We start from the raw sequence: 288,358 nt of genomic DNA, 5'->3' as shown, positions 1-288,358 counted from the left end.
ATTTTTTCTTTTTGATTCTGACACCTATAGGTTGGTCAAATGATCAAGAATCTGTTCCAAAAGCCTGATGTCCGTTCTGATGAATTCACCAATCAAACCAAATCCAAATCCAGCCAAAATTGACTAGGAGGCTTGCCTAAGGCTAAACAACACCCTGCTATGTCCACGGTTTGAATTTGGCCTCTAAATCATGCCTTAGACATCCTACGCGTAGGATGTCTAACTGCTCAGAATTGCCCTAGATTTGAACCACAAACTCTCCTTAAGGTGCTGATCACTGCAGTATGCTCAGAGGTTGATTTGGAGTGCTAAATCATGGTGAAGACATCCTATGTGTAGGTTGTCTAAGTGCTTAGAATTTCCCCAAACTTGAGCCACAGCTTCCCCTTGATGTCAACAACCCAATGCTATGCTTAGATTTTAATTTGGATGTCAAAAGACCCCAAAACTAGCTGTTCTAGCCTTTTTTTCTAAAAAAAAAAAAGAAAAAAAAACGCTAAAGTCTGCTTAAAACCCAATTTTCTCACCCAAATGAGCTGAAAACTCTCACATGCACTCAAAAAATCATGTATAACATGCACATGAAATCACCCTATGGTTTGGTCTCAAAAATTATGCCTTGGGCACAATTTGGGTAGGATGTCTGGCAATTTTCATCTTTTGGTCTTATCCTGGCAAGATATGGTCAAGTTCCCCTTTCCAGGTGAAAATAGGGTAAAACCTACCTTCTGAACACATTGGTCAACTCAGAATTTCAAAATTCCCACCTGATCACCCTGTAGACATCCTACGTGTAGGATGTCTTTTTTCTCAGAATGGACTTCTGTTTCTACCCAAGGTGCTTCTTGATGCATATAACAAGAATATGTGATCACATCAAATTTTGGATGTCAAAGTTGCTTAGAATCACCACTTTTGGGAAAATATTTCTCTGAAAGAGTAACATCCCCTTAACTCTCAGTCTATATGTCCAAATGACATGAGCTTTGGTGTGTGTGTCCAACACAACATGCAGAATATGGGTATGATGTCAAAACTTGATTTTTGCTTCCAGAATCACTCTCTAGACATCCTACAGGTAGGATGTCTACTGATGAAATTTTTGGCAGAATTCATCCATAGGCATCCCCAAGTCATGAGCACTACTTTTCAAGCATTCCTACAAGTTTTTATGCAAAATTGTGCTCAGAATCTTAAGTTTCTTGTTTTTGCATTTTTGACACTCCTTCTTTGGTCTTTTGGGTGTCAAGAGTTGGTCAAAACTCTAGTTTCAATGTATACTTCGGGTAAACCCCCCCTTTTGAACACATTGGTGCAGTCAAAATTTTCAAATTTGGTCTCCAGAACCCCCTTGAGACATCCTACGTGTAGGATGTCTATGTTTACAGAATTGCAGGTTTTCTTCACAGAACCCTTGCAAATGCTCTTTTATATGCACATCATCAATCACTCATACAAAAATATCCACAAAAGCTTGTTTAATGCATTTTTACCCTCAAAAGTACACTTTTTTGTGATTTCAAATGCAATCAAGCACTTTAGCAAATAATTCAGTGTTGAATAGCTCTAGATTAGAATCGGGTCACTTACCTAAAGCTACTCCTACTAATCATATGGGGTTTAGCATCTATGAGTAGAAAAACGCTTCACTGCCACACACGGACTAGTAAACGCTTTTATCACCTCACAAATCACTCGACCACCAACAACTACTCTAATCCACAGATCCTAACTAAACCTATCTAGTTGCAGACCCTCGGCAAGACACATGCTTCCTGGCTATCCACTTGATCGTGGAATATCCTCTTCCTGATCCACTTAAGAAAAATGCTTTCTTTAGCCGAAATTAAATCAAGAAACCATCACATAAGTGTTAGTAGGAAACCTACTTAGGTCCTTGTGTCCCCGACAACGGCGCCAATGTTGCGGAAGCGACTCACACACCCATGAAGTGCATGCAAACACTATCTAGATCAACATAATGTCAATCGAGGACACAGATGACACGATAGGCACATAGAGGAAATCTCTTTAGCTTGTCAGGCTGAGACCATCCTACACATACAACACTCTGGAAGGCCAACTAAACCACAATCAAGAACCTCACTGCTCTCAACTACACCACCTAGCCACATACACACATACGGAAGGTAACTCCCCTGATCATGCCAGATTCGTATGAAACTTAAGGAACACCATCCCCTCACTAGGATACACCTGTCCCTACGCTTCTACACTCAAAACCCTCACTCTAAACCCGTCTGCGGAAAACGCGTAGGATGATAGAGAAATTTCTTGAAAGTGTCCGAAACTGAAATTCATGAGTACCTATGCGTAGCTTATGTCGCCACGATTTTATAGACTACTAGAACGCAGAAAACAGACATCGTTTGATATACTTACGGCCACAAATAGCTCGTAGATGCGTCGGCGTGTGTGCTTTGTCTCGCGTGGAATGCTTGGCATTTTCACGTAGCTCTCCTCAAGCCTACAACAATGGTGCAGTCGGATCTCCAATGTGTTGAGCGATCCGGGCATAGCGAGAGGATAAAGCTCACGCTCACTCTCTTTCTCTCTCACACACAGTAGACGGCAGCACTCCAGTTTTGATTATGATTAAAGTTCCCCTCTTTACACAATGACCTAGGTACCTTATATACTAAGGCTACCTTAGGTTTAACCAAAAATGGGGTTGAAAGGGTCAAATGGCTTTGTATTTACAATCAGGAAGTGCCATTGCACCCCGGCTTTTGAAACTAGAATAACTACTCATTACAAATGACGTTTATAGCCATAATCCACAGCATTTCATAACTCGCAAAAGATAAGACTTTGGTATAAAACTTGAGTTATGTTGTGTTGTTGACCCATCGGTCAACAACAACAGGCCAAAGACAGAAGCATAGGAGCACCCTTACCCATGAAGTGAAAGACATCGTTTTTTTCTTCTAGACTACTAAAACAAGGGTCTCTCCATGCAAAAAAAATGTTTTCCATAAGCGCGTAGGAAGAAACACTTACGTCAACCATCGTACTCATCTATTGGACATACCACACGTTTAGAAGAGTACCCTCTCTCTTTAATACAATTTACAATATTACTGTTACTGTCTTAGTGATGGCTATCTTGTACACCACTAATCTACTGTTGTGGTGCTTTCATACCCTGCTTAATTGAATTGTCTATAGCATGTCTCAACTTCTTTGTAACATTGTTTGTGAATTTGTATAAGTGCAAGATTAGTTCTTAGTATTATAGTTGTACACCACTTTTCTTCCAATTTGATCGGTTTGTATCCTAGCACTAAATAGGTGTTTCTTAGTAATGTTTTTCAGTGATATTTCTAGTAATGATTCCAATCACCAAAGCTTGGGAGTTTTGTCGATTTTCTTAACAGGTATCTAGAAATTCTCTTGTGCTTTGTAACACTTTTGTGCTTTGGTGATTGGATTATCAGATTTCTAGCACTAAGTAGGCACTTCTTAGTAATCCTTGCTAGGTTTGTACGAGTGTTTTCTGACACTTCTTGACTTGTTTCAGGTTTCTAGAACTAAGTAGGGGCTTTCTAGTAGTTATTGGGAGGTTTGTACTGCTTGTTGATAGGTTTCTAGATGCGGCTATGTGGTTTGCTGCACAGAGTAGATGACTGGTAGTTCGATGACAAGGTGGTTTCTAGCAATGTGACACATGGTTTTTAGCTTAAAGTAGGTGGTTTCAAGTAGCAATTAAATGGTTATCAATAGTTCTTGGGAGGTTTCCAGTCGTAGAACCTTATTTTGCAGCACTCCTTGGATGGTTATTAGCAGTTCTTTGGAGGTTTCTAGCTTTCCTTGTCAGGTTTGTAGCAGTTCTCTAATGCTTTCTAGCACTCTTGTGCTTTGATGATTGAACTATCGCGTTTCTAGTGAGGCGGTCCGGGGCGAGCAACAAGAAGAGCGGCCTCCAAACACCCTTCGAGGCTCCCGTGCTGCTCAACTGGGGTTGGGGAAAGCACAATCAAAGACAACAACAACCCACAGCCAGAAACCAAGCAAGAAAAGGGGCACCACCTAGTTGTAGATGCAAACTAGGACGCACGTGATATCTCCTTGTACTCAAACGCACAAAGAGAGGGGAATGCAAGATAGCCACACACACCAAACACAAACATTCACCACGCCAAAGAGAGGTAAAGCGCACAAATCAACTTGAGCAACTCAGTCTTAGCCTTAAAGACTAGATGCACACAAAGCTTGATGAGAAATAGAGAGACAACACAAAACTTGACCTTGTTTCCAATACACAAATTGTCTTAGGGTCACGGGAGCCCTCTCACCGAGCACCCTCTTACAATTGAAAGTTTTGGAAAACAATTCAACCAGCCCCCAAACCACCAAGCATGAAATGGCACAACAAACTTCAAGGACAATATACCTTCAACCACCTGATGAGCCAACTTATCAAGTCAATTTGGAGAGAAGAGTCGTAGTTGCAGCATACAATTGCACCCAAAACTATGACTCTTATTTATGGACAAGAGTAGGCTACAAGTGTGATTGCAGAGTATAGTATCACTCCACTCCTCTAGATGGCATAACTAACTTCAAGCTTCTCCATGCACCTATGTGTAGTGATGGAATAGAGAACTCACAATGCACACACTCTACACAACTAGGCTTGAAGAGTGGTGTGTTATGTGTTGAGAATGGTGTGGTGTACTGTGATCATGTGATGATTTACAAGGGAGAGAAGGGCTCTATTTATAGGTTTTAGAAGCCCGGATTAGGATGAGGCCTAATCAAGTTTATTTGAAGGAATAGAAGATTATGCATTTTATTTTTTTTAAATGAGGGTGGGTCTCTCTTGTCCTTTGAGTGACATGGATGTGGGCTCAAGGGAAGAGAATTATTGAGGATGAAAGGAGAGATGATTGAGTGAATAATTGGGGGGTGCCTACTATAGTAGAGGGTGCATTTTACAATAAGGTTAGTGGTTAGTAGTTAGTAATTATCACTAAAAAATATTTACAAAATCATTCACCAAATGGTGAGATATATGATGAGAAAAGTTAGAGAAGGGATGAGCTTGTAAAGAGAGGTTGAAGCTTTGGAGAAGTTGACATTCACCTCTTTACATCACCGGAAGAAGAAGCAGTCAGCATGGCAAAGCAACGCTTGTCGATGAAGCTATGTTATTTCAAACCTTGGAAAATTCATGATAAAGCCTTCATTTACAGAGGTTAACCTTGGATTTTTGCTGATTTTTTGAAGTTCTTTACAAAGGTGAAGAGAGTATGGTAATATGGACATATATGTAGAGAGAAAGGGGGACACATAGGGTGTAGAAATGGAGGATGAAGGCTATGGAGGTGTGAGAGATGTGGCAATGGTGAAGAGGGTGAATTAGGACATGGGAGTTGCAGGTTTGGGAGTGGGAAGGAGAAGGAGGAGTGTGTGTGGAAGAGGAAAATGATAAAGTGGAAGAGGAAGTGTGGCTGCATAGCATGGGCAAACTGGGGTCCACCAATAAAATCATAGCTCACAGTTCGTAGCTCAAAAAAATATGAAACAAATTGAGGTGAAATTTCATCTCACGAGCTACAACTTTTGTTTGTATCACCTTTTCAAATTCGGGGAGCATGTGATGTTTAAAAATTCAGCAAAACCGACTGTTTTTTCCACTTCACAAGGTCCTTGTGAGGTCTTTCTTTGGATGATTCTTTTGAATACCTCCAAGAGTGAGCTCCCCATGGTGCATGCATGCATGCCACATACCCTTGCCTTATTTGGTAGGTCTATAATTGAAGATATTGTGGAGATCATGATATAAGTGAATAGTACAACTAAGAAAATCAAATATTGAGGGGTCTAAAAAAATATGTACATGTCAAATATAAATAATATAGGTGGAAAAAATATAAAGGGGTCAAAATAAATCTCTCTCAGTATAAGTCTACCATAAAAAGATGAATATTTTTTGTGTTCTAATTTATGAGAGTAAAAGAGAATAGATGTAGGAAGAAAAAATCACAATAGTGAAAAAATATACACATAAATAAAACTAGTTTTTTTGGATTTTTGTTGGGATGGAGTTACACCAAAAATAAGAGAAGCTTGCATGAAATTATTTTTATATGGAATAAAGAGTATGCAAGATGGTAAGAAAAAATATGGTAATGGTGAGTCAATGTACGTAGCATAAATAACACACCATAGGTAGAAATATTTAAATAAATACCAAAATAATTATGAAAAATCCTTTTATTTAGGTCCTATATACAATGAAATATTTACACACAAATGAGCCATAATATATTTTATTTTTTTGATTTTATTTATTTCTTTGGCTCAACTAGCCCAGTGACTAGCTAGCTGAGGGTTTTTAAGAAAATATGGAGAAATTCCCTAACTCACACACGCCTATGTACAGTGAAATGGTATGGATAACCAAAATGTTTGTGTGATTTAATAGGGTGAAGTAGCTTACTATGGCAATTATGGAAAGCCAAAAAACGGCTATCATTAGCCCCCCCCCCCCCCCCCCCAGGATGATGGTATATTCATGTACCATCATAGAGCATCTTTTCCAAAGAGAGTGCTTCAGAGTCCTTGACGAGATCTTCATTGTTTGGCCCCTCAGAATTTTGGTTTGAGTTACACTCATGCTTCATGTAACAATACTTACATGAGACAACTGCCCTTTGACAGATCTTTGGTAGATCCTTTGGTAGAAGGAGACTCAAATAAGGCTTCAAGCGATACTCGTTTACCTTCCTAGAGTGATCTTTCTCATTCAAGTCCATAAGTTGATAGTAACTTGAATTGAAATCCTTCTTAACACTAGGTTGGTAATGGGACACTTTTATGTCGTGGGACACTTTTATGTCCTGTTAAGTGACCATTTTCCTTAAATTATGTCAGGAGTTTCAAAATGGATTTTGAGGTGTTATCTATCTAGAAAGTTGTCTCATGAGCTGAAAAAAACTCGACATTTTTTTGGAATATCAATTCCATCTTTAACATTGTCCTTGCACAACATTTCACAACCTAAACTGTGTGAAAAAACGGGTCCAGCTTTTGGCTTTTTTAAACTTTTTGCAACTATACCACTCTAGAATTCATGTTTGTGAGATCTATAATGCTAGAGAACTATCTTTAGTAGTCCTAGACATGTCTTGATGCTTCCAGGGAGAAATAAATATTAAAATTGTGAGTTATGACCAAATTACAAAAATTGTCAAATCCTGTTTTTTAGCCAATTTTAGCTCTTCTATGATTTTTTTGGTGGATTTCATGATATCCAAATGCATTTCTAATTTTCTATGTCGCATATTGTAACATAAAGCTAACATTCCTTGAGTTATGGGGCACCTAATACCCTATTTTGCATAGTACACAACGATGGTTGATGTTTTCAATTATAGAAGAAAACGAAACATTCTAGTATATGAAGTATAGCTTTTTCAATATTGTTAGTTTCTTGTGACAACTACATGCATTTTGTAGGTAGTAGCCATATCTAGTCATAAGGATCAAATTTGGCTAGATATTGAATAGTTTCTATGGGATTCTACAACTCATAATGCTGAACCAAGTTTTTTCATGTTTGCTGTATTTAACACTTCATCTTTGTCCCAAAGATTCCCCTTGGTAAGAGATGTATTATTATTTTGACACACTCCATGTCTCCTTATGACCATAAAGGACAATAGGGAACTAATAAAACATGCATATATTATTTGTATTGAGCATGGCTATAGAAACTTTGATGATATGTTTGCAGAATGGTAAAAATTCAACTTTTTTGTACCTATTTATTTTGGCAAAACAAAAAATAGTAGTTAGAAGCAATCATATGTTCTGATCACCAACCCATTGAAGTTAACTAGGGAATTTATCTCAAGTCCTACAAAAATCCCTAATCTTATTTTTATGCAACAAAACGTAAGAAATGACTGTTTTGATGAAAATCCACTGGTTCATCAACTTTGGCGGCTTGGTGTGACCAAAAGATGAGAAATTTTACAAGTTTCTTATTTTTTCCATATGTAGTAGGCCTTGAACTATAACCTCATGAAAGGATTTTACAAAATGAGTGGATCTAATATGGTTTTGGAGGTTTTTTTCAAAACCCTGAAAGGACACTTTTATGTCCTATTAGGTTACCAACCTAGTGTTAACTATGTATGGCCCCTGCCATATAGTTTCAAATTTGGCATCAAAACGATTATCGAGTCGATTGTCATACCTTAGCACCAGATCTCCTTCCTTGATGCCTTTGTCCTTTAGTTTCTTGTCGAGCTTTCCTTTCGCCTACGTAGATTTCCTCTTGTAGCACTCATATGCTGCTTCTCTTTTCCACTCAAGCTCAGCTAAGGTAAGAAGTCGATCCATCCATGCTTCTTGATCATCTTGTGTTTCTTTGCCATGAAGTCGCATTGTTGGAATGTTGAGCTCAATTGGTTGTAAAGCCTCTTGACCATAGACCAAGTGAAATGGTGTGAACTCCGTGGCTTCCCTATATGTGGTTCGATACGCCCCCAAGGCACCATCCAAGAAGTCATCCCACAACTTTGTCTTGTTTTTCGCCATCTTCCTAATGATGCATACAATGACACCATTAGCTTTTTCTACCAAACCATTTGATTGGGGATAGTAGGGTGTACTATGAGGATGTAGAATTTGAAGTTCTTCACAAACTTCTGTGAGCAAGCCCTTTCTAAACCCTGGACCATTATCAAAAACAATCTCCAAAGGTGTGCCAAATCTACAACAAATGTGAGTGTAGACAAATTTGCTCATTGTCCTCTCATTTACCTTTGCCACACTTTGTGCTTCTACCCATCTCGTCATCTACTCTATGACCACCAAGATATACGATTTCCCATTTTTAGTCCTAGGCAATGGACCCATAGCATCAATGCCCCATTTTTCAAATGGACCATTTGCAAGGACTAACTGACGTGGACCATGTAACAGATGCTTGTTTCCATTAATCTGACAGTTGTGATAGCTTTTACACCAATGTTGAACATCAATGTGCAAGCTTGGCCAAACATATCCGGCAAGAAAAATCTTTTTTGCAGTGAGTTCCTGTGCAAAATTACCACCACACGCTTCCTCATGCAAACCTTTTAGAATGGCTGGGATTTCCTCAATAGTTGGTACTCTTCTACACACTTGATCCTTCCCTCTTTGATGAAGGGATCCTTCTAGAAAGAGATATGTGCTTGCCTTTTTCATGAGTCTCCTCTTCTGAGCCTTCGTGAAGTCTTGTGGAAACTCACCCTCCAAAATGTAGCTAATAATGGGAGTCAATGACTCCAATCCCTGGTATCTCGTTTGCTTGACAATTGCTACCACCATGATAACCTGCACTTTTTTCTCAACACATGTAACCGCTTGTTGTGCAAGTAAATCGGCATCTTCATTCTTTTTCCTACGAATATGATATAGTTGCACTTCTTCAAATTGATTAAACAATCTACGAATGGCATGAACTTTTGTCCTTAAGCTTTCATTCTTGCATGCCCAAATGCCTAAAATTTGCTTCACAATGAGAAGTGCATCCTTTTTTACCATGAGACGTTGTATACCTTGGCCAATGCATATCTTTAAACCATGAAGTAGTGTGTCATATTCTGCTTCATTGTTGCTAGTTGAACCTGGTAGATTCACCTTCTCTTTCATGACCACTTCTCCACTTAGGCTGAGCAATACTAGCCCTCCCCCTGCTTTTCCTGTGGCTCGTTGAAAAGCTCCATCAAAGAACAAGGTAAAAGCATTAGGAATACTTTTAGGTGGTGGAAATGGTAGGGTCTTTACTTCAGGCACCTTAATTTCCTTCTCATGTACCTTATAAGTGAGAATCCCTGCCAATTGTGCATGCAAACTATTCTCTACCTTGAAAGAGTATTGAAACTCTTGCAACTCCATAATCCACTTCGAGATCCTAGTGCTAAGATTCATTTGAGATGACACCCAAGGAAACAAATTTTTTGCAGTGAGAATTACAAAAGGTTTTGGTAGCAAGTAGGATCTAAACTTTCTCACCGCAAACATGAGAGATAGCATCATGAGTTCTGCCTCCGTGTAGCCTCTCTCCAAAGCATTCATGACCCTACTAGCAAAGTAGATGGGTCGCATCCTGGTACTGTGGGGATCTTGTTGTAATAAAACTGCACCAATTGTTTCCTTCCCAACACTAGTGCCAACAAAGAATGTGTACTCCCAACAAGGAGTCATGAGTGTTGGTAGCTCTGACAAAATGACTTTAATGTTACAAAAGTACTCTTCAAGATCATCAGACCATGCAAATTCTACTTGTTGTGTCAACTTTTGCAAAGGGTGAAGTAACTCCGAGGCTAAGTGAATGAAGTGTGACATATACTTCACCTTTTGAATGAATGAGATGACCTCTTTGAGATTCTTGGGTGATGGGAGCTCAATAAGAGCCTTTGCCTTTGAAGGATCCACCTCAATGCCTTTATAGGAAACCTTGTGACCAAGAAAGATCACTTCATCCTCACCTATGTGACACTTGTCGGGGTTGAGTTGACCTTCCATGTCGTAGAGCTTCTTTAAACCTTCTTCTACCCTTTGTAGATGCAATGATTTTGAGCTATAAATGCAGAAATCATCAATGAACACCCTGATTGACTTTCCAAAGAATGCTTGAAACACCATGTTCATGAAACATTGGAAAGTTGCAGGAGTATTTGTCAGACTAAATGGCATGACTCTAAAAGCATAACAACCCCAAGGAGTGATGAAGGTTGTTTTTAACTGATCTTCCAATGCGATACCTATTTGAAAGTAACCCAAGTAGCCATCACACACACTGTACTTCTCATGACCAGGTACCTCATTTAGTATCTCATCTTGAAATGGGAGGGGAAAGTGATCTCTTTTTGTTGCCTCATTGAGTGGACGGTAATCCACACACACCCACCACTTGCCATTTTTCTTAGGAGTGACAAAAACGGGAGAGACCTACTCTGAAATCTCCACTGGATAAATGAAACCTACTGCTAGAAGCTTTCTTACCTCCTTGAGTAAATCCGGCTCCTTGATGACTCTTAGCCTTCGTAGCTTTTGAGCCTTAGTTGTGGCCTCTGGCTTTAACTCAATTTTGTGTTGAACAGCATCTACTCCATGCACATCGGTGTAGTCTTTAGCGAAAAGCCTAGGAAATTTCCTTAGCATAGATTTTAACTCCTCTCTTTCGTCCTTTGTAAGTGTTGTAGACAACATACTTTCTAACATTCCTTCATCTTGCACATTTTGGTTCTCTTGGGAACCTACCTCTTCCAAACCTGGGCAAGAGGTCTCTTGGTTGTTTGGATTAAACCTTACCCCCATGACTTCGATGGAAGACTCCTCTTTAGTAATGCTGTCGCTACTTTCTCCTTGTGAAGTGCTATCGGTCCAGGCTTCCTCCGTCTCACTTTGAGATGATTCTTCATGGAGCTCCTCTTGGCGTTGCTCCTTCATGTCAAAGACAACCTTCTTATGATTGTCATTCCTACAAATTAGCTTTCCACTCTCCGAATCCTGCAAAGCCCGCATTTTCATTAGCCATGGTCTCCCTAGGATAAATGGGTAACCATTTCCTTTGGTAGACATGACATAGAAATCCACTGCCTTCTTAATGCCAAAGGCCTCCATAGAGACATTTTTACAAATGCCTACACACCTAGATTTTCTATTGTTTGCCATCTTGATTTTAATTTCAGGTGTCTCATGGATGTGCATGCCTAGTTTTTTCATGAGTCCTTCTGTCATGATGCAAATTTGTGCACCCCCATCCACTAGACCTTCCTAACCAATCTTCCTTTGATGTAACAATCAAGAACAGGTGTAATATCCTTATTCATTTCAGCATGTGCAATTTTTACAACAGGAACACTCTCTTTTACCTTTCTCCTAGTGCTAACTGCCTTTGTTAAATCCCTCCTAACTTGTGGGCATAATGCAAGAAACTGAGGCCATGAGATATCAGGACCCTTACCTCTCATGTCTTCCAATAAGTTGTATGGATCCATACCATGTCCAAGAGGGAAGTTTTGGAGATCGATATGACGTCGAGTCCTCTTAGTTTCCTTGGTCTCCTTTCCCTTCTTTTCTCGTCCATGATCACTTTGTGACGTGACTCCTTCTTTCTCCTTCCCTTTTCCACGGTCACGCTTAATGCCATTTGCTTCCATGTCAACCTCTTTTGAGTTTGTCACCTCTACCACATGCACATTTGGGTCTGGTAAAGGTGGAACTCCTTCCACTCCTTGTGGAGGTGGTCTTGCTCCATTTGGCCTTTGTAGAAGCCGTGGTTGCTGACTAGTTCCTTTACCTGCATTCATCACTGGGTAATTCAAGTTAGGTCTCCCTGGCTCCCCACAGGGCCAAGGACAATTATACATCCCATGTCCAGACTCACCGCAATTCCAACATTGCAAGACTCTCCTAGGTTGTGGATCTCACTCTTCATACTTCCTTGCTTGTCTCTTTGGACCTACAGCTTGTGCAAGGTGAATTGACAAGCTGCTTAAAGATTCATTTAACTTCTCAATCACTTCCGCCGTTACCTCAGGAAGCTCCCTAGATGTTGATGCTTGTGACTTACCTTTGGGTCTAAGACCTTCTATTGGAACCTCCCCCCTTAAGCACTTGAGTTTCCTATATTTTTCAGCAGCCCTAATTTCAGCTGCATCAAAGGTAGCAGGTGCACCGGCCTCAACTTTTACCTTAAGGTCAGGAAAGAGTCCGGATATGAACCTCTCCTTCTTTAGAAACTCTGCACCATCACCAAGGTTAGCAACATTTCTCACCCATACAGCCCAAAGACGTAGAAACTCTTGCTTGTACAAGTAGTAGTCATCTAAGTATTTTTGCTTATGAGAAACAATGTCTTGCCATAGTTTTTGAGTGTTTTGGGGATCAAAGAAGTATTTCTTGAAACAATTCAAAACTTCTGTGTAATTCCCTTTAACTTCCTCAGGCAAAGAGTCAAACCAAGTGGTAGCATCTTTCCTAAGTACCACCTCAAACATTTCTACACGTTCTTGATCAGTTACTATCCTCTTGATACGGCAAGACATCTTGAAATTCGCTAAAAATAATTCTGCATCCTCTCTAGGCTCTCCAAAGAAAAGAGGATATCCGGACATTTGGCGTTGGGCCTCCATTGAATCGGTTTCAAAGTGACAACACGTTTTTGTTTTTCTTTCTTGAAAAATTTACACAATAATGTTTCCTAAATTGCAATCTATTCTACAACAAAATAAAAATATTCACATCAAATGACCTATGATAATCAATAAGAGGCAGGATGACAGGGTTTGGTGATGCGAGAATTTCTCCTACTCTTTGGGCACCAAACATGAACACCATACGTTGTTGAAAATGGATTTTTCTACTAATTACAATGTTTATTCTAATGTGTGGAGTGAAATGAAAGGGGAAAACCTCTATTCTTGGGCCATTATCCATGGTCTATGCATGACCTAATTCTTAAAACAAAACAAAAATATAGACGTCCAAACTAAAGTCATACCTAATGAGAGGCAAAATAAAAGGATTTACTGATGCGTTTATCTCTGCCAAACTAAGAGGACCTAAAATTCTACGAATTACACGTTGAAATTTCAACTTAGTACTAACAATGATGTGTACCTTTTGCCTTGCAATGGGAATGAAGGGATCATACAAATTCTCGTGATTCATGCAAGCTACTTGATTATGCTAAAGGTTGAGCCTTCACAAAAATACACAAGCCATCCTCCGTGGGGGCACCAATTTGAGGCGGTCGGTCCAGGCAACAAGAAGAGCGGCCTCCAAACACCCTTCGAGGCTCCCGTGCTGCTCAATTGGGGTTGGGGCAAGCACAATCAAAGACAACAACAACCCATAGCCAGAAACCAAACAAGAAAAGGGGCACCACCTAGTTGTAAATGCGAACTACGACGCACGTGATATCTCCTTGTACTCAAACGCACAAAGAGAGGGGAATGCAAGATAGCCACACACACCAAACACAAACATTCACCATGCCAGAGAGAGGTAAAGCACACAAATCAACTGGAGCAACTTAGTCTTAGCCTTAAAGACTAGATCCACACAAAGCTTGATGAGAAATGGAGAGACAACACAAAACTTGACCTTGTTGCCAATACACAAATTGTCTTAGGGTCATGGGAGCCCTCTCACCGAGCACCCTCTTACAATTGAAAGTTTTGGCAAACAATTCAACAAGCCCTCAAACCACCAAGCATGAAATGGCACAACAAACTTCAAGGACAATATACCTTCAACCACCTCATGAGCCAACTTATCAAGTCAATTTGGAGAGAAGAGTCGTAGTTGCAGCATACAATTGCACCCAAAACTATGAATATTTTTTATGGACAGCCTACTAGTGTGATTGCAAAGTATAGTATCACTCCAATCCTCTAGATGGCATAACTAACTTCAAGCTTCTCCATGCACCTATGTGTAGTGGTGGAATAGAGCACTCACAATGCACACATTCTACACATCTAGGCTTCAAGAGTGGTGTGTTATGTGTTGAGAATGGTGTGGTGTAGTGTGATCATGTGATGATTTACAAGGGAGAGAAGGGCTCTATTTATAGGTTTTAGAAGCCCCGATTAGGATTAGGCCTAATCAAGTTTATTTGAAGGAATAGAAGATTATGCATTTTTATTTTATTTTAATGAGGGTGGGTCTCTCTTGTCCTTTGAGTGACATGGATGTGGGCTCAAGGGAAGAGAATTATTGAGGATGAAAGGAGAGAGGATTGAGTGAATAATTGGGGAGTGCCTACTCTAGTAGAGGGTGCATTTTACAATAAGGTTAGTGGTTAGTAGTTAGTAATTATCACTAAAAAATATTTACAAAATCATTTACCAAATGGTGAGATATATGATGAGAAAAGTTAGCGAAGGGATGAGCTTGTAAAGAGAGGTTGAAGCTTTGGAGAAGTTGACATTCACCTCTTTACAGCACCAGAAGAAGAAGCAGCCAGCATGGCGAAGCAGAGCATGTCGATGAAGCTATGTTATTTCAAACCTTGGAAAATTACTTATAAAGCCTTCATTTGCAGAGGTTAACCTTGGATTTTTGCTGATTTTTTGAAGTTCTTTACAAAGCTAAAGAGAGTATGGTAATATGGACATATATGTAGAGAGAAAGGGGGACACATAGGGTGTAGAAATGGAGGATGAAGGCTATGGAGGTGTGAGAGATGTGGCAATGGTGAAGAGGGTGATTTAGGACATGAGAGTTTCAGGTTTGGGAGTGGGAAGGAGAAGGAGGAGTGTGTGTGGAAGAGGAAAATGATAAAGTGGAAGAGGGAGTGTGGCTGCATAGCATGGGCAAACTGGGGTCCACTAATAAAATCATAGCTCATAGCTCGTAGCTCAAAAAAATATGAAAAAATTGAGGTGAAAGTTCATCTCACGAGCTACAACTTTTGTTTGTATCACCTTTTCAAATTCGGGGAACGTGTGATCTGTAAAAATTCAGCAAAACCGACTGTTTTTTCCACTGCACAAGGTCCTTGTGAGGTCCTTCTTTGGATGATTCTTTTGAATACCTCCAAGAGTGAGCTCCCCATGGTGCATGCATGCATGCCACATACGCTTGACCTTATTTGGTAGGTCTATAATTGAAGATATTGTTGAGATCATGATATAAGTAAATAGTACAACTAAGAAAATCAAATATTGAGGGGTCTAAAAAAATATGTACATGTCAAATATAAATAATATAGGTCGAAAAAATATAAAGGGGTCAAAATAAATCTCTCTCATTATAAGTCTACCATAAAAAGATGAATATTTTTGGTGTTCTAATTTATGAGAGTAAAAGAGAATAGATGTAGGAAGAAAAAATCACAATAGTGAAAAAATATCCACATAAATAGAACTAGTTTTTTTGGATTTTTGTTGGGATGGAGTTACACCAAAAATAAGAGAAGCTTGCATGAAATTATTTTTATATGGAATAAAGAGTATGCAAGATGGTAAGAAAAAATATGGTAGTGGTAAGTCAATGTACATAGCATAAATAACACACCATAGGTATAAATATTTAAATAAATACCAAAATAATTATGAAAAATCCTTTTATTTAGGCCCTATATACAATGAAATATTTATACACAAATGGGCCATAATATATTTAATTTTTTGGATTTTATTTATTTTTTGGGCTCAACTAGCCCAGTGACTAGCTAGCTGAGGGTTTTTAAGAAAATATGGAGAAAGTCCCTAACTCACACATGCCTATGTACAGTGAAATGGTAGGGATAACCAAAATGTTTGAGTGATTTGATAGGGTGAGGTAGCTTACTATGGCAATTATGGAAAGCCGAAAAACGGCTATCACTAGCACTGAGTAGGTGTTTCTCATTAGTCCTTGACAGGTTTGTAATAGTGTTTTGTTGTAGTGCCTGACTTGTTTCTGATTTCTAGTACTAAGTAGGTGCTTTCTAGTAGCTATTTGAAGGTTTGTACTGCTTGTTGACGCCCTTCTAGCTTCGACTATGTGGTTTGTTGCACTGATTAGATAATTTGTACCTCTATGACAAGGTGGCTTCTAGCAATGTGACATATGACTTCTAGCTTTGACTAAGTGGATTCAAGTAACAATTAAATGGTTATCAATAGTGCTGGGGAGGTTTCTAGTGATAGATTCTTGTTTTCTAGCACTACTTGGAAGGTTATTAGCAGTCCTTGAGAGGTTTTGAGATTTTCTTACTAGGTTTCTAGTAGTTCTCTAGTACTTTGTATCATTGTTGTGCCTTGGTGATTGAACTACCAGGTTTCTAATGAGTAGGTGTTTCTTAGTAATTCTAGACAGGTTTGTACGAGTGTTTTCTGGTAGTGCTTGACTTGTTTCTGGTTTCTAACACTAAGTAGGTATTTTCTAGTAGTTATTGGGAGGTTTGTACTGCTTGTTGATAGGTTTCTAGCTATGACTATGTGGTTTGTTGTACTGAGTAGATGATTGATTGGTAGTTTTATGACAAGGTGGTTTCTAGAAATGTGACATATGGTTTCTAGCTTTGAGTAGGTGGTTTCAAGTAGAAATTAAACGAGTGTCAATAGTGCAAGTGGTTTCAAGTAGAAATTAAATAAGTGTCAATAGTGCAAGTGGGAGGCATTATACGTTATACGAGATACATATAATACGCCATATACAGGCGTATTTTATGATACCCCATATTATACAAACATATTATACGGTGCCACACTAGCAAAAACGGGCAACTGTATTGTTTCCTTGTTTCTTCGATCGAAGATTTTTTTGATTGAAAGATCTTTAGATCGAAAGATCAGAAGATCAGAAGATCTTTAGATATAAAAACTCTCTATATAAGAGCAATGTTGTGTGATCACATAGTATCTCTCAAGTAAACAAGAGACAAGTAAGAAAATGTAAACATTAACAAAAAACTTTACGAATAAAAATTAAAAATTGAAGTTTTAAATAATAGTATATATAGTCAGAAATTAAACATAAAAGTTAAAACTAAAAAATAAAACATTAAAAATTGTTTAGTAATACAACAAAAAGAAGATAAAAATAAAAAAGAGTTAAGTCTAGTTTAGGAATCTACAAAAAATTAAATCTATCTATCAAGCTATTTACATGTCCATGTATCATTTATCTATCTTATTATTATTAAATTTATTTATGTATCTAATACATTATCTTTAATTATCTATCTGTGTGTCTATTTATCTATTATTAATATATTTATTTTTTAATCTATAAATCTATCTTGCTATTTATCTATATATCTATTAAGTAGTCTACCTATCTATATGTCTTTCTAACTATTTATCTACCTTCCTATCTACATATATATCTGTCTATCTATCTATCCATCCCTCTATCCATCTATCTCTATTTTGTTCCATCCATCTACCTGCCTATCCATCTATCTCTCTATCCTTCCATCCATCCATCTACCTACCTACATATCTATCAATCTGTTTGTCCATCCATATGTGTCTATGTCTATCTTGTTTTTAATTGATTATTATTATCATTATTTCTTGATTTTTAAAAAATAGTTCTTATCTTCTTGTTAATATTTATACTTTCAAACTCATTATCTATCTATCTTGATTTCTATTTTTAACTCTTTATAAATATTTATATACTTATACATATTTTTTTAAAAAGCTAAGCTTTGAGTTGCACCTAATATCAGTGGGGATAGTGCAAACAAGTTACAGTGAAAACCACTTTGTGGTCGCACTTACACGTAAAGAAGAGGGAGAGATTTTCTAGGCACAGGCCTGGGAAATAGTGACCAACGGAATTGGTCATTGAAGACTTGGAAATGAGGAGTACTTTGCACCTCTGTGTCTTTCTCTTAACACCTCCAAAAATCCACAGTGTTAAGAGCATTGCAAGAGGACTCGGATTTCTTGCAATACCACATGAACATGCCTAAAATTTGCAAGCAAATTATCTTGGTGGCTCTGCTAACCCCAAATGTGACTTGGCTCTAAATTATTTCTAAAGAAATTGACTAGTTGAAGTAAACATTTTATTTATCTAAGTTATATTTTAGGTTCATCTTTTCTATTTTTCTTTGCAAAATGTATTTATTTTTATTTTTTATTTTTTTGGTCTCCAAATCTATATATGAGAACTAAATCATTATTTATCATTTTTTTTTATATAGCTAACCTTAACATCTCTAATGGAGAAGAAAGTGTATGCTTGAATGGAGCAAAGCATACACGCATACCATTTAAAGTGATTTAGCTTTTTGATCTAAAAATATTTAGATCAAAGATTAAAAAAATAATACGGGCTATTTGCGTATAACACGGGATATTTGTGTACAATATCCTACAGTACATATAAATTTTTTTATACGGGCATATAAATGCAACCCAATCACTTCTTGACTTGTTTTTGGTTTTCATCACTAAGTAGGTCCTTTCTAGTAGTTCTTGGGTAGTTATTAAATGGTTATCAATAGTGCTCCAGAGGTTTGTAGTAGTGGATTCTTTTTTTTCCAACACTCATTGGGAGGTTTTTAGCCGTTCTTGGGAGTTTTTTAGCTCTTCTTGGGAGATTTCTAGCAGTTCTCTGGTGGTTTGTAGCACTATTGTGCTTTGGTGATTGGACTACTTGGTTTCTAGCTTTGATTGTTGTGTTTTCTTTTTTGGTGGAGCTATTTGAAAGTCTCAAGGATGCTTATTCAAATGTTCAAATTCAACAACAATGGTTTGAGAATCTGAATGCAAATTTTGTATGAAAGCTCAAGGAAACATGTAAGGTCCCCAATTTTCAGGTCTCTTTTAAAAATAAGAAAACAAACTTTTAATTAATATTTTACCAAATTTTGACTTAAGATGCTTGATTGACAGTATTGGAAGGTTCAAAAGAAAAAAGCAAGGCCGTTTTCATGTTCCAGTAGGTTAGACCGACGTTTGGTTCAGTTTTGGAAAAATCCGCTATTTTTATCTTTTCATGCTTTTTATGCTTTTAGGTGCTTTGTTTCAAAAAGCAAGGTCGGATCCTTAATCTACGTGTTCCAGGGAAGCTATGGTTCAATTTTGTAAAAATATGTTTCTTGAGTGCTTTTCACGCTATTTTTATCTTTCAATGATTTCTAGTGCTTTTTAGTGAAAAGCGAATCCTCTTTCTTATTCTAGTGGATGAGGGAAACCTGTGGTTCAATTTTAATTTTTTTTTCTTTTTATGCTATTTTTTGCGTTTTGTGATTTTCGGGGATCACCTAGGGGAAAAATGGGACCAAACGATATTTTTACGATAATTATTCTTATAAAAAGTGGTATTGTAAATACGTCGGGGTAGTACGGGAAAGTCATAATTATGCCGGGACATTACGGCACGGCATAGTCTAACTAAGGTCCCATTAGTTGGCCGGATACTGTTCAATTGGCCACCTAAAGCAAATGCATGTTTTTAGCAAAGTTGCCAAAAAGCTGGAGCTATTCCTGGTCAAAAATCTAGCACTAGTTTTTGCCTTGGGACTCACTCCAGCCAGCTGCAGAACCTACAAATTCATTTGCAAGCCTCAGTTTTCAGTGTCGTTTGTTGCATCTACTATGGCAAGGCTATACATACCTATTATACGGAGTGGTGCAAGCTCTTCATCACCATCTCCATAAGCTCTTCTCTCTCGGGAAGAAGAAGAAGAATAAGAAGAAGGATACTCTCTCTCTGCTTGCTTACTATCTCCTCTCTCATTTCACGGTGTACGCACTCTTTGAGAGGTTTCGTGGTGAATACTTCTAAAAATCTCTCATCACCACTCTCTTGTGGAAAAACAAGAAGCCATAGACAACCCCTAATCAATTCTAAAGCACGTTGAGAAGCTCGAAACTCCATAGCTATCATAACCTCTCTCTCTCTATGTCGTTTTTTTGAGTAGTCACCCTCTCGGTGGTTGTTTTTTTTGTATACGAGTGCATGCATGGATTAACTCATGAGTACATATGAGGTTTCCCAATGATCATTTCAATCATGTTTAACACGCTAATTTATTGACATGATGTGTTTATGATCACGTGCGTGCATAAAAAGCGCTTTTTGTTGCACGTCATAAGGGCAATAGAGACACTGTGTTGGTCATTACTCACAAACCGTTATGAATCATCCCAAACCGTTTATACTAGAGATAAAACACATCATTCAAAACGTTTTCTCTCTTAGGTTTCGTGTGAAAATCACGCACGAGCTAACAGATATGGTCAAAAAACATCTTGTTGCCCAATGCAAACCAATTTTTTTTTACTCCAGGCTCTTTTGAGAACCACTATATAGATTCACCGGATGGGTAAACCCACTTAACCTATTGAAAAGATGGATGATAAATGAATTTAGTTCTCCGTTATCACCTGGGAATGCAAGTTATAAATCGTTCTATAACCGGTTTTACCTACACGTGTAGGGGTGCTTACCAAGGGCGGGTATGATATGACATCGTGAGTTAACCAAGTGGTTTATGTATGATTTATGGTTTGTTTTAGTGATTTGATTTCAGCTATTAGATGTCCAAAAACTTATGTGAAGGTATATGGTTAGACATCCCGAACCGTATAGGCAGATATGATTAAAGTGGCTTTCTTTTGGGTTACCGTTTGTTGTGTAAGTGCCATACGGGTAAAGTGATGTGATAGATTGATAGCCTATACGTTATGGATCTGAGCTTGAATACTTTCATTTGCATGTTTTGCATGCTTCCGAAAATGCCTGAAAGTTGTTTTTTGCATATGTGTGAAGTTATGGTTTATGGTTGATCTAAAGGTCAAAGTTGTTCTGCATCATGTTTATAGCAATGTAATGCTATCATATGATGCATGGGAAACTTATGGATTGATGTGGATGCCTGATATGCATGGTTATAATTTCTTTCCACCTTTCTAGGCCAAAACTAGCTCTACGTGCTAGGGAGGTGAAGTGCAAATGTGATGCCTCAACTTGGATGCATGTTTTCAAAATTGGATTTTTATATCATGATTAGTTGCTGGTCAGACTCTTTTTATGCATTAAAGGATCACGTCTTAAGAGTCACATGTGTATGGACTCCCATTGACTACAGGGGATATGTCAAAATCCAAGTGTGGGAGTTGGTTCAGTTTGATTATGGTTTGTGGTCAAGGGCTGAGATTCCCTCATGGATTATTGTTGTGATTTTATGGTGGAAGCCGCTGTGGCTCATGGGTTTTTTTTCTGGATATGGTTATGGTGCCGAAATTTTTGCAGCCATGTTATGTTCTAAAGTGGTTATGCAGGATTGGTCGTGCCTCAACCAAGTTGGATGGAGTGCTCACCGAGTGATGTGATTGGATTATGGTTTATGGTTTGGGATTGGAGCATGAAGTGGTCTAGATGGTTCATGGTAGATGTGTCAGGGTAGAGAGCCTGTATAGTCTAACTGCTTGGAAAAGATTGTCTGTGCATATGGGAAGTGCTATTGTGATTGGACTCATGTGTTATGTTTCTCATGGCAGCGTCTCTATAAGGCTAGGATCACCTACATCACTTAGCTTTAGACTAAAGGGTCATTGACCTGGGGCTTTGCTGGATCGGGGGTGTTGCCTAGGCCTTCTTCTTTTTGTTAAGCTCATCTACACAGTTAGTGCGTCAGAGATTGAATGACCTACACATCTAACACATCAAGGATTTGGCCTTGGATTTTCCTAAACACCCCGTGTTGGGCATCAAAGAGGCATGGCCCCTAAACTGATATGGTTGGTGTTGATACCCTACCACCTACTGGTACTTGGGATCCTTTCAGAGCTCGGGTTCATGGAGGAGGTGAAGCGGCCTTAGCTTATGTCTCACTCAGGTAGATTGCAAGTGTTTTGTCTTGCTCCCGGTGAAGTGAAATTCTCTTTATCCGTAGTAGAGCGGATGTGGATAGGTGGACCGGTCGATCCCTACACAGGGTCCATTCCTTTGCTAGTTAATTTTTCATAAACTTTTTGATGTTTTATTATACCCAGATTTTGTCATTGCATTAATACATGGTTGCCTATTTCATTTAGACGGGGCATTTAAAAATTCTCTGTTGTCATTTTCTCATGTCTCTATGCACTCTATTTCACCCTCCACTATATACTCTCTCTTTCTTCCCGCAACGCAGTGTACACATATATTCACCCTCCACAATGTTATATTTTTCTTGAGTATGCGTTCATTCATAACACCCATTCAGGGGTAGCATTAGTTTCTAGGTACCTCTGGATGTAGTTCGGCTCATGGCCTAAGCTCCATGCTTGGTTAGGCGTTGAGAACTCCTACCTATGCAAATGCTTATGCACCTCTGATGTATATATTGAAAATTGTATAAAAGGTGTAAATTGTATATTTTTTGCATAGACCCCCGGGGAGGGGTATCTCCCATCTTGTATCAGAGCCTATGCTTAAGGTTATGGAGATAGCCTAAAGCCTAATACTTTTTGGGTTAGTTATACATTGTACACGCATTCATGCATGCTGTTTGAGAAAGGATATTGTATTCATGATGCATCTATAAGTGACATTGGTCGGTGGTACTTGTTTGACTTGTCTTCTTGAGTGGAATTGTTTTATTTGAGCTATGGTAAAGTGGTTGAAGTGTTCAAGAACGGCATTGTAATTTCTTTGAATGTTTTTTTTGTAGTAGAAAATGGCTCCGAGAGTGATGTCTGAATGCTTTACCCAAGGGAATGAGGTTTTGACCATAGTGTTCAACAATATGGCACCATGGTTGTCCATGGATGAACGAGAACTCTTTTTACTTAGAAATCGGGACCAAAGTCTTTGGCACAACTTGTTGGAAGAGTGTTGACCATAGTTACCTTACCCATCACCAAGAACCCTTATGTCAATTCTTCATCTATATTGACAACAATCCAAGAGATTGGTTTCCCAACCTCAAGCTACTTCAGTTCAAAATATGGTTAGGCCTAGAAGACATGTTCTACTACTTGGTGATGCACTCCAAAATGTTAAGATTTGACAAAGTTTCTAAGAAGTTTGAAGCGCTTGCAGCTGTCATACGAAAAGAAAAGCTACAAGATAACTACAGACCACGTTGTTGCGTGGAAGGTCTGAGAGAATACCCTATCAAGAGAGTTAAAAGAATATTTAGATAAATAGCTCCAAGACACACATAATATTATAAAGAAGTCATAAAAATCAAATTTTGATGAACAAAAGAAGCGATATAGAATCAATTTTGGTTCACATATGTACTAAGTTTCTCTCTCCTTGTCTTGTTTTTAGATGGGTCTTCTTAATTGTCTGGATGAACTCCTCAGTGATTTTGCACAAAGAGTCTTTTTCAATTATGCGGTTGGATTCAGTCTCCATTGGGGAATTGAAGTGGTTCGAGTTTCAAAGGGAACTAGAGACTACCTTGTACCAGACAGTTACGGAGCATGGGAGTTATATGTTGAAGCTCAGCCAGAACATCAAACACAAGTGCCTGATAGGTCTATGACCAACCCACATCTTTGGGTAAAGGAAAACATCCAAGAAGGTGACGTTAAAAGGAAAGGATATGTTCTTTAACTTAATCTATGTTCTCTTTTGGATATACCGAGTCGAGAACTCATACTTAGTAAGAAGGCCCTTATGATAAACCAAAGATACATCTTTTGTGAGAAGGTTATAATCAGACTATGAAAGAATTCAGGCAGCGGCAACCAATTGTATTATGTACCCCAGGATTGGTTCAATAGAGTCTATGGACCTATTCTCAAATACAACCCTCACAATGTCACCGTTACCTTTGATGACTACAAGAAGCCCAGGTGTATTAGTGACTTTTTCCAAGCACAACCAATGACAGTGAACTCAAGTAGATATTTCTACAGAGGTGATGTAAATGAATGTCATGCTCCTATAAACTGCTTTAATGGATTACCATCCACCACAGATGTATCAAGAGGAGAGGAATGGTATGAAAAGGAAGACGTTGGTACAGCCAAAGAGTGTTGACTCTAGAAGGTGGCATGGACAGATATGTGCAGGCTAGCAGAAGCTTGGCAAAAGGTTGGAGCAGCTAGGAAGATCCTGGGATGACAAGTAGCAACAGGAAAGTATGCCTGATGTGGTCTATAGGCTAAGGAAGGCTCCATGAGGGGCTATTTGGGGAAGCAAATGAAGGAGATTTAAAGTGACTTTTTTTGGTCTAGGAATGAAGAACTTGAAGTGCTGAAGGAGTAGGTCCAAATGGCTCATTAAACCGAGCTACAAAGCCCAAGTTATTGAAGGTTGAAGGTTCAGGGTGTTGTAGCTATGGACACGTGGCCCAGGTAGGTGTCAGAGGATACATGTGTAGTGCTCAAGTTATGGAACATACTTGTCTTCTTGGGTTTCAAATTGGAGCTCAGGTTAGCAAGATATGGTCAGTTGAATTTTCTCCGAGGGTATCTTATGAGCCAACTTTCCCGCATTGGGAAATGCACCATCTGCTGTTTTCATGAGCTCTCCAGGTGTTTGGTGCATAGTATCCAGTGTATGATGCTAGGAGGAAGTGACTGCATATCAAACAGAGTCCAGAGCAGGGAGATACTGAAGTCGGAAGATGAGGTGCACTTATCTGGAGCCGGTTGCAGATGATTTGACCAGTTGTTTGCGTTCTTGATTCAATGGCTTAGAGAACTTAAAAAAAGGAAGAGTTCGGATGGGTTTGAAGACGAAAACATGGAGTTATGCCCGAGCTTTATAGTCTGACAACCCGGAAATAGAGCCGTCAAGGGCCGGCATTGCAAGTTGGAGGAAACAAGGTTTTGGTTAAAAGTGGTTTTTGTTTTATTCAAAAGCCTTAAGAGGCTCAAGCTTCACGGTGCTACCACATGGCACTGCAAATCCCACATGCAGGAGCCGGCTACCTGAGGTAGATGTATATAGCCTAGCCCGTGGCCATTCAAAAGCATCAAGAGAGGGAGAGGAGCTCCCATATCGCGTGAGCTATAGAGTTTGTGCCTGGCAGCACTATTGGCGCCGTGCCTGGCGGCGGGAATAGGAGGCCAGGCGGTTTTGGCCAGTGGTAGTGGCAATGGTGCCTGCCTGTGGTGGTCCAACTCCTTGCGATAGTGATGATGTGGTAGTGCCGCCAGGGGCACGTGCCCACGGCCTTTGAGGCACCAATTGTTGAAGGAGGCCTTCCCCCCCCCCCCCCCAATAGCGACATTGTTATTGCTTGGAAGAGGAGGGTTTTCCCATAGCAGGGGATGTGTCCTGCTAAAGATAGAGAGAGAGAGGCTCGGGACCATGTTAAGAGGGAGTCACACAACCGTTGCACAACCAGTAGGAGAGGATAAATTCGAGAAATTTAAGGGGCTTAGCCTGCCACAATGAGCAGTGAAAAGAAGAAAGAGAGAGCATATCCAAAGGGTATCCACATGCAAGGTTGGCAAATTGAGCGCACAAATAAAAGGTACACCAAGCAGATTCCAAACACCAAGAAAGTGCCAAGTGGTAGCCATGCAATGGAAATTTCTAAAGGAAGGTCCAGTTAGTTGTACGAGCTAGAGGGCTCTTGTTTTCTTTTTACTTTTAGCCTTAGCTGAGGCTTATAAAAGGGCACATGAGTGATTTTTTAAGGGCTTTTTTGCCAGAGGGAGTGATTGAAGGTTTTCAAGCCTGTGTATTGCAAGCTTTCCATCGGAGCTGCATACTTGACTGTACTACCCCCTATGCAACAATACCAAATATTTGCCCCTACTTCTTGTGTTGCTTCTCCCCACCCCCCTCCTTTTCTCTTGCTCTTTGTGTACTTGCCGGTGTTTGTAGAGGGTTTTCCTGCAACTTGAAGGGTGTCACTAAGAGGGTAGAATTGGGGTGTCTTGTGAGCTGGAAAGGGTCAGTTGAGCAGTCTGGGTGTGTTTGTGCTGAAGGGTGTTCCTTGCAAGGTACAAGGCGGTGGTTCAGTATGCTAAAGTGGAATTGTTAGTGCAAATTAGGAAATTTTAAGGTGTTATTAGAGAGGTTAGGGGTGTTGTGGAATCCCTGTGCTATAGAGAGGCAAACATTTTGTGTGATGGGTGTGTTCCCTATTCCCCCTCTCCATCTTCTGGTGCCCCCACGGAGGAGCTATCTGATGCTCCTTGGTAGAAGCTAGAAGCAGAGTTTGAAGTCGCCAAATGAATGGAAAATGGTCAAAGTAAAGAGTGCATTTGTGAATTTGATCGAGATGGCAAAGCCAATAATTGGCCCCACTTTCATAGGTATTGAAGATCCAGAGGATTGGGCAGCCGATTTTGAATTGTGGATGATGTCAATGTGTTGATTGACAGATGCAGAAAAGCTGCAGATGGTACCGTTATTGCTGTGAGGACAAGCAAAGACATGGTTCAATGGTTTTGGTGATGCTGATCGAAGCTCATGGCGAGAGCTACAAATGCATTTTTTGAAGCGATTTTAGCAAACAATCTCTCCTGAAGAAGATGGTGCAAGGCTGAAGGCGGTACGCCAGGATGTAAATAAAGATTTCTCTATTTTTATTGAGCAGTTTGAAGCTTGTTGGAAGCAGCTAGAGGTTGCTACTGGGGTCAAAGGAAACCAATATTTGAGGCTGTCAAAGCTAGTCGATCGCTTGCATCCGAGGATTAGAGAAAAGGTGGAAGACGGTGTAGATACCTATGAAGAGATAGTCTATCTGGCAAAGATAAACCGTAGAAAGATAAAGAGGAAGCTGGAGCTGGGCATGCTAAAGCCATCAGATTATATGCCTATTGCGAAAGTAGCAAAGTGATCTTTGGTCCAACCAAGGGTGGATCCAATTGCTCAGAATGCTAAGCATGTTGAGGTAAGACCTACTGTTGGTTATGTTCCTTGGAAATTTCTAGTATGTGAAGTGCATGTGCCAAGGGTGGATGAGTTTGTCAACGAGGAGAAGCTTCATGTTGAGGTGAACAAGACATGAAAATGGTAGCAGATGTGGAGGTTCTGGTGCGGGTTGAAGAGGTAAAGCCTGTTCTTGTGAAAAGTTTGCATGAAAAGATAGTAGAATACAGTGGGGTTGCAGATATCGGGGGTTCAAAAGCTGATGAAGAAAGTGAGTAAAGTCATGATGATTGTCAAGATTTTGTGGAGCAGTAAGTGGATGCAGATGCTGATACGGAGTCGATATATAATGTCAATGATGATGAAGATACAAGCTTGAGTAGCTGGGAGACATGTGAGGAGAGTAGTGCAGATGAGTCCACATCCTATGATGGGGAGACAGAGTCTGAGGAACCTGAGCTGGTAAAGGTAAAGGTGCCCTCTTATGTGCTTGATGATATGGTAGTAACCCATGTGCAAGAAGAGCAGAGAACAAAGCAGGACGAGATGATTGATGAAGACCAAATGGTGTGGTCTAGGCCTACAAATGATGGAATGTAGGTGAAGGTAGTGTGTGGTGCCATGCTAATGGCTGTGATGATAAAAGTAGCAGTGGAATGTGCCATGGTGGTGCAACAGGTGCAGCATTTTGCCAAGAGAGATAGAGCAATCGTGCCTGTGGAGGAAGACAAAGATGGTGCAATAGAGAACGAGTTTCTCTTTTCCTTGTTGGAGCATGATGCAGCGATAGAAAAGGTGATTGAAGAACAAGAGATTGAAGCTGAAGAGCAAGATGTACTGATTGACCTTGAAGGGCCGGTTGACAAGGAAGGGCTCGATGATGCTGGAATTGAGTGGGTGGCCAAAGAGGACGTTGTGATGCCAAAGACAGAGGAGATTCCGATGCAATAAACTTGTCCAATGGTGGAGAAAGGAGAATCTCAAGCAGTGGCTTTGCTTCCATTAAAGGTATGTAAGTTATGGTTGATGAAAATGGTGGTAGATGCAACTATGTGGTGGTTGGCTCACCAGGTGCAGGGTTCTATAGTGAGATCCTCCACTTTATTTGGTTGGGAGGGAGGGTTAGAAATGTGTTGGAGCTTACTATCAGGTAGGCTGGGGCCAGCCTACACACATGATGGTCTAGGTGCTGCGGTACAACACTATGGTGAGCAGTTACAGACATGGGGAAGCTATCAAAGGAAGGTGTTTGATCCAGGTGGAAGCTATATGATGCAGGGAGTGGGGCAACCCACTTGAAGGTTTGACAGTAGGCAGAATAAAACTATGTACATATGGATTTGGTTTTCTCATAGTGTGTGCCAGGTTTTGCAGTTAATAGGGGAATAAAACTCTTATGTAATTGAGCATAAATGCTCAACTAGGGGGTGGGCAATGATGGTACAGCCAAAGTGTGTTGACTCTAGAAGGTGGCATGGATAGATATGTGTAGGCTAACAGAAGTTTGGCAAAAGGCTAGAGCAGCTAAGAAGATCATGGGCTGACAAGCAGCAATGGGAATGTATGCCTGATGTGGTCTATAGGCCAAGGAAGGCTCCATGAGGGGCTAGTTGGGGAAGAAAATTAAGGAGATGCGAAGTGCAACATTTTGGTCCAGGAATGAAGAGCTTGAAGTGTTGAAGGCGGAGGTACAAACGGCTCATTAAATCAAGCTACGGAGCCCAAGTTATTGAAGGTTGAAGGTTTAGGGTGTTGCAGATTTTTGTCGGACAAGGCAGCTATGGATAGGTGGCCCAGGAAAGTGTTAGATGATACATGTGTAGTACTCAAGTTATGGAGTATACTTGTCTTCTCGGATTGCAAATTGGAGCTCAGGTTAGCATTGAATTTTCTCTGGGGGTTGGTTATGGTTGGTTATGAGCCGGGGGTTGGTTATGAGCCCACTTGCCCGCATTGGGAAATGAACCATCTGGTGTTTTCATAAGCTTGCCAGGTGTTTGGTTCATAGTATGCAGCATATGATGCTAGCGGGAAGTGACTGCATATCAAACAAAGTCCGGAGCAGGGAGATACTGAAGTCGGAAGATGAGGTGCACTTATTCGGAGTTGCCATTGCAGATGATTTGACTAGTTGTTTGCGGCCTCAATTCGAGGGCTTAGAGAACTTAAAAAATAATGAGGCTGGATGGGTTTGAAGAGGAAAACATGGAGTTATGCCCGGGCTTTGCAGTCTGACAACCCGGCACTAGAGCCATCAATGTGGCAGGCATTGCAAGTTGGAGGAAACAAGGTTTTGGTTAAAAGTGGTTTTGGTTTTATTCAAAAGCCTTAAGAGGCTGGAGCTTCATGGTGCTACCATGTGGCACTGCAAATCCCACATGCGGGAGCCAGCTGCTCAAGGTAGGTGTATATAGCCTGGCCCGTGGCCATTCAAAAGAATCAAGAGAGGGAGAGGAGCTCGCACATGGCGTGAGCTATGGAGTTTTTGCCTGCTGGCGTTGTGCCTGGCGGCGTGGGGAGGAGGCCAGGCGGTTTTGGCGAGTGGTGGTGGTGACGGTGCAATGTGTGCTTCCCCTTGTGGTAGTCCGATGCCTTGCGACAGTGATGACGTGGGAGTGCCGCCAGGGGCACGTGCCCATAGCCTTTCAGGCACCAATTTTTGAAGGATGCCTCCCCTCCCAAAAGCGACATCGCTATTGCTTGGAAGGGGATGTGTCCCACCAAAAATAGAGAGAGAGAGGCCCGGGACCCTGTCAAGAGTGGAGTCACACAGACGTTGGGCAACCAGTAGGAGAGGAGAAATTTGAGAAATTTAATGGGCTTAGCCCGCCACAATGAGGAGTGAAAAGAAGAAAGAGAGAGCATATCCAAGGGGTATCCAAGTGCAAGGTTGGAAAATTGACTAGACAAAGCAAAGGTACACCATGCAGATTCCAAACACTAAGAAAGTGCCAAGTGGTAGACATGCAATGGAAATTTCTAAAGGAAGGTCCAGTTAGTTGTACGAGCTAGAGGGCTCTTGTTTTTTTTTCTTTTTTAGCCTTAGTAGAGCCTTATAAAAGGGCACAGGAGTGATTTTTTAAGGGCTTTTTTGCCAGAGGGAGTGATTGAGGATTTTTCAAGGGTGTATTGCAAGCTTACCATGGGAGCTGCATACTTGACTGTACTACCCCCTATGCAATAATACCAAATATTTGCCCCTACTTCTTCTGTTGCTTCTCCCCATCCCCTCCTTTTCTCTTGCTCTTTGTGTACTTCCTGGTGTTTGCAGAGGGTTTGCCTGCAACCTGAAGGGTGTCACTAAGAGGGTAGAATTGGGGTGTCTTATGAGCCGGAAAGGGTGAGTTGAGCAGTGTGGGTGTGTTTGTGCTGAAGGGTGTTACTTGCAAGGTGCGAGGTGGTGGTTCAGTATGCTAAAGTGGAATTGTTAGTGAAAATTAGCCAATTTGAAGGTGTTATTAGAGTGGTTAGGGGTGCTGTGGAATATCTGGGCTATAGAGAGGCAAACATTTTGTGTGTTGGGTGTGTTCCATATTCCCCCTCTCCAACGTAAATTTCCATGCACAAGTTGAAGTCCTAAACTTTAATACTCGAGATGTGAACAAGTATAGGTGTAGAACCTCGATTGTAGGAACCAAGAATTGGTTCATAGGACCCTTTTGCACTTATGTATTTCCCTAGAAACCCTATGTATCTTTTTGGTCTTTTGCGGTTATAAAAATTTTATTTTGATATAACACATAGTGTTTTGAGAATATAAATTTTTGTTTGAATCTTGGTTTATCATTCTAACTAGCATGAGTGATGGGGTGAGTGTGTAGATGATTGACAGCTTACCTCGAGAGATATGGGCAGATTATAATATCTCACTAAGTGTGACCTTGGTTGATATGGTGCAGTAAGTCACCATGCCTCCTAGAGAAAATGCGGTTGCTGCTAACACAAACGCACCTATTGTTCATCAACACATCATTACTGATAGAGACATCGATGCTATGCTTTGCAAGTCTCAACCTGGAAATTTAAGCGGGAAAGACAAAGATGTAGGCAAACTTCTTGAGGATTGGATCGAGCGCATGGATGACTACTTTGATTTGGCTCATTTGTCAGTAGTAAACAAAGCTATCATCGCTACGTTCAAACTAGAGAAAACAGCCAAACGTTGTTGGAGAGACCATTGCACAAAAAAAAATGTTGATCCTAATGCTGCAACTTGGGATTACCTTAAAACCCAGCTCAAGAAGAACTATCAAAATAAAGTCTATCATTCTAACCGTATGAATGAGTTTCTTGACTATACTCAAGGAACCACAGATCTAGAATTATACTATCAACATTTCTTAACCCTTGTCAATTATTCCCTAGCAGGGATGACTCAAGAGGTCAAGGTAGCTCGATTTTTGTCAAGGTTACATAATCCTATGAAGACTACACTCCAGAGTCTTCATCTTACCAATTTTGCAGGCGTCCTCAATGCAAGAAAACCTATCAAAATAGAGCTGTCTACTACTAGGAAGAGGAAACCAGAACCTGTTCTTGTTCATAAAATCAAAAGGCCTCATCTCAAGGAGGATCAAAGGTCTAGAAATTTAGACCAAAGAAGAGAGAACTTATTATGTAGGAAGGCTAGACAGGATCATTTGCACTACACTTATCTTGATCCTGATCATCAATCCAAGGATTGTTCATTTAACAATTCAAGCTTCACAGGATTGGTGGACAATTATAAACATAGAAACTTGATTCCGAATCCGAACTTCAGAATTTTTAGACCTAGACCATCGGCAATTCAGAGGAACTTCAATCAGCAAAACTATAACCAAAACCAGAGCCAACCTCAAAACCAAGGAAATTTTAGACCAGGCAATGCACCTTTTGTTCGGAATGGACCGCATGTCAACAATAACAACAATGGAATGTCAACCGTCAACCTCGTCCAGGAGGAGGAGTAGGGAATCAAAGACCTCAAGGAAGACCTCAAGTTAATAGAGCTCAAGGGGCTGGAGGTGAAGGAAACCAGTCAAATGCATATGTTCATGATGAGATTGAACATTAGGGAGTGAATGAACAATTTTTAGTAATTCATTAAACCCCAGTAGAGTATCAAGGTAGCCATTTTACCTTATTGATCGATTCAGGGAGTACATGTTCTTTCATATCTCCTAAGCGTATCAGGAATCTCATTTTTCTTGAACACCCTGATTCAGACCTCACAATAACATTAGGTGCGGGTAGAAAGGTAAGATCTTCTACTTCAAGGGTAACTTGAATTTTGTTTTGGATGGTCATAATACTTTTTCAAAATTTAGAGTCTTACCCATAGGAATCTAGAATGGAATTCTAGGAATGGATTGGCTTAAAGGCAATGATTCTCACATACATTGTAAAGACGCTTCATTGACTTTTGAAAATGACCAAAACTCTAGGGTTACAGTTATTGGGAAACGGGGAAAGCCTAAGCTCAGACTAGTGAACTTTACCAAACTTATGAAGAGTCATAGGAAGAATGCAGAAAGGATTTACATAGTAAAACTTAACCCTAAGGAGAAGAAAATAGATTCACTTGAAACCGAATGGATAACAGAATTTGATGATGTATTTCTTGAAGAACTTTCACAGTTATCACCCAAACATGATGTTGATCATGCAATAGAGCCTACTCCAGGAGCTCAACCAGTTTCTCATAGACCTTACAAAATGTGAGTACCTCAATCTGCAAAACTCAAGGAGCAATTAGCTCAACTCCTTAAAAAAGACTTCATTCGACCCAACGTTTCTCCATGGAGTACTCTTGTTCTCTTTAATCAAAAGAAGGATGGTACTCTACGTCTTTGTATTGATTATCGTGGATTGAACCAGGTAACAACCAAGAATAAGTATGCATTACCAAGGATTGATGCACTACTTGACCGATTGCATGGAGCTTCTATCTTCACAAAAGATTTATCTTACGTTAGGGTATTATCAAATCCAAATCAAGGAGGAGGACATACCAAAGATAGGATTTAATACTCGTTTTGGACATTATGAATTTACTATTATGCCTTTTGGACTTACCAATGCTCCTACAAATTTTAATCGTCTTATGATTGATGTGTTTCAAGAGCATCTTGATGATTTTGTTATTGTCTTCTTTGATGATATCTTGATTTACTCAAGAAACAAAGAAGAACATGAACAACATGTGCGGCGAGTACTTGAACTTCTCCGTCAAAATCAACTTTATGCCAAATGTAGCAAATGTACCTTCTTCACTCACAAGGTAGAATATTTGGGACTTATGTATCCAAGGATGGTGTTTCTATTGATCCAAGTAAGATCAAAGATGTTATAGCTTGGCCTACACCAAAATCAGTACGAGAAGTACGTGGCTTCCTTAGTTTAACAGGATGATAACATACATTTATTCAAGGTTACGCTAAGATTGCATCTCCATTGATTAATTTGCTTAAGAATGCTAAAGTGTTTACTTGGAATGAACGTGCTCAAGCTAGTTTTGAAAAACTCAAAGAAGCTTTTGTTAATGCTCCAATAATACAGCTTCCAGACTTCTCAAAGACATTCATTGTGCTCACTGATGCAAGTGGACAAGCAATTGGTGTCATTCTGTCTCAAGAAAGAAAACGAGTAGCTTATGAATCTCGTAAGTTACGTATACATGAGTTAAATTATTCTACGCATGACTTGGAATAATCGGCCACTGTGCATGCTCTTAAAGTATGGCGACGTTCTCTTCTTGGAAGGAGATTTGAACTACATACCGACCATAAAAGCCTGAAGTGGATCTACACCCAACCTGACCTTAATATGCGGAAATGAAGATGGATGGCATTGTTATGTGAATATGATTTTGGGATTGAATATAAACCGGGAAAGAAAAATATTGTGGCTAATTCCTTAAGCAGGAAGGGTATTGTAGCGGTTGTCACAACCTCTACTACTTCTCTAATAGACCTTATTCGAGAAGGTATAACTCAGGACCCGTATTACATAAAAATCCAATCTTTGATGAACATAAATAACCTCATAGAGAGGCAAATCAAAGGCTTTCATGTTGAAGGAGACGACCTTTTGCTTCAGTAACCTTCTTTGTATTCCAAATCAAGGTGGAATCAAACTGCAGATATTACAGGAAGCTCATCATATACCTATAGCAAGACATCCAGGATACATTAAGACTTACTCTACTATAAGAAAGAGATTCTTTTGGCTAGGACTAAAGCATGATGTGTTGATCTATGTTACAAGATGCTTAACATGTCAACATATTAAAGCTGAACGAATTTGATACACCGGTAAGCTTCAACCTATTGATGCTCCACAAATGAAATGGGAATGCATATCCATGGATTTAATTATAGGACTTCCTACATCTCTGGCATATGACTCTATTTTTGTGGTTGTTGATATGCTTACAAAAATGACCCATTTATTTCCAGTCAATGGCAACGTTTACGGCTAAGGACGTAGCTCAAGTATTCATGAAAGGTGCTTTCATGTATCACGGTTTACCTCGACAGATCATTTCTAATCGTGATGCCAAGTTCACCTCCAATTTCTGGAAAGCCATATTCTGAGCAACAGGAACCCAATTGGCCTTTAGTACTATTTATCATCCTCAAACTGATGGGCAGAAAAAAATAACAAATCAAATAGTTGAAGACATGTTAAGAGCTTATTATATGCACGAGTAGAGTAAATGGACTTGATATTTGTATTTGGTTGAATTTGCGTATAATTACTCATTCCAACGCTCAATTCGAATCTCTCCTTTTCAAGCATTGTACAGACAAGAGTGTCTTACTCCACTCCAATGGATAGACCCTCTCATACGAGTTCAAGCATCCAAAGAAATGTTGGATGAAATGCAACTACAAACCAATCTTATACGGCAAGATATTAAGATTGTTGAAGATAGATAGAAGATTTATGCTGACCGGAAATGATCTGCTAGACTTTTGAAGAGGGAGATATGGTATTTTTGAGAGTAAAACCTAAATGTATCTCTTTATCAATGGGTAAGTGTAAGAAGCTAAGTGCCAGATATTGTAAACCTTTTGTAATCACAAAGAGGATTAATGATCAAGCTTACAGACTCTTGTTACTACCACACATAAAGGTACATGATGTTTTCATGTCAGCTTACTCAAGAAGTATGTACCTGATCCGCAACATATTCTTGATGGTTCTCTATTATCTACCTCTACTGATGGAACTTTTGAAGTATATCCTGAAGTAATACTTTAGAGTAGAACTAAGCCTCCATGTAAATGGACGATTATTGAACACCTTGTTAAATGGTCAACGTATCCTCAAGAAGATGTCACTTGGGAACGTGATGATGTAATGAGACTAAATTATCCAGATTTCATGTCGAGGTGAGGACACCTCGGATTTTTTAAGTGTGGAAGGATGTAAGATCCCCAATTTTCAAGTCTAAAAATTAAGAAAAATGGGTTTCAACTTATGTATTGCCAAATTTTGACTTAAGATGCTTGATTGACAATATTGGAATCTTCTAAAGTGAAAAGCAAGGTCATTTTATGTTCCAATACATAGACGGATGTTTGGTTCAGATTTAAAAAAATCCACTATTTTTGGCTTTTTCATGCTTTTAGGTGCTTTTTTGCAAAACGCAAGGTCGTACCCTTAATCTACGTGCTCCACGGAAGCTATGGTTCAATTTTGTAAAAATATGCTTTTTGAGTGCTTTTCACGCTATTTTAAGCTTTTCATGATTTTTAGTGCTTTTTAGTGAAAAGCGAGTCCGCTTTCTTCTTCCGGTGAACGAGGGCAACACGTGGTTCAATTTTAGATTTTTTATTTATTTGTTTACTTTTTACGCTATTTTTAGCTTTTCGTGATTTTCGGCATTTTTTAAAAGCAATGTGCTTTTAAGGATGACATAAACATAAAAATGTTAAATTAGTCTTCGTCAGATAAAAAAATTATTAGTTGGAAACGAGATTTTTACAAGAATTATTTGTATAAATAGAGGTACCTAAATACGCCGTCGCAGTATGGGAAATGCATAATTATGTCGGGACATTACGGCACGACATAGTCTAGATAAGGTTCCAGTAGTTGGTCGGATATTGTTCAATTGGCCAATTTTGATGTAAAAATTGAATGGTAAGTGGGAAAGTTGACCGACAAAAGCAAAGGCACGTTTTTAGCAAAGTTGCCAAAAAGCTGAAGCTATCCTTGGTCAAAAATCTAGCGCTAGTTTTTGCCTTGGGACTCACTCCAGCCAGCTACAGAATCTATAAATTCACCTGCAAGCCTCAATTTTGAGTGCCATCTTTTGCGTCTACTACCGCAAGTCTATACGTATCTATTATACGGAGTGGTGCAATCTCTTCATCACCATCTATATAAGCTCTTCTCTCTCTCTCTCTCTCTAGAAGGATACTCTCTCTCTACTTGCTTACTATCTCCTCTCTCGTTTCACGGTGTATGCGCTCTCCGGAATCTTTTGTGGTGTTGACAAGCACACTAGTATGTCAATTTTTTTATTAATCAGATGTAGTCTGATTGTCAGTCGGATATGCTTTGTCAGATTGTAGTAGATCAGATTGTAGTGAATCGAATATTTAACAGATAAGTGGTATTCCAAGATTGAGGTGTTATAACCATATTTAGATGAAGCAAGCATATAAGCTCACTCTACACATGTAATGGATCCAACTGGAAATGGGTTAAGGTTGTAGTTCTTTTCTAATGAATATAGTGGATCCAAATTCTGTTCTGAGTTATATTCTTGCTCTATTATGTTTCTTCAGTGTATCACTTGCTGTGTCTAAATATAATTTGAGTTATGTGAGGTCAAGAGTAGTATTCCAGTTGATTTTTCTCTGTGTTGATGAACCACAACACATTTGGCGATCCTACGGGTTATGTTTTCTTTTTTGAGGTTTTACGCAGCTGTTTGGTATTGCGCTTATGGATGTTTTTGTGGGATGATGCATGTCCGAGAAAGGTAAGAGATTCTCTCACATATATTACACGAGGTCTCAAGCCAGAGCAGGAAACATAGATCCATTTCATTATGATGTTGTTCCTGATGATGATGGAATTGATCCACCACCTGAAGAACCACTGTTAAATTCTGGTGTGGAAAGTTCTGGTGCAGCAGAGAGAAGGGTAGTGAGGCAATTTGTTGGGGCCTTACTCTTGACAAAAGAACCTGCGAGAAGTAGAAGACGACTCCACTTTGACCCATTGAGGGTTTCTAGCAGGCAAAGATCTACAAGAATCCCAAATCCTATCCCCATGGCCCACCAACCACCTCCTAATCCGCAAATTAAAGCAGGTAAGTTCCGCGGAAAGTCTAAGGAAGATGCAGATTGTTATGTTGTGAAATTTGAAACAAGATGGCAAGGAAGTGGATATGACGTGATGTACACGGATCCTATCAAATTATAGAAATTTGCAGCTACATTGGAAGGTAAGGCCATGAGTTGGTTTAGCCAATATGGTATGGCTCACTTTGCTACTTACAATGCACTTAGAGAATACTTTTTACAAAGGTTCAGAAAGGAGAAAACTCCTACATACATTTTGAGTAAACTGCATCGTATCAAACAAGATACCATGCTTATGGAGGATTTTGCTCAGCAATTCAGGATTTTTGTTGAAAGATTACAGGGTAATGAAAGACCCATTGATGAGATGTTAGTTAGCTATTTTCTGAAAGGTTTAAGGAGTGGTCTTAAGAATGTTGTGGCCAATATTGATATTGCAGGTGGTTATAATAACTTGGTACATGCTGCATCCAGAGTTGAGAAAAGACTTGGCATGACTAAGTCTAGCAAAGGAGGAAGCAAGGATTCGGAATCTGGTTTTGGTTCAGGTCCAACTTCTTCTTCCAAATCTGATTCAGAGAATTCATCTTATGAGGAGGATAAGAAGAAGAAGAAAAAGACTCCTTATAAGAAAAAGAAAGATAAGACAGGTGCTGATATTGATTTGATTCAACAGTTTAAGAGTATTGGATATTCGATATTTTCTCCTGAAGAAAAAAAGGTACTGTGAAATTTGTGAGAAGGATCGGCATGCAATTGCTCAGTGCTGGTATAATCCAAAGCAGAGGAATAAACCACCTTCTAATACTAGGAGAGGTACTACTTAAGTTGAGGCTAATCAAGTGGCTCCATTCAGAGGTAGACCACCTAGTCAGGGAAATCAGAGAGCACCTGGGAGAAACCAAGAAAACAATCAAAGAAGACCCCAAGGGGTGATGCCTTGTGTTTATTGTGGTGATCCTAATCATTGGGTTGGACTCCGTTGTGCATTATGGATAAAACATAGAGAAGAAAGATGTATTCGAATTGTTCCTTCAATCAAGAGAACCAGCAAGCAGGTCCTCCAAAACCTCCCCAAAATCAACCTCACGCAGAAGCTAATGTCATTATCATTGATATTTTGATTTATCAGGGACCAAAAATTAAATCCGTTTCAATAATATAGATTGAGGATTATGAAGAGGAGGAAATTAGGTTCAATAATCCAGAACACTTGGAGCAAGAGATTGAGGTATTGGCTGTAACAAGGTCTAACGCCAAGGGTCCTATTGGCTGGGAGCAGCAAAAAGGGGTACGAGATCGAGTGCATAAGCATGTTCAGAAGGAGCAGCAACATCAGATTTTGGACGATAATTCTAATTCTTATGATGAACCACAACAACACCAGCAAAGGGTTGAAGTATATGAACCTGATTGGTTTAAGGTACTCATTAATTCTCCTTTACATTTGTCTTTGGATCCGATGCTTTCTATAGTTCTATCCTTTAAAGAAAGGTTGTTGCATAACTTATTGGATAAGCACTATGAAGTTCCGACTCAGCAAATGGGGGAACCTGCTATGAGTACAATTCATTCTTCTGATGTGGATTTTGTAGTTCATGTTATTAAAGTTATCTTACAAGACAAGGTATTTGATGAGGTACTGCTGGATGGAGGATCTAGAGTCAATATTTTACATGAGTCAGTGTAGCTTACAATGGGCTTGGGGAAGTTGAAACTAGCACCTTTTCAAGTCAAAATGGCAGATCATAGAAGCATCTAGCCTGTGGGTATTTTGAGGAACTCTTTCATTCAGATTGTAGATACGCAGTTTCAAGTTAATTTTGTAGTACTAAGGATGAAGGAAGGAGATTCTTCTTATGAAATTTTGTTAGGAAGGACTTGGTTCAAGGTAGCAAAGGTAAAACAAGATTGGGGTGAGAATCAGGTGGTTCTTATCAAGGGTAAACAGATACTCACTATTCCTATGTTGGGGAAAAAGCTTATTTCTGGCAAAGAAAGGCCATTGTTGGCCAATCTATGAATCTGGCTGCAAAGGTGGAGGATGATGAGGAGGAAGCCTTGGGGAACTGAGGATGATCCGAAAATGATCAAAGTCAGTATCTATGTGGATGGAGAATTTCTACAAGAGTTGTTGCAGTTGTTAATGGAGTATAAGGATGTATTTGCCTGGGATTACTCAGATGTCAAATGGATTGATCCGATGTTGCATCAACATTATATTAATCTGAGAGAAGATGCAATTTTTATTATTGCACAACAAAGATATAGGATGAGTCCTAATTTTTCACAACAGGTCAAGCAAGAGATTGATAAGTTGTTAGCAATTGGGTTTATCATACCAATCCATGAAGTTACATGATTATCACCAATCATTGTGGTACCCAAGAAAATGGAAAAATCAGAGTTTGTGTTGACAACAAAAAATTGAATGCAGCCACTATTACTGATCCATTTCCAATGCCTTTTGTGATGCCATATTGGATGCGGTAGAAGGGAAGGAAATGTATAGTTTTCTAAATGGTTTTTTAGGGTATAATCAAATTACAGTGGCTAAGGATGATCAGCACAAAATAGCCTTCATAACAGACTAGGGAGATTTTGCATCTACAATGATGAATTTTGGTCTCAAGAATGAACCACCATCATTAAATTTTACATTTGAGCTTTATATGCAGGATTTTATGAGAGTTTTTGTGGATTACTTCTCAGTATTTTGGAAAAGGGATTTGCATCTCTATCATCTGAACTTGTGCTTTGAAAGGTGTCAGATGCTCTGATCTCGGGAACCACAGCAAGTTCAAAACTTTGCACCATCTTTGCTTTGGGCACTCAATGAAGCTCCATCTCCTTTACATATCCACAAAGTTACTTTGTTACATATTTACCTTTATATTGGTCCATTTTCTTCACCATAGATTGAAGTGATCTGGTTGAGGAAAGCTCCCTCCTTTCCGCAGCTTGTTGCTGCTGCATAAACACTCAAAAGCTTGAAGCATTTGCATTGTGAATGGATTAAACCGAGCCCCATGTTTCTCTTGTTGCTCCATAGTTATAAATTTTGAGACCTTCAATGAAGCTTTTGAACCCTCACTCTAGCCTATTTCGTGTCAGGTTCACCAAAAATGTGTCTAGAAGTGCGCAGTGCAACTAGGAAAGCGCCAGGCCTCTGACTGCGAGGATTCATAGCAAATTCAAGGAAGGTGTAGATAATTTGAAGCCAAAAACACAATAAAAAAGAACAAAACTTCAACCATGAAATATTCACTTTGAAAATGAACCAAGATCAACTCAAAACTATTGTGTGTGTGAAGATTATGTGTAGCCTCGCTCCCAACTGCACAGATGTAGTGCTCATTCGACCTGTTAAAAACCCTAAATTTACGCTTCGATTGTTCATCATGACCATTTCATGGAATCTTTAGTACTTAATTGCAAAATCCCAAGTAGTTATTTGAGGAGGGGAAACCCTAATTGGAGACCTCACAGCCTCAACCATGTAGTTGAAGCAGTACCAGACTGTACTAGCACCTTGTAAGGGAATGGTTGTATCTCCTTGCTCATGTGTCCAAATGATCTCATTCTTGGATCTAAAATTTTCCACACAGCTTGAGAAAATACATCACCCTCGTTGATGTGGAATTTTGAGCTTTTTTTAGCTATTTTTGACCATTTTCAACCATTTTTAGCCCAAAAATGCCTCTTTTTGTCTGTAAAAATCCCAAACGAGCTAGGAAAAATCCTTACATTTGTGGAAAATTCAATTGGGGTCTAATTTCATGTTGAAAATTTATTTTCCACTTGGTAAGCACTTTGGACATGTCTTTTACACCCGCACACAAAACCTGCTATTTTTTACTAAGATTGCCCGCATTGAGCCTTCTAGGCAAAACAAGCATGCCACGTTGATACACTTGACATTTATACATTTCTAAAGAAAAATAGAAATATATTTATGTGAAAAATAATGCCATAGTGCCATGTCTAGGACCTCGCCCGCTTGGCAAGGACGTATACACACGACTGCAACCGTGGCATCTATTTTTGCATATATCACACTATGTACATTATAGCATTTGGTCCCACACTTCAAAAAAATCAAGAGTGAGGTAGATATTTTTATTTTCACATTATGCACGTGCCATGGTAGGACACCGTCTCCTTTTGGACCCCTATTGAGATGCAACCATTTTTGCTTTTGGTCCCCTATTGAGATAGGGTATAATCAATTATCTATATCCTAACTCTTGTTCCCCTTCTATCTTCCCATATTAAATGATCATTTTAATATGAGGAAATCATTTGTTAAAGTTAGATACTATATTTTATGACATTACCTCTCTCTTGAAATCATAATCATCCTTGACAATGAGGTAGAGAAGATAAAGCCTAGTCATTAGTCTATGTTCATTAGCGGGTATAGGATCCCTATTTAACCTACGATATCATTCTAGAATGGATGACTAATCCATTTGGTGCTCGGGAGACTTAGCTCTTGAAGCATGTCTGCTCTTTAGTCCATATCATACTTCCAAAGTAGAGTGACAAGTTCTACTTGGTGTTTGGGAGACGTTGTCAGCAACAAAGATCTTCCCATATTCTTTAAGTAGTAAGGGACTTTTGGATCTTTCCTCTTTATTCTCAATAGGTACTTTCCCCATAGAAGTATGTACAATGTCATTGTACGTATACTCTATAAGAGGTAGGTACTTCTCTCATTGAGAATGTTGATCTAATTTTATGACATAGGCTTTTAGTAGATCAAGAATCGTTAGATTAGTTATTTCACTTTGGTTATCCATTTGTGGATGATGGATTGAGAAATTTAATCTACTTTCTAGATTCTCAAAGAGACCCTTCTAGAAATTATTGATCATTCTAGGATCTTTGTCCGACAGTATGGATGTTGGCAAGCCATGATACTTGAAAATTTGAGATCTAAAGAGGGTTGCCATTTGATGTGCCTTAATAGTCTTTTTGACAGGCATAGAGTGTGTTTTCTTGCTAAGCCTATAGTCAACTAAAACAATCCAAGTTGCTTCCCTCGATCTAATTTCAATTTTTGGTATACCATGCATTTTGAAACATCCTCTTGTATGTTTACTTTTCATGATAGACCAGCAGAAACACATTTCTAGTCCTTGAAGAGTAGATTATGGAATCCCTATTTGCCCCGCATAAGGAGAAGGATGGGATTCATACATGACTTTCTTATTGTATGGGTGAGTAACACATAGCCTATTGCCATTTGGAAGATAACTATCCTTCAAGGTGAATGGTTCTTTTTTTCTTCCTTGATGCAAAGACTGTAATTAGCTACTTAAAGTCTTGGTCAGTAGCACACTCATCTATCAAAAAAGGTAGATCATTGTGAGTTGCTATAGACACAACATTTACCCCTGCCTGTTGTGAAAGTGCGTTCACCACTTGATTCTGCTTGCTAGCAATGTGAGCAATATGAAATTTAACTTGCGAAAGAAAATTTACCCACCTCATTTGTTTGTCGGAGAGCTTGGTTTGCATCATGAGTTTCTTGAGGCTTTCTGATCCATTCGTAGGATAAATGGATCCCCCAAGAGATAGTGCTTCCATGTGTCTAGGGCATGTAGAACACCTAAAATCTTTTTTCGTATTTGCCCAAGAATCGTTCATCGGCATTGAGTCTTTGGCTATTGTATGCTATGTCATGCCCTTCCTGAAGCAAAACTGCTCCAAGGCAATCACCACAATCATCACATTGGACCTCAAATGGCTTTAAGAGATCTGGAAGCATAAGGATTGGTTGGGAGGTAAGCTTCTCTTTGAGCTTATCAAAAGCATTTTGTTCTTTAGCAGTCCATGAGTACTTAACGTTCTTCCTTGTTAAGTCATTCAATGGTCTTTCTATTTGAGAGAATTTTGCTATGAAGCATCTATAGTATGCACATATACCAATAAAGCTTCTAAGCTGATGTAGATTCCTTTGCTTAGGCCATGCTTTTATTACCTTCAACTTTGATGGATTCATACATATACCATCTTGAGAGATAATGTGACCTAAATATTGAATCTCTTGTACAAAAAATTCACTTCTCTTTTGATTAATGAAAAGCTTACTCTCTCTCACAACTTCAAAGATTACCTGGAGGTGTCACTTGTACTCCTCAAGAGAATTTGACTGACCTAAAGATTTTTGTCCATCATAAGTTTGAATGCAGCTGGAGCATTTGTCAGTCCAAAACTTATAACTTATCAAATAGATTTTTTAGCTGCGACACAGGAAATCTTCTTTTAATAGTGATCCTATTTAGTTCTCTATAGTCAACACACATGTGATATGTGTCATCTTTCTTTTGCACTAAAAATACTGGTGAACAGAATGGAGAGGATCTAGGCCTCACCATCCCTTTTTCCACCAACTCATGCACTTGACTCATGATCTCCTCTCGTTGAGCTTATGAAACTCAATAAGGAGGTTTATTGGTAGGCGGTGAGATTCCTACTAGAAGCTCTATTGCATGGTCATCATCCCCTCGTTTTGGAGGTAGCTCACTAGGGATGTCATCAATGAAAACATCTTGGAATCCATTTAGGAAATTAGACAACTCTAATTCTTCTTGATTGCCTTTATTGTTTCTACTTGTGAAAACATTAGAATCATTTACAGATTCTCTAACAAAAATTATATACTAAAAAATAGAGCTTTTCATTGACTTATCAAAAGCAAGAATATTTACCACGGATATGGTGTTCCCTAGATCATTAGCATCTATGTACATGCTCTTTTCCTTGTAGGTGAAATAGATTCTCCTTTCAGGGAACTTCATGTTGGCAGCCATGTGGTTGAACCATGGTGCCCCTAGGATAGCATCCTCATGTTGGAGAGGAGAGATAAAACAGTCTTCTTTGTCGACATAGCTTTGGACATGAAGCCTTAACTTTCCAATCAAGGGAGTAATAGAGGCCTTTTGTCCCTTGAAAGTTGTGCCAGCAGTTACAGCATCTCCCATCTCAAAAGCTTGAATACCCAACTTGGTGGCCAACTCCGTTGATATAAAGTTGTGAGTAGAGTTAGGGTCAAACATGATGAAGGCATCATGCTCCTTTTCCCCAAATCATAGGAGAGTAATGAGCCTTTGCAATGAGTATCCTCTTTTGGAGCTTCAACCATGGAAGCTCTAGGAATTTCATTGAGTATATTTCTTTTGGGGCAAGTACGATAACCATGTCCTTGCTCCCCACACTTAAAGCATTTATGGTCTTTAGGAAAGGCCTCTAACTCTTTGGGAGAGAGCTTATTTTCACCTTTGTAAGCTCCTTTGTCCTTGGCCTTATTATCAATGGTGTTGGGGTTGCCTTGGGAAGAGTTTTGAACATTTCTCTTCCCTTTAGCTTCATTTCAATCCCTGTTTTTCATGGGCTCAAAATTTCTTCTTGATCCTTGTTGGAAATTGATCCTTGAAGCAACCATAGTGTGATGGATGACTTTGGTTATAGTTCTAGGCCATTGTGAGTTGACATACTTGGCCATTTCTTCACGTAATACCACACAAAATTGTTGCTTTTGTTCCAAAATCTTTTGAAAGACTGTAGCTTTGAGATGTAGATTGCAAAACTTGTCTACATATTTGTGGATAGACTTGTTGAAGAGCAACTTCAAGCTCCTCCATTCACTAAGCACTTTGTCCTTTGCATCACTTGCACGGAACTGCTTCATAATGGAAACTCGTAGAGTTTTCCATGTCTTTGGGGTCTCATTGTTTCCATGAAGGCTAGCACACCATTGACCAACATATTTTTTGAAAGTGCATAGCTACATGGCATAGCTTGGCGGACTCCATGAAGCCCTAGTATCCAAACGCCGCGTCAAATTTTTGGATGAAGGAAAATACTTTGTTGATGGCACCAAAGGTTCCATCATAGGTGAGAAAATAGATACTCTTTCCTTCCTCTTTGAACTTCTTGAGCTTTTGTGATCTTTGCCATGCAAGGTATGATTTGCAATGTCCTCCCCTCTTGTATTCTCTAGGAGAATAGACATAGCTTTCATCAGAAGAGAAGGAAGGTGAAGAAGAAGGAGAAGAGGATGACCTCTTTCTTGTCTTTTTCTTCCTTTGTTTCCTCTCTTCCCTTTCAGAGTGATGAGGAGAAGGACTATGGGTTGACCGTTTCCTCTTCGAAGTAGTTGGAGATAGTCTAAACCGCCGTCTTCATGGAGCCACATCTTTAGAGGAACTTAGGGATTCACTTCTTTCTCGTTATTTGTATTTTTCATCTCTTATGGGAGAGAGTCTTCTTCCGGGAGTCTCGTCAAGAGGCCTCCTAGAGTCTCTCTCCTCTTGGAGAGGAAGGGAAATCCCATAAGCACAAAGTTGCTGAGTAACTTCGGCTTGCAAGTAGGGTTGACAATAGCTTGATGCAACCTAGTAACAAGATAATTGATAAACATCAAGGAATCATCACTAGCACCTTCATGTGAAAAATCAAAGGGATCAATGTTCATTCTAATCTCTTAGTTATTGTCAGCTATGCTAATTATACTTATGTGTTTACTTAGTGTATCCTTTCGCAATTCAAAACCCTAGTTGCTACTCCTCTTAGCCTTTGAAAATAAGCACTTAAGTATCTATACCCACAACTCGAATTGGTTAATTATAGAGAGGAATGGGGTGGGTCTAACATAGCAGCATTGTCAAGGGATAGCTCCTTTTTTACTTCTTATGGTTCAATAATGGTAAAGTCGTAGGCAAGTCAAAAAAGACCCTATTATTAAGATCAAATCTCCTGAGGTAAGCACCATATCCCACATAGTGGGCTCAACAAAACCGATAATGGATCCTAGTCCCACTTACCCTAATATTATTAAAAAAATCAACCATTAAAAGGCTACTTATGGACCTCTCTTCTTAAGTAAGAAAAGAGAAACCAATTGCTCTGATACCAATGTAATGAAAATGGCCTATGAGCTTTGAGAATAGCGGAATTAAGAGAATTAGAGTGAGCATTTTTGTGAGATTATTTTGAGAACATAGAGGGTGAACTTAATTGATGGTAGCAGCATGAACATAGTACTTAATTAACTTTGTATGAACAATAATTTTGAAAGAGAGAGAGTATTAGAGAACATGACAATAGTTGAGGACCGGATTTACTTGGAGCCAGTCCCCCCAAAAGGCATTTGTATTATAGATTCTCCCATCAAGAGAGACTTGGTACAATACAGTCTTTGTGTTCCTTGTGACCTTGGTGATTTCATGAAGATAGAAGGCTTCATGCATCACGAGCATAACATAAACTTTGCCAAAATCATCAACTATCACAAGCCTCAGTCACAAGGCCTCAAACACCTTCGAAGGTGGAGAGAGCTAACGGGGAATGAGAGTAGGAAATATGAATAAGAATCATTCATATGAGAAAGAAATAACTCCTCACTTATCATCACTTTTCTTGCTTAGCATAGCATAATAGCATAGTAATGAAGATGAGTAAGATGGCAAGCTTAAGCATTGAAGCATGGCTCTTGGTTGGATTTGCATTCCATAGCCAAGCGTGTGGTGTAGGCTCTACACTTCTTAACAAGCTTGGAGAAGGATATGGAGCTCTTGAACTTTGCATTTCACATAATGAGAGAGAGAGAGAGAGAGGGAGAGAGAGAGAGAGTGGGGGGGGGGGGGCAGAGTATACCCCCCTCCTCTCAAGCTTGGTCCACTCCTCTCTCTCTCTCTCATATTATTTAATTATATAATTTGGACATGTGTCCTCATTTTCCTCTTTGATAGAAAGAAATTAATTATTTATTTTTATGCATTTAAATTCTCATTGGACCCCTTTAAAGCCTATCCAATAGGATTTAAGCACATCCTGAGGGCCACCTATGGAGGATTTTGACTTGTGTCTGTTGTGCTTCTTAAATCATTTGGTTTGAATTGAACACTTCAAGAACTTGGTCAATTAAGCATGGAAACCGTCTATGCCTCTTTAGAGTTTATCTTTGAATTGAACACTTCAAGAAACTTAGTCATTTAAGCATGAGAACCACCTCAAGCTTGGGCAAGGTTCCCACAAACACTTTAAGCACTTTAGTTAGCAAGCACGACAAGCACCTCATGTTTGGGTAGGATTTCCACCTCAAGGTCACAGTCCTAGCTTTCCTAATGTCAAAGGACTTTTTAACACTTAATTTTTGAAGGTCTTTAATGAAGCTAACCCTAAGATATTTTAAGATCCATTAGATACACGTTGATTTTTGATAGACTACCTCCTTTTGGACCCCTATTGAGATGTAACTATCTCTCCTCTTGGTCCCTTGCTGAGGTAAATCTAGAAGCACTTATTGCACATTGCTCTTTGGTAGTCCATCTTCTTTTGGACCCTTATTGAGATGCAACTATTTCTCCTTTTGGTCCACAGCTAAGATAGGTCTATAAGCACATACCTATATCCTAACTCTTGTTTCGTTTTTATCTTCCCATATTAAATGATCAGTTTAATATGAGAAAATCATTTGGTAAAGTTAGATATTATATTTTATGACAACCACTTAACCAGCTGAAAAATTTGATGAAACTTGTTGGTAAATGAATTTATGTCTCCATTATCACCTCGGGAATGCGAGCTATAAATTGTTCTATAACCGGTTTTACCTACACGTGTAGGGGTGCTACCAAGGGGGGGTACCATATGACATCGTGAGTTAATCGAAATGTTTATGTATGATTTATGTCATGTTTTGATGAGTTGATTTCAGCTATTAGATGGACAAAAACTTATGTGAAGATATATGGTTAGACATCCTGAACCGTATAGGCAGATATGATTAAAGTGGCTTTCTTTTTAGGTTACCGTTTGTTGTGTAAGTACCATATGGGTAAAGTGATGTGATAGAGTTCTAGACTATATTATGGAGCTGAGCTTGATGCATTGTTTTGAGGTCAAATTGTTTCATTTACATGCTTTGCATGCTTTCAAAAATGCCCAAAAGTTGTTTTTTTGCATATGTGTGAAGTTATGGTTTATGGTTGATCTAAAGGTCGGAGCTGTTTTGCATCATGTTTATGGTGATGGAATGATATCATATGATATATGGGAAAATTATGGATTGATGTGGATTCTAGATATGCACGGTTATGATTGCTTTCCACCTTTCTAGGTCAAAACTAGCTCTACGCGGTGCTACGGACGTGGTTTAGATTTGATGCATCAACTTGGTTGGATGTTTTCAAAATTGGGTTTTTATAGCATGATTAGTTGCTGGTCGAACTCCTTTTATGCATGAAAGAATCATGTCTTAAGAGTCACATGTGTATGGACTCCGATTGGCTGCAGGAGATATGTCAATCTCCAAGTGTGGGAGTTGGTTCAATGTGATTATGGTTTGTGGTCAAGGGCTGAGATTCCCTCATGGATTATGGGTGTGATTTTATGGTGAAAGCCATTTTGTCTCATGGTTTTTTTTGGGATATGGTTATGGTGCCAAAAATTTTGCAGTCATGTTACGTTCTAAAGTGGTTATGCAGGATTGGTCATGCCTCACCCAAGTTGAGTGGAGTGCTCACCGTGTGATGTAATTGGATTATGGTTTATGATTTTGGGATTGGATCATGAAGTGTTCTAGATGGTTCATGGTAGACATGTAAGGGTATAGGCCCTGTATAGTCTAACTTCTTGGAAAAGATTTTTTGTGCATATGGGAAGTGCTATTGTGATTGGACTCATGTGTTATGTTTCTCATGCAGCGTCGCTACAAGAATAGGATCACCTATATCGCTTATTCTTAGACTAAAGGATCGTTGACTTGGGGATTGGCTGGATTAGGGGTGTTTCCTAGGTCTTCTTCTTTTTGTTAGGCTCATCTACACGGTTAGTGCGCCGGGGTTTGAATGACCTACACGGATAACATGTCGGGGATTTTGTGTTGGGGGTCCCATCGTTGCAATAGCTTAAATGACAAAACAAAATTCAATACGGAGGGATGAGCTATTGGGCTAGGGCATGGAAACACTCACATGGTTAGTGAGCTAATCGTGGCAACACAAATGGTTAACTCTATGAGGTGAGATTCTCGGCCTATGGAGGAGCTAAGTTGCAATGAAGGGAAATATCCATATCCACTTCTCTTCAGCTCCAATCAACCCAATCACACACACTAAGATTGCAAGACACACACAACACTAATCCTATCATGCAACACGCTAATTGCAAGCACACACACAGATTTATCGAGCACCACACTCCAATCAAGCCTACATGCACACACAAGCAAAAGAGGGCACTCACACAAGATTAGAGAGGGATTAACCACTAATTAGTTGAGATCTAGTTAATCTAAGCATGATAGGAAATCATAAGAAGCATGAGAGAGGCATAGTGAAAGATAATGAATCATTGATTAGTGTTAATCAAATGTCATGAGCAAGGAGAAGCTTAAGGACTCCATAGCCGCACACCTCAAGAGCTCTCACCAAAGAGTGCTCTCACCAAATGAGCTTGAGAACCCTAATTTCATTTACACACTACCTTATGTACCTAGGGTAAAAATGTGCAATGTTCGGGTGCCCAAATCCTTTAGGCTCCACCACTTTACTGAATCTGCAACGTAGGCACACTAACTGACCTATTCTTTACATCTTGGAACTCCCATTGAGCCGTAACACATTAGAAATATTACAATGGCTTGAAATAAATTGTGAATTTACAATACGTGACCATTTTGGGAAAACGTGAAAAATGTGTAACTCCAATCTTTACTGCTTCTTCTTGTTGATCTTTGATGTGCATTCGTACATCTTCGGTCTTTAGCAGCTTCTGTTAACTGACGTTGACTCAGTTAACATTTCCCCCTTACGATTTTAGCGCCCGTCGTCGGGCATTGTTGAAAAGTGTCTATGGAGGCTGTGGAAGGTTTTGATTGGTTGTTGATGAACTTATCGTTTTCATTTGTCGTTGAATTTATTGATGAGGTTCAATTTGTTGCAGCATCTTCATTGGTCCAAATATGTCTAATTTGAGAGATGATGTTGCATTTGTCCATTGTAATAGCATAATGATGAGGCTACTAGTTATTTATGAATAGTATGTACAAGGGAAGTAGAATGATGAGGTTCTAAATTAGGGTCTAATACCTAGATGACCAAAGGGAAAAAACACAGTGGCATAACAGTGCCTTTGGGATATGTGCATTATTGGAGTACTTGTGAGCATGGAAAATATTAATAAAATACTCAAGGAATTATTTGTTGATAGACATGGAACTAAAAAAGGTAGCAAATATGAGAGGGTAGCATGATGGAACATTGGTTTGCCTATGTGGTCCACTCAAGGTGCATAAGTGGAAGCAGAAAAAGAGTGTCTAATGCATATGTCCAATGATGGGACATCCTATTGATGCATACACAAAAATGCATGGGAAACAATACGCTGTGCAAGAAAGATTTTGAGAGGCTCTTCAAAAAGATGGTGTATTTATAAAAGCATATGACATGGATTTTCAAGCTGGCACCACTTTAAGAATGGTTTTTGTTGACGAGGATATGTGCTCTCATTTTACTGTGCACTGTGCGTGAATGTTGGACCCTACGACACTCCACCAATGTAAGTTAATCGACTTCGAGTTTTATGCTCATATCATCCAGCATGAGCAATACGACATAGATATGCTCAACTCTTCCAATTTGAGGGTAATCCTAATAACTTTCTCTCTTAGCACATAGTTAAATTTGACTTGAAGCTTTGGGACTAATGCTTTGCTCATTTTATGGCCCAACAGCCCACAACTCTGACTATGCCAAAGAGTGTTTTTTGCACCGTGGAGACTTGACTTTTTACATTCTTGTGCTTACTACAAACATTTCTTCAGGTAAAAGTAAGCTTGAATCCTCAAAAAGAGGATTACTGAAGGAGGGTATGGAGGGTTTCTTTTGCCGTACCTATTTTATCATCTTCAAATCTACATTCCTGTTGGTTGGGTTGTACTTCTTTGACTGAGAAGACTCCATTATCCATTTGATTCTCCAAGTAGGCCTGTTGTTAGGAAACTTTGATGTTTTTGTAGACCTTTGTTCACTGTTGGAATCTAGCTTTTGACTAGGAGCATTGAAAGACTTAGGAATCCAAATATTTTGAGCACCTTTGTTTCTCCATTGTTGACTTTGCTTAGCTGTAGGTCTTGTTGAGTTCTTGAGATCTTCATGATTTTCGATGGAAAGGGTAACAACCATTTCTTTTTTACTTGTATGCAAACCTTGCATTGTTTTGCTATCATGTTTGCATAGAGTGACCTGGAGGATCCTTTGGATGTTCTCTGCAACCATATTTTATTTTTCTTCTTTATCCAATAGAGCATTGCATCTGACACTTGCTCCTTTTGTACTACTGAGAACTATAGCTATTCTCATTGTTGGTTCTACTGAGGATCTTTGTATTTGTTTTGCTTTTTCCATAATCTCATCTTGATCTGATTGTGTCTCTTTGGAAAGTAGCTTGAAGCTTTGTGTTCCAATTTGACTTACATCGGTCGACACAGCTGGCAATGTCTGTATCTTTGGACTTCCTATTGTTTCTTCTTGGTTGTCTGTAACTTTTTTCTTAATTTCTAGCTTTGGTAGCATTCTCCGCTCAATAGCTATCGTGGTTGTTCTTTGCTTTGTTTGATCTGCACTTGATATTGCCTGATTTGCTTTAAGCTCTTTTGAAGTTATGTTTGATGGAGATGAATCATCTTCAATAAGATCTTCTTTGATATAAGTCTCCATTTTAACTGTGCTTGAGGACTTTGTGCTGTCGTCCATGGGTGACCAATCTTGGTCTTCATTCTTGATTGTCTTTGAAGACTCCGCTTGTTTTGAATTCTGTATCTCTGACATCTCTTGGGCCATTGGAATTCCCATTATGATGTCGTATGGCATATCTTTTGTTGTGATCACATGGAATTGAGCTATGATGATCTGTGAAATTACTTCAATGGTGGTGGAGATGATTCCCTAGCATTCTGCTTGTTTGTTTCCTGATATGCTCACAAGTTCTAGACCATCTTCCATCTGTGGTTGGCCACATATTTTTCAAGTGCGAAAAGACATGAGGTTCTTCTTGTCTAACTACAAATCTAGCTTTACTTCACTTGAAAGCTTTTTTTTGTTGTCACCAACAATGTTGCACTTAACCTTCTCAGGATTCATGTCTGAATTGACTAATTCTGTTATGGTAGTGTCCTTTGGTTTATCTGCATTTTCTTTGCTTTGATCACCTGCTTCAATTGGTGTTGACTCCATTGGCTATAATTTTGCACCTTTTTACAAATGTTGAGCATTGTCCACCTGCATTTGAGTAACCTTTGACCTTAATAGATCCATTGTACTTTGTGGCAGAATTTGTATCTTTGGAGGAGATTTTGGTGGTGACCTTTGTGTAGCTTTCTGGACTTTAGCTCCCATTGACTTTGACTTTTTTGTCACTTGTTCTGGCAGCTTGAGGCTTTGCACCATATTCATATAGTCTTTGACTTCAATCGGGCCATCCGTAGGGGTTTGTACAAGGTCATGATCTTGCTGATAATCGTTACCATGTGCATCTTGATATGCATATGTGAGATTGGTCACATGTAACTGTTTGAACACGATTGGATTTGTCGGCTTTGGACTTTGATTTGTGGAGATCAGCTGGAACTTCTGTCCTTGATGATCTTCATAGAAGCATTTGTCTGCACATTTTGATGGAATCTGGATCAATTGGAAACTTCCAGCAACCATATGATCTTTCAATGGTTTTTGCTTTGAAGAGGCTTGTTGGCTAGAGGCTTTAGGGCTTCTAACTGGTGTAGCATTTCCTGGTACTGATAGTCATTTTTCGGCTCTCCGTAATTGCCATAGTGAGTTAACCCACTCTACCAAAATCATCCAAACACAGTGGCTATCCCTACCATTTCACTGTATATAGGTGTGTGTGAGTTAGGGGACTTTTCCCATATCTTCTTAAAAACCCTCAGCTAGCTAGTCACTGGGCTAGTTGAGCCAAAAAAATAAAAAAAATAAAAATTCTAAGTATATTATGGCCCATTTCTATGTCAATATTTCATTGTTTATAGGGCTTAAATAAAAGTATTTTTCATAATTATTTTGGTATTTATTTAAATATTTCTACCTATGGTGTGTTATTTATGCTATGTACATTGACTCACCATTACCATATTTTTTCTTACCATCTTGCATACTCTTTATTCCATATAAAAATAATTTCATGCAAGCTTCTCTTATTTTTGGTGTAACTCCATCCCAACAAAAATCCAAAAAAACTAGTTTTATTTATGTGTATATCTTTTCACTATTGCGATTTTTCCTTCCTACATCTATTCTCTTTTACTCTCATAAATAGAACACCAAAAATATTCATCTTTTTATGGTAGACTTATAATGAGAGAGATTTATTTTGACCCCTTTATATTTTTTCCACCTATATTATTTATATTTCACATGTACATATTTTTTTAGACCCCTCAATATTTGATTTTCTTAGTTGTACTATTCACTTATATCATGATCTCAACAATATCTTCAATTATAGACCTACCAAATAAGGTCAAGGGTATGTGGAATGCATGCATGCACCATGGAGAGCTCACTCTTGGAGGTATTCAAAAGAATCATCCAAAGAAGGACCTCAGAAGGACCTTGTGCATTGGAAAAAACAGTCGGTTTTGCTGAACTTTTAAAGATCACATGCTCCCAGAATTTGGAAAGGTGATACAAATAAAATTCTTAGCTCGTGGATTGAACTTTAACCTCAAATTTTTTCATATTTTTTTGAGCTACGAGGTGTGAGCTATGATTTTATTGGTGGACCCCAGTTTGCCCATGCTATGCAACCACACTCCCTCTTCCACTTTACCATTTTCCTCTTTCACACACACCTCTCCACTCATCATCCCCACCTCTCTCACCACTCCTCTCTGCTCCCTACTCACCTTCTTCTCAACCTTGAAGAATAAGAGAAACCATGGTGAACTCATGTCTCCTACACACACTTCCATTCCAAAATTGACCACCTAGTCTCATTTTTTCTCTTCCATATTACCCATATTTGTAAAAAAACCACAAAATTCAGCCTCTTCTCTTGAAAGACAGCATCATGGTAATTGATTACTCATGTTCACTTACCTTGGCTCCCAAGGAAGGTCAAAAGTGGAGAAAAAACGTACCGTCAAAGCTAGTGGACCGTCAACAAGCGTCAAAATTGACCCTACTCAAGACACTTGGAGCATCGACATTTGTAAGAAATCCATGTTTCTTACCTATTAAGAGTTTTTTCTTCCTTATTTGTATCCTACATGGATACTCCCATTGTAAATATCCAATTCCATTTGTAAATCAATAGAAATACTAACTCTACTAATTTACTAACACTAACTTAGTATGAAAAGTCCTATCACCTCCACTTCTCTCTTCTTCATCTATTCCCACCAACTTCTTGATAATTCCAAGCAAAAGAAATTAGAAAAGTGCTAAAAATATAACCCAACCATGGTTAGAAGAGTAACCTTAGCCCTCAAAATTTCTATAAAAGGAAGGTGTAGCTAGCACAAAAAGGGGGAGCCATAAGCAAGAGCACTATGCTATAGCTTGAGAAGCCAATCTCAACCTCTCTAGAAGGAGATCTTGAGTGGAAGATCATTGTCTTATGCATATGCATGTGTTGTATTAGGGGTGATTAGCAAGGAAACTCTATGCCATTGTATGAGAGAGTGATCATTCAATTGAGAGTAGGAAATCTATCATTTCTCCTACTAGTGTAAGCCCAACATTTGCTGAATCAAAGAGGGTGGATTTGGACTAAGCTTGATACTTTGTCTCTCTTCCAACATGAAGTAATGGACAACAATGATGTGTAAGTGTCTTGGTGTTTTCTTAAGTTCTCCATAGCTTGTCTCTGGGTGTTGTCATCAATTGAACCATAAATCCCACATACTGTAAGAGGGCGACAGGGTGGAGAGGACTCTCCTAGCCTTAAGACAGTGATTGGGGTGGCTTTTCTTGTGATGTGTTGTGGTGTAATTTACTCAAGCTATGTTGAACAAATACTAATCTCACTTTGATTGGTCGGCAAGGCTATGGGCTATTGTGTATGGGTATTGTGGAGAGAGAATGAGAAGATGAGGAGAGGGTGAGGTTAGCTGTCTATAATGGCTATGGTGGCTTTGACAGTAGAGATAGAGAAAGAGGGGAGGAGTGAGAGGTAGAGAGGCTAGTGGTGAGCTGTCGGCTATGGGGTGTGGGGCTGTAGAGGGTTGATGGAGGTGTGAGAGAAGGGGGAGCTATGGAGAGAGGAAGAGAGTGGTGGAAAGCTTTTGGATATGGCTGCCTTGACTATAGAGAGAGGATGGGAGGAGGCAAAGGAGGAGAGTGTGGGAGAGAAAAGTAGTGATAGAGGGAGAGAAAAGTAGATTTTGGGGGGGGAATTTGACTTTTTGAAGTTAGTATATGTTATGGGATAGTTTTGGGGACAAATGAGTCAATTTTGACACTTTTAAGCCTACGTATTTTTTCTTTTGGGGGGGTCCCTCCCTCTTTTATGACACCTCTTTCCCCCTTTTAACCCCCCCCCCCCCCCCCCCCCCCCCCCTCTCTAAGAACCAAGCATTGAAGAGGGAGACAATTAGGTTGCACCCCTACCATTCCTCCCCCTCTAGGTGATATCCCAAGATCCCTCTCATTGGTTCTCCCTTAAGCCTTCACTAATCAAAAAGGTCCAAGGAGAGTCCATATTTTTCCTAATGATAAAGCAATGAAGGCAAGGGTGAAAAATAGTGACCTAGTAGAAACTAGTCTAAGAACCATACCAGAACATTGTTTCTAATAGTGCAATGGTAGGCATCAATAGAAACCATTTTGGAAATGGTAGAAACCAATTGATGAAAGAAATCATTATGAATTGCTTAAAAGCAAATGGAAAGTGGTAGAAACCATACACCTAGGTTGAGTAGAAAGCACAAGTAGACCTGCTAGAAACCAAAATTGGTTGCACTTTAAACCAGTAAGGGAATGGTGAAAACCATTGACTTGGTAAAAACCTATTGAAAGTGGTAAAAAGTTCCTGGGTTCTAAGATTTATTATTAGGTACCTCGATCATGGGTGGTTGAAGCCACCAATACAGTGTTTGAAACCATGAATAAAATAGTGGAAATTGCAAAAACATAGGTGAAAATCTATTGAAACTGGTCAATAGGTTGCTACTAGTAATATTGTTAACATTCACTACTACTTTCACATCCTCAAAAACTTTGACAGAAACCTGCAAATCGTTATCAGCAAGCTCTGTTCGACAAAAGGTCATTTTTTTGGTGTTGCAATCAGCACAGTTGCCCATTAAAAAATTGTACTTGTGAAAAGCTGAATCTGTGGGCTTGGGGCACAAAACAGACTCACATAAAGTTGTAGTACTCATGTATGCATGGTTAGAAGCATTGCAAGAAGTAGTCTATAAGTCATGGACACACATTGAGCAATTGCAATCACATGCAGCTCCATGTAGGCCAAAACACTTCTGTCGCATGTGATTTATTGCTTCCCTTAAATAGGCCATTTGCACGTACACAATGCAGCAACATGTAATTCTTTTGAGAGATACCCCTCCCAGGGGGTCTATGGACAAAATATACAATTTACAGCTTTTATACAAATTTTAATATATACATCAGAGTTGCGGAAGCATTTGCATAGGGGAGGAGTTCTCAGCGCGCGAACAAGCATGGAGTTTAGCTTGAGCCGAACTGCATCTAGAGGTACCTAGCAACTAGTGCTACCCTTCAATGGGTTTGATGAATGAAAGCGTACTAAAAAAAAACATAACATTGTGGAGGGTGAATATATGTGTACATCGTGTTGCCGGAAGAGAGAGAGAGAGAGAGAGAGAGAGAGAGAGAGAGAGAGAGAGAGAGAGAGAGAGAGAGAGAGAGAGAGAGAGAGAGAGAGAGAGTATAGTGGAGGGTGAAATAGAGTTCTTAGAGACATGAGAAAATGACAACAAAGAAATTTTAAATGCCCTGTCTAAATGAAACAGGAAACCATGTATTAGCGCAATGACAAAATCTGGGTATACCATAACATCAAAAAGTTTATGACAAAATAACTAGCAGAGCACCGGACCTTGTGTAGGGATCAACCGGTCCACCCATCCACATCCGCTCTACTACGGACAGAGAGAATTTCACTTCGCCCGAAGCGAGCCAGAACACCTCCAGCCTACCTGAGCCAGACATAAGCTAATACCACTTTGCCTCCCTCCATGAACTACAGCTCTGAAAGGATCCCAGGTACCAGTAGGTGGTAGGGTATCAACACCAACCATACGAGTTTAGGCACCATGCCTCTTCGATGCCCAACACTGGGTGTTTAGGAAAATCGAAGGCAAAATGTTAACTGAGTCAATGTTAGTTAAAAGAAGCTTCTTAAGACCAAAGACGTGCGAATGCACATTGAAGATCAACAGGAAGAAGCAGTAAAGATTAGAGTTGCACATTTTTCACGTTTTTCCAAAATGGTCACGTATTGTAAATTCTCGATTTATTTCAAAACATTGTAATATTTTTAATGTGTTACGGGCTCAATGGGAATTCCAAGATGTAAAGAATAGGCTAGTTAGTGTGCCTAGGTTGCAGATTCACTAAGTGGTGGAGCCCTAAACGCCTTGGGCGCCCGGACATTGCACATTTTTACCATAGGTACATAAGGTAGTGTGTAAATGAAATTAGGGTTCTCAAGCTCATTTGTTGAGATCACTCTTTGGTGAGAGCTCTTGAGTGTGTGGCTATGGAGTCCTTGAGCTTCTGCTTGCTCATGAGACTTGATTAACACTTATCAATGATTAACTCTCTTTCACTATGCCTATCTCATGCTTCTTATGATTTCCTATGATGCTTAGATTAACTAGATCTTAACTAATTAGTGATTAATCCCTCTCTAATCTCGTGTGAGTGCCCTCTTTTGCTTATGTGTGCATGTAGGTTTGATTGGAATGTGTTGCTCGATAGATCTATGTGTGTGCTTGTGATTAGTGTGTTGCATGATAGGAAATTAGTGCTGTGTGCGTCTTGCAATATGTGTGATTGGGTTGATTGGAGGTGAAGAGAAGTAGATATGGAGATTTCCCTTCATTGCGGCTTAACTCCTCCATAGGTTGAGAAGCTCACCAAGTAGAGTAAACCATTTGTGTTGCCATGATTAGATCACTAACTGTGTGAGTGTTTCCATGCCCTTGCGAGATAGCTCATCCCTTCATATTGACAATTTTGTTGGTCATTGGACCTATTGCAACGATGGGCCCCCAACATTTGGCACCGTTGCCGGGGACGATGGCCTACGCTAGTGTAATTTTGGCATAATCAAATGCATTCCTCACTAATTTCACTTGTGTGTTTATGTTTTTGTGTATTTTGGATGTGTGTGCATGAAGCAATGTGTTCTTAATCCCCTAATGTGTCACCGTATCTTACCAATTGTGTGTTTAGACACTCTAATTTCACACTAACCCCTTGCTAATTTGACTAATTTTTGCTAACTTACTAATTTGCTATGAAGGATTGCAGCATTCGACCATTCAATTGATCTTCAATGAAAAGGTAATGAAGGTGGTATTCTCGAGTGTTACCGTTCTCCGAGCGATGTTTTTCGAGCGATCCTAGTTTCCGAGCAAGTCTTGGCGGAAGGGTACTCCGTAGAAGGGTACTCCTATTAGACAAGGTGGTCTTGTATGCAATTATCCATGAAAACTACAAAGCTATAAATTAGATCACGTTCTTGAATACATATTGACAACAATGAATTTTGGTGCTTGAAAAGGACATAGAGAACTTTACCTACAAGAGGATACATGCTGCATTGATCAATACAAATGGAATGCCTAAATCAATTGTTTATTTATATACACCCTAATCTCATGGAGAGAGAGAGAGAGAGAGAGAGAGAGAGAGAGAGAGAGAGAGAGAGAGAGAGAGAATGCAAGATTTCAACAATAACAATACACATTTAAATGGAAGACTCTTGGATACTAAATTTTTGTTATCAAAAAGACATCACAGATTATAGCTGAAAATAAGGATTTTATGTATGATCAATGAAACAAAATGTAACAATAATTTACAATGATTCACATTCATCATCAATGTAAAGGTTTTGAATGTAGTGATGCTCTTCCCGTTCCATGTCGAATCGTTTGTCTCTAGACATGCTCTTTGCCATTGCTTCGGCATACACTGGAAATTGACTTTGCATGGAAGGAATAAACAAAATCTTAATACATATAAAGAAATCCATACAAAGGAAAAAGATTAACATATTCAAATATAACATCTAATACATAACATTTCCAATGTAAAATGTGTTTCCTAAATCGTGAGTAATCCATATATTGTCACCAACCATGATAGAACAAAAGAATATCCAAATATGGCAATACAAGCGAAACAACACATAAGCATATATTGGAATACTACTATTTACCTAGAGCTAGCAATAATTTCTATACCAAAAAATTCATACAAAGGGATAAGATTAACATATGAACAACATAACATCCAAGAACATAACATTTTCGAAGTAAACTATGTTCCAAAACCCATGAGTTTTACATAAATGTCAATCTGCGACAAAACAAGGGCATAATTAAACATGGCAATATAAACCAAACATCACATAAAAACAAACCACACTTGAAAGAAGTCCATAATAGTATTAGCCTCAAGGGACAAGGGCCTCACTAGTCATACGGATTGAAACCTGCAAGTGGATCCACCTCATCATCTGCCTGTGGCCTACTAACATCATCATGGCTGCCCTGCTGCATGTAAGCCAAAAGGAGAGGCTCTACATACGTGGTCATCAAAAATGTATCCACATCGATAGATGCACATACTCTACCAGTGTGCATGCATGTCTTAAGAATAGGCGCAGTACCACATCCCATCTCAATGCACACACCACCTCGACGACAGTACATGTGTACAAAGCATGCTAAAAATGTATGACTCCTCTCTAGTCCCCCACGCCATTGCTACCCGACAGGGTCTAAAGCACACAAATCATCCGGAAGATAATGGTAGGCAAGGGTATCTAAAGGATGCATGCCGAAGGACTCAAAGAGAGGTATACTCTCTGCAATAAAAATAGGAGGATCTATAGCTCGACGTCAAACCATAAAAAGCATTGACGTAGAACACTAGCAACAAAAGATAATAATATCCAATTAAACCTTAATTCAAGAAACACATATAGTTTTGAGCATTTGAATAGAATATAATCATCACTATACTCACATCTGTGCAAATACCACCAATCTCTTTAAATCCATATGTAGAATGGTGAATGACAACCACTCGTCTCACTATCTCCAAATCGTAAACGCGAACATAGCGCTCAATCCACCCAATTGTGAAATCACCTATAATATAGTTGCATCATCTTAGAAAAGTTTCAATAAGTAGAAACATACAAAATAAACATAAATATTAACAACTATTAACTTTAACAAATACCTGCCATAGAGGCCATCACCAATAACCATCCCAAATCTGCCAAAGTAGATGCTGCCAAAGCAATCCCATAGCGCACATGGTCCTCAGAAACAAAATCCCAGGTGGGACAAGGATCGTCACCACCTTGAGTGCCTCCAAATGGCAAGTCAAGAAAAATGAAGTCAGTTGCCCAATCCACAGTCTTTTCCCTCTTTGTGTAATTAACCCCTGAAGGCTTATTTTGCTTGATGAACTCGTGCACACTATAGAAGGTATCATTTTTTCTTCCTCCCGTAAAATCCTTCCCAATGGTGATGTAATCACCAACCACTACAATGCTTTTTGGATTATCAACATGAGGCATGTATCCCAAATAATGCATTGCAAGATAAATAAATTGTGTAGTCCTTTTGGAAAGTCTCTTTTGACCTTTTAGAGTATTCCCTTCAGGATCACAAGAGAATGATATTAATATGTTTTCTTCTCAAAACACATACAAATAAGAGAAGAGAGAGAGAGAGAGAGAGAGACTCTGTGTATGTGTGCAAAGACATAACTTGGATACTTGAGAGACATACACAACAGAGTAATGTATGCAGAAACATGATATATATATATATATATGTATATATATATATATATGTATATATATATATATATATATATATATATATATATATATATATATATGTACTTACATGCATAAACAGACATTTATATATCTATGTATACGTATACAAGTAAGTAGGTATATATATGTGTGTGCGTATATATAAACACTATTTAAAAATTCACTAAAGAATCAAAATAGATTTGGATCTTGAAATTCAAACCTTGAATGCAATCCTCTATTTCGAGGTCCTCCATATGATGAGAAATATCAAAGGACTTTTGGCTTTCAACATCAATCCTTTGTTTCTCAACATGCTTCTCTTTTTGTTTATCTAACAACAATAGAATAAAGAACAAAACATTATTGAAAACCAACAAAGACATGATACATGATTCAAAATTTTACTTATACAAAATTTAAAATTATCATACTCTTTCTTTGGTCCACTTCTTTTGGAACCATGGTTGATATTTGTGAATAGAGCTCCTTCTCTCTATTCAAAACATGACCTCCTTCAAGATCTATCCACCATGGAAAATTGTCAAGCTCCCATCGTGTACATTGATGCATAGCACGTGGGTACATACAAGTCTCTTCATTCAGGGTCAATAGCCATTGCTTTGCCCTAACTGGAATACTTGGCACATGACCTTTTCCTTGCAAGAAAACAAAGTACCTACCATGAACAATGAAACAATTATCAAAGACATGATTTTATCTTTTTTATGAAATTAAAGTAACTATCAAGTAAATTGATTCACACATCTTCACCTAAAAAGTAGACTCATAGAAGCTTTCAATATCATATCCTCTTTCTTGAGAGGTTTATCATTGCTCTTCTTCTCCTTTGGCTCTCCTCGAACCTCAAGAGGAAACAGACATGTCCTCATCTCTATCGTCACCTCTTCATAGAAGTCAAACAGGGAGAGATCAAGAGGAACAATTACCCCTCCCGGCACATCCATAAAATCGACCAACACCTCCGTAGCTTTATGGTATATCTTTTCAAGCACAGCTTCTCTTCTAAGCCAACTTTAAGAAGAAAACATAAATTCATGTATTATTTTTGTTAGCCTATAAACCATGCAATCTATACAATCATCAAAAATATTAGGAACTCACTGTCTATAAAGGTGATCCCCTCGTGCAAGGCCATACATAGATTTTGTTGCTTTGTTTGCCTCCAACAAAGTCAACCAAAAGATTTTTGACTCCATTTGAACATCACATAAAGCCAATAAATTCAATTTCTCAAGCGTTGCAAAACTTTCGGGCCCCCACTTGAGAGACCATACTTTTGACCTCCAAGTATCTCCATGCTTGGGATCTAAAATTAACTTAGTGAAGTCAATAATTTATATAAGAAAAGTAAATACAAACACATAGTTGTTCATTGAGAAAGACCCACCTTTCCAATCCTATCACCATATCTTGAAGCCAACTCTTCATTCTCCTTCTCTTCAAACAATCAAAGCTCTTCATTTGACATTTTTAGTCTTGCCCCTTCAACCTTCTTGTTTAGTGATTTACTTATTTGCACCTAGAAAAACAAGGGAAGGAGTCAAATCCATTGTGACAAGCATAGCAATACTAAATTCATGTTAGAAATATATGCTACTTAAAACTTACATTAAAAACTAGCTTTCCGAGATATCTACGTGTAAGAGGATACCAAGGCTCAACACCCTTGGTACTCTTCTTTCTGATACGTGCAATCAACATTCTATCTCTCTCAGGTAGGTCTTTTAGGTACTCCCCATGATCAGTAGAACAAATATTTGCACAATTTACTAGTTCATCCCTCAATGTTGTGGTCACCAAGGCATGTGTATTCAAACTACATGTTCAAAAGCAAGAAAAATTCACATAAACATAAATAAACTTGAGAACTATCATAACCAAAAAGATAAGGAAGGAGACTCACTAGTTCATCCTCTGTAAACTTGTAAGAAGGGCAATCTCACTAACCCTGGTAGGATCAATAATAGTACAAAGCACACGAGAATGCTTCACTTTTGTTTCTTTGAAGCATTCTTTAATAGCAGATGTCCATGCCACGGTACGATGGTTGCCTTCCCAAACATAGAACATGTGACCCATTAGTTCCTGAAGTTCAGGTTTCAGAATGAGGTCAGCTTCAAACTCTTTGTTAACCTCATGCCAAATAGGATCCCAATCCCTCTGTATTGCTTCATCCACAATTGAAACTTCTTTGTCCCTCGTCCAAATGGAAACAATAAATGCTCCTTTCTCTGCCACATAACCCTCTCTAGAAAATGCTATTTTCAAGCCCGAAAGATCATCACGAAGACCCCTAACTCTTGCATAAGGAATTACTCTACAAAGAGGAATGGGTGGACAATGGTGACAGCTGAACATCCTTGTTTTCTGAAGAATGTCCTCTCCCATATCCATGTAAATCTTGTTCTCTTCATTGGATGGCTCTACAGATGGTACCTCTAGCCTAACAACATAAGGGACAATCATCATACTTGCCTCTTGTTGAGCAACCCCTGAAGCATCCAAAGTTTGTCTCTCAGCCTCTTCCTCAACATCATTTTGCTCCAGCACTCTGCTTATGTCATCTTGACTCTCCTCTTGCATTGAGTCTACATTAAGTTGAGATGAACCTCTGGTTTTCCTCAATCCCTTACGACCCCCTGCAATAGCCGGAGGACTGCAAAGAGAAACAAATAAAAAAGTGTTTGTTAGAAAAGCATCCCAAATTTAAAAAAACACCCCAAAAGCAGGCCGTGCCGACACGGCCTGCTTTTGAGGTGTTTTTTTGCAATTTGCGTGCCATTTATACTCGCAACTTAAATTGGCCAAATGCAATCCTTTTCTAATTTTCATGACTAATTCGTTGTAGCTATAAGACTGCAAAGAGAAACAAATAAAAAAGCCTTTGTTAGAAAAGCATCCCAAATTTTAAAAAAAAAATTGAAAAAAACACCCCAAAAGCAAGCCGTGCCGACGCGGCCTACTTTTGAGGTGTTTTTTGGCAATTTGCATGCCATTTATACTCGCAACTTAAGCATTCTACTGCTTACATCTAATGGTAGGGCGTTTTTTGGTTCACTTTAGTTGGCCGTTTTTTACTTTAGATCTGGAACATGATAGCTGAAGTCAATCCAGATGGGGAATTTTGTGGGTTTATCAGCCCTTGAATTAAATCCTATATACCATTTGAATACTAACAAAGGAGTATTCTTGATTAGCCATTGTCCTTGGATGATTACCTAAAAGGCCTCAATACTAGAATCAAAGAAAAATAGGTATTAGTTATTAGGCAAGTACTGTACATAGCTGGGCTTAATGTTTCTTCTCCCCCAGTGGTGGGCGATCCAGAGCTTCAGTGACTCGGCTGATGGCCCGATGCCATGACATAAGCATATAACTATACAATCCTGAAGTTGAGAGTACCAAGCTTCAAGTTCATAGGCTTCAATGACTAGAGTACCCTCAAGGTTAGCCTTATGGTTTACCATAAGAGTCAGCTTGACTGGGTGATTTTTGGGGAAGGGGAGACATTAGGGGTATGATCAGTGTCCCTTGATCCTTGCTGAGGAGCTTGAGCCTGTGTAGGGGTGGATGCATTAAGTCCGCTATACGAGGGTTCAAGACCCCGCAGAAACAAGACCATCAAAGTCCTCATGCATGTGATTTAGTTGGACAGGATTGACAAAATTGTCAGCATTCCAAATAAGTTCTGTTGCTACCCAGGAGTTATGAAAAGCCCTTCTCTGAGGGGATGCACACTTGAGGAGGGAGTCCACTCTGTGACAAAAGTCTTGATGGTGAGGTCTGAGTCCTCAAAGCCGGAGATGGTGACAACTTTTTTTCGCAATGGGACTCAATTAGGAGTGAGCCCATTTCTCAAGGCCAGTCCGGCACTTGCCAATGATTCAGGAGGCTAAAGCAAAATACGTCTATTTTTGGTGCCTTAATACCAGAACTGCACCTAAAGACATGAGTGAGTCGTATTTCAACATGATGCGGCTACAAACCTGTCTGGATGCCTTAAACCAACTCATCCTTGAACTACATTTTCAAACGTATAATACAAACATGGACACATACTGAATTTTGAAAGCAAATCAATGCGTTGCACCATTTTGCCACTGCTGATAACCACAAAACAGGAAGATTAGCCTCTTCCTTGAAGAAACACTCGTTCTCAACTTACAAGGCCACAACTCTGGAGGAAGGCACCATGACTGATTGCACATACTTGCATTCCAGTATTGAGGGTGTAACCTCACACCTGTCTGAGATAGCATCACATTGCTCTCAACACCTGAGAACGATGGTGGCCTGTCTTCAGATGCCCTTCTGGAAACCCTGCTGTTGTCATCATCAATTTGATGGAAGTGTGCAAGCCAAAAACTGTCATTAGGACTAAATTATTAACGAAAAGACCTTGTTCAATTGGTTGCACTACAAAGTGGCCCGATCATAAGCTGCCCCTGACTCTGGGATGCAAATGCATACATAGCCTCCTTAGACATAGAGAATGAAGACAAAATGCAAAAAAACACCCCAAAAGTAGGCCGCGCCGGCGCGCTCTACTTTTGGGGTGTTTTTTTGCATTTTGCTTGTAAAAACACACACACAAATGGTGTGCACTGCAAGGTGATTCCGCACATAACCAGAAAAATCTGAGGGATTTTGTAGAGAAATTGCCACATTTAATCATTGAAGCAAATTCATTCAGTTCAAGGGGAGGCTTTGAGATTTGCAAGTGAATTCCTGCGCAATCTGACCACCATGGGATCTCTGAAGCTCAAGTATGAGTTCAATCCAAGAGTTGACATAGATGAGGGTTAACAAATGGGGGGGTTTTCGAAGGGTTGATTTTGCCTGCTGAAGCGCACAAGCTGAAATCGCATATACTAGAAACTAAAAACTGAAATCAACTGAAAGATTTCAGTTTTGATTCCAAGCGTGGAAGAAAGCAAAAACTGAAATCGCAGATGATTCCAAAAAACACCACAAAAGGAGGGTGCGCCAGCACAGCCTCCTTTTGATGAGTTTTTTTAGCATCGAGCAGCTATGGGAAATAGAGCAGAAATGTACCTCTGAGGAGTATTTTTCGATTTCTTCATCTTCGCTCTGTTCTTCCCTTTCGACTCAAAAAAGCCCCAACTTTAGAGAACTTTTGAGATATATATATATATATATATATATATATATAGAGAGAGAGAGAGAGAGAGAGAGAGAGAGAGAGAGAGAGAGAGAGAGAGAGAGAGAGAGAGAGAGAGAGAGAGAGAGAGAAGAGGAAGAATAAGAGAAATTTAACTTCGTAGGAAACTATCCCAAGAGACCTCGTAGGAAATTTAACTTTGTAGGAAACTATCAATACATGTTATTCAATCTACCACACTCAGGTGATAGAGAGAAAGAGAGAGAGATAGAGAGAGAGGCACACAATATATATATATAGAGAGAGAGAGAGATAGAGAGAGAGAGGCACACAAGATAGAGAAAGATATTGAGAGGCACACTTCGGAAATGGCATAACCAATCTACCACACTCGGGTGATAGAGAGAAAGAGAAAGAGAGATATAGAGAGAGAGGCACACAAGATATATATATAGAGAGAGAGAACTAGAGAGAGAGAGATCTAGTTATTTTTATGATGGAAAAAATTTAACGCATTGAAATTTTAAAATTATGTGATCATGAGATAGAGGTGCATTTATGACGGTTTCATTAGATTTTTGTGCCGAAATTTTTTGCAGAAAAAAGGATTTGTCAATTAATAGAAATTCCCTTCAGTTGGTTCAACTCAGAGCTTTAACGCCCAGTTTTTACAATCGTCCCCTTTCTTCAATCATCCATGAGTAGATTCATCACCATATATGGTCCTTTTCCACGACAAAAATTAAGTGTTAATTTTCAGAGCAGGTTTGTGGAAATCAAGCTAAATCTTCTTGAGGAGCATTTTGACTTAGAAGGGGTGCCTTTGTCACTTAAGCCTTTGTCACTCAGCCATGAACAGTTAAAGTTTGGGCATGTTCTGCTCTCCACTGGTGAAGAAGGATTTCTTCTTGATGCAGAAATACATCAATTCTATAAGATTTTTATTGATATTGCTGTACATGAGACTCCAACTTCTGTTGAGTTCATTCCTAATGAAACACCAAAAACTCACAGTGTCATTGATATGATTAAACAACTGCCCTTAAATAGTAGCTTGCATGTCGCTATGCAAAGTGCGACAGAGATTGTTAAAGCTGAAGAACTGCCCAAAGTTTACGATGGGTACATTTCATTTGAGCTCCCTCCTTGTGAAGAGAGTCAACAATGCATGGCATGGAGCAGAAGTATGATGGTCACTCTTGGATGGAGTACGTCACATGCAGCTCAGATTGTTTTGATGGTGTTGTGCGCTTGAGTCGTTGTCCTGGACATCTTCGGTGTGTCAATATTGATTGTCCTCACTACTCGAGACTACATTACCAAAATGAAACACACTGGAAAGGAAGAATGAAAAAAAGTTGTCCTGTTGGTCTTGTAGGGCTTCAACATGGTAATACTTTTTGCAAACACTGCTCACAAATGCCCGAGTGTGTTGATTTGTGTCATGCAATAATTTACTACTATGTGCCTAGAGATCATTTCAACACTACAAGATGTGCAATTCATCTGGGTAATCATAAGCACCCTTATGAAGAGGGTGTCAGTAGAGCCATCGAAAAACAAATAGAGGAGAAGGTTGCAGCACGTGCAAAGCTAAATCCTTTCACAACTCCAAAACAACTTGAGGGTGCCGTTACTCAAGATCTTCTTATGGACATGCTAATGAAAGACAATCAAGAGGGGAACTCAGAGATTGGTGAGGATGAACTTGCAGACATTCTTGAGTATGCCACTCCTCTCTCAAATAAAAGGAGGATAGGAAGATGTTTAGCGTATGCCAAAAGAGAGAAGAATATCACTGCAATGGGCCTTGAAGTTGTGTTGGACTTGAAGAATCGTTGTCGCTACCCTTTCATACATAGTGTGCCGTTCCCAGGGCAGTTGAGTGATAGACATCAACCACATGTTTTTAAAATGTCAATTAGGGGACCTGGTAGTGGACTTGATTTGATTAATAGAATGAGACCTGGTGGAAACTTGCAAGAAATGTGGGTTCATTTTGATCACATACATAGAGTTTCTGGTTGGCCCACAATGTCTGCACACATATATGACCCTTATGTGCGTTCTCTTTTGACTATTGCCACATGTGGGTTCAAGGTCGAGGATCGCTTTGCTCAGACTAAGTTTTGGAAAAAGTTAAATTCTGTGGTTCATGAAAATGGCTTTGAAAAACCAGAGTTTCGTGGATTCATGGCAGATGAGGCAAATGCAAATTTGCTTGCAGTGCGTGCAGTTTACTTTGGTGGGGCAAAAAAAAAGGTACCTGAAAAAGAGAGGAGTTGTACTTTCCATTGGGAGCAAAGCATGGTTCACCACACACGTAAGTGTATCCGTCCTTCATTTCAAGAGGAGCATAAATCCTTGTGTCGAAAGTGGCAAAATGCACCATCCGACGTGGCTGCAGACAGTTGCAAGAATGAAATCAAAACTTTTTGGCATGCAGGTCATTCAATCAAGGGCGAGATACCATCATTGGAAACTTGGCTTGCTTGGTGGGATGTGAGAGCATTCCATTGGGGATCTTGGTTTGTGAGTCAAGATGAGTCAGGTATTTTTGTGCCCACCACTAATCTAGAAGAGGCTAAACATGCAAATATGCGTGCTGGAGTTGGTTTTAAAAGCCAGATATCCCTTTATGAGGCCACAGGATTTGACATGTCAATGGCTATTTTGCAAAGTGTGAAGTGTAATGCATACTTGAAAGGTATTCATGCAGGAACAGGCCTTGGAATACAAGATATGGCAGAGAGATTCAGTAGTCAAAATACAAGCCGGACATTGAATAGAAAACTAGCAGATCATGCTCATTCATCTATTGTTGAAATGGGGATTCAGTCTCCGGAGATGCAACATTCTGCAATGTGTAAACCGAGTGTGCGTGCAAAGCGACCGTTGTAGGTTAATCCAAGAGAGATCCTAGAAGAGGATAGTCATAGGCCAGAATTTGTAACTGTTACTGAGGGTCATAGTTACAAAAATAAACCAGAAAGTGAGAGAAAAGGAGAATTTGTGGAGAGGAGGATTACAAAGACTGTGTGGGCTATCAGAAGAACCGAAATAGGAAAGAAAATTACTTGTTTTGGACGATTACCAGGGCAAAGTGGAAGATGTGGAGCATACATTAATGCAGGGATTGATAATAGCAAAGATGGAGTACCTGCACCTTGCTTTTGGGGTCGAAGGAAGTATCCTGGAGGTCTTGTGGGGGGGTTTATTTGGTTTTGTAAGTCATCCCCAACAAACTCTTGGGAGGTTGATGAGGACCATGTTGTTGGCTTGATTGGCCAGTGGATGAGGGAACTTTGTTGCAACCACAAGAGATACAAATCCTTGAGGAAAATGGATTTTCACTTGAATCAGGTAAAAGCTCAATCAAATCAACTACAACAAATGCAACATCAAGCTCTTTGCAAGTGCTTAGTTCTTTTTGGCCAAAATTTAGAGATGGTAAGCTTGTTAAGTGGAGAGCAAATTTGACAAAAGAGTTCCAGGTTAGCATTTAGAAAGGAAGAACCTTGTCTGCGCAACTGGTTCGTGAGGCCATTGTTTTATGCAATGAGTCTCATATTTTCTACGTAAGTACTGAAGGCTCGCGAGCATTAGGTGTCAACTACTCAGTGACTCTGGCCGAGTTTCCTCGTTGCACATGTGAGGGATTTCTGAAAAGAGAAAGCAAGCGCTTGACATACATGCCATGTAAGCACTTGTACTATGTGTATTTTCAAATATTGGGATTGGATTCATCATCTCACGAGTTCATTCACCAGGCAACTCTCACAAAAGTCGAATTATTTCAGGCTCTTAGTGGCAGATGCTACAATGTCACAATTTGACAATCATGTGTGTGAGCATTAAAGCCAGCTGAGTCTTTTTGTCTTTTTGAGATGCAAATCGCGACCAAGCAACAACTAGAAACTTTTTGGTGTATATTTTACATCGATACGGAGATGCCTCTTTCGCTACTATGTAATGGATCGAAAACTATAGCAATATAAAATCAAAGATCATACATTTTGCTATGAAGCTTGGAGTATATTGCCATCATTGTTTTTACTTTTTTTTTTGACAAAGTGAATCATTGTAAATTATTGTTACATTTTGTTTCATTGATCGTACATGAAATCCTTATTTTCAGCTATAGTCTGTCATGTCTTTTTTATAACAAAATTTAGTATCCAAGAGTCTTCCATTTAAATGTGTATTGTTATTGTTGCAATCTTGCATTCTCTCTCTCTCTCTCTCTCTAGACATGAGATTAGGGTGTATATAAATAAACAATTGATTTAGGCATTCCATTTGTATTGATCAATGCAGCATGTATCCTCTTGTAGGTAAATTTCTCTATGTCCTTTTCAAGCACCAAAATTCATTCTTGTCAATATGTATTCAAGAACGTGACCTAATTTATAGCTTTGTAGTTTTCATGGATAGCTGCATACAAGACCACCTTGTCTAATAGGAGTAACCTTCTACGGAGTACCCTTCCGCCAAGACTTGCTCGGAAACTAGGATCGCTCAAAGAACGGTAGCACTCGGTATTCTCAACCTCCCTAGAATCTACATATGTGTAGAACTGTGTAGAGATCCCACCATGATGCAATGTAATGTTGATGCAATGTAATGCTATGCTATGTTGATGCAATGCAATGTTAATGTTATGGATTGAAAATTTTGCGGTTATTCATTTTCATGCCGTCGTAATGCCAAAATTTTTAAGATTTGGTGGCATATGAATTTAACAAGTTTCAATTGGTAATTGCGGATTGCTAATTGGGTGCTTAATTGAGTTAATTGAATGCTTGGATAGTGAATTTCAAGTGTGTGTGCATTTTAATTGAGTGTGTGTATGTTATTTTAGGTGTGTGTGCACTATTTTGCCCATGTTTGTGCACCTAAAAATCAATGTGCACGTTATGATTTTTCAATTGTGATGATTGATTTGTGTTGTGCTCATGCCCAAGTAATGATTTGTGAAGTCATATTGCAAATCCGACAAGTTTAACCCTTTTGTGTGCGCATGTAAAGATTGGTAAAAACTGTCAATTTTTTAGTGTGTGTGTGTGTGTCTAAAAAGTGTTTATTTTGCATGATTAATTCAATATTTTAATTGCATAATTGATGCGTGTAATGGTTAAATGCTACGTTTTTGTGCTCTAAAATAGTGATTTACACACTCTACTTGCGTCAATTTTTGACCTATTTTGTCGGTTTGATTGCATAGTCTTGATTTTATTGATGGAATTGTTTGGAAATTGAATTGATGTGATTTTATTTGGATGCACTATTTCCCTATGTGTGGAGAATTTTTAGAAATGTTTAGGGTATTTTAAAGATAATTTTTATAATTTTTAATTAATTCCACAAATATTTTTGATATTTTACTATTTTCACGAGCTATTTTGTGTGTTTTCATTTTACGGTTCCATTTTGTTCGCATTTGTGCTCTCCGTGGTCAAGTTTTGAGCATTTTTCTATTTCCGGGGGCGAGGTGGATAAATTTGTCAAAATTGCTATTTTTGGTAAAATTTTCTATTTTTGGTGTGCTTTTGCGTGTCGAAAATGCTTGGTTGTGAATGATGATAATTTTCTAAGGTTTTTAGAATTTTTTAAAGTTTTCTGGAAATTTTTGGAAATTTCTGGCGAAGTTTAGCGTTCTTGGCTAATTTTCGTCCTATTTTTGGCATTTTTGCACATTTGGGAATTGAAAAAAATCAATAATAAAAAAAGGGCCGTTCCGAGCTTGACGCCATGCCTTTCGGCACTTAAAAATTAGTCATGAACTAAATCTTTACGGTCTGTTGCGATAGTTTTTGCCGACAATAAGATTCTCTTTCTTCTTCTTTTGCCCTATCCGTGTGAACCCACCCTCCCCCTACTCTCTCTCTTTTCTCTCCCTTTTGTTCCTTTAACACACCCACTCTCCCACCCTCTCTCTCTTCTCTAACTTCCCCTCTCTCCAGTGTCAGAAAAAGAACCCGGGCTACAATGTATTTTAACCGCCTAAAATCCTAAAATCCCGATTAGATTTTGAGCATGCCTTGAAGAAAACCGGGCAATTTTCACAAGTATTAGTGTAATTACCGGCAAAAGCTTCAAATTTTGACCTAAAAACCGGGAGAATTTCAAGTTTGCCCTTATTTTCTTTGGTAAGGAAAAATGTATTCTTCTAACCCTGCCAACTTGTGCTTCCTCTCTCTTGTCTTGCTGTGAGTCAACACACATACTCCTGGGACAACCCCTTTTTCCCCTCTTTGTCTCACTCTCTCTACTCTCTCTCTCCCCTGCGTGAACGCCTCTCTACACACCACACACACACACACAACCCTTGTCGTGTATCGCCCGGCTACACGTTGGCGCCGGCTGTCACCATCCATCACCCATGCGCGCTCTGTCCTCTCTCTCTCTTTGCTGCCGCACTCATCGCCTTCAATCGCGCACGGCGTGCTCCGCTGCCTAACCACTCCAGACTCTCCAGAATCCACGCGCCGTCAAAGTCAACCCCACACGCGCTAGCCCAGGTAAAAGCAGGTAACTAAGGTACGTATATTTTTGTTTTTTTTGTTTTTGTTAATTTCAATTTCAAAAACTCATAAAAAATAAAAAAATAAAAAAGAATAAAAACTCATTTAAAAAAAATAAAAATAAAAAAACACAAAAATATAGAAAACTCACAAAAAATCGATAAAAGGGATTAAAAAATTTAAAAGAAAAAGACAAACAAAAAAAAAAAAAAAAAAAGTTCAATTTTTTTTAGAAAAGTAGAAAAAAACCTAGAAAATTCACAAATAAATCAAAATTGATCAAAAATAAATCACAAAAAAAAAACCAAAAAAATCACAAATACACAAAAATTCTTTAAAAAATCAAAATTTTTAAAAAAATCATAAAAAGACCAAAAAAATTAGAAAATTTAGAATTTCACAAAAAATAAAAAGAAACTCGTAGGAAGTATCAAAAAGAGCGAGAAAAGGCTAGGAAAACCCAGAAAAGGCCGAAAAAACCACACGCAGAGGAAACAACACCAAAACGAGCAAATGAAAAGCCAAAAAGAAAATCCAAAGAAGTGCATTGCAAAGCAAGCACAAAGCAACAATAGTAGCCAGGAAAAATCGAGCAAACAGCCAAAAAAAAGCGAGAAATCGACCAACTTACAGCCGATTGAGCGATAATCAAATTTTAAAATTTTGCATGCTAGAAATTGGCTAGTGCGAGTAATTGCGCTGTAAATTAGCTTTCAACTGGACGAACATGCACAAATCACGCTGGATTGCAAATTAATCTGTTAAATGCCCAATTTTTCATCGTTTCAAAAGGTTGCAATTAATTTTAACACACTCGAGCTAGAGTTAATCAACTCGTGTGAGTCTAAAGAGCAGCGAACTGCAAAAGTGCTTTGCCACAAGCAGTTTTATCAAAACTGAGCAGGAGAAATTTAGCTAATCAACACCAAAATCTGCTAAAAACAGTTTTTACAAAACCAGTCGACATGGACTTAAATCGAGCCAAGAGTTCAAGTACACCACAGCAAGCCAGTAGAAGTGGTAACACATGCACATCTGCAATAGAGAAAATTTTGGAGCTGTATGGCTACAATAGAGATAAAGTTTTATACACAAATTCAAAAGGTCATAGATACTTGATGAGCAACAAAAGTAGCACAGGAGCTAAGATTCTATTGATCACAGTAAATCCAGATTCAGAGAACTTCTTGATTCACAGATTTCATTGGAGCCAGGTATTGCAAGCTCAAAGATGAAGTGCAGATAGAGGTGCAAAAAATCAACCCAAGTGTTTATCCAAAAATTTGCATAAGCCAACAAAACATACATGGATTACATGGATTACATCCTGGACCTAAAATCAGGATCATTGTACATGGATTACAGTGGTTAGATCTATAATCGAGAGCTAGTAATGAAAGATCCAACAGATCAACCAATAGAAGAAAATCTAATTGGAGAACCAATCCAAAGACGGTAGAAAGGTCAAGATGGAGCATTCTACAGCTTGATGCTCAGTGTTTTGAAAGAAGATGCCGATAACTTGGCAAGCACAAAAAAAGAAACTTCTCTATAAGAGCTTGACATGACAGAACCAAATGAAATACCACCAGTCATGGTGTATTGCTCAGATTGTGGATGAAAAGGTGTACATTTTTTTGAAGATTGTCCAAGAAATCCTGACAACAGGGAAACATCAACTACCAATCAAGGTACAGAGAAAATTGGAAATGCAAATCTCGATGTAAGTGCATTTAACTCGTCACTTTTGATGCAATTAGATGATTCTGCATTACCATTAGAAGCACTAGTAAAAGCACTGCAAGTTCAAAATGAGCATAAAGATGCATAGGCACTTGAAAAGCTTAATATTGATTCTTTGAACAAAAAGTTCCTGTATGAATTTGGTCAAGATGTCCAGTTATCACCAATGAACACATATTTAGGAAAATAGGAAAAAACACAAAATTGGGACGATTATTTGGGTCTCATGGACTTGAGTTAAGGTTGCATTGTACTAGGTTGTTGCACATATGCAAATTGAGATACAATGTTTAGTGGATGCTTATGAGTCTGCAAAATCCAATATGGTCCGTTTTCAACAATCATACTATACACTAGAGTGTTTTTGCACATGATAGTTTACAAATACACACACACACACACACACACATGCTCATGCATCCAAAACAAAATTTTATTTCCACGCATGCTTCATTTGATAGAACAATTAAAATGTAAGTTGCAAGAAAAACTTGAGTGACTAAAGTGAAAAAAAACACCATTTATATCGAATAATATTTCTTGAAGATTACAAAGGTGGGATGCCATTATCAATGTTGATAATGACCCTAGCTATGGGTGGACTAATCTGAACCATTGCTAGAGGTTACAAAGGGTGAAGGCCAATTCTAAGCAATAATTCCTCCTCATTTGCATTGACATTTGATGGTGCCTCATGTTCATCAAGTTTTAACTGACTCTCTTTGGACTTGAGGATTATTGCCTTTGGAGTCTTGATTTTTTCAGGAATTCATCCACCCTTGGGCTTCCATGCCCAAATGATGCAGCTAGTGTCTTCCCAACATTGAGGATCATTGATGTTCTCTCTCCAATACTTGTTCCAAAAATCCTTGTAAACCTCTACATCACTTGCATTCTTTTTCTTTGAAATTGGTCCCACTATTGTATCTTCACTTGAAGATAGGTTGCCAAGTCATTGTTCTGATCAATATCTATTGCTGCCACTCCTAACCAAATTGGGTAAATTTCATCACAAGGTTGCACAAGTACAAAGTCTCCCTTTGCCACATCAAGAGTTGGGTTGATTTCCTCAGCAGGTTTGCTGCACATTGGATCACAATAGTGGCCCTCGATTATGTCAAGTCCTTCATCTAGAACATCTTGTAATGGAACTTCAAGAGGATAATCTTGTTCACGTATACTCCTTGGCCATAAGTCATCAAATAAAGTGTTTTCAATTTGTCCAGGGTTTTGCATAGCTTGCATGATATTCTCCCAGTACATAAGAACTGGGTTGATCCACCTAGCATACTCACTTTCATCTCCTTTCTCTTGCAAGTGATCTTTCCACCAACTAACATACTTCTTAAATCCTTCCATAACTTTCTCACTATTTTTAACATACTCAAAGGGTGGTAATACTTTTGGAACACCTTCAGGAAGCTTGGCTCCTCCTTGGTCATTTCTCTTCCATAACTCTATTCCATTTTTGGGTAACCAATACAGATTTTTAGGGTGTACTTTGTACTGCACCAAAGGTATTCCATCACTCATATAGAACCTAAATTGCAATGGCTTTGAATGACCCACTAAGATATCTGATCCATCATGTAAGAACCCCTTTACAAATCCTTTAAAGTCCACCACCTTTTGTAGGACAAAAGGTGCTAGATGCATGCTAACACACTCATTGAAGATCTTCATCAAATATGGAAATGAAAAAATGGCTTGTTTTCTAAGCGTCTCATAAAAGCAACTGAACAATGCATCAATTTCTTCATGAGTGTGACCAACCATAAGAAATCCAAACTACACAGTTCCAAATACTCCTCGTGCAACCAACAATGAGAGGTATGCAAACACATATGGATTCTTATTTTCTGAACCACAATTGTCAAGTTGCAACAACAATGTTCTTGGCAACCTCTTGAACCCAAATACATTGGCATCCTCTTGTTAGTAGCAAAGATTGATTGGATCCTGGACAATCATTTACCGATCTAGAAGAAAAAGTCTCGGTGTCCACATTCACATTTGTGATTAGATCAGTCTCTGCCTCTTCATTCTCAGCACTCTGTTCCTTGCAGTACTGGTTTTTCTCCTTAAGCACTTTCATATGGTGATAGAGAGAAGTGGTAGACAAAACACAATCAAAAAGGTTTGTTCGTGGTTCTACACTTGAGTTTTCTAAGCTCAAGTCACCAAACATATGTTTATCTCTTCTTTCTAAGTTTCTTAGACATTTTGAGAGAGATGAAATTGTGAAGTTGGGATCACTCAGCCATAATCCCAATGCAAAGTGACCATAAGTTGTTTGTCCATGTCCACGAGTGAGCATTCCTATCAAGGATACTGGAAGCCTCTCAACTCCATTGAGAGATTTTGGAACTGGTTTAATTTGTCATGTATAATGCACAAGAAATTGGTTGGATTCATTTCTAAAGAGCTCCTCCAAGCATAGTACATATTTCTACATCTCATTTGTTGCAACATGTGTGCTCTCCTTTGTGCCATGTATCTAGCACGCTCCACCTGATTTTTGGTAGACTCCAGCTTGACCTTTATTGATGTGCAAATGTCACATTTAGAGAATGTGCTTGATTTTGATAAAGTGACTATCTTGAAGACTGTGTTCCACAACCTTGAGAATGTTGGCTGTGACAACGTTTTATATTCCATTGTGACAAGTGTGTCGTTTACTTCCCACAAAATGTCCACTTGTTTGTACATCGTTGATAGAACACATTGAGTTTCCCAGTGACATGCATGGTTGTCCTTGACTTATGTGGCATTTGATCTGCATTATTATCTATGAAGCCCTGTATGAGTGCTTTTGCCATCTCAACATGTGTCAAGATCTTCCTTATTATTCCAATGTTTCCATGATTTCCATTGCATGCTCCATCCAAGAATTTTTTATGCAGCCTGTAAAATGTTGACTTTCCTATTCCATGCATTACATACCATGCTTTACTACATACCTTCTTTCCATCAAAAGTGAACTCAAAGCATTCCTCTTATTGATATTTTCTATGAGCCATGCTCATACAATCCGATACAAATGTGCATCGGCTAGTGTAGCTTTGTCCCCAAAAGTGTGCCCTCGCTTACATGATTTTGGATCTGTTTCCAACTGGCAGCATCGCATCTCACAACAATCAATTGTTGCATCTTTGTGAATGTTTTCAGCATCACGTTCTTTGTTGAAAGCATGAGCATTACCTCCTTTTTTTAAGGCCTAACTCTATGTACATAACTCCTTTTCTTACCTGTCTCATCTCTTATATCATAGTCACCGGCAATGGCATCCTAATCTCTATCATTTTGAGTATGAAGAAGAAGACCTAGTTTTGTACTAGTGATACCTTTTTCAAAACTAGTTTCAGTGTTGTTATCTATGCCATCATCCTCATACTCATCAATAGAAGCATATAAGCTGTCAAGGGAATCTCCCGTTTCTTCCATGAGGGGATCTTGAATACCCTCAATGGCAGAAGAAGATCTAGTGTCTTTGATCAAGGGCTCACCATTCTCAAATGTGAGATGCCTAATAGGCCAGCTTACCAAATTCAAACTTGAAATATCACTTTGATGAGGATGCATCGACCCTTCCACAATGACACCCAAGCTACTCTCACCTAGTTCAGTACAGTGTATAGCCTCATATGGGTGGACCAACAATACCACTCCATTACCAAGTTTTGTAGATCTATTGTCATCCCAAAGGATGAATCTTTTCTCTTTCCAACTCACTCTATCTATCAAGCCATCTTCTTGAACAACAAGAAAATCCTCATCTATTGTGTGAGATTTTCCTTTTTCCATAACAATATTATGCAATGGCCATTTGATGATGCTTCCAATTGCTTGAGACATGGTTCTTGTATCCACTGTGACGAATGGAATCAAGAAGGTGTCATCAAAACTTTCTAGTACATGTATGGACACACATGTTGTGCGAATCAATTCAAAACCACAACGTTGAGATGCATGAGTGGAATGAAAAACCCCATGAGATTTCCTTGTTGAACCATCAACAAGAAACACTAAATCACCTTGTTTTGGACCCTGCAATTTTTTAGAAAATCAAGAGATATCTGTAAAATTGTATGTTTGAACATAGAACTCAAAATTTAATGCATTCCCAAGATAAACTCACAATTTTGGCAAAAGCTTGCATCCCATTCAATTAAGAAAATCTACACTGAGTCAATCCATGGAGGATGGTAGGAGGCTCGAGCTCACGTTTGAGCCTGTATGTATATCCAAGTGCTAGAAATCTAAAGCTGACAAGAGTTGCAAGATACGGACTATGTTACATTGTAGAGACACCCATGGAATTTGATAGGAGGAGGGAGCCTTTATGCACATCCAAGTGCTAGAAATATATAGCTCACAAGAGTTACAAGATGGATCTTTGAGTTATATTGAATCAACCCATTGGGGATGGTAGGAGGCTCGAGCTTAAGTTTGAGCCTAAATTTACATCTAAGTGCTAGAAATCTATAGCTTAAAATAGTTGCAAGATAGATCTCAAGCTATATTGAGTCAACCCACGAAGGACCGTAGGAGGCTCAAGCTCAAGTTTGATCCTAGATGTACATCTAAGTGCTAGAAATATAAAGTTGACAAGAGTTGCAAGATGGAGCCTAAGTTACAATGAGGCACCCATGGAGTTTGCTAGGAGAGGCTTAGCTGATGTTGGAATCTAGATGTACATATGTGCTAGAAATCTAAAGATGACAAGAGATGCAAGATGTATTCCAAGTTACATTGAATCAACCCATGGAGGATGGTAGGAGTCTCAAGCTCAAGTTTGAGCCTAGATGTAGACATAAGTGCCAGAAATCTGAAGATGACAAGAGTTTCAAGATGGATCCCAAGCTACATCGAGTCACCCATGGATGTTTAAATTGATGTTGGAGCCTAGATGTACATCTATGTGCTAGAAATATATAGCTAGCAAGAGTTTCAAGATGGAGCCCAAGTTACACTGAATCAACTCGTGGAGAATGGTAGGAAGCTCAAACTCAAATTTGATCTTAGAGTATTTCTAGCACTGATATGTACATCTAAGTGCTATAAATACCTAGCTAAAAAGAGTTTCACAAAGCCAAATTTTCATAGAGGCAAGCATGGAATTTTGTAGGTGGCTCGATCTCAAGTTTGAGCCTAAATGTACATCCAAGTGTTAGAAATCTATACTTGTCACACGGGTTGCAAGATGGATCCTAAGTTACATGGAGGCACCCATGGAATTTGGTAGAAGGCTCAAGCTCAAGTTTGAGCATAGATGCACATTCAAGTGTTAGAAATCTACGAGCAACAAGAGGTGTGAGAAAAAAATTCAAGCTATGTTGAAGTAGCCTTGAATTTGGAAGGAGACTCAAATTGAATTTTGAGCTACATTATACATTTAAAGAGTTGTAAGGTGGAGCCAAGGTAATGATGAGCTTTACATCAAGCCTAAGTTTCCTTGAATGACCTATCAAAAGAGTCAGAGCTTACAAGAAGGTGAGGCTTCAAAGTAGTTGCATGAGTGGCTCAAACTTCAGTTCGGAGCCTAGTTAGTCATATAGTTTTCTTTTAGGATAGGCCATTAGTTTGAGTATAGGTGGCCTTGGAGATTATGCTATGACAATTGAGCCTTGATGGACATTCAAAATACAACGAGGTTTTTTCTCAGTTGTTTATGTGTAAATTGAGTCTTGGTGATTATAGTCCTGGTGTTTTACGTGTTATAGCAGGACAATTTTACATGAAAACAGGTGCCATGAAATCAGTTAAGCAAGAGGGTTGGTGGAGGCGGGTCCCTCACTCATTGATCCTAAGAGGTTTTAGCCAAGGAAAGTCAAAACTATGTCCAACTTGTGAGTATTATTTTCCCAAAACTCTAAAAAAACTAGTTCTAGACACCCCTAACTTCGTCGAATTTTTTGACCCCTTAAAACGACATTTTTGTGAAAATTGTTCATAAAACCTGCTGTGTAACAACAGGCTATTTAAATAGGGTTTGTTCACAAAAGCATAGATCCGGTCTCAAGCTACAGGCTCATCAAAAAAGTTTTGCAATCGGACTTCGTATGTGAAAGTTATGCTGATTTTCGTGAAAAGTTTTTTTTACCACTTCTTTTAACCATTATGAAAACCATTAGTTTTGGTCCACACATGTGAGTTTGCTAATCTAACCTTAGAAGGGTTGGTGGGAAAATCTATTAAAGACTTTTTAATGCTTTTGAAACCTTCTATATTATAATAGGTTTGGATTTTTCTATAGACGGTGACGAATTCGACGACGGCGCGACAGTTGAGATTCTTTACTCCTGCGTCTTCTTGCCCTCTGCGCATCTGCTTGTGGCCCCACAAGGCTCTTTTTCACACCTCTACATTAATTATCTCTCTCTCTCTCTCTCTCTCTCTTCTACATTAAAATAGGGTTTGGATTTTTTTGCAGACTATGAAAAAATCAACGACGATGTGACAGTTATGGTTCTTTACTTTTTCATCTCCCTCTCCTTTATGTATCTATTGGCAGTCCCAAAATGCTCTACATTAACTCTCTCTCTCTCTCTCTCTCTCTCTCTCTCTCTCTCTCTCTCTCTCTCTATGTGTGTGTGTGTATGTCTTTCTCTTTTTGACTGCAGGTGGAGACCTAATATAGAAGTGGAGTCCAGATTTGAAATTTGAATTTCAAATTTGAAAGGCTTATTTAGGTGCACCTCTTTGTCTCTTGCTCGACTGTGTGTGTGTGTGTGTGATATCTTCTTCTAATCTTTCTATGTAATTAACCTCAGCCTCTTAATCACTCCCTAATCTCTTCTAATCTCTCTGTGTAATCTCTCTTGCCCCTATTAATCACTCCCTTCCTTCCTCTTAATCTCTCCTAAACCTGCATCAATCAAAATTTCATTCACTAACCATTGTAACTTATCTTCTGAGATTACATTCATAGGTCCTAAACTTCTACTCTCCTCTTAGATATTAATCTTTTTCTCTCCTCTAATCTATTGTCCTTTTTCAATTCTGAATGCATTTTAAAAATCAGTCTTCAATCTCATTCTAATAGTTTTTAATCTCTATTTAATCTACTTCATTAATGACTACATATATACTCATTATTGTTTGTTACCGCCTCCTTGATACACCTTTTAAAATCTATCATTAAGTTAATCAAACTAAAACTACGTATAAAATCATGCTCTATAAACTAAAAGTAGGTGGCTATTCTCTAATTAGAGTACTTAATCGATAAGTACTCTAATTAATTTTTTTAAATCTATAATTAATTAATTAATCTACTTAAAGAAAAAGATAGATAACAACACTTACTTGGTTGGATACTGAGTGTGACATTTCCACTTGACGTAGATTCTTTGCTGTTGATATTTAACTCATTTTTGGTACCTCGTTATGTTGTTGAGAAACTAGAACAATGAACTGATGTAGCTCAAGCCTCACCTTCTAATGCTATCAAAGCACTAGAATATTCCACTCTAGTGTGGCCTCATGAGCTTATTGTGGATATTTTTGCATGATAGCGTTGCCTCATGCAAGTTCTTGAGACTTAAATAGGGCTAGAGCATAATAGCTCTAGGGAAAGCGGCTCAAATCTAAGTTCGAATCTCGCCTACATATGCTATTGTATCAAGTTTGGCTTAATGACATCCTTGTGGCTACTTAGGGAAAGAGGATCGAGCTTGAGTTCAAACCTTGCCTACATATGCTAATATAGCAAGTCTGCCTTGAGCTTAAGTTTGAGCCTCAACTGTATATGCTACTTTAGCACTAGGGTGTAAGGTTAGCCTCATTACATCTGTGTGGCTACCAATGCTAGTAGGCTCAAACCTAAGTTCGATCCTCACTTGCATAAACTAGAGTAGCACCAGCATGTAGGGATTGATGCTACCAAGGGCATAGAAGAACACCTTTAGGATCGATCTTAAGTTTGAGACTCAAGTGCATATTCTTTAGAACTAGGATGCAAGGCTTGCCTCCTAACATCCTTGTAGCTACCAATGGAAAGAGCCTTGCTTGCAGTGTAGCCCTATTATGCAAGGTGTCCTCGTGACATCCTTGTGGCTATCAAGGACATGGAAAAATATCTTTAGGCTGAAGCTAAAGTTTGAGTATTCATACTGTAGCACTAGGGTGAGAGGTTAGCCTCGTGAAATCCTTATAGCTACCAAGGTCATAGAATAGCATCCTTGTGGAAAACAATGGTAAAAGGCTTGCACTTAAGTATGGACCTTGCCTACAAATTTCAATATAGCACTACGATGCATGCATAGCTTCATGACATCCATGTGGATACCAAAGGAAAAGAAAAACACTTTGAGGCTCGAGCTTAAGTTTGAGCCTCAACTATATAAGCTATTTTAGCACTAGGGAGTAAGTCTAGCCTCATCCTTTAGAGATACTAATTCCAAGAGGCTCGAACTTAAGTTTGATCCTCACTTGCATAGGCTAGTGTAGCACTAGAATGCAAGGCTAGCCTGATGCCATCCTTGTGGCTACCATGGGTATAGAATAACACCTTAAGTTCAAGCCTCATTTTCATATGCTAGTGTAGCACTAGGATGCAAGGCTTTCCTCATGACATCCTTGAGTCTACTAAGGGCAAGAGACTCGAACTTAAGTTTGAGCCTTGCCTGCATATGCTAGTATAGCACTAGCATGAAAGACTAGCTTCATGACATCCTTGTGGATACCAAGGGAACAGAACAACACCTTTAGGTTCAAACTTAAGTTTGAGCCTCAATTGCATATGATATTGTAGCACCAGTGTGTAAGGCTAGCCGAGGGATATCCTTGTGGCTACTTAGGGAAAGAGGCTCGAACTTAAGTGTGAACCTCGCCTACATATGCTAGTATAGAAAGTCTAACTTAATGACATCCTTGTGGATACTTAGGGAAAGAGGCTCAAATTTAAGTTCTAACCTTGCCTACATATGCTATTGTAGCAAGTCCATCTTAATGACATCCTTGTGGCTAGTTAAGAAAAGAGGCTCAAACTTCTGTTTGAACCTTGCCTACTTATGCTAGTATAGCAAGTCTAGCTTAATGACATCCTTGTGTCTACTTAGGGAAAGCGCCTCAAATTTAAGTTCGAACCTTGCCTACATATGCTATTGTAGAAAGTTTGGCTTAATGAGATCCTTGTGGCTACTTAGGGAAAGAGGCTCGAGCTTAAGTTCGAACCTTGCCTACATATGCCAATATATCAAGTCTTCCTTGAACTTAAGTTTGAGCCTCAACTGTATATGTTACTTTAGCACTAGGGTGTAATATTAGTCTCATGACATCTGTGTGCCTACCAATGCAAGTAGGCTCAAACTTAAGTTCGATCCTCACTTGCATATACTAGCGTAGCACCAGCATGTAGGCCTTGTTGCTACCAAGGGCATAGAAGAAAACCTTTAGGCTCGATCTTAAGTTCGAGCCTCAAGTGCATATTCTTTAGCACTAGGATGCAAGGCTTCACTCATGACATCCTTGTGGCTAGCCTTATTTGCATATGCTATTGTAGCACTAGGGTGTAAGGCTAGCAGAGGGACATCCTTGTGGCTACCAAAGGCAAGAGACTCGAGCTTAAGTTCGAGCCTCACCTAGATATGTTAGTATAGAACTATCATGAAAATCTAGATTCACTAAGTCCTTTTAAGATTCATGCAAGAATAGAAAAACACTTAGGATTGAACTTAAGTCTAGCCTCATGGCATCCTTTGTTACCAATGACAAGAGGCTCAAACTTAAGTTTGATCCCCACTTGCATATTTTAGTGTAGCACTAGCATGGAAGGCTAGATTGATGACATATTTGTGGATATCAAGGGCATAGAATAGCACCTTTAGACTCGGCCTTAAGCCCGAGCCTCAAGTGCATCAGGGAATAAAAATTCACTTTTAGGCTCAAACTTAAGTTTGAGCTTCCGCTAATGTAGCACTAGGGTGCATGCCTAGCCTCATGACATCATTCTGGCTAGAAAAATCATAGAGCTTCACTTTTAGGCTCAAATTTAATGTATCAATAACTTGCAAGACTATCGTCGTGGCATCCTTGTGGCTAGCAAGGGTACAAAACAACATCTTTTGGCTCAAACTTAAGTTCGAGCCTCGCCTACACATGCTAGTTTTTTTTTCAAAAATTACTATTTAACTTAATCATATGCTCCTTGTTTAGGTTCTAATATTTTTGGTTGTTCTAGGAATGGAGGCTTCCAATGTACCAAGTATACCAGAGCAGGGTGCACAAGTATTCACACTCTATGTTCTTGGAATGTCCTTTCACGCCAAAACTACTGCTCCAAGAATAAAGGTTGACAAGACCTTTGAATTAACAAAAGAAGGAGTGAAGTGGTTTGTGGATATCTATGATACAATGCAAACTACAAAGGTGACATCCATCTATATTTGTCACAAGGTGAAATGAAATATGGAGACATGGGGATTGTTGTGGGTGTCAAAGATGATCTGGGTGCAACAACAGTGCCATGCTTTTCATGTAATGTGCTACCTATTGGAGAGACCACAAAGGCAAACAAGTTTTGCTTATCATTGGGCACTTTTCATGTAGCAGACAAGAATGGTAGCAAACTAGGAAAAGAAAATTCTATTGTAAAATTAGGACTGAAGATCTCCAGCTTCACTAATCAAGAAGACTAAGGTGTGGACTCTGTGGAAGACCTAGTGAAGGTAGTGAAACATGCAAAGTGAGTCTTGAGCTTACCAAAGAAGATTGTAGTGGCAAAGAAACCAATAGGGGCACTTTCTAAGAAATTTGTGGAGAAGACAGGGAAAGCCATAGTTCGGAGTGCACTTGTAGCATCAAGAGGTGCCCGTGCAAGCGCTTCAACACATGCAGAGAAGACCACTGCCACCATTAATTTAGAGGAGCAATAAGGTTCACAAGAGCAAGATACACAAGGACTCAAAAGAAAAAGAAAGGAAAAGGATGATTCTACTCTTGAGGAAGATCGACAAAAACTAGCAAAGTGGAAGATGAAAAAGTGGAGAAGAAAAAGAGGTTTTTGAAGAGGAGTTGATGGACATGAAAACTCCATCCAAAGATAACAAGGCCCTGACCTCCTTAGAAATCACGAAGGAATTCTATCCTTTTGGGATTAATGAAGTCTTTAGCATTGACGTGACAAGGTGTTTTCCTGCTCCATCAAACTATGTACAGAAGATTAAATGTAGATTGGGTCAGGATTTTGACTTTAGACTTCATTCAAGAACCAAAGCAAGAGGAGATACTAGCAATTTTGATGCCTTGTGATCCTTCCAAAAAAAATCCTCTTGACAAACTTGCCAAAGAGGATGTTCGCAATGTTGATTACTGGATCATTTCTGGACAACACTCCATTAGTGTTGCAAAACATTTGCAAGGTGCAAAAGTTGCAAAGGTTACCCCTCAATTGTGTCAACAATTCAAATATAGACGATCAAAGATTATTCTCAATTGCCCACCAAAGATCTCAATTGAAAAAGTTGCAAAGGTTACCCCTCAATTGCGTCAACAATTCAAATATAGACGATCAAAGATTATTCTCAATTGCCCACCAAAGATCTCTCGTGAAAGCTCCAAAGATGCAAATCTATCTATTGCAATGTCAATGCAAAAGGAGCCATTTCTTGACCAACTTATGCAAGCACCAGCACAATGGCATGCAAATGGTTGTCCTTCTAAGACACCACCTGGTGTCAACCAAACCAAGAAGGACTTTGAGGCTTGGAAGGTACTTGCTTGATTCTTTGAAAACATGGATGTGAGTCTTTTTAATCAATATCTATTTGTAAACTAGATTCTATCATAGGCTCAAGCAAGACCTCCATGTGCTCATTTAGAACTTAAAGTGAGGTTTTAACTTAAGATTCAGTGTCACTTGCATATGAGTCTATAGCACAAACAAGCGAGGCTCGAACTTAAGTTTGAGCCCCACTTATATATACCCGTGTATTTTGGACTTTGCATAGATGTATGTGAGCATATAAAGAAACAATTCAATCTAGATAGGCTTGAACTTATTAAGTATGCATCTCAATCCCACAAGCTAGAGCCTTGTCAATATTGATGTTGGAATTTTCAATTTTGCAGACCTTTGTTGAGACAATAGAGCACACACTTCAAAAGGGATTTGTCAAGACCAACTTGAATTTGCTTCTATGTGATGAGAAGATATGGAAGAATTGTTGTCAAGATCATGAGACAATATGCTTGAGGTTTGCTACCAAATACAAAGGGAGAAACAATTGACGAAGGTTCCAACAAAAATCCTAAATTTCTAACTATGAAGGTCGTCAGATTCGACAAGCACCTAGCACAACAACATTGGCACCTACATTGTTCGGGTGCATTTTAGGCCTCAAGAGTAGAGAAGTTCTTGAACTACAAAATGCAAATCCTGGACAAAACCATTTTGCTAAAGAAGTTCAAGCAAACCCCTCATAGAATGGACATGGATGAGATGGCTTGGAAGCTAAAAACAGATCGAGTGTTAAAACAAGCAATAATATCATTCTTCTTTGATTTGACAAGGGAAAATTTATCTTGGGAGCAAGTTTGTGAGAAGTACAAGCTAGGAGAGCACGAGTACAATCAAATGACGAGTTATAGGCAGTACTATGTCAAGGACTCCCTCAACAGAGCAAAGAAGACTCCACCCTCACTTCCAAAAAGTGTAGTAACTCGCCTCAATCATCTTTATAGAGCTAATATGGGCATAATATCTCAAGATGAATCTATTCCATGGAGAATCAAGGGGGTGGGCTTTGATATGGGGAAGATCAAAGACTTTTTCAATACAATTAAGCACATACCATTTCAATTGGTCGTCTTGGATCTTCATGGTACTAAAGGAAAGCTCTCTATAGTTTTTTTTTGCGAATTTTTCACTCAATCTAAACACATTGAATGCACAACACGAATATGTGCTAGTGTGTTTCATTGATTTCATCAATATCGGAATGCTTGTCGAAGGGGTTTCTAGCCAGTCAACTAAGGTCCATATTGAATATGGAAATATCCAAGCAACAAGAGATGACTCATGGATAGATGGAATTGTGGACTCTGCAATGGTTGCTCTTTTTGTTAGCAAGGTTGACAACTTTGAGGCTATTGGCAAGGCTCACACAAAAAGAGTCTTTTTCTCAGGCTCTTGTGGCAAGGATCATGAATTTATTGATAGAAACTTCATTGATGGCCTTATCACAGGGTTTTTTCCTGAGCAAAGCTATGTTTTGGAAATTTTTGGCGGTGGAGTTGTGCTGGAGCAAAGCTTGTCGAAGAAGAGAAGGGAGATTGATCTATGTAAAGATGATTTTGAAGCAATGGAGTAATAATTTCAATGCTCTAGTCTTTTGGAGAGCGATCCGTCCTTGCAGGAGTGGTGTGGTGCAAGTCAAGCATCACTTGCGAGACAAACAGTGGAGTTGGATGATACAGAAAAAGAAGACCTTAACAATCTCGACATCGATGAGCAACAAAGCAGTGGAGAGGATGTTGATGGAAATGAAGACAATGATAACGTAGACAACATGCATGATAGTGAAGTTCAAGAAGCTACAAATTTTGATCATCAAGGGGAGGGAGACAATGATGGAGAAATGAGTCCAATTGTGGATGTTGAGTGTGAAAAAGAGAATGTTGAAGGTAATGAGGATGATGATGCAGGCAATGAGGATGCACAAGAGGATAATAGAGCCCCTCAAGACATTGTAGTAGCTGATGAAAAAGGTGCGAATGCTTCTTAGAGTATTTTTGATACTAGGTTTAATGATGCATGCCAGTATCATGTACCAAGAGACTCCTAAAGTGTAAAAAGGCAGGATAGTGTATTGAATTGATCAATTGTGGTACTTTGGGTCTTTTAAACACTATTTTCTTAATACTATCTCGTGTCTTTATCTAAAATTATGTCATTTTAATTAAATTTAATTGTTGTTGATTTAAAAAATGATGGGGGGGATCAAACTTGAGTTTGAACCATCACAAAGCACAAGTTTTTTATTTAAAGTTCCATTCACAAATCATAGCTAACATACAGATGTGTATTAAGAGTAAGAAACTTTGGTTTTGGTGAGACAATAATGAAGCATTACCAAACACTAATGAGGCTCAAGCTTAGCCTAACAAGGAGAGCTAGTGAAGCACTTGTGTATGAACTTCAATCACAAAAGTCCTGGCTGAGTTTTTCTAAGTGAGACTTGAAATTCCATATCCTAGTGTAGCACTTGCATATGTTACGTGAAACTCATAAGTTCTTTGTACCTAACAAGGCATTGAAATTTAGTTTGTAGGCTTGAACGTAAGTTTGAACCTTGCCTCCACATGTTAGTGTAGCACTACCACGTTAGGCAATCTCAAGAGCATTGTAGTAATAGAATCTTCCAAATAGAAATACTTACGGATCATGAAGTAAAAAGGATCATACCTTGAAAAATTCATAGTTAAGAGGTTTTTTGAATAGGCCCTAGATGTGCACAATTTAATAATTTTATACATAGTGAATGCGTTGAGACTAGACATGGCTTGAGACTTAAGCCTTACACTTGAAACATAAGCTTAAGGTTAAGACTTAAGCCTTAGGCATGAACTTAAGTTTGAGTCTCAACTCTAAATGTGAAATAGGTAGCATGTTAGGTGAGCATCACGTGATCGTGTGTATGCATTTTAACGACAAAAGTCCTTGTCATAGAATCCCACCTCAACTGAAGCTCACAATTTCATATCCTATTGTAGCAATTACATATGTTAAGAAAGAGTCCTATAACAAGAAACTGAAATTTATTTTGTAGGATCGAACTTAAGTTCGAGCCTTGCCTTTGTACGTTAGTGTAGCACTACCATATGAGTCCAGTCTCATGAGAATTGTAGCAAAATAATGTTACAAATAACAAAAGACTTATAGATTATGAAGAAAATTGGATGATACCTTGATAAATTCATAGATAAAGGGTTTTATAAATAGGCCTTGAGTGCACATAATATAAAAGGTTTTCACATAGTGAATGATAAAGACTAAAAGGGGCTTAGGGATTACATTTTAAACTTCAAACATAAGCATAAACTTTGAGACTTAAGTTTTAGGCTTGAAAGAAAAGCCTAAACTTTGAGACTTAAGCCTTAGGATGGAGCTTAAGATTAAGCCTCACTTTCAAATGTGCTTTAGGTATCATTCTAGGTAGCATTTTTGGGTTAATGTGCTAAATGGAGCCTTTCTAGCATAAAACGTTTGGGTTAGATGATGGAAATGAAATGGATTCTATGGTTATTGAAAAATACAGTAGAGAATTTTTTAAATAGGTAGAAATTTGGCTTTTTTTATCTTTCAGATGAAGACAACAAAATAGAAGACAAAGATAACATACCTCAAGCAGCACAAGTGCTACCCACCATGGTTGGAGAGACCCATTTTCATAAAGGTGATCTTGTAGAGCACAAAAGTGATCTTGTAGAACAAACCTCTCAAAAAACTTCAAATGACATGACTAAAGAGAGTGAGAACATGTTACATACAATTGGAGAGACCCAAATTCATGAAAGAGACATCAGGGATAGTGAAGAGGAGATGGTGGTGGTAGAGCATCAAAGTGATTTTGTTGTGCAAAATTCTCCAAAACCTTCACACGACACTAACAACATGCCTCAAAGAGATGAGGATGCAGAGGGTAGTGAGAAGAAGGGTGAAGCCAATGAAGAGCTCCAAGCGACTCTTGCAACCAAGGACATACAAGAAAAATTTGACAAAGGGATAGGAAAAGCGACACCAAATAAAAACAAAGTCCAAAGCATTCAAGAAAGGGAGCAAGGGATTGAAGTTGGTGAGAAAAACAAAGGTACTTATTTTTCCAATGTGATTAGTATAGATATGGCCCTTTTTGGAAGATAATACAAAATTCTATTATTTTGTCTTTGTAGGTTAAATTGACATTCAAAATCAAGGATCAAGTGTGCCACAAGTAGACATCAACATTGAGGAGCTACGTCCTGATGCCCGAAAACATAGGCCACTTGGAAGCTTATATTCTTTTGAGAGAGATGGAGATAAATTAGTCTTTCAATCTTCTCACATCAATAGAGAAATGCAATCACTTTTAGGAGACATCAGTATAGATGAGTATGGGCGTATAAGACATAAATAAACGTGTGCAATTTACAATTGTGTGCTACAAATATATGGTCCCTTGTTCTGAGAGTTATAAGTGCAAAACCTTAAATTGTTATCATTCTTTTGTATCGTATTCAGAAATATTGCTCATGCAATCAGCATGAAGAAACATGCAATCATTCTTGATCTTAATGGAGTTTTACTTAGCAAAGAAGACAAGAGGCATCCATGTACAGATTGTGTCAAAATTGACCTTGGTCACACCACAATTGTTGTTCGCCCGGGTTGTTTTGAATTTTTGGATGAGATATGTCAGTACTTTCATGTTGGTATTTGGTCCACCATGCTATAGAAGAATATTTGCACTTATGTGAACACTCTTGAAAAGCATGCACATAAAAAATATCATTTCTTTATGGTATGGGGACAAGAAGATTGCTACATCCATAATCTTCAAAAAGTGTATAGACCGGATAAGCCTAATGTTGAAGCTATGTTTAAGCCTTTGTTGAGGGTTTGGTATCGGTGGAGGAATTTATGCAGTACAAAGAATACATTGCTCATTGATGATAGCCCTTTCAAGGGATGTATTAACCCAAAAGATAATTGCTTATATCGTGAAAGTTTTCAAGGGAGGCCTGACTATCTTCTTTGCAATGAGCTTCTACCATAACTTTTTAAAACTAAATAATACAGATGACATTCGATCTGTCATTTCACTCAATTGGCTATGACAATCTCCAATCACACAGGTTCATGACCTATTTACAAAGTTTCAAAACAGTATGGAAGAATGGGGCATGTTCAATGTCCAAGTTCTAAGGGAAGAACTTGACAACACTTCAGTCGAAGTGGAAATCTCATCTTGTGCATCTTCACAACTACCATTGTGCAATAGCAAGCTAAGTTATGCTCAAGAAAGTAGGGGCCAGAAAGTAGTAAAATCCTTAAGCAAGGATCCAACTATGTTGGCATCCATGTTTGGTGTGCCACTATTATCTTCAAACCAGCTGAGCTTGTTAAAATTGTCTCACAAAACCAAAAATTTGAGTGATCAACATGCTATTGCTTATGCTACTATCTTGGGGTATGGTCGTGGTCACTTTATTAGCGGAGTTGTAGCAAAAGCATACATATCAAAGCTACAAAAGGCCTACTTAAGCTTATGGGTAGGACTCACTTTAGATTTATAAAAAAATAACATCAAATTGTTATCTAATCTAGCATATTTTTTATTGCAAGTGGAAGAAAACAACCAGTAAGGGCTTGGCGTGCGCATTGACTCAATCGCCTGAAATGTTCACATACATCTAGAGTGGTGGAAATGTGTTAAGAAGATTTTTACCAAAACAATGTGTTGGGCTCTAGTATTCCGTCGAAAACAATGTGTTCGGTCCATTTATTTGAACATGAACCAAATATGTACACTTTTATATTTCATCAACTAGATGTTATTCAACCTTGGAAAAGAAGTCTCTCTTTTATCTATATCGTTGGAGATCTTTTTACAAGATTTCTTCTGTGTATTGAAGAAAAATATTTTCTTTTGTTGTCTTCTCAGGGTTCAAGTCTATCATGGATAAAATAAATAATTTTGGTGCACAGTGTGTTAATTGAAAATAATATCTCTTCCATTAACCATCATGCCTTTTTTTTGGAACAGGAGATTCTGAAGCATATAAATTTTATTTCAAATGTACAAAGCATTTAGTATTGAGGTGGCACATGTCATTGAGGACTCATAGGCCCAGAAGAAAACTGATTCCACCACCCTCAGATACTATACGGAAACAAATAAGAGTATTGATCCTCGAACTCAATGGTGTTTTACTTAAGACCATTGCAATGCAACATGGTATTGTATGTCCAAATTGGGGAAAACATATGCATCTCCTTGAAGAGAGTACAAATGTGTGGCATTTTATTCGCAAAGATGCATTCACTTTCCTTGATTTTTGCATGCAATGGTTTGAGGTGTGGATTTGGAGCACTAATATATTACAAAGGACTCATCATATTCTTGAGTTATGCTTTCCACAACACCATCAAAAATTTAATGTCATAGCAAGACAGCAAGCATGCCAAAAGACATATCTTTTAATTGGATATCGATTTGTATCAAGAATTTGGATAAAGCATGGAGAATTTTTCATGATTTGGATGGAAATAATACCTTAATTTTTGACGAGGAATTTTACAATGTAATGTGGCATATACCCGAAACCTACTTGATTTTTTCAAAAATGTCGAATCAATCAATAGAAGAGCTTGAAAGTTTTTTGGAGAGAACGGTCACTGCATGGTTACTTGGTTGGATCTATGCAAGGGACAAACGAGAGTATACTTGCAATATGTTGGTAAATGAAGCAGCTTGTGATAGAGAAACCTTGTACGTATTCGAGAAATACATGAGAAAACACAAAGTTTAATGATGTATTTATAGTCATTGAGCCTCTTGACATAGTACCATTTCCTTGGATGAGTTGTAAAATACTTGGATCCATGTAAATATGTGAATTGGATTTTATTTTTTATCTTGGTGCTTCTAAATACCACACTATTTTGTGGTCCCTTCAATTCTAAAATTTGTTTTTTATTATTGTAAATTCTTTTCGTGAGTGTTGATATAGCCAATTCTTTAACATTAATGTCTCAAATTTGAGCTATTGATTCAAATAACTTTTTCTACATGAATAATGTTGTATAATGCAAATTGAGTTTAGTGCCATGCTTCCCTCATGCTTTCGATGTCATTGTAGTTGATGCATATAAGTATGTATTTAAATACACATATCCCTATAGATATGTGTTAAGGGGTATATGAAACATAGAGTGTAACCGTCAATATATGATAGCTCAAACTACACAAAAATACTAAGTTTTTTAATAGCATGATAAGAAATGGGACTTGAATAATTTCCAAAATTCCTAAATAGGTCTTAACTGTTGAAAAGACTCTTAAATTTTCAAATGGTTTTACATCCACTTCCGCAAGTGTGCAATAATTCACGAGTCTAAGGGACACATCAAACAGAATGATGTTAGCTTTGTATGGTACACATAATTCATATGCACACTATGTAGACCTAAAAGGGAAACTGTACAAAAGGGATCAACTAGTGTTTGAACTGCCCACATACTAGCTCATAGAAGTACGTCCAGTGATAGATAAAAAAGTATGGTTCATGTCAGAGGAAAGAATATATTATAGCCCATCCTCTCTAGAGATGAAGGATACTACCTGAGTGAACCCAGAAATCTGTTTAGAGACAAACTCTCCTCCATCAAAAATCAAACTTTGATGGTGTGACCAAACGAGCATATACTTTGACCAAAACAATTGTAGATATAGACGATAGTCTAGCATCTATGATGCCTTAAGATAGACAATATCAGGGCAAAGATAATGCTATCTACAGCTTGACTTGGGGAATAGTTTTTCATGTCTCACGAAGATACATAGGAGTGACCAATCGCTACAAGTAATCAACCTGGGTCAGACCCCCCCCCCCCAATTAATATGATACCCCCTCCCTTATTTTTAAGTTGGGGAGATAAATTATTGGGGCCTGCCCCTAACTTATACGCTTAGGTAACTTGTAGAAAAAAACCCCTCCCCTGCACTTACGTGGTGCGGTAAGTTTTCCATGGTGAATCCCCCGGGGTGATTTTAATGGAAAAAGAGCATACAAAAATTGATGCTCTCTAATAAATTTCACTACATGATTAGCATCTAGCAGTGTTTGCTTATGAGATGACCATTTTGCCAATATCTTTTAATAGAAAATTAAGAATATGCGTGGCACATGGCACCCATGTAATTTTTGGGTATTTAACTTGGATAGCCTTTCCTGCAGCCTTGTAATTGGATGCATTATTTGTGACAATTCTAGTCACATTCTTTGGTCCACCTGTCTTTTCTATAGCGCGCTCATATATCCTTACTAGATAATGATTGGTATTCTGGTTGAAAGTGGTGTCAATGGCTTCCACAAACATAGACCCTCTAGGTTTGATAATCATCACATTGATGAGTGGCTTCTTCTAACAATTGATCCATCCATCCAACGTTATAGTGCAGCCATATGCAGGAACAAAGTCCACCACTGTGCTCTTGAGGATGCCTTCAATACTATCTATCACTTTCTCTAGATACTATGTGTGCATCTTACTATAATCAAGAAGCACAAACCCCTTTTTGGTCGTGCTCATTAAAGCATCTTGAAATATGGAGTTGGGCATAGCATTGAATTGTATACCACACGCCACAAACGCTTTTGTCCATTTCAAGTGCAACTCAAGAAACCATTGCTTATCTATCGCTTCATACAGTGTTTGGCCATTGGATGATGATTTAATAGCTTTAGTTGAGCTAGGGTTTGTTGCTGCTGACATCGAAGCACGTTTGTGAAAAGGAGTTGACTGGGGAGCCTAAAAATTTTCTTCCATAGACACATGCTCTCTCCTCTCATTAACAAATGACATTTCAACATCCATTCCAGCTTGTTTGGCATTCATGGTTTTCTTTTTAGCTGCCAGAATTTGCTCTGCAATGCGAGAGCACTTTAGCAATCTAGCATGAATATCTATTGGCGGCACCGTACACTCAGACACATTACTAGTGACTTTAAAGAAATGCTCTTTGATTCTGGTTGCAACAAATTGCACAAGCAATGCTCTATCGATCAATATAGTGATCAAAATTTGTCCACATTATCAATTAGTATCATGTTGAATTATCAATTAACAATAGACAATAGACAATAATAGTCTTTGCATTCTTCAATAAACTCATGTCACTCAAATTATATTTTGACACACTAAATAACTTCATCACTTCAAACAAAACATTTCAATTACATTGCACTATATCGATTCATCTAAAGTACAAGCTTTTGGCTTTCACACATTACAATAATAGATTTTATAATCCATTGCACTATATCGATTTATCTAAAGTGCAAGCTTAAAGATTTCACATATTATGATAATCAGTAATATTGATCAAATCTTGCCATTGATTCTCATTGGAAATGGAATTAATTGCAATCTTTGACAATTGTCATATCTATCTAAAGTGCGAACATGAATTTCTCACACTCCACGGTAGATCTTTGAAAGCTTATCTACCTGCATTTGATACACGTTTACAATCACACAATATGATAGACGTAGCAATCCAAATAAAGATAATGTAATATCAATGTATTTGGACATGACTTTTGTAAATTTGTATTCTAGTGAGAGCATAGTGTGATGGCTCTACATAGGACAACAAAATTTCTATCTATGTTCACTTTGAGGTGAGAAAGTATCTGCACATCAAAATCGAACTTACCTAAATAAAACTAACCTCTATTCTATTATATTTTGCTAATATATAACCTCATATGAGATTACACTCTACACACAATGGTAATCTCTAAACTGTATCCTAATTCACTTACACATGTCAATAAACTGAGCACGTAGCAAGTGATTCTTAAAAAACAAAAACCTTGTATGAGTGAGAGTTTGAGCTCTACACAACATACAAAGCTTAGATAATTTGATTTAAAAATAAATAATTAAAAAATTATCTAAGAAAAACATAAAATTTGATTTTTTTTTAATTTAAAAAACTTTTCATTTTCATTTTTAAGATTATCACAAAATTCATTTTTTTGTCTTCTATTGACAAGGAATACCTTTCAGAGGAACATTAGTTTCAATAGACGCGTTGCCGGTATATATAGTCCCTCTATTTATATGAGAGATCCTATGGAACTACGGCCATAGGGTGCCAATGTGTAGGCTCAAGGTTCACACAGGTTGCTCTCTATTCTAATGAGATCCATTGGCACTAGGGCCATAGGGTGCAAATGTACAAGATCAAGGGCCATAGATTTCCCTCTATTGTAACTAGATCCTATGGCGCAAGGGCCATAGGATTTTAATAGTGCCCATGTGGGTGACCTTGAATGGCATAAATGCTCTGCAAGCTTATACATTGATACCATAAGTCCACCCTTTGGCGGTGGGTCATATGGTGGCCTTTTTTCTAGGGACATAGGGTACCAATTTAAAAGCTCAAGGGCCATAGGTTGCCCTTTATTTTAATGAAAGATCATACGGCCCACCATGGTTCCTATTTGGGTATCCTCAAATGATATAAATTCTCTTGGTGAGCTTACATATTGTCCAAAAAAGGCCTCCATTTGAGCCTAGGGCCATATACTGCCCTCTATATTAATGAGATATTATATGGCCCTAAGGACATAGGATTACACTTTATAGGCTCAAGGGCCATAAGTTTCCCTCTATTCTAATGAGATCCTATGGCCCTTGGTCCATAGGGCTACCATGGTTTCCATTTGGGTGCCCTTGAATGAGATAGATGCTCCCATGTGGGTGCCCTTGATTGATATAAATGCTCTTAGAGAGCTTATACATTAACACCCTAAGGCCACCGTTTGACCCTAGGGACATGTATTTCCCTTTATACTAATGAGAGATCATTTTTTCCTAAGGCCATAAGGTGCCAATGTATAGGCTCAAGGACCACATGTTTCCCTCTATTGTAATGAGATCCAATGGCCCTAGCACCATAGGGTCCTAATGTACAAGGTCAAGGGCCATAGATTTCCCTCTATTGTAACTAGATCATATGGCCCAAGGGACATAGGACTGCCACGATGCCCATGTGGGTGACCCTAAATGGTATAAATGCCTTGCAAGCTTATACATTGATACCCTAGGGCCATATATTTCCCTCTTTTATAATGAGAGATCGCATGGATGTAGGGCCATACGAGACCAATTTAAAGGTCAAGGGCAACATGTTTCCCTCTATTGTAATGAAAGAGCCTGTGGACTTTGGGCCATAGGGATACCATGGTGCCCATTTGGGTGCCCTTGAAGGATATAAATTCTCTTGAAGAGATTATATATTGACACCCAAGGAATATCATTTGACCCTAGGGACATATGTTTCACTCTATTCTAATGAGAGATCATATGGACCTAAGGCCGTAGGGTGCCAATGTCCTATGGCCTTAGGGCCATAGGGTCTCAATGTCCTATGAGCCTAGGGTCATTGGAAATATTTGGTGCCCAATTGGGTGTCCTTGATTATTTTAAATTCTCCTTGGAAACTTATATATTAACATCCTAAGGTCACCCTTTGACCCTAAGGGAATATGTTGCCCTCTATTGTAATGAGAGATCATCTGGCCCTAAGGCTATAGGGTGACAATGTATAGGCTCAAGAGCCATAGGTTTCCGTCTATTGTAATGAGATCTTATGGCCTTTTGGCCATAGGGTGCCAATATACAAGTTCAAGGGCCATGTATTTCCCTCTATATATTTCCATGGTGCCCATGTAGGTGACCTTAAATGGTATAAATTCTCTTGCAAAGTTTATACATTGACACCCTAAGGACACCATTGACCCTAGGTCCATATGTTGCCTTCTATTCCAATGAGATATCACATGGTTCTAGGGCCATAGGTTACCAATTTATAGGGTCAAGGTCCATAGGTTGCCCTCTATTGTAATCAAAGATCCTATGGCCTTTGGGCAATAGGGCTTCCATGGTGCCCATTTGGGCAACCTTGAATGGTATAAATTCTATTGGAGGGCTTATATATTGACATCAAAAGGCTACCATTTGACCCTAGGTCCATATGTTGCCCTCTAATATATTTAGAAATCTAATGGACCTAGGGTCCATAGGGTTCTAATGTATAATTGAAAGGGCCACATGTTTCCCTCTATTCCAATTAGAGATAATATGTCCCTAGGGCCATAGGCTCGGGGGGTTCACTTTGTGTAAAACTACCATATCACGTGCGTTCAAGACATGTTTGTAAAACCCTTTATATGTGAATTTTGTTAAGAATATAATGTACCCTTTTCTTTTAAAATCTGTAAGTTTTTTTAAATTTTGAAAAAATAATGCCCTTGTGTATATAGTTTTCTGTAAGTTTCAAGAACTTTAAATACCCTTCTATTGAACTCACGTGATAGGTTACATTTTTATTAGGTGACCTCTCCTGGGCCATAGGGATGCCATTACGTATATGTAGGTGCCCTTGAATAGACTACATGGTGTTTGGTAGCGTTTACATTGACACCTAGGTCACCCTATGGTCCTAGGGCCATAGGTTACCCTCTACTCTAATGAGAGATCCTATGGCCTTAGGGCCATAGGGTGCCAATATAGAATCTCAAGGGCCATAGGTTGTCCTCTATTCCAAATAGAGATCCTATGGCCCTAGGGCCATAAGGTGCCAATTTACAAGTTCAAGGTGCATAGATTTCCCTCTATTGTAATGAGATTCTATGTCCCTAGGTTTCCGATGTACAAGCTCAAGGTCCATAGAATCATCTCTATTGTAATGAGATACTATGGCCCTAGGGCTATATTAAGGTGCCCTCAAGTGTAATGAAATATCCTTTGGCCCTTGGGCCATAGGGTGCCAATGTACAAGCTCAAGGGCCATAGGTTCCCTTCTATTGTAACGAGATTCTATGTCCCCAAGGCAATACGGTACCAATGTACAATTTCAAGTGCCATAGATTCCCTCTATTGTAATGAAAGCTTCGTTCGCCCTCGGGCCATAGGGTTACAATGTACAAGCGCAAGGGCCATAGATTGTCCTCTATTGTGATGAGATCCTTGGCTCAAGAGCCACAAGACTACCATGGTGTCTTTTTCGTTGGTGCTCTATGGCCATGCTACCTATACATGATCTTTTTAGTGGCCTCGTGGACCTTTTCTTAAGGTGCCTTGCTAGAGTCTCTTACTTGATACCCTATGGCTTAAGGGCCATATGGTGTGTTCATGATAGCTATGAAATTTCAATAAATTTTTATCTTATATATACTAAGGTATTACTTCTTCCCCTTTTCCACTCTTTTATTCTCCTTTCGACACTCTATCATCTCATCAGGTACTTGTCCTCCCTTTCCCACACTATTATCTCACCCCATACTCATCCTCTTACAACATCATCCTCTAGTCGTACTCCTATGTCGTCGCCCTCTTCCCATTATAGGTATTCCATAAACACAAAACTTTTTTTTCTCTTTTTTTGTTTTGGAGGTTTAGAGAGAAGTGGAATTGATTAGAAAAATTTGACCCCGCTAGCAAAATTTGGGAGAAAACGCGGGTCAAAAAATGCTATTTTTTTGTGCCCCATTGTGTTTAGAGGGTTCTAGAATGCATCTAACAAATGTTTCAAAGGTATTTATTTTTTAATGCTATGAATTAAATGATACCCACGGTTTATTTTTGTATCTTGGGACCATATCATAATAGCTAGTATCTAATTATCCTTTATTTTCTCATGTTAAACTGATCATTTAATATGGGGAAGTACCAGGGGAGAAAAAGGCAGATTATTGGTAAGGCTAGCAGACTGGTCATCACAGTAGGGATCCAAAGGAGGGAAAATAGGGACCCCAAAGGGGAACCATTTGCAAAAGAGCAATGGGCTTCAAAGGCCTAAGGTTCAGTTCATTAAGATTTCCAAAATGCTCTAAGGTTCCAAAATTCAAAGAATAAGTCCAATGGTCATTGCTTAGGAAAATTGGATGCTTGGTAGTGTACTCAAAAGTCTTCAAAGACTCCTAAAGAGGAGGGGGAGAGGCTTTTTAGTAGGGGATAAGAGACAAACACACACACACACTCGCTCCCTTTACACAAAGGGAATAGGGGACACATGTCAGCTCCCTAGCCCAATTGCCCCAAAGGTGCATTCAAGTCTTATTGGATGGTCATAGAGGTGGACCAATGAGAATTAGGCTAGAGTACGTTTAGTTTAATTCATTTTAAAACACTTGATAAAAGAAACAATAGAAATGAATCTCTCTAGAAGACTATTGGACAGTCTCCAAAGGGGTCCAATGAGCATTCATGAGCCCAATGGCTTGCCTGATTCCTATTGCCTAGAAGACAAAGAGTTCCAATGAGAGTTTATTTTCATTAGTTAAACACCTATCTCATGTGTGAGGCAAAGAAGACTCTCTCTCCTTCTCAAGCTTTAATGGAAAGATCATCATCTACTCCAAGGTTGGAGATGGGAGGCCTACACCAACAAGTCTTGGTTTTGTGATGCATATCCAACCAAGATCCAAGCTCCAATGCATGTTCATCCCCTCTATCATGCCAATTATTAAGGTATGATAAGCTATTATGAGTGATTAAGTAAGGAGATATAGTCCTTTCTTGTAAGACTACTCCTTCTTCCTCTCAATCTACTCTACCATATTTGAAGGTGTGTGAGGTGTTGGATCTCTGACCGTGACGGAATTGATGTTGTGTTTCCTAAGTGTGTGCATGGTGCTTGAAGCTTCCATCTTCATTGCACCAGCAAGTTATTGCAGGAACACAAAGTATTATATTGTAAAATGTCCCCCTTGATGGGGGAAACCAATAATACAAAGCCTTTCGGAGGGGGGACCGGTTCCATGTAAATCCAGTCCTCAAATGTTGTCAATAGCTTAATTTCTCTCTCTTTTGAAGTATTTTTTATGCCTATCTAACTAGGTGTTATGCTTATTGTTGCTCTCTCCATCCATGCACTCTTGCTATGCTCATTAGGAATCGCTTCTAATGAAATGCTCATTATGTTTATGCTATTTTCCACTACACACAAGTTACTAGGCCATTAAATGTTTCATTGGTCTTAGAGACCAGGTTTATCTTTTCTTGCTCAAGAAGGGAGGTCCTCAAGCTAAGTATAAATGGTTGGTATTATTAATTGCAATTGAGTAAGTAGAATAGGGATTTTTCAGCCTTGTGGTGCGTGTGCTTCGTGCAGATAATGGGGCCTCACCGTCGAGAGCTATGGTCTTAATAGTGGAGTCCTACGGGGCTTGCTTACGGCTTAACCACTATTGAGCTATTAGAAGCTTGACAGGAGCCGGTACTATTTTGGTGTTGAAAGACCCTCTCTTCTATTCCTTGCAATTAATGATATTCAAGCCACAGGTATAAGAGCTTGAGTGATTTTCAAACTGGTAAAGAGGAGTAGCAAATAGGGCTTGAAGTGCCAAAGTATGCCTAGAAAGTTTACACCTAAAAATTGTTAGAATGGCTGACAATAGTAAAGAGAGTGAAAGTAATGTTGATAGCTTTGATTTTGCTGATGAGCAGGCTACTAATGATGCCCCTATGCTTGTTAACTACCTTGGTTTTAGGATTCAACAAGATATGGGAAATCCATCCCTCCAAAGTGAAGCTCAATGGTAGCTTCGGGCTCATGGGATTCTCCAAACTCCCCACCAAGAAGAGAGAGTACCTCGGAAGTGTCCTTGTGAGACTTCCAAAAGAGGACTCTCTCCGATTCTGGAAGAAGAAGAGGATCCATATGAAGGGCTCAAAAATCTTTTACTTAATGACGCATCTCCTTCCCACAGGAGAACTCAAGAGCCCCCACCAAAAGAACGAGAAATAAGTGATCCTCGTGCCACCTCAGTGGAGATGGCTACGTGAAGATGGAGGGCAAAACGATCTCCATCACCTCCTAAATAGAGAAGACCATCACACACCTGTCCACACCATAATTCAAAGAGGAATGACAGAAAACAAGAGAATAAAAAGGCAAGAAAGAGATCACCCTCTTCTCCATCTTCTTCATCCTTTTCTTCTTATGAAGAATGTGATGGTGTAGAAAAGGAGGAATAGGGCAAGAAAAATGCGAGAAAGAGGTCACCTTCTTCCTCAAATTATTCATCTTCTGAAGAAAGATATGGTGCAACTTTTGAACCACCAAAAAGAAGAGGCCATAGTAAATCCTATGCCGCCTGGAAGAGGTCTTCCAAGCTCAAGAAGTTCAAAGAGGGAGGAAAGAACATCTCTTTCCTTACATACGATGGCACCTTTGGTGCTACGGAAAAAGTCTTGAATTTCATCCAACGATTCAATGCGGCGTTTGGAGATGAGCGCTTCACAGAGTCCTCCAAGCTACGCCATGGAGCTATGCATTTTCAAAAGTCTTCCAGGCAATGGTGGTCTAGCCTATGGGCAAACGGTGAAGCTCCACAAACATGGAAAGCTTTAAGAGCTTCCATCATGAAGCAATTTTTGGCCACCGATGCCAAAGACAAAGTACTTAGCTTGAATCTCTTTCCCTACAAATCCATTCATAAATATGTAGACAAGTTTTGGGACTTATATCTCAAAGCCACTGTCTTCGAAAAGATGGATTTTGGAGAGAAAAAACAACAATTTTGTCCGGGCTTAACTGAAGATATGGTGGAGTATGTCAACTTCCAAAGGCCACGAACCATATCTATGGTCATACATCATACCATGGTGGCTTCACAAATCAATTTCCAAACAGGGGCTAAGAGAAATCTTAAGCCCACAGAGAACAAGGACCGTAACAATGAGCCTAAGGGGAAGGACAATGTCCAAAAGTCTCCTAAAGGCAACGCCAACAAAAACAAAGCTAAGGAGATGGGATTTTATAAAGGCAAAAATAAACTCTCTCTTGAAGAGCTTGAGTGTTATCGCAAGGATAACCGTTGTTTCAAATGCGGTGAGCAAGGACATGCGTATCGTGCTTTCCCTTAAAAGAACACCCGCCATGAGCCTCCTTGAGCTACCTTGGTCGAAATCCAAGAGGAGGAAGCTCACCACAAAGGATCTCCTCTATGCCATGGTTGGGGAAAGTCAAGATAACATGATGCTTTTATTCTCTTTGACCTTAGTTCTACTCACAATTTCATATCCAAAGAGTTGGCCACCAAGCTGGGCATCCAAGCCTATGAGATGGGAGATGTCCTACCCGCCAATGGTGCTTTCAAGGGGCAAGAAGCTTCAGTCACTCCCTTAATCAAAAAATTGAGGCTCCATTTCCAAATCTATGTGGACAAAGAGGACTTCCTTATCTCTCCTCTCAAGCACGAGGATGTAATCCTAGGGGCACGATGGTTTGATTGCATGGCTGTCAATGTTAGATTCCCTAAAAAGAAAATCTACTTTAGGTTCAAGGAAAAAGATATGTGCATAGATGCTAAGGAGTTGGGTAACACCTTACCCATTGTACATATGCAAGCTTTCAATAAGTCAATAAAAACCTCTATTTCCATGTACAAGATTTTGGTTAAAGATTATCAAAATGAACCTAATGCTTTAGCAAAAGAACATATAAATAATCACAAGGAATTAGAGTTATTCAATTTTCTCAAGGGATTTCAAGGTGTATTATATTGATGACATCCCTTGTGAACTACCTCCTAAACGAGGCAATGATGACCATGCAATTGAACTTCTTCCAGGAAGTTCACCGCCTAATAAACCTCCTTATAGGTTTTCTCAAGCTCAACAAGAGGAGATTATGCGGCAAGTGCATGAGTTAGTTGAGAAGGGCATTCTTAGGCCTAGTTCATCTCCATTTTGTTCACCCGTGTTATTAGTGCAAAAGTAAGACGACACATATCCTATGTGTGTCAACTATAGAGCACTAAATAGGATCACTATCAAAAATAGGTTTCCCGTTCCTCGGATAGAAGACCTATTTGATAAGATTCAAGGGTCGACCTACTTTAGTAGGAATGACCTGAAAAGTGGCTACCATCAAATAAGGATAGTTGATCAAGACATTGTAAAGACTGCATTTTGCACTATGCTTGGTATTTACAAATACATTGTCATGCCTTTTGGCTTGACCAATGCACCAGTCACATTTAACCGCTTGATGAAGAAGCTATTTAGGACTCACTGAACCTTTACTAGAGTGTTCTTTGATGATATTATCATCTACTCTAATTCATTAGACGAACACAAGCAACACATCCATGTAATTTTTCAAGTCTTACGAGAGAATAAACTTTATATTAATAGAAAGAAAAGTGAGTTTTTCTTACAAGAGATTCAGTATTTAGGTCACATTATCTCTCAAGATGGCATCCACATGGAACCATCAAAGTTAGAGGTAATAAAAAGATGGCCTAATCCAAGGAATCTTCATGAACTAAGAAGTTTTATAGGTATGTGTGCATACTATAGATGCTTCATACAAAAGTTCTCACAAATTGCGGGAGCATAACATGACCTAAAAAAGAATTTTTTTTGGTATACATGGTCTACCAAGGAGAATAATGCTTTCAAAAAGCTTAAAGAAAAGCTCATCTCTCAATCTGTGCTTATACTCACGGATCTCTCAAAGCCATCGGAGGTCCAATGTGATGCTTGTGGGGTTTGCCTTGGAGCAGTCCTGCTCCAAGAAGGGCATGCCATAGCCTATGAAAGTCGAAGGCTCGACCCTGTTGAGAAAGCTCTAGGAATATATGAATAGGAACTCCTCGCAATTCTTCATGCCTTAGACTCATGGAAGCACTATTTATTGGGGACTCCTTTCATTCTATGAACGGATCACCAAAAAGCCTTAAGTACTTCATGACGCAGACCAAGCTCTCCGACAAACAAATGAGGTGGACAAATTTTCTTTCACAATTTCATTTTCATATTGCTCACATTGCTAGCAAGAATAATCAAGTAGCCGATGCACTCTCAAGACAGCCAAGAGTGAATGCGATTTCCATAGCAGCTCACAATGCTCTCTCTTCTATGATAGATGAGTATGCTATTGATCCCAATTTTAGAGATGTGATTTTAGCCCTTGCCCTAGGGAATAAAGAAGAACCATTTACCCTACAAGATGGTTATATTCTCTATGGTAATAGACTATGCGTTACTTGCTCACTTCGTAAGAAAGTAATGTATGAATCTCATGCTCCTCCTTATGCGGAGCATAGAGGGATTCAATCTACCCTACAACGGATTGAAGCATATTTCTATTGGCTTGGTATGAAAGCAAACATACAAGAGTATGTTTCAAAATGTGTGGTATGCCAAAAGATGAAGTTTGATAGAGGGAAGCAACATGTGCCAATCCCTAATTCACCGTAGGAGAGAATATCCATGGATTATATCTTTGGATTGCCTAAGTCTATCCATGGGAATATGGGAATATGGACGATAGTAGATAGGTTCAGTAAACAAGCTCATTTTATACGTGTCAAAAAGACTATCAAATCCCATCAAATGGAAACCCTCTTCATATCACAAATCTTCAAGTACCATGGCTTACCAATGTCCATGGAATTGGATAGAGATCCTAGAATGACCAATAATTTTTGGAAGGGTCTCTTTGAGAATTTAGGGACAAGGCTAAATTTATCCTCGGCCTATCACCTGCAAACGGATGGCCAAAGTGAAATAGCTAACCTAACAATTCTTGATCTTCTAAAAGCCTATGTAATGGAAGTAGATCAAAGGTCCCTGTGGGAGAAGTACTTACCCTTAGTGGAGTATTCCTACAATAACACTGTACATACCTCCACGGGAAAAGCACCTTGCGAGGTAATTGAGGGAAGATCCAAAAGTCCCCTACTACTTAAGGTACACGAGAAGGTCTTCGCTGCTACAGATGAGTATAGTTGAGACTTACAAGAATCTTCCCAAAAGATTAAGGATGCTATCTATGTCTCATAGCAAAGGAAAAAGGCTGATGCTAAGAAGCACAAAAGAGCCCAAGCCTTTAAAGAAAATGATTGGGTCTTGCTTAGATTTCCCAAGGCTCTATTAAGGCACACAATGGGCAAGAATCCTACAAAACACCAAAAGTACTATGCTAAGTTAGCAAAAAGGTCCTATGGTCCCTTCTAGATTCTTAGACCGATCAATGAGATGGCCTATGAGCTCAAGTTTCCCAGTCATTGGCTCATACACAATGCTTTTTATGTGATCCTACTAAAGCCTTACAAAGTAGAGCCACCTCAAGAACCAATTATTAAAGACCCAACGAAGATTGAGGACTAGAAGAGGTACTGCAGCCTCAGTCCATCCTCCGACATGAAGAGAAGGTATTGAGAGGCGTTAAGATTATTCGACAGTATCTTATTAATAAGTTTAAGAACTATCCTTTTAAAGATGCTAGATGGATGCAAGGCATAAAATTAAAGGATAACCTAAACCTTGTTAATGCTTACAATGCTTCCCTAGAGTAAGCAAATGTATAAATGTTTAAAATGAACAAAGTTTTTGTCCTATAAGACTCTCTTTTTCTTTATTGTGCACAAATGTTAAGTAGTACGCATGCTTAGGATCAAGTTTGCGAAGACACTGGTGCAACCAAAGTTGGTTTGAGCTAGGAGATGGTCTATGCAAGGCAGAAGCAGCATGTGAGTGCAGTGCGGACAACTAGGGAAGGTGCAAAGGCCCTAGGTAGCCCAAGGATAGCGGAGGTATATGCTCAAAGTGCTTTTTAGACCAAAGGTGTGCTACAAAGAGCCAAGCAGGTTGGTGGCCTTCTGTGCCCGAGGTGTGGGTTTTATGTGCTAGAATGTGGTCTTCAGTGTGATTTCCAAGCCAATCCAGACGGCTCGCCAAATGGAGCCCCGGTGCTCAAGATATTGCGGTTTAAAGTTGAAGTGTGTAGCACATCCCCGACAGATAGGGCAGATGGGGACAGGTGACGCAGGCAAGTGTCAATATATATATATGTGTAGTGCTGGAGTTGTGGAGCATACCTCTCTTCTCGAATTGGGAATCGGAGCTATGGATAGCAAGATATGGTCAGTTGAATTTTTTTCGGGGACAAGGTCTGAGACCACTTGGCCGCGCTAGAAAATGTGCCACCTGGCATTGTTTCGGCCTTGTCAAGGTTCTTGGTGGAAATGTGCATCATATGGAGCTAGCACAAATCGACTGCAAGTCAATCGGATACTTGGTTGGCCAGTTACAGGGAGAAGGAGTTGGAAGCAGTGGGCAGTGAACAGTTCCATATGATTTTTTTTCGTTTTGGAGGCATTGGCTCGAGGGTGCCGAGGGATCGAAATGCAGAGACGACAAGTGTAGTTTGGGCCGGGAATATGAAGTTTCAGTGAGTTTTTTCTGCTAGGTAATCGGGTCCGGAAGCGATGAATGGGAGCCTGCAGAAGAGGGCCAAAGGGGGAAAAAAAAGGTTTTAAATACTTATGTTTGAAAGTTTTTGGTGGGCTTAAGGGGCCATGAGGCCCATGTCTGCCACGTGGTGTGGGGCGGTAATCCCACATGTGGTGCCCACGTGCAATTCCATGGAGTAGAAGGCTGCGAAGGGGCGGCAGTTAGTGGTATTGAAGGGAGTAGGAGCTCCGTGGCTATGGCGTGCAGTTGGCACCACTGTGTCGCCACCGTGGGCACTGCGCTGGGCGGAAAGGGCCGGTTTTGGCGAGCGATGCGGCGGCGCGGTGGCGCGCCCACAGGTGAGACTGTAGAGAGCTGTTAGTGATGATGTGTTGCACCCGACACCAGGTAGTTCCCACGGGCCAAGGGCCCAACTTTTTGATGTGAAAAAGAGGGAGGAGGCATTAGCGACATCTCTAATACCCCCCCTCCCGGACACATGTTAAGTGGAGGTTCGTGCAGCGGGGAAGCGAATCCGAGAGGGAGAATTGTCGAGCGGCCAAGTGGACCAAGTGGGGTGTCCCGCGGACAATAAGTGTGAGAGAAGGAGATAGATCCCAAGGGCGGGCAAATGAGACCACTCCAAAGAGTGTTCGGGCAAAGTGGACCAAAGAGTAAAAGGACCAGCTAGGGCAGGACAAACCATGGCAAGGGAAAAATGGAGGTCAAGGCCAAAAAGGAGGGTAAAAGAAGAGTCGGATAGAGAGGGGAAAAAAGTCAAAATCAAGCAGTGCAAGGTTGAGGCCCCAAAGGGGTAAAATTGATGGTGGAGAAAATTTAAAAAAATGAAAAATGAAAAGGCTAGGGGGCAATAGCAACATTGTTAATGCCCCCCCCCCCCCCCCCAAGTGCAAAAAATGAGAAAGAGAGCAGATGGAGCAAGGCTCTGCCCCCCCCTCCCCAAAAGATACCAAAAATGGGTGCATATGGACCAATTAAAGTGCAATTTCCCAAATTGAACCCCCCACCCTATAAAAGTAAAAAATTAATCAAATTAGGGGGGGCTTCTTAGTTTTTTTCCTTACTGTTGGTGGCTGTTTTGAAGCCTGCAAAGTGGAGCTTTTGGACAGAGGAGTGTGCCTGTCAAAGCCCTTTGTATCTCTCTTGTGTAAATGGCCATGGGGATGGCAGTGTGAGTCTGTAAAAGTGTTTTCTGAAGTGCTATCAAGCCACAGATTCCTCCCGTGCTTTTGTTTCCCTTTCCCCCTTTCTCTTTCTCCTGCTTTCATGGTTATCCTTGGTGCCGGCTATGTGGATGTGTGTGCCCCCCCGGACCGACGGTGTGTTGTGTGAGATAGTGAGATTGAGTTGTTGTGAGTGTGTGTAAGGGTGGAGATAGGAAGTGGTAGTAGGTGTACCTTGTGTGGTGGATTTGTGGAGTGTGTGAGTAGTGGAAATTGAGCAGGCGGTGTTCTGGCAGTGTGAGTTGTGTATTTGAAGGTGTTTTCCGAGAGGATAGGGGTACTGTGAATACCTTGAGCTATAGAGAGGCCCTTGTGTTTGTGCTGGGCCTGTTCCCCCATTCCCCCTCTCCATCTTTTGGTGCCCCCACTGAGGAGTATGCTGATGATCCTAGTTAAAGTCAAAGCGGTTATTTTTGTGATGCCAAAGGTGCGGCCTTTGAAGAGCAGGTGCTGCTAGTGATGGCTTGGACGGGATTTCCCATTTTCACTCGGGTTGAAGATGCGAAAAGTTTGCTTCAAGACTACGGATTGTTCGTGTTGGAAAGAGGTTTATCGAGAGAAGATGGTGCGGTATATGTTTTCCCGCTCCTGGTTTGTGGAAAAGCTAGGCTATGGTTCGATGGCCTGGGTGAACAAGAAAAAGTAGATTGCGAAGCCCTGGAGGCGGCTTTTTGAAGTAGATTCATAGTGGATGAGCAGCTAGATGAGGTAAAGTGGAAGATGGACAGTTTGAAGCAAAGCTTGGAAGGTGATTTTCAAGCATTCGAGTCGGAGTTCGAAGCCCTTTGGGGGAAGTTAATCAAGGTAACTGCTGCAGAAAATGCCAGTTTTTTGAAATTGTGTAAATTCATGGATTGCCTGCATGAGGAGGTGCGAGATAAGGTAGAAGGAGATGGTCCAATGTCATATGAAGAGTCGGTAGCTCTAGCGAGAGGGAGAACCAAGAAGATTTTGAAGAAGCGCGAGGCTAAGCAGGGTTTTCCAAGTGCGATGATGCTAAGGCAGTGTGATGCGGTGGTAGCCAAGCCACAGGTGGTGCAAAGAGAAGTGCACGTGCAAGAAGAACCAGGGGTTCTTTGGATGCAAAGAGATAGAATGGTTCCTATGCCAAAGATGAAGGCTAGAGCAACTCCAATGCTGGAGGATGTGCAGGTGATTCCAGAGGGGACAAAGAATGTGCTGTCAAGTTCGAGTGAAGCTGTTGAAGCTCCATTCAAGTGCGGTAAAGAGCAAGGAGTGCGGTTTGCAGACGAGGTTGAAGCGATGAAGCTAGAGGAGATTCCTGAGCTTGAAAACGAAGAGGATACTAGGTCGAGTGACAGTAGCTCTATGGACGTAGATACGAGTTGGGAAACCGAGTCATCCCAGTCCAGGTATGATGAGTTTGACCTCTTACATGTGAGTGAAGAGGCAGTGAATGTGTGCAAGGAGCAGCATGAAGTGCAAGCCGAGGTGCTTAGTGAAGACCAAATGGAGCAGTCTAGACCTACAAGTAGTCAAGAGTAGGTAAAGCTGGTGTGCAGTGCCATGCTAATGGCCATGTTGATGAAGCCAGCAGTAGAATATGCCATAGTGGTGCAGCAGGTGCAAAATTTTGCCAAGAGGGATACAGCCGTTGTACCTATGGAAGAGGACGAGGAGGATGCAGTAGAGAATGTATGTGTTGATGGGGGCTTTTCACAAGCCAAGCTCCCATACCCCTCTTCTCTCGTCCCCACCCTATGAAAACCCCCTCTTAGGGAGGGAGTGATAAAAGACATTGGAAAACGTAAGAAAAAAATAAAGTATGATTATGTAAATATATGAGAAAGGTAAAATAGGCCACCTCATGCCTGCGGGGCAGCCCATCCCCACCTTGCCTCCTTTTTCTTCACTGTTGCCCCGCCGTGTGTCCCTTTTCCTCTCCTCCACTCAAAAGGTCAACCCCCTCTCTCTTCCCCTTGTCCTTTCTCCTTTCTCTCTCCCCTCAAGCTACCCCACCTCTCACCAATAATGCATTCTAACTCACCAATAATGCGCCCTAACTCACATGCAACTTACCCTATCTTCCAAAATAGTATACCCCACCCCCCCTTTCTCTCTCCTATCATATCCCATGACCCAAATACCCCCCCCTCTCTCTAAAGGGCTCCATGTCTCTTGTCTTGTAGCTAAATAACCTCCCTCACACTCACACACACTCAGTTTCACTAAAAAAGGTGCCCACAGACCCATCCCCACCCGGTGGTTACCTGATTTTTCTTGTGTTCACACACATGTGCACACAGATTCACCTCTGAACACACTCCTCTCTCTCTCCTCTTGTAATTACTTTATTCTCCATGTCACCTCTCACTTTTTTTCATCAACCCATCTCTCTCTCTTAGTCTCTCTCTCATGAGACTGCTGTTCTGGCACATATACACACAGCCAGACAAGTGGGGCCCATAGTCACATGGCCTATGTAGATAATGATTTCTTCATTTCTAAATTCTAGAATTTGTCCCCCCCCTCCTCCCCTATATAAAGAGGGGTCACCATCACAAAAAAACACACAACATCACCAAAGAACACACTATGCACTGTGTCTGCCTAGTGCACACACACACACACCCACACCATCACCATCACCGCAATCACCATGCTTGTCATGAGCATGACCTCTACACCCTTGGCTATGGAAGATGAAGGGCAACTAAATGAAGGATGATGGCCATAATCCTCGTGCGAGTCTTCGCCATCATTTCCCACCTATCCGCCATGTGCTCTACCACTCTCTCCCTTCTCATTACCCTACCCTATGCTCCCCATTTTATTGCCTAATTCTCTAAATAAAGCTTGAGGTTTTGTGAGTATGTTTTCTTGCAATGTTTTGCCCATGTGAGGTGTGCGGAATCGCCACCTTGTCTTGTGTATGTGTGAAGGGTGTGCGGATTCGCCATCCTTTTGTGATGCCTAAGTACTAAGCCGCTATACCCCCTCCCTCTCTCTCTCTCTCTCTCTCTCTCTCTCTCTCTCTCTCTCTCTCTCTCTCACACACACACACACACACACACACTTGATCTCATTCCCTTTCCTTTTCATCATTACTCCCAAGCATCCATCTCTCTTGGATGAAAACTTTGTTATCGTGGTGTGTTGTTTGCGTCCTAGCCGTTGAAGCTAGGTGGTGCCCTCTGTTTGCTTTACCATGACAGGCTTGAGGCGCGCCATTCGGTCCCCGGTGTTTTAGAGGCCGTCGGGGCTCGGGGTTCGCTTTGCTCCCGTCATTTGGTGCCCCCACTGAGGATCTTTTCATGAAACCCTACAGTTTACAAGACTGAAACCCTTTAACTATTGTGAATGGATGAATGGCTAGCAGGATTTGCTAATTGGACGACAGAAGAAGAAGAGCTCCAAGCACAACTAGACAAACTCCGCATCTCCATCGAAGCTCGAGTGCGAGGCGTAACGGTAATCGATTTGCAGTGGGAGAGTTAACCAACACGCCAAACCCAGTGGATATACATAGGCCAAGTGCCAAGAAGAAGAAGGAGAAGGTCGAAACCATGTCCGCAACCTACAACCAACCCACAACAACAAAATGGAAGGAGCTCTACACAATAGAGAATCAACACTATTCTACTTTGAGAATCGGGTAACTCAAGTCACCGAGGTAATTATCACAGTCAGTTTTCAAGTCGCACCTGATGCTGCAGCACAGATAATGGAAGCATTGTCTCACACTCTCACTAGAGAAACTAGGGATCTACTGAGTTTTTTTCAAGAAAGAACACCACCCTCTCCCACAAGCTTGGACAGTGACTAAGCACCTCTAAGCTTCACATGAATCAGTACAACCTACCTCAAGACAGATCACACATACCAACACGTGCACGCTCAATCAAGGTAATATTGGATTTGAAGGCTCACTACCAGCACGTCATTGACACCATGCCGGGTGGGGAGCGGTTTTTGGAGGTTCTGGCATCAGATCAACCATTTGTCTTACCTTTGGTACAAGGCAATGTACCGTTTGAAGTTTTAATCTATGTCCTAGTATAAGATGGTATACACGCCTCCTAGTAAAGAAGAAAAAAAACTTTTGCAAGTTAAGCAGTGTGTCTTTCTAGCTCTCTCTCAGTAATCATGGCAAGTGTAGCATTTCCAACATTTAAAGGAAAGAAGGGGGAGGATTTGGTAACAGACTTCCTAGATGACTTTGAAGTAGCATGTGTAGTGAGCAACAAAGATACGGATGAATCCCGTGTTAGAATCTTTAAGCATCTCATGAAGCTAGAAGCTAGATCATGGTACAATGCACTTCCACAAGCAACCAAGGATGACTGGGAACCCTTAAAAACCGCTTTTAAGAGGCGCTTTGGGGGAGGTACCAATTCAGAAAAGTTGTGGGACAAGTTGAGAGACTTGAAGCAGGAGGGTCTTTTAGAATATGCCACCTATGAGTCCAAATTTGTGGATTTGTGGGAATGGTGGGTTGAGTCACTGGCTAGGGGGGAAGCTGCACCCGATTTCCTAAAAAAAGATCGGTTCACGCATGGCTTATGGCCGCGTCTCAAGGAGAAGGTGAAAGGTAGATTCCCGGCTACGTACGAGTTAGCCGTTGAGATTGCTCGCCTTAAAGACAAGAAGCTGCGAATGAAAGCCAAAGAAACCGAGTCAACAGAATCAGGAACATCGCGTCGACTAGCAACTATGACAACCACCATTCCACCACCACCACCGGCTCTTGGGGTAAGAGATGACCAGCAAGATATGTTGGCCCATATTACTGACCAACTGCAGAATTTGTCTGTCCACTTAATACAACAACGGAGGAGTCAAGAAAGAGATCAAGACCCTGGAAGAGCACGACGACAAAACAGGGAGTATCATTGCTACAACTGCGGAGAAGACGGTCACGGTATGTACTACTGTCCCAAACCACGACAAAACTATAATAGAGGAGGTAGGAGGAACCAATTGTCAACCCCTAGAGAAAGAACACCCCCACCCCGAGCACCACCCCCACCAACACAAATTCTACGTCCACCCCTGACACCACTACAAGCATCCAACCCACCTCTTCCACCATCCCCACCACCTGATCGCCCTGTAAACATCATAAGGCTAGAAGAGAAAGGAAAAGCCATAGTAGTGGATCCACCCAGAGGAAAGGAGAGGGACAAGGTTAAGGAGAAGGTAACCTTTTTAGAACCACTTGAAGCCATGACTGTGAAAAGAGCTAGGAGGGAGAAACCTACACAGTCAGATGATGAGAGAAGCATGAGAGGAGAAACTAGCAAGAGGCCATCCAGGCCACGACAGAAATTGGGCATCACCGACTTCCAGCTAGGGGAAAGTTCTAAGCCCTATGATCTAACATTGGATGTGGCAGAGCAAGGACCAAAGATTACATGGCCACAGCTGCTACATCTTGCACCAAAAGTAAAGCGACAATGGTCTAAAATGGTAAGTACAAGACGCTCCAAAACAAAGGTAGCCGGAGCAATTTCGGGATGCAACATGGATGACATCCTTCCAATTGTCGACGTAAACATAAAAGGAAAGAGGGTTGGAAACACCTACATTGATGGAGGTGCACAAATCTGTGTAATGAGCGAAGCTATGATGCTTCGATTAGGGCTCGAGGTTGACAGGCCTTCTCCATGCAAGGCAAAGATGGCAAACAACGCAAAAGTAAAGTGTGTGGGTGTGGTAAGTGCCATGAAAATCAAAGCTTTCAACACTGAGGTAGAGGTAGATGTTTTTGTAATGCCTACTAAGGGGGAGGGCTATCCACTAATTTTGGGAAGGCCATGGTTGATGGCCATGAAGGCAAAACAAGACTGGGGTACTGGCCTTCTACGCATGACCGGTAAGAAAGGGGAGACAATCTACTACGACATGAGGATTGGCAAGCAGAAGCAAATGAATCTGGAAACATCGGCAGATGAAACCACTAGCGAATCTTCTAGTTCTGAGGAGGAGACCACATCCACCGACGAAAGTGACAGTTCCATTGATGTGATGGGTATCATTATGAAGGATCCACAAAGGATAAGCACAACTAGTGATCCATCACCAAAAGGGAAACCCAATGAAGAGGAGAGAAAATCATCTGGCCTAGGAGGAAGTAGGTGGAAGGGTATGTTGTCTACGGAATTAACACTTGAGGAGAAAGATAGTTTTTTGCAAATGTTGATGGGATTTCCTAACCTATTCATTGACAACTATGAAAGAATCACAGGAATTACAGTGGTGGAACATCATATTAAGCTGAAGGAAGGGGTAAAACCAGTTGTGCAAAAGATACGACGATTGGGGGTCATACAAGAAAAGGCACTCTTGGCCGAGGTAAGAAAACTTCTGGAGGCGGGATTCATCTATCCTCTAGAAAACTCAGAATGGGTGTCACCCGTAGTGGTGACGCCTAAAAAGAATGGTAAGTGGAGGATCTGTGTTGACTACAAACCACTAAATGCAGCTACAAAGAGAGACCGCTTTCCTCTCCCTTTCTTGGATGAAATTCTGAATGAAGTAGCGGGTTTTGAATGCTATACCGTCTGTGATGGTTATTTTGGATACTTTCAAATACGCATAGCCTTGGAAGATCAGCTAAAAACCACTTTTATCATGCCATGGGGTTGTTTTGCATACAAGGATATGCCATTTGGTCTCACAAATGCACCTGCCACATTCCAAAGATATGTCGCATATGTTTTTCAACCGTTCTTTGGAACATCCATAAGAGTGTTCATTGATGATTTTTGTATATATAGCTCCCGTATTTCACATTTAGAAAAGGTAATTGAAGGTTTGGCCAGGTTGCAGAGCCTAGGTGGGCAATTAAATGTGGATAAATGCCACATTGGGGAGAGTAAAGTCATTCTACTAGGCCATGAAATTTCAGCAAAAGGTATCAACGCCGACCCAAGTAAGGTGTCCGCACTCACAGCCCTACCTTCACCAACGACCGCACTTCAACTGGTCTCTTTTCTACAGAAGGTGAGGTACTTAAGTAGATTCATACATCTACTATCACAACTTGTTCTACCACTGCAACAACTCACTCAAAGATCAACTTTCACTTGGGACGAGGAAAGCGAACATCACTACAACAAGGAAAAGGAGGTCTTAGCCACTCTACCAACTATCTCACCACCTAAGTGGGATGAAAAATTCTATGTCACCTCAAGTGTTGGTGATGACTCATTGGGGGCTGTGCTACTCCAAAAGGATACGACGAAATCTTTCATGAGGCCAATCTACTTCTCTAGTCGAATGATGACAGCAGGAGAGAAAGGTTTCACCCATGTGGAACACTTAGTCCTAGCTCTTAGATTTGCAACTACAAAGTTTAGGTCATATTTGCTGCCTAAGCAATTTGTGATTCTAACCACGGATGAAATATTTCCCTATGTTGTACAACACATGGATGTTTCTGCTAGAATTACTAAATGGCTAGTTCGTCTGCAAGAGTTTGACTACACGGTACAGGTAGAAAGCACGACAAGGGCAAGTTTGGGGGGACTCATGACCTACCAAGTCTTTGAAAGGAAGGAGAAGCAATCTAAGGAAGGAGAAGTCCGATTACCTCCAGTACCACTGATGGTAGAAGGAGCATACTCTCTCTACTTTGATGGAGCCTACAAGCGAGCGTCCGACAAAGCAGCTGCAGGCATAGTGGTCTTTGATGACAAAGGGACAAAGGTATTTTCGTTGGGCCAATTGTTAGATTCACATTCTAATTGTTGAAGCTGAGTATGCAGCACTAACCAAGGGTATACAATGGTGCGTTTCGCAAGGTGTACAACGCCTTAATGTATTTGGGGATGCTCTACTTCTGGTAAGGCAAGTAAATGGAGCATGGACATGCAAGAATCCTAGTTTAAGGACTCACTTAAGTGGTGTAAAAACCTTGTTGGGTAAGTTTGAAGAAGTTCAAATACACCATATCCCAAGGGCTCAAAACCAAGAAGCAGATGCCCTAGCAAGTGAAAGACTACAGGAAGTGGTGGTTGGAGCAATAAAACTAAAGCTCCCTCTATTTCAAGGAAGTGATGCCTTGCCTGACATCATGCATTTTTTGGAAACAGGGGAATGCCCATCAGATTTAACAAAGGGACAGAAGCAATGGCTGACGCGGAAGGCCACAAGGTATCGACTCATCAATGACGGTTTGTACTGTAAGGGTAAGGACCAAATACTCAGGAAGGTCCCTCTCTCTCAGGAAATCACGGGAGTAATTGCTAGCTATCACGACAGGGTTTGTGGTGGTCACTTTGCCCTAGACATAACAAGTAGGAAAATCTTGCAGGCAGGCTTCATATGGCCTAGCCTCAACCGTGATGTACACCACTGGTGCAAAACATGTAAGTTGTGTCAAAAGGCTGGCACTAGGTCACTTATGCCTGAACCACAGACACCTATTCTCTCATATGGCCCATTTGAAAAATGGGGTATCGATGCCATTGGGCCATTACCTAGGGCCAACTCAGGAAAATTCTACATTATCATGGGGGTCGACTACATGACTAGATGGGCAAAGGCTACAGCCACCACTAGAATCACAGCGGTAGAGGTAGCTAAATTTATCTATGAGCACATATGCTGTAGGTTTGGCACACCTTTAGAGATCATCTCTGATAGAGGGCCAGATTTCAAAGCAGACTTGGTAGGAGAATTAATGCAGAGACTGGGCATTACAAGGATGCACTCTTCACCATATTATCCTCAATGTAATGGACTAATTGAAAAGGTAAATGGAATGGTTTCTAAAATTATTACCAAGCAGGTAAACAATCATCCTGGAGACTGGGATAAGTATCTACTACCAGCTTTATGGGCCTACAGAACTTCATTTCGTACATCCTTGGGATTCACACCGTATCATCTAGTATTTGGTAAGGAAGCAATCTTGCCCATTGAAGTGCAACTACAAAGTCTAAGAGTAATGGCAAGCCAGCTTCAACAGCCCAACATGCATTTGAGAGATCACATCATCAACTTGGAAAGACTGCAGCTGGACAGAGAAGAAGCAATAAATTATTATGCAGCACAAGCAGAGCATAGACGGCTTAGCTTTAACGAGCATCTCCGGAAAAAAGAATTGAAGAAAGGAATGTTGGTGCTCCGCTACGACAATCGCTTCGACACGTGCAAGGATAAGAAACTCCTACTCCGATGGGAAGGTCCTTTCATCGTCAGGAAAAAGTATGCCAATGGAAGCTACCAGCTTATGGAGGCTGATGGAAAACTTCATAAAACCAGGGTAAATGGTTGGCGACTTAAACCTTATTTTCTTCGATTTGACCAGGCTCCACCTATTGACATTCCAGATGAGGACACACCATCAACCGCCACCTCCGACGATAATGATCAAATAGATGAGCTAGAGACATGAATGCCTCTAGCCAAAAGGGGAGGGCTAATGATGGGGGCTTTTCACAAGCCAAGCTCCCATACCCCTCTTCTCTCGTCCCCACCCCATGAAAACCCCCTCTTAGGGAGGGAGTGATAAAAGACATTGGAAAACGTAAGAAAAAAATAAAGTATGATTATGTAAATATATGAGAAAGGTAAAATAGGCCACCTCATGCCTACGGGGCAGCCCATCCCCACCTTGCCTCCCTTTTCTTCACTGTTGCCCCGCCATGTGTCCCTTTTCCTCTCCTCCACTCAAAAGGTCAACCCCCTCTCTCTTCCCCTTGTCCTTTCTCCTTTCTCTCTCCCCTCAAGCTACCCCACCTCTCACCAATAATGCATTCTAACTCACCAATAATGCACCCTAACTCACATGCAACTTACCCTATCTTCCAAAATAGTATACCCCACCCCCCCTTTCTCTCTCCTATCATATCCCATGACCCAAATACCCCCCCCTCTCTCTAAAGGGTGCCATGTCTCTTGTCTTGTAGCTAAATAACCTCCCCCACACTCATACACACTCAGTTTCACTGAAAAAGGTGCCCACAGACCCATCCCCACCCGGTGGTTACCTGATTCACACACATGTGCACACAGATTCACCTCTGAACACACTCCCCTCTCTCCCCTCTTGTAATTACTTTATTCTCCATGTCACCTCTCACTTTTTTTCATCAAACCATCTCTCTCTCTTAGTCTCTCTCTCATGAGACTGCTGTTCTGGCACATATACACACAGCCAGACAAGTGGGGCCCATAGTCACATGGCATATGTAGATAATGATTTCTTCATTTCTAAATTCTAGAATTTCTCCCCCCCCCCTCCTCCTCTATATAAAGAGGGGTCACCATCACACAAAAACACACAACATCACCAAAGAACACACTATGCACTGTGTGTGCCTAGTGCACACACACACACACCCACACCATCACCATCACCGCAATCACCATGCTTGTCTTGAGCATGACCTCTACACCCTTGGCTATGGAAGATGAAGGGCAACTAAATGAAGGATGATGGCCATAATACTCGTGCGAGTCTTCGCCATCAACTCCGACCTATCCGCCATGTGCGCTACCACTCTCTCCCTTCTCATTCCCCTACCCTATGCTTCCCATTTCATTGCCTAATTCTCTAAATAAAGCTTGAGGTTTTGTGAGTATGTTTTCTTGCAATGTTTTGCCCATGTGAGGTGTGCGGAATCGCCACCTAGTCTTGTGTTTTGGAGTGAGCTTGTGTATGTGTGAAGGGTGTGCGGATTCACCATCCTTTTGTGATGCCTAAGTACTAAGCCGCTATACCCCCTCCCTCACTCTCTCTCTCTCTCTCTCTCTCTCACTTGATCTCATTCCCTTTCCTTTTCATCATTACTCCCAAGTATCCATCTCTCTTGGATGAAAACTTTGTTATGGTGGTGTGTTGTTTGCATCCTAGACGCTGAAGCTAGGTGGTGCCCCCTGTTTGCTTTACCATGACAGGCTCGAGGCGCGCCATTCAGTCCCCGGTGTTTTAAAGGCCATCGGGGTTCGGGGTTCTCTTTGCTCCCGTCAGTGTTTCTCTCTTCCTTGGCAGAGATTGATGAAGCAGCGATAGAAGAGAAAGTGATTGCAGCCGACAAGCAGGCGGTGCTAATTGACCTTGAAGGGCCACTTGACGAGGACGAGCTCGACGATGCTGGAATTGAGTTCACGGCAAGTGAGAAGGACAGTCGCAGTCAAAGTTAGAGGTGATTCCTATGCAGTTGGTGCCCTCTATGACAGGTGATGCGGACTCCAAGGTGGTGTCCAAGCTTTGTAAGAAGTTCTGTGAGTGGTGGTTAAAGGGGATGCTAGTAAAGATAGTTGTGCAGTGTGCTATCGAGCGGGTGCAAGATCTGCTAGATGAGGATCTAACCTTACATGGATGGGAGGGCGGGCCAGGTAGGTTGCGAGTGTTGATTAAGCAGGATGGTGAGCATGAAGGTGCTCTATTTGGTGTTCTTGAAGGTGCTTTGTTGCGAGTAGGCAGTTTGCCAAGGAGTATTTGGAGTGATAGAAGTATGTGGATGCAAGTTTGGTTATGCAGTTGGATATGTGCCTTGGTGTGGCACTATGCAAAGCTGTTGTAGGTGGATGGAGAAGACCAATGAAAAGTGTTCGACCCAGGTGTTTGATGATAGGTAAAGCAAGGGTTTGGGCAACCCGCATGAGCAAAAACAGCGGGTAGCAGGTGCCAGTTATGTATATATGCTATGGGGTTTTGCAATGTACAGAGAGTCTGTTTTTGGTGTGCAGCTTTTCAGTGCAATAAGGCCATGTGTGGTTGAACATAAATGTTCGACGAGGGGGTGGGTAATGATGGTGCAACCCAAGTTGGTCCGAGCTAGGAGATGGTCTATGCCAGGCACATGTAGCATGTCAGTGCAATGTGGAAGACTAAGGAAGGTGCCAAGGCCCTAGGCAGCCCAAGGATAGCAGAGGTGTATGCTCGAAGTGGTTTTTTAGGCCAAAGGTGTGCTGCAAAGAGCCAAGCCGGTTGGTGGCCTTCTATGCCCGAGGTGTGGTTTCTATGTGCTAGAATGTGGTCTTCATTGTGCTTTCCAAGCCAGTCTAGACGGCTCGTCAAACGGAGCCCCAATGCTCAAGATATTCCGGTTTAAAGTTGAAGTGTGTAGCACATCCCCGATGGACAGGGCAGTTGGGGACAAGTGACTCAGGCCGGTTTCAATATATATATGCGTAGTGTTCAAGTTGTGGAGCATGCATGTCTTCTCGGGTTGCGAATCGGAGCTATGGATAGCAAGATATGGTCAGTTGAATTTTTTTCGGGGGCCGGGTCTGAGCCCACTTGGCCGCACTAGAAAATGCACCATCTGGCATTGTTACGTCCTTGCCAAGGTTCTTGGTGGAAATGTGCATCATATGGAGCTAGCACAATTCGACTGCACGTCAATCGGATGCTTGGTTGGCCAGTTACAGGGAGAAGGAGTTGGGAGCAGTGGGAAGTGAACAATTGTAGATGATTTTTTTTGTCTTCGAGGCCTTGGTTCGAGGGTGCCGAGGGATCGAAATGCAGAGACGGAAAGTGTAGTCAGGGCCGGAAATATGAAGTTTCAGTGATTTTTTTCTGTTGGGTAATCGGGTCTGGAAGCGATGAATGGGATCCTACAGAAGAGGGCCAAAGGGGGAAAAAAAAGGTTTTAAATACTTATGTTTGAAAATTTTTGGTAGGGTGAAGGGGCCATGAGGCCCATGGCTGCCACGTTGCGTGGGTGGGTAATCCCACATGTGGTGCCCACGTGCAATTCCATAGAGTATAAGTCTGCAAAGGGGCACCAGTTAGTGGTATCGAAGGGAGTAGAAGCTCCGTGGCTATGGTGTGTAGTTGGCAGCGCTGTGTCAGCGCCGTGGGCGCTGCGCTGGGCGGAAAAGGGCCGGTTTTGGCGAGCGAGGCGAAGGCGTGGTGGCACGCCCCTAGGTGAGACTGTAGAGAGCCGACAGTGATGACGTGTCGCACCCAACACGAGGCAGTTCCCACGGGCCAAGGGCCCAACTTTTTGATGTGAAAAAGAGGGAGGAGGCAATAGCGACATTGCTATTGCCCCCCCTCCCCGACGCTTGTTAAGTGGAGGTTCCTACAACAGGGAAGCGAGCCCGAGAGGGAGAATATTCGAGCGGCCAAGTGGACCACGTGGGGTGTCCCGCGGACAATAAGTGTGAGAGAAGGAGATAGAGCCCAAGGGCGGGCAAATGAGACCACTCCAAAGAGTGTCCGGGCAAAGGGGACCAAAGAGTAAAAGGACCAGTTAGGGCAGGACAAACCAAGGCAAGGGCAAAAAATGGAGGTCAAGACCAAAAAGGAGGGTAAAGGAAGAGTCGGATAGAGAGGGAAAAATAGTCAAAATCAAGCAATGCAAGGTTGAGGCCCCAAAGGGGTAAAAATGAAGGTAGAGAAAATAAAATAAAAATAAAAATAAAAAGGCTAGGGGGCAATAGCGATATCGCTAATGCCCCCCCCCCCCCCCCTCCCCAAAAGGTACCAAAAATGGGTGCCATATGGACCAATTAAAGTCCAATTTCCCAAATTGAACCCCCCACCCTATAAAAGTAAAAAATTAATCAAATTAGGGGGGGGATTCTTAGTTTTTTTCCTGGCTTTTGGTGGCCGTTTTGAAGCCTGCAAAGTGGAGCTTTTGGACAGAGGAGAGTGCATGTCAAAGCCCTTTGTAACTCTCTTGTGTAAATGGCCATGGAAATGGGACTATGAGTCTGTAAAAGTGGTTTTTGAAGTGCAACCAAGCCACAGTTGCCTCTCGTGCTGTTGTTTCCCCTTCCCCCCTTCTCTTTCTCCTGCTTTCATGGTTCTCCTCAGTGCCGATTGTGTGGATGTGTGTGCCCCCCTGGACTGACGGTGTGCTGTGAGAGAGTGAGATTGAGTTGTTGTGAGTGTGTGTAAGGGTGGAGACAGGCAGTGGTAGTAGGTGTACCTTGTGTGGTGGATTTGTGGAGTGTGTGAGTAGTGGAAATTGAGCAGGTGGTGGTTTGCCAGTGTGAGTTGTGTATTTGAAGGTGTTTTCTGAGAGGATAGGTGTGTTGTGAATACGGTTAGCTATAGAGAGGCCCTTGTGTTTGTGCCGGGCGTGTTCCCCCATTCCCCCTCTCCAACACTGTCTCCCAATCACCAAGTAGAGATTCTCACTCTACTATGGAAGATTGATAGGAATAATGTGCAGACATGCTTGCGGTAGCTTAGGCAGGCTCAAGCGCCAAATGGATTTGTCATCCATTCTAGAATGCTGTCACTCATAGGGTAAGATAGGGATCCTCTACCTACTAGAAAAAGGACTAATCAAATAGGATTTATTTTCTCTAACCCATAGTTGAGGAAGACTATGATTTCAAGAGAGAGGTAATTTCATAATAACTAATATTTAGTTATCCTAAATGATTTTCTCATGTTAAACAGATCATTTAATATGGGGAAGTACTAGGGGAGAAAAGGCTAGATTATTGGTAAGGCTAGTAGACTGGTCATCACAGTAGGGATTCAAAGGAGGGAAATTGGGGATCCCAAAGGGGAACCATCTGCAAAAGAGCAATGTGCAAGCAATGGACTTCAAAGACTTAAGGTTCAGCCCATTAAGACTTCCAAAATGCTAAGGTTCCAAAATTCAAAGGTTAAGTTTAATGTTCATTGCTTAGGAAAATTGGATGCTTGGTAGTGTACTCAAAAGTCTTCAAAGACTTCTAAAGAGGAGGGGGCAAGTCCTTTTAGTAGGGGATGAGAGAGAAACACACACTCACACACACACACATACTCACAAGCTCCCTTTACACAAAGGGGACACATGTCAACTCCCTAGCCCAGTTTTCCCCGAGGTGCATTCAAATCCTATTGGATGGCCATAGAGGTGGACCAATGAGATTTATGCTAGAGTATATTTAGTTCAATTCATTTTAAAAGACTTGATAAAAGAACCAATAGAAATTAACCTCTGTAAAAGACTATTAGATAGTCTCCCAAGGGATCCAATGAGCATTCAGCAGCCCAATGGCTTGCCTGATTCCTATTGGCCAAAAGACAAAGAGGTCCAATGAGAGTTTATTTGCATTAATTAATTACTTAAATATCTCACAAAATGGGAAAGGGGGACACATGTCAAAAGGCTATCACTTATGCTTCTCAATTATCATTGGCTAAGCTTTGCAGGGTCCAATGGGGTGCGAGCAAGAGGGGTAGACCAAGAGGGAGAGGGGACTGATTTTGGCAAGGTATTATCACATTCACACTCACACAATCTCCTGTGTGAAGGAAAAATACTCTCTCTCCTTCTCAAGCTTTAATGTAAAGCTAATCATCTACTCCAAGCTTGGAGAATGGAGGCCTACACCAACAACTCTTGGCTTTGTGATGCAAATCCAACCAAGAGCCAAGCTCCAATGCATGCTCATCTCCTCTACCATGGTAATTACTAAGGTATGCTAAGCTATTATGAGTGATTAAGTGAGGAGATATCCTTATTTCTCGTAAGACTACTCCTTCTTTCTCTCAATCCACTCGTATACCTTGCTAGCTCTCACCATCTTCGGAGGTGTGTGAGGTGTTGGGTTTGAGACCATGAGGGATTTGATGTTGTGTTTTATAAGTGTGTGCATGGTGCTTGAAGCTTCCATCTTCACTGCACCAACAAGTTATTGAAGGAACACAAAGTATTGTATTGTAGAATGTCTCCCTTGATGGGGAAAACCTATAATATAAAGCCTTTTGGAGGGGGCTCCATGTAAATCCGGTCCTCAACTGTTGTCAATAGCTTAATTTCTCTCTCTTTTGAAGTATCGTTCATGCCTATCTAACTAGGTGTTATGCTTTTTGTTGCTCTCTCCATCCAAGCACTCTTGCTATGCTCATTAGGAATCTATTCTAATAAAATACTCACTATGTTTATGCTATTTTCCGCTACACACAAGTTACTAGGCCATTAAATGTTTCAGATTAAAACCCACGACCCAAAATTTGAATAATGAAAAAATCACTAAAAATAGCCAAAATTAATAATTTTTACCTCAAAAAACGTGCACCACTTTTTTGTATGATGCTAATCATGGGACTTGAAAATCCATTATAGCAAAGTTTTGGGGAGCCGTGCATTTTATTAAAAAAATAATCTTTTAGGTTTTCCTTTAGATTTGAATGTGTAGAGTGAGGATGATATAAATCTAATTAGAGCTTAACTAAAAGTGAATTAAGATGCGATCAAAATGTAATTAGAGTGAGGATGACCTAAATCTAATTAGAGATTAATTAGAAGTGAATTAAGATGCGATTAGAAAGTAATTGAACAATAAAAACACCTATTGCTAGCACCCTATGGTCCCAAGGCCATAGGATGTGCATATACCACGCCACAAAACACCTATCACTATATCCCTATGGTCCCATGTACATGCAGCCACCAAAAAACAACTATTGCTAGCACCCTATGGTCCCAAGGCCATAGGATATGCATATACCTGCCACAAAACACCTGTCGTTGTCACCCTATGGTCCCATGTACATGCAACCTCCACACATCACCTTTTGCTAGCACCCTATGGTCCCAAGGCCATGGGATGTGCATATATCCGCCACAAAACACCTGTAGCTAGCACCCTATGGTAGGATGTACACATACCCACCACACGACACCTATTTCTAGCACCCTCTGGTCCCAAGGCCATAGGATGTGCATATACCCATCACAAAACACATGTAGCTAGCACCCTATGGCCCCATGCACATGTACCCTCCACACAACACGTATTGCTAGAACCCTATGGTCCCAAGGCCATAGGATGTACATATATCCTCCACAAAACACCTAGAGCTAGCACCATATGGCCCCATGCAATTGGCCCGCCACACAACACCTATTGCTAGGACCCTATGTTCCCAAGGCCATAGGATGTACATATACCTATAAAAAAAAACCTATAGCTACCACCATATGGCCCCATGTACATATACCCGCCACGCAACACCTATTTCTATCACCCTATGGTCCCAAGGCCATAGGATGTATATATACCCACCACAAAACACTTGTAGCTAGCACCCTATGGACCCATGTACATATACCCACTACAAAACACCTATTTCTAGAAACCTATGGTCCCAAGGCCATATGATGTACATATACCCGCCACAACACACCTATAGGTAGCACCCTATGGAGCCATGTACATATACCTACCACACAACACCTATTGCTAGCACCTTATGATCCCAAGTCCATAGGATGTACACATACCCGCCACAAAACACTTGTAGCTAGCACCCTGTGGCCCCTTGTACATATACCCTCCACACAATACCTATTGCTAGCACCCTATGGTCCCAAGGCCATAGGATGTATACATACTTACTACAAAACACCTGTAGCTAGCACCATATGGCACCAAGACCATAAGATGTACACATACCCACTACAAAACACCTGTAGCGATCACCCTATGGCTCCAAGTCCATGGGATGTACACATACCCTCCACAAAACACCTATAGCGAGAATATTATGGCCCCAAGACCATAGGATGTACACATACCACCACAACACATATGTGGCTAGCACCCTATAGCCCCAAGGCCACATGATGTACATATATCCTCCACAAAACACCTGTAGGAAGCACTAGGATGTAGGTATACCCACCACAAACCACATGTGGCAAGAACCCTATGGCCCCAAGTCCATAGGATGTACACATACTGATTACAAATATCTACACATGGCATCCTTTGGCCAAAGCTTGTATGCATGCTCATCACAAAACATCCACATCTAGTACCCTAAGGCCATAAGTCCATAGGATATATACATGCTCAACAATATGAAACCCCAACATATAGCATCCTACGGTCTTGGTCCATAAGATGTATACAAATTCATCACAAGATACCTACATAGCATCTTGTGGCTCTAAGGCCATAGGATGTATCATGCAACACCTACATATAGTACCCTACGGACCCAAGGCCATAGGATGTATATATGCACACGAGTTTCTTTGAGTTTCTTCTTCAACAGTGACATAAACAACTTTAAATTTCATGTAAATTTCTACATGCTTGTGCTTGTTTGTTTAACAAATATTTGTGTGAACCTTCTTGCAGGTATGGTTTTTAAACATGGTGATAGAATATGCACGTTTGTAGCCATGAAAAAGGTTGCCATTGGGAGTGTATGTGAAGTACCCGCAAATGCATATTGTTCTGGCATGCTTATTGGGGAAGGCAATGTATCAGTGTCATTTGATTTGTGTTTTGAAAAAAAATCACTTATTCCATTTCCAAAAATGGATGCGTTAATAGTGGGATATGCTTTTCACAGTATTGTGAAATAGAGTATAGGGTTGTTGCAGAATATGAATGAGATGCAGTACCAAGGGGTTCCTATGCATGATGCTGACAAATCAATGGGAGCCTTGGAGGCACAATATGATGGTATGAGCTATAGGGAGGTTTGGAATGATGAGAGGGTTCAACTATGGGATGAAAGCAGCGCAAATGTAGTAGCCGAAGGGATTGTCATGTATGTCTGTTCATTTGATTCTATAGACTTTGGTGAGATAGGTGAAGATAACATCAGTATTGGTATTGAAACATCATATGCTAGTGAGGCTACTATTTTTTTTGAATCTAAACATCAATCTGGTATGTTGGCCTATCAACAGAGTGCCAACTATGGATAGAAAGGAATTGTTGTGGTATCAGGATTTACATGCTATGGATGAGTTGCAAGATACATGCATTGAATCAACTTGTTTAGTAGAGCTTATTTCAAAAAAGAAAAAGTATTGCTTTATAAACAGGAAGCCAAAAACAAATCCAATTGAGCATCCTTACCATCTGGCCAACTTATTTCAACCATAGATTGTTGCTCTAGACGGTGCTGTCAATATGACAATCGAGATAAGGTCACATCTATGCAAAATAAATTTTGGGGACAGTTTGCAAAATAGAACCACCTATGTGTATGATACAATGTTGACTACTTGGTGTGAGAATAAAACAACTACAAAGAGCTGCTATGTATTTTCTTTTAATGGAAATGAGGTTTGCAGTAGAGCTTGGTACGAAATTCATGGCATTCCAAAAACTTCTTTTTATTGTTATCGTGATAATGATGGTGTCATAAGAAAAGGAAGGGACCACAGAGAAATGGGAAGGGCATTGATCCGCTCTTTTGTTGAGGAAAAATAAAAAAGAATGCCACATAAGAGTAGAACTATGGAGGATGGTACTACAAAAACCTTGCTTGCAATATCGAACATGTACAAGCAAATAGACATTTTACATGATGTCAATAAAACGCTCGAGGGTATGAGTCTCAAGACAATGTCTAGCACTACATTCAATAGGGTTTGGAATACAGAGTTTGCTAATGTGACCTTGTTAATAACAAGTGAGTTCTCCAAATGTGTTGTATGTAGCCGGATAAAGTCTCAACTAGAGTCAACAAAGGATGATGAGATGATTGCACATTTGAAGGATGAACGTAGAATGCACATCATGCAACAACAAAGTTGTAGGAATGTGTACTACACATTCGTTAGTTCTCACAATTGCAAAAGGATAAGTACTTATGCATTTGTTAGCAGCAAGCTAACACGGATACCATTTTTTGGAGTTCTCTTTGTAAAACACTTATTATTTTGATAAATTGGGAATATTTTAACTCCTATTTTCTTGGATAAACTCTGTAATTAATGAGCCGGGGTTACCAGCTTCCAGATTGTATCAACCTGTCATTACCCAGCTTTGGTAGAACTCTAGGTTATTAGTTTTGACAACCCAAAAACCTTGGCTAAGGTATAAAAGCCAATTTTTGTAAGTTTTGGATAATGAAATACACAGCGTGAGCTAATGGCGGTCACTCCTCTCCTTCTCGCGCTTCCTAGTTCCTCCCCGGTTGTCACATTGCAGTTGCATTTCTTGCATTGCAATCGTAGGTAAGAGCTCTACGCATTGATGTAAGCAGTTCCCAATATTTCGTAGCTTTTGGCGTCGCCGACCCGCGGCCTAATTTCATCATAACTAGGAATTTACACTTTCAAATAAAAAACTAAGCATAGGCGGGATATTGGGGCATCATTGCTAAGCATTTAGATGCATTCTGGGTAAAAAACGACTAGGTCAAAAATCCACTGCTATTAATAATTGCGATTTTGGAACTTGACCTAAAGTGGGGTTTGAGACCATAAGCATGTGTGCTTAGGTCCTATAAACATGTCCTAGAAGTTCCGTTACGTTTGGATGTCATCTAATGCGTAATGGATGTGATTTGTTTACCGATGAGCGATTGGCTTTTGGTGATTTCAGTCACTTGAGTGTAGCTTGAATTAGATGCGAGTTGTTAGTTGTTTTCCATGAGATTGACACCCTCTTGTAGCCTCTATGCACTAGTCGAGTCAGCTTTGTCCCATGGATTGACAATTTAATCGTGATTCTTACTAATACTGCAATAAGATAGGATGGTGAGGTTAAACATGCATCCCACATTTGGCGCCGCTGTCGGGGATTGAAGAGACCTAAACTAGGAAAAAACACGCGTGTCTTGTGAAGTTATCCTTTAAAGTCCTCTAGATTTGCCTAGAGTTCAAAATTTCCTTTTGGAAATCGCATAGCTTAAGATTGTCGTCTTTTGCTGTGTAGAGGTAGCTTGAAAGTAATCAAACTTGTTGAGTGCCTTTACGATTGTAGGATTGTAGAAATAGATTAGGATTTTGAGAATGATTGGTAGACGAGACCAGTCTTAAGATCAGTGCTCAGAAAAGCAAAAGACAAGAAAACGAGTGTTCCTCGACACTTTCCACAACCCCATTGCATGAGAATCTAGGAGTAGCGTAAGTAGGATCCGAGGTGGATTTCAAAACATTGCTCTCTCTGAAAGAATCAAGTGTGAGTTGTTATTGAAAGTTACAGAATTTCAGGTCTACGGCTAGAAATAGCTCGAAAAGACTTGAAACCAATCAATTCGACTAGAGAGTAAGCTAAAAAGTTGTCTGAACCAATTGGTAAGCTCAAAGACACTTCGAGGTAAAAATTTCAAGAGATGGTCAAAACTCAGATTATTTACTTTTTCTTGATATTTTAGGTCAACTTAAGTTTTGACTTGATTTATAGGCTTAAAATAGCTCATGTAAAGATTGTCTTTGAAAAAATTGCAAAAAAGTGTTCATTTCAAGCATGAAGTTAATAATTACGATTATTAGCTTTCTGCTCCAAATTGACCAAGGTTCATACCATTGAGTCATTGTATGTGTACAAACAACTTTTGTAAAGGCCGAAGAGATTTGGATCACCAAACTGGCAAAAAACTGAGTAAAAACTAAAGTTTGTATTGACTTTTTGAATATTGAGTGTAAATTGGGGAAAAATTTGTCCAAACTTGTTGAAATTTGATTCATATGCTTCTATTGATGTGATAAACATATGTACATGCTCAATTAAGATGCAAAACTTGTTAGTTGTAAATAATTGCGATTATTTACATCTGTCCCATTTTTTAAAATTTTTGACCAAGTCAGCATACCACTAGTTTTAACATGTTGTCATAAGCTCACAAACCAATTTGGTAAGATTTGGATCACTGGATTGAAAATTGTGACCAAATTTGCAAAGTTAGTCTGCGAACAAATAATTGATGACCATTTGACCAAAAATTGCCCAAACTTGATGAAACTTGGCTAGTGACCTTAACTTGAGATGCGTAACAGATCTGTGTCAAAGTTGGAGCAAAAAGTTACAAAAATATAGCTGGAGTAAATAATCAGGATTATTTACATATGCTTCAAAAAATGAGAATTTTGCAAATGTGAGTATACCACAAGGTCAAGCATATCAAGTAAACCTCACAAATCAATTTTGGTGAAATTTGGATAAAAAAAGTGAGACCTAAGCCAGATTCTCGAAATCAGAGTCTGCGGACACAAAACAAGTGATAAACTTTCTCAGATTTTGTTCAAACTTGTTGAAACTTGTCTAGGGACTTTAACAAGTTGTACACTTGCCAACCCAATCCAAAAAGTGCAAAAAACTAACAAAAGAAAATAATTGTGATTATTTACTATTGCTATCCAAAGACATCAATTTTGACTTTTTGAACTTATACAGGGTAGACCAACATAAAACACAGCCACTGGGAAATTTTGGGTTCAATCATATCAAAATTGGTGCATGTTCACTCAGTTTATAGGTTGTAGATTAAACCTTTGATTTTTTGCTAAAGCCGAATCTGAAAGTCAAATTTTGACTCCCATAGCTCGATTTGAAGTGATACACATAAACCAATCACGAGAGTTGGTAAAAACTCTACTGTCTTTATAGAAGAATAGCTAACTGGATTAGATTTGTACGAGAATCAGGTTGCAGACAAGGAATCAGTGGTTTGACAAAAAGTTGCAATCAAATCAAGTGGAAACTGACGACAAGTCAATCCAAAGGTGAGTAGTCTATCTAGAGCTTCATAAGTCTATATGAACCTTAGATCTCGTCATGTACTAGGAAATTAGGGCATACTTGGAAAACCTCCAGTAGAGTATCCACCAAAGAAAGCCTGAATCAAGGCAATTCCTTGCTAAGAAGTCTCAGACACTTTTTCAAACTCAACATCCGAAATGTCTTCTTACTTGACTCACTCGAAAATCGGAACGACCGTACGCTATAAGCATATACTCTCTTTTTACAAGACTAATCGACATGAAGCCCAGCTTTACTTGGACCCTAGCGAGGAGTATGCTATTCGCATTGATGACCATGGTATTGGATTCAAAGAAGATATTAGGGCAAATAAACAAGAAAAAATGTACATGGATAGAAACAAAACTCAGTTTGTACAAGTTGAAAACCCTGACGTGGTAGACAAATGGGGGTTAGAAGTAAACACTATAATCCCAGATATGTCAGCAAAAGAAGGACCACCAACTTTAGAATTCGAGGGATACGATCAAGTAGATTTGAAGCCTTTGAAATGGCTTAGTACATACAATCCTAGGATCAAAGTCTGTTGTTGGGAAGATAGAGACACAAAAGATCTTTTGTGGACCGCGCATGCCAAACCAAGACAACTAACGGCCATGAAGATCATTTATATCTTCAAGATCAAAGATATGGGATCAGCCGGCCTACCGAGCTACCTATTTAGGGATTGTTATAACAAAAACTTTGTTATGATGACTCCTGAGAAGGTAGAACAAACCAAATATCAAGGGTATTCCATAAGGGATTGGATATTGGGACAAGGACCATAAACAATTCCAAGAGATGGACACTGTGAGACATCATCCGAGAGTAATGTGAAGAAACCAAAAACCACCTCATCACGTAGAAAACCGGGATACACTAAGGCCAGCCTAGGGCTACATGAGTCACTATTTCCAATAGACAGGTTTGAAGGACTCGGAACATGACCAACTGCCAGGAGACCGAGAGTTGAACCAAACAGACGTGTCAGACCAGCTGATTTTCAGAAATGGGTCAGAAAAAAAGGTGGATCAAGGGATCCATACGACCACTTAGCAAGCTTTAAGTAAGTGCTGAGAGCAGAATGTATACTCGATTTCCATACTCAATTCGAGGGGTTTGGAATGACATTAGAAGGAAAAGCATTGACATGGTTCCAAAACATTCCACCAAGGTCAATCATGGACTTGAACACATTAGCTCAAGGATTTATAGTTGCTTGTTCCAAAAAGAGGATCAAACATAATACGGTAGCTCAAATCTACAGCTTTAAACAAAAACTGCTACAAAAGGGATGCGTGGCTGCCCTGCAAAATACCGAAAAACAATATACTACAAGCCGTAAAACGAACAAATCTCCATACCTGGCGAATCCACGAGCACATAATTGACGATATACGTGAACAAAGGGAGATAGAGGGCGAGAGAGAGAGAAAGGAAGCCTGCAGGCGCACCTCCTAGAGCGGAGTGCTACGCCAGCACAACGAGAGAGAAGAGGGAAGAGGAGAGAAAAACAGCGCAAGCACTGGGTGCAATCTCCCCTAGTGCAAGAGTGACCATTTCCCTCTTGCACGTATTTGTTATATAGATTTCTTGGATGGTCAAATTGGTTACAAACTGGCCGGCCGGTCATAAATGGCCAAAGCTCATAAAAGAGCACTTGAATAATAAAATGTACATGATATACATATCCATTCGCATAGGCCAAGCTGGGTCTAGTCTTTTCCATCTGTCAGCTGCAATAAATAATAAAATATCAATTCTGTAACATACCTCTCCGTTGGAAAGCAAATGTCCTCACTTGCGAAGATAAAAATCAGCAAACAATACTTGTCAAAACCAGTGATTAGTATGTTGTGTCACAAACATCATTAGCTTATGCTTGCCATCATCCACATACTACCTATTCTAGTGTCCCATACCACTAGAATAAGCAGTATATGTCATACCCTAATGAATCAGGATATCATTGGTCACACTCATCATTAATCTCATAATGTCAAGTCCCATCACTTAAATACTGTTGTAATAATCATCAGATATCAAGTCCCAATCCAATTCCAATTCCACAGCATAAGTCCAAATCCAAATTACTTTCATTATGTACCCGGGTAACAAAATCATACCAGTTACAGTGGTGGCCAGCCACTGTAGCATGATTTTGTGATTGGTGTTGCCTAAATCGGCGAATCTACACCAATAAGATGTGCTGCCTAAATCGGCGAATCTGCACTAATGTTGCCTTAATCGGCGAATCTGCATTGGATTTTTTTAAAAAAGCATGAATCTGTAGTTTAGTATTGTGCTGCCTAAATCGACGAATCTGCAGTAGATGAGCATTGACACACTGCCTAAATCGGCGAATCTGTGTGTATGTGACCAATGGACCAAGCAAGACATTAAAAAAAAAAACAAACATTTGCCACCTATTTGACACCAAATTAGAGTATGTTCCACTAGCAAGGTACTTACGAAGTGTGGCTTGATATCTGAGAGCACCCTACCTCAATTGAAGAACTGCGTAGCTAATCGACAAGGCATATCAAAAATTACTGGTAGTACAAGTAGAAGCCGTTATCTTAACATTTGATGGAGTATTCAGTTGAGCACATAATGTAGAGAAATGAAATTTAAAAATAGGAGTGATGTATGTGAGATACCTATCGACAGGATGTAGGAAGTGGTTCCATTTTATAAGTACTAGTGATGATATGAGAAATTTTGGGTTGCCAAATTTATAAAAGATTGTCGGTAACGGAATTATGAAAAAGGGAGTGAGTAAATGTACATACCTTGAGCAAAAATATTTGAGCCAGTGTGTTCGTGGAGAGAGATATGATCGTAACTTGCATCTGAGGCGTGTCAAACAGATTGTACAAGCTAGGTAGAACTGCGACTATCAAACTTGCACCATAGTGTAATTAACAATTCCAAAATATGTTAGTTGTGTGTTAGTAATTTGAAATGAAATAAAAGAATAGGTTGCTTATGTAGAATTTAATTCAAGATTAGTATGCGATCACATATTTAGAACGGACAGTGTTAGCACTTTGATTCGCAAAATAAAGTAAATGAGGTTGGAACACAAATAAAAAGTTAGCCAGAGCCCTGCAAAAATGGAAATGTGAGAAAATGTTGAAGTCCTAATGTAGATAAGGAGATCTGATTGGAGTGTATAATGCAATTGTGGGAGGAAAAATTACACTGAGGATTTACAGATGTCTACAATGATTAGTCGTCGAACGAATAGAAAGATAGATGGGATTGATTGGTCAAACAACCCAAAAGTAATTTGATCTTAAACGGCCCTTGCCTAGAAGCCTTTAGTTACGATAGGTGTTTGCTAGTTAGAACTAGAATTTTGTATGAGAATGTAGATTTGCGGTGCAGCAAGAAAATCCCTTGCAAAATCTCTCGTGTTTTAGTGTGTGAGAGTGTTCCATTGGTGTTAGGGTTAGTGTAAATTCCTTGCTTGTTTGTGGGTTGCTCTAACGATTCTCCTCTTTTGCGTCCTAGTTCGCTCTTAAACTAGGTGGTGCCCCTTGTGTAGTTGGGATTCGGCTGTGGGTTTGTTGTTTTGGTTTGTGTTGTGTTGTGCCCTAGCCCCATTGAGCAGCACGGGAGCCTTGAAGGGTGTCTAGAGGTTGCTCTTCTTGTTGCCCGCCCCGGACCGCCTCAAATTGGTGCCCCCACTGAGGACAGGCTTGTGTATGTTCTGTGAAGTCTCAACCTTTAGCATAATCAAGTAGCTTGCATGAATCATGAGAATTTGTATGATCCCTTCATTCCCATTGCAAGGCAAAAGGTACACATAATTGTTAGTACTAAGTTGCAATTTCAGCGAGTAATTCGTAGAATTTTAGGTCCTCTTAGGTTGGTAGAGATAAACGCATCAGTAAATCCTTTTATTTTGCCTCTCATTAGGTACGACCTTAGTTTGGACGTCTATATTTTTGTTTTGTTTTAAGAATTAGGTCATGCATAGACCATGGATAATGGCCCAGGAATACAGGTTTTTCCCTTTCATTTCACTCCACACATTAGAGTAAACATTGCAATTAGTAGAAAAATCCATTTTCAACAACGTATGGTATTCATGTTTGGTGCCCAAAGAGCAGGAGAAATTCTCGCGTCACCAAACCGTGTCATTCTACCTCTTATTGATTATCATAGGTCATTTGATGTGAATATTTTTATTTTGTTGTAGAATAGATTGCAATTTAGAAAATATTATTGTGTAAATCTTTTAAAGAAAGAAAAAACAAAAATGCGTCACTTTGAAATCAATTCAATGGAGAGCCAACGCCAAATGTCTGGATATCCTCTTTTCTTTGGAGAGCCTGGAGAGGATGCAGAATTATTTCTAGCAAATTTCAAGATGTCTTGCCGTATCAAGAGGATAGAAACTAATCAAGAACGTGTAGAAATGTTTGAGGTGGTCCTTAGGAAAGATGCTAGCACTTGGTTTGACTCTTTGCCTGAGGAAGTTAAAGGGAATTACACGGAAGTTTTGAATCGTTTCAAGAAATACTTCTTTGATCCCCAAAACACTCAGAAATTATGGCAAGACATTGTTTCTCATAAGCAAAAAGACTTAGATGACTACTACTTGTACAAGCAAGAGTTCCTACGTCTTTGGGCTCTATGGATATGAAATGTTGCTAACCCTGGTGATGGTGCAGAATTTCTAAAGAAGGAGAGGTTCATAGCCGGACTCTTTCCTGACCTTAAGGTAAAAGTTGAGGTGGGTGCACCTGCTACTTTTGATGCAACGGAAACTAGGGCTGCTGAGAAGTATAGGAAACTCAAGTGCTTAAGGGGAGAGGTTCCAATAGAAGGTCTTAGACCCAAAGGTAAGTCACAAGCATCAACATCTAGGGAGCTTCTTGAGGTGACGGCTGAAGTGATTGAGAAGTTAAATGAATCTTTAAGCAGCCTATCAATTCACCTTGCACAAGCTGTAGGTCCAAAGGGACAAGCAAAGAAGTCAAAAGAGAGAGAGCCACGAACTAGGAGAGTCTTGCAATGTCGGAATTGCGGAGAGTCTCGACATGGGATGTATAATTGTCCTTGGCCCCGTGGAGAGCCAGGGAGACCTAACTTGAATTACCCAGTGATGAATGCAGGAGAAGGAGCCGGTCAACAACCAAGGCTTCTACAAAGGCCAAATGGACCAAGACCACCTCCACAAGGGGTAGAAGGAGTTCCACCTTTGCCAGATCCAAATGTGCATGTGGTAGAGGTGACAAATTCAAATGAGGTTGACATGGAAGCCAATGGCATTAAGCGTGGCCGAGGGAAAGGTAAAGAGAAAGAAGGAGTCACATCACAGAGTGACCATGGACAAGGCAAAAAGGCAAAGGAGACCAAGGAAACCAAGAGGACTCGACGTCGTATCAACCTCCAAGACTTCCCTCTTGGACATGGCATGGCTCCATACAACCTGTTGGAAGACATGCGAGGTAAGGGTCCTGATATCTCATGGCCTCAGTTTCTTGCATTATGCCCACAAGTTAGGAGGGATTTAACAAAGGCAGTTAGCACTAGGAGAAAGGTAAAAGAGAGTGTGCCTGTTGTAAAAATTGCACAAGCTGAAATGAATGAGAACATTACACCAGTGCTAGACTGTTACATCAAAGGAAGATTGGTTAGGAAAGGTCTAGTGGATGGGGGTGCACAAACTTGCATCATGACAGAGGGACTCATGCCATTAGGAGATTTCGGAGGTCTTTTGGAGGGCCTTTTGGTAGAGAGAGGAGAATAAGCTCCTCCAATGAGAGAAGAGCCTACGTTACGTAGAAAAATAGATTGATATTAACAAAAATATAAAAGGTGTCCCTCTCCTCATTTAATAATCTAGTGGTCCTTGAAGACGAGCACTCTCTTTTATTTAATGCGAGCACCTTTTTCAGAAGGTAGATGCGGTGCATTTGATACGGGATACGTCATCACTAGAACTCAAAAAGTCACAAAACTATCAAGTGGTGGAAGATTTTGAAACTTTTGATACTGCCAATGCGTCCGGAACACACATATCTCTTAGAAATGAATGTCCAATTGCCTCACTTAGATATCCAAAGAGGCCAAAAATGTCAAACACCCCTAAAAGAACATTTTACTAACGGCGCGCGAGGGGGCATTTCAAAATTTTGGAATGCCTCCTCGCGCGCCGTTAGTAAAAAGGCCCTTTCTCCCTCTTTTTAGGGAGCTTTTTGAGAGGAAAATGTCCAAAAACCTCTAAAAATGGGCTTTTTGGAAAGATAAGTGTCCAAAAATCACTAAAAAGAGCTTTGTACTAATGGCGCGCGAGGGGGCATTCCAAAATTTTGGAATGCCTCCTCGCGCGCCGTTAGTAAAAAGGCCCTTTTTTCCTCTTTTTAGGGAGCTTTTTGATAGGAAAATGTCCAAAAACCTCTAAAAAGGGGCTTTTTGGAAAGATAAGTGTCCAAAAATTACTAAAAAAAGATTTGTACTAACGACGCGCGAGGGGGCATTCCAAAATTTTGGAATGCCTCCTCGCGCGCTGTTAGTAAAAAGGCCCTTTTTTCTTTTTTTTAGGGAGCTTTTTGAGAGGAAAATATCCAAAAACCTCTAAAAAGGGGCTTTTGGAAAGATAAGTATCCAAAAACCCCCAAAAATGGGCTTTGTACTAACGGCGCGCAGAGGGGCATTCTAAAATTTTAGAATGCCTCCTTGCGCGCCTTTAGTAAAAAGCCCATTTTTGGGGGTTTTTTGACATTTTTTGCCTCTCCGGATGTCGGAATGAGACAAGTAGACATTAGTTTTTAAGGTATTTTGGCGTTCCGGATGCATTGGTGGTGTCAAAATCCTCAAAATCTATCACTATTTTACAGTTTGTGACTTTTCAACTTTCAGTGATGACGTAAGCTGCATTGAATGCGCCGCACCTGCCTCCTGAAAAAGACGCTCGCATTAAATAAAAAAGTGACCGTTTTCAAGGACAATTGGGAATATAAATCTACTTTTCAGAGTGTCTGGTTGTCCTTTTGAACGTACTCACAAAGTGCAAGTGCATTTTAAAAAAAGTTTCTAGAGAGAGAAATACAATTTCTTACAAGGCCCTCCAAATGACCTCCGAAATTTTCTAATGAAAGACTAGGCATGCACATCCATGAGACACCTGAAATCAAAGTGAAGATGGCAAACAATAGCAAGGCTAGGTGTTTAGTCATTTGTAAAAATGTCTTTGTAGAGGCCTTTGGCATTAAGAAAGCGGTGGATTTTTATGTTATGTCGACCAAGGGAAGTGGTTATCCATTTATCCTAGGAAGACCATGGCTAATGAAAATGCGAGCTTTGCAGGATTGGGAGAGTGGAAAGCTAATTTGCAGGAATGACTATCACAAGAAGGTTTTCTTTGACATGAAGGAGCAACGCCAAGAGGAGCTCCATGAAGAATCATCTCGAAGTGAGACGGAAGAAGATTGGACTGAAAACACTTCAGAAGAAGAAAGTAGCGGCAGCATTACTGAAGAGGAGTCCTCCATTGAAGTCATGGGGGTAAGGTTTAAGCCAAACAACGAGGAGACATCTTCTCGAGGTTTGGAAGAGGTAGGTTCCCAAGAGAACCAAAAGGTGGAAGATGAAGGAATGTTAGAAGGTATGTTGTCTACAACACTTACAAAGGATGAAAGAGAGGAGTTCAAATGTGTGCTAAGGAAATTTCCGAGGCTTTTTGCTAAAGACTACACCGATGTGCGTGGAGTAGATGTTGTTCAACACAAGATTGAGTTGAAGCCAGAGGCCACACCTAAGGCTCAAAAGCTACGAAGGCTAGGAGTCATTAAGGAGCAGGCTCTACTCAAGCAGGTAAGAAAGCTTCTAGCAGTAGGTTTCATTTATCCAGTGGAGAATTCAGAGTGGGTCTCTCCCGTTGTTGTCACTCCTAAGAAAAACGGCAAGTGGAGGGTGTGTGTGGATTATCGTCCACTTAATGAGGCAACAAAAAAAGATCACTTTCCCCTCCCATTTCAGGATGAGATACTAAATGAAGTAGCTGGTCATGAGAAGTACACTGTGTGTGATGGCTACTCGGGTTACTTTCAAATAGGTATCGCATTGGAGGATCAATTGAAAAAAACCTTTATCACTCCTTGGGGTTGTTATGCTTTTAGAGTCATGCCATTTGGCCTGACAAATGCTCCTGCAACTTTCCAACGCTTCATGAACATGGTGTTTCAAGCATTCTTTGGAAAGTCCATTAGGGTTTTTATTGATGATTTTTGCATTTATAGCTCAAAATCATTGCATCTACAAAGGGTAGAAGAAGGTTTAAAGAATCTCTATGACATGGGAGGTCAACTCAACCCCGACAAGTGTCACATAGCTGAGGATGAAGTGATCTTGCTTGGTCACAAGGTTTCCTATAAAGGCATTGAGGTGGATCCTTCAAAGGCAAAGGCTCTTATTGAGCTCCCCTCACCCAAGAATCTCAAAGAGGTCATATCATTCATTCAAAAAGTGAAGTATATGTCACGCTTTATTCACTTAGCTTCGGAGTTGCTTCATCCTTTGCAAAAGTTGACACAACAAGTAGAATTTGCATGGTCTGATGAGCTTGAAGAGTATTTTTGTAACATTAAAGTCATTTTGTCAGAGCTACCATCACTCATGCCTCCTTGTTGGGAGTACACATTCTTTGTTAGCTCTAGTGTTGGAAGGGAAACAATTGGTGCTGTGTTGCTACAACAAGATCCCCACAGTACAAGGATGCGACCCATCTACTTTGCTAGTAGGGTCATGAATGCTTTGGAGAGAGACTACACAGAAGCAGAACTCATGATGCTTTCTCTCATGTTTGCAGTGAGAAAGTTTAGATCCTACCTGCTACCAAAACCTTTTGTAATTTTCACTGCAGAGAATTTGTTCCCTTGGGTGTCATCTCAAATGAATCTTAGTACTAGGATCTCAAAGTGGATTATGGAGTTGCAAGAGTTTCAATACTCTTTCAAGGTAAAAGATAGTGTGCGTGCACAATTGGCAGGGATTCTCACTTATAGGGTGCATGAAAAGGAGATTAAGGTGCCTGAGTAAAGACCCTACCATTACCACCACCAAAAAGTATTCCTAATGCTTTTACCTTGTTCTTTGATGGAGCTTTTCGTCGAGCCATAGGAAAAGCAGGGGGAGGGCTAGTGTTGCTCAACCCAAGTGGAGAGGTGGTCATGAAAGAGAAGTTCAATCTACCAAGTTCAGCTAGCAATAATGAAGCAGAATACGACACACTAATTCATGGTTTGAAGATGTGCATTGGCCAAGGGATACAATGCCTCATGGTAAAGGGAGATGCACTTCTCATTGTTAAACAGATTTTAGGTATTTGGGCATGCAAGAATGAAAGCTTACGGACAAAAGTTCATGCCATTTGTAGATTGTTTAATCAATTTGAAGAAGTGCAACTATATCATATTCCGAGGAAACAAAATGAAGATGCCGATTTACTTGCACAACAAGTAGTTACATGTGTTGAGAGAGAAGTGTAGGTCATCATGGTGGCAGCAGCTGTCAAGCAACCGAGATACCAGGGATTGGAGTCATTGGATACCATTATCGGCTACATTTTGGAGGGTGAGTTTCCACAAGACTTCACGAAGGCTCAGAAGAGGAGACTCATGAAGAATGCAAGTTTCTATTTCTTCCTAGAAGGCTCCCTCTATCAAAGAGGGAAGGATCAAGTTTGCAGAAGAGTACCAACTATCGAGGAAATTCCAACCATTCTAAAAGGTTTGCATGAAGAGGCATGTGGTGGTCATTTTGCCCAAGAATCAACTGTGAAGAAGATTTTGCTTGCGGGGTATGTTTGGCCAAGCTTGCATGTGGATGTTCAACATTGGTGTAAAAGCTGTCACAATTGTCAGATAAATGGAAATAGAAGATTGGTGCATGGCCCGAGGCAAATAGTGCTTGCAAATGGACCCTTTGAAAAGTGGGGCATTGATGCTATGGGTCCTCTGCCTAGGACAAAAAATGGTAAACTCTACATTCTAGTGGTTGTAGACTATATGACTAGGTGGGTGGAAGCTCAAAGTGTGGCAAGAGTGAATGAGAGGACAGTTAGCAAGTTTGTGTACAATCACATTTGTTGCAGATTTGGCACACCTTTGGAGATTGTTTCTGATAATGGTCCAGGGTTTAGGAAGGGCTTGCTCACAGAAGTTTGTGAAGAACTTCACATTCTACATCGTCATAGCATACCATACTACCCACAGTCAAATGGATTGGTGGAGAAGGCTAATGGTGTCGTTGCAGGAATCATTAGAAAGATGGTGCAAAACAAGACAAAATTATGGGATGACTTCTTGGATGGTGCCTTGTGGGCATATCGAACCACATATAGGGAAGCCACGGAGTTCACACCATTTCACTTGGTCTATGGTCAAGAGGCTTTGCAGCCTATCGAACTAAACATTCCAACAATGCGACTTCATGGCAAAGGAGCACAAGATGATCAAGAGGTATGGATGGATCGACTTCTTACGTTAGTGGAGCTTGAGTGGAAAAGAGAAGCAGCATATGAGTGCTACAAGAGGAAAGCCACACAAGCAAAAGAAATGCACGACAAGAAACTGAAGGACAAAGGCATCAAGGAAGGAGAGCTTGTGCTAAGGTATGACAATCGACTTGACAATCGTTTTGATGCCAAGTTTGAAACAAGATGGCAGGGGCCATACATAGTCAAGAAGGCTTTCAATTCAAGTTACTATCGGCTTATGGACTTGAATGGTAAAGAGCACTCCAGGAAAGTAAACGAGTATCGCTTGAAGCCCTATTTGAGTCGCCTTCTACCAAAGGATCTACCAAAGATCTGTCAAAAGGCCACTGTCTCATGTAAGTATTCTTACATGAAGCATGAGTGTAACTCTAGCCAAAATTCTGAGGGGCCAAACAATAAAGATCTCGTCAAGGACTCTGAAGCACTCTCTTTGGAAAAGATGCTCTATGATGGTACATGAATATACCATCATCCAGGGGGAGGGCTAATGATAGCTGTTTTTCGGCTCTTTGTAATTGCCACAGTGAGTTACCTCACCCTACCAAAATCACCCAAACACTGTGGCTATCCCTACCATTTCACTGTACATAGGCGTGCGTGAGTCACGGGACTTTTCCCATATCTTCTTAAAAAACCCTCAATTAGCTAGTCATTGGGCTAGTTGAGCCAAAAAAATAAAATAAAAATAAAAAATATAAGTATATTATGGCCCATGCGTATGTAAATATTTCTTTGTATATAGGGCCTAAATAAAATATTTTTTCATAATTATTTTGGTATTTATTTAAATATTTCTATCTAGATGTGTGCTATTTATGCTCTGTACATTGCGTCACCATTACCACAATTTCTTCTTACCATTTTTCATACTCTTTATTCCATATAGAAATATTTTCATGTAAGCTTCTCTTATATTTGGTGTAACTCCACCCCAACAAAAATCCAAAAAAACTAGTTTTATTTATGTGTATATTTTTTCACTATGGTGATTTTTCCCTTCCTACATATATTTTGTTTTTTTCTAAAAAATTAGAACACCAAAAATATTTATCTTTTTATGGTAGTCTCATAATGAGAGAGATTTCTTTTGACCCCTTTATATTTTTTCCACTTATAGTATTTATATTTGACATGTACATATTTTTTAGACCCCTCAATATTTGATTTTCTTAGTTGTACTATTCACTTATATCATAATCTCAACAATATCTTCAATTATAGACCTACCAAATAAGGTCAAGGGTAGGTGGCATGCATACATGCACTATGGAGGGCTCACTCTTGGAGGTATTCAAAAGAATCATCCAAAGAAGGACCCCACAAGGACCTTGTGCAGTGGAAAAAAACGGTCGGTTTTGCTGAATTTTTAAAGTTCACTTGCTCTCCGAATTTGAAAAGGTGATACAAACAAAAGTTGTAGCTCGTGGGCTGAAATTTTGCCTCAAAGTTTTTCATATTTTTTTGAGCTACGAGATGTGAGCTATGCTTTTATTAGTGGACCCCAGTTTTCCCATGCTATGCAGCCACACTCTCTCTTCCACTTTATCATTTTCCTCTTTCACACACACTTCTCCACTCATCATCCCCACCTCTCTCACCACTCCTCTCTGCACCCTACTCACCTTCTCCTCAACCTTGAAGAATAAGAGAAACCATGGTGAACTCATACCTCCCACACACAATTCCATTCCAAAATTGACCACCTAGTCTCATTTTTCCTCCTCCAATTTACCCATATCTATCAAAAAAACCACAAAATTCAGCCTCTTCTCTTAAAAGACAGCATCATGGTGGTTGATTACTCAGCTTCAATTACCTTGTCTCTCAAGGAAGGTCAAGAGTGGAGAAAAAATGTACCGTCAAAGCTAGTGGACCGTCAACAAGCGTCAAAATTGGCTCTACTCAAGACACTTGGAGCATCAACCTTGTAAGAAATCCACCTTTTCTTACTTCGTAAGAGTTTTTCTTCCTTATTTGTATCCTACATGGATACTCCCATTGTAAATATCCAATTCCATTTGTAAATTAATACTAACTCTACTAACACTAACCCACTATGAAAAGTCCTATCACCTCCATTTCTCTCCTCTCTCTTTCCCCACCAACTTCGTGATAATTCCAAGCAAAAGAAATTAGATAAATTGTTGAAAATCTAACCCAACCATGGTTAGAGGAGTAACCCTATCCTTCAAAATTGCTATAAAAGGAGGGTGTAGCTAGCACAAAAGGGGGAGCCATAAGCAAGAGCACTATGCTATAGCTTGAGAAGCCAAGCTCAACCTCTCTAGAAGGAGCTCTTGAGTGGAAGCTCATTGTCTTATGCATGTGCATGTGTTGTAATAGGGGATTAGCAAGGGAACTCTATGCCATTGTAAGAGAGAGAGTGATCATTCAATTGAGAGTAGGAAATCTATCATTTCTCCTACTAGTGTAAGCCCAACATTTGCTGAATCAAGGAGGGTGGATTTGGACTAAGCTTGGATACTTTGTCTCCCTTCCAACGTGAAGTAATGGTCAACAATGATGCGTAAGTATCTTGGTGTTTTTTTTGTTAAGTTCTTGATAGCTTGTCTCTGGTGTTGTCATCAATCTAGCCATAAATCCCACATACTGTAAGAGGGCGACAGGGTGGAGAGGACTCCCATGGCCTTAAGACAGTGATTGGGGTGGCTTTTCTTATGATGTGCTGTGGTGAAATTTACGCAAGCTATGTTGAACAAATACTAATCTCACTTTGATTTGTCATGACAGATTTGTAAGAAGGTATTAATGCAACAAGCACCCCCTCCCCCTTTCTCTCTCTTTCTTAAATATATAGTTGTGTTTGCTTGATCATTGCCGATACGTTTCAAAGCAGCCCGAGCACTATCTCTCTCCCTCTCTCTCTCTCTCTCTCTCTCTCTCTCTCTCTCTCTCTCTCTCTCTCTCTCTCTCTCTCTCTCTCTCTCTCTCTCTCTCTCTCTCGTGTTTTAGTGTGTGAGAGTGTTCCATTGGTGTTAGGGTTAGTGTAAATTCCTTGCTTGTTTGTGGGTTGCTCTAACATTTCTCCTCTTTTGCGTCCTAGTTCGCTCTTAAACTAAGTGGTGCCCCTTGTGTAGTTGGGATTCGGCTGTGGGTTTGTTGTTTTGGTTTGTGTTGTGTTGTGCCCCAGCCCCATTGAGCAGCACGGGAGCCTTGAAGGGTGTCTAGAGGTTGCTCTTCTTGTTGCCCGCCCCGGACCGCCTCAATATCCACTAGCCATGCACTATAAATGGGTTGTGGATCTAGTCACAATGCCTTTAGGACTCTGGCAGATGAGATACTTGGTTCTTGCACGAGAAGACCTAACTAGTCAGGTTGAAGGAAGAGCATTAAGAGAAAAAACCACAGAAGCTGTGTGCAAATTCCTTCTTGATGAGATGATTTGGCGTTATGGTTGTGTGGGAAAAATCACTGTAGATAGAGGTGAACTGGATGCCGAAGAAGCAAGGGAGTTCTTTTCTAGATTAGGAATCAAGCTTTCTCTTACTACAGCTTACAACCCTGAAGGAAATGGAAAGAGTGAAAGAGGGCATCCTCCTATTATCAAAGCTTTAGCCAAGGCTTGTGAAGGAAGAGTTGGTGAGTGGACAAAATTGTTACCATATGCTTTATGGGCTGATCGTACAACACATAGCTCAATAACTGGCTACATGCCTGCGGAGCTAATGTATGGTCAAAAGCCAGTGATGCCGATTGAAGATACAATTCCCACATGGAATGTACTACCTTGGCAAGAGAGGCTTAGTAGGGAAGATCTCCTTGCACTGCGTATAAGGAAACTAGAGAGAAGACCTGGAGACATTGAAGCTACAAAAGAATGACTCAAAAATGCAAGGTTGAAAAACATGGACTACTTTGATAAGCGACATTGACTCAGGAGCAAAGCAATTGACAAAGGTGACTGGGTTTTTAGTGTATGATAGTAGCCTTGATAACTAGCACACAGTCATGCGTAAGTTGTCAAAAAGATGGTTTGGACCGTATGTTGTAAAGCATGTGCGTGAAAATGCTACTTACAGCTTGTCTGCACTAGATGGTACAGAAGTAAAGATTCCCATTGCAGGAAAAAGGATTAAAATGTTTAAGAGAAGAGGAGACAATGATCTAGAAGATGTTGATGAGGAGGAAGAGCAAAACACAGGTGAAGATCAAAGTGAACATGAAGCTCTGGAATCGTCCAGTGAAGAAGAAAGCAAGGAAGATTTACAAGAGGTCTGATCTTACAAAGAGACAATGTGGCACATACCGGAGGATTTGTAGGTTTAGAGGGGGTGGATGTCGTGCTATGGAACGTATATAGTGGGAACGGGCATTAAACGATTTATCTTGTGACTTTTTGACGCATAAGTATACTTCATATAATACTCATATGCATAAATAGAATCTTTCTATCATACCTTAGTATTACCTTTGAAGTAATATAAATGTACATTACTATTAGAAAGTACTGCAAGAGAAGTATCAATGATTGTGCCTCTTTTTGTCTGGGGAAAAAGCATTTGTATATTTCTTCTAATATCTCAAATATACCCTACCATATATAAATTATTTTCTCCTTTTCACATTTATTTAATAATATAAACCTTCAATAATGCATACCTTCTTGGATACATACAAGAGGGCCTTAAGGGCCTACTAGAAGACTTTATGAAAAGGAAGATCCAAAGCTTCTTGGACCATCCCAATTTGATAATCCCGACCTAAGGGCGTGGAGAAAAGGCAAAAACCAAGTCAAGCTCTTTTAATAGGCCAATTTTTCTTTTTGAAGCATGTCAATCTGAGTTACAGGTCAAAAGTTACGGGGAAACTAGTGAAAAACCCTCTCACAACTACACTGCAAGAAGAGATGGTAAATAGGTGAATCAAGTGAAAAGAGGTAATCTTGGTCTTTTTCCATAAAATAAGATATTTGGAGGATAAAATACACAAGCATGTGAATGTGACACCTCAAAGATGCCTTGAAGGACAACATGCACAAGTTGGGACCCTCTGCTGGAGCCACACAGAAGATGCCTAGGTGGGGCCCACATACATCATGCACCCACATGGAGCCTCAACGACCAAAAGTGCTCAATTTCATGATATTTTGAGTCCTAATACTGCCCATTTTAAGAAATATCCAAAGAACATTTGATTTGGGCTAACTCTTTAGCCTAATCAAGTGATTATGTAAAACATGGCTCCCTCACCTATAAAAAGGGAAACCTTCTCTTCATTGAGGCAAGTTATGAGTGAGTGAGAATAGCTCAATTCCATTGTGACACACTCCTCTTAGTGCCACACTTTCTCTTGAAGAAAGGATGAAGTCTTGCCTCATCTTCTCTCTCCATTAAGGTGGTGGCGATTGCTCTCATGTAAGATATATGTTGCTAGTTTTACTTTCATTTTCATATCTAGTCCAATACTTGTCTCTAAATCTATCTCTATCTCTCATACCACCACCACACTTAGATCTATCTCTAATTCTATCTTTACTCCTCCTTTGATCTCTCTTGTTGTGTCCTAATTGTTTCATTGGAAGGTATTCAAGCAGCAACCTTGTCAATGTAATGGGTACAACCTTCTTGCGGGAAACAATTATGTGCACAAGGTTAGTAACCATATATTCATCTTACACAAGTATCTCTCTCTCTTAAGGTTCTCATTCTCTTCCACAAACTCTAGAATCTCCTTGCTACAGGTACTTCTCTCCCCACAGTATCCTTATTGCCTAAGGGCAACAATAGGGCTTGGGAGAGAAACTCTCTTCTTCTTCTCCTTTCACTTATTTCACACCTTTATCTTTGAACATAATAAGTATATCATTGATGAATAAACATAATCCACATAGAGGTAATTTCTTTCAAGTCCATTCAGTGCAATCTATTAGGGTAAACATTTGGATTAGTCAAAAGATTCACTTTCAGCAAGGCATAGTGTTTCTATTTGTTCCTGAAAGGCTCAACGAAATACTTCTCTCACCAGATCCCATCGTACTACCTATTATTGACTATGACTTCTCTTTTGATGTGAATGTGGTCATTTTATTATGAATCAAGAGGATTTGTACTCACAACTAATCCTAATCGCTAGACAAAACATATACATTATGGTAAGCACAAAGCTACAGTTCCAAAGAGCAATCCGTAGCTTATTTGGACAACAAAGATTAAATATCATTAACTCATCCATTAACCCTTTTATCCTACCCATGATACGATATGATCGTAATCTCGATGTTTTCATTTTTGTTTTGTTCTGACTATCTTTCAAGAGTTCTCTCCATCACGTGTGTGTTTGTAAGCAAAAGTGAGCGGCTTCTTTGGCTACATTTCTTCTTTAGATTTAGAAGCTATGTTATCTACATCTTAGCTCCTTCTCATAACCCTTGAGCTTCCTCACAAACTCTCACAGTAAGAGGACCGGTGCCTTCCTGGCAAGACCGCCAACTTCTTGACAACGGCAAGTCGAGTCGCATAATTAACAAGATTCAAAGACAAGGTAGTAATATTTGTTGCACTTTTCTTGTTTAAATAGTTCTTAGTATGAAGTGGTCAATTGTTATACTGGAGCACGGCTCACTTGGTCTCCAAGCTGTTGTTCTAATCATTGAGCAAGGCTCATTAAGTGCATACAAAACTGTTGTGTTAAATACATCACTCCAGAGTTAACCCTTGCAACTTCTTATCATGCATGGAATGTACATATCTACAAGGGAAATGTCCCAAGCAAGGCTTTCATTTTTGTACTGCTTGAATCTCGAATAGGCTAGGAAACTATCCATTGGAGACATTTCTATAACTATATGGTATGACCATTTCTGTGAGGTCCCCACCCCGTTGTATCAAACAACGGATCTGATGGTAAACCTGGTGGCCACTAGATCTATAGCGGAAGCAAACAAAATGGTTCAGGGTTCAACTAGCGGACGATCTCTCATCACAAAGTGAGTCGAGTTCGAGCCTACTAGCAACGAGATCTAGCTCCACCTCGCAGGGGAAGCGTACTTAACTATCTAGCGATCCTAAGACCCACCTTCCAAGAGGAGAGAAACCCCGAGTGCCTTTTTCTCCATGTTTCAGAGGCACGTACTCTCGAGAATTCCCCGCTCTAGGGGCAATGAGCATTACTAATATCGAGTAAGCACTATGGGGACAGAGAGTTCCCGACCAATCGGGACCACCCATCTCGTAGGCATTGGCAACCCGAGCCAAGCCCCCACTTTCCACCCCCACACTCACACTTCATCATGTGACCTAATTACTACCACAAAGGTTGTTCAACATAAATATTCCTTGTTTAATTCCGAATCGCATGGTTCGTTAAAACAGCCCTTCAACCAGTATTGCAAACAACACCAAGACAGAATTCTAGTAAAAATTATACTCAAACTTATTCATAAAAATTCCAATGTTCTAGAGGTACAACATCCCCCCTCCAGCGAGAGTTCACTCCTCCCATTTTCGCCTAGCTGCCCATACAACTAGGTATGTCCACCGCATAGAAAGCACGTCATGGACACTCCCACCGCATAGAAAGCAAGTCGTGGGTTCCCACCGCTTAACCAGCAGTCGTGGATTCAAGAGCCCTTAACCAGGAACTCTACCCCCTGTGATCAGGAGGGGGTTCATGACTAATTCAACATTGGAAATAGAATGAACACGTCGAGCTAAATTTTCCCTAGCAGACATTCTTTCCTATTGCAAACAGTATATCCATCAACATTATCTTCCTACTTTAGAACTTAACGTACAATGATTTCAATGCCGAGGTTTCCGTCGGATTTCTCCAACATGTTCGGGGATATGAACATTCCTGACTAGCGTATGCAATGTTAATTTAAACAACTTGAAATAAAAATATGATCTACCTCTTCCATTTCTTCATCGAAGGCTCGTGAGATGGCCGGTATTTGTTCCTCCATGGGAGCCTTTCCTTTTCCGTTGACATTGCTTGTTCCCGCTTCGCGGTCGTGGGCTCCACCGAAGCGAGTTCTCTTAACCGGGGCCATTTTTCTCACTACTTAAATGATAGAATTAAAAAAAAAAAAGAGCTAAGGTCCGAGAGTAACATGACAAACCAATCGGCAGATTAGATTTATTAAAGACTCCTTATGCACGGGTTATATTTTTCTCTTTATGCCCTAGCAATTTTTAAGGGTAATTCTGTATCCACCCTATGGGAAACGACTCTAAGGTTAATTACTTGGCTTAGATGATTAAGAAATTCAGAGTTTTTCTAATTGATTCACGAAAGATAGGAAGTAAGCAAGCTCATTCATTTTCCTAGAGCAATATGAAGGTGCAAAGTGACCGCAGCATGTGTGATGGAAAAACCTTCTTCTTATTGGACTAATGACGGATTAATTTTCAGCCTTAATCACATCTAAATGTGAGAGAAGATTAAGTATAATTTAATTACAACTCTATTGAGTAGTGAAAGATTGAATTCTGACAAATCTACACTATTACTAGCTGACAATTTATTGACTATACCGCCTAGAGAGAGAATCTTTCCTAATCATGCATCAATCCTTGGTTAAGGATGATGAATGGCTAAATAAACTAACTAAATGAATGATAATTATGTAATGAAGTGTAGCTATGAAAACTTAGAGAGCAGCTATAGAGAATTATAGCCAGAAGTAGGTATAGTAGACAAGAATTATGAGTGGGTAATGATGAGATTAAGAAGAGCAGTAATTAAACCATAATTACCGTGATTAGGGGCTGAGAATCCTCTTAAATTTCTGATGCAATGAATCCTCGAGATGGGAATTTCGGCAGCACCTCCCTCTTTGCTTCTCCTTCAAAAGCTGTGTGTGTGTCGGTAGCACCTTCCCAGAGTGTAGGTGTGTGAGTATGCAATGTGTGTGTGTGAGCATATATGTCTGTGTGTGTGTGTGTGTGTGCAGGTCTTTAAATAGGCTCCTATAGGATGAAAATCGACCAGCCCTGCTATTAGCATCTGGAGGAGCACTCAGTTCACTGCATTGGCAAGTCTAGTTGCCTACTCACCAAGTGTCAGGTTGGCTAGTTTAACTGACTCTAAGACTTAGTTACTGGCTTGGAAACTCTCCCAGGACTCCCACAAAGCAAGAGGGTGCCCCCTAGCTGCTAAAGATGATCTGGAGTGGCCTGGGACCTGTTCCCACACAGTCCCGGGCCCCCGGTACCTCCCCGGACAATTTTTAGGAAATTTGGTTCTAGGCTAAAACGGGTCATACGAATCAGATTTTGATGCCGTAAATTGCCATACGAAGCTCTAACTAAGACGTACTGGCCCGAGTACCTGCCATATTTAGCAGCCCCCCCGGGGTCCGAAAATGCATTTTTTTCAAATTCGGGATACTGGTGCAGATTTTTGAGACGGTCGAGACTGGACGGGTCGGGTGACCAAAAACTTACTATATTTGGAAAACTTTCACAAAAATTATTTTAATTCACATTTTGAAGCTTTATAACATTTTAAACATCATGGCACTGACAGAATTCGGAAAACTGCTAAAAATAGTAACTTTTTTTTCCATTATGATCATTTCATGGTACAAGGGTGCTCTTTTTGGTTGGGGTCAGAGACCTTACAATTTCTTGGCTATGCCTAGGACAAGTTCTAGCTACAGTAAGGCAAGTGTAGGCAAGGCATGTAGTTTGTCATGCAAATTTCTTTCTCGCTTATTTTCCATTGGCAAAGTAGGCAAAGTGCTCGGCATGGCCGACCATTTGTCACATACTGCAAAACTACAAAACAGTCAGGAGTATCTTCGCGTGAGTTTTTAAGACATGATATCGTTTCACAACAAGGATTTGGTCCATGCCAGCCAAAGTTTAGGGCATGGTAGTGTTGGAGAGTCTCATGGAGATCGGCATAGCCTGTTGCTAATCTTGATGAAGGAGGTAGCGAGTGCTCAACAGAACCAACCATTAACGACCATTTCAAGAACCTATCAAGCAAATTGTTAGGGCTTGTTTTCACTGGAGCAAGCATTCGTCTCCGTCATCAGGCCAAGCAGGTACGAGGTACATATTTTTCAAGAATTTTTTTATGTTTTGTTTTGTCAATACATTGTACAATTCAACAAGGTCGATTATTTGTAACTGCTCGACAAAGTCAACTTTCTTTTACTATGACATTTGTCTATGAGCAAGAGGATCTGTAGATCTGAGGCATGGTAGCATCCAAAGTGGGTCTACTGAAAAGCATCATGCAAAGACAAGACTTCCATGTTTGGCATATGCTATGAGCATACAAACTTGGCACGGACTTGACAATATGCCAACAGGTTATTTTATGAGAAATAGACAGGTGTATATGATACAAGGGACGTATCTGTACATACGATATACCCCACTCATGTAACATATATGTCTACGCATCATTTTTAAGCGAGTTTTCTTCCACGGAATATCAGGCCAACTGGTTACAACAACGACCAGGTTAGCCAAGTTTAAGTTTTTCTTGTTTTTGCCTATTTGTACTTTACTTGGCAATTACTGTCATTGGGCAAAGCAAAGTTCTTTGGCAATTTTCAAGGGAGCAAGGCTTCGGGGAACTGGCAAAATAGGGAAAATCACTTCACAAAATCCCTCCCAGTCTAAACTGTGCAAGGCACTTATGGTTTTGGTTCTCACAGGTGACGCCATCACTCTCAGCAAGGCCTTACAATTCTGCATGCAAGGCATGCTAGTGAGGTGAATTCAATTCTACCGCTTCATGCATTACCCTTTCGCTATCACACTCGCAACTCTATCAAGGATAGACTAAGCATGAATTTTTTAATATGATTTCTGGTTGCTATCAACACACAACAACACTATCAAGAACCTAAATCTAGGACTTATTTTACGGCCAAAGTGCCAATACTCAGTCGTCCTCATAGAATCACGACCCCTTCATGGTAGGTGGGTCACAGTGAGTTTTCTATTCTTCAGTTACCTCTCTTGATGAGAGAAGTTATCCCGGAAAACTGTGGAATGCTTAGACGATAAGGTGCAATTTAGGCATAAGATGCATAAGAGCACACAGCTTGGGTACACACTCTAACAACTTAAGGAAAGTTCCTCAGCCCAACATGCTCTTATTCTCTCTCTCTCTCTCTCTCTTTAAGGGAATAATGAAAATCTTCTAAGAAGCTTTTGATACATGTTTTTCTCGTGAGTTAGCATGAGCCAAGGTGCTATACCTCTCAACTACCCCGTGGTAAGCTGCTACTTAACTACTATCGGTTCGTCCATTGAACACTAATTTGCATAATGGCTATGAGCCACACTGGCTAAGAGCCATTGTCAGATTTTGGGTAAGACCCAATTGTTGACATTCCTTGGGGGCTTGTGCTTAAGATCGAACAGCTATCTGCCTAGTAGAGTGCACGTCGAACACATCGACGTTAATGGACATGCAAGAGTCTTGTCATTACGGATGTCTAGGGTGTCATTTTTTCACTACATGCTTTAGTGCGACACTCAAGTTGAGTTTTAATCTTCGACTCACATCAGTTGATCTATACCACGGCATCTAGAGGCAACAAGCAGTGGAGACAGCATGGCTGTTGATACGAACTAGGCATCTCACTTGTGTGGATTTCTGCTCTCTCTATAGCACTACGAGTGTCTATGGACGCATTGTTTTGAGGTAAGATCCCGCGGGTCGGTCTTACTAAATCACCCATATACTTTCAAGGAAATAATTCCACAATCTATCACGTGGTAGCGGAAAAATTCAAATTTTCAAGTTGATTTTCATCATTTTGTACACGGTTAACTATGTTGGTTATCGTTACCTGTTGGTTGAGGAGTTCCTACAAAGGGTCTGGCGAAGAGGTTTGACTATGTCGAGTCTACCCAACAGGTTTTGATTGCCAAGACAACACCCACGCTTTCCAGTGTAAGGTTGCCTGGTTTTTCCACCGGTGTGAGACGTGCTCCTATGCATTTGACCACGGGTAACTGAACTTTTAGTTCAATCCCCAGGGTCATGCCAAAGGCATGTCGGAACAAGTATTTTGGGCCGTACTATCCAATGTACATTATGCTATTATGAATCCACTTGTCAGATTTGATTTGGCACATGTTGTCACATGGGATACAACATGGTCTAGGGAATGAAGGAGTTCTGTTTAGCCAATGTGGAGCAAGACTAATGAGGGTCCCTCTCACTCCCGTCATAGAGTGTTTGCATTTACCTCCACACACAAGTACATATTGTACTTGTCAGACGTTCTTTTTTCAGACATCCTTAGTTGATACATATTCCACATGTGGAGAATATGAGTCTCTGGGACTAACACTGGCGCCACTAATTCAAGTATGTGTCACGACAAGGTTCCTAGGTGCTGATCAAATCTATTTTCTAGACCATTTTCAGCACGACGTATCAGGAGCAATTTCATGGCCAAGAAAATTTCGGATACTTAGAATGACTTTTTCAGGTACAAGTACTGCTAAACAACATATAGCAAGTCATCGCTCGGTTGGGTCGTTGTAAATCTTTCAAGTTAACCACGATGGTTATTCATCCAACTGTTGATTCCTCAGCACTGTGGTACGATATTGTGATCCCCGTTTACCAGCCATATAGAAAGACTGGTTGTAAACTGTGGGAGAAACACACCTCAGTACTGTCACTTATCCAAGGAGATATGCATATTAGAAAGTGTAATCTTGTGCTAAAGGATATGCAAGTGCGTACATTAGCACCATGCTGTCGAGAAATTTGCGGTCTTGTCAGGAAAGCACCGGGCTTATGGCTGTGAGAGTTTGTGAGAGAACTCAAAAAAAAACTATATGAAGGAGTTAAACCATAGATTCCATGAAGACTAGGGTTTGGAAATAAGTGCAATCAAAGAAGACCCACTCTTTCTCTCTTGCAGTCACACACACAAAGAAAGAACACAAAAGATAATATCAAAACAACACAAAGATGAAAACATCAAGGCTATGGTCATATCGTATCATGGGTAATATGAAAGGGTTAATAGATGAGGTAATGGCATTCAATCTTGGCTGACCAAATAGGCTACGAATTGTTCTTTGAAATTGTAGTTTTGTGCTTACCATAATATATATATTTTGTCTAGTGATTGGGATTAATTGTGTGTACAAATCCTCTTAGTTCATAGCAAGATAACTACACTTACATCAAAAGAAAAGTTATAGTTTATAAGAGGTAGTATGATGGGATCCGGTGAAAGAAGTATTTCATTGAGCCTTTCTGGGCCAAAGAGAAACACTATACGTTGTTGAAAGTGTATTTACGGCTAATCCATACGTTAATTCTAATAGACCGCACAAAGTGGAAGCGATAGAAATTCTATCATGTGGATTATTCATCTATGATAGTATGTGAGAAATGTAGATATGAGAGAAGTGAAGATCGAGATGAGAAGTTTCCCTCCCAAGCCCTATTCTTGCCCGTAGGCAATAAGGATATTGCGGGGAGAGATGTACCTGTAGCAAGGAGAACCTAGAATTTGTAGAGAGAATGAATTTCTAAGAGTGAGAGAGATACCTTTGGTTAAGGCAATGAGATTAGGTATGTATATATGTTGGATTAGAGTTGAAAAAGAAAACATCAAGAAATCAAGAAAGCATCGATGTAGAACACATCTTACTTGACAAACCCTTCGGCACCATTATGATGGAGAGAGAAGAAGAGGGGAGAATTCAAATTTGATTGATACGCCAAGTCCAAGACCTTCTTTGATTAGAGTTGATCTTTCAAGGATTGTGTGCAAGAATGGCTAGTCTTTCTCTAGGAGAAAGTGTAGGCTTAGGCTTATGTTAATGGCTAAGTACAATTTGGCATTACTACTCACTCCCTCATGAATTCCTCTCATCAATGGCTTGAATTCTTACGTCCATTTTCAAGGAATAAGAGGTCCCCTTTTATAGGTTAAGGGAACCCCCAAGGATTTACACAAGAAGAGAGGAGCTAGTGTGAACAGAACATGGAAAAGTTGGAAATGAGTTGTCTCTGCATGATGTGGGGAGACTGGGGTCCAGTATTTTCATCATATCTCCTCAACCGTGGCTCCAAATAAAAAAGTAAAAATATGGGTAGCAAAATTCTGCTCATTAGCTACGACTTTCATTTTAAATTTATTTTCCAATTCGAATTGGAACCTTGTGTAAAAAAATCATCAAAATAGGGTCCATTTCTGGCAGTAAAAGTCTTCCTGTGGTCCCCTTAGCCTAGACTTTCATTTGATTCCAAAGGACACCTCATGCCATATGAAAGCATGACATTGCTCCTTGACAAAGTTTTGTAATCATGCTTGCAATAATGCATTAAAAATAAGTGTATCTTTGAAATCATGCCACCTAGATTTGATTCCCTCCTAGTAGCTATTTAAAAAGAAATATAAGAAAAATATGAAAAATACATAGAATATACATATATTGGAAGCTACCCTAGATACAGAATTTAGCTAGGGTGTGAGATAATAATGAGATAGTAGAAAGAAAAATCCAATGTTTTTTGCCCCAAGTTAAAGAGGCGGAGCTATTGACACTTTTCCCATAGTACTTTTTGAAGGTAAAGTAAGAATACGTTACCCTTGAGAAAGATAATAGGATGAGATAGAAAGCATCTTATTATAATTAAATATGCATATGTACATTATAGGAAATCTAATTATGTATCTAAAAAGTTACAAGATAACTATTGTACCATGCGTTCCCACTATGTACGTGTCACAACACGACAATGAGATCCAATTAGTAAGCATTTGTTGCTCTACTTGGAGTTTTCTTATAGAGTTAAAGCATGTTCGTGACTACGTGTAGTCTCTTCATGTATAAATCAAGTTTTCTACCTTAAACACTAGTGATGGTGGGGTTGTTTACTGTTGAAATTGAACAAGTCAAGGACTTAAACCTGGCTAATGAGTATGTTAGCAAGTTACTTTCATGGAAAGTGAAAAGAGGTACTCTTTAGTGTACATCTTTGTGTGATAACTCATTTTGAATACTCATGTGTATTCTAAATGGAGTCTACACACAATGATAGGATAGGAATCGGTAACACAAGCTGGTTGCAAATGGACAACAATGTGGAAAATCAAGATGTTACTCTTGGTTTCATTGAACCTCCTGTGGAACCGTATTCCGGTCAACCAAACAACTGGATCCATGAAGGATGCCACTTGGGAAAACATTAGTGTTCTTAAGAAGAATTTTCCCACTTTTGTTTTCATGGACGAAAACTCTTTTTTAAGGGGGGAGTAATGTCAGGACAATGGCAAGGCCAGACTAGACAAGGGCAAGGCCGAGCTAGGCAGTGTGGAAAGGGAGTCCAATTAGGGCGAAGGGATAGGAGACATGCTATATAGTGGATGCTTGGGAAGTGGACTCCTAGGTTCTAGTTCCCCTTGTCTTACACTTTTCCTTTGAATAAATATAAAAATAAAATTTTTGAAAACATCAACAACTGAGTCGTCCTTGACAAAGAAGCTAGTGATATAGAGGAAATGTATGCAATGGTGGGTGTCATACGTCCATCGTACTAGTATGCCATGCATTCATAGTAAAAAATAGAATAATAAGCCCTTGGTGTCAATGAAAGTTGCAACATGTGAGCTTCTAGTATATGTTCCTTGCACGATTACCCTGGCATGGATACATCACAGTGCAGTGCTGCATAAACTGTGAGCTTATATCCATGGAGTGCTAAAGATGTGTGCCATTATTGTTGATTCAAAGTTAATCAATAATACCTATGCACATAGGAGAAGCCTTGCTTCACATGAAATTTGGCAAAGCACTTTGCTTTGTACAGCAACTTTGTATGGAGTCTGCCCAAGCACTTTGCTTTGTAGAGCAGAGAGATCTTTTGCAAAGTGAAAAGTAAAACATAGGAAAGACAAACACAACTTGACATTTACTAACCTTTTTGCCAACTTGTGGCCAGTTTTTTTTTAATTCGCTCCAATCTGGCTCATAGCCATATGTACTGCTCGAGTGAGTTAGCGTATGTATCATATACACCCTCGTGGGATGTAAAAACCTACATATATCTTGGCAAGTGTGCCCAAGTTTGTATGCTAAAAGCATATTCCAAACATTGAAAGTAATTTTGTAATATGTACTGAAGTGAAGCCTTGATTCACATTCTCATTGAAAGGTGAGATATAACACAACCTTAGTGCTCATAGGTAGAAAGTGCTTTGGTTGACACAAAAATGTTTTAAAAAAAGAGAATCGACCCTGTCGAGCTGTCAAAGAGAAGAATCGGCCTCTCCAAACCATGTTACTTATTTTATCTCAAGGGTCAAACTCTACCTAACCAAAGAAACATTTTCTTGAAAAGCTAGGACTATAGAGAATCCTATTTGGCATGCACATTGGCAAGCTACAATAGCTTTGAAGTGTATATTCATCCAATGCATACACCAAGATGGAGCCTTGCTCTTGAAAGCCTTGCTTTTTCCCTTCAAAGAGATATTGTTCAACAAAGCCATTTGTGGTGACTGAAAATGCGAGCCTTGCTCCTTAATTGGGACATAATGACATGTCTAGCATGTATCAGACCCTAAATCACATGGTGTGTCTTTGGTCATATGGAGTGGAACTTCCAAGTGATGATCCATGCACTGGTGAGACACCCATAGATTACCTTGTGTCCAGACTCAAAGTCAAGACAGAGTTACCCCATCTATGTTTGACCTTGTCGAGTAGGGTATCATATTCAAAGAATAAAAAGATTGGTAATGATTACACAGACAAGCCATACCTATGTTGTCCAGTATCCATTGCCAATTATCCTTGAATCATGTTTAATCTTGCTTGCCATCTTTGCCTCGCTTACCGATAGATTTACAAATTCCCTTAGCATGGTTGGGTTCCTTTTTAGCAATGATATCTTAAGTGTGTTTGCCAATTACTTTGATCATCGATAATTTTCCAAGCCTTGCCTTACACCCATGATTCTTTGCCTCCAACATACCTTGCATGACTTTGACATGTGGTTTATGGTTATGCGATAGTTGTTCGTCTCCTTGAGAAGCGACTGTTTGGGTTTTATTCCCCTTTGCATGCATAATTTTCTAAGCCTTGCCGACCAATTTTGTTGTTGATTGAATCATACACCGTTGCATGCACATTGTCCTGCTCCACCTTACCCTTGTGGATGTGTCACAGGAACAGAATATTGATGAATTTTTTTGTAGATTTTTGATACAACAAAGGAGCAATTGAATATGGGTGCACTCCATTGTACGGAGCTCGAAATTTCCGACCAACCCTGCCGCTTGCATGTAGCGTCTCACTCGCACTCGCACTCGCACTCGCACTCACACTCGCACTCGCAATCACACTCACACTCGCACTCGCAGAAGAGGAGATCTGTGAATGATCCCCAAGCGCACCATCCATCGTGCTTTTATCCTTCTTTTCCTCGAAAAGCCTGCGACTTCTCAAAAAAGTCGCTTTTTAAGCGTTCAGTCAACTCGATTTTCGCACCAAGTATACCTGCGAGAATAAGATAAGAATGTGATCGCTAAGCGATCCGTGAGGGTTAGATTTTTATCATGACACTTTGCACAGATCCTGTTTCACACATTGATTTTTACATAGCCTACAAAATAGCCAAAAGAACATACTCGTGCAACCAATTCAACATGATAATCAAAGTAAAAAAACATAATTATGTACCTTCATAATCTCAATTGCAATAGTCTACCATGAAAAAGAAAATCCACTTCTTGGTTGATAGCAAGGAGAAGTGTATGATGTTGTATGTCTGTTTGTCCCTGTGTATACTACACTGCTACTGCCTTCTGTTTGTTTTCATCATAACTTTTACAAACAAACTCAGAACAGAGCAATCCAGGTACTCAAAATGAGGGGAATAGACCTGGTCTACAAGGCAACGCGGACAGAATTGTGAAAAACGTCTTTCTTTGGCTGAAAATGCAACTTTTAGGTCGAAACTCATAAAACCTCTATTTTTGGGTCTCCACTACTTTTTCAACTTATTTTAAGCCTACCCATGCATTTTAAGCTAAAACACATAAATATAAAACAATGATATTAATAAAAATCTCAATTTTATTCTTCATACATAGACTATCTATTATTCATTAATCTTTATCAAATATGTCTTTAGTGTATTATTTAGAAAAAGAATATATGTTCTCTCTTGATATCTCAAACTCATTCATATAAGCTCTATTTAATACACTATTCAACAATCTTTTGAATCGTGCTAAACGTAAGATATGCCCTACTACATTCTTTTCGACTTTAAGAACTTCAAACATTAGTCCTATTACAGGATGTCCTACTGCAAATATTTGTTGCTATGGCCATGCGGCTTTCCATGATGGTTCATGGCCACATGGTAATATGAAGGGACCCTTGGGTGACCCATGGGCACCCTAGGGTGCCCAATAGTGTGAAAACATTTCTCAAATCTATCTATGGCAGCACGCTGCCATCTGTGCAAGGAGAGAACATGACAGGACATGTGTTGCTGTGATTTTTGGGCCATGCTCCTGTGATGAGTTTCCCTCCTTGGCCTAAGGAGAATCTGGCATGCTCGACATAGCTCAGTTTCATGTAGGTTAAAGTTGCCTGCCTCCCTCATGCAAGCAGCCACTCCCATGTCTTTTGGGTCACGATAAGCCCCACCATGCATGAATTGTTTCTTACGGACTATTGCTCTTCCATGCTTCATGAGAGAGAGATATCCATGTCATGGCCATTAGACGAGAGAGAGAGAGAGAGAGAGAGAGAGAGAGAGAGAGAGAGAGAGAGAGAGAGAGAGAGAGAGAGAGAGAGAGACACACATAGAGAGAGAGAGAGAGAACATGCATGAGAAGCCATGCAAGACAACAGATTTTACATCATATATAACTTCCCCTCCCTTGAGCTCTGATACCAGTGTGAGACCTAGGAGACTTAGATGTCGGATCCACCACCCTACAACCATATATATAGGCCGGTTCCTAGCCCTAGCCATAATACGGATCCCTAGTCAAAACTTGTTCAGTCTGAGCCCCTGGCTCAGGTCCTTGATCCCCTAGGTCAATCCTTTATCCTTAGGGTCCTTGTCCTGACATGGAGGAAAAGTCTGAAACTCCCGGTATCAAAAGCATTGGTAGATATCAACTCTTTCTATTCAACTACAGGTAGAATATGCATTCCAATGACTATTTACGATGTCAAATTTTGTTTGTAGCATTGAGTTCACGAAAGGTTCAATACCCCAAGAAAAAATGATTCTGTTATACACAAGAGGAGTTGGATGCGGATCATGGATTAATCTTGGAAGGCAAGCTCTACCAGCACCTAAGTGAGGCCAATGTCAAATATGAGGATTGGTTGTCAATATTCAAGAAGAAATGGGAGAAGGGACAATTCTAAACTCTTTTTTTCATATGATGTGACTTGAGTGTGTAGAAGAGTGTAGGTTACTATTTCACAAAGTCTACCAAGCTGTGGCAGCCAATAAAGAGATCACACACAAGTTTGCAACTTTGTTTGTGTATGAGCAATCTCTAACTGCTCGACAAGATATTGCAGGTTGAAAGGTTGTATGGGTTTACTTTGGTGAGCAAGTATTGGAGCACTTCAAGAAGTTTCCAAGTGGAATTGACAAGAAAGTAAATAATTGGCTGGAGAGAAACAAGGAGCCATCACTTCAGCCCCGTCATGTTGATAGTGTTGGGGCAAGAGGCATAGATGGGCAAAATGTTCTCTTTTCTGGTAGCACTTCTCTAATTAGTGCCTCCTCAAAACGCCAGCAAGTAAAGGCACATGTGGAGAAGGTGCTGGATGCAAAAAGGGATGCATAGAAGGTTGTGAACACGACATTGAATATAGTGAGAGTAGAGCTACAAGACAGGAACCAAGATATGTGGAAGATATAGGGGACATCTTCAACAGTGGCAATGCTTCAGGAGGAATTGTAGGAGCTCCAAATATTGCAAGCCAACATGGAGGGAGCCTTTGATGCTACTCACAATGATTGAAGGCAAGGTAGTTGCTCTCAATAGTGCACTCACATCTCTTGGGATTGATGCAAGTAGCTTCAACATAAGAGATCAGGTGGATCATCTCAAGGTATCCGTAAACCCATTCTTAGGTACATTAATCTGCAAACGTGAGAATAACCGTGCATTAGGGAGATAGGTATATGCATTTCATTGGTACATTCATAAGTGGATAAATTTACAGCAAATGAAAAAGGTGAAGAGATGCATGTGGTTGGACATGTCAGCTCTCTTCATGTTACTTTATTCTGTTATGGTTTTTCCTTTGTCATGGCAGTTTTTTTCCTATATGGTAGTGCCCAAAGTACTTGACAAATGAGGACATGGAAATTTTTGCTTGGCATGGGAATTATTTCTATTATGGTGTTCGTGCCCTAGGTATTTGACATGGTAGTTTGTTTTTTGCTTTGGGATACTTTTGTGACATGGCTATTTTTTTTGTTATGGTGATTTTTCCCAAGGCACTTAACATGGTTGTTTCTTATGTTATGGTGATTTATCTCTTTGTTATGGAGCTAGTTATGTTATGGTGGTAGTGCCCAAGGTACTTGGCATGGTATTTTCATTTGCCATGGTAGTCTTTTTTTACATAATCGTTGTTTATGATATTGTGGTAATTTCCAAGGTTTTTTTTTGTTTTTAATTTTATGGAGGTTTCCTTTTTATATTCAAGTTTGTATGTTATAGTAATTGTGCACAAGGTACTTGTCATGGTAGTTTGTTCCACCATATAAGTTACTTTTCTTTTTTTTTTCCTCTATGGTGGTTTCTTTTTTTATCGAAGTTTGTATATTATGGTAATTGTGCACAAGTTATAATTTGTCATGGTAGTTTGTTCCACCATAGAAGATACCTTTTATTTTCTTTCCTTCTATGGTGGTTTCTTTTCTTTTATTGAAGTTTGTATATTATGGTAATTGTGCACAAGGTACTTATCATGGTAGTTTGTTTCACCATAGAAGGTACTTTTCATTTTGTTTTTTCGTCTATGGTGGTTTCTTTTTTATTGAAGTTTGTATATTATGGTAATTGTGCACAAGATACTTGTCATGGTAGTTTTTTATCCTATGGTGGTTGGTTGTTTTAATGAATTTGTATGTAATGGTGGTTGTGCCCAAAGGACATATATGGTAGTTTGTTGTCTTGTGGTGTTCTTTTTTGTTTTGGAGTTTGTATGTTATGGTGGTTGTGCCCAAGGCACTTTATATGGTATATTGTTCTCTAATGGTGTGTTCTTTTTTGGAGTTTATGTGTTATGGTGGTTTTGCCCAAGGTTCTTGTCATGGTAGTGTTTTCTACCATAGTGGTTGTTTTTCCAAGTTATTGTGTAGTGCCTAAGGTACCTATTATGGTACTTCTCTTCATCATGGTGGTTTTTTTTGTCATGGTAGCCTTTCTTTTCATGGTGGTAGTGGTTTGTTTACATGCCATGGTACTTTTATTTGCCTTGGTGGTTTTTTTGGAAAGATAGTTTTGTGTTATGGTGGTAGTACCCAAGGTACTTGTCATGGTACATTTTTTGTCATGGTGCTTCTAAGATCTATATCCTGTGGGCTAGTCTTTGTTTTTCATTTGTCATGCAAAAAGAAGTGACTGACTTGGAAGCATCAGCAAGTACGTCTTTGCAACAAATCAACTTTCTTGAGAGCTTGCTCGAGCAGGTGAAGCAAGGTGACACAATGTTAGTGCTTCCGACAGCTGGCCAACATGTGAGCCACTTGCAGGCTGTAATTTCTACTCTAGGAATATGTACCACATGTGGGATTGCATTTATGGCTTTCGATGTGGTTTGCGTGTATACTCTATCATGCGGTCATGCATACCATGCTCTATGTTTTACTGGTTGGGTTAGATTGGAGATGGTATGTGCTGACACCTCCTGCAAGAGGATTATTTCGGACTCATTTAAGTCAATGATTTCACATATTGTTTGGTTGTTGGTTTCTTCAGATCTCATTTAAAAATAAAAACTATTCAAGTTTCCTGCAACTATCTGTTGATTGTGCAAGCTACAACTTTACTAATCTGCTTGCAGGTTCTGCTCATATTCCTTGTGTGGTGCGTGTACAAGATGGCATACCAAAGGAGGATAGTTGTATGCATTGCATTGACCAAAAAACTCCAGATGGCAAGGAAGAGTCGCATATGGCTAGTGAGGAAAATCAAGCTGTGGAGGTGGAGCCCTCTGTAAAGACATAAGTTGAGTCACAACCAGGTGCAAAGGAACATGCAAACATTGACCTTCTAGAGGCTGAAGTGCAAGAGAGAGTGGATACGGTGCAAAGTATGGTAGCCAACAGCGATGAGAATCCATATTCTTTCATCTTTCTGAGTGACATGATGAAGGCATCAAAGAAGTGCAAGAATGATGACAACGGTAAGTGGTTATGGTATGGGACCAGTCAACTTATAGGCAATGACTACTTCTTATTGATGTGTCGGTTAATGACATAGTTGGACCTTCTAGCTACACGCTCAAAGAATCATACCCAACAAGCCCCCACTAAGAGTGATGGTGAGTCTTGCTTTAGCAAATTTCTTGTTCATATTGTGACCTTTATGATCTAGGAGTCTAAGGAAGTCCGCATGAGTTTGTTTAGTATCCATGTCTCTACTCCAATGCGTACTCGTATCGGTTTTGGTTTCAGGTGAAAATGCTAATATGAAAGAAAATGAAGTGCCTTGATTTCCTCTTTCCGTGAAGAAGACCCCCAATAAGAGTACTCCCCTCTACAACCCTTCTACTTTATCCCATTCCTCAAATCCGTCTACTATTTCCAACCCCCAAAGCCTCGAGTTTGAAAGAGATTGTGACATTGAAGGCACACTAGTCTTGTCCAAATGTAATGACAAGAATTCGTGATTCTTGATTTTTGAATGCAAAAGCAAAAATTTTGTCGCCCTCTATTTTTTTGTCTCTAATATGTTTCATATGCACGGTGTGTTTTGGTCAAATAGTGCCTCGTCCTTATTTTTCAATGTTGAATGCTATCCTATAGAGAAACTTATAATCATTAGTGACCCTCTAATGTATATTCCCCCAGATATCTCATCCTTTCTATTTAATGATTCGACTCGACCAGCCCTTATACTAGATTTGAACGGTGTACTCTGTCTTTTGTGTACACCTAATAAAGATGAATCTAAATCTGTCCCGGATAATGATTCTTGCTCATTTAACAAACACGAGGAGGAATTGAGAAGCTTAATTGAACTGTTTTTTTTTAGTCCAAAAAAGTATGTATTGTGCATTCCACTTGAGTGTAAAGTAATGCATTTTGCAGGTACTTATTTACTCCAAAAGATGCACAAGAGTTTATTGCATGGGCTGTGACGTGCGAGAATGTATACATTTGGACCATTGCAATGCTTGGATAAGTTAAATCAAGGATTCAAAGAGGTTTTCCAAAAGCTCACAAGTGTATTAATGGCTAGTCCTGACAACAATTATGCGATGTGGGAAATTATTGTTTTGGTGATGGAAGACCATTTTTTTTCAAAGTCTTGCAAAAATATTTGAAAAAGGTATAGCGGTATAATGAGTGAATCATTCTTTTGATTAAAAACACGTTTTATAAATTCCATTATAATTTTATTGGTACATACATGGGTGAAAGCATGTATTGGTGATACCACTATTTCATTTTTTGGTGGTTGTCTTAGCAAAAAGTAGGACACGGTAAATTTTTGCAAATCTTATCAAAATTTTGTGAACATTGCAATTTTGGATTCTCCTTGTCAAAAGATTTCCAGTGATATGAAACATGGTTGATATATTCATAGGGGACACATGGAATTGGGATCCTTAAGTTGCTATCAAAGTAGTGTCCATGGCACCACTTTTTGGACCACCAATACATGCTTTGGCCCACATTGTCGTACCTGATATTGAGCACCACCGTGCTCAATACTTGTCAAGGGATTTAAAGGATTGGCTGGTAAAGTGGCATCATGCTACGGATCGGTAGTGCTTGAATGAGTCTTTCAACACCCTAAAGCCTATAAAGGATGACACATATTTCCATGAGGCGATCGACCAAGGTTTCAAGAATACCTCATACAAGGAACTTAGACATGGGGCGTAGCTTAGCCCACTCTCTGCCAATAGGTTTAGGGTGAAACCACCTCTTGACTACCTATATAGGCAATTTCAAGCTTCATACTATTACTTTCGAAGGATTGAGTCAAAAAATATTTAGATTGGGCTATAAAAGTACTTTGACTACAAGAACATGCTAGACTAAACTGCACATAATGTGTTGTAAAATTGTACAGATTCCTACAAAAACCATATGTGAACTATCTTTGTATGTATTTTAAAGGATGTGAATGGTACTTTTATAAGTGACACTATGCAGCTTACATTGCTATCGGCATGCTATTGTACACATTTTGGTATACCTATGCACCTAGTTTGAACTTATGTGTCTCTCCTTCTAAGGGTTCTGAGGGTATCTTAATTGATCTAACCATGTGTGATGCCATAAGAAATTTTGGTTAGCTAAGAGGTATGTAATAAACATCCTCAGCACCCTCAACCAAATCATAGAAGAACCCTGCAACCAAATAAGAATTTTTTGAAATTATGTTTTCCTAGGAATCCCTCAAGGCTCTTGTTTTTTTGTATTTTCTCCTCTGAGTACCTCAAAAGTTAGAAGTCATCTCCATCTGCATTGGCATTAGTGGAAAAGTTATCACCAATGCATAGTGTGTCATGGTGCCCACCATACATGGGAAAATGTGATCCTTCGTCATTGTTAAAATGTTCACTTTCTGCATCGTCATTGTCCAGGGCCTCAAGGGTGAGATACTCCCATTTGTCAACATGTGTGATGTTCAAGCATCGTCTCCAACACTGGGACATACAAAATTAACAAAAACAAGAGAGAAGTCTGCAATGGAGTGCACATTTGTTATTCCTTGAGTATCAATCAACACAATGTAGTGATCGTAAGCCTACAACTTGCTTGTAGTTCCACTTCTTCTCCATAGGCACCTTAGCTGCTTGGATATCCCAAAAAATCCAATCCACCCCCCTATGTCCACTTTCATCGTGAATTTTATGCTTCAAAAAGCCAACAACATCCATGGCACACTTCATGTTCCATGCATCAAGCTTAAACTATTCATGTGTTAAAGGCCTCTTAAAAACTACCCCTGCCCCATCATGCTCCCCTTTGCCATGGCTCGAGTCAAAGAAACTTCACAACATTCAATGCCAGTCAAAGTGATATACCTAAAACAATGACACACCTTCAATGGTGAGCAAAAAACATTATCTAGAAACCATTCATCAAAGGTGGAAGAAAACTTAGCATACCTTGACACAAAGAATAACCATCTAGATGACTTGAATTGAGAATCACATCCATCCAACCACACCCAATTCCGCTTCACAAAGCTAAAAACTTCCTCTTGCATCCAAGCATTGTGCAGCAGCAAGCAACGCTGCACACAAAGCGTGTCATGATCTTTTTCATCTGAAATGTAGAAATGTGTGTATTTTAACACCTTCTCTTCCTTGCCTCAAATATATGTGATGTGCACCAAGGTAGTGACTTGTGAAGAGTACCAATGCATTGACTATATTTCATTTTGCTCCTTAAAAGAGTAATTTTTTGCAAAGTCCATAACAGAGACTACTGCATCTGTAGGAAACCTTTGAATGCAATCTTTCAACTGCTGAGATTTCCAACAAGCAATACAATTGTGCCGGATGTAAGTGGTCAGACTTTTTTGAAAGAAGGATGTGAAATCCCTGCATCCCATTTGCTTCACTAGAAGATCTTTGCACTTCTTGACTCGAGAATGGGTTGAGGCAACATCTTCAAATAGCTTAACTAAAATTTGGACTGCATTTACAAATTTTTCTTTTGGACAGGGAATTAACCTCTCTAACCCACATTTAAGACATTCTCCCTTCAAGCAAGGTGGCTTATGAAATGCAGACTCACTTGGTTTTGTACATAACACCATCTCAATTAGTGTGTTTACGCTAGTGTATGTGTACACTGCATCTTGGCACTTACTTGGAGCCTCTTCTAGCAAGCATATACCAAACGTTGTTAGGAATTTTTTGGATGAGCATAAAGTCATTAAATCATGCTAAAATGCTTGCTAACTAGCCTCATGTACATATATGTAAATAGTGCTTCGAGTCTCGGAAGTGACCATGTAAAATTTCATGTACAGAGGTTTGATTTTTCCAGGCTTGTGTTCTGAGGTTTTGGGTTGTTTAAGTCCCCAAGACATAGTTTTCAGTAAGTATTTTCAGTCGTGCTTTACAACTCGTGAATTGGACTTGTGCATCATGGGTTATGTGCATCCAAGGTGGGCGGTCTCAACTTAGAAAATGATTGTAGCTACATGCGACAAGGGCAGCTAGGCCTCGGGGTGTGCACTATGTAATCATGTTAATGTATAACGTGAGTTCAAAAAGAGGGGTTTTAAAATGCAAAAATTTTAGGCAATTTAACATAGATACATTAAAATAAGGGGTTTTTATATTCAATTTCAGGAAAAATCCCTAAAATAAGGGGTTATTTTATTCATTCATACATGTTAAAAGAGGGGTTTTTTTAATACCCCACGAATGCACATGGTAATCATTACTGCAAAAGACTTTTTATCATAAAATTCTTAGATAATTGTAGATATTTTCAAAATGAATCATGAAAAGGCAGATGACCATGATTTATGAATTGTGGCTCACTGTTATTGGAGGTGGTCATGGTCGTGGTAGAGGAGTGGCCCAGACGTGTGAAGGTCAGCCCAATGCTAATGCGGGTCGTGGACGAGGTGTCTTTGAGCCGCAAATGAGGTTCATCCCTACATTTTATAATTGTGGTGAACTTGGTCATATCATCACTTATTGTTCAAAGCCAACAAGGATGGGAGGTGATATGTTTCCACTTCCCCATTAGATTCCTAATAGGGCTAATGATTATGCATTGAATAAAACAAGGAGATCAAGGTGTTGAATAGTAAAATCAAGCCTCAACCTCTCGTGTTCCTTTGGGTATTGTACGGGTAGAAAATAAAGAAGCAGATATGATGCCCATAGGCAAAAGAGAGAGGGAAGTCTATGCCGATCTAGGTCCCAACAACAAGAAAGGGAAAGAGAAAGAGGGTGAAGATGCGAAATCCAAGAGGAAGAGAAGACCTTGTAGATGGTTTGAAGTAGCAGCTTTACCTTTGGGAGAAGCCCAAACAACTTATAGTTTAAAGGAAGACCTGATTGGGAGGAAAGTAGATTGTACTTTTGGACAGTTGATGAATATGGTGCCCAAAATTAAGAGGCAGTGGAAGTCATTAGTGAATCCAGAGAAAAAGCCAAAGCATGGACAAGTCATAGTGTTGGCTATGGGAGAGTTACACAAAATTTGTCTTGTGGTGAACGCTTGGCACAAAGGTGTGGCATGGGGGAGGCCTACATTGATGAAAGTGCTCAAGTTTTTTTGATCACACACGCATGTGTCGAAAGACTGGGTCTCATTACATGCGAGAGCTCTAGGTTTAGGATTCGACTAACAAACCATGCTAAAGTAAAGTGTTTGGGGATGATTAAGAATCTGGAAGCTGAAGTATTTAATGTGAAGATTATAATAAGCTTTCATGTTATGCCAGCTGGCCTAGGAGCTTCTCCTATCATTTTGGGACAATCTTGGTTGAGAGTTTTTGGTGATGTGCAAGATTGGGGCAAGGGTACAATCTATGTATGGTAGGACAGGTGAAAAGAGGGTATTTGATATGACTACCAAGCCACCTTTGGCACTAGAAGATATGAGTGAAAATGATGAATCAGAGGTTACCAGTGAAGACAGTTCTGAAGATTCAGAAAGTAGCACTGCTTCCAGTTCTAGTGATGAGAGTCAAGTGTCATTCTTGTTGTTGGACGAAGAGAAGAGGGAAGTGGGTGAAATTTTGCAAGTGTCATGGAATATAAATGCTTCAAGCCGTTTAGAGAAACTTGAGGAGTCGATGCAGCCTAAACATGAATTTCCAGTAAAGAAAGAGTTAATTCAAAATATGCCGAGTGCTATTTTGACACAAGGAGAAAGAAGGGAGTACTTAACAATGTTGGACATGTTTCCAAATCTATTTATCACTTCATATCAATAAATAAGGGGTTTTGTTGGAGATCTTGTGAGATTGAACTAGTTGAAGGGGCAAAGCCAATACAATAGAAATTAAGAAGGGTGCGTAAAGAAAAATGAATGCTTTAAAGGAAGGAGTGGATAATCTTTTGGATGGAGGGTTCATTGTGCTAGTCGATCATGTTGAATGGGTGAGCCCTGTAGTGGTCACTCCAAATAAAGATGGGTGTTGGAGAGTTTGCGTTGATTACAAGCCATTAAATGCAATGACAAAGAAAGATCCTTCCACTTTACCTTTGATTGATCAAATTTTAGATGTAGTGGTTGGATTTTAAAGATATAGTGGTCTGTGATGGTTATTTATGATATTTTCAGCTTATTTTTGCTTTTGAAGGTCGGAAAAATACTACTTTTATCACGCAATGGGGTTGTATCTGCTTTCGTTGCCTTCCTTTTGGGTTAACAAATGGCCCTTGAGATTTTGAAAGAAAAGTAGATTGGATCCTTACCTCGTTCCTTGGGAAGTTTGACAAAGGATTCATATATGATTTTCGAGTATACAGTTCAAGGAAAGAGCATGTTCAAAATCTTGAAATGACTTTGTAAGGTATGATGAATGGGAGGGTCAATTGAACCCTAAGAAGTGTCACTTGCTGCAACCAAGGGTGAAGCTTCTTGGACATGTGATTTTAGAAAATGGGATAGAAGATGATCCAGAGAAAGTGGAAGCTTTATTATTGTTGTCATCTCCAAAGGATACCAGACAGTTGGACACTTCCATACAGAAGGTTAAATATATGTCTCATTTCATACCTTGGCATCATAGTTATTGTATCCATTGCAGCAAGCAGTTAAGAATGATCCCTTGGAGTGGACACATGACTGTGAAGATGTTTTTGATAGAGTCAAAGAAGTTTTGAGTACACTACCCATTATGCAATCTCCTGACTGGGAAAAGGAGTTATATGTTAACCCATCAATGGGAGACAATGCCATTGGGGCCATGCTGATGCAAACGGGAGAAGGAATCTCAATATACAAAGCCTGTTCATTATGATAACAGAGTGAAGACTCTTGATGAAAGAAATTACTTTGAAATTGAATTGGTGATGACCAGTATGGTTTACTCCTTGTAGACGCTTCAGCCACTACTTGTTGCAAAAGTCATTAAATTTTCTCACTAGTTATTCATTGCTTTCTCAATTGTTCAATAATTTGAATATATCAAAAATAGTGATGAAATGGGTTAGCACTCTTTTAGATGAAATGGGAAAATCCTACAACTTTGGGACTGATTTCAATGCCTATGATTCCTATTTCCCATTTGATCTGGGAAAATTTCAATTATTTTGGGAATGTTGTAGATAAGTTTTTTGTTGAGGACGTGTGTTACATTGGACAAAGAGATAGATTCTCACAAAAATGGTGGTGTTGAGAAACACCTTTTTTTTGTCCCATCCAAAATAATTATTTTCATGTTGTTGTGAATTAATACTTTATAAAATCATACATAGACACGGATAACAAGAAAAACAATATATGAATTAGGAAGAGAATGGAGTATAGGAGGGCCTCTTTATTTGGCAGTTTAAGGGAGTCAAACCTTTAGTATTAAGAAAGCAAAGAAAGGACAACTTTTGAATTCAAACTAGTAATACGACTAGTTTATTTAAATTCAAATTTTCCCCCAAAATAAAATTTAAAATCGAGCGGGCAAAAGTATATCATGTAACATATCTATGGAAAGAGCTCGGCGTGTAGATTTTGGATCTGTAGTCTCCGCTCAAATAGTAGATCATATGTACGAGTTATGGAAGGCTAAAAATCATAAATTTGTCCTCCCCCTTTTTGGGGGGAAAGTTCATCCTTTGACCACTCTTACACCTCTCTTACACACCCACCATTCTTGCACACATGGCATGTATCTATTTGTCCAAATGTTAATCACCTCCATAATCTCATGGCATATAAAGAGGCCTTCCTAGACCCCAACCTCTTCCTAAGGAAAAATGAAATGCTATTTAGTTTCTCCTATTAAGCTAGCTTGTGCTTTCTCCACAACTTTGGATGGGATTTTAATTGCTTTTTCAAGTCTTCCACCCCTTGGAGTCCATGACCACACAACAACATCAACACACTTCCAACACATTGGGTAATCAAGATTGCAACACCAATTCTATTTTCAACAATCCTCATATTGTTCTTAGATTGTGGGATTGTTTTTCATTGGAACTAGGGTTGCAAAAAAATACACACAGCTTGGAGAAGATGAAAGAAGCTCAAGGCACACAACTGAGAGTATGTTACTTAATGTTCAACGGAAAGATAGATAGCCCTAGATTGATGGTCGTCTATACAATGCACGGAGGAGAAAACTCCTAAAGAGGGAAAAAATGTCCCGACATTCCTAGTGTGTCACACACATCACTACCACATGTATATGGTAATAAATCCCCCCTGGAGTGATGTGGTGAATGAGAGCTGGCACATGAGTAAAGCGAAGTGCCATGACCTAAGGACATGATCAATCCACAAAGGGGAGTAATCCCAAAGCTTTGCGGAAATCTTTGAGCTTCTCACGAGACAATGCCTTTGTTAAAAGGTTTGCAAGGTTGTCCTGTGTTGATCCATAAGCCAAGATGATCTCTCTTGTTGAGAGCCTCTCCCTGACATAGTGGTAATGCACCTCAATGTGCTTTGTGAGAGTATGAAAAACTGGGTTCCTAGCAACTGCCAATGCGCTTTAACTATCAGTGTAGATAGTTTTGGAAGTGTCCTGTCCAACACCCAAATCAACCATAAGGTGTCTGAGCCATACACACTCAACCATAGCTGTGAAGACTGCCTTGTACTCAGCCTCACAACTAGAAGTGGCCATAGATGTTGCTTCTTGCTCAACCATGATATACATGAACTTCCAAGCATGAAAAAAAAACCACTTGTGGACACTCATGTGTCAAAACAACCAACCCAAAAAAAGCATGTAAGTCTAGCGGAAAGGATCCCCCCTTGGGATAAAACAAGCCAAGATGTAATGTGCCACTAAGGTAGTGAAAATTTCTCTTGACAGGCTACCAATGCTTAGACCCTGAGATATGCATAAATGTGCTGACATGTGACACTAAAAACTGAATATCTAGCCTCGTGATGCATACATAAATGAGACATCCAACAACAGTTTGGTAAAGAGTGACACTTGCAGCATCACCTGCATCATGAAGAATCAATTTCAAACATGTTTCCATGGTAGTGGCAATAGGTTTGCAATCCTCAAGTCCAAACTTACATACAAATGTAAGTTTGAAATGAGACATCCAACATCAATTTGGTAAAGAGTGACACTTGCAGGATCACCAACATCATGAAGACTCAATTTCAAACATGTTTCCATGGGAGTAGCAATAGGTTTGCAATCCTCAAGTCCAAACTTACATAGCATCATGAAGACTCAATTTTAAACATGTTTCCATGGGAGTGGCAATAGGTTTGCAATCCTCAAGTCCAAACTTACATAGCAATGTCTCTATGTAACTTTTCTGACACAAGGAAATACCACCATCACACTGCTTAAACTGTATACACAAGTAATGATGCAACCGTCCCAAATCTTTCATCTTGAAAGCAGCATTCAAATCATCCTTAAATTCAGTAATATGTCTCTCGTTTGGTCTAGTGAACTTCAAATCATCTACATAAAGAACCACAATGAGAATTACATCACCCTCACGCTTTACATACAATGTGCTTTCTATTGGACTATTACGAAAGCCTCCTTTGACCAAATGAGTGTTAGCTTTCTCATACCAAGCACGAGGAGATTGCTTCAACCCATACAAAGCCTTCTTACATATGCACACTTTGTCCTCTTGTCCTTTCTTGACAAAACTATGAGGCTACGTTACAAAAACATCACTATGCACAAGCAGCAACCTGCATGTGGCCCTAACTAAACCATCCTTTGGAAACTTCAAATGCTACATCTTACCCAAAATATAGCCTTCACTAACATGTTTGACAGGTGCTTCAAGAGGCGGCAAAGAAGCAACCATATCATATGCTTGCAAACACAACAAGCTGGTAAAATTCAGATGTCCAAAACGAGCATGCCACAATTTTACATCTAAAATAGCCCTTGAATCTGCAACTGCATTTGCAAAATTTTATCCACACTTGCCATACAAAGTGAGCTTATACAACCCACGGCACAAAAGGCTAGATGCCATAATTTCATCACCAAAACTGAGATCATGAATTGTACATCTGTCATCCACAAATTTGACTACAAGTCCAAGTATAGCAAGTGCGAATACAGACAAAAGATCCTTCTTGGTCCTAGGTACATAAAGGGCATCAACAAGTGTGAAGGAACTGCCATTTGCAGCACTAAGCACAATCTTTTGAACCCCTTGAACCGGATAAGAGGCATTGTTGGCACAAGTGACTAAATTTCCAAGAGGGGCAGACTCGAGAGAGGTGAACAATTCACGATGTGAGGTAATATGCTTTGTATCACCACTGTCAAAATACCTTACATGTGCATCTGGAGCAACTGACATGCATGCATCATGGACAACAGGATTGTAAGTGCACTCTGCACTAAAATCCCATTCTGCATCAAAATCGACATCATAGTCTCCCTTTACAGAAGACTCAACAATGGCTGCATTTGTAGTGGAACTAGCATTTGTAGTGGAACCACCCTTTTTCTTCTTAGCCTCTATGGCCTTCAACTTAGTACACTGCTTGATCAAGTGATAATTAGATTTACAATAATGGAGATGCATCTTCTTTTTGCCCTTATCACTAGAATTTCTATACGAATTGCATCCAGCAAAAGCATTAGGAACATAAGTTTTGCCACTCGCAACAGAACCATAATAAGTGGTTGCATTGCTATTGTCACCCTTTCTTTGAGAAGCAATAAAAGATTGTTCAAGTGCACGCTTCCTAGTCCTGTTTTTTTTGGAAAGTGACTCTTGCAACAACAATGTGCATAATGCATCAAGCTTGACATCTTTCAGGATTTCCTTGGGTCATAAGTCTCCAAGTACTAGCAAAAGTCTGTAAGAATCTGGTAAGGCATCAAGAACAGTCTGCACAAGGAAACAGTCTGAAATGACTTCATCTGCAAAAATAAGTTGCTCATTGATATCCTTGACACCAGCAAGGAAAGTGTCCGTATCATCTTCCTCATGCATAATCTTTGATTTGAGCTCTTTACACAGCAGCAAAGCTATTTTAGCCTCGTTGCGGCTTGCATAAAGACTTGCTAGAATATCCCAAGGTTGTTTTGCAGATTTTGCTAAATGAATGTGAGGAGTAATGGTACACTTCACAGACAGCGCAATCAACGCATGAGCCTGTGCATCCTTTACATACCAATGAGCATGTTTTGTTGTAGGAAAAACAACTCTAATAGCAACAATCCTTGCAGCAGACCTGCACCATCCTCAACATTGCCTACATCCTTAGAACTAGGATGTACATCAATGCCCTGCACAATATTCCAAATGCCTTTAGACACAAGAACATGTTTCATCATGTAAGCCCAAATAGGGTAATTCTCCCCATCCAATCTGTCCTCAATACTAGGACGTACATCAATGTCTTGCACAATATTCCAAATGCCCTTTAACACAAGAACATGTTGCATCATGTAAGCCCACATAGGGTAATTGTCCCCATCCAGTCTATCCTCAGGAGCAAACATCTTGAACACATCTCTGTTGTTGTCTGCCATGGAAAATATTGCACTTGATGTGAAAACTGTCCAAAATTAGAATACACTGAGTGAGACCAGCACTTGCTATATAGCACAACCTGCATCAGACTGTATGGGACCTGTTATGTAGTAATTGGCACTGACAAAAATTGTGCACAAAATGACAAAATTGCATGTGCAGACCTGGCTATAGTCAACGAAACGGAGGTCAAAATGAGCCCAAATTTTTTGTCGACCTGCGAATGCTCGCCAAAGCTCCTATAAATTGTAGAAAGTGACTAGGAGTGTGCTGGAGCTGCTGGCGACTAAGCCCGTGAGGATGCAACCTGCTATGATACCAATTGTTGGAATTAGGGTTGCAAAGAAACACACACAGCTTGGAGAAAACAAAGGAAGCTCAAGGCACACAACTGAGAGTATGTTACTTAGTGTGCAATTGAAAGATAGATAGCCCTAGGGTGATGGACGTATATACAATGCACGGGGGAAAACACCTCCTAAAGAGGGAAGAAATGCCCCGGCGTTCCTAGTGTGTTCACACACATCACTACCACATGTATATGGTAACATTTTTATGATGTTTTGGTGCTCAATATTGAATAAAATCTTTCTTGTAGCTAACAAGGAATAAAATCCCATTTCCTTACATCAATTTGAGGCCGAAAAGATTTATGTGGCCTTGTACTTTGAGGACCAACATAGCGATCATTCAATTCTTCATATCCTTGAAACTCATCTATGTCTTCCTCTATCTATTGCATTCGATGACTCCCTGTAGTCTTTGGCCAAAATGATATATATTCACCAACTTGTTTATTAGTTGGTTGTTCATGCTCGCTAATTATGTTTTGCCAATAAATAATAATTGGCTCCACATATTTTGTAGAATATTGGTCCTTTCCCTCTAGTAGAGTCTATCTTTTCCAAAATTCAAAATATGTCTTAATTCGTTGAATAACAAGCTGACTATCCCGCACATAGTCTGCTATATGAACCACATCTAGACAGCCTACTGGAAATTTTGGTTTCCCTTTATCATCTTTTGTCCACAACTCAATTCCTGAATCCCTTGGCATCCAATCAGGTGATTTGGGATGAATTTTGTATTGCATTAGTGGGATTTCACCTTGCATAAAGAAACTAAATTGAAGTGGATTAGAGTGTCCAACAAGAGCATCCTGTCCATCACACATGTACCCTATAACAAAGGATTTGAAGTGAGGAACTTGCGTCATCAAAAATGGTGTTGTAGCTGAGCTTTCAGTTTTTTAAAAATGTTCCACCAAATGTGGAAAAGTGAATGTCATTCTTCTTCGCAATCACTAAGAACCTACTAAACATTGCATCTCTGTCCTCATGTGTATGATCCACCATCAATAATCTCAAATGCACAGTTTTGGAAACACCTTTTGCTAATAGGAAGGATAAGTATGCAAATATATATCGATTCTTGTTCTTTCCTGCACAATTATCTAGTTGTTGCAAAAGATTATCATGCAATTTTTAAAACATGGGAGTGGACATGGTATCCACAACACATTGAGAGGAGGATGATTGCAAGTTATCAATCTCTTCATTACATCCTTCAATGGCCAACGATGGTGTTATTGTTGATGCACCCCTCTCACGCTCTTGCCTCATTTTGTTTTGGTGGTCTAGATTCGTCGTTGAGTTCAATGCATTGAATAATGCTACATTGTTGTGTGGCATACCTTCATGGTATAAATCTCCTAGTCCATGGTTATCTGTTCTTTCCAAATTCTGTAAGCATAATGTGAGGGAACCAATTCTAGCATTGGGATATGAAGGTCATAGACCATTAAGCGAGAAATGACCATACATCCCATGACCATGTCCATGTGTTATCATACCTGTTAAGGATACATGTAGTTGATATGAATTCGCATAGTCTTTTGAGTTCACTTGCAATCTAGGTATTGCTGTTTTTTTTTTGTCCATTTTATAATGTATAATGTTGTGGGACGCATTTCTAACCTCACCATCCTATCTTATTGCAGTAGTAGTGAGAACCACGATTAAATTGTCAATCCATGGGACAAAGCTGACTCGACTAGTGCATAGAAGCTACAAGATGGTGTCAATCTCTCGGAAAACAACTAACAACTTGCATCTAACTCATGCTACACTCAAGGGACTGAAATCACCAAAAGCCAAACGCTCATGGGCAAGCAAATCACATCCGTTACAGCATCAGATGACATCCAAACGTAATGAAACTTCTACGACATGTTTTTAAGACCTAAGCACACATGCTTATGGTCTCAAATCCCACCTTAGGTCAATTTTCCCAATCGCGATTATTAACAGCAATGGATTTTTGACCTAGTCGTTTTTTACCAAGAATGCATCTAAATGCATTCTTGGCAATGATGCCCCAATACCACGCCTTTGCTTAGTTTTTTATTTGAGAGTGTAAATTCCTAGTTATGATGAAATTAGGCCGCGGGTCGACGACGCCGAAATCTACAAAATACTGTGAACTGCTTACGTCAATGCGTAGAGCTCTTACCTACAGTTGCAATGCAACAAATGCGACTGCAATGTGACAACCTGAGAAGGAGTAGGAAGCGCGAGAAGGAGAGCAATGAGCGTCGTTAGCTCACGTTGTGTATTTCATTATCCAAAACTTCTAAAAAACTTACAAAAATTGGCTTTTATACCTTAACCAAGGTTTTTGGGTGGTCAAAACTAATAATTTGGAGTTCTACCAAAGCTGGGTAATGAAACGTTGATACAATTTGGAAGCTTGTAGCCCCGGCTCATTAATTACAGAGTTTATCCGAGAAAGTAGGAGTTAAAATATGTTGAGCTATATATAGTGTCTCTATACATAGCACCCTGGTCCCCTCTATATAAACTCATCTCGTGTAGTCATTGGTCACACTTTGGGGATTGCATATGATGGTGTCACCTCTTTCTCTTCTCGTCTACCTGCGCTCTTTCCCTTGAGTTCAACATGGTATCAAAGCTATGGAGAGCATAGACATGAAAGCTATGGAGAGCATATACATGAAAGATAAGTTTGCTCATGATTTTATTTTCTTAAGATGATCAAAGAATCTTTGTTTTTGTGTTTCTTTCTTTTTGTGTTTCTTTCTTTTTGTGTTAATGTCAACATGAAACATAATCGGCGTTTTGGGAACCGCAAGACTCACATGAAACACAATCCATGATGGAATCTTGTTTATGGCTAATCAAAGAGTCTAGTAGCTTTCGGTTTTGGATAGCGCAGCCATATCACAGCTATTTTTGGGTTCTATAGAGCACAACAATATTGTAGGAATTGTGCGGGTTGATGAGTTAACATCAACCTGTGTACTAGATTGGGCTTGACCGCATGTGGGTGGAGGAAGTTACACCTAAGTCGGCCGCTAATTTTGAGCACTAAATACTGATTTTCGTGCACGCGTGCTACTGACATCAAATTTCCATGGCTTCGTGAGCAAGCTCGGAGACCTAAAGCAGGATTCGTGTGTGTGGCTATGCGTTGTATGCACACAAAAGATTCTCACATTGATATTATTAGCACCTCGTGTGTGTGGCTACGTGTTGTATGCACACAAAAGCTTCTCTTAGTGATATAATTAGCACCCCACGCCATGCTTCTTTTACTGATATAATTAGCAACACTGAACACTATAAGTCATACAGAGGTGATGGTGTAACTCTAGGGATTTATTGTGAGCAGGATTTTAGAGTGGCAAGCATCCGTTTTATTCTTAGAACGGTAGGTATTATTACCACCCTACTGCTACTTCGGGCTCACCTACACAAAACTTCACAGCACCAATGCTTAGTGACGGCAGCAACTACAGTGATATCTTGCACAGGCCACCCAACACTAGGTAGCAAAAAGCAGCATTGACTGCTTGTAATTACCTCTTTGGGCTTTCTTCTATTGCGGGTTCCTTTGACTTGGGAGATGATAGCTCCCTTCCTGTCTCTCATGGCCTTTGTAAAACACTACAGCCGCCATGGCCCTCAATCACGTCAGGTGCGCTCTTTCCTATAAGGTTGTAGAATCTGCGTGTTCTCAACCAATGCGCACACACATGAATTTTCAACGTGATGGCACAGAGAGAGGAAATTAGTTGCCCTTGCGACTTTGACGCCACTCAGTGGGGTGCCTCACATTGCGGCTGGCGGCAACACGTCAGGGAACATGCTATTTTTACCTTGTCTAAATTAATGATCATGCTATTAATTTAAGAAGAAATCACATATTTTAAGAGTAAAGAGCATGATGACCAATTTTATTACATTTCTCCCATAAGTGGTCCGTTACATTTTCCATCATAGCACAGACCTCTGCTAAGGCTTCTCCTTTGGGCTTCTAGGTATATCTTGATAGTGATCATCTCACTATTTTCTCCTATGGGCATAGCGGTTGCCGCATCTTTCCTATCTGGCTTCAGGGTTGTGAGACGCTCAATGTTCATTACTTCCGTGTATCGATAGGACTCGATCTCGATTACTTTTTGTCAGTTCTATGTAAAATTTAAAGAGTCATGCTTATGTTATAAATTTGCTTCCATCACTTCTATGTCAAAATTTTAAAAGTGATGTTTATGTTATTTTATCGTTGATTTCTTATGGATTGTTATCAGTGATTACAGGTCTCTATTTTTTATCATCCATTGCCATGATTCTTGATGATGCAAGGTCATATTACGTGATGCGTCTTTATTTTCTTCATCCATGGCTATGGTTTCTGATAATGCAAGGTGATGTTACAATTATGCATTTGCATCCTCTCTATTCATGGCTATGGTTCGTGAAGCCATGATTTTTATTTCGTCCACCTTGATACTTATCACAGATTTTGTCGTCTATATTAGCATCTCATTTTGTAATTGACTTTTGATGATCAAATAAGAAATTTAAAAGAGCGTCTTTGATGCCATGGTACGTGACACCATGATGATTATATAAAAAGGGTGTCTTTGATTCCATAGAGAGTTCCATGATGCCATGGTACGTGACAACATGATGATTACATAAAAAGAGCGTCTATGATGCCATGGTATGTGATACCATGATGATTACATAATTTGAACTCGTTTGGGCCCCATCACATTTATTTTATGTCAACATTGTATATGTGTGTGTACATGTGATTTGCATCGACATTACATTTGTTTCTATGTCGTCTCCAGAGCAGCGTCGTGAACCGTCTCCAAGGACAATGTGATGTGCTTATTTCTAACCTTCATGTTGTGATATGTTTCTTGAGTTGATGTTGTTTACAAAATTTAAATCACATCAAGCAGTATGTATGGGGGCTCAAGGATATTGAAGTTGCTCTATCAAAGAATTTGCAGTAGCTCAATCCTCTATATCTTGGATTATAAGAAGACCCTTGAAAGGGCACATTGTAAAACAGGAGTGATGTAGCTCCTTTGAACATTGTAAATGTACATTTGAAATATTTTAATATAACGGTGGGTATATATAGAGCTGTGGGTTTTTCCCTTGAGCCCCCAAGGGTTTTTTCATCCACAGCTAGGGACCTTCATTTGAGCGGGGGTGTTGAGCTATATATAGTGTCTCTATACATAGCACCCTGGTCCCCTCTATATAAAATCATCTCGTGTAGTCATTGGGCACACTTTGGGGATTGCATATGATGGTGTCACCTCTCTCTCTTCTCGTCTACCTGCGCTCTTTCCCTTGAGTTCAAAAAAATATTCCCGATTTATCAAAGTAATAAGTGTTTTACAAAGAGAACTCCAAAAATTGGTATTTTTGTTAGCTTGCTGCTAACATTCCCCCCCTCCTCACATGTGTCGTCCCTTGACAAAGCTTTATGGGTTGAAATAGTCTTAGGACTAGCAGCTAGGGAGGTGGTATTTAAGCGCATTGAGTGCCTTTTGGTATCTGATTTTTCTTTCTTTATCTGGCACTTGCAGAAACTTCATGGTCACTCTGTTCTTCAACTCCACCGCTGCGTAGTCTACAAATCTTGAGGTGAGGTTGTTGATCATTGATGCAAATATCTTCGTTCGCCAAGTGAAGGATCCTTTGTAGAAAGCTTCCTCAAACGCCAACATATTACGTGATGGAAAGAACATACACCGAGTGTAGAAGCCATAGAGGACCTCTTTGGAAGGTTGACCACTAAGATCATAGTATAGCCCTTTATTTCCCCTAAGGAATGAAGTCCACGGGGTGCCTGCTTGCTCTGGCTCATGAAAAGATTCAATACAAGTGAGCAACATTCAGCATATCTTATATAAAATTGCGCAGGAGAGATCCGGTAGAATCTTAAAGAAAGACATGGCACCCATTAGGGTTTTTACCATGTATTCCTATGTGGCTTGTCCTTTCTCTGGAACTGGTAGTCTTGGGTAGTTGAGCCACGTTGGCCTCTTCTTCGTTAGTTCCTCATGCTCGTGCCAAGTCCTTACTCTGGGTACAAGACAAAAAGTGGGATCTCTTTGCAGGGCTACAGGTGCTCTTGTGAACAGAATCAAATACCTCAGATTCTTGTTCAACCAGCTCAACCTCCACTTTGGGTGGTCTTTATCTGCGCCATCTTCTTGCATGTCTTTGTAGAGCCTCTCTTTTACCTGTAGTAATTCCACTTTTATGAGAGGGTATGACAGGGATTGTTGATGTCATTGCACATTGATCTGATTGGGAGTGAGTTGAGTGACATTGACAGAGTGAAGAACTCTCAACTCCAATCCATGGCGGCCTTCCATTGCTCATCCACCTCTTGTGTGATCTTTTCTTTCAGTGCGTCCTCTTCAGCTTTTGATAGCTGGACCGCTGTGTTTGCATCTGTAATGTTTATCTAAAATTCATCTTCACCACTCATCTCTGCTGTGGAATGTATCTCCAATTCAAAAAATGAGACCGAGGGTATATCTATTTGTGGCTGCTCTGAAGGGCTTGCCTCTTCCTGCGTTTCCGGCTTTCCATCTCTCAGGAGCTGGTTAAATCTTTTGAGCTTATCTATTTTTTTAAGGATCTCTTCTTCTCTTTGGACCCCCATCAAAGCCAGGTCCATGCGCTGAGATTGCTCCATCTTTAATTCCATCTCGAAGTCTTTGTTCTTTTTTTATAGTTCCTTGTATACTTCATTTGTCCCTTTGATCAAGGCCATGGTTGGATTCTCTCTTATTTTCCGTAAGAAGATTGCCTGATCATTTATTCTTTGTTCAAGTATTGCAAAGAAGTGTTGGCAACATTCAATTGCACTTGAATTTTTTGAGCTGATAGGGTTGTCGTCAAAAGTTTGTTTGTAATGTCTATCAACTGTTTGTCTTTCGCTTTGCAAGCATCTGAAAATTTTGTGAGCAGATCACCTAGCTCTTCCATCCCTTTCTGCTATTGATCTCTTGCTAGCTGATGCTATTCAGCTTTGACGTTCATCTCCTACACTTGCCTCTGAAGATTGTTGGTGACATTCATTCTGACTTCTAACTCTCCTTGGAGAGTTTAAATCACCATCTCGAGTTCTTTAGCCTTTGTGTTGCGGCTAAGTTCTGTTGATCGGAGTCTCTCCATCATATCTTGCATTTGCCTTGCATATTTGTTTACTTGCAATATTACTTCGTCATTAAACTGTCAATCCTCCTATCTTGCTAGCTGATGTTTTGTACCTGCAGCCTCTTGTGTGTCTTTCTATTCTGTCGTGGCTGCTGGTTCTTCTTGCGTGGAGGTAGAGGGTTGGTCTTCTTCTTCTTTGTGATCCTGAGGCTTGTGGATGCCTTGGCTGTTTCTTGTTGTGTAGAAATAGAGGGTGTTTGCTCAAGCTTTCTGGTCTCTTTTGGTGTAGGACTCACTTTCTTTTCTTGCTCAGGTTCTTTATCTTGTTCCTGTGCAGTGGTAGCCTCTTGTGCAAATTCACCTGTCTTTTTCTGTTCGGCCTCCTGCGTGGCTTCGGTGGCTTTCTCTTGTTCCGACTCTTCTTCTTTTGATTCATATTCTATCTCCTTGGTGGGCTCAGCTTCTTTTGTGGTGTTTGTACCTATAGGTGATGGGGGTGGGCTTGGCATAGGGTTTTCTTGCTATTCAGTAGGACGGTGAAGTGGGTCGGGGAGACTCATAGCCTTGTTCTTGTGCTTCTTCTCTAACCGTTTCCTTGGCTTGTCTCTGTTAGTCTTCCTCTTTGGCTTCCCTCTCCTCTTCTTGGGCTTGTTTCAGTTTTAGGGCTTCTGCTTCCTAGTACATTTTTTCCAGAGACTATGTTGGATCTTCAGTCTCTTTCCTCGTGTGATGCTTTGTGCTTGGGCCTTTCAGTCCACTAGGCACCCATTTCTCTGGGTCCTTTCCTTGTGCTTGTTGGCTATGATGGTAGGCGTGTTTTTCTCTTTCAAAGCGAGCTTTCTTTTGCACCCGCTCTTCTTGGTGGGCGCCCACAGCTTTTCTCTTCATCTCCTCTCTACGAGCTCTCTTTTCCTCATTATCAGAGCTCTCGCTGCTGTGCCTTTTTGGCGAGCTTTCAGCCGACTCGTCATCTAATTTATAAGATCTCTTTGTTGATCTTGTAGCTCTCGAAGATGGTTGTGCTACCAATATCCATGTGTTTTGGTCAGGGCTAGGTGGTAGATTGTCAGCCATGGCGATGGCATGGTACGCTATCCTTGTCAAGACTTATGGTGCACCCAAGTAAGTGATTTTTCCTTCTTTCTTTGTGTCCTTAAAGGTGTTCAAGACATACTAAGAGAGGTCCACTGATTTCCTGGTTGTTGACTTGAGAACTTGTGTGAAAGTGGTGGCAACCACATGATTTGGCGTAGTGTACCTTGGTGGATTTTTTGCCAAGAAGTGGAAGTGCTGGTGGTATAACTGGGCTGACTCTTCCACTTGCTTGCGAATTAAATCTACAAAGGTAGTTGCGGCTGTCTCTTTGGTAAAAGTTCTTGTTGTTTTCTTGTCCCTTGCTCTCATGGTCATTCCTTCTGTGGGCACCCTGAGTGCTTCTGCCAATATATCTTTAGTTATGACCACTTCGACCTTATTTCTCTGAGTGTCAGATATTTGGGTAGTTCCATATTCTTTAATAGTGGACAAAAGCTCTTAAGCTTTCTGGAAATCCACTCTGCAAGGCTCCTGTTCATAAAAGTCTCTGAGTCCCAGCCTACGGTTGGCTTCTTTGGTCTCAGGCTTCGCGACAACATCATATACTTTGTTAGGTAGGAGTTGCAACTCCACCTGATGTCCCTCTTCACTCTTGAGTCTGTCAGTGAAGACTATGGTATGATTCTCTTCTAGCTGTTCTTTGGAGAGATAAGCTGCCTTGGCGGCTTTGACTGAATCGGGGTCTAGTTGATATGCAGGCAACTCCTACAACTTTTTCTTTTGTTTGAGATTCTTCTTGGCTCTCCCTGTTGCTTGCATGGCTCCTGTACAATGAATAAATTATCAACGTTAGCAGATTTGTCAGAATTTCCTCTAAAATGTCTTTTAGTCTGATATGCTGACAATTTTGGTCCAATTTGCTTCAAATCAATTTCTGAACAAGCATAGATGCATAAAAACATGCAAGGAATAAAACGGTAAAGTCAAAACAAATTTTTACAACCAAAGTAAATAATTGTGATTATTTACAGCTGAACATTTTTTTCAACTTTTTGCAACTTTGGCTTTATAGGCTTGAAGTATATACCAAATACATACTGTGAGTGAAATATGGGCTCATTTGGATGCATAGGGTGAAAATGGTACCAGATTTTGGCTTTAAGTCTCTGAAGTTGGTTCAAATTTGGCTATTGTGAGTGCGCGGATGCCGTGCATGTGGACAGAGAGTGCAAAGGGGAAAGAGGGAGAGAGAGAGCACGACACAGGATATGGGTGGAGCTCCCAAATCTCACTGTATGAGCACCATGTGAGAATGTGAATGAGGTCTCCTTATTCTTTGTATGCATAAAGAATGAGGAGATAAATGTGGGCGGTCGGACACTGGCCATGGACACTGGCCGACAAGCACGGCAAAGCACGGTGAGGTACACCTCCTTTACCTAACATTCTCACACTAAAGGCTGTGTTCCAATAAGTGGCGAGAAGACTAGCCTACAACTAGTATATACAAGAGGTGAGAGAAGACGACTCTCAACTTATGCCCACTGGCTCACTCTGTAACCGCTCTAGTGTAGATGCAACATGCATACCACTAGGGCTAAAGCTACGATGACACTCCTGATGCAGGTATCGAGTGACGACCTGCATGGTTCCACAATGCACAATGCGAGTGTCAGTCATCGCACGATTGAGAACTCCCACTGCAAATGCACCAACCGCATAAGCAAGATCAAGTCTCAAGACCAAAAGGTCAGACATGAGAGACCCAAAAGCCAACGAAACATGCACTATGTGTACAAACCTATCTCTGTCAGCAACCTTAGTGTCATACGCATCCTCATTAGGAACCACCTGACCATGCATCACTATGTCAGCATCATCTGGCAAAGGCATATTTGCTGAGAATGACTGCAAAACCAAAAAATCAGCACCACTGTAGTCACACACAGTTGTGTGAAGGATATTGTTGCCCTCAAACATATTAGATGCATCATAAAACAATGCATCGGTCTCTGGCTCAACTGATGTCACCTCAACTGATGACTGACAAAGCTGTGCATCCCCATAGATACCACTGTCTATGTGAACGTCACCACGAGACAAATGCACAACCTGCTCTCCATGCAGCACATCCGCAAAAGAGACATGCCTCGTCTCTTGCTCCAAACATGGCTACAAATACACAGAGACTACACCGTCTCGTGTGTTTGAAATATGCAAAGGATATACCAGATCACTCCTAGCACCTCTGGCTATCACCACTGATCCCCTATGCATCTGAAATGACCGCTCTCTAAGCAGTACACAATGTCCACTAATCTGCAACTGACGCATTGAAATGAGACTCTGACTAAGTCTAGGTACATAACATACATCTTGTAGCATAAGCAATGCACTACAATGCAAGGACATGCATACATCTCCAGCACCCTCTATGTCGTATGCTGAATCATCATCAAACTGCACACAACCAAGTCTCCCACTAGAAAAAGAGCAAAATAGATCACGACGGGCGTCACGTGAAAAACGCATGCTCGTCTAGTAGAAAACGCGTAGACAATGTGCTATCCCAAGACACAAAGTAGTCTCAAGGCAAGCTAGACTCAAAAATGACATGCTTGTATACACTCTAGCATGTGTCCTCATAGTAGCACCATGCATCTACCTCTTTCGTTGCATCATACGCCTGAAGCAATGACGCCTAATATGCCCATCGTGATCGCAGTTCCAACGTGTCATTCTCGCGATCAAAACCAGAACCACCTCTAACCTGAAGTGTCTCCATGCCAAAACTATGGCAAACAATGCTCGAGATCACAAAACTCTCCCACCCGAGAGCAAACCACTGTCTCAAGCAAAGAAGGATACACAACTCCTCACTCTTGTGAGAGTGGATACAAGAACACCAAACTGTGTTCAAACTCACAAAACCTGTCAAAGTGAGAGTAAACACTCCATCATTGTCAAAGTGGGAATGTATCGACCACTATACCATCAAAGACAAAAACTCCGAATACACATAAACCATGGCGAGAATCTGGAAAAAATCCGGTAGAGTTTCCCGTGAAATTTGAGCAAAAACTCAACTACAATCTCTACCATAAACCATAACACTATTCAATGCCAATGAGTATAAATGACAAAATGGCTCCATATTTTCACACAATGGCAATCCGCACTCAACGTACATCAATGGAGTGACAATGCATAAGAAAGCGCCAAAAGAGTTGCAATCTGGAAACTTGATCAATGCAAAAATAATGCTTACAAGAGAGCTCACCGGCACTTGAAAGTGCTCACCAAAATGCATATATAATGGGCATCAACTATGCACCATAACCATATGCAAACCCATTCACAAAGACCATGAATCTAAGCACAAAATCACTACCAAAGTATCCTGTGAAACCTGTGAAAGAATCTCCACCTGTGTACTCCAAGATATGGGTGGAGCTCCCAAATCTCACTGTATGAGCACCATGTGAGAATGTGAGTGAGAGCTCCTTATTCTTTGTATGTATATAGAATAAGGAGATAAATGTGGGCCGCCGGACACTGGCCGACGAACACGGCAAAGCACGGTGAGGTACACCGCCTTTACCTAACAGCTAGTGTGCTTAACACATCATGTACTTTGGATGTATGATGGCAAAATATAAAAACTCCCCCAATTTGGCTAGAAAGTAAATAATCCTAATTATTAACTTTTCTACCCAAAAAAACATTTTTTGGTACAATTTGGTTCTAGGCATTGTATAGACCCTGTGTATGAGATATGAGGTGATTTGGATCAAGAAATGTTGTCCATAACCCAAAAATTGTCTTGCAAATTCTTCTTTGCGTTTTCTGGCAATTTTCCAAGTTATAGGTGCTCATTTTGGCTCATAGTTGATTTTTGGCATGTAATCGGTGTGTACACATGATAGGTGAGGTGATGGTACAATTTCCAAGCAAAAAGAGTGCAAAAGTAAATAATCGTGATTATTTACAACAGTAACAAAAATTTTGTAAAGCTTACAAATTTTGATCTAGACACATTCTATACACCTAAAATAAGTCCTAAATTGAATTTGGTAAAGTTTGGTCATGACGGCATCACTTTGTGCTTTGTCGACTTTGAAATCACCGTTTTCTGTGAGTACACACTGCCTGTTGGGTTGGTCAGTCAACTCTGAGGCTTTGGACTTGGTGTCCGCAACATAGTCGTGAAGCAACTCGTTGAATTCTGGCTCATTTGGAGTCAGTTTGGCACCTACGTTGAATTTGATGCTTTGTAGCCTTCAAGCCGTTTTTTGCTTTTCGAGGGCTTTGCTTGATTGATTTCACTAAACCAATCATATACAGTATACGAACCTCGTAGGCAAGCTATCTGTGGAGTCAGATCGAAATGCTAACATTTGCCAAAAACCTAGCTTTTCTATTGGGGCCTCCTCGACCCCTGCCAAATGGTGAACTACTGATATAGAAAGGTTCTATTATGTTAGGGCATGCTGCAGTTCAAATCCCATCTGATTTGGTCGAGTTGACATGCCGCTATGGTCAGTTTTCGGATGTAGGTCTTCGTGCACTACTCGGTTTCGAGGGTTTTTTCTAGGGGTTTAGACTAGCTACTAGCCGTACAAAATGGATCATTGACGAGTAAATAACTTACCCCTCATGTCACGTGTGAGACACGCTGAAAACAGGCAGCTGTGAAAAGATCGACGAGCAAAAGAGGTCGAAAGCTCTCTCTGCAAAGGCTGCAAGTGGAAATGAGGTGGTTTTAGCCTACCTTGGATATCTATACCCAGACTTCCCGAACCAATTTTCCCAGATTCCCCCATTAGTCCTACTAGGTCATGAAATCTATGTTAGACTCAAAAATTTCTCTGATCGGATTCCTGTAGCTCATTCTGCAAGAATTTTGCAAAAGTAGGCCTTGCCGCCTAATTTAGGCTTCCCGCTTCTATCTTCTGATTTCATTGAAAATTTTTGTGCTTGTCTGCCTTGTCTTTCTGATCACCATTGTGTCTTCCTTGTTTCCATCTGAGCTTCCTTGCTATTTATTATTAATTTTTGACCTTTTTATTTGAAAAATCAAAGAAAATAGCAAAATGCTCTAAAAAAGTAAAGTGAAAATCCAATTAAAAAACATAGCTTTTTTGCTTTTTGTTGTTTTTTTCTATTTTTAAGTCTCATTATCAATAAAAATGATGAAAACTACGCAAAAATGACTATTTTTTGATAGTATATACACTATTTACACTCGTCGAGAAGATATTATCAATGAATTTTCCCTTGATAATGAATTATAAGGGCATTATTAGGTAATTTTCTAAAAAATTACACGTTAACATTGAACTTTCTTAATTACTTAGTACTTAGTGCCCTTCCACCCCTCCTAGATGGCGTACTTCGGGACGACTATGTCCATGGGTTGAACAATCGTGTCTATGCATAGCCGTGGTTGGCTCTACCATGCTTTGTAGATCAATAAAATTCAAAACACTATGCTATGCAAGAGCTGGGTCTTGAGTAATTAACTCAAGGGTTTCTGGTGTCGAGGTTTGTTGCCGATGTCTTCCAAAGAGCAAATCTTGTAGCTTGTGTGCTCTCTATTTGATTGTACCATTCGGATGCTTCAGCACACTGATTGCTTGGGCTGTTGGTAGCACTTTTGACTGTTGTCGAGCTTTTTCTCGCCATTGGTAGCTTGGTCTGCTTTGTGTTGTATGGTGTGGTGAAGTCTTTTGAGACTTAACTCGCCATTGCTTGATTGGTGTTACGGTTTGTGGAGAAGACAAGTGTTTCTTTTTCTTCCAAACCAATTTCATGCTAGATTCCTTGTTTGGAGATGCTCGTCTCTATTTCTTAACCCTTGGAGCCTTCTTTTCTTTTGTCCCGGTGAAGTCTTAGGCAACCAAATTTGAATTGGCTTATCCTTAAGCTATACTTTTGGTACCCAAATTTGCCTGACTCCTTGCATGCTACTTATAGTATTTGCTTGTCGAGGGGATGGAGAAGATTGATTAGTTCGTAGTTTGGTCTGCTGATTGTTTCCTTTCCATTCCTCCTTTCTTGGTGCAATTGGAACAATGAGTTGCCCGTCTTTAGGTGATAGCTTTAGTTGATTTGTATCCCAATCTGGTACTGCTTTGTATGTTCGCATCCAGGGAATTCCAAGAATCATTATCTCATTCACGTGTTCATCTGGTAAGCATACAAATTGATAAGGACATGAACGTCCATGTACTAATACGTTCATGTTGACTACTCCCAATGTTGAGGTTGGGTTCTTGTTGCATCCTTTGATTGTCGCTATTCTTGTTGTCAATGCTTGACTTGTTGCCTTTTTGTACATGGAATAACTTACTGCATTTACTCTAGCTCTTGTGTCGACCAAAGCATTGGTGCTATGATTGTTGAGTTGTACTTTGATGCGTAGGTCCATTCCGTCTAACCAGTCATCATCTGTTGAAACTGCGTCTTTAAGTAATTCTTGTTATTGGTCATCTATTCCAGATTGTTGATGGGAATCGGTATCTATTGATTCTTAAGAGCAGCTTTCCTTTTGAATATCCAAAGCCGAGATTTCTCTTGGGCTTCATCAATAACCTACTGTCGTTTAATCTTCCTTTGCTTGGCTGCATGCATTCTTTCTAGCAATTCATTGGTTAGCGGCAAATTATATTTCTTTAAACGACATCCACTAATCCAATTAGCCATTGATTCACCATCTAGGGTGGACAATTTTACGGCTCCACTTGGAGATACATCTTCAATGATAAATGGTCTGTTTCCATTTTTCTTAAACTTGGGAATGTGTTGCTTAAGGGAATAGACTAAAACTAAGTCCCCTTTCTTGGAGATTTTGGTGATTAAGTGGGAATCAAAAAACTGTTTTTGTTTCCACTTTTGTGCATAGATGTGAGCTACAGCAGTTAGCCTTTAGTCGTCTAGCTTTTCCAAATCATCAAGTCTTTCTGACAATTCATGTCCAATCCACTTAAGATTCTGTGCTACCCTTAATGTCGGCAATAGAAATTCTTTTGAAAGTATGGCATCAAGACCATAAACAAGGTTAAAGGGTGTAGCATTTAAAGCTGTTTTGAATGAAACTTGATAATCCCATAAAGCCGCATGGAGATTCATTTCCCAGTCCGTCCTTCATGAACTAACCACTTTAGTCAGCATCTAGCTAAGAATTTTATTCGTATGCTCAGCTTGCTCGTTTGCTTGTGGGTGATAGGGAGCTGACTTGTTATGGATGACCATAAACTCATTAAGCAAATAATCGATTACCTCATTGAGTAAATGAGTTCCCCGATCACTGACAATTTCTATTGGCAATCCATATCTTGTGAATACATACTCATATAAGAATACAAGAGTGGTTCTGACATCATTCTTTTGAGTTGCTTTAGCCTTGGCCCACTTGGTCAAATAGTCCGTAGCTACAATGATATATTGAGCTTGGGTCCTATAAGCAAGTGGTCGTATTGGCCCAGAAAAATCTATACCCCATTTTGTGAAATCTCTAGCTCCCATCATTGGTTTTAAGGGCATGCTATCTATACGTGTTGACATTTTTTCTCGTTGACAAGCATCACACCTTCAAACATATTCTTTGGCATCTGCAAAAAGTGTTGGCCACCATATGCCTGCCATTAAGATTGCTCTTGCGGTGGTCTCATTAGAAAAGTGACCTCTAGCTAATCCAACATGTGCTTGTTCTATAATCGGAATATACTCATCTTCATTTGCACAAAGATGCAAATTTTGATCCTTACCTCTCCGATACAATGCGTTCCCAATAAGAGCATAGTATCTTGCTTTAGTTTCAATTTCTCTTTGATGGAGTTAACTCATATCCTCAGGAAATGTTCGGCTTGATAAGTAAGTAATTAGATAGTTACTCCACTTAGGAACAGGTGCCATTTGAAACAATGTTACATGAGGTATGGGTGTTTGTTTTTTACATTAAGGACAATCATTTACAAAAGATCGAACATCACTCCTCATAGTCGGCCAAAATACTCCAAGTCTCAAGATTCATTGCATAGTCTGGTCTTCTGCAAAGTGAAGTCCTACTATGGTAAATGTGCTTGACTTAGGTACTGTTCTTTTTCTTCAAGATTAATGCATAAGAGCAATATCCCGTCTCGATTTCCTTTGTATAGCCTACCAGCTAGTAATTGATACATAGCCGATTGCTCGATTAATGTGATCGTAATAGGAAGTGGTATTTGTGAATCCACTTGAGCTATTGTCATCAATGACACAATGTAGGTATCATTTCCACGGAGAACAAATAGGCATCTGGTAGATCCTCGTCTACCCCTTTAGGTGATTCTCCTGAAACAATCCTTGACAAATGATCTGCTCGTGGATGTGTAGTTCCCTTTTTTACAACCATAGTGAAATCATATTCTAGAAGAATGATGAACCATCTCACTATTCTTCCTCTGTTGCATGGCTTGTTGACCAAATACAACAAAGCTTGGTGGTCTACAAAGAACACAAACTCGCTGGCTAATCGGTAATGTCTATAATTTTTAACAGCATAGATCATTCATAATCGTTCCCTTTCGGTGGTGGTGTAATTCTTTTCTGCCATGTTCAATTGTAGGATAGGAAATTCAATTTTCCCATCTCCAGCTTGAACTAGTATACAACCAATACCAAAATTGGAAGCATCTACATGTACGTGGAATACCTTATTCCAATCTGGCGCTTTCAATATTGGAGTTGAGGTTTTGCAATAATAGTGTACATGTAGATGAACCATCGGTAATATCCACAATCACTACAAGAGGTACTTCACATTAGCGACGCTCGCAGTGCAATGCTCAAAAGTGAAAACCCACTGCGTCGCTATGGTCGTCACTATGGGCAACGCTATGAGTGTCGCTAGTTTACTTGTAACTTAGCGACACTCATAGCAACGCCTATAGCGATGCCGACAGGGGTAAAAAAATAACCGAGAGTGTCTGAAAACTCAGATCTCATATCTGAGTTTTTGGTGCTCAAGCAAGCAAAGGTAACCCGTGCTCTCCCTCTCTCTCTCATTCTTCTCCACACACACACACACACACACACACACACACACACATGAGGAGAGGAAGGAGAGCCAGGTATGCTCCTTCCCTCTCCTGTGTCTCATGTTCCCTTCCCCTCTTTCTCTCTCTCTCTCACACACACACACATTGTGTTTTTGAGAGAGAGAGAGAGAGAGAGAGAGAGAGAGAGAGAGAGAGAGCACATGCATAAACAAAACACACACACACACATGCATAAACAAAGAATGCATACACACACACATTGAGAGAGGAAGAGAGAGAGAGAGAGAGAAAGAAAAGAAAGAAGAAGAAGAGAGTTTTAACATCGTAGGAAACTATCCCAAGAGACCTTAAAGATCTAGCCGACAAGGAGTTGAGACTTAAGACCTGTTATACCACACTTGGGTGATAGAAAGGTTATACCATTTTCCTCTTTTTATTGGCACACACACACACATACACACGAGAAGAAGAGATTTTTAACGTCATAGGAAACTATCCCAAGAGACCTTAAAGATCTAACCGATGAGGAGTTGAACTCAAGACCTATTATTCAAGAGGGAAATGGAATAACCAATGTACCACACTTGGATGATAGAAAGGTTATACCATTTTCCTCTTTTTATTGGCACACACACACACACACGAGAAGAAGAGAGTTTTAACATCGTAGGAAACTATCCCAAGAGACCTTAAAGATCTAGCCGACGAGGAGTTGAACTCAAGACCTGTTATTCAAGAGGGAAATGGCATAACCAATCGACCACACTTGGGTGATAGAAAGGTTATACCATTTTCCTCTTTTTATTGGTACCCACACACACATACACACACACCCCAGAAGAAGGGAGTTTTAACGTCATAGGAAACTATCCCAAGAGACCTTAAATATCTAGCTGATGAGGAGTTAAACTCAAGACCTGTTGAGCAAAGAGAAAGTGAGAGAGAATAAAAAACCAAAGAGAGAGAGAGAGGGGGAGAAGACGAAAGAGAGAGGTACGGGAAGAAAACAAAGAGAGAAAGAGATTATGTTAAAATTTAAATTAGATTAGGTTAGATTACATTTAGATTTATGTTTATGTTGAGTTGAAGATTAGGTTAGATTTAGATTTACGTTAGATTAGATTTAGGTTTATTTAGGCTAGATTAGATTAGATTTATGTTTATTTTGAGTTAGAATTATGTTAGATTGGATTTAGGTTTATGTACGTTAGATTTAGATTTAGGTTTATTTTGAGTTTAAGATTAAATTAGATCTACATTTATGTTTGATGGACTAGCTTTTTTTAGATTTAGGTTAGATTTTAGTGCATGTCAATGAAGGTGCGCTCATGATATTAAGCATTGTATGAAAAACACTTCCTCATATGAAAAACACTGAAAAAGACTCCATTTTTTCTATATGAGAAAATTTCCTGCGCTCACAGCCTTGACAGTCCATGTGGACCAGCAATTCCACCTACATGTTTGAGTGCTGCTACCATACAATAAGCCATCATGATCATCCAATGGAAGAGCAAATTGAGCCTACACAGAAATTAGTGATGTAAGATGATGATTGTAAGGGTCACACACACACACACAAACACTACACAACCCGTCAAAACTAGAGTAAGAATTAAGTGCTTTGAGCATGCATCAGCTACATTGCAAGAATGGCGTACTAGCACATTGCTACAAACAAATATCTAATGTGAAAAGATGTTAAGATGCTGTGAAATGCTACAGCGACAGAAGAGGCAAAGACCACATTCCCAACGAGGCAATGTTTGAGCCCGCCATCGATGAAATGATCGAGACAATCATGGATTCAGAAAGGCTAATCTATGATGATATGAAAAGTGAAGCCGATACGCCATTGTATGATGGAGCACGTGTGTCTAGATTGAAGGCGCTCCTGGTTCTTCTCAACATGCAAATTTTTTTTGGATGGAGTGACACTAGCATCACAGTGTTTTTCACGTGATCTATTACAATGTGTTTACTTTAATAAAAAACTCTAGATGTATAATGATCTGATAGATTTTTACACAATTGTACCATATTTTTTTCATTGTGTAGATTGCTCAAAGAGCACATACTGCCAGCTGATAATGTGATGCCAGATTCCAGAGAGGAAGCAAGAAAGATTTTGCAAAACTTGGGGATGGATTACAATTCGATCCATGCTTGTCCTAACGACTGCATTCTTTTCAAAGGGGAATACATAGACATGGAGAAGTATCCGAAATGTGATTCCGACAGCTATCAAGTAGATCTCCACGGAACAAAAATTCTAAAAAAGATTTTGCAACAATTTCCTTTGCTTCCTCGCATCAAGCATTTCTTCAAATGTAAGTCCATGGCCACCCTAGCATCATGGCATGAGGAGAATGAATCTTCGAATGGTGTGCTATGGATTCCTGTATATTGTGCAGCCTGGAAACATATAGATGAAACATGGTCGGATTCTGCCACGGAAGCTCAATATTTGCACCTAGGCCTGGCTATGGATGGCGTAAATCCATTTGGTCAAAGATCAACATCTTACAATGTATGGCTTTTTGTCCATTTCTGTCTATATGCATCATTGCATCATTGTATTTAACGGTATTTGCGTCCACTCCAGGTATGTATGCTCTAGGTATGTTCTCACAAGCAGGGACGACGAGCACTGCGCTCCGAGTGGGATGGAGTCTCAAGCTGCAATCGCAAATCTGGTTTGCTCAATATAGATGCTACTCGTCCCACCACTAGATCTAGCTGATCGGGTGAAAGAGACACTAAGAAGCACTACTATTTCTTCTCAGCGTCTCTTTCACCCGATCAATTAGATTTAGAGGTGGAATGAGCAGCATCTATGATCAGACCTTCGCGATGCAGCTTCAGTCTCCGTCGCACCCGGAGTGCAGTGCTTTTACAAATTCACAGAAATTCAACAAAATCTCTCTACACAGCAATCCCTCCCCCTTTATGAGTCACCTCTCTCTCTCTCTCTCTCTCTCTCTCTCTCTCTCTCTCTCTACTTGTCCATGTTTTCTTCTACATTCATTCAATATTAAGTTTAAATGTTCGTGTGTTTAATGTAGGTATGGATGATGAGCAGTTTCTTTCTTCTTTGTCACCCGAGTAGAGACAGTGGTACGTGGAGCGTCATCGCTCTAGAGCACCATCACGCGTTCCTACTCCTTTAGCATCTCCCTCTGTTTTGGAGCATTCAGCATGCTCCGAAGCTTCGGTGTCGATAAGACGATCTTCACACTCGTCTAGGCATTGGCGCTCTAGTGGTGGCGGCGGCGGTTGTTGTTTGACGAGGCTCTTTACCCTCCCCTTATTTTCCTGTCCCCACACCAGCCACGGTATCGCCATCTACACCAGGTTTTGCGCGGTTGACGGCCGTTCAAGCGGCTACACACCACTAGCTACTCCCTCCAGTCAACAGTCCTTGCTTCGGGGCCCAGACTCCAGTGGAGACACCTAACGTCCGTACCCTCGTTGACACGCTGTTACAGACCCCTGCCGGGACACCCAGGTTCACGTGTCACTGGCGAGAGGGCTTGCCTTACTCCGTCAACTTCCGCAGCGGCATCATCTTGGATGATGAAGGCAAGAAGGTGATCTTTCGCATGCCTGGTCTTTGCGCTCAGGTGTTTAGACACTACATACTAAACACCTGGAGTGAAGTACCAAGTGATTTAAAAGACAAAGTCATCAGCATGCTTCATGACGAGTTTCCCGTTCCAACACGGGATGAATGTAAGGTTTCCAGGTTCTGAAACCTTAAAGATTGAATAAAGCTTAATCAAAGTGATATGATTATTGAAAAAGAAATGTAGAATTGTCTGACCATGGCAAATATTGGTATTTTTGGAATCTTAAGCACAGCAAACCCTGGGGTAGAAATTTTCAGATTTAAATTCGGACAAAAACTAACCCCGCTAGTCCTTCCGGAAGATTCAATGTAAATTAAATTATTAAGAAAAATTGAAGGGTTGCAATAATCATTTAAGCATAGACTTTAAGAAAGGCTTCCTAGATATTTACAAGATATTTACCAATTAAGTAAAAATAGATCAAATTATAGCAGAATTGACATTTTAAAAGCTGGCAGGTAATGGGAGGGTCATCACTGACCTGCCAGGGACTCATTTAGCAGCAAGGGGCATTTTTTGACTTGCTGGGGACTGCTTGAACTGCAAGCAACTGCCTTTTACAGCCTGTGAGAGCTTGTGAGTGCGAGAAACCTATAAATAGGACCCCTTGCTTCATAAATTGGACAGACTCGGAGCCTTGATACTCTCTCTCTCATCTAGAGAGAACACTACGTAGAAATAATTAGAGATTAATCTCTAGTTGATTGACCTAAACGGTAATTAGTCTAATCCTTCTTAATTAGCAAGGCTATATTAATTTATTTTGTTAATAAATCAAAGATTAGGCCTATGTATACTCATAAACCCTCTCTTAATTAATTATTCTCTGCTAATTTTTGTAAATAATCTTGGTAATGTTAAACTAATTAATTATCCTATCATATTAGAGCTGAGATTAGCCAAATTAGCCATGAATTAATGGGAAATATATTAATTAAGCTTAGATTAAGTTGAGGTAATTATGAGAGGTTCATTAGACACTCATTAATTTAGGAAAATTATCCTATAATTTTATGAGTAATTTTCCTAACTAATTAGGAAGAATTACATTGTTTTTTAGAGAAAATTAAAGGGGAAAATAATCAAATTGATCCCAAATGTTTTGAAATATTTATCAATGGTTAATTAGGTGTTAAGAAACCCGTGATAATTAGGAGAATCTTAAATGATTAATTTAGCTTATTACTTTAGTAGAAATACTCTATTTTTAGAGCAAATTAAATAGGGAAAATTAGTAAATTGATCTCAAATGCTATGAGCTATTTATCAGTGGTTAATTAGGTGTTAAGAAACCCATGATAATTATGATAAACTTAGATAATTAATTTAGCTAATTACTTTAGCAAAAATAATCTGATTTTTTAGAACATTAAACAAGGGAAATTAGTAAATTGATTTCAAATTCTGTGAATTATTTATCAATGGTTAAATAGGTGTTAAAAATCCCATGATAATTAGGATAATCTCAGATAATTAATTTAGCTAATTACTTTAGAAGAAATACTCTGTTTTTAGAGAAAATTAAATAGGGGAAATTAGTAAATTAATTTTAAATGCTATGAGTTATTTATTAGTGGTTAATTAGGTCTTAAGGAACCCATGATAATTAGGCAAAGCTCAGATGATTAATTAAGCTAATTAATTTAGAAAAATTACTCTATTTTTAGAGAAAGTGAAATAGGGGAAATTAGTAAATTCATTGCAAATGTTGTGATTTATTTATCAGTGGTTAATTAGATGTTTAAAAACTCGTGATAATTAGGAGAGACTCAGATAAATAATTTAGCTAATTACTTTAGCATAAATACTCTATTTCTAGGACTAATTAAATAAGGGAAATTAGTAAAATGATTTTAAATGATTTGAGTTATTTATTAGGGGTTGATTATGTGGTAAAAAACCCATGATAATTAGGAGAATCTGAGATAGTTAATCTAGATAATTACTTTATCAGAAATACTTTGTTTTCAGGACTTATTAAATAGGGGAAATTAGTAAAATGATCTCAAATGATTTGAGTTATTTATAAGTGGTTAATTAGGTGTTACAAAACCCGTAATAATTAGGGGAATCTCAGATAGTTAATCTAGCTAATTACTTTAGCAGAAATACTCTATTTTCTTGACAATTTAAATAGGGGAAATTAGCAAATAGATTTAAATTGAATTGAGTTATTTATCAAAGGTTAAGTAGATGTTAGGAAACCTGTGATAATTGGAAAAAGCTCAAATGAGTAATCTAGCTAGTTATTTTAGTAGAAATACTATGTTTTTTAGACAATTTAAATAGGGGAAACTAGCAAATAGATTCAAATTAAATTGAGTTATTTATTTGAGCTTTATTAGATGGTAGGGAATCCTTGATAATTAGGACAAGCTGAAAGGAGTAATTTAGCTAATTACTTTAGCTGAATTACCTTGTATTTAAGACAAATTAAATAGGGGAAATTACCAAATAGATTCAAATTAAATTGAACTATTTATCAGAGGTTAATTAGACTTTGGGGAATCCGTGATACTTATGTTACCATCAGAAAATTAGTTTAACTAAATATCCCAGTAAAATTATATTATTTTTAGGGAAAAATAAAACGGGAGATATAGTAAATTAATCCAAAAACCTTTGATATCAATATCAAAGGAAGAACACACCTTTAGGAATACATGATAAATATCCCAACCTTAGATAAATAGTTGAGGTATGTGTCTTCAATAAAAATAACCAATTCTTGTATAAAATGGACAAGGGAAATTAGGAAATGAATTTATCTAATTTCCAAATAAATACCCGAGGTCGAAAAAAATTATTGAAGAGTGGAAAAAATTACTTATAGCATAAATAAGTTATAGAAGGAATATCTCATCAAATCGACTATTAAAGATACCTATTTATTTCAAAAATCCTTTTTTTTGGGTAAACGAGAAAAAAAAGACTATTCAATTAAGCTTCTAATGGATTAAGTATTTTTAAATGGCTGTCGACATGGCTCCAAAGAGAACCAGGGGAAATCCTCTTACTGAGGAAAAGGATGTTAGCAACAAGCGAAACAAAGCCACAAATGACCATGAGGCTGGGCCTAGCCATAGGCCGACAAAGGAATGTCTACGGGCTTCTGCCCAACAGCACATGGACGAGCAGTCCCAGGTGGATTTCTATTTTGCTCACTTAGAATCTTTTAAAGTTCATTTTTAAGTTAGCATTTCATATGTAAAGTTAGGAAGGATAAATTGGCTGAAACGGAAGGTAACTTCCAACGTGCATTTGTTTATAAACTGGTCGAAATAGGAAAGATATGATTGATCATCCTTAAGACAGCTTGTCTCAAGACACCTCCGACTCCTTAGTATAAATTGATGATAATGATTGGCTTTCTAGCCACGGTTAAGTCGGTTACCCCCATGAACGATGAGTTTCTACTCTGTGTCATGTCTTAATGTTTCTACATAAGTTAGGATACCATTTTTATCCTAGGGGAGCCGCCCAGTTGTATGGGCAACTGGTTTGGTGTATGGGCACCCGGAACCTTGGGTGGGGGTTTATCCACTCCAGATTTGAATAAGGAATGGGTGTTGTTTTTCACCCTTAGGGGGTCTTGAGACAAGAAGAGTACTGATCATGGTTATTATGGACAATGTTTTGATTGATAGCACCCTGTCTTAAGTTTAAAGATGTCTGTTTTCTAAAAAGAATGCTTTCAATGATGTCTTTAATAATTGATTAAAGGAACTGTGACGAAAGTTAAAAGAAATCATTATTTTAAGTGTTAAAACAATGTGATAGTAACTACAACTTAATTGAATCATGTGTGAGTGCGGGGTGGTAAGTGGGGATTGACTAAGGTTGTTAATCAAGGATGGGTAGACGTGATTAGCCAGGTAATGATCCATCCCTATGCACTAAAACGTTTAGAAAACTTCTTCACTTGGAAGAGGAGTCCACCAGCAGTTGTGCCCTCACATCTGTTGATAGCCGTTTTTTGGCTTTCCATAATTGCCATAGTAAGCTACCTCACCCTATCACATCACTCAAACACTATGGCTATCCCTACCATTTCACTATATATAGGCGTGTGTGAGTTAGGGAACTTTTTTCATATTTTCTTAAAAAACCCTCAGCTAGCTAGTCACTCGGCTAGTTGAGTCAAAAAAATAAATAAAATCAAAAAAATAAAATATATTATGGCCCATTTGTGTGTAAATATTGCATTATATATATGGTCTAAATATAGGGATTTTTATAATTATTCTCGTATTTTATTTAAATATTTATACTTAGGTGTGTGTTTTATTAAACCTATGTACACCTCCTTTCATCCTCTTACACCATAAGTATTTTGCCAATGTGTACATACTCTAACCTTATATTTTTTCTTTTATACAAATCACCCCCACATTTTCACCCTCACCCTCATGAAAACAAAAATTGATTTCTACTCTCTTAGTTACGTTTATTATATTATTTACTTGCATACCTTTTCCTCTTTCACCAAAATAATACAAGGAGGGACCATATTATATGATTCCAATATCTTTCCATATCCATAATTCCTCCATATTTTTACTCATTATTTTAACACCATGTGCTCATTGAGCTAAAGTCCATGAATAGTCCATACACTAGTCCCACCATGTTTATATTTCTTTATTCATCAATAATACTCCTCCATGCATGGGTCAAGGGCAACTTGGATGCTTTGTATTATGATATGACAAAGGAGGGGCTCACTCTTGGATGCATTGTACAAATTCAACAAAGGAGGGGGCCATTGAAGACTTTTTGTGAAGAAAACACAGGTCTTTTGGTGGGATTTTTAATATCCATCTCCACTCTGAATTTGGAGCGATGGTCAAGAGAGAAAATGTAGCCCACGCTCTGAATCATCACCTCAAATTTTCTCATGATGTTTGGAGCTACCAGTCGTGAGCTATGATTTTTTGAGTGGACCCCAGTCCACCTACTTTTCTCACAAGTAGCCCATAGTCTTCTGTCACCTCTATCCACACTTCTACACACACACACACATCCCTCTCAATCCCTCACTCAAAACTGCACCTTCAATGGTTTCTCTCACCTTCTTCACCATTAACCTCCCCACTTACTTCCATAGCTCTCATATGAGCTCTCCATGTACATACACCATCTCTATGCCTCTCTCTATTATCTCCAAAGTACAATTCCATCTTACTCCTTATATATATACATAAATTCAGCATGTGTACCATGCTTAACCTCTGCAAATCAAGAGATCTCATCAAGGGAATTACCATTTTCATCACGATAATCAACCTTGGCGACGGTGGCGTAAAGAAGGGAAGACGAAGAAGAAGATCGATAGTCATTTTGAGAACCTACACAAGTAAGTCCAAAACTTCTTCAAGCTTCACCATCACAAGGATTTTCTCCCTTCATTCAACCATCCACCTCATTCTACCCATTGTAAATGTAACATTAACTTTCTAGTGATTACTAACACTAACCACTAACATATTAACACAAAGTAGCATTGACCGAACCATAAAAGACACCTCACCTCAAGACATGTACAAAGTAACTCTCTCTCTCTCTCTCTCTCCTTACTTAAAACTTTACTTTCACCTTATCTACCATCAATAATGCTCTTTTTTGAGCCCACAACCATGACTCAAGCAGACAAATAAGGCCCGCAATGTTTTGATATTCAAAAAAATCATAATCCTGATTTATTAGCTTATAAATTAGGATTTTCAATAATCTTAATGAGGGGTCTCCAACCTATAAATAGGCCCCTCTCCTTCTTGTAAAACAACCTCGAACATCTCACATAGCACCCCAACACTCTATGTGTGAGGAGAGACTTAGGTGTAGCAACCACTTGTGAGCTTCACTCTTGGTGTGAGAGAAGCCTTCAAGCTACACATTGCAAGTGAGAGAGCGTGAGTTCCACAAATCTCAAAACCACTATTGTATATGCTCCTTCATCATCAATAAATTGAGGTTTGGTGCATCAAAGGCGTGATTCGACGTTCAAATCTTCGTCCTTCCATTCGTGCAATATGGTTTGGTGAATTCAAGGTGACTTGTGTATTTTGAGTTTTTATCGGTTGATCTTGATTTTAGAAAGTGTTTTAGTGTGTTTTTCATTGTCAGTTTTTTGTCCATTGTAAGAGGGTATTGTGGTGAGAGGTCTCCCACACCCTAAGACAGTGTATGTGTGTTTTGCCAATGTTTAGCAATCACTAAGCATTGAGTGAGTTTTGTACAAGTTCTACGATAGCATCATAACGAACCATCTCCATTTGCAAGTCACAAATAAGGTATTACGCAAGATCCATTCCTCTCTCTCTTCCCTTTGCTCTAGCTCTCTCTGGTCCATTTTGTGTGTGTCTTGGTGTGAGGTTGCTTGTGTGTGTTGTGTGGTGCATCTTCTTGGTTGTACCAAAATCTCTCATTGCGTCCTAGTTCGCATACCATAACTAGGTGGTGCCCCTATCTTGTTTGGGTTTGGTTGTGGGTTTGTTGTTTTGTTGTGCTTGTGGTTTCCACAGCCCCAATTGAGCAGCACGGGAGCCTTGAGGGGTGTTTAGAGGTCGCCTTTCTTGTTGCCCACCCCGGACTGCCTCACTGTTAGAGGGAAAAAAGCGTTGGTTGAGGATACCTTAGCCCAATTGTGGCAGTTATATGGCCGAAATAGTTTTTTGGACTTTTAATACGTTGTCCTGTTTGCGTTGCGAGACAAGACTAGGTCTTCTTCTAAGGCTATAGATCCAAGCCATTGTCAATGGTAAAGGTCTATTCCTTGGATTTTTCTTGTTTAGAGAGTCTTATTTTTATCAGACCTAGAGATCTGTCAAGGATCCCATCCAAATCTTGGTATTGGCAGGTTGGGGACCGCTTCAATGAAGACCTGATGAAGGTTCAAATACGTGAATATTGCAAGCACAAGCATTCCAAAGTGCAAAAAAGCAATTAAGCATGAGTGGAATAGACCAGATTAGCTGGCCAAAGAATATTGGAAGAATGCGAAGAAAGTAGTGTGCGAGAATCCCGACAAGTGGAAGCAACAAAAGGAGACAGCTAGAGCGCGAGTAGAGGTAGGGAGCTCGCACCACTTGGGGAGCGGTGGGTGGGCATCATTTGAGGCCAATTTTGTAAGTGTTTTTGCATTGCTCTTTAGGTTTGATAGTTTAGGGGTTTTTAAATTCGAACATAATGGATTCTTTGTATGTTTTGACAGTGGTCGATGACAGGACGTGACCCCACACCGTACGAGTGCGAGTACGCAGGAAAAAAGGGCTTAAACGCCCTGATGGACATTCTGAGTTATCGTGGCGGCATGGTTAGTATTAGGGTTTACTCTTTTCTATTTGTTGTATTGTTTTATAAACGTCACTATATGTTTATACTTATAGAAAGTTCTCTTATTGTTTTTTTTGTAGATTTCGATAGATATGCTGCTTGGACACGATGAGACGTCTAATTAGACGATGTTAGTCTAGCGGTAGCTAGATAGCATTAGTTTTCTTTTGTCATAGCATATGTATCATGCGATGACATTTATACATCTTTTTGAAAACCATGCATATTTTTTCAATAATGACAATGGTGTTGTAACCATTACATTTGCAAAGTTTAACAATCAAGTGATTTTGCCTATGATGTGTACAATTGTAATTGATTTACTTTCATCAATTTACTTTTTTCAGTTTTGTATCTTTATTCTGCAAACAATACTATGGGTTCATGGAGTTAATGGTTCTATTGTCTTGTGGGTGACTACTTTTGGTCTATATCTAAGCTTGTACTTTCTTTCAAAGGTGAATCAATTAATGAAACATTCAATATGGTTGATGGTTTGAATGCCCTGCCACCAAAACAAATTTCTCTCGGGCGCCACTATGACCGTCGCTATATAAGGCTTTGCAGCGTTGCTATAAATGTCGCTTTAATCATCGCTATAGGAATTGCTATATAGCGACTCCTACAGCGATGCATATAGCGACGATTATAGCGACGCTCATAGCAAAGTTCCCGTATCGACGCTCTTAGTGACGTTGGGGAGTATAAAAACCCAATGTATTTCCGTCGCTAATAGCGTCACAAGTGCACACAACCTCTTGTAGTGAATGCCCCATGAAGGCTTGTACCCCCTTGACTGTTGTTAGACATTTTTAGACACTATATGTCCAAGAATTTTTCATTGTCTACCCATAAATGTGCACTTTTTAGGATTTAAGCAAATCCTATAAAGTCTACATATTTCGAATACCTTTTTGAGGTGTTCAAAATGATCAGCCCGGATTGATGCATGTACGCATAGATTATTCATATATACTTCTAAGAATTTCCTAAGATATTCTTTAAAAGCATGGCTCATCAACCTTTGAAATGTGGCTGGAGCATTAGTTAACCCAAACAGCATAACCCGATAGGCAAATATACCCCATTCTATTGCAAAAGCAGTTTTATGCTGATCTTTTGGGTCAACCAAAAGTTGGTTGTATTCCAAAAAGCCATCTAAGAAGCTGTAAGCTTCTTTTCTTGCAACTCGTTCCTAACATGCTCAATTATCGAAAGAGGAAAGTTGTCCCTAATGGTAGCTGCATTCACCTTTTTGAGATTAACACACACTTGTAATTTTCCATTTTTCTTGGGTACTATCACAATTGGAGACACCCAATCTGTGTGTTCGATTTGTAAATGAATTAGTCTTCCTTTAGTTTTTCAATCTCTTCTTTTATCTTCTTGACAAATGTTTCATTATACATGTATGGCCTTTGTCTACTTAGTTTCGCAACATCTCTCATGGGTATGATATGTCGACAGATTTCTGGATCAACACCCTTGAGATCCTTGTAAGACCAAGCCAAGATATCTTGTTATTCCTTTAACAAGCTCAGCAAGAGCTCTTTTTCTTCTTCTGTTAGGTCATTCACAATGTAAGCAGGTCTAGTTTCTTCTCCTGGTTCAGCCAAGTCTATCTTTTTAGCGTTTTCATGCGCTTCGTAAGACTCGCCCTATTTCTGTAGTTCCCTAAGAGGTTGTTTGACTATGATTTTTCGATCTTGGAGAGTATACTTTTTGTAATGGGATGGAATGCTCATTACATCCTTACCATCCTATTCCGTGGTTTCCATTTTGATCGTATATATCTCCTGTACAGCTTTTTTCAACTCATGATATTTCTTTTTTCGCTCGACTTGGGCCATGAGTGGTTTCTTATCCTGTGGGTTTGCTTGAGTATCCTTCCTTGTTTTTCTTAATGTTTAAGACATTTTTGAATTTTTGTTTGAAGGATATCTGCCAGTGATTTTGTCCTTGACACAATCATTTGCATCTATCTCCATCAAGAATTGTATTCTACTGGAGACTGATGGCATAGGATGTGTTTTCACAATTCGGGTGTCTCTTTTTCGTCTATACCATTTTTGTCTTTTTGATTTCTTGTTTGGAAAGTCAAAAAACTTTTCCTCCCCTCCTTTTAACAGTAGCTTAGCTCTCATGTGTTCTTTTTCTGACCCTAAATCTTCTGAGGTAGCTGAATGTTCATCTAACTCATCCGTTGCATCGTAGTAGAGGTTTGAAAAGACTTGTTGAGATTTCATAAAGTCCTTGGGTTCCTCATCTTTGTCCTCAATGTTGAGGATTGAAATCATTTGGATGGGAATTATGTCATAGCCATCCTCATTGCAAAATTGAGTAGGCATAGACGTATTCACACATACATCCTGATAGCCGTTTTTTGGCTCTTTGTAATTGCCACAGTGACTTACCTCACCCTACCAAAATCACCCAAACACTGTGGCTATCCCTACCATTTCACTGTACATAGGCATGCGTGAGTCACGGGACTTTTCCCATATCTTCTTAAAAAACCCTCAATTAGCTAGTCATTGGGCTAGTTGAGCCAAAAAAATAAAAAAATAAAAAATAAAAAATAAAAGTATATTATGGCCCATGCGTATGTAAATATTTCTTTGTATATAGGGCCTAAATAAAAGATTTTTTCATAATTATTTTGGTATTTATTTAAATATTTCTACGTAGGTGTGTGTTATTTATGCTCTGTACATTGCCTCACCATTACCACAATTTTTTCTTACCATTTTTCATACTCTTTATTCCATATAGAAATATTTTCATGTAAGCTTCTCTTATAATTGGTGTAACTCCACCCGAACAAAAATCCAAAAAAACTAGTTTTATTTATGTGTATATTTTTTCACTATTGTGATTTTTCCCTTCCTACATCTATTTTGTTTTTTTTTCTAAAAAATTAGAGCACCAAAAATATTTATCTTTTTATGGTAGCCTCATAATGAGAGAGATTTCTTTTGACCCCTTGATATTTTTTCCACTTATATTATTTATATTTGACATGTACATATTTTTTAGACTCCTCAATATTTGATTTTCGTAGTTGTACTATTCACTTATATCATAATCTCAACAATATCTTCAATTATAGACCTACCAAATAAGGTCAAGGGTAGGTGGCATGCATACATGCACTATGGAGGGCTCACTCTTGGAGGTATTCAAAAGAATCATCCAAAGAAGGACCCCACAAGGACCTTGTGCAGTGGAAAAAAACGGTCGGTTTTGCTGAATTTTTAAAGTTCACTTGCTCTCCGAATTTGAAAAGGTGATACAAACAAAAGTTGTAGCTCGTGGGCTGAACTATTGCCTCAAATTGCTTCATATTTTTTTGAGCTACGAGCTGTGAGCTATGATTTTATTAGTGGACCCCAGTTTTCCCATGCTATGCAGCCACACTCTCTCTTCCACTTTATCATTTTCCTCTTTCACACACACTTCTCCACTCATCATCCCCACCTCTCTCACCACTCCTCTCTGCACCCTACTCACCTTCTCCTCAACCTTGAAGAATAAGAGAAACCATGGTGAACTCATACCTCCCACACACAATTCCATTCCAAAATTGACCACCTAGTCTCATTTTTCCTCCTCCAATTTACCCATATCTATCAAAAAAACCACAAAATTCAGCCTCTTCTCTTAAAAGACAGCATCATGGTGGTTGATTACTCAGCTTCAATTACCTTATCTCTCAAGGAAGGTCAAGAGTGGAGAAAAAATGTACTGTCAAAGCTAGTGGACCGTCAACAAGCGTCAAAATTGGCCCTACTCAAGACACTTGGAGCATCAACCTTGTAAGAAATCCACCTTTTCTTACCTCTTAAGAGTTTTTCTTCCTTATTTGTATCCTACATGGATACTCCCATTGTAAATATCCAATTCCATTTGTAAATTAATACTAACTCTACTAACACTAACCCACTATGAAAAGTCCTACCACCTCCATTTCTCTCCTCTCTCTTTCCCCACCAACTTCTTGATAATTCCAAGCAAAAGAAATTAGATAAATTGCTGAAAATCTAACCCAACCATGGTTAGAGGAGTAACCCTAGCCTTCAAAATTGCTATAAAAGGAGGGTGTAGCTAGCACAAAAGGGGGAGCCATAAGCAAGAGCACTATGCTATAGCTTGAGAAGCCAAGCTCAACCTCTCTAGAAGGAGCTCTTGAGTGGAAGCTCATTGTCTTATGCATGTGCATGTGTTGTAATAGGGGATTAGCCAGGGAACTCTATGCCGTTGTAAGAGAGAGAGTGATCATTCAATTGAGAGTAGGAAATCTATCATTTCTCCTACTAGTGTAAGCCCAACATTTGCTGAATCAAGGAGGGTGGATTTGGACTAAGCTTGGATACTTTGTCTCCCTTCCAACGTGAAGTAATGGACAACAATGATGCGTAAGTGTCTTGGTGTTTTTTGTTAAGTTCTTGATAGCTTGTCTCTGGTGTTGTCATCAATCTAGCCATAAATCCCACATATTGTAAGAGGGCGACAGGGTGGAGAGGACTCCCCTAGCCTTAAGACAGTGATTGGGGTGGCTTTTCTTATGATGTGTTGTGGTGAAATTTACGCAAGCTATGTTGAACAAATACTAATCTCACTTTGATTTGTCATGACAGATTTGTAAGAAGATATTAATGCAACAAGCACCCCCTCCCCCTTTCTCTCTCTTTCTTAAATATATAGTTGTGTTTGCTTGATCATTGCCGATACGTTTCAAAGCAGCCCGAGCACTATCTCTCTCTCTCTCTCTCTCTCTCTCTCTCTCTCTCTCTCTCTCTCTCTCTCTCTCTCTCTCTCTCTCTCTCTCTCGTGTTTTAGTGTGTAAGAGTGTTCCATTGGTGTTAGGGTTAGTGTAAATTCCTTGCTTGTTTGTGGGTTGCTCTAACGATTCTCCTCTTTTGCGTCCTAGTTCGCTCTTAAACTAGGTGGTGCCCCTTGTGTAGTTGGGATTTGGCTGTGGGTTTGTTGTTTTGGTTTGTGTTGTGTTGTGCCCCAGCCCCATTGAGCAGCACGGGAGCCTTGAAGGGTGTCTAGAGGTTTCTCTTCTTGTTGCCCGCCCCGGACCGCCTCAAATTGGTGCCCCCACTGAGGACGGCTTGTGTATTTTTGTGTAGAATCAACTTTTAGCATAGTCAAGTAGTTTGCATGAATCACGAAAATTTGTATGATCCCTTCATTCCCATTGCAAGGCAAAAGGTACACATAATTGTTAGTACTAAGTTGCAATTTCAACGTGTCATTCGTAGAATTTTAGGTCCTCTTAGGTTGGCCGAGATAAACGCTTCAGTAAATCCTTTTATTTTGCCTCTCATTAGGTACGACCTTAGTTTGGACGTCTATATTTTTGTTTTGTTTTAAGCATTAGGTCATGCATAGACCATGGATAATGGCCCAGGAATAGAGGTTTTCCCCTTCCATTTCACTCCACACATTAGAATAAACATTGCAATTAGTAGGAAAATCCATTTTCAACAACGTATGGTGTTCATGTTTGGTGCCCAAAGAGTAGGAGAAATTCTCGCATCACCAAACCCTGTCATCCTACCTCTTATTGATTATCATAGGTCGTTTGATGTGAATATCTTTATTTTGTTGTAGAATAGATTGCAAGCTAGATACATTATTGTGTAAATCTTTTTAAGAAAGAAAAAACAAAAACGGGTGTCACTTTGAAATCAATTCAATGGAAAGCCAACGCCAAATGTCTGGGTATCCTCTTTTCTTTGGAGAGCCTGGAGAGGATGCTGAATTATTTTTAGCGAATTTCAAGATGTCTTGCCGTATCAAGAGGATAATAACTGATCAAGAACGTGTAGAAATGTTTGAGGTGGTCCTTAGGAAAGATGCTAGCACTTGGTTTGACTCTTTGCCTGAGGAAGTTAAGGGGAATTACACAGAAGTTTTGAATCGTTTCAAGAAATACTTCTTTGATCCCCAAAACACTCAAAAATTATGGCAAGACATTGTTTCTCATAAGAAAAAAGACTTAGATGACTACTACTTGTACAAGCAAGAGTTTCTACGTCTTTGGGCTCTATGGATACAAAATGTTGCTAACCCTGGTGATGGTGCAGAATTTCTAAAGAAGGAGAGGTTCATAGCCGGACTCTTTCCTGACCTTAAGGTAAAAGTTGAGGCGGGTGCACCTGCTACCTTTGATGCAGCTGAAACTAGGGCTGCTGAGAAATATAGGAAACTCAAGTGCTTAAGGGGAGAGGTTCCAATAGAAGGTCTTAGACCCAAAGGTAAGTCACAAGCATCAACATCGAGGGAGCTTCCTGAGGTAACGGCGGAAGTAATTGAGAAGTTAAAAGAATCTTTAAGCAGTCTGTCAATTCACCTTGCACAAGCTGTAGGTCCAAAGGGACAAGCAAAGAATTCTGAAGAGCGAGATCCACGACCTAGGAGAGTCTTGCAATGTTGGAATTGCGGAGAGTCTGGACATGGGATGTATAATTGTCCTTGGCCCCGTGGGGAGCCAGGGAGACCTAACTTGAATTACCCAGTGATGAATGCAGGTGAAGGAACTGGTCAACAACCAAGGCTTCTACAAAGACCAAATGGACCAAGACCACCTCCACAAGGGGTAGAAGGAGTTCCACCTTTGCCAGATCCAAATGTGCATGTGGTAGAGGTGACAAACTCAAATGAGGTTGACATGGAAGCAAATGGCATTAAGCGTGGCCGAGGAAAAGGTAAAGAGAAAGAGGGTGTCCCATCACAGAGTGACCATGGACAAGGCAAGAAGGCAAAGGAGACCAAGGAAGCTAAGAGGACTCGACGTCGTATCAATCTCCAAGACTTCCCTCTTGGACATGGTATGGCTCCATACAACCTGTTGGAAGACATGCGAGGTAAGGGTCCTGATATCTCATGGCCTCAGTTTCTTGCATTATCCCCACAAGTTAGGAGGGATTTAACAAAGGCAGTTAGCACTAGGAGAAAGGTAAAAGAGAGTGTGCCTGTTGTAAAAATTGCACAAGCTGAAATGAATGAGGACATTACACCGGTGCTAGACTGTTACATCAAAGGAAGATTGGTTAGGAAAGGTCTAGTGGATGGGGGTGCACAAATTTGCATCATGACAGAGGGACTCATGCAAAGACTAGGCATGCACATCCATGAGACACCTGAAATCAAAGTCAAGATGGCAAACAATAGCAAGGCTAGGTGTGTAGGCATTTGTAAAAATGTCTTTGTAGAGGCCTTTGGCATTAAGAAAGCGGTGGATTTTTATGTTATGTCGACCAAGGGAAGTGGTTATCCATTTATCCTAGGAAGACCATGGCTAATGAAAATGCGAGCTTTGTAGGATTGGGAGAGTGGGAAATTAATTTGCAGGAATGACAATCATAAGAAGGTTGTCTTTGACATGAAGGGGCAACGCCAAGAGGAGCTCCATGAAGAATCATCTCAAAGTGAGATGGAAGAAGGTTGGACCGATAGCACTTCAGAAGAAGAAAGTAGCGGCAGCATTACTGAAGAGGAGTCTTCCATCGAAGTCATGGGGGTAAGGTTTAATCCAAACAACCAGGAGACCTCTTCTCGAGGTTTGGAAGAGGTAGGTTCCCAAGAAAACCAAAAGGTGGAAGATGAAGGGATGCTGGAAGGTATGCTATCAACAACACTTACAAAGGATGAAAGTGAGGAGTTCAAATGTGTGCTAAGGAAGTTTCCTAGGCTTTTTGCTAAAGACTACACCGACGTGCGTGGGGTAGATGTTGTTCAACACAAGATTGAGTTAAAGCCTGAGGCCACACCTAAAGCTCAAAAGCTACGAAGGCTAGGAGTTATAAAGGAACAGGCTCTACTCAAGGAGGTAAGAAAGCTTCTAGCAGCAGGTTTCATTTATCCAGTGGAGAATTCAGAGTGGGTCTCTCCTGTTGTTGTCACTCCTAAGAAAAATGGCAAGTGGAGGGTGTGTGTGGATTACCGTCCCCTCAATGAGGCAACAAAAAGAGATCACTTTCCCCTCCCATTCCAGGATGAGATACTAAATGAGGTAGCTGGTCATGAGAAGTACCCCGTGTGCGATGGCTACTCGGGTTACTTTCAAATAGGTATCGCATTGGAGGATCAATTGAAAACAACCTTTATCACTCCTTGGGGTTGTTATGCTTTTAGAGTCATGCCATTTGGCCTGACAAATGCTCCTGCAACTTTCCAACGCTTCATGAACATGGTGTTTCAAGCATTCTTTGGAAAGTCCATTAGGGTTTTTATTGATGATTTTTGCATTTATAGCTCAAAATCATTGCATTTACAAAGGGTAGAAGAAGGTTTAAAGAAGCTCTATGACATGGGAGGTCAACTCAACCCCGACAAGTGTCACATAGCTGAGGATGAAGTGATCTTGCTTGGTCACAAGGTTTCCTATAAAGGCATTGAGGTGGATCCTTCAAAGGCAAAGGCTCTTATTGAGCTCCCCTCACCCAAGAATCTCAAAGAGGTCATATCATTCATTCAAAAAGTGAAGTATATGTCACGCTTTATTCACTTAGCTTCGGAGTTGCTTCATCCTTTGCAAAAGTTGACACAACAAGTAGAATTTGCATGGTCTGATGAGCTTGAAGAGTATTTTTGTAACATTAAAGTCATTTTGTCAGAGCTACCAACACTCATGCCTCCTTGTTGGGAGTACACATTCTTTGTTAGCTCTAGTGTTGGAAGGGAAACAATTGGTGCTGTGTTGCTACAACAAGATCCCCACAGTACAAGGATGCGACCCATCTACTTTGCTAGTAGGGTCATGAATGCTTTGGAGAGAGACTACACAGAAGCAGAACTCATGATGCTTTCTCTCATGTTTGTGATAAGGAAGTTTAGATCCTACTTGCTCCCAAAACCTTTTGTAATTCTCACCGCAGAGAATTTGTTCCCTTGGGTGTCATCTCAAATGAATCTTAGTACTAGGATCTCAAAGTGGATTATGGAGTTGCAAGAGTTTCAATACTCTTTCAAGGTAGAAGATAGTGTGCGTGCACAATGGGCAGGGATTCTCACTTATAGGGTGCATGAAAAGGAGATTAAGGTGCCTGAAGTAAAGACCCTACCATTACCACCACCAAAAAGTATTCCTAATGCTTTTACCTTGTTCTTTGATGGAGCTTTTCGTCGAGCCACAGGAAAAGCAGGGGGAGGGCTAGTGTTGCTCAACCCAAGTGGAGAGGTGGTCATGAAAGAGAAGTTCAATCTACCAAGTTCAGCTAGCAACAATGAAGCAGAATACGACACACTAATTCATGGTTTGAAGATGTGCATTGGCCAAGGGATACAACGCCTCATGGTAAAGGGAGATGCACTTCTCATTGTTAAGCAGATTTTAGGCATTTGGGCATGCAAAAATGAAAGACTAAGGGCCAAAGTTCATACCATCCGTAGGCTATTTAATCAATTTGAGGAGGTGCAACTATATCATATTCCGAGGAAACAAAATGAAGATGCCGATTTACTTGCACAACAAGCAGTTACATGTGTTGAGAGAGAAGTGCAGGTCATCATGGTGGCAGCAGCTGTCAAGCAACCGAGATACCAGGGATTGGAGTCATTGGCTCCCATTATCGGCTACATTTTGGGGGTTGAGTTTCCACAAGACTTCACGAAGGCTCAGAAGAGGAGACTCATGAAGAAGGCAAGTTTCTATCTCTTCCTAGAAGGCTCCCTCTATCAAAGAGGGAGGGATCAAGTTATGCAGAAGAGTACCAACTATTGAGGAAATTCCAGCCATTCTAAAAGGTTTGCATGAAGAAGCATGTGGTGGTCATTTTGCCCAAGAATTAACTATGAAGAAGATTTTTCTTGCGGGGTATGTTTGGCCAAGTCTGCATGTGGATGTCCAACATTGGTGTAAAAGTTGTCACAATTGTCAGGTAAATGGGAATAGAAGATTGGTTTATGGTCCAAGGCAAATCGTGCTTGCAAATGGACCGTTTGAAAAGTGGGGCATTGATGCTATGGGTCCTCTGCCTAGGACAAAAAATGGTAAACTCTACATTCTAGTGGCTGTAGACTATATGACTAGGTGGGTGGAAGCACAGAGTGTGGCAAAGGTAAATGAGAAAACAGTGAGCAAATTCGTCTACACTCACATTTGTTGTAGATTTGGCACACCTTTGGAGATTGTTTCTGATAATGGTCCAGGGTTTAGAAAGGGATTGCTCACAGAAGTTTGTGAAGAACTTCACATTCTACATCGTCACAGTACACCCTACTATCCCCAATCAAATGGTTTGGTAGAAAAAGCTAATGGTGTCATTGCAGGCATCATTAGAAAGATGGTGAAAAACAAGACAAAGTTGTGGGATGACTTCTTGGATGGTGCCTTGTGGGCGTATCGAACCACATATAGGGAAGCCACAGAGTTCACACCATTTCACTTGCTTTATGGTCAAGAGGCTTTACAGCCAATTGAGCTAAACATTCCAACAATTCGACTTCATGGCAAATCAGCACAAGATGATCAAGAAGCATGGATGGATCGACTTCTTACCTTAGCTGAGCTTGAGTGGAAAAGAGAAGCAGCATACGAGTGCTATAAGAGGAAAGCCACACACACAAAGGAGAAGCTTGACAAGAAACTGAAGGACAAAGGCATCAATGAAGGAGATCTTGTGCTAAGGTATGACAATCGACTTGATAATCATTTTGATGCAAAATTTGAAACAAGATGGCAAGGGCCATACATAGTCAAGAAGGCTTTCAATTCAAGTTACTATCAGCTTATGGACTTGAATGGTAAAGAGCACTCCAGGAAAGTAAACGGGTATCGCTTGAAGCCCTATTTGAGTCGCCTTCTACCAAAGGATCTACCAAAGATCTGTCAAAAGGCCACCGTCTCATGTAAGTATTATAACATGAAGCATGAGTGTAACTCTAGCCAAAATTCTGAGGGGCCAAACAATAAAAATCTCGTCAAGGACTCTGAAGCACTCTCTTTGGAAAAGATGCTCTATGATGGTAAATGAATATACCATCATCCAGGGGGAGGGCTAATGATAGCCGTTTTTCGGCTCTTTGTAATTGCCACAGTGACTTAGCTCACCCTACCAAAATCACCCAAACACTGTGGCTATCCCTACCATTTCACTGTACATAGGCGTGCGTGAGTCACGGGACTTTTCCCATATCTTCTTAAAAAACCTTCAATTAGCTAGTCATTGGGCTAGTTGAGCCAAAATAATTAAAAAAATAAAAAATAAAAAATAAAAGTATATTATGGCCCATGCGTATGTAAATATTTCTTTGTATATAGGGCCTAAATAAAAGATTTTTTCATAATTATTTTGGTATTTATTTAAATATTTCTTCCTAGGTGTGTGTTATTTATGCTCTGTACATTGCCTCACCATTACCACAATTTTTTCTTACCATTTTTCATACTCTTTATTCCATATAGAAATATTTTCATGTAAGCTTCTCTTATATTTGGTGTAACTCCACCCCAACAAAAATCCAAAAAAACTAGTTTTATTTATGTGTATATTTTTTCACTATTGTGATTTTTCCCTTCCTACATCTATTTTGTTTTTTTTTCTAAAAAATTAGAGCACCAAAAATATTTATCTTTTTATGGTAGCCTCATAATGAGAGAGATTTCTTTTGACCCCTTGATATTTTTTCCACTCATATTATTTATATTTGACATGTACATATTTTTTAGACCCCTCAATATTTGATTTTCTTAGTTGTACTATTCACTTATATCATAATCTCAACAATATCTTCAATTATAGACCTACCAAATAAGGTCAAGGGTAGGTGGCATGCATACATGCACTATGGAGGGCTCACTCTTGGAGGTATTCAAAAGAATCATCCAAAGAAGGACCCCACAAGGACCTTGGAGCATCAACCTTGTAAGAAATCCACCTTTTCTTACTTCTTAAGAGTTTTTCTTCCTTATTTGTATCCTACATGGATACTCCCATTGTAAATATCCAATTCCATTTGTAAATTAATACTAACTCTACTAACACTAACCCACTATGAAAAGTCCTACCACCTCCATTTCTCTCCTCTCTCTTTCCCCACCAACTTCTTGATAATTCCAAGCAAAAGAAATTAGATAAATTGCTGAAAATCTAACCCAACCATGGTTAAAGGAGTAACCCTAGCCTTCAAAATTGCTATAAAAGGAGGGTGTAGCTAGCACAAAAGGGGGAGCCATAAGCAAGAGCACTATGCTATAGCTTGAGAAGCCAAGCTCAACCTCTCTAGAAGGAGCTCTTGAGTGGAAGCTCATTGTCTTATGCATGTGCATGTGTTGTAATAGGGGATTAGCAAGGGAACTCTATGCCATTGTAAGAGAGAGAGTGATCATTCAATTGAGAGTAGGAAATCTATCATTTCTCCTACTAGTGTAAGCCCAACATTTGTTGAATCAAGGAGGGTGGATTTGGACTAAGCTTGGATACTTTGTCTCCCTTCCAACGTGAAGTAATGGACAACAATGATGCGTAAGTGTCTTGGTGTTTTTTGTTAAGTTCTTGATAGTTTGTCTCTGGTGTTGTCATCAATCTAGCCATAAATCCCACATACTGTAAGAGGGCGACAGGATGGAGAGGACTCCCTTGGCCTTAAGACAGTGATTGGGGTGGCTTTTCTTGTGATGTGTTGTGGTGAAATTTACGCAAGCTATGTTGAACAAATACTAATCTCACTTTGATTTGTAAGAAGGTATTAATGCAACAAGCACCCCCTCCCCCTTTCTCTCTCTTTCTTTAAATATAGTTTTGTTTGCTTGATCATTGCCGATACGTTTCAAAGCAGTCCGAGCACTATCTCACTCTCTCTCTCTCTCTCTCTCTCTCTCTCTCTCTCTCTCTCTCTCTCTCTCTCTCTCTCTCTCTCTCTCTCTCTCTCATGTTTTAGTGTGTGAGAGTGTTCCATTGGTGTTAGGGTTAGTGTAAATTCCTTGCTTGTTTGTGGGTTTCTCTAACGATTCTCCTCTTTTGCGTCCTAGTTCGCTCTTAAACTAGGTGGTGCCCCTTGTGTAGTTGGGATTTGGATGTGGGTTTGTTGTTTTGGTTTCTTTTGTGTTGTGCCCCAGCCCCATTGAGCAGCACGGGAGCCTTGAAGGGTGTCTAGAGGTTGCTCTTCTTGTTGCCTTCCCCGGACCGCCTCAATCCATGATCGCTAAAATTTGAGTCCACTCGAATGGCTCAAACAAATGCTCTGGAAAGGGTTCAGGTACATAGGCTTCGTCTGTGTAGTCTCTTTCGAGGATACATTTTTCTCGTCTTAAGCTTCCATTTTCTAAAGCTCCAGACATCCAAATAGGAGTATCTTTGTTTAACCATGATGGAAGCTTAGTTTTAGTCGAAGAGACTGAATCAAACTCTTGTGTGGTTGTTTTCAAGACATCTCTATAAGTGTGATCTTTTAGATTTACTCTTGTTATAGATCCCACTTGCTTCAGGTACAGATAATTGTTTCCCCAATCTTAGATAAGCTGTATCTATCGCATGAAAGGTCTTCCCAATATGATTTCATAGTTGAGTGTTTTTCCAAAGTCTACTATGGCAAAAGTGTGTTGATATTCTATTCCATAGGAATTGGCTATCACCTTCACAAGCAGCCCTAATGTTCTCTCAATGTGTCCATCAACCAATTGCAATTTCATTCGAGTTTATCTAATGGATGGCTGTCCCCAGGATTTCCATACTGCTTTCGTGGCTATGGATATGCCTGCTCCACTATCCAGTATTGCCATGGTTTCAATGTCATTATATTTCACTGGGAGGGTGGTGTTTCCTTCTTCCCCTTCATAATATTCTCCAACTTTGTTCATGGGAACATATCAAATCTCTTTGTTGTCCATTTCATTTTTCAATTTTCTCAATTTTTTTGAGTTTAGCCCGTTATCCCCACTTTCTCTAGGGTTTTCTGTAGTTCATTCTAGAAGTATGGTCTGAGTTTTAATAGTTCTCCCAAGGTAAGAGTGATTGGATGGGTGTAGACATGATTGAATGAATGTTGTCTACTTCTAGGGTCTGTTCAGCTCATTTTACTTGAGTGGTCTTACACACTATGGATTCATCTTCATTATCTCCCAAGTAAGAGGATAATGTTTTCAAGGTCAATGGTTTCGACATTCCTGAAGCTTCAAATGATCTCTCTAACCTTTTCCCATAAGTGTCCTGGACAGTCTTCCTCTACGAATGGAATTCCATCTAAGGCATCTTTGCTATCTTGCATTATAAGTTCTGGGTTTTTTGTTGAGGTTTTGCCACCACATAGGATTTTTATTTAGTGTCTCTTACCACAAGCTCCTCAGGTTTTGAAATACTTTCAAGCTTGGGCTTTTGTTTTTTGAGCATTTCTTGCGTGATTCTTACCAAATTTTGATAAGCTTCCAGTTTAGCTGCTTCCATGTCTGGAGAAGGATAGTTTTTCCATTTGTTTTCCATGTTTTGGCCTGCTTTAAGTCCTGCTTGGTAGGCTTCCAATGCAGCAATAATAGGCTCAAAAAAATTATCAACCAAAATGGATCCTCCAGATTTCACGGTTGTTTCCTTGATTTCACTTCCAGTTTCTTTCAACTTTTCCTGGAATAGCTTTTTTGCTTTCTCCTCAATTTCAACCCGTTGTTTTTGTTTCCTCATCTCATATCTTTTGCTTCTACTCCTTTTGATTCTTTGAGAGAAAACTTTTGTATTTTCCGAATCATCAAAGGATTTGTGTTTCTTTTTCTTGGCCTGGGCTCTAGTGATTACCTTGATTGTAACAATCGGTTCACTCTCTGATGAGCTACTAGGCCCACTTGGACTACGCTTATTATTTTTTTACCCTTGTTTAAAGGATTTTTAGGACAATCTTCGGAAAAGTGTCCCCCCTTTTTGCAACATTGTATGCAGTAGGCTTCAACTGGTTTGAGGTTTTTGTCGGGCTCTGGACATTCATTTTTCTAGTGATCATCAGCACCACACTTATGAGCGTTTCCTGTTCTTGGCTTAATAATGGGTCTTACCATGGGAGGTCTGAAACCTTGATCAGGTACATAATACATTGGTGCACGCTCTGGTGGAGCATAAGTCACGGTTTCTTCCATTGGTGGTGGATGTGAATTATACTAGTCTCCTTCTACCGTTATGGTAGATGGGCTAGGCTCCGCAAAGAGTGTAACATGCACTAATAATTGTTCATCTATGACTCCTTCAGAGTGTATGTACTTTATAGGAACTAGATTATGTCCTGGATATGCAGGTTGTTTTCCCAACACAGGTTGAGGTCTTTCCATACCCATTAGTGGTCTTTAAGCTTGGGCCATCTTAGGCTAGTATCTGTACATGGGTTGTTGTTGTGGCCTCATGGGCACGTACAGAACATTCCCATCATACTTTGGTCTGAAGTAGCACTCGTGGGTCTCATGGTTGGTACATTTACCCTCAATTACACACCATTGTTGTGGACTAATTGGTTGTCCCTGTTGAGGTATCCCTTGTTGTGGTCCCCTCATAGGTGCTTTTTGTATGTTGTTCATCATGTCGTTCATCCTTTTGAGCATGTCTTCTATGGCAGAAAATGGTGCTACAACAACCGTTTCCACTTGTGCTGGTTTAGTAGATGTTGTTTTCTCGCTTTGTTTATCCTTAGGGACATCTTCTTCGTTGAAAATATCACAATTGTCTCCTAAGTCAATAGCATCTGACACACACTCTTCTAGGGTTGTATGCTTTTTACTATAGAGTATAGCATGAAGTTCTTTGTTTAGTAGTCCCTCTAGAAACAAGGATACAAGTCGTTCTTTTGCAGGTATCCCTAGCCTTGAGCATCTGGCAATGTATTGTTTCATTCGAGTTACACAATCCCTCACAAACTCACCATGTTTTTGTAATAGAATTGATATTTTATTATTTATTGCAGCTGACAGATGGAAAAGACTAGACCCAGCTTGGCCTATGCGAATGGATATGTATATCATGTACATTTTATTATTCAAGTGCTCTTTTATGAGCTTTGGCCATTTATGACCGGCCGGCCAGTTTGTAACCAATTTGACCATTCAAGAAATCTATATAACAAATACGTGCAAGAGGGAAATGGTCACTCTTGCACGGGGGGAGATTGCACCCAGTGCTTGCGTTGTTTTTCTCTCCTCTTCCCTCTTCTCTCTCCTCGTGCCGGCGTAGCACTCCACTCTAGGAGGTGCGCCTGCAGGCTTCCTTTCTCTCTCTCCCGCCCTCTATCTCCTTTTGTTCACGTATATCGTCGATTATGTGCTCGTGGATTCGCTAGGTATGGAGATTTGTTCGTTTTACGGCTTGTAGTATATTGTTTTTCGATATTTTGCAGGGCAGCCACGCATCCCGTCTGTAGCAGTGGTATCAGAGCTTGGGCTATGTTCTCCAATTTTATTTTATTTTTCAATAATCATGATTACGGACATCAATACGAACAAAGATAAGCAATTCTTACCTGTACTTCATTGCTATTTAATTTTTTAATAATATTGGTGAATATTATTATACGACACCTGTCAGCTGCATGTGTATACTTTGTTTTTAAAAAAATATTTATTCATCATGAGAGTTTAATCTCCTTCCAGAAATCATTAAGACACATATCATTGCACTTTTTGCTAATGCATAACACTTTGCTAGTTGTTGACCTTGATAGCCTTATCAAAACCCTCTCATGTTCTTATTGTGTATCGACTAACTGAATATACCATGAAGGATAGGAAATGTGCCTTACATATTGAACTCGTAGAACGGGATATTGGGCGAGATAGACGAAATAGAAGCAGAAGCGGCTGAAAAATTTTGATGTCATAGAAGTGATCAGAAGCCACCATTCATAGAGACCATCTTCCCTCTCTTTCTCCTCGTTCACTTCTGACATTCACATCCCACCCAATCACTCTCTATTTCTCAAATCACGGCCACTGAGTACAGTCAGACTTTTTTTTTCTTTTTTCTCTCTCTCTATAAATCTCTCACACCCACCCACACACACAACCATCGTACTCTACAGTTTTGCTTGTCTTTCAATTAGTTGCATGACGGTCGGGCTGCGTGTCGTCGTCAACACCGCAGTGGTAATTCCTCCTGGCAACACAATAGCAGCATGATCATCCACTAGTTTAGCATGCAGAGGTGCCACCAACCTATCCCAGCCACCCGTTTTAGCGGCCCGCATCAAAAAGACTCAGTCTCGCTCTCGTCTCTATCTCTCTCTCTCTCTCTCTCTCTCTCTCTCTCTCTCTCTCTCTCTCTCTCTCTCTCTCTCTCTCTCTCTCTCTCTCTCTCTCTCTCTCTCTCTCTCTCTCTCTCTCTCTCTCTCTCTCTCTCTCTCAGTTGTGGGTGCCTACCACACAAGAGGCGTTGAGTGCATCCCATATGCAGCCCACTGTGATGTAGTCGCCCCACGTTGGCATGCTCCTACTCCCAGTTCTCTCTCTCTCCCACCTTTTCTCAGCACCCCTCGCCGCCATGCAGATGATTACCTGCAACCGCTTAGTGCCTCTCTCTCTCGTCGATTGACGGTGCCCAGACACCCACCCCGCTCCGCCATGCAGATGATTACCTGCAACCGCCTAGTGCCTCTCTCTCTCGTCGATTGACGGTGCCCAGACACCCACCCCGCTGTCTGTTTTTTGTTTTTTTTTGGACGCCATGCAGCACCTACAACCCCCTCAGCCCACCTCAACTATGCAATTTGACGACCAACTCTCGGCCTCACATCAGCGACCTCAGAATGGTGGCTCCGTGCAACAAGGTGGCCAACAACCTCTCTCTTTTACGGCGGTCTCCAACCAACTCTCTCTCTCCCTGGATCTTTACAGCCGCCACCCCTCTCCCTTGTGAGGTGACCAACTCTCTCTTTCTCCTTCTCTCTCGTTGTTGCATGCCCACACCATGCAGAGGGTGGCTGCCTACTCTCCCTCTCTCTCCTCCTCCTTTCCCAGTCCAGCTACCTGCGCCAGAGTCGGCCACTAGCTGCCTATTGCAGACCGCTTAGCCTCAACTTCAAGAGGAGTTGATGACACATACGATCAACTAGATAACTGAATCAGCCATCGAGATGGCATGACGACATTTCCAAATCAGTGTATGGCTGGGAATGCTTGTCGAAGGGGAGTCAGAAGCATGGCCGCTCGATAGGAGGGAGCACAAACGGAGAAGGCGACCAAGAAGGACTTGGCATGGGGAGCACTCTCTCTCTCTCTCTCTCTCTCTCTCTCTCTCTCTCTCTCTCTCTCTCTCTCTCTCTCTCTCTCTCTCTCTCTCTCTCTCTCTCTCTCTCTCTCTCTCTCATTTGTCTACATGACGTCAACCACCCAACAACCAGTCGCGCATACACACTCAACATGCAGCTCAGATTGCAACCGGTTGCTCTCAGAGTCTCAACTACCTGCCTCGCCAGTATCCTACTTCGCGCTGCTCGTGCTCATATTGGTTGCATGTCACCGAGTTGTCCTCTCACTGCTGTTGCTACCGGACATGCAAGGGCATCCGCACGTCGGGCCACCTAGATGCTATCCTAGCCAAGTACGACTACTTCCACAGGCGGACATTCACGAAATTCTGTTGCAAGACGGCTGCAATACTTTCTTAGAATCCATCCAATGCAGGGCATTGTCGATGAAATGCTGATGAAGATTTGCTTATTTATTTTCAACTTTACTCCCTTTTAATTTATACCCTCGCATTAGATTAGATTCACACGGAGTTTGGCCTCATATTTAATTTGGTCTTTTGAGGATGTTTAATTTCATCTCATTCCTCTCTTTATCCCCCCCTTCCACTAACGGCTCCCGACAAAGAGGCGGACAGTCACAAAGATTTTCAATAATCAGTGCAATACTCTCTCGAACATCGTTTTCGTCTTCATAATCTTTCATTTCACTACATTTTATTTTTATTTTTGTCCCCCGACATTAGCTTAGATCCATAAGACTTATATCTTTTGGTCCCATTTGGCAAACGAGTAATTTAACCTTCACAACGTAATTTGAGTCAGTGGACGAGAGATTCACTTTCACAATAAAAATTCAAGCAAACGGTGCTGATAATTGCGATATGGAACCGATACAGCTCTTAATAACGAGGAAGAAAAACCATGGCTGCTCAGCTAACTCCCTGCTCTATTTGACACACTATCCCTAGCCATTGCTTGTATACCCACACATATACACACAAAGTTAGTTCTCAAGGGTAGACCTGTCTCTCTTAAGTGGATTTTACCATCCCTAAAAAAGACAACATCTTTTGACAAAGCATCACTAAAATCATCACAATTCCTTCTTACATGGTCTGTACTATCACACCAAATACATCTATTAACAAACCCTTTTTTGGGCTGTTGTCTTTGCCTAGGAAGTGGCCCTGATGGTTGGCCTTTTTCTTCAAGCTTTGCAAGCTTCACCTTCAAGTCACGCATTCCCTTCACAAGCTCATCTAGCATGGACTCATCAAACTTAGGAGCGATAAAAGTAGGATTTACCATTTTGTCAGAAGTTGAGGTTGAAGGACTTGTAGTGTTTACTACCATCTTGTCCCTTCTTCTTTGTCGTTTGGCAAGCAACGAGACATCACCTTCAAGTTCATTCCAGTCGATCTTTAGTCCTTGCTCCGCATCTTTATCTTCAAGCAAAACCTCCAAATTTTCTTGAATCTCTTTACCTGCAGCTTGTAAGAAAAGATATGTCTTCTCTGCATCTAGTGTGGCCCTTTCTGTCCTTGTGAGTTGTGCATAGCGTCGCTCAAATTCCCTAAGTAGCTCTGTTATTGATAGTCCTTTCTTTGGCTTGACTACCCATTCTAAGAATTTCCATTTGGTTACTCTCTCAGAGTCCTCCATGAAATATTCCTCCTTTAAAGCCACTTTGAGTTCTTCCCAATTTCTCCCATGCCCATCTTTAATTGCCCTAACATGCTCCTTAATTTCTGGAGCAACAACTAGCTCAAATCTTTGAATCATCTCACCTTCTGACACACGATGCAACTCCATCTCCTTCACATACTCGCGTAAGTACTTGGTTACATCTTTTCCATTGAATCGATCCATTCTGTTGACGACCGCTTGTATGGCCTTCGTTGCTGAAATCTCCCTTCTTTCAGTGGCATGTTGTTGTTGCATGAACATTGCAAATGCTTGAAACATTTGCATTGTTGCTGGGTCAAAATTCATACCCTGTTGCTCAACATGATCACCCATGGTTACGCACAAACTCTCACCCTGGCAGTTTTGCGTCGGGTTCATCAAAAATATGTCAAGAAGTTGGCGGTCTTGCCAGGAAGGCATCGGGCCTCTTGCTGTGAGAGTTTGTGAGGAAGCTCAAGGGTTATGAGAAGGAGCTAAGATGTAGATAACATATCTTCTAAATCTAAAGAAGAAATGTAGCCAAAGAAGCCGCTCACTTTTGCTTACAAACACACACGTGATGGAGAGAACTCATGAAAGATAGTCAGAACAAAACAAAAATGAAAACATCGAGATTACGATCATATCGTATCATGGATAGGATAAAAGGGTTAATGGATGAGTTAATGATATTTAATCTTTGTTGCAAATAAGCTACTGGAACTGTACCTTTGTGCTTACTATAATGTATAGGTTTTGTCTAGCGATTGGGATTAGTTGTGACTACAAATCCTCTTGATTCATAATAAAATAACCACATTCACATCAAAAGAGAAGTCATAGTCAATAATAGGTAGTATGATGGGATCTGGTGAGAGAAGTATTTCGTTGAGCCTTTCAGGACCAAATAGAAACACTATGCGTTGCTGAAAGTGAATCTTTTGACTAATCCAAATGTTGACCCTAATAGATTGCACTGAATGGAATTGAAAGAAATTACCTCTATGTGGATTATGGTTATTCATCAAAGATATACTTAGTATGTTCAAAGATAAATGTGTGAAAGAAGTGAAAGGATAAGAAGAAGAGCGTTTCTCTCCCAAGCCCTATTGTTGCCCTTAGGCAATAAGGATACTGCGGGGAGAGAAGTACCTGTAGCAAGGAGATTCTAGAGTTTCTAGAAGAGAATGAGAACCTTAAGAGAGAGAGATACTTGTGTAAGATGAAGATATGGTTACTAACCTTGTGCACATAATTGTTTCCCACAAAAAGGTTGTACCCATTACATTGAGAAGGTTGCTGCTTGAATACCTTTCAATGAAACAATTAGGACACAACAAGAGAGATCAAAGGAGGATTAAAGATAGAATTAGAGATAGATCTAAGTGTGGTGGTGGTATGAGAGATAGAGATAGAGTTAGAGACAAGTATTGGACTAGATATGAAAATGAAAGTAAAACTAGCAACATATATCTTACATGAGAGCAATCGTCAACACCTTAATGGAGAGAGAAGATGAGACAAGACTTCATCCTTTCTTCAAGAGAAAGTGTGGCACTAAGATGAGTGTGTCACAATGGAATTGAGCTATTCTAACTCACTCATAACTTGCCTCAATGAAGAGAAGGTTGCCCTTTTTATAGGTGAGGGAGCTATGTTTTACATAATCACTTGATTAGGCTAAAGAGTTAGTCCAAATCGAATGTTCTTTGGATATTTCTTAAAATGGGAAATATTAGGACTCAAAATAACATGAAATTAGCACTTTTGGTCGTTGAGTCTCCATGTGGGTGCATTATATATGTGGGCCCCCCCTAGGCATCTTCTGTGTGGCTCCGGCAGGGGGTCCCAACTTGTGTGTCTTGTCCTTCAAGGCATCTTTGAGGTGTCACATTCACATTCTTGTGTCTTTTATCCTCCAAATATATTATTTTATGGAAAAATACCAAGATTACCTCTTTTCACTTGATTCACCTGTTTACCATCTCTTCTTGCAGTGTAGTTGTGAGAGGGTTTTTCACTGGTTTCCCTGTAACTTTTGACCTGTAACTCGGATTGACATGCTTCAAAAGGCAAAATTCGCCTACTAAAAGAGCTTTACTTGGTTTTTTCCTTTTCTCGATGCCCTAAGGTCAGGATTTTCAAATTGGGATGGTCCAAGAAGCTTTGGATCTTCCTTTTCATAAAGTCTTCTAGTAGGCCCTTCCCTCTTGTATGTATCCAAGAAGGTATGCATTATTGAATTAAATAAATGTGAAAAGAAGAAAATAATTTATATATGGTAGGGTATAGCTAAGATATTAGAAGAAATATACAAATGCTTTTTCCCCAGACAAAAAGTGGCACAATCATTGATACCTCTCTTGAAGTACTTTCTAATAGTAATGTACATTTATATTACTTCAAAGGTAATACTAAGGTATGGTAGAAAGATATTATTTATGCATATGAGTATTATATGAAGTATACTTATGCGTCAAAAAGTGACAAGATAAATCGTTTAATGCCCGTTCCCACTATATACGTGCCACAACACGACACCGTGCCGTCGATCTATTGCATGATGCATGAGCATGCATGCTAAGTTTTTTTGTCTCCGTGCAGATGTTCCCTGCCGCCGAGTCTCAAGCGGTGCTCAAGGATATACCATGTTCCCTACCATGGTAGGTTGTAGCCTTTCCAATCAATGCTTAGATGATCCAATAATCAATAGCAATATCTTCTTTGTGTTGTCTCTATGTCGGGGTTGTGAAAGTGGAGGGATGTGATAAAATCACCGCAAAAACACCAGAAACTAGGTCGAACCTGAATGTCGACTGGCTGTGTATAGCCTTGCCGACTCGAGTCATGGGCTTCGACCCTTAATTGGGTGGGGTACCCCAAAATTAGGGTGCCCAATTAAAAAAAAATTGCGAAATTCCTCCTACAGCCATGGCGGGCCGACTGTGCAGAGCACTGCAAGGCTTTTCACACCGTGGCCATGTGATAAATTTTCATGCTTAGCATAGAGTGAACCTAGCAAGACCAACGCTGCCTAGTTTCATGCAAGTCAAATTTGGACCTCCCCTGTGTGCTAGGGTCATTTCTTGCGCTCGTCTTGACACCCAACAGTCCGCCATTGCTGTAGCTTGAGAGACGAAGAGAGAGAGAGAGAGATCGACATGAACCTGTCTCTTCTTTCCAGGGATGCAACAACCCCACAACCTCCTCCTTCCCTCTGCCATAGCTGCATCTTCCCTAAGCTCCAATACCATTGTAAGACAAGGGTAACTAGAACCTAGAAGTCCACCTCCCAACCACCCACTATATAGCATGGCTCCTAGCCCTTCGCCCTAGTTGGACTCCCTTTCCACACTACCTAGCCCGGCATTGCCCTTGTCTAGTCCGGCCCTGACGTTCTCCTGACACAAAGTGCCATAGAAATTCACCCTAATATAGTCAAAAGAGTACAATCACACAACCATACATCTTTGAAACCTCAAAAATTATCTATTGCAAACAATTTGGTAAGTACAATGTATCATATCAACAAAGCAATCAGCGTTAAGGGCAACGCACCAGGCTCATACTCAGCCTTAATAAGGGATCTCTTAGAGAACTGATTCTTTCCAATTAAACTCACCCCATCTGATGCATAGTTTATTACCACACTTACTTAAAAAACATAATATTTTATTGTGATAACAAATGTTTTGGAAAATTAGTGCTATATAAGGTAAGTGGGTCAAGATGTGACTTATGGTACCTCTTTCTATGAGAGCGTGGTATAAGTATCTTGTTGTACGTTTATAAGATAAGGTACCACACAACCATTGTTTTCATAGACACAAACACAAGGGGAATTCAACACAATAGAATAAGGGATTCTCCTTAGCCCAACATTCTCTCTCTTTCCAACTTCTCTATGAGAAAGGTGAAATTAGGCATGATTTTATTGAAATATTTCCATGTCAATACGGTAACAGGAAGGACTGAGATCCATCTATTGCAACCTATTTTGGAATGGGTCAGAGCCATATGTCTGTTATCCATCAATGATTGCTTTCAAGATCAAACAATTCTATTCAGTTGAGTACAAGTACATTGTTGTACGCTTATATGATAAGGTACCACACAACCCTTGTTTGCATAGAGGCATACACAAGGGGAATTCAATACAATAGAATAAGGGATTTTCCTCAGCCCAAAATTATCTCTCTCTTTCCAGCTTCTCTGCGAGAAAGGTGAAACTAGGCATGATTTTATTGAAATCTTTCTATGTCAATATGGTCACAGTTTGGGTTAAGAGCCAATAGGAAGGGCTAAGAGAAATGTATTTCCACCTATTTTGGAATGGCTCAGAGCCATCTGTTTGTAATCCATCATTGAGTTCTTTCAAGATCAAGAAACTCTATTCAGTTGAGTACCCATTGATTCTTATGGACAAGCAAGAGTATTTCCATTAGTGATTTTTTGGTCATTATTAAAAACTCACACTTTAAATGTGAAGATCTAGTTGAGTTTTTGAACGTCTTAAACTCAGGATTATCTCTACCAAGGTGTAAAGATGAAGCCAGCATTTTAGATAGCACGATTGTTCACAAAAACCCAAGATTAAGGATTTTTGGGTCTTGAAAAGGTCCAATTGAGAATACGATTCCAACTTCGGTGGACATAATCAAATCAAAGTTTATGGTTCAAATGTTTCATCAAGGCTTGCAAATGATTGCAGTAGAAAGTATTTTAATTCTTTTCATAAGTATTTACACTCCTTTTTCATGTGTGCTATGAGCATCACATTTGCCATAAGTATTGGCAAGTATGATCATGGATATGCAAGTTCGGATCCGTTTTTTTCTAAATGCATGCACACTAGGTGTTATGGGCCCTAGTGTTTAGCAAAGGCTGATTTGGAACAGCATGCATATTCATCAGAGTAGTTGCTTATAAAGCATTTTTCACTCTATGTGCAGTATCTGTATGAGATTACTTTTGGATCTACCAATCACCAATAGAGGTCATGACGCGGTTTGGGTGCTTGTAAATCTTTGAAGTTTACAAAGATGGTTATTCATTATATTTTTGATTCCTCATATTTTAGAAGATTCCTTTTTTGATTCACTTAGATTCCGACAAAGTTGTCACATCATAGGTGAATCAAAAAAGGAATCTTCTAAAATATGAGGAATCTCATGGCGTGCTATATATCAGTAGATAGAGCTTGAAGAGGACATTCTAACTGTCAAACCTCTGCCAACTTTGGATTTTTTTTGTAAAAATTTATCCATGCGTCCGTTTTGGAAGAGAGAGGTAAAGTCAAACTCCTTAAAGGGCCCCTTTGTGAGTTCAAATTTTGCCTAATGGTAGCATCACCAGGAAATCCCAATGCAGTTTTATTATCCTTACCAATTTAGAAAACTTTAAGATTACTGAAATTGGCATTGTCAGGCTTTTTTTGGATTAGCATAAAGTCACTAGATCATGCCAAAAAGCTTGCTAACTAGCCTCATGTATATATGTGTACATAGTGCTTCGAATCTTGAAAGTAGCCGTGCAAAAATTCATATACAAAGTTTTGGTTTTGCTGGGATTGGGTGTTGATGTTTTGGGTTGTTCAAGTCCCCAAAACACAGTCTTCAATAAATATTTTCAGCCGTGATTTATAGCTTGTGAATCGAAATAGTACATCATGAGTTATGTGCGTCCGAAGTGGGTGGTTTCGACTTAGAAAGTGGTTGCAAATACATGCGACAAAGGCAACTCGTCCAACTTGATGATCCAAAATTACAGATGCTAAGAATTTAGATTTTCTGAGATAGCTGAAGTAATGGGCTCCGAGCCGTGCTTTACGGCGTCGCATTTGATGCTCAGACCGGTGGTGCACTATGCTCCAGAGAAGTTGGTCCTAAGAAGGGATCAAAGCTGGAAATTTTATGTGTAGAGAGAAGGGACTTGGGGAAGAGTGGGAGGATTTCCCATGTGGCAATGGTTTTATCCCACATGAGAAGAGGAAAGGGGAAAGTGGGGGGTATAAGGGGTGAACGGGGTGCCCATTTAGGGTGTATCAAAGGTGAGAGAAGCTCTCTCAAAGCTTGGCTACGGGGGCTCATGGACATTTGGGAGAGAAGGGTAGCCATTTTTTATTCCCACGCAGCTGCCTAGGATTCTATCCCTCATTTTGGTCCTCTCATCACTTTCCCCCACCCCTTCCCTTGGTCAAAAAGTCGTTGGCTGCCCATTTTATACCCAAATTGAGCCCAATAAAGGACCAATACAATGAATTATTGCAAGGAAGCCTTGTTGGCTAAGGAGAGAGAAGAAACATTTGGGGATGAAAGATAAGAAAACCCCTGACTATTATAGTTTCCTGCAAAGTATTCAGAGAGCTCTTTTTTGAGCAGCAAGAGAGAGTACACCCCCACCTTTGGATGGCCATATCTTTTTCATTTTTCCCTGTTTTTAGTCTATGGATATTTTACAGACATCTAATTGAGACAAGATACATCTTGATGTCCTTGGTTTCTCCTAATTCCAAGTGTGTTTCATGTTATAAGGGTTCTTCATAAATCTTTACAGGTGCTTATCATAGATGGTTTCAGTGGTGCAATAGTTCTTCCTTCCGACAATGTGTCTCGTGCAAGGCTATAGAGGCACTCATTTTTGTTGCCATTTCCACGCTAACATTTTTTTGGTGCTCCCACAGAGGAGCAAGTTTTCCTTTGCTCCAATTCTTGTGAAATATGTCTATTCTACATGTAGAGAATGTAGAGGGGATGTGGGTCCGTATGAACAACCTCGTATGTATGTGAAAATTGTGGTCATCACTTGAGGTAGTCATGTAATTGGATTGCATCCTTTGGAGGGTCATGAGGTTTTATGAAGCCAATCCCTAGCGGCAAGGTTACCGCGTGTGAGATGGATTAGTTACTGGAGCGATCCCTTGACATCCCTTAAAGTTGCAACCTCACATAATGTGATTTATGTGGAAATCGAACATGGTGGATAAGTTTCCACAGTTTCATGGATTGCCTAATGATAATGCATGGACTTTTAGTGAGAAATTGGAAGTCAATTTATTACTACAAAATATACTCGATCAAGATATTTTGTTGCAGTTGCTACAATACAATTTACATGATGAGGCAAAAGTTTGGTTACAAATTTATCAAGAGCTAGTGCAGGCACAAACTCCAGGGTGGTTGTGGACTACAATCATGTGAAGCAGGCTTTTTTGGCACAATACAGGAGCATCGAAGTACTTGATGAAGTTTGGCATGAAATTTTAGAGTACACTCAGAAGGTTAATCAACGTGTTAATGATTTTTTCATGTTGTTCACCCATTTATGGGATAAATGGGCCCAAGCTTTGGGAAATAAAATACGTCCAATCATTATAAAGAAGGACCATTTTGTGGAAAACTTAAAGGAAAGTTTGAAGTTCAAAGTTGAGCTGAAAAGGCCTGCTACCTTCGAGGAAGCAGTCACTATCGCCATGGAGAAATAATTGAAAGCTCAAAGACTCAATGAGTATGGGAAAGAAATCCATGTACAAGGTAATGGTTGACAAAATGAGGGAAATCCGGTTGAGGTTGGAGCCCTACCTGCTCAAAGGGTTGTGAACGCTGAATAGTTACAACAAAATATGCAACACATGATGACCATTATGCAAGAATTGCGGCTTAGTGTTCTTGGAGGTAGCATGGTCATGGTCATGGTCATGGTCATGGTCATGGTCATGGTAGAGAAATGGATGCCATGCGAATCTCATTCGTATATAATGCAAGGCGTGGACAAGGTGTCTTTGAGCCACACACGGGGATCATCCCTACGTGTTATAATTGTAATGAACTTGGTCATATCAGCACTTAGTGTCCAAATCCATCAAGGATGGGAGTTGATATGTTTCCACTTCCTCAGCAGATTCCTAACAGGGCTAATGATTATGCATTGGATATATGAGGAAAAGAGGTACTAAACAGGAAAATTAGGCCTCAACCTTTGGTGGTCATGAGGGTATTTTGCGGGTTGAAAAGAAAGAAGCAGATATGATACCCCTAGACAAAAGAGAAAGGGAAGGCTATGTTGCTTCGGGTCCTCTAAGAAGAAAGGGAAAGAGAAAGAGGGTGAAGATGCAAAATCTAAGAGGAAGAGAAGACCTTGTAGGTTGTTTGAAGTAGAAAATCTACCTTTGGGAGAAGGCAAAACAGCTTACTGTTTGTGAGGAAAGTAGATTGTGCTTTTGGACAATTGATGAATATGCTACCCAAACTTAAGAGACAGTGGAAGTCATTAGTGAATCCAAAAAAAGAGTCGAAGCATGGACAACTGAGAGTGTTGGGTGGGAGAGTTACCCGACATTTGTCCTATGGTGAATGCTTGGCACAAAGGTGTGGGCATGGGAGAGGCCTATATTGATGGAGGTGCTCAAGTTTGTGTGATCACATAGTCATGTGTCGAGAGATTGGGTCTCATTACATGGGAAATCTACTCTTGGTTTAGTATTCGACTAGCAAACCATGCCAAAGTGAAGTGTTGGGTTGATTAAGAATTTGTAAGTTCAAGCCTTTAATGTGAAGGTTATACTGAACTTTCATGCTATGCCAGTTGTCTTGGGAGCTTTTCCTCTCATTTTGGAACGACCTTGGTTTGAGAGTTGCTGGTGCTATGCAAGATTGGGAAAAGAGCACAATCTGTGTGTATGGCAAGAAGGGTGAAAAGAGGATGTTTGATATGACTACCAAGAAGCCTCTGGCACTAGAAGATGTGAGTGAAAATGATGAATCTGAAGTTACCAGTGAAGACAATTCTGAAGATTCAAAAAGTGGCAATGCTTATAGTTCTAGTGATGAGGGTGAAGTGTCATTCTTACTATTAGATGAGGAGAAGAAGTGACGAGCGCAAAGCCCGACACGCAAATGCACGCCGAGCCGGCCATGATGAAGAAAACAGGGGGGGCACCACCTAGCTTTGAGAGGCTAGGACGCAGACAATGATGATTGGAAATAACACAAACTCCACACACACACACACACACACACAGAATGACACAGGTGATGAAAACCCTCGGGGGTGTGAGGGAAAACTATTTTCATGTAATATTTACAATAACCTTATTTCTGATGAGGTGGCAACCATGGTGATAGAGAGATAGAGGGAGACATAGTGAGCCCAATAGTGCGTTCTCTAGAGGTGACTCATAGACACAGAGATTTCTGCTCGTGTGAGTGTGTATGTGGCGACCATTGGAGTCAAGATGTAGACATGGCTTCCTCACATACTGCTCATTCCCAAAATGCTACACTAAATCCCCTCTCTCGTGATGCGAGTGTTGCCAATCCCTCCCACCAAAATGATACCAAGCACTGACCCCCCGATGAATTTCCACTCCACCAATCTCTCGTGAAATGCCGGCCCCCCAATCTCTCCTTCATAGTGACCACTCAGTGCCTTTTTATAGGTGCTGGCTGCTTTAGGTTAGGGTAATCTGATTAGGTTTAGGGCCCTAATCACGGGAGACAAAGCAAGGTGGTGGGTCCTAGATGGTTGAACCTTGCTTTGTCTTTGGGATTTTAAAAATGAAAACTCCTAGGTGGGCCTTTGTGGCCATTACCTAGAGAGAGGCGATAACTTCCAAATTGGGATTTTTTACAAGATTTGGTTTAAAACTGGGAAAAATTATGGTAACCTACGGATTTCACTAAAGAGGTCATCGTGGATGAGATGTCGATGAACAGCGGGCTTAGCTGGTGCGTTGATGTAGCACCTTCGTCATTTTCGGGATCGATTGGGGCATGCCTTCGGTGCCTTTTCTTGTTTCAATGTCGGCCGCGCGCGACTTGGTCTTCTTTTTGTTGATGGCGTCGATTCCTTTGGTTTTATTCTTTTTCAACGTGTGCATATATGAGTTTGTGTTCGGTGTGTTTATGTTCGTGTGTGTAAACGTGTGTGCTATATGTGTGAGTGCGTGAGTAATGTGTGACACTTGTTTTTTATAAGAAACAAGTGTTGTGAGTGTGTGTGCGTATGGCTCGAGGTTGTGTGTGGGTGTGTATCGAGAGTGTGTGTGGGTGGGAACGAGGGAGAGGGTGTAATTTTATTACATATATAATATATATGTGTTTCTTTTATTTCCGTCTCGGGGGGTTCACTATGTGTAAAACTACCGTATCACGTGCGTTCAAGACATGTTTGTAAAACCCCTTATCTATGAATTGTGTTAGGAATATAATGTACCATTTTCTTTTAAAATGTGTAAGTTTTTTTAAAATTTGAAAAAATAATACCCTTCTGTATATATATTTCTATAAGTTTCAAGAACTTTAAATCCCCTTCTGTTGAACTCACGTGATAGGTTACATTTTTATTAGGTGACCTCCACGGGATTTCCGTCCTGGTGATGGCGACACAGACGCGGGGGGGCGGGGGGGGGGGAGGCAGAGTGTGTGCGTGAGGGTGTGGAGGGGCATGGGGTATGTGATTGTGTGTGTGTGTGTTTTACGAGAGAGAGAGAGAGAGAGAGAGAGAGATTCTATGATGGCGGTGCCTGCACAGGCCGAGAGCGTGTGAGAGAGAGAGAGAGAGCAAGATGGTGAGCAAGGCAGAGGAGGGGAGTGTGTGAGGGTGTGTGTGTGTGTGTGTGGTGAGTAAGAGGGAGAGAGAGAATGACCTTCAGATGTTGCACCCTGCACCCGCATGGGCAGAGAGCACGTGAGAGAGAGAGAGAGGGATGGTGTGCTCACGGGCTCGCGTGGCCAAGGCATAAGTGGGCGAGAGAGGGGGGGCAAGGTCAATGGTGGGGTTAGGGTGGCGGCCCGCGAGAGGAGGGGATGACTAGTGTGTGGGTGTGTGTGCATATAGAGAGTGAGAGAGAGAGGCTTCGTGCATGGTGGGTTCCAACACCGAGGGGAAGAGAGAGAGCCCGGGGTCTTCACTAAGTATTACCGTATGGTGTCACGTGCATGTACAATAGGGGGGCTTTATGAGGCCAAAAAGGTAGATTTCACAAAGGAGGGTACCGTATATAGGGGGTAAAATGGCAGTTTTGGTGCACGCAGCTGACGTCTTCCTAGTACTACTAGTGAATCCCCCGGGAGGGGGAGAGAGAGAGAGAGAGAGAGAGAGAGAGAGAGAGAGAGAGAGGGGGGGGGGGGGGGGGGAAGAGAGAGAGGGTGTTTGTGGGTGAATTAAGAGAGAGAGAAAGAGATATTCTACTCCATGCGCCCACGGGGCCGCTTATATATATATATATATATATATATATATATATATATATATATATATATATATATATATATATATATATATATAGAGAGAGAGAGAGAGAGAGAGAGAGAGAGAGAGAGAGAGAGAGCTATATATATATATATATATATATATATATATATATATATATATAGAGAGAGAGAGAGAGAGAGAGAGAGAGAGAGAGAGAGAGAGAGAGTGCACGGTGGCCCGCCGGTGGGAGAAAAACAAGAGGGGAGAGAGGGAGGGGAGAGTGAGGTCGAGGGAGTGTGGACAAGAGGGAAGAGGGAAGAGAGAGAGGATTAAAAAAATATGAAAGTATGTGTGTATAAATAATGCAAGAGAGAGAGAGAGAGAGAACTCTTGTCCATGCATGGCGGCCCGCCAGTGGAATATGAGAGTGGCAACTTGGTTTATGTGCCCGCGGGGCTAGGTGACACAAGAGCAGGGATAAGAGAGATGGTGGTGGATTGGCGGAGCCGAGCAAGAGAGAGAGAGAGAGAGAGAGAGAAACCCCTATCTTCTGGTGAGAATGGAGAGAGGTGTGGCCAAATTGGTGGCGGCCCGCCGGTGGTTAAGCATAGAGGGGGTGGTGAATGTTAAACAAACAACTTTTTTTCTTTTTTTCTTGGTAATGTGCCCTCCCCTACTTGGGGTTGGTTCTTGTGGCCGCGTAGTCGAAAATCGAGGCTAATGATGGATAGTGACGGGCCATGGCCAGGGGTGCCGCTAGAGCTGGGCCGCATGGGCCGTGGCGGGGGTAGGGAAAAGAGAGAGAGAATTTGTGGCTCACCGATTCACCGGGGAATTGTTGAGCCCTCCGGTGGTATTGGCGACGCTTCGGAAAGAGGAAAGATATTTCTTTTTTTCTTTTTTTCTTGATTTCTGAAAATAGGCTATCAGTAGCCCTCCCCTTTTGTCTAGAGGCATTCATGTCTCGAGCCCTGACTTTGATTCTTCTTCAGCTAATCTGTAGGGGTCGATATCGAGTTGCCTTCTAAACCGGGTTCTGAACTAGCCATTCCATTTGGCCATTGGTGATATTTTTGGGATATTCATGAATCTGCAACAGATCCGTGTGATAGCATGTTCCTTGGAATAGTGTAGGTCGATTAAATGGGAAGCCCATGGCTTCCAGAACTTTCTACCAATGTCCTCTTGGATCCCAAGTGAAGAATAGGATCATTATCTGCAGTGTCCGAAAAATAAAATTTGCATGCCAAATGGGACCAAATTTGTAACCACTAGTAGCGAGAGGAGAAATGAGCACCTTGGCTCCTGCAAAGACAAAACTGAAAATTACGATTCCCAAGAGTGTGCCAAGAATCCACCATCTATGGCCGCCTTGTTGGTGTGATGAGCTCCAGTTGTCTTCAAAATCTTTCTTACTGCCGCAACTTGAAAAACAAGAAAGCATATCATGCTCCTCTTGGGTGTGCTCAAACATGTCAGCTGTTTTTTTTTTTGTTGATAGTAAGCCACCTACCTTGCGGCTAAAATACAAGCATAATCCACATACCTCTCTCCAAAGAGAGGATGCACTATTTGAAAAAAATCGCGCCCCAAATTGGGAATGAGGCCTTCATTCTTGCATTCTATCAGCCTTTTGTCTATCCATGGCTCCTTAACTTTAATCTCCATGTTGATCTTACCTCTATATATTCTAGCGGTTAACCATAACCATAGGTTTGATGCATCCCATGCAAACACAATGTTGCGTTATGGACGATTCTCGAACATCCTTAAAAGGTTTGCAACATGTTGATCATCAAAATTACTCTGAACATCCTTACATAAATTGGAGGCATTACCCATCTCCAAGTCTATAACACCTTTCAGTAGACTAGAGGCATTACCCATCTCTAAGTCTATGACACTACACAATAAAGTCTTGCTCGGTTGCCAAGCCTCTGGAACAATATCCAGCTCCAAACCTTCATTCATACTTACCTCTCCGTTATGGTCCTCTAGTGAAGCTTCCTTGATGCAAGATTCCTTCAGCTCGCTACACTGTTCTTGGTCCATGCTGGTGTAGAGGCTTCTGTTTTCAAAGCCCTTCCCTTTGCTTGATATGTTGTCCATCTTCTGCAAAGCCTTTCTAGAAGGCTGGCCTTCCTCATCTCGTGTATCTTCCATGCTCTTTACATTCCTCTTACTCTGATGAGGCTTGATCACACTTTACACTTCTTACCCTTACTGCCCAATGCTGGTGATTGATCGCTTTGGTGTCCATTTCATCCAAGATTAGAGATGTACTAACATTTGCAGCATGATTTTCTTGACTTACCTCCCTCACTAGGATAGCAACTTTTGATTGTTTAACCACTTGTTCCCTCGCTTCAGTCCTTTGAACAGACTTCTCGCTTGATCCTTCTTCTGTTATCTTCATCTTGACCTCTTTTGCAAGACCAATGACACTTGGTGTGCGGGTACCAATTGGTGGTGGGTGTAGGATGAGAGTAAGTGGTGATTGTGACGGTGGTTGCATCGGCGGCTGTAGGACTTGAAGTGGTGGGACTAACTGTGGTTGCACTACTGGTGGTGGGATTTGAAAAAGTGGGATTGGTTGCCTCGATGGTGGTGGTCTCGCCCTGGGTGGAGAAATCTGATTCTACCTTCCTCCTGTATTGAAGTTCTGCCTTTTTTGGATGTGGGCAGTAATACATGCCATGACCATCCTCCCCGCAATTGTAGCAGTGGTACTCTTGTTTTTTCCTTCGTTGTGCTCTCCCTTGCTCTGGATTTCTGACAGGTGCATGTCCTTGCTGCACCAGATGCACGGATAAACTTTCAACCTGCGTAGTGATGCGACTCAATAGGTCTTGCTGCTCTTCTGATGCCTCATGTGGTTGGGCTCTATGAACGGCTGTTGCAGTCATTGGGGTTAGTCAGACTGAGCTTGATTCCTCTGACTCACTGACTCTTGCTTGCATGTGCATCTTCTTATCTTTTAGGTGGGCTACTTCCACTACCAACTCATATGTTGCAGGGAACCTCCCCTTCACCTTCTCTTTAAGTGGCCACCACAAGCCACCAATGAAATGATCCTTCTTCAGGAAATTAGGCACTCCTTCACCTTCCTTTCGTAAGTGGCATACTCTAGCAGACCTCCCTGCTTTAATTCCATCAGCAGCCATAACTTTTCTGAGGTTGTGCCTCCCCAAACCTCTTCACAAAGGCAGCACATAGTACATCCCATGCATTCTTGGTAGCTTAAGGCAAAGCATTGTACCAATACTTGGCCTCTACTTTCATCAGTGGAGGAAAAATTCGTACCGTGAGGCATCATCATCCTTGTTGGAAACCACACAAGTGATGGCAAAGTCATCCAGAAAATCAATGGTGATGTCTTCTCCCTTCTTTCCACTGAATGTGGAGAAAGAAACACTTTCCATGGTAGTAACTCATGAAATTACAATTGTTTTTTTTTAAATAACATTAATGACATTAGCGGATCATAGCGGCTTTTACTGGGTTGGGTGGATAGATTTAAAACAGGAGTGAAAATGGAAACATTGAAGGAGTGGCGGTAATCCAATATGGGGAGAATGATAGGGTTTGGGGAGCTAAGGATTTCTCCTAGCACCGCAGCACCAACTAGATACACAATCTTCCGTTGGTAGAAGATTTCCTATCTACATAAATATTCACATGCATGTGTTGTAGAAACTTAAACGGGAACGTTGTTGCTCCGTTTTCCATGATGCACAGAGGGTGGAGCACTTACTTATATTCTTACCGTTGTTGGGGGATATGTGTTTGAAACATGAGGCGGCCTCTGGCTGTGGGAGGTGTCAAGAGAACAAGAACAACATATGAAAAAGGCTTTGTCAATCACCATAACCTTCAATTAATCAATTTCAAACTCTGAGTACATTCTGCTGGCAATAGCCAAGTCGGGATGTTAACAACAACAACACTTACGTTCACTGAAATCAAGGAGTTCAGGCTCCCGTTACAATTACCCGGGCCGTTAATGGCTCCGTGATTCATCAAAAAGAAATAACTAATTTAAGATGCCGATGACAAACAAAATCCTAATGTGCCGGTTTTCTTAGATCGGTTGTTCTACTGCTTGATATGTCTTCAAATCCCTTCTGGCCCCTTCTTTAGCTCAAGAATGAGAGATTCTCTTGTCCAAGCTCGGAAGAGAGAGAGAGAGAGAGAGAGAGAGAGAGAGAGAGAGAGAGAGAGAGAGAGAGAGAGAGAGAGAGAGAGAGAGAGAGAGATATTTTCCCTCCATGAACTTGACTTGAGCTTCTCACCTTACTTGCTTGCTTTAACCTCGACAAGCTTCTCTGTGCTTGCTTCAACCTTGGTTGCTTGTTTAATCTCGACTTACTCCTTTGCTTGCTTCGACCAAGCTTCAAGATCCTTCTTCTTTACTTTGCTTGCTTGCCTTGAAAAGCCTCAACAAGCTTCTCTTCAAGCTTCCTCGTCCAAGCTCCTTCGGGCCTCTTCTTTAGCTCGAGAACGAGAGAGAGTGGGAGAGAGTCCTTCCTCCTTGGTTCTTTCCGAGCTCCCCTTCTCCTTGGCTTTTCTCCACCTCGCCTTGCCCTCACCTCACGGTTACCCTTGGTATGCACTTCACACCTACTTAACTCCCTTTTCAAAATTTTTCGTTTCTAGTGATCCCCTTCATGCAAAGAAATCCTATTTATAAATCCCTCCCTCCCTTAGCAATGACGGCGCCGTCGTTGCAAGGGAGGCGTAAAAACCCCTCCTCTTGACGTTGTGGGTAGGATGGAAACACACAGAATGCCTCTATAACGACCCGACACACACTCTTGGGAAGATACACACACACACACACACACACTATGGGGCACCACTCAGCTTACACAACCCTCCTGGCCGAGACAAGAAACACACCCATGGATTGAGAGGAGAGAGACTATCCACTTGCCCACTCCACACAGAGACACACACACACACACACACACACACACACCCAAAAATCTCAGCTCAAAAGAGGAGAAATTCTGATGTTTAGATACAAATGAGCTTGGGCCAACACCAATGGGGCAAACAGCTCACACAATATGGGTAAAAGATACCAGATACAATCAAAAAATGGAGCAGAAGCTTCGCTCATAGGAGAAACTTACACAGCAAAAACAACAGAAAAAGAGTGAGAAATTTGGAAAAATGGAAAGTTCCATTGCGTCTGGAACGACCCAAAACCTCAGTCTACAATGTCAAAGTGCTCAAATCCGACCTCGGATGAGCAGTTTACGGCCAAAACAGGCTCCAAAATCCCCAAAAACACACTTGCGGCTGTTCCTCCTCTCTTCTCCACGTTTTTTCTGGTTTTCTCTCTCTTTTTTCAGTTCCCACACTTAGCTTTATCACTTGGGCACCCTTGGCCTTTTAGATGACCTCAAACGGACCCCGAACAGGCCAAAAACTGACCCCGCAATGCATAGTTGTCACCCTACTGCATCCATGCGCACACCTGGCACTCATTTCTTTTAAATAATGCGTCCCGCCACCACGTGAAGTGGCCCAAAAAATTGGTCCTCATGATGACCTTTCTGCATAAGTATCACAAGAAAACACCCACGTCGTGTTCGTACTCCTCCGCGTGCAAGTATTGACCCCATTCGACGTCCTAACGCCACTAGATGCCATATGACGCACCTGCTTACCTCATGTCGTCCGCCGGCGGATAGCTTCCTTGAGAAGTTTTACGCGCTACCAACTCCTCATTATTGTAGAAAAAACACACTGGTAGTGGTAATAGTGAAAATCGATGCATTATGTATACCCTGTCCTACCTGTACACATGTGGGCCCCACGTAACCACCTGGCTCTGGAAAATGGGCAATCCTTTATTTGATGCACCATGCTTGTGTATGTACATATGCGCAATCCCTTGCTCCAAAAAACTCCTGACATAATTTGCCCATCACATAGCCTGCTAGATCATTCATGATCAGCAGCAGCAAAAAGAGATATGAGACTCGCCGCATCACAGGTCTCCTCATCCCTCACAGACATCACTTGCTCCCCAGACAGCTCATCTTGCTTCACCATCATTAACCTGGCATGATATAAGTTAAGACGCAATCCATTTACCCTTGACTTATGTAGAACTCCATCCAGGTTAGCCAACTGATATGTACCATTCGGAAAACACTCCACTACCTTGAAAGGGCCTTCCCACTTAATTTGAAACTTCTTTTGGAAGGTGTTGTCCTGCTTACTATTGTAGCGCAAAACCAAGTCATGCTTCTTGATACCCTTACTGTTAACCTTTTCATTTATCTTTGCCAAAGCCCTATCCTGCATCTGCCCATAATATTCCAATGCGCTTATCCTATCCAGTTGAACCTTTTGCAACTGTAAGAGCCTGTCTTTGAATGCATCACTAGGCGGCCCAAGCAACTTCTCTAGCATCTTGACTGCAGGCAACTCTACCTCTACAGGCAATAGTGCTTCCTTTCCATACACCAAATGAAATGGAGTAAACCCTGTACCTGTCTTCACTTAAGTACGGTAAGCCCATAAAGCACTAGGCAATTCCAAATCCCAATTCTTTCCTTGGTGCTCTGTCACTTTTGAAAGGATTTGTATCAACTCACCATTGAATCTTTCATTCAATCCATTACACTGTGGGTAATAGAGAGTGGTATGTTGATGCCTAGTCTTCATCTTCGCGCATAAAAAGTCTAGCAGTTTAGCTCTAAATCCTGGCCCCTTATCTGAAAGTAGCTCCAATGGCACCCCAAACTTGCAACATATTTCATCATACACAAATTTTGCCACATCCTTTGCAGTGATCTGTTTTACTGCTATAGCCTCTGCCCATCTAGAGAGATAGTCCACTGCAGTCAAAATATAGCTTTTGCCCCTGCTTGTGATAGGTAAGGGGCCTATGGCATCAATCCCCCACTTTTCAAACACATCAAACGCCATAATGGTTTTTCGTAGCTCTGGCTTCAACACTCTCTTCCCAAATGCTTGACACCTATTGCAAGACCTACACCAATGGTAAACATCCTTGTGCAAACTAGGCCATACATATCCCTCTAGCAAAATCTTATGCAAGGTGATCTTTAGAGCAAAATGTCCACCACATGCGCCTTCATGATTCTCTTCCAACACTCTGTAAAGCTCCTCCCTCCAAGGTACACGTCTCATCACAAGATCAGCCCCTTTCATGTATAAGACATCACCAATCAGTTTGTACCTATATGCTCTACGCACAAAACCATACTTCTTAGACTTCTGAATCTCCTTTGGAATGATTCCTGTTAGCAAAAACTCCTCTTCTTGAGCCAAACTTTCCCAGCCATGGTAAAGAGGTAAAGTGTTCCTCAACACAAATAGCTCCCCAATCATGCCTTGAGCCACTTCATGTGCCTCTCCATTTAGAGCACGTTCAATGTGTATGATGCTCCATGCTTCGAACTTTTTTAACATGCCTTTAATTCTGAAACACATTTCCTTCAATGAGCTGTTCTTGCTCTTCCACACACCCAGCACTTGCTTCACAACTAACAAGGCATCACCTTTTATGCTCAGCCTTCTAACCCCATGCTTCAAACAAATGTGTAATCCATCTTCCAACGTAGCATATTCAGCCTCATTATTACTATGCACATCCAACTTGAACCCTCTCTTGCATACTAGCTTCCCCTCTGGATCATAGAGTGATATACCCCCTGAAGCTGCATCATGGCTCTTTCTGTATGAGCCATCAAAGAACAACACATGTGCATTGTTGATCTGTGGCACTTCTTCAACTAATTTTCTCACCACCTCTTCCTTAAGAAGAAGGGGATTCTCCTTGTAAGTCAACAAATCCGCTAGGGTAGCCCTTGTACTGTCTTCCACTAGGAAAGAGAACTCAAACTCTTGCAGTTCAATTACCCATTTCTTGACCACATTTGACATGTTAGTACCATTAATTAACTGTGGCAAAAAGGCATAACTCGTCAAGAAAACAAAAGGTCGTGGTAGCAAGTAATGACGAAATCGTCGACAAGCAAATATTACACTGGCCATCACTAGCTCTACTTCCGAGAACTTTATCTCCGCTACCAACTTCACTCGACTTGCACAATACACTGGCCTCATATAATGGCTGCCCTTACCCTTTTGCAATAGCATGGCTCTAATGGCATCATCCCCTACTAGTGGATTTACATAATATACCTTCTCCCAATCAGGAGCCTGCATGGCTGACAAACCCCCTAACACCTCTTTCACCTCTTGAAACACTTCTTCACACTTGTCATCCCATTGCAATGGATCATACTTTGCCACTTGCTGTAATGGATAAAGGAGCTGCGAAGACAATGGAATAAACCGTGCCATGTACTTCACTTTGTGTATAAAGGTTGCCAATTGCTTCATACTCGTAGGTGATGGAAGAAGAATAATAGACTTCACCTTATCTGGATCAGCCTCAATGCCATTTTCTGACACCATATGGCCCAATAACTTCACCCTTGGCTGTGCTAGATGACATTTCTTGGGATTTAGTTGTCCTCCACATTCATCATAACGAGCCAATACCATCTGCAACTTCTCATGATGCTCAACCCTACTGCTATAGACACAGAAGTCGTCCATAAAGGCCTTAACACAACTACCAATGAATGGTTCTAGCACCCAATTTGCTCTCTCTTGATAGAAAGATGGTCCATTTGACAACCCAAACGGAAATACTGTGTAGCAATAATAGCCCCATGGCGTAATAAAAGTTGTCTTTGTGCGGTCTTTAAGAGCAATCTTCAATTGAAAATAGCCTGAAAAACCATCGCACACACTATACCTCTCATAACCTTCCACTGAATCCAAGATCTGATCAATGAATGGAAGAGGATATGGGTTCTTCTTAGTGGCTGCATTTAAGTGCTTAAAATCTACACAAATCCTCCACTTCCCATCCTTCTTTGGACTGACTACTACTGGACTCACCCATTCTGTGGTCTCCATAGGGACTATGAACCCTGCCTTCAATAACTTGTCCACCTCTTCCCGCAAGGCTGCCATCTGCTCTTGACCCATCCTTCTTAGCCTTTGCCCCACTGGCTTAACACCTTCTTTCAGCTCTATATGCATCTCTTTGCCCTTGAATCCTCTGATCTCTTCATATGAAGTAATGAACAAATCAGGAAAACTAGCGAGCATGTGCAAATATATCTCCTTCTCCATAGTTGAGAGGTCTCCACTAATCATTTGTGTCATCAATTCCTGCTTCTTTGACAACTCAACCTTGGTTTGCATCAGCCCTTCAATCACTTCATAAGGCCCTTCACTTTCATCTTCAACTTCATTCGCAAATGCAACTAAACCAAACTCCTGGATTTCTTTATCCATCAAAATAAATGCAACATCAACATCCTCATCACTGCTAGTAGTACTATCACTGTCCTCGTCTGTCACCGTGGAAGAGTCTTCATCACTAGACCTATCCTCATCTTCATAAAGCTCTTCCAATCGTTTCCTTGTGTCCATATTGTATAGCTTCTTGGCACCTGTCTTTCCATAGAGGCTAATCGTACCATGTCGCCAATCCTGAACAGCTCCTACTGCACGTAACCATGGTCTACCCAGTATAATAGGATATGCTCCAAACCCTGCTGGCATCACATGAAAATCAACCACTCCCTTTGCATCATATGGACAAACACATGCACATCAAATGAGTTTTCATAGTTAATCATTGGAATTACAACAGGAAAAGGACATTCCAGGATCTCTTGTAATCTTCTTGGCCCGAACATAAAGACTATGCGCTGTTGGAAAAAAATCTTCCTGGACACGTGAACATTTATCTGGATTCTCTGAGTTAAATGAAATGGAGTGAATTGAGGTCCATTTTGATCATCCATTAAAGTCAACCATGAAGCTCCCAAGAAGGAACACCTGTCTTATCCTCTGATTTTGCCAAAATTTCAGCAGCATAACAGCATAAATGGCTCAAAGACCAAAAAACCAGCCATCATAACTAGGAAAATTTTTGACAGAGTTTCCCCAGAAATAGAGCAGTATGAACCCAAAATATAGACTGTATATGTATGCATAAACTGTCAACAATAGAACCCAAGCATCAAATAGGACTCACTAGTACATAGTGTTAAGTATGGAGCCTGATTTACCCTTGTAATTTTCTGTGATAAAAGCGCACATTTGTAAGGCCCCCATTATGAGGAGAAGCCATCGTGCGTGAAGGAAAATCACTCACCGGAAACCAAAAATTTTCATGGACAAGAATCAGGGGCAACTTTAGAGGCCTCGGGGGCGGAGGCCCCCGAGACTTTTTTTCGCCGAAATATTATGGCTGGCCGGCGGCCGGAAAGTGGTCGAAAAACAACCAGTCAGTTGGTCGGTGTCCGGTAGTCAATGGCCGATGGTCGGTGGTCGAAAGTCAATGGCAGGTGGCCGGTGGTCGGAAGTCAATGGTCGGTGGCCGGTGGCCGAATTCAAAAGCGAACTTGTCTTCTCAAGGGCGTCCACACATGGGCGGATTGGAGGGTCCGATTTGGACTTATTCGCACAAGGGCGGCTACACATGGCTATCTCTCATAAGACAGGGCAGCCCTTTTGGCCCATAAAAGGAGGCCATTTCTACACACATTTCAGAGTGTGAAGTTGATGCAACAAGGTGAGTGTGAGGTGGTGAGAGTGAAGCAAGGCGGGAGCTCCATTAAGGGTATAATCCCTTTGTAAACTACTTCTTGTTTTGAAGTACTAAAGCCATTGAGTGGCTGCTTTCCCGTGGACGTAGCCCACATTGGGTGAACCACGTATATCGTGTGTACTCTCTCTCTCTCTCTCTCTCTACTCTATAATCTCTTGTGTGTGAAATCTATCTCTCTCCATTAAGTAATCTACTCAAAAATCTATTTAGCTACGTCTTATTTCCTAACAACTGGTATGAGAGCAAGGTTTGCTCGTAGCTAAATTATCTCAAGGAAAGGAATCCTTGAATTGAGTGGGAGTTATGGCGGAGGAAGGGAAGCTCAAGATTGAGAAGTTCAACGGCAAAAACTACCAACATTGGAAGATGCAGATTGAAGACTATCTCTACCAGAAGGACCTCTATTTGCCACTAGGCGGTCTTGCGAAGAAGCCCGCAACAATGGCAGATGAAGCATGGATTGTCCTTGATCGAAAGGCATTGGGAACAATCCGGTTAAGCTTGGCGTCAACAGTGGCCTTCAATGTTTCGGAGATGAAGACCACGGAGGACTTGATGAAGTCACTTGACGACTTCTACGAGAAACCATCGGCATCCAATAAGGTATTTCTTATGAAGCGCTTGTTCAATCTAAAGATGGCAGAGAATGGTTCAGTTGCAGAACACCTAAATGACTTTAACACAAACATAAGTCAACTTTGATTAGTGAAAATCAATTTTGATGACGAAGTGCGAGCTCTCCTTATACTATCATCTCTACCGGATAGTTGGGACAGTCTTGTGATGGCTGTAAAAAATTCTATCTCTGGCACAAATACTCTTAAGTTTGATGATGTTGTGGGTGTTCTCCTAAGCGAGGAAATGCGAAGGAGAAGCACAAGAGAATCATCAAGTGTTGCACTATCAGTGAAAACAAGAGGAAGGCCTAAGGAGAGGTTCAAAAAACAAAAGGGTCGTGATCGCTCAAGGCAGAGCAAGTCACGCACAAAGTCAGTTCTTGAATGTTGGAACTGCGGCAAGAAGGGCCACGTCAAGAAGGATTGCTGGTCCAAGAAGAAGAAGGAGATAGAGTCTCAAGACAACAAGCCAACATCGGAGGCCAATGTGGCAGGTAAAGTAGAGCAAGATGCTCTAATTCTCTCATTAGACAATGTGTCTAATTCCTGGATAGTAGATTCCGGGGCTTCATTCCATGCGACACCACACAAGCAACATTTCCAAGACTACACCAAAGGTAATTTTGGGTATGTATACTTGGGAGATGATGAAGCTTGTGCGATTGTCGGCAAAGGTACAGTTTCTGTCAAAACTGCTAACGAAAATGAATGGAAGCTTAAAGATGTTAGGCATGTTCCTTCTCTTCGCAAAAATTTGATCTCTACAGGACAATTGGACGATGAAGGTCACAACATTGCATTCGGAAACAAACGGTGGAAGATCTCAAAGGGATCTTTGGTGGTTTCCAAGGGAGAAAAAGTCGGTACACTTTACTTGTGTAATGTTAGCACGCAACCTTCAGCTTATGAAGCAACTACAGAAGTTGGCAGTGCAGTGTGGCACTACCGACTTGGGCATATGAGTGCCAAAGGAATGCAAATCCTTCAAACAAAGAAGCTTCTACCAGGTTTGAAAGAAGTGGACTTAGAGTTCTGTGAAGATTGTGTTTATGGTAAACCAAAGAGGGTAAAATTTCAAAAATCAGGAAATGAAAGAAAAAATAAAAAACTTGAGTTGGTTCATTCTGATGTTTGGGGTCCTGCAAGTACACCATCACTTGGTGGCTCATTGTACTATGTAACATTCATAGACGATGCGAGTAGAAAAACATAGATTTATGTCATGAAGAATAAATCCGATGTATTTTCCATATTTCAAAGGTGGAAAGCCTTTGTGGAAAATGAAACAGGTACCAAGGTTAAATGCCTCAGATCCGACAATGGAGGCGAATATTGCAGCCAAGCTTTTGAAAGCTTTTGTGCTAGCAATGGCATTCGAAGGCAAAGGACAACCCCAAGGACACCTCAACAAAATGGGATTTTGGAAAGGATGAACAGGACAATCATGGAACGAGCACGAAGCATGCGGCTACATGCAGGCCTACTGCTTGAGCTTTGGGCGGAAGCTGTAAGTACGTATGTGTACTTAATCAATCGGTCACCCTCAACGGCATTGGATGGGGGAGTTCCAGAAGAGGCATGGACAGGTAAACCGGTGAATTATGCATTTCTCAAAGTGTTTGGGTGTGAGGCTTTCATGCACATAGATAGAAGCCTAAGATCAAATCTAGATGCAAAGTCCAAAAAGTGTTTATTCATTGGCTATGGAGAAGGAGACTTTGGGTATCGCCTATGGAATCCTGAAGATGGTAAAATCTTAAGGAGTAGGGATGTAATTTTTAGCGAACAAAATATGTAAAAAGATTCCTTGGAAAGAAAACAAACAAAAGAAACAGGTGATGAGTACATGGAGCTTGAGGACGGTGAAGACTCAAGGACTGCAAACGGTGACAATGTGCAACAACGTCAACCAAATGAGGAGCCTCAACCTTTTCCCCGAAGATCTACAAGAGCAAGTAGACCTCCAGAAAGGTTTGTTCCTTCCTTCAACCATCTCTTGATCTCAGATTATGGAGAGCCGGAATCATACGAAGAAGCTATGCAACATGAATCCAAAGAACAATGGACAAAGAGCATGCAAGTGGAGATGGACTCACTACATCGCAACCAAACATGGGAGTTGGTTGAGTTGCCTAAAGGTAAGTGGGCACTTCAAAACAAATGGGTGTACAAGCTGAAGGAAGAAGAAGGTGGGAAGAAAAGGTACAAGTCTAGGCTTGTGGTAAAAGGGTTTTCTCAAAAGAAAGGTATTGACTTCAATGAAATATTTTCTCCTGTTGTAAGAATGAACTCAATTAGGCTTGTCCTAAGCCTTGTGGCTGCTCATGATTTAAATCTCGAGCAAATGGATGTAAATACGGCATTCCCTCACGGTGACTTAGAGGAGGAAATCTACATGCTTCAACCAAAGGGGTATGAAGTAAAAGGTAAGGAGAAAATGGTTTGCAGATTAAAGAAGAGCTTGTATGGTTTAAAGCAAGCATCAAGACAATGGTACTTGAAGTTTGATCGATGGATGTTGGATCATGGATTCACAAGATGCAACTCGGATCACTGCGTCTACACGAAGAATTTGGGAGATGGGAAATTCATCATCCTAATGTTGTATGTTGATGGCATGTTGATTGCAAGTGCTAACATGCAGGACATCAAAGACCTAAAAGAGGAGCTGTCCAAATCTTTTTCAATGAAAGATCTAGGTGCTGCAAAGAGGATACCTTGTATGAAAATATCAAGGGACAGGACGAAGAAGACAATAAAGCTATCTCAAGAAGATTACATCAAGAAGGTACTAGAAAGGTTTGCAATGCAAAATGCAAAACCAGTTTCTACACCTTTGGCTGTATTTTAAACTAACGAAGGATACGTGTCCAAAGACACAAGAGGAGATAGCCTATATGTCTAAAGTTCCATATGCTGCAGCGGTAGGTTCTAATGTATGCTATGGTCTGGACAAGGCCAGACATTGCACATGCAGTGGGAGTTGTGAGTAGGTTCATGGACAACCCAGGTAAAGAGCATTGGCAAGCTGTGAAGTGGATACTTAGGTATCTAAAAGGGACAACAACAAATGCTTTGTATTTTGGAGGAACTGATATTTTTCTAGAAGGGTATACTGATGCAGATATGGCAGGTGACAAAGATACTCGAAGGAGTACTACTGGCTATGTGTTCACGGTTGGAGGCACAGCAGTAAGCTAGGCTTCAAAGCTGCAGATAGTGGTTTCATTTTCTACCACAGAAGCAGAGTATGTAGCAATGACGGAGGCAAGCAAAGAAATTCTGTGGCTTCACAGATTCTTAGAGGAGCTTGGATTCAAACAAGACAATTGTGTCTTGTATAGTGATAGCCAAAGTGCTATCCATCTTGCGAAGAACTCAGCCTTTCATTCAAGGACAAAGCACATTGAGGTGAGATATCACTTCATACGCACTCTTTTGGAAGAGGGACAGCTAAAGCTAGGAAAGGTGCATACAAGTGAAAATCCTGCAGACATGTTTACAAAGGTGGTCAACAAGGAGAAGTAGAGCTTTTGCTCATCTTCAATCGGCATTCAAGGATAAGAAGCCAGAATGGAAAGCAGTCATAGGTTTGGTTTGGAGATCAGTCTCCAAGTGGGAGATTGTTAAGTATGGAGCCTGATTTACCCTTGTAATTTTTTGTGATAAAAGCGCACATTTGTAAGGTCCCCATTATGAGGAGAAGCCATCCGGCATGAAGGAAAATCACTCACCGAAAACCAAAATTTTTCATTGACAAGAATCAGGGGCAACTTTAGAGGCCTCCGGGGCGGAGGCCCCCGAGACTTTTTTTCGCCGAATTCCTTTTCGCTGGAATATTATGGCCGGCCGGCGGCCGGAAAGTGAAGTTGATGCAACAAGGTGAGTGTGAGGTGGTGAGAGTGAAGCAAGGCGGGAGCTCCATTAAGGGTATAATCCCTTTGTAAACTACTTCTTGTTTTGAAGTACTAAAGCCATTGAGTGGCTGCTTTCCCGTGGACGTAGCCCACATTGGGTGAACCACGTATATCGTGTGTACTCTCTCTCTCTCTCTCTCTACTCTATAATCTCTTGTGTGTGAAATCTATCTCTCTCCATTAAGTAATCTACTCAAAAATCTATTTAGCTACGTCTTATATCCTAACAACTGGTATGAGAGCAAGGTTTGCTCGTAGCTAAATTATCTCAAGGAAAGGAATCCTTGAATTGAGTGGGAGTTATGGCGGAGGAAGGGAAGCTCAAGATTGAGAAGTTCAACGGCAAAAACTACCAACATTGGAAGATGCAGATTGAAGACTATCTCTACCAGAAGGACCTCTATTTGCCACTAGGCGGTCTTGCGAAGAAGCCCGCAACAATGGCAGATGAAGCATGGATTGTCCTTGATCGAAAGGCATTGGGAACAATCCGGTTAAGCTTGGCGTCAACAGTGGCCTTCAATGTTTCGGAGATGAAGACCACGGAGGACTTGATGAAGTCACTTGACGACTTCTACAAGAAACCATCGGCATCCAATAAGGTATTTCTTATGAAGCGCTTGTTCAATCTAAAGATGGCAGAGAATGGTTCAGTTGCAGAACACCTAAATGACTTTAACACAAACATAAGTCAACTTTGATTAGTGAAAATCAATTTTGATGACGAAGTGCGAGCTCTCCTTATACTATCATCTCTACCGGATAGTTGGGACAGTCTTGTGATGGCTGTAAAAAATTCTATCTCTGGCACAAATACTCTTAAGTTTGATGATGTTGTGGGTGTTCTCCTAAGCGAGGAAATGTGAAGGAGAAGCACAAGAGAATCATCAAGTGCTGCACTATCAGTGAAAACAAGAGGAAGGCCTAAGGAGAGGTTCAAAAAACAAAAGGGTCGTGATCGCTCAAGGCAGAGCAAGTCACGCACAAAGTCAGTTCTTGAATGTTGGAACTGCGGCAAGAAGGGCCACGTCAAGAAGGATTGCTGGTCCAAGAAGAAGAAGGAGATAGAGTCTCAAGACAACAAGCCAACATCGGAGGCCAATGTGGCAGGTAAAGTAGAGCAAGATGCTATAATTCTCTCATTAGACAATGTGTCTAATTCCTGGATAGTAGATTCCGGGGCTTCATTCCATGCGACACCACACAAGCAACATTTCCAAGACTACACCAAAGGTAATTTTGGGTATGTATACTTGGGAGATGATGAAGCTTGTGAGATTGTTGGCAAAGGTACAGTTTCTGTCAAAACTGCTAACGAAAATGAATGGAAGCTTAAAGATGTTAGGCATGTTCCTTCTCTTCGCAAAAATTTGATCTCTACAGGACAATTGGACGATGAAGGTCACAACATTGCATTCGGAAACAAACGGTGGAAGATCTCAAAGGGATCTTTGGTGGTTTCCAAGGGAGAAAAAGTCGGTACACTTTACTTGTGTAATGTTAGTACGCAACCTTCAGCTTATGAAGCAACTACAGAAGTTGGCAGTGCAGTGTGGCACTACCGACTTGGGCATATGAGTGCCAAAGGAATGCAAATCCTTCAAACAAAGAAGCTTCTACCAGGTTTGAAAGAAGTGGACTTAGAGTTCTGTGAAGATTGTGTTTATGGTAAACCAAAGAGGGTAAAATTTCAAAAATCAGGAAATGAAAGAAAAAATAAAAAACTTGAGTTGGTTCATTCTGATGTTTGGGGTCCTGCAAGTACACCATCACTTGGTGGCTCATTGTACTATGTAACATTCATAGACGATGCGAGTAGAAAAACATAGGTTTATGTCATGAAGAATAAATCCGATGTATTTTCCATATTTCAAAGGTGGAAAACCTTTGTGGAAAATGAAACAGGTACCAAGGTTAAATGCCTCAGATCCGACAATGGAGTCGAATATTGCAGCCAAGCTTTTGAAAGCTTTTGTGCTAGCAATGGCATTCGAAGGCAAAGGACAACCCCAAGGACACCTCAACAAAATGGGATTTTGGAAAGGATGAACAGGACAATCATGGAACGAGCACGAAGCATGCGGCTACATGCAGGCCTACTGCTTGAGCTTTGGGTGCAAGCTATAAGTACGTATGTGTACTTAATCAATTGGTCACCCTCAACGGCAATGGATGGGGGAGTTCCATAAGAGGCATGGACAGGTAAACCGGTGAATTATGCATTTCTCAAAGTGTTTGGGTGTGAGGCTTTCATGCACATAGATAGAAGCCTAAGATCAAAGCTAGATGCAAAGTCCAAAAAGTGTTTCTTCATTGGCTATGGAGAAGGAGACTTTGGGTATCGCCTATGGAATCCTGAAGATGGTAAAATCTTAAGGAGTAGGGATGTAATTTTTAGCGAACAAAATATGTAAAAAGATTCCTTGGAAAGAAAACAAACAAAAGAAACAGGTGATGAGTACATGGAGCTTGAGGACGGTGAATACTCAAGGACTGCAAACGGTGACAATGTGCAACAACGTCAACCAAATGAGGAGCCTCAACCTATTCCCCGAAGATCTACAAGAGCAAGTAGACCTCCAGAAAGGTTTGTTCCTTCCTTCAACCATCTCTTGATCTCAGATTCTGGAGAGCCGGAATCATACGAAGAAGCTATGCAACATGAATCCAAAGAACAATGGACAAAGAGCATGCAAGTGGAGATGGACTCACTACATCGCAACCAAACATGAGAGTTGGTTGAGTTGCCTAAAGGTAAGCGGGCACTTCAAAACAAATGGGTGTACAAGCTGAAGGAAGAAGAAGGTGGGAAGAAAAGGTACAAGTCTAGGCTTGTGGTAAAAGGGTTTTCTCAAAAGAAAGGTATTGACTTCAATGAAATATTTTCTCCTGTTGTAAAAATGAACTCAATTAGGCTTGTCCTAAGCCTTGTGGCTGCTCATGATTTAAATCTCGAGCAAATGCATGTAAATACGGCATTCCCTCACGGTGACTTAGAGGAGGAAATCTACATGCTTCAACCAAAGGGGTATGAAGTAAAAGGTAAGGAGAAAATGGTTTGCAGATTAAAGAAGAGCTTGTATGGTTTAAAGCAAGCATCAAGACAATGGTACAGGAAGTTGGATGTTGGATCATGGATTCACAAGATGCAACTCGGATCACTGCGTCTACACGAAGAATTTGGGAGATGGGAAATTCATCATCCTAATGTTGTATGTTGATGGCATGTTGATTGCAAGTGCTAACATGCAGGACATCAAAGACCTAAAAGAGGAGCTGTCCAAATCTTTTTCAATGAAAGATTTAGGTGTTGCAAAGAGAATACCTTGTATGAAAATATCAAGGGACAGGACGAAGAAGACAATAAAGCTATCTCAAGAAGATTACATCAAGAAGGTACTAGAAAGGTTTGCAATGCAAAATGCAAAACCAGTTTCTACACCTTTGGCTGTATTTTAAACTAACGAAGGATACGTGTCCAAAGACACAAGAGGAGATAGCCTATATGTCTAAAGTTCCATATGCTGCAGCGGTAGGTTCTCTAATGTATGCTATGGTCTGGACAAGGCCAGACATTGCACATGCAGTGGGAGTTGTGAGTAGGTTCATGGACAACCCAGGTAAAGAGCATTGGCAAGCTGTGAAGTGGATACTTAGGTATCTAAAAGGGACAACAACAAATGCTTTGTATTTTTGAGGAACTGATATTTTTCTAGAAGGGTATACTGATGCAGATATGGCAGGTGACAAAGATACTCGAAGGAGTACTACTGGCTATGTGTTCACGGTTGGAGGCACAGCAGTAAGCTAGGCTTCAAAGCTGCAGATAGTGGTTTCATTTTCTACCACGGAAGCAGAGTATGTAGCAATGACGGAGGCAAGCAAAGAAATTCTGTGGCTTCATAGATTCTTAGAGGAGCTTGGATTCAAACAAGACAATTGTGTCTTGTATAGTGATAGCCAAAGCGCTATCCATCTTGCGAAGAACTCAGCCTTTCATTCAAGGACAAAGCACATTGAGGTGAGATATCACTTCATACGCACTCTTTTGGAAGAGGGACAGCTAAAGCTAGGAAAGGTGCATACAAGTGAAAATCCTGCAGACATGTTTACAAAGGTGGTCAACAAGGAGAAGTTGAGCTTTTGCTCATCTTCAATCGGCATTCAAGGATAAGAAGCCAGAATGGAAAGCAGTCATAGGTTTGGTTTGGAGATCAGTCTCCAAGTGGGAGATTGTTAAGTATGGAGCCTGATTTACCCTTGTAATTTTCTGTGATAAAAGCGCACATTTGTAAGGTCCCCATTATGAGGAGAAGCCATCGTGCATGAAGGAAAATCACTCACCGAAAACCAAAAATTTTCATTGACAAGAATCAGGGGCAACTTTAGAGGCCTCTGGGGCGGAGGCCCCCGAGACTTTTTTTCGCCGAATTCCTTTTCGCTGGAATATTATGGCCGGCCGGCGGCCGAAAAGTGATCGGAAAACAACCGGTCAGTTGGTCGGTGGCCGGTAGTCAATGGCCGATGGCCGGTGGTCGGAAGTCAATGGTCGGCGGCTGGTGGCCGAATTCAAAAGCGGACTTGTCTTCTCAAGGGCGGCCACACATGGGCGGATTGGAGGGTCCGATTTGGACTTATTCGCACAAGGGCGGCTACACATGGCTGTCTCTCATAAGAGAGGGCAGCCCTTTTGGCCTATAAAAGGAGGCCATTTCTACACACATTTCAGAGTGTGAAGTTGATGCAACAAGGTGAGTGTGAGGTGGTGAGAGTGAAGCAAGGCGGGAGCTCCATTAAGGGTATAATCCCTTTGTAAACTACTTCTTGTTTTGAAGTACTAAAGCCATTGAGTGGCTGCTTTCCCGTGGACGTAGCCCACATTGGGTGAACCACGTATATCGTGTGTACTCTCTCTCTCTCTCTCTCTCTCTACTCTATAATCTCTTGTGTGTGAAATCTATCTCTCTCCATTAAGTAATCTACTCAAAAATCTATTTAGCTATGTCTTATTTCCTAACAACTGGTATGAGAGTAAGGTTTGCTCGTAGCTAAATTATCTCAAGGAAAGGAATCCTTGAATTGAGTGGGAGTTATGGCAGAGGAAGGGAAGCTCAAGATTGAGAAGTTCAACGGCAAAAACTACCAACATTGGAAGATGCAGATTGAAGACTATCTCTACCAGAAGGACCTCTATTTGCCACTAGGCGGTCTTGCGAAGAAGCCCGCAACAATGGCAGATGAAGCATGGATTGTCCTTGATCGAAAGGCATTGGGAACAATCCGGTTAAGCTTGGCGTCAACAGTGGCCTTCAATGTTTCGGAGATGAAGACCACGGAGGACTTGATGAAGTCACTTGACGACTTCTACGAGAAACCATCGGCATCCAATAAGGTATTTCTTATGAAGCGCTTGTTCAATCTAAAGATGGCAGAGAATGGTTCAGTTGCAGAACACCTAAATGACTTTAACACAAACATAAGTCAACTTTGATTAGTGAAAATCAATTTTGATGACGAAGTGCGAGCTCTCCTTATACTATCATCTCTACCGGATAGTTGGGACAGTCTTGTGATGGCTGTAAAAAATTCTATCTCTGGCACAAATACTCTTAAGTTTGATGATGTTGTGGGTGTTCTCCTAAGCGAGGAAATGCGAAGGAGAAGCACAAGAGAATCATCAAGTGCTGCACTATCAGTGAAAACAAGAGGAAGGCCTAAGGAGAGGTTCAAAAAACAAAAGGGTCGTGATCGCTCAAGGCAGAGCAAGTCACGCACAAAGTCAGTTCTTGAATGTTGGAACTGCGGCAAGAAGGGCCACGTCAAGAAGGATTGCTGGTCCAAGAAGAAGAAGGAGATAGAGTCTCAAGACAACAAGCCAACATCGGAGGCCAATGTGGCAGGTAAAGTAGAGCAAGATGCTCTAATTCTCTCATTAGACAATGTGTCTAATTCCTGGATAGTAGATTCCGGGGCTTCATTCCATGCGACACCACACAAGCAACATTTCCAAGACTACACCAAAGGTAATTTTGGGTATGTATACTTGGGAGATGATGAAGCTTGTGCGATTGTCGGCAAAGGTACAGTTTCTGTCAAAACTGCTAACGAAAATGAATGGAAGCTTAAAGATGTTAGGCATGTTCCTTCTCTTCGCAAAAATTTGATCTCTACAGGACAATTGGACGATGAAGGTCACAACATTGCATTCGGAAACAAACGGTGGAAGATCTCAAAGGGATCTTTGGTGGTTTCCAAGGGAGAAAAAGTCGGTACACTTTACTTGTGTAATGTTAGCACGCAACCTTCAGCTTATGAAGCAACTACAGAAGTTGGCAGTGCAGTGTGGCACTACCGACTTGGGCATATGAGTGCCAAAGGAATGCAAATCCTTCAAACAAAGAAGCTTCTACCAGGTTTGAAAGAAGTGGACTTAGAGTTCTGTGAAGATTGTGTTTATGGTAAACCAAAGAGGGTAAAATCTCAAAAATCAGGAAATGAAAGAAAAAATAAAAAACTTGAGTTGGTTCATTCTGATGTTTGGGGTCTTGCAAGTACACCATCACTTGGTGGCTCATTGTACTATGTAACATTCATAGACGATGCGAGTAGAAAAACATAGGTTTATGTCATGAAGAATAAATCCGATGTATTTTCCATATTTCAAAGGTGGAAAGCCTTTGTGGAAAATGAAACAGGTACCAAGGTTAAATGCCTCAGATCCGACAATGGAGGCGAATATTGCAGCCAAGCTTTTGAAAGCTTTTGTGCTAGCAATGGCATTCGAAGGCAAAGGACAACCCCAAGGACACCTCAACAAAATGGGATTTTGGAAAGGATGAACAGGACAATCATGGAACGAGCACGAAGCATGCGGCTACATGCAGGCCTACTGCTTGAGCTTTGGGCGGAAGCTGTAAGTACGTATGTGTACTTAATCAATCGGTCACCCTCAACGGCATTGGATGGGGGAGTTCCAGAAGAGGCATGGACAGGTAAACCGGTGAATTATGCATTTCTCAAAGTGTTTGGGTGTGAGGCTTTCATGCACATAGATAGAAGCCTAAGATCAAATCTAGATGCAAAGTCCAAAAAGTGTTTCTTCATTGGCTATGGAGAAGGAGACTTTGGGTATCGCCTATGGAATCCTGAAGATGGTAAAATCTTAAGGAGTAGGGATGTAATTTTTAGCGAACAAAATATGTAAAAAGATTCCTTGGAAAGAAAACAAACAAAAGAAACAGGTGATGAGTACATGGAGCTTGAGGACGGTGAAGACTCAAGGACTGCAAACGGTGACAATGTGCAACAACGTCAACCAAATGAGGAGCCTCAACCTATTCCCCGAAGATCTACAAGAGCAAGTAGACCTCCAGAAAGGTTTGTTCCTTCCTTCAACCATCTCTTGATCTCAGATTATGGAGAGCCGGAATCATACGAAGAAGCTATGCAACATAAATCCAAAGAACAATGGACAAAGAGCATGCAAGTGGAGATGGACTCACTACATCGCAACCAAACATGGGAGTTGGTTGAGTTGCCTAAAGGTAAGCGGGCACTTCAAAACAAATGGGTGTACAAGTTGAAGGAAGAAGAAGGTGGGAAGAAAAGGTACAAGTCTAAGCTTGTGGTAAAAGGGTTTTCTCAAAAGAAAGGTATTGACTTCAATGAAATATTTTCTCCTGTTGTAAAAATGAACTCAATTAGGCTTGTCCTAAGCCTTGTGGCTGCTCATGATTTAAATCTCGAGCAAATGGATGTAAATACGGCATTCCCTCACGGTGACTTAGAGGAGGAAATCTACATGCTTCAACCAAAGGGGTATGAAGTAAAAGGTAAGGAGAAAATGGTTTGCAGATTAAAGAAGAGCTTGTATGGTTTAAAGCAAGCATCAAGACAATGGTACTTGAAGTTTGATCGATGGATGTTGGATCATGGATTCACAAGATGCAACTCGGATCACTGCGTCTACACGAAGAATTTGGGAGATGGGAAATTCATCATCCTAATGTTGTATGTTGATGGCATGTTGATTGCAAGTGCTAACATGCAGGACATTAAAGACCTAAAAGAGGAGCTGTCCAAATCTTTTTCAATGAAAGATCTAGGTGCTGCAAAGAGGATACCTTGTATGAAAATATCAAGGGACAGGACGAAGAAGACAATAAAGCTATCTCAAGAAGATTACATCAAGAAGGTACTAGAAAGGTTTGCAATGCAAAATGCAAAACCAGTTTCTACACCTTTGGCTGTATTTTAAACTAATGAAGGATACATGTCCAAAGACACAAGAGGAGATAGCCTATATGTCTAAAGTTCCATATGCTGCAGCGGTAGGTTCTCTAATGTATGCTATGGTCAGGACAAGGCCAGACATTGCACATGCAGTGGGAGTTGTGAGTAGGTTCATGGACAACCCAGGTAAAGAGCATTGGCAAGCTGTGAAGTGGATACTTAGGTATCTAAAAGCGACAACAACAAATGCTTTGTATTTTGGAGGAACTGATATTTTTCTAGAAGGGTATATTGATGCAGATATGGCAGGTGACAAAGATACTCGAAGGAGTACTACTAGCTATGTGTTCACGGTTGGAGGCACAGCAGTAAGCTAGGCTTCAAAGCTGCAGATAGTGGTTTCATTTTCTACCATAGAAGCAGAGTATGTAGCAATGACGGAGGCAAGCAAAGAAATTCTGTGGCTTCACAGATTCCTGGAGGAGCTTGGATTCAAACAAGACAATTGTGTCTTGTATAGTGATAGCCAAAGCGCTATCCATCTTACGAAGAACTCAGCCTTTCATTCAAGGACAAAGCACATTGAGGTGAGATATCACTTCATACGCACTCTTTTGGAAGAGGGACAGCTAAAGCTAGGAAAGGTGCATACAAGTGAAAATCCTGCAGACATGTTTACAAAGGTGGTCAACAAGGAGAAGTTGAGCTTTTGCTCATCTTCAATCGGCATTCAAGGATAAGAAGCCAGAATGGAAAGCAGTCATAGGTTTGGTTTGGAGATCAGTCTCCAAGTGGGAGATTGTTAAGTATGGAGCCTGATTTACCCTTGTAATTTTCTGTGATAAAAGCGCACATTTGTAAGGCCCCCATTATGAGGAGAAGCCATCGTGCGTGAAGGAAAATCACTCACCGAAAACCAAAAATTTTCATTGACAAGAATCAGGGGCAACTTTAGAGGCCTCCGGGGCGGAGGCCCCCGAGACTTTTTTTCGCCGAATTCCTTTTCGCTGGAATATTATGGCCGGCCGGCGGCCGGAAAGTGATCGGAAAACAACCGGTCAGTTGGTCGGTGGCCGGTAGTCAATGGCCGATGGCCGGTGGTCGGAAGTCAATGGTCGGTGGCTGGTGGCCGAATTCAAAAGCGGACTTGTCTTCTCAAGGGCGGCCACACATGGGCGGATTGGAGGGTCCGATTTGGACTTATTCGCACAAGGGCAGCTACACATGGCTGTCTCTCATAAGAGAGGGCAGCCCTTTTGGCCTATAAAAGGAGGCCATTTCTACACACATTTCAGAGTGTGAAGTTGATGCAACAAGGTGAGTGTGAGGTGGTGAGAGTGAAGCAAGGCGGGAGCTCCATTAAGGGTATAATCCCTTTGTAAACTACTTCTTGTTTTGAAGTACTAAAGCCATTGAGTGGCTGCTTTCCCGTGGACGTAGCCCACATTGGGTGAACCACGTATATCGTGTGTACTCTCTCTCTCTCTCTCTCTCTACTCTATAATCTCTTGTGTGTGAAATCTATCTCTCTCCATTAAGTAATCTACTCAAAAATCTATTTAGCTATGTCTTATTTCCTAACAACTGGTATGAGAGCAAGGTTTGCTCGTAGCTAAATTATCTCAAGGAAAGGAATCCTTGAATTGAGTGGGAGTTATGGCAGAGGAAGGGAAGCTCAAGATTGAGAAGTTCAACGGCAAAAACTACCAACATTGGAAGATGCAGATTGAAGACTATCTCTACCAGAAGGACCTCTATTTGCCACTAGGCGGTCTTGCGAAGAAGCCCGCAACAATGGCAGATGAAGCATGGATTGTCCTTGATCGAAAGGCATTGGGAACAATCCGGTTAAGCTTGGCGTCAACAGTGGCCTTCAATGTTTCGGAGATGAAGACCACGGAGGACTTGATGAAGTCACTTGACGACTTCTACGAGAAACCATCGGCATCCAATAAGGTATTTCTTATGAAGCGCTTGTTCAATCTAAAGATGGCAGAGAATGGTTCAGTTGCAGAACACCTAAATGACTTTAACACAAACATAAGTCAACTTTGATTAGTGAAAATCAATTTTGATGACGAAGTGCGAGCTCTCCTTATACTATCATCTCTACCGGATAGTTGGGACAGTCTTGTGATGGCTGTAAAAAATTCTATCTCTGGCACAAATACTCTTAAGTTTGATGATGTTGTGGGTGTTCTCCTAAGCGAGGAAATGCGAAGGAGAAGCACAAGAGAATCATCAAGTGCTGCACTATCAGTGAAAACAAGAGGAAGGCCTAAGGAGAGGTTCAAAAAACAAAAGGGTCGTGATCGCTCAAGGCAGAGCAAGTCACGCACAAAGTCAGTTCTTGAATGTTGGAACTGCGGCAAGAAGGGCCACGTCAAGAAGGATTGCTGGTCCAAGAAGAAGAAGGAGATAGAGTCTCAAGACAACAAGCCAACATCGGAGGCCAATGTGGCAGGTAAAGTAGAGCAAGATGCTCTAATTCTCTCATTAGACAATGTGTCTAATTCCTGGATAGTAGATTCCGGGGCTTCATTCCATGCGACACCACACAAGCAACATTTCCAAGACTACACCAAAGGTAATTTTGGGTATGTATACTTGGGAGATGATGAAGCTTGTGCGATTGTCGGCAAAGGTACAGTTTCTGTCAAAACTGCTAACGAAAATGAATGGAAGCTTAAAGATGTTAGGCATGTTCCTTCTCTTCGCAAAAATTTGATCTCTACAGGACAATTGGACGATGAAGGTCACAACATTGCATTCGGAAACAAACGGTGGAAGATCTCAAAGGGATCTTTGGTGGTTTCCAAGGGAGAAAAAGTCGGTACACTTTACTTGTGTAATGTTAGCACGCAACCTTCAGCTTATGAAGCAACTACAGAAGTTGGCAGTGCAGTGTGGCACTACCGACTTGGGCATATGAGTGCCAAAGGAATGCAAATCCTTCAAACAAAGAAGCTTCTACCAGGTTTGAAAGAAGTGGACTTAGAGTTCTGTGAAGATTGTGTTTATGGTAAACCAAAGAGGGTAAAATTTCAAAAATCAGGAAATGAAAGAAAAAATAAAAAACTTGAGTTGGTTCATTCTGATGTTTGGGGTCCTGCAAGTACACCATCACTTGGTGGCTCATTGTACTATGTAACATTCATAGACGATGCGAGTAGAAAAACATAGGTTTATGTCATGAAGAATAAATCCGATGTATTTTACATATTTCAAAGGTGGAAAGCCTTTGTGGAAAATGAAACAGGTACCAAGGTTAAATGCCTCAGATCCGACAATGGAGTCGAATATTGCAGCCAAGCTTTTGAAAGCTTTTGTGCTGGCAATGGCATTCGGAGGCAAAGGACAACCCCAAGGACACCTCAACAAAATGGGATTTTGGAAAGGATGAACAGGACAATCATGGAACGAGCACAAAGCATGCGGCTACATGCAGGCCTACTGCTTGAGCTTTGGGCGGAATCTGTAAGTACGTATGTGTACTTAATCAATCGGTCACCCTCAACGGCACTGGATGGGGGAGTTCCAGAAGAGGCATGGACAGGTAAACCGGTGAATTATGCATTTCTCAAAGTGTTTGGGTGTGAGGCTTTCATGCACATAGATAGAAGCCTAAGATCAAAGCTAGATGCAAAGTCCAAAAAGTGTTTCTTCATTGGATATGGAGAAGGAGACTTTGGGTATCGCCTATGGAATCCTGAAGATGGTAAAATCTTAAGGAGTAGGGATGTAATTTTTAGCGAACAAAATATGTAAAAAGATTCCTTGGAAAGAAAACAAACAAAAGAAACAGGTGATGAGTACATGGAGCTTGAGGACGGTGAAGACTCAAGGACTGCAAACGGTGACAATGTGCAACAACGTCAACCAAATGAGGAGCCTCAACCTATTCCCCGAAGATCTACAAGAGCAAGTAGACCTCCAGAAAGGTTTGTTCCTTCCTTCAACCATCTCTTGATCTCAGATTCTGGAGAGTCGAAATCATACGAAGAAGCTATGCAACATGAATCCAAAGAACAATGGACAAAGAGCATGCAAGTGGAGATGGACTCACTACATCGCAACCAAACATGGGAGTTGGTTGAGTTGCCTAAAGGTAAGCGGGCACTTATAAACAAATGGGTGTACAAGCTGAAGGAAGAAGAAGGTGGGAAGAAAAGGTACAAGTCTAGGCTTGTGGTAAAAGGGTTTTCTCAAAAGAAAGGTATTGACTTCAATGAAATATTTTCTCCTGTTGTAAAAATGAACTCAATTAGGCTTGTCCTAAGCCTTGTGGCTGCTCATGATTTAAATATCGAGCAAATGGATGTAAATACGGCATTCCCTCACGGTGACTTAGAGGAGGAAATCTACATGCTTCAACCAAAGGGGTATGAAGTAAAAGGTAAGGAGAAAATGGTTTGCAGATTAAAGAAGAGCTTGTATGGTTTAAAGCAAGCATCAAGACAATGGTACTTGAAGTTTGATCGATGGATGTTGGATCATGGATTCACAAGATGCAACTCGGATCACTGCGTCTACATGAAGAATTTGGGAGATGGGAAATTCATCATCCTAATGTTGTATGTTGATGGCATGTTGATTGCAAGTGCTAACATGCAGGACATCAAAGACCTAAAAGAGGAGCTGTCCAAATCTTTTTCAATGAAAGATCTAGGTGCTGCAAAGAGAATACCTTGTATGAAAATATCAAGGGACAGGACGAAGAAGACAATAAAGCTATCTCAAGAAGATTACATCAAGAAGGTACTAGAAAGGTTTGCAATGCAAAATGCAAAACCAGTTTCTACACCTTTGGCTGTATTTTAAACTAACGAAGGATACGTGTCCAAAGACACAAGAGGAGATAGCCTATATGTCTAAAGTTCCATATGCTGCAGCGGTAGGTTCTCTAATGTATGCTATGGTCTGGACAAGGCCAGACATTGCACATGCAGTGGGAGTTGTGAGTAGGTTCATGGACAACCCAGGTAAAGAGCATTGGCAAGCTGTGAAGTGGATACTTAGGTATCTAAAAGCGACAACAACAAATGCTTTGTATTTTGGAGGAACTGATATTTTTCTAGAAGGGTATACTGATGCAGATATGGCAGGTGACAAAGATACTCGAAGGAGTACTACTGGCTATGTGTTCACGGTTGGAGGCACAACAGTAAGCTAGGCTTCAAAGCTGCAGATAGTGGTTTCATTTTCTACCACGGAAGCAGAGTATGTAGCAATGACGGAGGCAAGCAAAGAAATTCTGTGGCTTCACAGATTCTTAGAGGAGCTTGGATTCAAACAAGACAATTGTGTCTTGTATAGTGATAGCCAAAGAGCTATCCATCTTGCGAAGAACTCAGCCTTTCATTCAAGGACAAAGCACATTGAGGTGAGATATCACTTCATACGCACTCTTTTGGAAGAGGGACAGCTAAAGCTAGGAAAGGTGCATACAAGTGAAAATCCTGCAGACATGTTTACAAAGGTGGTCAACAAGGAGAAGTTGAGCTTTTGCTCATCTTCAATCGGCATTCAAGGATAAGAAGCCAGAATGGAAAGCAGTCATAGGTTTGGTTTGGAGATCAGTCTCCACGTGGGAGATTGTTAAGTATGGAGCCTAATTTACCCTTGTAATTTTCTGTGATAAAAGCGCACATTTGTAAGGCCCCCATTATGAGGAGAAGCCATCGTGCGTGAAGGAAAATCACTCACCGAAAACCAAAAATTTTCATTGACAAGAATCAGGGGCAACTTTAGAGGCCTCCGGGGCGGAGGCCCCCGAGACTTTTTTTCACCGAATTCCTTTTCGCTGGAATATTATGGCCGGCCGGCGGCCGGAGAGTGATCGGAAAACAACCGGTCAGTTGGTCGATGGCCGGTAGTCAATGGCCGATGGCCGGTGGTCGGAAGTCAATGGCCAGTGGCCGGTGGTCGGAAGTCAATGGTCGGTGGCCGGTGGCCGAATTCAAAAGCGGACTTGTCTTCTCAAGGGCGGCCACACATGGGCGGATTGGAGGGTCGGATTTGGACTTATTCGCACAAGGGCGGCTACACATGGCTGTCTCTCATAAGAGAGGGCAGCCCTTTTGGCCTATAAAAGGAGGCCATTTCTACACACATTTCAGAGTGTGAAGTTGATGCAACAAGGTGAGTGTGAGGTGGTGAGAGTGAAGCAAGACGGGAGCTGCATTAAGGGTATAATCCCTTTGTAAAGTACTTCTTGTTTTGAAGTACTAAAGCCATTGAGTGGCTGCTTTCCCGTGGACGTAGCCCACATTGGGTGAACCACGTATATCGTGTGTACTCTCTCTCTCTCTCTCTCTCTACTCTATAATCTCTTGTGTGTGAAATCTATCTCTCTCCATTAAGTAATCTACTCAAAAATCTATTTAGCTACGTCTTATTTCCTAACACATAGCCTATGGCGAGGTCATGAAAAGGGTGCTCCAGCTACCTGTATCACCGAAAGGATCTCCACATTTGAGAATCCCCCAGCTCAATAAAACCTCACGCTATCGACCCTCACACGAAGGCTAATGCCAATTGCGTATAGTCAAGTCTCAGAAATGACTATCTTCCAGACCAAGTCTCGGAAATGGCTGGGACTGCCAAAGAAAACCAAGTATGGCTCCACAAATGCGTACAATGGCAGTTTCCACAAGTAACGTACAATCCAGCAGACAATGCGCTCAAACAGGCGCCAAGTGATACATACCCACAACAACTGCAAGTGACATCACTAATAGTATATCACTATACTCCAGCTACCTGTACCTGTGTGAATCACCTGTATATGTACCTGTCCCTGTAACCTGTAACCTCTAGCCCCGAATCTCGAAGCTTCAAGCTCAAAGCAGAAGGTACTCGAAGAAGATCCTCCGTGGGGGCGCCAAAAGAATGTGGGCGGGATGAAAACACACAGAATGCCTCTATAACGACCCGACACACACTCTTGGGAAGATACACACACACACTATGGGGCACCACTCGACTTACAAAACCCTCCTGGCCGAGACAGGAAACACACCCATGGAGTGAGAGGAGAGAGACTATCCACTTGCCCGCTCAACACAGAGACACACACACACACACACACACCCAAAAAACTCAGCTCAAAATAGGAGAACTTCTGATGTTTAGATACAAATGAGCTTGGGCCAACACCAATGGGGCAAACAGCTCACACAATATGGGTAAAAGATACCAGATACAATCACAAAATGGAGCAGAAGCTTCGCTCATAGGAGAAACTTACACAGCAAAAATAGCAAAAAAAGAGTGAGGAATTTGGAAAAATGGACAGCGCCATCACGTCTGGAATGGCCCAAAACCCCAGTCTACAATGTGAAAGTGCTTAAATCCGACCTCGGATGAGCAGTTTACGGCCAAAACAGGCTCCAAAATCCCCAAAAACACACCTGCGGCTGTTCCTCCTCTCTTCTCCACATTTTTTCTGGTCTTCTCTCTCTTTTTTCAGTTCCCACACTTAGATTTATCACTTGGGCACCCTTGCCCTTTTAGATGACCTCAAACAGACCCCGAACAGGCCAAAAATTGACCCCGCAGTGCATAGTTGTCACCCTGCTGCATCCATGCGCACACCTGGCACTCATTTCTTTTAAATAATGCATCCCACCACCACGTGAAGTGGCCCCAAAAAGTGGTCCTCATGATGACCTTTTTGCATAAGTATCACAAGAAAACACCCACGTCGTGTTCGTACTCCTCCGCGTGCAAGTATTGACCCCATTCGACGTCTTAACGCCACTAGATGCCATATGGCGCACCTGCTTACCTCATGTCGTCGGCCCGCGGATAGCTTCCTCGAGAAGTTTTACGCGCTACCAACTCCTCATTATTGTAGAAAAAACACATTGGTACTGGTAATAGTGAAAATCGATGCATTATGTATACCCTGTCCTACCTGTACACATGTGGGCCCCAGGTAACCACCTGGCTCTGGAAAATGGGCAATCCTTTATTTGATGCACCATGCTTGTGTATGTACATATGCGCAATCCCTTGCTCCAAAAAACTCCTGACAACGTGGCAGCGAATTTGCCGACCAGCACCAAAATTTCAAGGCCCGGGCCAAATCGGGGCGCCATGGCGAAAGCTACAAATTTTCCTTCATGGCCCAAGCCGTCCAAGGCTCAAGATGGCCTACGCGAGAAACTCTCTTCTCTCCACGCTACCGCTGCACTGCTGCATGATGCCACGAGTTTTATCCTTCTTTCGTTCACACCCCATAGGGTTTAAATGGAGGGCCTTTTAGCTTATGGCTTTGGGTGGCCTTTTGGGTTTGAATGGGCGGCCACATTAGGCAGGCACATTGGTCAAAGCAATGCCAAGCACAACATCTTTCCCCGATAGTCCTTGACTAACAATATCTTCGTGAATTTTACTGTCGTCTCCAGTATCTCGTATAATCCTTGGCACTTGATGAAAATAGACCAATTTCGTACTACAGCCGTGTTGGGCATTCTCCGCAATCATTGGATTCCAAGAGACATCATTTTGGGCATGATACCCCTAAAACACTTGCTGCTCCCGCATATCAAAACTTGGATGAAGCTCAAAATTCCAAAATGGCACACCGATCGAGCGGACCGAACTAGTACGGAGCCGGCCCTTGTTGAATCTTCATCGGCTAATATCTTAGCGACCAGGACTTCGATCACTGATCTGAAAAGATCGACGTGTTCCACAAAGTGATCACTTTAGGCCCATGCATTCATTTCATTTTTGTCACCTTAACTACAGTCGCCCAATCCAGTACGGATCTGCAATCGACTTAAGCTTCAAACTGCCATAACTTCTTCATCATAGCTCCTATCGACGAGCCATAAAGATAGGCCAGTAGAGCACTACAAGCACTACATTTCTAGATCATAATCTCTCATCTATGTTCACTTCAAGAATAGCCCTGTTTGGCATCATTAAGGCATCACTTGGCCCTTTAAAGTCGTATCTGGTATACATTAATCATTAATCTTGGCCTGCTAACAAGCCCTGATCACTTCCCATTAGTCAAGTAGGCTTTCAATAAGATTAATTTGCATCTTCTTGGCATATTTATTAGCATGGGAGAGAAGCTGCATGATATTCATCCCCTTTGAACCTGCACAGCCTCTGATCTATGCCAACAACACTTCAATCTACATCTACTACACGTACCTTAAGCTCCTGACCCATCATCAGACTCAAGTAGCTAGTAAACATATGAAAAATGAAATAAGGCTTATACATCAATGTTCTAGCTTAATCATTAAGTAGTTGTCCATCAAAATCTTTGAACCGTATCTGCCGTATCTTTAAAGCATTCAATTATGGAAAACATGTTTAGTGAACCCCGACATACTTAATTGCTCCAATTAATGATGCACATGGCTTGACCATTAAGCTCGCTTTAAGGAACCTGTCAAGCTCAAGTATGCCTTACTCTGTCTGCACACGGAATGGCCGTCAAGTCCTTCACCTCAAGCTTTGGTAGCAGAACCAACTCAAAAGATGTGAAGGTACTTCATCAATTATCCAAAGAAGTCCACTCGAAGCTATCCATGTAATCTTATTTACTGCATAACCAAAAACTTTTCTGACTTAGCATAGATCTAGGAAACAAAACCTTATACCATGAAACCTCCTACAACAGACATATGGTATTCCCTCCATCTACAACTTGCACTACAATAGCCCCCAGGATCAAATGGAGTAATAAGAAATTGTCCACACACTGGAGCATCATAACATCCACATGAGCATACATTTCTTGTATCAATCAACATCAAGAATTTTTGGTGCAAATATGCTACCCCTGGTTCAAATAGTATGCAGTTGCTATGCATACTTAACAGTATCCATCCATATCGAATCTGCTTATGAACATCCTTAGAATCTCCTAGCTCAAACACCATTGAGATCACATAGCATCGATGGGCTCCGCAATATACTAGAGCTTCACTTGAAGCATAGTGCAGCACCCACATCCCGTAAACTCTTGGCAACTTAAGCTCGTTACCAGAAAGCATTAAATAATATGGCTCCCTTTTACTGGCAGCCAAGACAACACTAAGATAAGCATCAATAGGAATAACATCCAAATCAAGCCACATTTGGCACATTGTCCAAGGAAATGAGAAACCCTGTGCACTTTTTGTAGTATAAAGGATGATTTAGCATCATCACCCCCTCTAGCTTCATAGCCATCACGAAAAACCATGGGAGTGTCTGGACCTGTATCATTTTGATCATGAAAAATAGCTTTATCTTGTAGATCTTCATCCGTAGCATCCTTGGAAAAATCACCCTTAGAAGTCTCAACATTAATCAAAATTGTAGGAGTTATCTCCTCATGCAACCCATGTACAAGCATAGATGTAGAATCTATGTCGATAACGTGTTCACAATCAGCATGATCTAAGCAATCTTCATACTCATCAATATCATCCTCTACTTCCTCATCTTCATGCATGTTACTTAGCAATCCATCATAGCAATGCAAAGGTTCATCTGGCACCCCCTCTGAAGAGGTACACACATCAAAAAACTCCTCTATACTATCATAATCATCTCTTTCAGATCTAGACAAAAAATCATCCATTATGGCATCTTCTTCCATGATAATAGCATCTGCAAACATATGGTTAGTAGCAATCATAGGTTCATTGACACCCTCAGGCTCATCCTGTGATGGGTCCACAATCTTGGTCACTTGATCAGCTACTACTGTGTATATAATAGCTTTGTTTATGCAATCCTCTGCAGAAAATATATTGTCCTACTCGTCTATAGTGCTGATAGTTTTAGAAATATCCTGTAAAGTCTCATATGCTTGATGAACTCCTTCAGAAATAACCCATGTCAAGGTCAACAGCTTGCGAACCACTTGCTCTACAGTCTATGTCTTCACTGGAACCATTATTAGAGGTAGCATCCATGCAAGCAATCTTTGAAAAAAATTCATATAAATTTGTTCCAGCATTAAATTGGACGTTTACCTTTTCTTCGTTGCTCAAATTAAGCTCCTCTGAAACTGAATGCGCTACTTCCAGCTCAACATTTTCTTTGGCTTTACTTCTTGCAGGAATATGTTCCCAGAATTCATCATAGTTGAGGATCTGCATATGATCCCCTTCGCCTTTATTGAAGACAACCTTACTTCATTCGTTAATCTCCTTTATTTCTCGATCAATAATCCTTGAGCTTTCGTAAATAAATTCCTCTGCAAAATACTCCCACCGTGTGGGATATGCTTCTACCAGTTCTTAAACCTGCGTTTTAAAATCCGAGTTTACAACCTCCTGAAAAGCCGCAATCATTCGATCTTCTAGAACATTTCGGCTCTTCATCTCATCTTCGTAACATGCAATAAAACCTTTTGAATCATATCCCTGAAAAATATAATTCTTCTCCCGAACAGCGTCAAGTGCTAGCTCTACAACATCATCAATTTGCTTTTTTATCTACATGGCTTTCGCTTCCTGCAGACATCCCTGAACTAATTCCATCATTTTAGGCAAATCTGCAACTGCTAGATTTTTATCAAATCCATTGACACTGAAATCTTCAATAAACTGCTTTAACTGTTCTGGCATCTCCATCTTTACCTCCCACCCCGGCTCGTTTCACGTCGAGTTCACCAAAGATATCGGGGGATATGTGTTCAAAACGTAAGCCGGGCAGGCGTCGGGCCTCTGGCTATGGGAGGTGTCAAGAGAACAAGAACAACATGTAAAAAAGGCTTTGTAAATCACCATAACCTTCAGTTAATCAATTTAAGCTCTGAGTACATTCTGCTGCCAATAGCCAAGTCGGTCTATTAACAACACCGACACTTACGTTCACTGAAATCAAGGAGTTGAGGCTCCCATTACAATTACTCAGGCCATTAACGGCTCCGCGATTCATCAAAAAGAAATAACTAATTTAAGTTGCTGGTGACAAACAAAATCCTACTGTGCCGGTTTTCTTAGATCGGTCCTTCTACTGCTTGATATGTCTTCAATTAATGTCTTCACATCCCTTCTTGCCCCTTCTTTAGCTCAAGAACGAGAGACTCTCTTGTGCAAGCTCGGAAGAGAGAGAGAGAGAGAGAGAGAGAGAGAGAGAGAGAGAGAGAGAGAGAGAGAGAGAGAGAGAGAGAGAGAGAGAGAGAGATTTTCCCTCCTTGACCTTGACTTGAGCTTCCCACCTTACTTGCTTGCTTTAACCTCGACAAGCTTCTCCTTTCTTGCTTCATCCTTGGTTCCTTGTTTAATATTGACTTACTCCTTTGCATGCTTCGACCAAGCTTCAAGCTCCTTCTTCTTTACTTTGCTTGCTTGCCTCAACAAGCCTCAACAAGCTTCTCTTTCAAGCTTCCTCGTCCAAGCTCCTTCGGGCCTCTTCTTTAGCTCGAGAACGAGAGAGTGGGAGAGAGTCTTGGAAGAGAGTCCTTCCTCCTTGGTTCTTTCCGGGCTCCCTTTCTCCTTGGATTTTCTCCACTTCGCCTTGCCCTCACCTCATTACCCTTGGTATGCACTTCACACCTGCTTAACTCCCTTTTTAGAATTTCTCGTTTCCAATAATCCCCTTCATGCAAAGAAATCTGATTTATAAATCCCTCCCTCCCTTAGCAACAACGGCACCATCATTGCAAGGGAGGCGTAAAAACCCCTCTTATTGACGTGGCAACGAATTTTCCGACCAACACCAAAATTGGCGAGGCCGGGGCCAAATCGGGGCGCCATGGAGAGAGCTAAAAATTTTACTTCATGGCCCAAGCCGTTGGAGGCTCAAGCCAGCCTACACGAGAAACTCTCTTCTCTCCACGTTGCCGCTGCACTGCTGCATGACTTTCCTTTGGCTTCGGCTCATGGCTCTGCTCTTGCTTGGCCTCTTCCCGTTCTTCTGGTTTTTCTTCAGCCTCTTTATCTTCTTGTGGAGGGCTTCTAGGAGGTGGTGGGCGGTGGTGAGGGCTGTGGACTAGGTTTAGGGCTGGTAGGTAGAGATGTAGGCTTGCCCTTTAAATATCTGTCTGCTTTAGTTTTTCTTTCTCTCTCTTGGCTTTCTTGCTCATCTAGCAGTTTCTACCGTATTTGCTCCACTTCCTCCTCTGTGAAAGGGACATGCGGTATATTCTTTGATGCGGCATCAAGAATCTCAAAATTCTTGATATAATCCTCGAATCTGTCTCTTTGCACTCTTCGGGATGATCCCGACATAGCTTCTAGAGAAGGCTTCTAGAGTTCACTTAAATCACCTTTAAGGGCTCTCTCTGCTCTGAAGCTCTCCATCAGCCTCTCTAATCTTGCCGCTTTCTGTGACTTTGTTTCTTTCACCGACACTTGGGCAAACTCTTTCTTCCCTTTCTTTTGCTCGGGCTGCTCTTCTAGGACCGGCTCTAGCCGTCTTTTCAGTCTAGTGGCAACCCTTGGTGTTCTCTGTGGCTCGTCCTCTTTTTCTTCTTTTAGCCTCAGCCAGTCGTTCTGAGACGGGGGGTCAGGCCATCTTCCTTTTGCGTGCAATGCCCCATAAATCACCTTAGTGATTAGTTCTCCTGGCACAATATATGTTGGCTTCTTGTTACCCATCTTTACTAGGTTGTCATATATATACGCTGCATAATTGATTATCTTTGGGGTGCCTTTTGTCATTGCCCAAGTGAATGTCGTGGCAATTGTACCTGGCCGCATTCTGAACTTCTGTGGCCTCTTTGTACACATGTGGAAGTATTGGTTGTACAACTGGCTCATGATTGCCACTCTTGGGTTGGCAATATCTTCAAAGGTGTAGTTTCCTTTCTTTTCATTGTACACCTTGACCTCATCCCTTCTTTTAGTTACACTATCCCCCTTGTTGGAGAGGTCTAGTGCATCTGCTACAACCTACTCAGTGATGATTATTTCTGTTTCTGGCATGCCTTGTAGATCTGTTACTTTGGCCACTCCATCTTCATTGATGGTTGTCACAAACTCCCAGACTCTCTTTATGTCCACCCCTACCGGCACTGCTTCAAAGTAGTTGTGGAGATCAATCTTCTCCAAGTACCCGGCCATCTTTCTTCTTACGAACTCATTGAGTTCTCGTGGCAGCATTGGTAGCTCGATCACATTGCCTTCAGTGTCTTTGAATACTCCTTGGTAGATCTTTAGGTCGTTGGACTCTAATAGATCTTCTTGGATCCACGTGCTGGTGGGCTTTAGTGTTCCTTCTGGTATGACGAAGAGATCCACTTCTTGTAGGTAATCCTTGATGGTCATTCTTTTCTTCTTTGCTGGTGACTTCGCGACTGCCATAGATCCTGTTGCACTCAGTAGTCCGAAGTTAGCGTTTTTTCTATATTAGCTGAGAATCTGAGTTTCAACTATCCAAATGACTTGAAAATTGAAACTAAAGCTTAAAAGGAACTTGTGCAGCTGTGCATGTGCTCACAGTGCAAATCTGGCTAAAAATTTTCATTTAGACATCCTACGCGTAGGATGTCCTTTTCATCAGAATTGGTTCATACTTGGCATGTTGGTAGTGCATGGCTCATGGAACATGGCTATATGCTTGGATTTGGATTTGGATATCAAAAAGTTGATTTTTGGGCTGATTCAATCTTTAGGTCACAAATTGGGTGGAAAGTCCATAATAGGTAGTAATTGATGTGCAAATGGGTTGAAAATGGGTATATGGGCTCATAGAACCATGGAATTGGCTCCCATGATGTCACTCTTTGCACAGAAGGCCTAAATTATGCTAGAGACATCCTACGCGTAGGATGTCTATTTCATCAAAATGTCATGAGATTTGTTATGTGGGTAGTCCTTGGCCTATGGAACATGGCTATGCTCTTGGATTTGGATTTGGACAAGGATTGATGCTTGTAAGAGCATGTGTGGTGTTTTTGGGCTTCAAAAGTGTATCTTGAAGGTGTTGGGGGTCAAAAATGATTAGAATGGATTTAAAATTTATATATGAGCTCCTGATGATGAGGTGATTGGATCTGGAATGAACAACCATTCTCTACAAGCCAAAAAAGTCAAATAGACATCCTACGCGTAGGATGTCTACTTCACCAATTTTTGCTTCTGACCACACAGATTGGTTGGTGATGTGTTGGTGAATGTGTTGTGCAAGTTTCATGTGATTTGGACAAGATTTGGTAGGTCTATGGCCCATTATTGCCTCTATGCCCTAACTTTGCGTTTTTTCATGCATATGAGGTCAATTTTGGTCCACATGTGATGAGACTTGGTGGATAGCATGTAAAGGTCATTCAGAAAATGTGTATGATGAAAAATGCTGGAGTCTGTTCCCAGAAGTTCCCTTGAGACATCCTGCGCGTAGGATGTCTCCTGATGATTTTTTCATGGATTGTGCTCCTAGTGCCTGCCCTTGGTCCCCCTGAGTCCCTTTTAAGCCTAATTTCAACAAAAAAGTCAAATGGATAGTTAAAACTCCCTGTGTGGACTTCAGAGCCTCCAAGCCGTTTTCTGACTTTTGGAGTGCTTTTTGGCGATGAAATTTCTTGATGTTGGTCTCCATAGCTTTCCGATCCCTTGGGAATCCTTGCCGTATGGTTTTTGTCAACTTTGGCTTCACCGAATCTTCATTTGGCAATTTGTCACTCTAGAAGCACCCGTGGTTGCGTTTACATGTCTTCGATGATTAGTGGTGGTCTACCACCACACGACTTGGTTTTTGATGGTCTAGGAAAGCCGCTCGTGAAGATTGGTGGCAAACGGGCTTGCGGTTTGGCTGCAAGAGCAATTTGACACTTTGTGTGTCTGATGCCGTTTCTGAAGTTTAGTGCTGCTTCGCGTCACTTTTTGGTCATGCGGGTAACATAGACTTTTCAAGCATGTCGAGATGCTCCTACCCATGACTTTTGGTATCATTTGGTCACCGTTTCACCGATTTCCCATTTGGTGGCCTCTTGCGGGGATCCAGGTGCCTCTAATCACATGACATCTCGTGGAGAGTGGTTTAGAGATATGCGCAAACCATATGTGTCAGGCTATGTGCAGACAGGAGATGACACAGCTCACCCCATTGCTCATGTAGGAGACATACCTCTAAATACGAAGAGTGGGAAATCAAAGTACTTAGCAGATGTACTTCATGTCCCAAACATTACAAAGAATCTTGTTTCTGTTGGACAAATGGTTGAGCAGGGTTTGCAGGTTCGCTTCAATCCAAATGGCTGTTATGTAGAAGATTTCCAGAATGGCTGTAAGCTGATCATAGAGGGAAAATGTGTGGGCATAATGTTTACGCTGAATGTAGACATGCCTGAGGTAAAAGCTGCATTATTTGCACAAGGCACAGGTGTTGTGGCTGATGTTGACATTTGGCACAAACGCATTGGCCATGTCAATGAGCAGAGATTGCGCAGCATGAAATCAAAACAGATTGTAAAAGGTTTGCCCAAATTCAAGGTGGATGGTATGCATAAAGTGTGTGCAGCATGCCAGTTTGGAAAACAGTCAAAGGGCTCATTTCCACATAAGCGCAATGTATGTAAAAAGCCACTTGAGGTGGTGCACACAGATGTTTGGGGTCCAACCGATACTGCAAGTATACATGGTTGCAGGTATTATGTCTCTTTCATTGATGACCATACAAGGAAAGTATGGGTCTACTTCATGCGTAACAAAAGTGAAGTGTTTGGTCACTTTCAAGACTTCAAAGTCATGATTGAGAAGGAGACAGATATGCAAATCAAGACATTGAGTTCAGATGGAGGGGGAGAGTACTTCTCCAATGATTTTTTAGATTTTCTGTGAATGCATGGTATATGCAGGCAGTTTACATGCAGATATACTCTACAACAGAATGGGGTCGCAGAAAGGAAAAACAGGCACATTGCAGAGGTTGCACGTGCATTGATGAATGAGAAGAACATGCCTCATCATTTCTGGGCTGAAGCCATAAATACAGCTGTGTACATTATGAACAGGACACCTACAACTGCGGTGCATGATGTAACACCTGAGGAAAAGTTTACAGGTACAAAGCCTGATTTGGCACACTTGAAAGTGTTTGGCTGCATAGCTTACGTGCATGTACCAGATGAGTTGCGTAGGAAATTGGATCCTAAAGCAGAGAAATGTATTCTTGTGGGATATTCCCTTGAACAAAAGGAGTACAGGTGCTACAATCCTACTACACGAGAATTACGAGTGAGCAGAGATGTAGTCTTTGATGAGATGAGCAGTTGGTACAGTAATGCACATGGCACTATTGGGGCTGATGTAAAATATGATGTGGTTGTACAAAATGTGAGGCCACAGTCACAGGTTTTGAGTGGACCACAAGAGTCCTCTTCTCGTGGCTCTGTTGAGAAACCATGGAATGGTAGACTACGTACGCAGGTTACTCCACCAACAGGTACAGGGAATGTATCACGAAAAGGAAAGGAAAAGGTTGATGAACCTTCCCTTTATGGCTGATGCATCATCAGGTTTTTCACATGTAGACATGGATTCAGATGGTTCTGAACAAAGTCTTCATCAGGAATTTGGAATTCCGACTGTCAGGACACCTGGTGTAAGGAAAGTACAAGAAGATGCTAGAGGGAAAAAGAGTGACCCAGGACTGCGCAGATCTAATAGAGTCAGAAATCCAATTCAGAAATTGACTTATGATGGGTATCTAGCGCATCACCAAGCCTACATGGCTAAGGTGATACAGGATGTGGAGCCCACATGTTTTGAGGATGCAGTTGGAAATGTGCATTGGGATGATGCAATGAATGAAGAGATGGCTGCATTGGAAGCAAACAACACATGGGAGTTGGTGCCATTGCCAAGTGGCAAGAAAGCTATTGGCTGTAAATGGGTGTATAAAACCAAGCATAAGGCTGATGGTAACATTGAGCGTCACAAGGAAAGGCTGGTCGCAAAGGGTTATGCACAGACGTATGGCATAGACTATGAGGAGACCTTTGCTCCAGTGGCAAAGATGACGACTGTGAGAGCTATCATAGCAGTGGCTGCATCTAGAGGATGGATTATGCATCAAATGGATGTAAAGAATGCCTTCTTGAATGGTGAGTTGCAAGAGGAAGTGTATATGGATCAGCCACCTCGTTATGTCGATCCAGGTTACCCTGATTATGTATGCAGACTTCTCAAAGCTTTGTATGGTTTGAAGCAGGGCTCTAGAGCATGGTATGACAGGATTGCCAAGTATCTTGTCAGTATTGGTTTTAGGAGAGCTCATGCTGATCATTCACTCTATGTACGTGAGAGTGATGTGGGGATTGTGGTCATTACCATATATGTAGATGACCTTATTATTGTTGGTGACAATGCTATGGAGATTGACCATGCGAAGGGTCTTCTCAAACAGGATTTTGAAATGAAAGATTTAGGCGAGTTGCGCTACTTTCTTGGCATTGAGGTGATCATGACTCCAGAGGGTGTATGGCTATCACAGAGACAGTATGCTTTGGACATGTTGTCAAAGTATGGTATGGCTGATTGTAAGCCAATTTCTATTCCCTTGGATGTGAATGCAAAGCTGAGTGTAGAGAAGGGTGATGTTGTTGAGGATGTCAACATGTATAGGAAGATTATGGGTAGTCTAATCTACTTGACTATCACGAGGCTAGACTTGAGCTACACAGTAGGCTTGGAGAGTCAGTTCATGCAACTTTCGAGGAAGCCACATTTGGATGGAGTACGACGCACACTTAGGTATGTGCAAGGTACTCTTGACTACACATTGTTCTATGCAGCAGATGCACCATTAGCATCGTATGGGTATACAGATGCAGATTGGGCAGGTAGCATTGTTGATAGGAGATCTACAAGTGGATTCATGTTCTCTTTTGGGAGTGCTGCTGTTACTTGGAGCAGCAAAAATCAGCCTACGGTTGCTTTATCGAGCACAGAGGCCGAGTACAGAGGTGCAGCAGTTGCGACGTGCGAGGTAGCTTGGCTACGCACATTACTTGAGGACTTGGGAGTGCAGGTGGAGCAGCATATTTTCATCCATTGTGACAACCTCAGTAGCATGCAGTTGGCTAGGAACCCAGTGTTCCATGCCAGGACCAAACACATAGAGGTCCATTACCACTACGTTCGAGAGCGAGTGTTGGCGGGCGACATCGACTTGGTCTACGTCAGCACAGAGGAGCAGATAGCGGATATCTTTACCAAGGCCCTCAGAGCTGAGAAGCTTCGACGTTTCCGGACTAATGCTTGGACTCTGCGACATGCAGAGCTCGAGGGGGAGTGTTGAGATGTCGAGCTCTACACCTTGAGCTGGCATCCACTATGGGTCTAATTGGCCGCTTACGGCATTTACTCACTGGCGTGTTAGGTGACCGACACGGAGGATCTCTGCCAGTGATTCTACAGCTGGACTACACTTATAGTGCCAACCTAGTACGCTTCTAGTGAGTTCACACTTAGTGACCGCATGTACATATGTGCTACTTTTCAGCTTTAGCACTTAGTCATTTTGTACTCTCTTTTCTGTGAAGAAGAAGAAGAAGCCTTCCATCTCTGTGTGCTTTGTGCTTGTCTTGTGTAGATCTATTGCATCCTCATTCTTTACAATGTTTTCACTGTTGAACAATGAAATGCACAATCCTGGACATGTGCTTCTTCAAGGTAACACTCGAATTCTTTCGGATTTATACATAATCGTAGGATTTGGTCCGATCCTAGATGATACAGCCGTCCTGCTATCAACTGGAAGTTTTTTGTTTGTTGAATTGTTTTTTGTTTGGATCTATATTCCGTATTATCAAACCCACTTCCAAAGGAAATCATGCTAACAATTTCCTGAGACCATTGGGTACCAGTTCAATATTGAAAAGATAAGCATCTCGTATGTCATCATCGACTCCTTCAGGGGCTTCCCCATTGTGTATCCTTGAAAGATGATCCACTCGTAGATGGGCTTTACCCTTTTTGACCACCACTGTGAAGTCAAATTCTAGCAATATAATAAACCAGCGTACAATTATCCCTGTATTGCATGGTTTATTTACCAAATACAAAAGAGCTTGATGATCTGTGAAGAACAAAAATTTGTTTGCGAGCAAATAATGCCGAAATTTCTTTACAACATAAATCATTCCTAACCCTTCCCGTTCGGTGGTTGTGTAGTTCTTTTCCACACTGTTTAACTGTCGGCTTGCATAACAAACTGGAAAATCCATTGTTCCGTATCCAGGTTGAGCCAGAATACTTCCAATGGCATATGCAGAAGCATCAATGTGAACATGGAATATCTTTTCCCAATCTGGTGCCTTCAGTACATGTATTGATATAAGGTTTTCCTTCAGCTTTATGAATGAAGTTTCACACTCCTCGGTCCAATCGAAATTGACTAGCAAATGATACAGAGGTTGTGCAATAACCGCATACATGTATATGAATCTTCAATAATATTCACAGTGTCCCATGAAGGATTGCACTTGTTTCGCATTAGTAGGCCTGGGTAGGTCTACAATGACTTTGACTTTGTCTAGGTCATTTGTTATGCCATTTCTTGAGACAATGTGTCCTAAGATGCGGCCTTGCTTAACCATGAATATACACTTTTCCGAGTTAAGACAGATTCAATATGTCCTGCATTTCTCAAAGACCTTTTGTAAATGGTCAATATGTTCTTCTCGTAGAAGAGAGTGTACACAAAGATCATCCATGTAAATTTCTAAGAATATTCTTAGGTATTCCTTGAATGCGTGCGTCATTAACCTTTGGAAAGTGGCTGGGGCATTAGTTAAGCCAAACGGCATAACTTGATACGCTATTGCCAGTTGGGTGTATCCTAAAAACCCATCCAGAAAGGAATAAGCCCGTTTCCCGGCCACCCGCTCAAGTACATGTTCTGTGATTGGCAAGGGATAATTATCCCTTATGGTGGCTACATTTACCTTTTTGAGGTTTACACACACTCGTAGTTTTCCATTCTTTTTGGGAAATACCAAAATGGGTGACACCCAATCTGTATGTTCGATTTCATAGATGAATTCAACTTCCATCAGTTTATCAATCTCTTCTTTGATTCGTTTAGCAAATGTGTCATTATATGTATAAGGACATTGTTTGCTAGGTTTTGCATCTGATTTCAAAGGAATTGTATGTTGGCATATCAATGGATCAACTCCTTTGAGGTCTTTATAGGACCATGCAAACACATCTTTATACTTCTTGAGAATTTGTGTTAGCCGTTCTTCTTCTTTAGGCTCTAAATCGTTTGCTATATAGACCGGCTGAGGCTTTTCACCTGGTTGTGCAAGGTCTATCTTTTTTGCATTTTCTGGCCCATCGTAAGATTCTTGGTTGGTTCTTTCCCTGACTGGTGGTGTCATGATGATTTTTCTATCCTGGATGGTAAATTTCTGATAGTGTGATGGTACATTCATGTTTTCCTTTTCTGACTCCTCTTTACCATCACTATCTTCTTCAGTAGTCCATATCTCACATAAAGACCGTTTCAATTCTTGGTATTTCTATTTACGCTCCAGTTTGGTCCACTCTCGGTCTTTTGTTGTTTCTCTTTTTGATTTTTGAGATTTTTGTGATTTTGTTTCTGTTTTAGCTTTTCGTACCTATTTTATTTCCTCTCGCGTTCTTTCCCTTCGATCTTTTGAGAATCTTCCTGATATGTGATCTTTTACACAATCCTCTGCTTTTACAAGCATCAAATAGTGAGTTTTACCTTTTATCCTGGGCATCAGGTTCTCTCTCACTTTGTTTCCTGCTCGTTTCCTCCTATAGCGTTCCTGGCATCTAGGGTGTTGATTAGCAAAATCATAAAACTTGATATTCTCGGCTTCCCTTCTATGCTCACTTGAGGTGTCTGAACACTCATTATCTGCATCATCATTTTCTTCCAGATGTTCAAAGGAGTTATGAAACTCTTCTTGTCCTGGTGGTTCTATCGTCTCATCTTCTCCTGGTATAATGTTTACCATGTAGTAGGGTAGCACATCATATCCATCTTTATCACAAAATTTTGTTGTTGGACTATCTGTAATGGTACAGACATCCAATGTTGCTAGTATGTGTTCCCATTCTAGAGGTTACAAGGCATCTTCAGGGAAAGGTTCCGGAATATACTCCTTGTCTTCTATCGCTCTTTCTAAGACGCATTCCTCTCTTCTTAAGCTTCCACAATGTGAATCTCCGCACATCCATAGCTCTTTTTGTTGCCCTAACCATGCTGGGAGTTCTAATCCTGCTACTATAGCTGAATCAAATTCTTCCACAGGTGTTTGGTTCACATCTTTGTAACTATGGTCTTTCAGGTGTATTTTAGTTGTTGTCTCGCCATGTCTGAGGTATATGTGGTCGTAACCCCAATCTTGGACCATCTTTAATTGTCGCATGAATGGTCTTCCCAATATGATCTCATAATTGTTCTTTTTGTCAAAATCGACTATTGCAAATGTATGCTCATACTCGATCCGGCACGAAGTGACAATCACTTTTTCTAAGAGTCCTAGAGGCTTCTCCATGAACCCATCTGCCAAAATTAATTTCATTCTAGTAGCTCTCAAAGCTGGTTTTCCCCATTTTTTCCAGATTTCCTTGGTGGCGATAGCAACTCCCGCTCCACTGTCAAGAATAGCTTTGGAAACTACTCCTTGGAATTCTACTGGTAGCATGGTGTTTCCATCTTCTCCCTCACAATACTCTCCAACCTTGTTTAATGGTACTGGCCTAGTGTTTAATTGAGGTCTATCCAACTCTCTGATCCCTTCCTGTAGCCTCAAGGTGGGGTCTTTCACTCCAAATTTTTCTAGGCATTTACCTATTGTGGTCCACATGTTTGACCGTAACCTTAGGAGTTCTGCTAATGTGATTGTGCATGCCACCCGGGTGGACAAGAACTCAATCAATCCTTGCGAATCCATTACTTTGTTAGAAGAAAGTCTTTGAGATGGGATTGCTCTCACTTCCAACTTGGCTTCATACTTTCCTAGGTAAGAGGGTAAAGTTATCAACGAGTCTGGTTGGTTGTGCCCCGAACTAATTGATCCTTGGTCTCCCCCTTGTGAATGTATCTCAAAGTTCATTTGTGACCTTGCCTCAAGTTCTTCAATAGGAGGTAAGGTTACATTCTTTTCTTTTCTCGTGCTATTCATGTAGTTACTCATCCTATTAGCCTTGTTGGCCTCACGGATTTGCTTCCACAGATCATATAGACCATTACATTCCTTACCCATTTCTGTCAATGTTTTAGGCTGGAACCCGTCACTTACCTCATCTGTGGTATTTGGCACTATGATAGGCTCTCCTCTGGACTCATAGGCATTAGTGAGTCTTCCCTTTTTTTCTACATGTTTCTCTAAAGTTAGTTGGATAGGGGTTGGAGCTGGTGCCTCATGCCAAGTTGCAGGTTTACTCATTGGGTCTTCCATCAATGATTGAGCCATTTCAATCATCCTTTTACACATTTCCAACCTTTGTTTTTCTATTTCCACATATGGATAAGTCATCCACCTTTGATCTTGGGTTTGGTTCTTTTTTAGTCTAGCTTCATAAGCTTTTAGAAGCGCATCCAACTGCTCATTTACCTTGTCAGCCAGTACAGATCCTTCTGATCCTGCAATTTGGGCTGTGCTCTTTCCTTGGGTGCTATGGTTTCCATGGTGTGTGAGCTTAAGCTAGCTAGATCCTCTAACCGCTCTAATCTATCCTTTGTATGTTTTAACTCCTCAGATAGAGCTATTTGCTCTCGTTCCTTCCTGGCTTTTATACGCACCTTTCTAGATTTCCAAGTGCTTCTCTGATCTTTCGTTTCTAAACTTTGGGCATCGGTTTTTGGCTCTTCAACTATGGGTTGGTTCGTCATTCTTTGAGCTTGGGCTCGTGTTACTGCCTGAATAGGTATGATTGTTTCATTTTTCCACCCTCCACTAGAAGGTACTGTTTCTAGGATGTTCAAGGTGGTTTTTGCTCCTTTGCTCGGGTTTTTAGGGCAATCTGGAATCAAATGAGTAACTCCACACTCAGTGCAATACGCGTTAACTCTAATGATTTCATCATGAGGACAGTCTCTTAGCCAATGGTCTCCACCACACTTGTAGCAGGGTCCCTTGGGTTGTTGAGGTGCTCCTTGAGCTCCCCTTTGTTGGTATGCATGTCTTTGTCCGCCCATGCCTCTGTTGGCTATGAACAACAATGTTCGTTCATCTAAACTATATCTTCCTTCTCCTGCTGCCTGTGCAGCTGTTGGTGGTCCTGTACTTTCTATCATGCTCCATGGTTCTAGTGTCGAGGGCTCTTCTGGTGGGTAATAGACAAAGTTTCCGCATATCCATTGGGATATTCATAATATTCATGCATAGGCACCAAAGCCTTATCCTCTGATTCAGTTACGGTTGGTGTGTATTTTATACCAACTAGTCGTAATCCTGGTAGGGGTGGTTGTTTCCCCAACACAGGTTGTGGTCTTTCTACACCTACAGGTCCTGGTAGGTTGCCTACTTGATATCTAGGCATCGATGGAGCTTGAGGAGAAGCTATCGGAGCTTGGGGAGCGTAAGGCCTCTCTCTCACATATCCCTTGTTATAATAACATTCCTCGGTCCCATGGTTTGTCCTTTTTTGTTCAATAGCACACCACTTGGGCTATTTAGCCTGGGGTTTGGCGTACAAGTTAATATTTTTTAGCACTTCATCTACAAGCTGCTCTTGTTTTACAGATACTTCTCCTTTCGGTGTTGTCTTAGAAGACTTGCTTCCACTTTGTTGTGAAGACGAATCGTCGTCAAGGTCCTTGAACTCCCCCTCTTTGTAGACCGCACAATTGTCCACGAGGTAAAGAGACTCCTTGGTCAACTCATTCAACGTCGTGATTCTCTTCATATGTAAGTATTTCTGGAGATCCGCATTCCTTAGTCCTTGGATGAATATCAGCATAAGTCTGGACTGAGTTGGCAGTTCTTCCATCGAACAAAACTTAACATATCCTTTTAGTCTTAGGGTTGCCTTTAGTACAGATTCTCCATCTTTCTGTTTGAATTTATGGATTTGTGAGACGGTATTATGAGCTATCTCCCTTTGTGATAATTCCTCGATAAATTCATCAAACACTTCCTGCATAGACTCAAAGTCTCTACGCTCTACAGAGTCAAACCAAGTGGCAGCATCATCCTCTAGGGTTAGTCCAAACCCTACAAATTGGGTAGGAAATTCTAACACCTCTTCGGCTCTAATTACACGCACAAAGGCTGCTACATGATCTCTTGGGTCTCTGCTTCCTGTGTATTTCTTGTTTACCCATTTTTGCACTTGAGAAGGCCTAATTCTATGATGGTCTACAAACCTCATCATTGGATCTCCATGTCCTAATCGATATACCTCCTCAGGTCTTCTGTAATAGGCTGGCTCCTCTCCCAGTGGTGCTCCTAAGCCATAATTTCTAACAGTTCTCGCCAGAGATGGTTCATCTCTTCGAACTCGTTCTATGGGTGGTTCTCTAGGCTTTGTTGACCCTTGAGTTTTTGTCTTACTCTCTCCTTGATACCTTGAATAGAGTGGTGGTTCTTGCAAATCCCTTAGCCCTCCTGCGGCTTGATAACCCTCTCGGCTTCGGTCTTGCTCCATTGTTGCACTCTATCTAAGCCATGCCTGCAATGATGGCTGGTTTGCTAGCTGGTCTTGGTTATCGAATGCTTGCGGTCGGGTGGAATGTGAGGTAGAATCATAATCTTCTGAAAAAGGATTCGTTGACTTACTTGGGGGCATATGCTGATGCTCCTGGGCCTGTTGCCATTTCTACCTCCTCTGGGAGAATATGTTGGTATTCTCGCCCATATCTATCAACAAGAACTATACCCTTCCCCATGGCAGTTTCATAAGAGAATAAGTAAAGAACCTTGTCTTTGCTTAATCCGTTTATGTATGGGTCTTTGCTGCGAAAGTAAGCGACTATACCCTCATTCTCATGCTTGTAGATTCCCACGTTCTCGTTATAAGTTGGAACCCTGGTTGTTTTCTTGTCATACATAAAAATAGCTCCGGTCCAATCAATGTTTGGTGGTGGTTCTTGAGCTTCTGAAACCATTTTCCCTTTCGCCACATTATCTCCATATTTATTGTAATCTTCAGGGTTACTAACTATCAGATAGTGGTTCCCCTTTTTGTCTCGGAATCTATCTCCATCATCATAGACTCGGATTATCTCCATTCTCTGAGCTGGCCTCTCTTCGATACAAATGCACTTGCGTCCTCGATGGTCAAAATAGACTAGGGCTGCCCTTGAGTTTGTTCCCTCTAAGAAGATCATAGTGAGCTTGGAATCATTCAAAGGATTTTGGGAGGTGCTTCCTCCTAGCATCGGTCCGTCATAGGTGAAACCTCCTGGCTGTTGACTACCCATCATGAAGAAATATTTGTCTGACAAAGTGTCAGTATCACTACCTTCCTCAATGATTGGTGCTAGTGGATCTAGCCTTGCCTGAGTTACACTCTCTTCGGTGGACACTAAGCTACCTTGGTCACCTGCCACCTTATGATATCTAACAATGTATCTTCCTGATCTCAAATTCATCAAACTTATCAATGCAATTTATCACAAATCCAACCACTCACCTGGCAAAGGATCAGTCTCCGCACAACTTCTTGCTTTGTTGTTGAATATACCTGTACACAAGCGTTTAATTTCGGAAATCGAATCAAAACATTTATCGGCTAGAGGTTATCTTAGTAATGATTGGTATAACTAGAGAGTTAATCTCAACCACTAGTGCATTTTATACACTGCTGATATTCTAGACTAGATCTGCTAACTGAAACTGTACTTCCCTCGGATGTTGGTCAAGTTACGCAAAAAAGTCTGAATTCAGTCTTTGCTCCGTCAAATGGACAAACAAGGTCCAAATTTCTGAAAGAAGTTCTGGAACCCTTAAGCCAAATGGAATCTCACTGTCTAATCCTAGTCAAATTTTCTCTTCAGTAAGCCCCAACAGACATCCTACGTGTAGGATGTCTCCTGCTTTGTTTTGCATGGATTTTTGTACTATGGTTTCCCCTTGATGTGTTGAGCCCACAGTTGTTTTTACTTTTTGATTTGGACACCTATTAGCTGTTCAATGAGTCAGAAATCTGTTCCGACAGCCTGTTGCTGATCTTGATCAGTCTAATCAACTCCAATTTGGACCAAAATTGACTAGGAGGCTTACCTTAGGCTATTGCCTTGGCTATACAACACCTTGCTATGCCCACTGTCAATGCCTGCCTTCAATTTCTTGCTTTAGACATCCTACGCGTAGGATGCCTTTTTCATCAGAATGGCTTCAAACTCAAATTACAGGCTCCCCTTGAGTTGCTGATCACTTTGGTATACTCAAAATTTGGTTTGGAGTCCAAAATCACATAGAAGACATCCTACGCGTAGGATGTCTTTTTGGCCTGTTTGACCCCAGACTTGACCCACAGTTTCCCCTTGATGTCAGTAACCCAGTGGTATGCTTAGATTTTGGTTTGGATTTCAAAAGTCCCCAATTTTAGCTGTTCTTGCCTTTTTCACTCAAAAGTGCTAAAGTCTGCTTTGAACCCAATTTTCTCACCCAAATGAGGTGTAACCCCTCTCAGTCACTCAATATATCATGCAAGACATGCTCATGCATCCATCTTATGGTTTTCGTCTCAAAATAATTTTTTGGCACTATTTGGGTAGGATGTCTGGCAATTTCAGTCTCTCTGGCCTTATCCTGTCAAGATATGGTCAAATTTCCACTTTCCAATTGAAATGAGGGTAAACCCCACCCTCTCAACACATTGGTCAACTCAAAATCCCAAAATTCCCACCAGATTAGCATTTAGACATCCTACGCGTAGGATGTCTCCTAGATTGAAATTAATTTTCTTCCTTACAGAAATGATCGTGATGCTCTGTAGCTCTATCAGAAACACTCACAATAACTTTTGGATTTCTCTTAGGATTTCAAACACACTTTTGCGTCTTTACAAACTTGTGATGACTTTACCAAGCAAGTATACATACATGAAATGCTCTAGATCCTGAATCATGATGTCCTACTTACTCTACTCCTACTCATCATGTGGAATGGTGATAATGGTGTTTTGGTTGCTTTCTGGCCTCTCCGGACTCTCAAGCTCTCCTCTCACCGCTTCTACCACTCCAACTCCTACTCAAGAACTCGACTACTACCTAAAACTATCTTGGTCTACCTAATCTACCTAAGTCAAAGGATCTAGGCCAGACACACGCTTCCTAGACTCCCTCTAAGACCTAGAGAGTCCTCCACCCTCTGATCCTATCTAAATGTAAAACGAGACTCTTGGCAAGCCAAAAATCCTAATCCTCAAGGATTAGTCTCGGTCACCTACCTAAGGTTTTCGTCCCCGGCAGTGGCGCCAATGTTGGACGGATATGCCGCGACGGACATCAGCACAACGAGAACTCACCTAACATATAGTGTCAGCTAAAGACGAATATAATGTCAGAATAAGAAATAATGTCAGCTAAGGACAAATCTCGACCCGCAGGCGCGTGGAAGCAAGAATAAGGTGTCAACCTACACTCGACCGACTCCTAACTAATTCTTACAGAGGTCTCCACCAATTGTCTAAGTCACAGCCTTGAAGAGTGCATAAGAGGAAACTTCCTACAACGCTTTCTAGAGCCGAACACCCATTAACAATCTCGAAACACCATAGAACTTGAAGGAGACCCTACTAATACCAACAGGTCGCTCTCCCTAAGGTCTATGAACCAAAACCCCAACCCAAAACACCTGGTGCAAAATCACGTAGGATGTCTGGACGGAATTTGCAGGTCTTCGTTTCCGAAATCTAAAGTGCCTAATGTGTAGTTCTACTCAATGTGAACGCGTGGATATGCTGCAATGCAAAATCAGACAACGTATGCTCACCCAATCACTAGATGAAGCTCGTAGAAGAAGCTCATAGAACCGGACCGTACGCGCGTAATGTAGGTATCGGCGCGTAGCTCTCGTCGGGGGCAACACGCTGCACTTCTCCCCACTCGATTCTGACCACCGGTGCACACTTAGCGTCAAGATGAAGCTCACACTCTCTCGTACATAGTACGCTCACTCAGAGACTTCAAAAACTTGTTTTAAAAATGACAAAGGGTTTTTTCATTAAGGTCAAAAAGTGGTATATACACCTTACAATTCTCAAACCCTAAAGTTCCAAAATCAACCAACTACTCCATCTATCTATCAAAATTGGGATACGATCTGGAAACTTCTGTAAGTCCCAATATTTACAAGGTGAAAAATCAGGTTACCTCAATAAATGAATAATTACAAAAAATGATAATCCTCCGAGTAGTTAGTTTCCGTGGGTGTGTCCAGCTTCTAACAAAGGCATCTTTTAATTGGCTCATTTTTTGCCTTTTTTGGGCATAGAATGAGGTGTCGGTGACCCTTTGACCAAGGGAATGGGGTGGGGGCAAGTGTTC

The sequence above is a fragment of the Adiantum capillus-veneris genome, chromosome 5, assembly GCF_014529385.1.
Source record: "Adiantum capillus-veneris isolate H3 chromosome 5, ASM1452938v2, whole genome shotgun sequence".
In the NCBI taxonomy this organism is placed as follows: domain Eukaryota; kingdom Viridiplantae; phylum Streptophyta; class Polypodiopsida; order Polypodiales; family Pteridaceae; genus Adiantum; species Adiantum capillus-veneris.
Note: the sequence above shows the minus strand (reverse complement) of the source record.